This window comes from Bos indicus x Bos taurus, chromosome 16 (assembly GCF_003369695.1).
Source record: "Bos indicus x Bos taurus breed Angus x Brahman F1 hybrid chromosome 16, Bos_hybrid_MaternalHap_v2.0, whole genome shotgun sequence".
In the NCBI taxonomy this organism is placed as follows: domain Eukaryota; kingdom Metazoa; phylum Chordata; class Mammalia; order Artiodactyla; family Bovidae; genus Bos; species Bos indicus x Bos taurus.
In genome coordinates, this window is record NC_040091.1 from 49,764,862 (window position 1) to 50,044,142 (window position 279,281).

General features: G+C 56.7%; 8 protein-coding genes and 1 non-coding gene across 19 annotated transcripts; 5 read left to right on the plus strand and 4 right to left on the minus strand.

Moving 5' to 3' along the window:
* The first annotated feature begins 4,580 nt into the window (after positions 1-4,580).
* On the plus strand, positions 4,581-10,182 carry PEX10 (peroxisomal biogenesis factor 10). Of its 4 annotated transcripts, XM_027565142.1 has the most exons (7): positions 4,585-4,792; positions 5,688-5,768; positions 6,000-6,056; positions 6,127-6,527; positions 7,675-7,850; positions 7,949-8,084; positions 8,823-10,182. In XM_027565142.1, the coding sequence occupies exons 1-7, from the start codon at positions 4,681-4,683 to the stop codon at positions 8,889-8,891; spliced, it is 1,032 nt and encodes a 343-aa protein (XP_027420943.1). In that variant the 5' UTR covers positions 4,585-4,680; the 3' UTR covers positions 8,892-10,182. The 4 variants fall into 4 exon arrangements, with proteins under 4 accessions (XP_027420944.1, XP_027420942.1, XP_027420943.1 ...); XM_027565143.1 differs by lacking the exon at positions 6,000-6,056 and having other exon boundaries at positions 4,581-4,792; XM_027565140.1 differs by lacking the exon at positions 7,675-7,850 and having other exon boundaries at positions 4,588-4,792.
* Positions 10,183-10,382: 200 nt separating this feature from the next.
* RER1 (retention in endoplasmic reticulum sorting receptor 1) lies at positions 10,383-20,381 on the minus strand. Its single transcript, XM_027565144.1, has 7 exons — positions 20,200-20,381; positions 16,851-16,932; positions 15,738-15,842; positions 14,095-14,194; positions 12,843-12,921; positions 11,536-11,671; positions 10,383-10,989 (listed from the first exon to the last, which is right to left on the minus strand). The coding sequence occupies exons 2-7, from the start codon at positions 16,929-16,931 to the stop codon at positions 10,900-10,902; spliced, it is 591 nt and encodes a 196-aa protein (XP_027420945.1). The 5' UTR covers position 16,932; positions 20,200-20,381; the 3' UTR covers positions 10,383-10,899.
* A 151-nt stretch (positions 20,382-20,532) lies between these two features.
* On the plus strand, positions 20,533-69,638 carry MORN1 (MORN repeat containing 1). 5 transcript variants are annotated; one of them, XM_027565146.1, is made up of 14 exons: positions 20,534-20,757; positions 21,186-21,257; positions 22,082-22,180; positions 22,676-22,786; positions 23,790-23,880; positions 24,475-24,562; positions 33,821-33,917; positions 34,834-34,944; positions 41,896-42,019; positions 42,373-42,497; positions 56,759-56,892; positions 56,992-57,065; positions 67,443-67,489; positions 69,439-69,638. In XM_027565146.1, the coding sequence occupies exons 1-14, from the start codon at positions 20,595-20,597 to the stop codon at positions 69,585-69,587; spliced, it is 1,485 nt and encodes a 494-aa protein (XP_027420947.1). In that variant the 5' UTR covers positions 20,534-20,594; the 3' UTR covers positions 69,588-69,638. The 5 variants fall into 5 exon arrangements, with proteins under 5 accessions (XP_027420949.1, XP_027420947.1, XP_027420948.1 ...); XM_027565147.1 differs by having other exon boundaries at positions 20,541-20,703; XM_027565149.1 differs by lacking the exons at positions 56,759-56,892; positions 56,992-57,065; positions 67,443-67,489; positions 69,439-69,638 and adding an exon at positions 46,528-47,637 and having other exon boundaries at positions 20,545-20,757.
* Positions 69,639-71,170: 1,532 nt separating this feature from the next.
* On the minus strand, positions 71,171-77,348 carry LOC113906217 (translation initiation factor IF-2-like). The gene is made up of 4 exons (XM_027564110.1): positions 77,260-77,348; positions 76,188-76,727; positions 72,427-72,509; positions 71,171-71,400 (listed from the first exon to the last, which is right to left on the minus strand). The coding sequence occupies exons 1-4, from the start codon at positions 77,346-77,348 to the stop codon at positions 71,330-71,332; spliced, it is 783 nt and encodes a 260-aa protein (XP_027419911.1). The 3' UTR covers positions 71,171-71,329.
* A 5,160-nt stretch (positions 77,349-82,508) lies between these two features.
* On the minus strand, positions 82,509-137,032 carry SKI (SKI proto-oncogene). Of its 2 annotated transcripts, XM_027565151.1 has the most exons (8): positions 136,017-137,032; positions 108,665-108,823; positions 88,150-88,269; positions 87,956-88,071; positions 87,298-87,560; positions 86,886-87,187; positions 86,095-86,325; positions 82,509-85,644 (listed from the first exon to the last, which is right to left on the minus strand). In XM_027565151.1, exons 1-8 carry the CDS (start codon positions 136,983-136,985, stop codon positions 85,456-85,458), a joined length of 2,349 nt encoding a protein of 782 aa, XP_027420952.1. In that variant the 5' UTR covers positions 136,986-137,032; the 3' UTR covers positions 82,509-85,455. The 2 variants fall into 2 exon arrangements, with proteins under 2 accessions (XP_027420952.1, XP_027420953.1); XM_027565152.1 differs by lacking the exon at positions 108,665-108,823 and having other exon boundaries at positions 136,017-137,029.
* A 24,200-nt stretch (positions 137,033-161,232) lies between these two features.
* Positions 161,233-165,876, plus strand: FAAP20 (FA core complex associated protein 20). The gene is made up of 5 exons (XM_027565157.1): positions 161,233-161,343; positions 161,620-161,755; positions 161,845-162,167; positions 164,861-165,147; positions 165,276-165,876. Exons 1-4 carry the CDS (start codon positions 161,282-161,284, stop codon positions 164,931-164,933), a joined length of 594 nt encoding a protein of 197 aa, XP_027420958.1. The 5' UTR covers positions 161,233-161,281; the 3' UTR covers positions 164,934-165,147; positions 165,276-165,876.
* Positions 165,877-167,166: 1,290 nt separating this feature from the next.
* PRKCZ (protein kinase C zeta) lies at positions 167,167-267,183 on the minus strand. Of its 3 annotated transcripts, XM_027565153.1 has the most exons (18): positions 266,956-267,183; positions 262,635-262,756; positions 261,628-261,717; positions 261,163-261,213; positions 194,082-194,167; positions 188,204-188,335; positions 187,545-187,626; positions 186,054-186,106; positions 184,847-185,035; positions 181,823-181,920; positions 174,325-174,411; positions 172,820-172,955; positions 172,546-172,633; positions 171,338-171,457; positions 170,425-170,504; positions 169,991-170,080; positions 168,104-168,219; positions 167,167-167,911 (listed from the first exon to the last, which is right to left on the minus strand). In XM_027565153.1, exons 1-18 carry the CDS (start codon positions 267,030-267,032, stop codon positions 167,824-167,826), a joined length of 1,785 nt encoding a protein of 594 aa, XP_027420954.1. In that variant the 5' UTR covers positions 267,033-267,183; the 3' UTR covers positions 167,167-167,823. The 3 variants fall into 3 exon arrangements, with proteins under 3 accessions (XP_027420954.1, XP_027420957.1, XP_027420955.1); XM_027565156.1 differs by lacking the exons at positions 261,163-261,213; positions 261,628-261,717; positions 262,635-262,756; positions 266,956-267,183 and adding an exon at positions 247,550-247,864; XM_027565154.1 differs by lacking the exons at positions 261,163-261,213; positions 261,628-261,717; positions 262,635-262,756; positions 266,956-267,183 and adding an exon at positions 230,360-230,408.
* LOC113907130 lies at positions 228,953-229,058 on the plus strand. Its single transcript, XR_003515114.1, has one exon. It is a non-coding gene; the product is annotated as a U6 spliceosomal RNA (small nuclear RNA).
* A 197-nt stretch (positions 267,184-267,380) lies between the features above and the next one.
* Positions 267,381-275,349, plus strand: LOC113906218. Its single transcript, XM_027564111.1, has 5 exons — positions 267,381-267,710; positions 267,819-267,914; positions 271,971-272,058; positions 274,181-274,354; positions 274,937-275,349. Exons 1-5 carry the CDS (start codon positions 267,381-267,383, stop codon positions 275,110-275,112), a joined length of 864 nt encoding a protein of 287 aa, XP_027419912.1. The 3' UTR covers positions 275,113-275,349.
* The last annotated feature ends 3,932 nt before the right edge of the window (positions 275,350-279,281 follow it).

Below are 279,281 nucleotides of genomic sequence, written 5' to 3' on the forward strand. Positions count from 1 at the left end.
CTGCCCCGTGCTGCCCGCACTGCACACACGTGGAGCCTGGAGGCTCCCAGGGTCAGCGGGTAAGACTTCCTATCCCCCATTTGGCAGGTGAGGATCCTGTGGCCGAGGCTGGTGAGGACCTGCTGAGGTCGCATCTACAGCGCAAAGGTGGCAGCCCTCGTGCCCGCCCCATTAGGAGGACACTGTGATGGAGACAGTGACACGGGGTAGGGGGGACTTCTGCAGGGAGCCTCCAGCAGATGAGCTCCCAGGACAAGACTGACCTCCCTGAGCCTGTCCACATGTGGCACCCCTAGCGGATGCCACTCCCTGGGCTGGAGTCACAGGAGTGTGTGTGGGTGACCTGTGCCCAGCCAGGGGCCTTTCTCAGGCCACCCTCTTTAGGCCTCCCTGGCCTTGCCTGGTGCCCATGGATCCTCCGTCTTGTGGAGGGTACCCCACCTTGCAGGGTCCTGGCTTGTCTTACCTCTCTTTCCCCCTGGGAGGCTGGAAGAATGGGCTCTGGTGTGGGTGGAGCCCCTCTCTCACATGCCAGTGCAAAACCTCCTCCTCCAGGAAGTCCCCCGAGATCACCTTTTTCTTGGGCCCTTAGTGTCCAGGCCCCAGTTATCAACCAGCTCAGCCCTAGGATGACATCTGCTCTCACACCTCCACCTTCTCCCCAGCATCAGGCAAAACCATCAGGATCCAGATGTGGGACCAGGCAGACTTGGGGTTCACCTTGCACCTGCCCTGGACTAGGCATGGCCTCTCCGAGCTCAGTTGCAGCTCTGCCACAAGGATGGTACCACTTCCCACTTTGGTCCCTTAAGCCCCAGATTCCTGTCCCATTCCCCCTTGAAGCCTGATAGAGGCCCAGGGCCCCCAAGTCCAAGCACCCCATTGAGCCAGGAATCACACTGGCCCTGGCCACTGGCAGAGTCCCTGGCCAGTGCCTGTGCTCCAAAATCTCTCGACATTACTTCCCAGGCCAGCTTAAGCCCCAGGCAGCCCCTGTCCCGTCCCCTCTCCCAACAAGCCCCTGGCCAGGCGCTGCTCTGGGTCTTGTGATGGGGGGTCGGGGGAGTTGGGGAGGCTTTTGCCCCAGGGGCTGGTGGGAGTCCCAACTCAGTTCTGAGGGGCCACCCACAGAAGGCAGCTGCCTGGCGGGTAAGGTGTGCTCCCAGCCCAGCAGCACCACTGGCTAGAGGAACCTGTTCTCCGGTTTGTCCCCAGGGAGAGCTGCACCCTAACGGCCAGTCCCTCCCGCTGTAGGGAAGGGGGGAGTTGGGCCAGTCCAGCCCCACACCTGGGGCCAGAACTGCAGCAGCCCACCCCCGACTCTACCCCCACTTCCCCACCAGAGGCAGCAGTGCGCACCTCTGCTCCACGCCCCACAAAGTGCCTGCTCAGTCAAGGACCCAGCCCCAACAGCAAAGCTGACCAGGGTCCCCAGCCATCTGCGTCTCCCCACGCCACCCCCAGGTTGGTATCTCAGCCTCACTGGCTCCTCAGCCATCCTCAGACAATGAGAAGCACCTGCTCCCCGCTATAGGATGTGCCAGGGGATCCAGGGTTCCAGGAAAGGTTCTGCTGGGAGCAGACCACCCCCAGTCCCAGGGCAGCGGTCTACCCAGCCAGGTATCCTGCCATGCTTGGAGGACCCCATGCCCTGGAGCTTCGGGAGGAGGGGGTCACACAGCGAACCACCTTGGCAACAATCAAGTGCTGCAAGCTGACCCCCCATGCCTCTCCTTCCTTCTCTGGACAGGTATTCCTGAGCCAGGCTTGAGGGCACAGCAGCTGCCCAAGCAAGGTGTATCCAGTGAAGCTGGTCTCTCAGCAGAGGGACACAGATCAGCTGGCCAGCCTGACCACTGGGCTGCTGGGTGGGGCTGGAGGAGGGTGGGAGATGAGCAGGGGAAACAAGAGTGTGCATAGGGCTGCCCCCCATGCTGAGCTCAATGAGGAGCAAGTGTCCCGAAAGAGGGACCAATCTGACAGTGTGAGGAAGTGACTGAATTCAGTGGCGAGGTGAGGACCCCACTCCCATTGACCCAGCCCCAGCCCTGCCCAAGCTTACAGCTGCTGATATACACAAAATAGGCACTTTATAAGCAACAGCTCCTTATATCTGCATCCCCATTCCGCAGACCAGAAAACTGAAGCCCAGGGGTGTCAGAGGGAGCAGGTGAGTTCCTGTAGATGAGGTTACATAGCTGAGGTCACAGCAGGTTCCTGGCTCAGCTGCTTCTGCAGAAAGGGAGCCAAATGAAGTAGAGGACGTCTAGGCCCCATGTGGGGTCTACACCCGGTCAGATATCTGCCTGGTCCCAGTGGCCAAGTCCTTGCAGGTCTTCCCCTTCCTGTCGCAGGAGCCAGAGTTGGTCAGAAGTCACATGGTGAGGCCTCCAGCAAAAGACCATCGCACGCCCGGGGCTCCAATTTGCCTGACCACCAGGGGACAAGGACAGCTGACGCTTGACCAGGCTGGGACTTCCCGTCCACCTCGACTTCCTTCTGAAACTGTCTCATCCCCCTCCTTGGTCATGTGGGCATCTCTGCACCCTGCTAGCCTCACTCCTTCGGTTTTGATCCAGAGTCACTCTTTAGGGTGAGACTCACTACCCAGTCCTCTACAAGTCTACCGCTACCCTGGCGGAGCAGGTGGGCTGATGGCGCCACCTGCTGGCCATTCTGGGCTCTGACCCTCCTCCTAAAAAGCTCAAGTCACAGTTGGGGCCCTCGGATCCCAACTAACCATCTCCATGGCACGTGAAGAGACCCGGGGTGGCCTGAACCCAGCTGGATTCCAGGCCCCACTTCCCTGAGAACAGTCACATAGTAACAGTTTCTGGCCTTGCCCTGCCCAGTGTGGCAGTGCTGGTGGGAAGACCTGGACATGCAGTGCGAGGCAGGAAGGTGGAACCAGCCAGTGGGGGAGGTGACCCAGGTGAGGCCCGCCCCTCACGGTTCTGAAGGAACCAGGTGGTAACCCTGAGGAAGGGGACAAAACCTCTTCAAATCAACCTTGGTGCTGGTGGACACTGTCTGTCTGTGCAAACCCACAGGCCAGGGCATCTCTGGGGTCAGCGTGTCTCACGAGAGTTGGCCAGAAACCAGTGAGGCTTGTGTCTCCACCTGGCCTCTGCCTGAGGGTCCACCCCGGACTACAAACCAAAGCAGTGGGTGGCCTCTGTGACCAGGGTACACAGACAAGGGCACCACTCCAAGGGTCACTGGGGCTTCAGTAGTAGGAGGGACTGTGGGACCACCCAGGTCCTGTCTCCTCCCTCTAGGTGGGGCCTGCCTGCACCTGGTGGAGCCCGACAAGACCTGAGTCTGTCCCCAGGCTGGCTCCGTGCAGCTGAGCTGTGCTGTCTGGGCACATACCCATACCAACATCCATGTGGGAGCAAAAGTAAGGCAGGAGCTGCAACCCGTCTCAGCCCACACCCTCCCAGCCAAAGTCAGGGCCCTGGTGGTTCCCCTATCCCCTCGGTCACCTGCCTCCTTTCTCTCCTACCCCTTAGGTCCGAAAGGACAAGGCCCTCTGGTCCTTGTGGGGCGCCCCTACACCCCCCTCCACTGAGGCACACATACAGACACTTTGATGCTGCAGTCCATGGGGACACAAAGAGTCGGACACGACCGAGTCATTGAACTGATGGCCTGCTCACTTCTCAAGTGACTCAGTGGTAAAGAACCCGCCTGCTAATGCAGGAGACACAGGAGACTCTGGTTTGATCCCTTGGTGGAGAAGATCCCCTGGAGGAGGAAATGGTAACCTACTCCAGCATCTTGTCTGGGGTATTCCATGGACAAAGGAGCCTGGCGGGCGACAGTCCATGGGGTGGCAAAAAGAGCTGGACAGACTGAGCAAGCACACACACACACACACAACCTGCTCCAGACCCAGAGCCCTTAAGGCACCCCAACTGCCTCCTCTCACTGCCCTCTCCCCAGGCCCCTCCCTGGGCCCTGAACTGCAGCTCAAGTCCAGCTGTGGCCTGTGCCTGGGCACCGGGATCTCCTAGCTCTGTCCCCTCTGGTGCGTGGCCTCCCAGTCTCTCCACCCCCCGCCCCTCACCCCCGCGGCCCTCTTTGGTCCCTGCTCTGAGAGCAGCTGAGAGGAGTCGGGGGTCTGCACGTGTGGGGCAGCCGCTAGTATAAACACCGTGGTTCAAGAATCCGCGCTCCCTGCCCTCTCCCGGGCCCCAGAGCACCTTCCCTGGGCCCACAGGCGCGTCGCGGGTATTAGAACCCAGGGGCGCCAGCGCCCCTCAGAGAGAACTGCAGGGAGCGGGGAGACCACAGCCCACCTTACTTCCGGCCCCGGGGGCGACCAAGTGCCCCACCAAGGGGAGTCAGCACCTGCTGTGGCTCTGACGCTTCTCCCAGTTTGTGGGGGCTGTCCCCGCGGTCACTTCCCACACCGTGCCGCTCACCAGTTCCCGGCTCACCCGCCCCCTCCAGCCCTGCGTGTGCACCCTGGGCCAGGTTCGCGCCGCTCTGGCCACGCGGCTGTCAACCCCGCCCCGCCCCGCCCCGCCCCGCCCTCGGTGACGCGCAAGGTCTGCGCCGCACGCCGAGCCCAGTTCTGTCATCCGGCGCCGCCGCGTGGGCGTGGCTATCTGGGTCCCTGCGTCGCCTCCCCGTCCCCCGGTCCCCAAGATCCCCGCGGCCCTGCAACCCTTGACCATGGCTTCCGCGGTCGCCAGCCCGCCGGAGGTGGTCCGCGCGGCGCAGAAGGACGACTACTACCGCGGCGGGCTGCGGAGCGCGGCGGGCGGCGCCCTACACAACCTAGCAGGTGAGGGCCGCTGCGGGGGCCGTGGGGGCGCGAGGCGGGGAGACGAGCCCCAGGCCCGCTGGTCAGCCCTCTGCAGGCTCGGCCTGACCCTGTGCGCCCCCCAAGACCTGAGCTGAAGGAAGGAGCAGGTGCTCTGGTCTTTGACCCCTGCTGCAGAGGGCGGGGTTGGAGGCCAGCCACCAGGCGCGGAAGAGTTCACGGCTCTGCTGACACGAGGCTACCGTGGAGCAGGGGCGTTGGAGTCCAGTGTAGGGGCAAGAGCGTGGGGTAGATTCCAGCCAACAGCGGGCTCCTTCGGAGCAGCTGAAGGGAAGCTGGACTGTACACTGGGGCCGGGTGGCCATGGGCCGGCCTTGAGCAAGAGAGGAACACGACAGGATCAAAACAAATGGCCCGTGTATTAATCTTGCTAACAGGTTCACTTACTCCATGTCAGACACTGCTCTCCGTGCTTCAGAACATTAACTCGTTTTAACACATGCCTGCCTGGAGGACCTGCTGCTATTACCCTCCTCAGAGACAGAAAAACGGGGATCCCAGAGATATAACTCACCTGAGCTCACAGCCAGCAGTGTTGGAGCTCGGGTTTGATTGCTGGTCACTGTGTTACACTGCCTGTCCTTGTGGTTCCCTGGGTTCTAGAGCAGTTGCCTAAGTGGATCCTGGAGGGGGCATGGCTGCAGGTGGGTAGGTTCTCAGGACACTCAGAGCCCAGGTGAGGCAGGTGTCAATGGCAAGAGTGAACAGCGCGTGAGTCCAGGCAGCGAGCAGAGTGTAGGGGGCAAGTCAGGGGCTACAGGGCTGAGCCTGGGCAGCAGGAGCAAGGATTGTTCTGACCCTCATGCCCCACGGCCCCCAGCCCCTCAGGAATAACACGTACAGTTCTTCCTCTTAGGTGCGAAGAAGTGGCTGGAGTGGAGGAGAGAGGTAGAGCTGGTGTCGGATCTCGCCTACTTCGGCCTCACCACACTAGCAGGTAGCGGCCACAGTGCGACCTCCCGAGGGGCCCCGAGGACAGGAGAGGGCTGCCTGCAAAGGGAGCTTTCTGGAGGTGCTTCACAGTGTCCCCCAACTGGCCTGCATGCAGTCTCTGGGAAGGAAGGGGCCCAAACCCCTCCCTAGGTGGGGGCCAGGCCCTGAGTCCAGGCCAGGCCTCTGGAAGCCCTGAGGTTCCCTGTCACGTCTGTCTGGGACTGTTTCTCCGCAGCTGAACCCGTGGTCCAAGAGGGGTCCCAGCACTGCGCCCTACCACAGGGCGTGGGCTGTGAGTATCATCCTTTGGAGGGGAGGTGGGGGCCCGGTAGAGGAGATCGCTGAGGCCCCTCTCCCTGCAGGCTACCAGACCCTTGGGGAGGAATACGTCAGCGTCGTGCAGGTGGGCCCATCACAGCGCCACGTGCCCTCAAGGCTGCGACGCGGGATCCTGGTGGCGCTGCACACCGTCCTGCCCTACCTGCTGGATAAGGCCCTGCTCCACCTGGAGCATGAGCTGCAGGCCACCGGCGATGGCGCCTGGCCCTTGCGGGGCAGCCTGGCCCCCAGCAGCCAGTCAGGGATGAGGCGCTGGGTGCACCGGTGCACGGCCGGCCTGACGGAACAGCAGCAGGGGGTGCTCCTGCGCGCCGTGTCAGCGCTCAAGCAGGGCCTCGGGTGCCTCCAACGTCTCCACGTGGCCTGGTTCTACATCCATGGTGCCTTCTACCACCTGGCCAAGAGGTTCACAGGCATCACCTACGTAAGTAACAGGTCTGGCTTGTCTGCAGAGGCTGTTCTTCGGGGACTATGCCCGCAAGCAGTCACAGGGCTGGAGCTGAAATCCCCACTGGAAGCATGGGTCTTGTCGGGTCCTAAAAGACCAGAGGAAGTCTGGTTTCCAAAAACCCTGATGAGGGTGGGGTGAGTCTTTTTTCCACTGCCAGTACCTGTGGCCACCTTGCTGTATACCCGGGCTCCTGGGCCCTATGCCCACCCCATCCAGGCCGTCCTGACAGAGGGTCAGGTTTGGGGACATCCCCCTGAGGGTGACCAGATAGCAACCACATGGACCCCGTTGCCACCAGCATCCCTGCTGGCCTCCCACCTGGGGAGGTTTGGTGGTCTCCGCCCACCACAGGGACTCCAACCCTGCTGGGTCTCAGCTGATGCCCTGGCTTCAAGGTTCATCCGGAAGGCCTCCCCTTGGGCCCCACCTCCCGAGGGTCTCCAGGCTCTTCCCCACCACTCGCCTCCCCTGGCAGGGGTGTCCAGTGCCTCTGCGCCGCCTCCTCCCAGCTCCAGTGCTCACTGCCCTCACACTGCCCGCTGCGTCAGGTGTCTGTCGAGCTACTGCAGCCCACTCGGGGCCTCGGGGCAGCCACGGGGGCTCTTCCTCCACAAACACCAGGGCCCCACCTCTTGGGCTCTGGCTGGTCTGGCTAACCTGACAGTCCCTGCTCCCAGCTAGGGAAGGAGACGGCAGTGGAGGGCAAGTAGCTTTCCATTGGAGGATGTGGCTAGGAGTCCCAGCCTGCAGAATCACACGGTCAGCCCAGGGCCTTGATACAAGCAGGAGCTTCTGTTTCCAGATGGGGCTGAATAGCAGATCCGCCATGCAGGGGTCCCCTGCCGTCCGCAGGGCTCCCCAGCTCAGGCCTCTTTGCTGGTTCCTTTTCTGTGAGGCTTGGGTGCCTAGCAGTCCCCTTCCCACGATGCCTTGCTTGCAACCAGTGACCTGCAGGCTCCATCACCACCCTCCTTGCTCAGTGCTGGGCCCACCAGGCACTCCTGCCCAACCCCGCAGCCAGAGGGCAGGCTTGGCTTAATCCCACCTGAAGGCTAGGCCCTTGGGCTGCTCAGTGCCTCGCACCCTCTGAGCACGTGACTGTCCTCCGGGTCTCTGACAGCTCCGTGTCCGCCGCCCGCTTGCCGAGGACCCTCGGGTTCGCGCCAGCTACCAGCTGCTGGGGCTGGTGTCCCTGCTGCACCTGGCGCTGGCCGCAGGCCTGCAGCTCTACGGCTTCCAGCAGAGGCAGCGTGCCCGGAGGGAGTGGAGGCTGCAGCGCGGCCTGTCCCACCGCAGGTGCATGGGGCAGGGCGGCAGCGTAGGGTAGGGGCTGGCTCCCCTGGTGCCCGGCAGGACTCCGGCTCAGTTGTGTCCCATCCACCCACTCCCACCAGGAACCATGCAGAGGAAAGAGCAGTTTCCAGAAACCCACTGTGCACGCTGTGCTTGGAGGAACGCAGGCATTCGACGGCCACACCCTGCGGCCACCTGTTCTGCTGGGAGTGTATAACCCACTGGAGCGACACCAAGGTGGGCGCCTGGAGCATTCCTGTCCCCAAAACCGCCTGTCATTTGGGGTAGGGGCGTACTTCTAGAAGCCTCCAGGTAGGCTGGACCCAGGGCAATGTCTGGAGTCAGGGCACTGCACTGGTGAAAGCTGAAGCTCCAACCCAGAAAGGCAGGCCCTAGAGTCCTGGGGCCAGAGCTCAGCCTTGAGACCTTGGAGTGTACAGTCCAGCAAGCCAGGGGACCAGAGCAGGGGACTTGGCTCGTAGGCCTGTAATGGTTCCGGGCAGGGGCAGCCCCTGGGCCCCCATGTACCTCCCCATCTCTTCCGGGGGCCTGAGGCCCAGCCTGCCTGGTTCCTCAGCCCACAGGGCCCCAGGGGCGGGGGTGCTGCAGCCTCCTCCCGGGGTCCAGGCCACCCTGCAGAGGCCCCAGGAACACAGGCACTGCCTCCCACACGGCCCATGTGGGGCACGTGCCCTCACAGGAGGGACCCAGTCCCAAGGGGTGGGGACAGGACACTCAAGTTCACACCCCAAAACTCCTGGGAGGCTCTGGGTAGCCATGGTCCTTCAATGGCCAAGCACCCTCCCCATCCCGCATCACCTGTGGCCTGACCGTCCCCTCACTGGTCACTGTCCCTGCCATGCGCCCCGACCGCCCGCAATGTCTCGAAAAATGCTCTAAGAGACATGGGTACATCCCTGTTTTATTGGAGATGCTGTGCCGGGTGCGGCCTGTGACTGTCCCCCCTCTCCCCAGACGGAGTGTCCCCTCTGCAGGGAGAAGTTCCTCCCCCAGAAGCTGGTCTACCTGCGGCACTACCGCTGACCCCTTGCTGGAAGAGCAGCCTTATTCTTGTCGACTTCTCCTGCACAGACATCAAGAAAGCCTCAAGACTTTTGTCACGTGTGATACCGTGCCAGCTGCCAGGAGGATGGGCGCCGGACCTGGACTTGGACCTGGCTAATGCAGGCCTGCAGGGCAGGCTGGGTGGGGACCTGCTGGGCGGCCAGTCCACCCTCAGAACGCCCCTCCCTTCCCCAAACCAGTCACTCATAGGGCGGGGCCTGACTGACCTGGAGCCGAGCACCAGCAGTTTGCTTTCCCAGCATGATAATCCTGCAGCCCAGAAGACCCACAGACTTCACCCTCGTCCCTGAAGCTGGCTTTGGAGGGCGGGAGCACAACTGTTCCCAGAAAGCCAGAAGCTGTCATCAACCGTAACACCTCTGGCACATGCCTTCTAGTGAATGGTCAAGTCTGCTTCCCATTCTAGAACACGGCAGTGTGTGTTCCAGCCTCACCACAGGAGGGGTCTCCTCCCACGTGGAGCACCTAGCGGGCCAGCCAGCTTGCCATCACCACTCACCACTGTGGCCAGCCTGCTTCCTGCCACCTTTGTTATCTTCAGGTTTTTAGATCTGCTTAAATCCTGCAGACTGGATTTTGGCGTAGGCATCCTTACAGCACCAATTCCACAGAAGTGCTGGTGTGCTGACGCTGTGAGGGGTGCACACACCCATGTGGAAGGGCCTCTTCTCCACATGACTTGGTGGCCAAGGCCCTCCTCAAGAGGCGGAGGTCAGCCCCACAGACGGGCTGTGACCGCGGGCCCTGCTCCAGGCAGGTAGGAGCACAGGGGGAGGCACCGTGGGTCCTAAACCCCATCCTCACACTGTCAACGAGTGGCTGCAAGTTCCCGTCAAGTCTCACATCAGTGCACTTACTGGGACAACAGTATGAGCAAGTCGAGAGCACAAGCGCTGCAGCTGCCACGGCCTGGTAACAGGTACTGATCTGAACATCATTTACGTGTGAAGTTTAAAATTCGGGTCAGGTACACAAAGATCTTCATGTGGCCTCTTAAAAGCAAGAGCTGCTTAGTTCAGATTTGCAAAAACTGGCAAAAAAGAAGCCATGAGGGGAACACTTGAGGTCCAAAACTGAGACAGATGGAAACGGCGCTCGGAGCCGGGAGTCAGCAGCGTGGCAGTGTGACCACCTCCCAGGGCGGCTGGGCGCCCCGCGGGCCCTCGTGGTGCAGGAGCTGTGGTGGGTTAGATAGAGACTACACAAGAGCGGGGACATTGTCTTTAATAAAGTTGGAATTAAAAAGTCACTTAGTAAAATGTTTACGAGTATTGGTTTTTATCACATCAAAAAAGCTGACATGCAGGTTAAAGTTGTTTCCCCGTAGAAAGTGAGAAGCCGTGTGTTAAAGCCCACGGCACTGGCCCTCCTGCCAGATGCCTCTGAAAGGGGCTGCTGCCGAGAACACACTTAAAACAACTCTTGACGTATCAAAGAAAGGTGTCAAAATAATCTCAAACAATTAAAATATATATTTGTAATTCCAGGCCCTCAAAAGCAATCATGGTGGTTAAGAACAAAGTTTTGAGTCATCATGGTAGAGGCCAACTCGACACATCTCCCGTGAGATGAACTGGGAAACTGGCATTGGAACCCGCAGCTAAGGGAGCGGCTGCTCCGGTGGGTGTGCATCCTCCACGCGGGCGGCAGGCATCCTCAGAGGCAGCAGCCAGGCGTCCTAGATCCCTCTGCGGGCTTGACCCCACCGCCAGCCGGCCGGCCGGCCACCCACCCTCCCCAGACCACCCGGCTGTCCCCCAGCCTGCGTTCCACTACAAGTCCGGCGTCTGCACACCTGACCGGCTGGAAAATAAATCAATGCGATTCGGTTTAAATGCCAGTTTCTTCAAAAACCTGATACTTCAGTTACAAGTAATCGAAGCTTCTTTTTAGAAAGAAAATAACTCCCTTGTACTCAACTACTGTATGTGAGAAGAGAAGGCGCCGTGAGGTGGCAGGTGGCCGTCTAGCTGGCGAATGTCTTGCCCGCGTCCTCTTTGCCCTTGTATGTCCTCTTGCCGTGCGTGAATGGGATGTACCGGTACTTGATCATGTGCTGGGACAGACAGACAGAAACATCTCAGCATGGCCTCCCCATGGCCCAACTCCCCTCCAGCTCTGAGCCCATCTTTGCTGCATGCAGGCAGGAAGCCAGGGCTCCTCAGACACCCCGTCCCCCTACCGCCTGGCTGAGCCAGCTGAGCTGCTGGAAACCTCAGGGGTAGGAGACAGGTTTCATGACCCCCACCCTGTGTGCAGAACAAACTAGAGCTACTAAACTGGGGACCTGGGATTGGGGAAGAAAAGGACAAAGCGGAGCCACCCTGTCACCAAGTATGGCTTAGGGTGATGGTGGCATCACATGACGCATCCTGGGCCCTGACTGTCCCCTGGATGATGTGCCAGACCTGAGGGTGTGACCTGAGGCTGTGCTGAGGACCTGGCCCTGTACACGGACCAGACACAGCGGCTGTGGCTCATGCCAGTGGCAAGCGCACACACCCACCAGACTGCACAGCCCCGGTGTCTCGGACCGAAGCCTAGCTCAGAGCTCCTGAAGCCAGGCATGCTGTCTCACGGCACAGCAGCACCTGAGCTTTACCTTTATCTGCCTCTTCATGGTGATACAGAACAGCATGATGAAGTACATCACCAGGATGGGCCAGAACACTGGGACGTTGAAGGCCTCAAAGAAGGTGCACACCATGGCCACCAAGATGCCCTTGGTCGCCGCGTGCCTGTGGAAGGAGAGGTCAGTGGTCAGCACAGGAGGCGGCCCCGGGGGGCGGGGTCTCCTCCAGAAGCGGGTGGGAGCTACGTGTGGCGTGTGTCACGTACCACATGTGACACAGACGCAAAGCGTAAAATGAGCAGTGGGGGTGCTGGTGCTGCTCAGGCTGGTGGCTGGACAGGGATGCCATGTGCTGCAGGGGCACGTCTAGAAACCCAGTCCCAAGCCTCCAGCTCGAGTCCCACATGCCTGGCAGGCTGTCCCCGTGGCCAAGCAGCATCCCATCAAACAGGTGCAACTAGACCTCAGGGCCACCCGCCCTCCAGCTCAGGGTCAAGCACTCCAGGGTCGCAGCCCTACTTCAAGTGCACCTGGCTCTCCCTTTCTAGCGCGCAAAGGCTACCCCAGAGCGCAGACAGGACCCAGCCTCGCCTGCTTCCCACCCCTCCCCTAGGAGCCCTAGGCCCAGCACTTCACACCCAACTGGGGCTGCACCCGCACCAGGAGGGCAGGGTGAAGACGCCAATGACACAGAACAGGACAGACACACTCACAGACCCTCCCACTTCCCCAGCCAGCGGGGTCATCTCCACCCCCCTCACACTCATCATTACATCACACACATGGGACCACCTCCAGGAGGCCTACAGACAAGTCAACCCCTCTTCACACCAACACCTGCCCTGTGCTCAGATCATCCAAGAACCAAGTGGGGAGGGAACTAGTCCCCTCAGTGCACAGCAGCGTACCCCCAGAGGCCGAGTCAGTCACCTACCCAGGACCCTCCACCCCGAAGCAGCCCCCTTTTTGTGGCTTCAAGGCACAATGATGTTACTTTGCAACCCAGAGCAGGGTGGGCCCTGGAGGCCCCTAGGACCCTCCATGCCCAGCAGGCATATCTCACATTCTGGGTGAGACAACGTCCAAGACAGGGAAACACACTAGAGCTGGCGTTTCTCTGAGGAGTCTAGGCTGCCAGCTCACCAGAACCAAAACACCTGCCCAGCTCAGAGCCACATGTGGGAACAAGCACAGCGGGGAGGAGCATGGGGGGAGGAGCACGTGAGAAGGACCGTGTGGAAGAAAAAGGGGGAACACACGGGGAGGAGCACGGGTGGTGGTACAAGGGTGGGGCGAGATGAACACGGGGGCAGGACCACGGGGGATGAGGGACTCACCAGAACTTAAACTCTGGGAGCCTCCTGATGAAGGGTCGGAACTCCTCGTTCTGTTTGGTGGGTAATGAGGGGCCGTCGTCTGAAAGGTCAGAGTCAGCAGGGTGAGGCGGGCAGTCCCGTCCTTCCTACAGCTCTAAGCTCCCTAGGGCTTTGAACCAACAGCCCTGACACGTGAAACCCAGACTTTAACAAAAATTTCGGCTGATTTAGAAACATTCACAGCTTTAGATTTGTATGAGAATTTCTTGTTAAGACTACTTCAAGAGATCGTGTAAAAAATTCACCCCATGCCAATTTTCAGGAACCCATCAACTGGATGACATGAGACCTGAAGGGAAGGGGAGAGATGAGCACACACAGCCACGAGCAGGCAGAGGCGGGAGCCGTGTTGGCTCGAGAGGGCGCTGGACTCGGGACACCTGCCCTCCTCCACGAGCCAGGAATCCCACCCCACCCCACCCAGGAAGGTGCCCTCCCCAGTGACACATGGAGAAACTGAGGCCTACAGACAGGCCTCTTGCTTTCTAATTCCCCAAATGGCAACAGTAAATGAAAGGGTTGTTTCCTTTGATATTTCCATCAGATACTCCACAGAGAAAACACACTGTTCTAGTCACGATCTGCAGTCTGGACAGTGTCTCTGCCACAACAAGCAGGATCCCATGGGCTCCACAGGAGCTGCAGCGGGTGTTACCAACATGGCAGCGTTGGCCCAAATGAAGGCCTCAGCATCTGGTCATGCACCACCTCATCCCCAGCTGGCTGGCAGGCATGCACTGAGGCCTCCATCTGGCCCAGGTATGCCAGGAGCAGCCAGAGCCAAGAACTCTTCAACCCACTGTCCTGGGACATTGGGGCCAGTGGCCTCAGTGAGCCACGCCAACCAGTATGGATGCCTGCTTTTGCGAGAAGGGACCCTGGCTAGGCCACCTGCCCAGGAGGCAGGCCCCGGCTCACCCCCACCCTACCCCTCCATCCCACCCCTGAACAGGCTACAGAGCCCCAAGGCTCAGTTTCCTCATCTGCCAAACACAGAAAGGAAAAAGCGCCCACCTCCTGTGACTGTGACAGGGTTTATCAAGTCCTTCTACAAACAAACTTGCCAGGATCACAGAAGTTCCAAGTACATTTTAAACACCTAAAGAACAGTCTCCAAAGTTGAGATTTCAAATGTTTCTGGAGAAAAAAGTTCTGTGAAACACATAAAATCACAACTCTCCCCAAAGAGCAAAGGAGGCACACTTCACTGTACCTGAATCTTCCATTAACGAAGGGTCCACTTTTGGAGAAAGGAAAGCTATGAACAGATTCAGGTGGTAGATTCCCAAGGCATAGGTCACGATGTACCAACCCTAGAAGAGAAGGAACACGGTCAGTGAGGCCACCCTGAACCCAGTCCTCATCTGGACTGAACCCACGTGGACACAAGCTCAGAACAAGTGACAGAAGAGCAGTGAGCGACCACAGTGACAGTGAGTCTCAGGCTGCATTGTGGGTCTTGAGCATGGACAAGCCAGCGTCCAGTTAAAGGCACCCAAAACCTGAAGCCACCAGAGCCCCAGAAGATAGCAGAAACAGGGTGCTTCACAAAGCCACACACCCAAGCTGCACACCCAGGTCACAGGTCTGTCCTCGCCAGCAGCCCCCAACCTGGACACGGGCCCCGAACCAGCCCAAGACCTGAGAGTTCAGCTCCCTGCAGCAGGTGGCTGGCACCACACACACCGTGCGAGGACTGCTCACAACCTCTGCCCAGAAGAAATCCAGAACCAGAAAATCAGGAAACCAACGACTCAGAGTATTACGGAGAAAAATCTTCCTCAGGAGACACAGAGGAGGGCATACGTCTGCCACTGGACTTCTTGGTCGCATGGCACACGGCATCTTAGTTCCCCGACCAAGGATCGAACCTGGGCCCCGCACTGGAGGTCCTAACCACTGGACTGCCAGGGAAGTCCTCAGCTCATTCTTAAAGGAGTGAGTTTATCCAATGAGAACCAGAACTGCGCTGCATGACCAATTCTAAAAGCCCAAATGTTTTCACACAAACCAGTTGACATCTGTCACGCTGGCATTTGATGTCCTGATACCTTAAAAAATGTTCAAGTGAGACAACAAAATCCTAGATGTGAAAAATTAACAGCTGAGTTGAGGCTGGAGGGATGTCAAATCAGGCATGGACTTGGTGAGTCTAACCTGGGAAACACACCCCCATCCTGCCCAAATTCCCCAATTCAAGGTTTCGAGGTCACTCTTTCCATGAAGACTGGACCAAGGTCCAATTTCTTAAGAACACCTAAACCCAAGCGCAGCAAACAACATTAACTGTAGACTGCCGACACAAACCGTGCCTGCTGCAGAGCTGCTCCAGGCCTGCCACCTCTGCACTGAGCAGGGTTAGGCTTCCTCTCAGAAACAGACACAAGCACCACCGCCACGGATGAGTCCCCACACTCGGCCGAGGGGACAGTTTCCCCAGGGCTGGACGCAGGGCAGTGTCCAATGGGTGGAGTACCTGTCCTCACACCCTTCCTTCTTCACCTGGGAGACACCCAGGAAGATGGGTCTGCTCTCATGGAGGAAACAGCTGTCCTGCCCAGGGCAAAAAGCCCCGGACGAGGCCTAAGCCTCCCTGCTCTCAGGGTTCAGGGAGGACGCCCGGCCCCTGGGAGAGCCCTCAGTCATCTCACCTGGTCTTCCTCGGATGCCAGCCTGTCTCATGCACCCAGGGAATGAGGTGGCCAGTCCAGAAGGTGAGTTTGTCCCCAGCCCCCAGGAGGCCCAGCCAAGGGGTACCAGGAGGTCCCCTGAGCAGACCAGGACACTTCTACCCCAGAGACAGAAGGAGAAACCACCCTCCCACCTGCACACCAGGCCAGGTCCCGCCCCACCGACCTGCAGCAGATAAACGCGGATCATGTAGATGAAGCTCAGGCCCAGCGTCACCACCCATCTCACGGCCGTGTGTGGCGTAGACTTGTCCAGCCAGGACTGGTAGATCTAGGAGGGACACAGACTGTGTTACGGCCGCCCTGGGGTTCCCGCTGCACAGCACGCCTGCTGCTGACCTGCGCGCCGAGTGGTGACTACAATTAATCCAAAAGTTACTTGCGACAGTTCTGGAGACGCACTTGTTCTTTAACCAAAGATATTACAGATCTCTCTCACAGCCGATGGCCCCACAGCATCGGCCCGAGAGGCCATCGTGGGGAGACAGAGAGGACAGCAGAGACAGAGGAATGTTACCACTCTGCACCTGGGGCTCAGCGGCAGGTCCTGTCCCGTAGCCGCTTACCCTGGAGCCGGTCCCGCCCGCCCAGCAGTGGAGGGGCAGGGGGCGAGGAATGGACACAGCTGCAGAGCAAATGGCCAAATTCCTAGATTCACACATGTGCACACATGTCTACGTACGTGTGTACATCTGTGTAAGTATTTAACTAATATACACGTCTGCATTCTCATTTTGATTTGAAATTAATTCCGATTTTTAAGTTCTAATTATGAAAAATTTTATTCATTCATAAGAGAGAATGTGTGCCCACAGAGGCCCATAACCTGGCTTCAATAATTATCAAGTTTTCCAGATGCTATTTTTTTTTCTTTTAAAAGTCAACACAGTTTTAGTTTAGCCCCAGGGGGGCTACCAGGACACTTACACTCCATGGGGAAATGCCCCAGGGTCAAGTCTCATTTAAATGTGGCTGCTGCTGCTAAGTCGCTTCAGTCCTGTCTGACTCTGTGAGACCCCATAGACGGCAGCTCACCAGGCTCCGCCGTCCCTGGGATTCTCCAGGCAAGAACACTGGAGTGGGTTGCCATTTGCTTCTCCAGTGCATGAAAGTGAAAAGTGAAAGTGAGGTCGTTTAGTCGTGTCCGACTCCTAGCGACCCCATGGACTGCAGCCTACCAGGCTCCTCCGTCCATGGGATTTTCCAGGCAAGACTATTGGAGTGGGGTGCCACTGCCTTCTCCTTAAATGTGTATACAGCTCTGCAACCCCAAACCAACCTGTCCAAGTCGTGTGAAAAATCTGTAGACCACAGACGGCTTCCCATGGACAGAATCTCCCACACTGTCACCTTCAGACATTCTGTAAGCCAAGAAAAACACAAAACACTTTTATACTAAATAAACAGCATTCAAGCACCTAATCACTGCCCTATTTCCATCAACACCACCAAGCAGGTTTTTCTAGTATTCACTATTTCACACACATGGAGGCTTCCGGCCTGTGTCTTTACCACGAGTCATCCAGGAAAGAGAAAGAAGCCAGCGACATGCTCTGGTGGAGCCAGGAGGCCACGTGACATGCAAAGCAGCGCCGGTGGACTTTCATTTCCGCTCCTGTCACCTGCTCACACCCCTCCCACCAGTCCCAGGGCCACCCCGCTGGCTGCAAAGTCCTGTGGACACATTCCCTGGGGCCAGTCTGCAGCACAGGTGGCTACACCCACCTCCCCAAGGCTCTCCAGACTCGCCCGCTGCCAGCATCTCCTCCTGCCGCTCCACAGGCTCCCAAGTAGCCCCTCTTCTCTAGGCCCCACCTGGTCTCTGTCCAGGCTGCTCCCCACGGTGCCAGGCCCTGTCCAGACCAGGTCCCCACTCCATGGCCAGGATTCCCAGTAGCCGTCTGTCTGCGCCCCAGTTCCTTATCTGTGCGTGGAGGTAACCCTATCTGCTCCTGACTACTTCATCTGACTGCGCGACTCCGTGAGGACTCAGCACATGAGAGCCCAAATCGCCAAGAGAAGGGTGGGCACCGTCACCCCTATGCCACAGCAGCACGTCAGCCTCAGACAGTCCAGGCCACTTGCTCAAAGTCAAGAGCAGCTCTGGCCTTGGCTCCTGCAGCCCAGCACGGCCCCCACCTGAACCGCAGAACAAAAAGGAAGCAGAGGGCGGAAGGCCATGCCAGTCCAAAGCTGGTGAAAATGCTAGGGACAAGCTCTCACTGCCCCCATACCATGGGCGGCTTCCTCCCCACCTGTGGCACCATGGCAGGGCTGGGGACCAGAAGTGGACTCCAACATGGAGTCCACCGCCCCTGAGTGGTATGGTCATGCAGCCACCGTTCCTCATCTGGAAGGTGGCACAGCAGCCCTTCCCATTTGGGCAGACACCTGAGGCGTCCAACGGTCTGAGCCTTGTTCGGCCTCTTCACTGCCAGGCTAGAGCCTGGATCTGCACATCCTCCCTGAATGCACCCGCTAGTTAGCAGGCTCACAACATGATCCTAGATCCCAGATGGAACACAGTACCAATTGCAGTGGGTCCTTGAACAAACGCAGGGGCGTCAGCCCCAGCAGTCAACGATCCAAGTATAACTTTAGAGTCAGTCTCTGGACCTGCAGTTCAACCAATCGCAGATTGTGCAGTACTGCGGTACTGTTCTCATGAAAAAAATCCACACGAGAGTGGACCCGTGCAGTACAAATCCATGCTGTTCAAGGGTCAACAGTACAACTTTGATATGCAGATAATCTGAGCAATCCCACAAGCACCAGCACATCTGTGCTAGAACGTCTACTCTGATTCCGTAACACCATTTCCTGGAGCCCAGCAGTGGAGGGGCAGAGTGCCAAGGAGACCCAGAAATGCCCTTTGCTTTCCTGGGAGCCACAGTGAACTGTAGCTCCTAGCCCTGTCTTTTGGGGAAGTTTGCCTTTATATTCAACTGGGGAAAATTTCCTATTTTCAAAAGGGCTAAATTAGAGAAGGCCAGCCACGCTATTTAGACCAAAGTCAGGCCAGAAGAAAGCTGTATCAGTAACATCATTTATCCTACGATTCCATACAAATTTTTCCCTATTTTACTTTTTTACGACTAAAGTGTCTACCATTTAAATGCCTTTACTTGAATTGAGGTATTAAAATTAACATTAGACAAACACCTGCTATTCCTCTAAAGTATGCCCTACACAGAGACAACCGCTTCTAAGTCTCGTTCTCTTAACTGAATGTGTGAAAGATCTTCCCATGACATGTTGACCAACTTCAGGTCACCTGACATAAGACATTTACATTAACATAACTCCACGCCTTGGCTGAACTCCCATCAACATTAAGAAGGTGAACTTTGGATCAAATGGCCTGTCTATGGCGTGACTCGCAGGCCACTGTGGCCCTCCCCACTCCAGTCTGTGAAACAGGGCCACAGCATCTCAGCACCACCCCCCCAGGCCTTTGGTGGGGAGTCAGCAGCCAGCCTTGTTAGAACCAGTGTGGGGCCCGGTTCTAACCAGAAGCACCCCCAGGAGGAAGGCAGCAAGCTGGCCTTGTTCGGACTTGTTTCCAATCAGGGTGGCCGTCACACAGCTGGGGTGTCTGCAGTCCTCTGCAGTTCCAAGGCCACTTCTGACTGCTTTCTGCCTCATTTCTCTATTTCCTCCTACTAGAATGCAAGCTCCTGGAAGGGGAGCCTTGTCCCTCCACTGCCGGCTCCGTTATCCATGAGGCCAGACACAGAGCTAGCAGTGGGTTAAGTTCTCTGTCGGATGTCACTGCCTCAGGCTCAGCCACAAAGGAAACAAAGAAAAAAACAAGATCAAACTGTTCCAAACAGAGACCAGGAGTATCACTTATGCAGGTTTGTGGGCATAGTACCAGAGTCATCACTGCACCTGTCTGTGGAGCTGTCCCCACGCAGACGCATCCCACACCGAGGACAGTCCTGCCTGGCACCGTTTGGTTCCCTCTATGTCTCCCCTCATCCCCTGCCCCCTTTCTCCCGGGTCCCGAGCCTGGTAATTTCCCACACTTTCATCCTCCGATGTTGTTCTCTTCGCTGAAAAGCCCTTCCAGACCTCACCCACCCGAGTGCTCGGCCAGGGCTCACGGCCGGCTCCTTTACCTGGGCACGACCACCTTCCCGTCTCCACCACACCTGCACCACCAAGACCTGGGGGCCCTATATTCACCTACGAGGAGAGCTCCACCTTACACATCTCCGAGAATGAGACCAATCGGACCGAGTAGCAGGCGCCCAGGGACGCTCCCAGGCCTATGTGCCTGGGGCAGGTTTCCGGAGGCAGCTGTGGGACAGCACGCGGGGCGCCGTCGGGCGGGTTAGCCCGAGCGCTCGGGATCTTCGGTGTGCAGAAGGGCCAGGACTCGACCCCGAGCGACCCAAGTCCACCGCGGCGCTTCCTACCCAAGTCCCGCAGGCCGCCCTAGATCGGCGAGGACACCGAGGTCCCACGGCCCCGGGCAGGCAGCCGACCCCTCCCAGGACGCGCTGCCAGGGAACTGGAGCCGGTCACCGCGGCGACCCCGGGGGTCCGGCCCTGCCCCAGTCTCACGCGCGCCCCTCAGAACCACGGCACCCGCCCGACCCCAGCCCCGCCCCGCCCGCCAGCACCTCGCGGTCCACTGCGGCCGAACGCGGTCTCCCGAGGGCCGCGGGAAGGAGGACGCGGGTGGCTGCCGCGCCGGCGTTTCGCTCGGTCCGGGAAGGGGCAACCGAGCACTTCCGCTCAGTCCTGCGCGGCACCGCCTCCCGGGCTTCCAAGATGGCCGCCGGGGCGGGGCCGTGAGCCTCCAACCATTTCCGCTTCCTGTGCGAGCGCCCAGGCCGTTGGCTGGGCTGTCACGTAGGCGGAAGAGACGTAAGCGGCGGAAATTCGCCATGCTGCGCAAGCGCATTCGCGTCCTCTGGCTCCGGGCCCAGATAGTTCAGCTCCAGAACTTGGTAACGCCCAGGGACTGACTAGAGGCCACGCCCCCTCACAACCAACAAGCCAGTAGAGAAGAACTATGTGGTTGCTAAGGGAAACCTCTAGCGGCAAGATGGCGTTCGCCAGTGAGGGACGCGCGACCTCCTGCCTGCCGCACCGGGAGCTTCCAGGAAGGCCACCGCGGGACGGTAACGGCCGACTACCCTACCGGGCCTCCGTCGGGAAGGGAGGGAGGCGGACAGGTCCGGGCACTCGCTGAGCATTCCCCCACCTTCACTGCGAACCCAGCTCGCACCCCTGGGAGCTTTGTCGTCCCCAACTCAGGTGTCTGGGTGCCCACGATATGGGCGGGGTACCGGGCCCCGAGTAGCAGAACCGGCTGGGGCCTGGAGACCCAGTTGGGAGGAACTGAGTCGACCCTCGGTGACCCAGGGTGGCGGGGCGGGCGCCTCTGCACGGGTTGGGCGCTCAGCATGTCTGCTGTATAAACGGATTAACAGGGAGAGTTGTGACCCAAACAGCTTTTGGGGAGCAGTGGGGGTGAGGCTCACTAAGAGGTGAAACGACAGACACCTAGAGAAGCCCCGGGATGGCCCCCACCTTGTGCGTGCTTGTCGTCAGCCAAGTCATCTGTACCTGGTGCTCAGCTGGGTGTCCTTTCAACCTTCAGGTTATGGGGTCTACGTTTATCCGAATTCTTTCTTTCGATACGAAGGAGAATGGAGAGGAGGCAAGAAACACGGTAAGGACAGGCTATGGCCTCTTGCTGTAGCCATTCCACTGACAGCACACATCCCAGAGGAGCTGGGGCCACGTGCCTGCCTGCCATACCGGGCCCTCACTCGTGCCCATGAGGGGCCATCTCCTGCAGAATGGGGGACCCAGACAGCCGCCTTGGTGCTGATGAAAACTGTCTTTATTTTTTCCTTGAAGATGAAGAGCCTGACCATTTTTGTAAAAAAAGAATCTAAATAGCAAGGAGAGCAAGTAGCAAGTGAGAGTCCCCTGGCGTCCCCCCCAGAGGCAGACCTGGACTTTCCAAAGTTTACTGTCACAGTTGTATGCCTGTTTGGGGTTCTGTCTGCTCGAAGCCTCTGCAGATTTTTCTGCCAGAGGATTGATCTTTCAGTATTTTCTCATGAACTATTTGTGTATCAGTTGGCTGCCAGTGTATTTTGAACCTTTTGACTTTTATGGGAGTGTTTTTGCCACGTGGGTGTTTCTCCCTTTTGTGCTGAAATCTGTGAGTCTCTTCCTGACCTGGACAAAGTGGTTCCTTCTTTTCAAAATTTATTTTTCAGTGTTGCCTCATGCTTTTCTCTCTCTCGCCCTTTCTCTCTCTCTCTCTCCCCCCCCACCCCCCGCACCTCCCTCTGCACCTGCGCTGACAGAGGCAAGATGGCCGTTACGTGCCCTCTGAGGAGATCTAGGGGCAGGGTCCCTGAGGTTTTGATGGCCCAGACAGAACCAAATACAAAGACCTTGCGACCTGCTCTTCTCCCTGCCGCACACAGGCCCCAGCAGTCACTCCCAGCCACAGCCTGACATCACGATGTCTTTCACCAGGTCGGGGGAAGCTGCTGTTTAAAGATGGGAGTTACTACGAAGGTGACTTTGTGGATGGAGAGATCACGGGAGAGGGCTGTCGGCACTGGGCACTGACAGGTCAGCTTGCCAGCGTTTCTTCCTGAACCCACCCTGCTGTGAGCTGCCCCCTCCTTTCTGGATGCAGAAGGCACTTGTGTCTAAACCTGAGGACCCCTGGCTCCCCAAAGGTGTCTCGTAGCGGCCTCATGCCAGCTTGGGGCGGGATGGCCCCTGTGCTGCCTGCAGGACCTCAGACCCTCACAGGCAAGCGTGAAGTGGATTTTTGGTGGAGAGAAGTCTCACCCCACAGACTCTGGCCTGGAGGGGCCTCTGCTCCAGGCATACAGATGCCCCCGAGAGGGTCCCTAAGAGAGCGGGAGAGGATCGTAGGTGATGGGACCATACCCACTCTGTCTCATCTCCCTCGTCCACCAGCATGAGCTGTGAGATAAACATATACCCTGCTCTGTAACCACTGCTGCCTGGGAGTCAGGTGAGAACTAGGTAATCATTACCCTGAGGATGTCAGGAAGCGGTTCTAACCCTAGACACGGCTTCCTGCCTCCCATCCAGGGAACACCTACACTGGACAGTTTGTTCTGGGAGAGCCCCAGGGACACGGCATCATGAAGTACCAAGCCGGCGGACATTACGAAGGGGAGCTCTTCCGTGGCCTGAGAGAAGGTCGGGTGTCCGCAGCAAGGTGCAGGGTATGGGCTGTGGGGCAGGCACTGCAGAGACTTGTCCATAACCCTCCTGGGATTCTGACTCAGGGCCTGACGGCCCAGGCACCAGCATGCTCCTCTGTCCACTGAGGTTCAGAGTAAGGGGTTTACAGCAAGCCACCCAGACTTGGTGACTCAGGTCCCCGTTCTGTCCTTGCGCTCAATCCTGGGCTGGGCTGGCCTCGTGGGGGTCGCAGCCCTTGAGCAGGGCTGTGGGGCTCCTGGAGTGAGAGGCTGATGGCCCCCCCGATCCTCCACTCAGTTGCCATCTCCATACCCTGCCAGGCCAAGCCAGTCAAGAGGCTACGTGTTGGGGAGGCCGGACAGCCTGAGTCAGTAGGCCACATGGAGGGGAACAGCACCAGTCAGAAGGCCACCATGGGGAGGATCAGTGCTGGTCAGGAGGCCACGTTGGTGGGGGGCCAGTGCGAGTGAGGCCCCCGGGGAGTGAGGGGAGTGGCTATGCCCACAACAGCCCACCCCCTGCAAAAGTCCCCGCCCCTCCAAGGCCTCCCCGTGGAGTCTGGATGCACTCCCCTCCCTGAGTGTCCAGATCTTGGAGACACCACGTCTACACTGGCGATTTCTCTGGTCTCTGGGTCCTTTGAATAGATGGTGGAGGCCCAGGATGGCCACATGTCCTCATCCTCAGCATGAACTCACTCCTGTGAGCTGGCCTTGACTACACCGCAGCACCACCCGAGTGGGACATCAGCATTTCAGTCTCTATTCTGGGGGATCGTGGCCCTTGAATGGCACCCCCACCCTCACTTGGGACCTTGAGAACTGAACCCAAAGCTTCTCCCACTGCGTGTGGCTGCCCAGCTGTCCCAGATCAGATCTTGGGGCCGAGGGACCCCATGCAGCTCGGTCCCCAGGGGTGCCAACGCTAGCTTTCCTCCAGACAATCCCCTCCCCTAAGGGAGGCACAAGGTGACCTCTGCTCTGGGCTCCTTCTTCAGGACACGGGTGTCTGGTGGACGCAGACGGACAAGTGTACTGGGGGTCGTTTCACGACAACAAGCGGCACAGCCAAGGGCAGATGGTCTTCCGGTGAGTCCACTGGCCAGCGGGCCATCCCTCCTCGAGCGCCTAGCCCTGAAAGGAGGGTCTGTGTGCCTTGATGGGATTCTATAATTTCTCTCTTAGTTATTGAACTTGGTTCTATGTGTGTTTAATAGAAAAAATATCAATCTCCACCTCCATTCTCCATCCCATGAATAAAATATCTGGTAGGAAGGTGGAGGTTGGGGGAGCGTAGAGTGGGGCTGAGAGCACGCCCCCCCCAGGTTTCTCCTTCAGGCCTGTGGCTGGGCATCTTCCAAATTCTGGGCAGTTTTCATGCAAAATCCTGCCCTGGGGTTTGCAGGGTCCCTTCCTCCTTGCGCTTCCTTCCCCGTCATCTTCCCCAGTCTTCACACCTGGGACCCAGCAAGCAGGGCCGCCTGTCACTGCACCCTGCCAGGCACCCAGGCTGCCTGCCCCTCCACCAGGTCCTGGCAAGGCCGCGGCTCACGCCATCTGTTCTGGGCCTATTTTTGCCTCAGTCCCGGGGACATGCGCTGGGGCCCAGCCGGGGAGCCGGTATGCGTCAGTGCAGCCACCTGGCCTTCCCGGCCTGAGAGCAGCCTCTGCGCTTGCCCCCAGGAATGGCGACAAGTACAATGGCAACTGGGTCCGGGACCAGCGCCAGGGCCATGGGATGCTGCGGCTCGCGGATGGCTCCACCTATGAGGTACTGGGGGCCAACCAGCCAGTGTCCTCTGCCCTGGGCACCCCCAGGTGCAGCAGGGTGTTGTCCTTCTGACCCCGTGGGGTAGGGACGGCCCCTGTTCCCGTTTCGCTGATGAGAAGGCTGAGGTTCAGGGAACTTAAGGTCCAGCCACTCACACCTCTTCATCCATCTGGTTCCTGATCTACCCTGTGACCAACACTGTCACCTGTGGGCACGGCTGGTGACGCCTTTTTGAGGGAACATGCTTGGGGGTCCCAGTGAGCCAACGACCTGGGGAAGCAAGCAAGGCCCTCCCCCTTCTCACAAACAGGGCTCTGTGCCCCCCGCCCCCGCATCATGGCAGCTGCTGCTCTCAGCTGCCATGATGTGGGGGCGGCTCTCAATGGGGTTTAGGTGCCATGAGGCCAAGAGGGGCGGGCACATGGGAAGACCTTCTTGGTCCCCAGAATCCATCATCCTTGTGCTTCCTGGACACCAGCCCATGTGTCTGGCCGGGAGCCAGGATGTTGGTACCCAGGATGTGTGTCCTGTCTAGTGGTTGGCTGGCAGGGACAGCCCAGCAGCCCACCCGGTGGATGAGGAGCCCCACTGGCTCTGTAGAGATGCCCAGGGTCAGAGAGTGTCATGTGAGCCCAGCCTGAAGGATGGGAGAGGCTGCGTGTGCAGACAGCATGCAAGGGCACTGGGGGCAGAGCAGGGCGAGACTTGGCTACCGGGCAGGAGGAAGTCTTCATGGCCTGAGTGGGGTGGGGGCAACAAGGCAGGAGGTCGGGGCAGTCTCACATGTAGGCCCTGGAGCCACAAGGGGTTGGAGTTTTATTCTAAGCATCATGGAAAGTGCTGGAAGAAGTTGATGGCCTGATTCCTGTGTTTGAAAGGTCCCTCTGTTTCTCACTCATGAAAAGAGGTGATGGTGACCAGTGTGGCGTGTGGGACTAAACTTGGAGTGGTTTGGAGGTAAAGACATCGGCCTGTTTGACAAGAGCAGAAGTGAGGATGTCCCCACATTGATGGCCCGGACATTGGATGGATGGCAGTGATGCCTGAATCTGAACCAGGAGACAGGAGCCACACCAGCAATTGTGAAAATGTTTACGAGTGAAAGGGAAGAAGATACTGCAAGGGGTGGAAGCAAGAATATGGAAAAGGCAAATGGGAAACTGGCCCAGGAGGTGCCCCCAAAGGTGGTGTTTTGGGACTGGCTTGGCTGCGTCCTTGAGCCCAACCACCGGGCTGAGCACCTGGGAGACGTGAGTGACTCGTGGCTGCAGCTTCAGGAGTGACCAAGCTGCCATCGTGCTTGGCTGTGACAGGACGGCTGTGAATGCATGACAGTGGCCATGAGGCCCCCAGTGTCCTGGACACTCGCAGGGAAATGATGTGAGCTCAGGTCTGCATTCAGCTCCACTGCACCCTCAAGAGGCCCTCCTGTCTCATAGTCTTGGGGCTCAAATAGAATTTGATCATGTGGGTTGCAGGATTAGGCTGTCAGTTGAATTCACATCTTTGCCAATTTTCTCATGTGCAAGTTAGAGCAAAGTTTGGAAAGGAAGTCCCAGGAGACAAGGGAAAGCCCAGCCCCTCTGGAGATGCAGGCAGGCTGCAGCCACAGTCCACTGGGCTGGGGAGCTGCCCAGGGCACCAGGCGGGTGTGCAGGAAACCTGGGACGCAGAGGAGCTCACCGAGCACAAACCCCTGAGCCTGAGGGGTCAGGAGAGGGCACGCTGGAGCCCAGGGGAACCCCCTTCCCCCATCGTCCCTGCAGTGCCTGCCTAGGATGGTACCAGCCGGTGATGGGATACGTTTCAGGGTCTGGCTCCCAAAGCACAGAGCTGGGCGAGAAGGGTGGATTTGGGGCTGAGAGGTGGTAAACTGGTAACTGACTGGGGCCCTTCCTGAGATGGAGTGGCCTGGAAGGGATCATGGAGTCCTGCCCTGGCCACAAAGCTCCCCACAGCATGCTCCCTGACGTGCTGGTAAAATAACGCTGTGCTCAGGTACCACCACCTCCCAGGCCCTGGTCCAGTGGCTGGCTGCTCCCGGGATGTTGTGTCCACACAGCTGCCGGCCGGTGCCTGGGCTGCTGCGTTTGACAGTCTGCACTGGAGCCTGTTTGCAGAGGCCACTGTGACCCAGCCACAGCTTTGTCTCGTCTCCCCAGGGGGATGTCTGTCCATTCTCATGGAGCCCTTTGGGGCTCCCCCTGGGCAGCCACAGCCTGAATTCTGTAGAGCTGCTCTTGAAGAAATACAGGGGACCCAGAAGAACCCCCATGGCGTCCATACCTCTTGGGCTGGCAACCAAGGGATCACAGCGCCCTGCACTGTCCTCAGGGCCTCGCTGACTCTCACCACCCGACTCAGAGACGAGGAGGCCTCCCAACCAGGGGGTGGCAGAGACCCCACCTTCTTCCAGAGAGCCCCATAAAACTTCGCCCCCACCTCCACCCCACATGCCCTGCCCCCAGAGGCTGTGCGGGTGCCTCCAGGGCTATCCTGGGTTCCCCCTCTCTGCCTCCCTTGCAGGTCTCAGCTCAGCTGCCCACCCCACTGGCGTCCACCAGGGGGCAGCCCAGCCCTGCCGGCCGCTGTCCCATCGAGGGCTGCTCCAGTGCAGCGCTGCGCTCTGGGCTGAATGTCAGATGGAAAAGGTAGAGCACCAGGGGGTGGCAGCCCCATCCCCACCCCTCCACCCCTGGGCACTTTACAGGTGAACAAGAGTCCTTCTCCAGGATTTGAACTGTCCACCTGTGTTCCCATTGCTTAGCAGTGCCCAGCCTCAGGGCCTCGTGCTCTGATGACCTGCCTTCCACCCGGGCCCTGAGCGCCTGAATGGTCAGAAGTGCCACCTGCCCTCCCACCCCCCACCATGGTCACAGTCCCCACCAGGGGCAGACACCCAAGCCCTCAGGCCACCTTTGCCAAACGGCTTCCTGACACCGTGGACACAGGCCAGGCCTGCTCACTCAGGGTTGTGGGGTCAGGGCTGGTGGGAGGACAGGGCCGCATGGACGTGGGCTCCGGGTCTCAGTGCCCACCTCTGAACTGTAGGGCTGCCTGCTGGTCTGACCTCTGGGCATGGGGGTCACCCGGCAGAGGCAGACCCACCACAGGGAGCTGGCGCATCTCCCGTGAGGATGCAGCTGTCCCCAGGCTCTCACTAGGCAAACAGCTAGCTTTCTATTTTGTAATTTTATTGTAAATACATTTAACATAAAATTTATCATTTTAATTCAGTGCACAGCTCAGTGGCATTGGGCCCATTAACGTTGTTGGGCAGCCACCCCCACCATCATCTCTAGGACTTTCTCCTCTTCCCAAACCGAAGCTCCACCCCCACCCTCCTGCTTTGTGTCTGTGTGACTCTGACTCCTCCAAGGACCTCAGAACAGGGATCACATAGGATTTGTCCCCGGGTTTGTCTCACTCAGCATCGTGTCCTAAGGTCCATCCACGTTGGAGCAGGCGTTAGCACTTCCTCCCTGTTTGAGACTGGGTCCTGCTCCATCGCACAGATGACCCTTCCACACTGTATCTGGCCGCTCGTCCATTGATGGACACGCAGCCTGTCCCCACCTTGGCATCTTCTGTGAGTGACGCTGCTGTGAGCCTGTCCTGCTCCAGACTCCCCTGAGAACAGTGTGCCTGCGGGGTCACATGGTGATTCTGTTTGTAACTTTTTGAGACTCCACACCATTTTCCATCCCCACCAGCAGCACCAGTGTTCCCATTCCCCCACGTGCTCTCAACACCTGTGTTTTCCGTTTTCTAAACAACCTGGGTGCCGGCAGTCAGCCCTACCAATAAGGTGATCGGGAGGTGAGCCTCGTCCACTGTAGCCATGGCCTCTGCTTGGCTGTCTGGCCTCTGCCGAACCCTCCTGGGGGACTCCCTGCGCTCACCTCTCTGGGGTACATCCTGAGGCCGGCCCCAGGTACAGCCGTTCCCCACTTGAAGCACATGCTCATTATCTAGGGATGTATGAGATGCCTCGTGTGGTGGGTGGGGGTTCCTCCACCTTTTGACTTCCACCCTCAGAGTCTTTGCCCCAAATTGAGGCCCGGGCCTCCCCAGACTGCACCCTCCCCAGCACCCCGTTGCTCCAGAAAGCCATTCTGGGCTCCCCTCACCATAGACCCCGCAGTGTACTGCTCTTTATCTCTCCTGCAGTGATTTGATTTCCCAGAAGGCAAACGGTTTGTCTTCTGTGGGTGTTTTTGTGTCAGAGCCACAACCCCCCACCACCCCGAGTTCCCTGCCCCTGCCTCTCTTCCAGCAGCCCAGTCCATTCAGTGGGAAAACGTCCAGTGTGGAGAGCAGGAAGGCCCAGGAGAAGGGCAGCCAGAGCCCTGGTGTCACTGCACAAGGACCACCGCTGCCTTGTCCGCAGGGCCTCCTGAAGCCGAGCTTCTCAGGGAAGCTTTAAAAAAATTAGCTCTAGAAAAATCTTATCCCTGAAGATCGATGCAGTAAATCTGTTATAAAGTAAGAACAATGAATCCCAAACCCAAACTGACTCCACTGCCTTGTGGTGGGGCCAGGCACGCAGTCAGGCTGGGTGGCCATAGTTTGCAGAAGCCAGGTCATCTGGTCCAACCTGGGGCCTGAGGGTGTGTCTGGCATGTGCCAGACTGTCTGTGCTGCTCCCCCGCCGAGGGAGATGGGGACACGCATGCCCAGCAGCGGCAAGCTCGTCACTCCTCCTGAGGATGTGGCGTGGGCTGTTGACCCCCAGGAGCACCAGGCAGCCCCTGGGAGAGTGGCGTCCTTGGGGCTGCCTCCGTGGAGTGCAGGGAACGATCGTTGGCCACGGAGGTGAGCGCATGCCCGGCAGGGGGGATGTAGGCTTGCTGTCCGCTGAGGCTCGGCCTTGGGTGCACGTGGATCGTTCCTACCTGTGCAACAGTAGCACATGGTTCCGCCAGCCTCCGTCCATCCCCGGGGCACCTCCGTGCGCGTTGGCTGCGTTTCTCGTGTTGGCTTTCCTGGGGGAGGCCTGCTGGTCGGTGCACCTGCTCACTGCAACAGAGCAGGTGGTGGCCTTGTGCGCGTCCTCACCTGCTTCTCACCTGTGCATCCGCAGGAATGCCAGGGTCCTGAGTGCGCAGCCAGAGGTCAGTCTAGGAATGGAGGCCCTGACCCCAGGAGCACCATGAGAGGTATCGGCCAGTTGTAGCATCGCCAGCGGAGGGGCCTGGGCTGCCAGAGTGGAACCCGCACCACCCTGCATGCCGGGTGAGGAGGGTAGACACAGACGGACCCGCAGAGGCAGCTTGTTTATGCAGCAGCAGAACTTGTCATACTTTGAAACCCGAGTAAACGAGTAAACCGAGTAAACGTTTGGCCAGGATCATGGTGGCCAAAGGTGATGCCTTAGGAAAGTGAGGGGTCTTGTGTCTGCTGAGACTGACAGTGGTGGCAGGGCCACCAGCACTGGCCTGTGTGGTCACTGTGGCCCCAGCACATCACCTCAAAATCTGGAGACCCTGGCCCCTGCAGTCGCAAGCTCAGGCAGGTGACTTGGGCCATGCCCCTGCCTGATCTGGGAGCCAAGGCCTCAGGAAAGCCCCCACCTGCTCCAGGAGTGAGTTTGGTGACAGTGGGGGCCGCCCCCTCCAGACTGCAGATGCCACTGAGGCAGGTGTTGCAGAGCTGGGCCCTGGCCCTGCTGGTGTGTCATCAAGACCCCAGTGTCCTGGGGAGACCTGAAGGTGAAGAAGAGACCAAGGAGGAGCCAGGAGGGTGGCCTTCTGACCAGGGCAGAGATTCAGAGTGTGCCTGGGAGTGCCGACAACGCAAGAGGGGACAACACAGCCACAAAAGCAATTCTAGGAAAACCACCAGCACTTTCCCCGGGAAGGAAAAATAGCGTCAGTTAACGAGAAAATGGAAGGCTTTCTTATCTCTCCTTGCTTGAACTATGGTGTTGGAGAAGACTCTTGACAGTCTTGGACTGCAAGGAGATCAAACCAGTCCATCCTAAAGGAAATCAGTCCTGAATGTTCATTGTAAGGACTGATGCTTAAGCTGAAACTCCCAATACTTTGGCCACCTGATGTGAAGAACTGACTTATTTGAAAAGACCTTGATGCTGGGAAAGATTGAAGGCAGGAGGAGAAGGGAACTCAACTCCTCAAGTAAAAGGCCAGGGAAGAAGTTATGAACACGTACATCCCCATCCTGCAGCTGCGAGGCCCTGGGCCCCCCAGCAACCGTCTGCCACCGGCATGGCTCACTTACCCCTGGCGACCATCTCCTGTGTCCCCTGCCCCTCCTGTGTCCTAACGGGGGCCCCATGCCCTTCTGGCTCTGTGTGTGTTATGGAAGAACTGTGTGTGGCCGTCATCCTCACTTCCTCCCTGCCCCTCGCTAGCACGCACAGGTCCTCACCTAGACCGGGGGCAGTGGGGGCTGGCCTCCTCTGTAAGACGGGTTAACCCATGTTTGTTCCTGCTTGGGAGCATGTCGGCTGACTGAGAAAGGGCAGAATTTTCAAAGGCGTGATTTATAACTGATTAGATTCCACACTGTTGCATTAGTTACATCGCTGGGGTCTATCTGTCCCGAGTGAGTTCTTTGTCGAAGCCTAAGCTGGTGGGAAAGGAGAGGGGCCCAGATTCCAGGAGCATGATTAAATGGCTGGTCAAGGGTCGGGAAGGACCCTGGTGGCAATTAGACAGCGAGCACTGGACAGAGACCTCCCAGGGAGTTGATCCTGCTGACACCCGGTGGGGGGCTCCTGGTCTGATGGGCAGGTTCACAGCCCATCCGCTTGGCAGTCTGTGTGCCCCCGGCCGCCCTCCAAGGTGCTGCGTGCTGGATTTGATTGCATCTGCTTCTGGCTGAGCCCAAGGTTCTGCCTTCATACTTTTGAAAACCCACATCTCATCTCAGACCCCGCCCCCCTCCCCGACATAGTTGAGTGGCCCTGGGTCCATAGCACTGTCAGAGTGTCGGCATGTGCGCATTCCTGCCCTGGTTGTCTCAGGAGGCCTCTAGGGAAGTGTGATCCCTGCCACCAGGAAGCTTGTGTCCTGACCAAACAGACAGGCCATGGCCACGATGCGGAGGGAAAGGAGGGGCCAACGGGCACAGAACTTGGCCTCCCATGGAAGTAAGGTTTGGGATCACGTGATGGAGACCCTCGGAGGGGAGGCCCAGGCGGTCACGTGGGGGAAGGGCCATGCACACCGAGCTCCCTTCCTCCAGCTTTCCGTGACTGGACTCCCAGCCTCCCACCTGCCCCTGGACATCCTCTGCATGTGGCCCAGCTCCAGAGGCCTGGCGTCCAGCCCAGCGGGGCAGGGGAAGGGGAGGTGACCCCAGCACCACTGCGTGGGATGAGGATGAGGCCCACAGCCACCCGGGCAGACAGCACTCACCCCGGCGCAAAGTGAGCGCAGCCCCTGCCACGGAAACGTGGAGGCGAAGGGCAGTGCGGCCTCACAGGAGGGCTTTGTCTGTGAAGGCGGCCACCCTTCCCGGGGCCATAGGCCAGACTGCATCCCGTTAGACCATCTGCTGATGCCCAAGCCTGGGGCCTGAGCCAGGGTGGCTTCTGTTCCCCAGCGCGGAGCCGCAGAAGAAGGCGTGGACGTCAAAGCAGAAGGGCTGAGGGGGTGGGGCGAGGACAACTAGTTCACTTTGGCTCGTGAGAGGTCTGCGTCTCACCAGCCGGGGTCCTGCTTCCTAAGTGTGAGCTGGTGACTTGTCAGGTCTGGGGACGGTGTCCTGAGCAAGGGAAGCAGAGCGTCCCAGTGACTTCTTCGCCCACAAGCGTCACCGCCAACCCTAGCCAACAGACTGCTGGGGCTCGAGCAGGGGAAAGGTCTGGTGCCCACATTAACCTGCCCCACATACCTGGGGGGCCACCCTGCAATCCCAAGGCTATCCCCACCCCAACTCAGGGGACAGCAGCCCAGCTCAGGCACACACATGCCAGCACATGGCATGACGCAATGATGCACGCAGATGCACGACACAGAAGCCTGCGTGCATGCACATGTGTGCACAGGAGTCCTTCCTAGGAGCAGGCATCAAGCCCAGCAGATGCTGCTCAGAGGCCATGCCATTTCCAGGGATGGTCAGCGGGCAACTCTGGGGCTCCCCACCTCTAGCCTGGATGACAGCAGGGGCCCCCATGCTAGCTGTGGTCCCCACCTGCTATGATACCTAAGGCATCGCCCCCACTTTAGCCTGGTCAGCTGCCTGCAGATATGAGCTGCATCTTAAGGGACGCGATACAATGACTGTCAGGTCATCGAGCCGGCCCTGAGCTTTCTGGGAATGTGGCCCCCCAGTCACTATCTGGCTGGCTTTGCCATCTGGGTGTGGGGGCTGAAGGGATGAGCTGCTCCTCAGCTCCAGGAGAGCCAGGCCTCTGCCCACCTTCCACCCAGCTGGCTGCCCGGCTCCTGAAGCTGACCTGCTGGGCGCCACAGTTGCCCGACATCCCACCTGGAGGGCAAGCCATGGCCATGCCCTTCCCGTCAACTCACAATGAGATTGCAGTGGCCGCGTGCTTGGAACAGCCTTGGAACCTCCTCCCCCAAGTCAGGGGGCATCTGAGCTCTTTAGGGCTGCAGCCTTCAGGGGCCGTTCCCACCTACTGGTCCCTCCCTAGGGCCAAGAGTGCCTGCTGCAGGGCCCAGCTGCTGGGTGGCCTTGGGGCCTCAGAGGGCAGACCACGAAAGCGGGAGCCCAGTCAGCTTCTGCACCAAACATGCCTTGGGCTGATTCTTCTTCTAACAGGAGCAATTCATAGTCAGTAAAACACCATTAAGATCTCAACTTTCCATGAAAATAATCTTCCTGCTATTTTCCATCCTACTTCCACTCTGTCGTGTGTATTGGTTACAAAGCAGGCTTGTTACAGGGGCAGCAGGGCCGCGGTGTGCATGAGCCGGCATTGCCCAGGTGGGCTGTGCGGGTTCACGCTGAGCTTTTAATTGGCCCTTTCATCATCAAGGAATGAGCCAGAGCGCTCGGCTCCACCACCCCACAGGCCTCCCGTGATCCTCTGCACAATTGCAGCGTCTTTGTACTAAAAGCGTTTTGTGCTGTAAAGTATTTGGAGCCGTATTTTGTTTGCATTTTGCATTCAGGCCATTGTCCCTAAACTCCCAATTCACAGGGGAGTAGTGCACTGTGTGGAGCAAATTGGGTCCCCCTCAGCTTGTTTCCCCAGGGGCCCCTGAAACCTGGAGGGCAAAGTGTCCTCAGGGCCCAGCCCGCCTGAGCCCACGGTTCTCTCTGCAGGGACAGTGGCACAGTGGCGTGTTCAGTGGACAGGGCAGCATGGCCCACTGCTCCGGGGTCATCTACCGAGGGATATGGATCAACGGTCACCCCATGGGTAGGTACCCTGGCTTTGCTGCTGGCCTCACGGGGTCCTCCCAAGGGTCACATCTGGGTCAGGCCATGTCCTCTCCTGGTTGGCGCTGGGCAGCTTCATGGGAGGAATGGACCGGCGGGCTGGGATGAAGAGGGATCTACAATCCCCTTTTGAGAAATCCATGCTCTGTGTGGTCTTACCGGGTTTAAGACATGCAGAGGCCCCTGGACTCTGGAGCCACGTGGTCCTGCAAGCAGGCCTCCCAGTCACAGGGTCTGCCAGTCTTGGACTCTCCCAGCCTCAGGGCTCTGGGTGCCTGGCCCCCTGCCTGGTCTCCGTCCTGCCCCTACCCTGAGCTCTCTGCACTGCACGTGACCTCAGGTGGCCTGTGGCCTTCCAGGTCCTCTGCTGGGGCCTTCCCCCACCCTGAATTGCCCCTTGGGCATGTGTGGGGACCTTCTGTTAGCCTCCAGGACAAGGGCACCACAGGACCTTGGTACCAGATCCATGGGTGCAGCTGCTGACTCAGAGCTGCAAGTAGGCCCCTGGCCAGGCCAGCTTCCAGGCAGGTGGTCGCAGCCTCATCCAGCACATGTCAGATCATGGACTCAGACACAATGAAAGCAGGGCCCAGGTCAGAACGGTGGGCAGGAGGCCGTGTGCACTGGACACCGCTGAGTGGTCACTTGCACTCAGCGGTCACCTCTGCCCTGCCCTCCCCCAGCACCATCAGGTGGGTTCAGAGCTGACCCTCAGGATAGGGTTCATGGCATCCATGAAAACCCCAGCCCTGATGGCCATGCCATCCACACCCCCCTCATCCGGGTGCCCCAGGGATGGGGCTGAGCACCTGCTTAGGGCATGTGGGGTGCCGATGCAGACCCGGAGTCCCCAACCCAGCCCCCATACACACATCTGTGTGCTCTGTTCTCTGCAGCACAAGCCACGAGGATCGCAATTTTGGGTCCAGAGGTGATGGACACAGCTCAAGGGTCTTCCCTCGTGTTGACCGTTCAGCTGCAGCAGGACAACGGGGAAGTGGCCACAAGTAAGTATCTCCAGGAAGACAGCGAGCTCTTCAGAAAGACGAGCAACTGTCAGCTCGGGAGACAAGATGCCACAGTTGTCTCCTAGCATCGGGACTCTGCCCAGGTGCCCCCCGTTTTTGAGTTCTTGCTGCTGGGGCTCTGGCAAAAAGGGTGGCAGGGTGCGAGCCTCCAGCTGGTGGGAGGCAGCCAGCCATATGGGGCCTGCGTGTGCATGTGAGCACGAGGGCTCTTTGTGTGCCTCCATGTGAACACGTGGGCTCTGTGCATGCCTGTGTGTGTATGAGTGCATGTGCTCCATGCATGCCTCCGTGTGTGTGTGTGTGAGCATGTGGGCTGTGTGTGCCTCCGTGTATGTGTGTGAGCATGTGGGCTGTGTGCCTCCACGTGTGTGTATGTGAGCATGTGGACTCTGTGTGCTCTGTATGTGAGCACATGTGCATGTGTGTGTGAGCATATGCACGTGTGTATGCCTGTGTGTGTGCACGTGGGCAGCCCTCCCTGGTGCTCACTCAGAGTCAGCGGACAGGGAGGTTGCAAGAGGGCAGGGCCAGCCGTTCAGCCTGCCAAGAGGAGGGCTTCTCTTGCTCCTCCTGGGGTAACCAAGGTGGACAGACGCCCATCCATCCAGGCTGCATTTAGATGCTCGGTCTGCCCTCCAGCCAAGCAAAGGGACCACCAGGCTTCTCACCCCATGAGCAGAGCAGACCCCAGGGGGCAGAGGGACAGGGCAGGACTACCAGGGATAATCACTACTGGTTCACCTCGGGTCTGCGGCTCTGTGAGGAAGCATGGTGTGTAGCATAAATCAAGTATATTTAGTCACAATTGGTTTATTTTAACAACTTCATCACAGTGTCACATACCGTAAAACTCATCTATATTCGGTGAGCCAACGATTTGTAGTAAACTTGCAGAGTTGGGCAAGCATCACCACACCCATTCTGCTTTGGAGCATTTCCTTCTGCCCAGAGAGACCCTTGGCTCCCACCCCATGCCTACCCTCCACCCTGGGCACCACCAATGTCCGTTCCCAGAAGCTGCTCGTGGATGGGATCCAGCCTGTGGCCGTGCTCTGCCCCTCAGCCCACCCACGCAGCCCTGCTCGCCCCTCCGTGGGCCGCACACTTGTGGGCCTGCGTCCCCAGGGGCCGGTCCCGTCCTGGGTGCTTGGCTGCAGGGGACATCTGTGCGCAGGGCCTGGTGTAAACATGGCTCACTTCTCTCAGGCACACATTCATAAGTGGGCTTGCTGGGTCATGTGGCAGGTTGGCATTTGCATTTCTAAGGAAACACCCAAATGGTTTTCTGAAGTGGCAGTACCATTTTACAGTCCCGTCAGCAACATATGAGGTTCTGATTTCTCCCCATCCTCGCCAGGGAGTGGCCATCCTCAGGGTGTCCAGTGGCACCTCCTCACGGTTTTGATCTGTGTTAACCCAAAACTAATGATGTTGAACAGCTCTTCATGTGTGTATTGGCCATTTGTACATCTTCACAGAAAAGTGTTTATTCATGTATCTCACCCAGTTTTTTAAAAATTAAGTGGTTCGTCTTTTTACTTGTATACAAGTTCTGTATGTGTTCTGGATATGAGTCCTTTCTCATGCGTATCTTTGCAGATATTTTCTTTCAGTGTGACCTGTTTGTTGTTGTTGTTGTTGAGTTGCTCAGCCTTGTCCCACTCTTTGTGATCCCATGGACTGCAGCACACCGGGCTCCCCCATCCTCCACTATCTCCCAGAGTTTGCTCAAATTCATGTCCATTGAGTCGGTGATGCCATCCAACCATCTCATCCTCTGCTGCCCTCTTCTTCTTTGGTTAATGTTGTCTTTTAATGTTCAAAGTTTTAAAAGTTCTTTTTTTTTTTTTTGCCATACAGCCTGTGGGATCTTACTTAGTTCCCTGACCAGGGGTCAAATCTGTACCCCCTACAGTGGAAGCGCAGAGTCCTAACCACTGTACTGCCAGAGAAGTCCTCAAAGTTGGAAATTCTGATGAAGCCCAGTTTGTCAGTTTCTTCTTTTATCGACTACGGTCTTAGTCATGCATCTGAGGATTCTTAACCCAAGTTTACAGAGATTTTCCTCCTCTTTTCTTTTACAACTTTGGCTCAAGTTAATTTTCATGGATCAGATAAAGGTCTGAATTCATCTTTTCTCACGTGGATTCCAGCTGTCCCAGTGCCATGTATTGAAAAGACTGTTCTTTCCCCACAGAATTGCCTGGGCACCTTGGTCAGAGGTGACTTGACTGTAAGTGTAAAGGTTTACACGTGGATGGATGTCAGTTCCACTCCATCGATCAATATGTCTGTCCTTATACCATAGCCTTCCAGTAAGCTTTCAAAGCTTACTGGGCTTCCCCAGAGGCTAAGTGGTTAAAAAAAAATCTGCCTGCCAATGCAGGAGACACAAGATCGATCCCTGGGTCAGGAAGATCCCTTGGAGAAGGGAATGGCTACCCACTCCAGTATTCTTGCCTGGGAAATCCCATGGACAGAAGAGCCCGGTGAGCCACAGTCCATAAGGTCGCAGAGTCAGACACACCTGAGCATCTGAGCGAGCACACAGCACGTGCTTTGAAACTGGAGATTCCTCCAGCCTTTACTTCTGTTTCAGAATTGTTTTGGATATTCTGGGACCTTCGTATTTCTGTATGACTATTCTGGGATCAACTTGTCAATTTTTGCCCCCAAAAAGGGAAAAAAACAAGCCTGCCTTCTTTGGGATTCTGTCAGGGATGGGTTGAAAAAGCTGGGAGAAGCTGACTCTTCTGATTGGCCTTGAAATATCTCTTCATCTATTTATCTTCAGGTTCATCAATGTTAGTATTTTTCAGTGTGCAAGTCTCACTCTTTTGTTAAACTTACTAATAAATGATTAATAATTTGCATAGGAACCTGGATTGTTTGGTCCATGAATCAAGGTAAATTGGAGTGGTAAATCAAGTGGTCAACACCTTAGGAATCCATGAACTAAAATGTATGGGAATTTAATTCAGATGAGCGTTATATCTACTACTGTGAGCAAGAATCCCTTGGAAGAAATGGAGTAGCACTCACAGTCAAAAGTCTGAAATGCAGTACTTGGGTACAGCCCCCAAAACAACAGAATCATCTTGGTTCATTCCCAAGGCAAACCATTCAACATTATAGTAATCCAAGTCTATGCTCCAGCCACTAATGCTGAAGAAGCTGAAGTTGAACGGTTCTGTGATGACCTACAAGACCTTCTAGAACTAACACCAAGAAAAAGATGTCCTTTTCATCATAGGGGACTGGAATGCAAAAGTAGGAAGTCAAGAGATACCTGGAGTAACAGGCAAGTTTGGCCTTGGAGTACAAAATGAATCAGGGCAAAGGCTAACAGAGTTTTGTCAAGAAAACACACTGGTCATAGCAAACACTCTTTTCTACCAACATAAGAGACAGCTCTACACATGGATATCACCAGATGGTAAATACCAAAATCGGATTGATTATGTTCTTTGCAGCTGAAGATGGAGAAGCTCTGTAGTCAGCAAAAAACAAGTTTGAGCAAACCCAGGAGATGGTGAAGGGGAAGCCTAGCGTGCTACAGTCCATGCGGTTTCAGAGTCAGATACTACTTAGCAACTGAACAACAACAAAATTTATCATTATTCAATTATAGTTATTGATACATTTGTTATTTCCTTTTATGTTATTACAAATGGAATTTTTATCTTCGCTTCAGAAATTGCAAGACTACAGCTGATTTATGTATGTTTTATAACCTTGCTGGGCTTGTTTGTTCTAACTAACTTTCTGAGGATTTCTTAGGATTTTCTGTACAAAGGATCATGTCATCTACAAATAAATACAATTTGCTTTTCTTCCTTTTCGTTCCCACCAGCAGTGGCTGAGGGCTTCCGTCGCTCCACCTCCTCACCAGCACCAGTTACTCTGTTTTTCTGGTTGTAGTTGTCCTGGTGTCTCACTGTGGTTTTGACTTGCATTTCCCTAACAAGTAATGATGTGTGCAGCATCTTTTTATGCACTTGCTGGCCATCTGTAGATCTTCTCTGGAGAAAAATCTATACAGATCCTTTGCCCGTTAAAACTCTGGGCAACTTGTCTTTTTATTCTGAGTAATCTAGAATTCTTTATATATTCTGGATATGAGCGCCATATCAGATATCTGATTTGCAGATATTTTTTCCTGTTTTATGGGTTGTCATGCAGTTTCTTGACTGTTTCCTTTGAACACAAAAGTTTAAATTTTGATGAAGTTCAGTTTATTTTTATTTCTCTTGTTGTTTGTACTTTTGGTGTCGTATCTAAGAAGACTGCCTAACTGAGTCATGAAGTTTTATTCCTCTGTTTTCTTCTAAGGATTTTATATTTTAAGCTCTTACATTTAGCCTAATGTCTATTTGGAGTTAACCTTGGTATGTGGTGTGAGGCAGGGGTCCAGCTTCATCCTCTTTTGCAAGTGGATGTCCAGTTGTCCCAGCTTCGTTTGTTAAAAAACTATTCTTTCCTCTCTTCCCCCCTTGAATTACCTGGGCATTCAGTTTGCTACATTTTGTTTCAAATATTTGCATGTCTGTTCATAAGGAAATTGGTCTTGATTTTTTTTTTCGTTGTGTTGTCTTTGTCCGGTTTTGGTATCAGGATATTGCCAACCTCATAAAGTAAGTTGGGGAAATTCCCTCTTCTTTAATTTCCTGGAAGAGTTTGTGTCGAATTAGTATTGTTTCTTAAATGTTTGTAGAATTCAATACGAAGCCCACCTGGGCCTGGAGATTTCTCTGTGGGAAGATTTTTAACTACTAATCCCATTTCCCTTGCATATAAGCCTATTTAGGTTATCTGTTTGTTCTTGAGTGAGCTTTGGTGTTTTGTGTCTTCCAAGTTGTCCGATTTCTTGAATGTTCATGACATTCCCTTGCTCCCTGCTTAATGAACTGATATCACCTCTCTTGTTCCTAATATGGATTACGGATGTCTTCTTTTTTTTTCCTGAATAGTATAGTGAGACATTATCTGTTTCATTGATAAACAGCCTACTTTTGGTTTCATTCGTTTCTCTATTGTCTGCTTTTTATTTCATTAATTCCTCTTTCTATCTTATTACTTCCTTGCTTCTGCTTAGTTTGGGTTGAATTTTATTTTCTTTTTTCACTTGTTAAGGTGGAATTGTTTCCAAGGTTCTTTCATACTTTTCTTTTCTAATATAGAAGTTTGTTGCTATAAATTTACCCCTTAGTACTACTTTAACTGAATCCTGCAAATTTTGATGTGGTATGCTTTCATTTTCATTCAATTTGAAATACGTTCTGATTTCCCTTTTGATTCCTTTTAGACCCAAGAGTTATTTAGAAGTGTGTTGTTTCACTTCCAAATATTTGAAGATTTTCCAGAGATCTTTCTGTTACTGATTCTAACTTAATTCTATGTGGTTAGAGTCATACCTTGTATCTTAAATTCACTTAAATTTTTGAGACTTGTATTACGGCTCAAAATATGGTCTGTTTTGGGAAATGTTTGGAGTGCACTTTGAGAAGAGTGTGGATTCTCTTCTTGAGTGGAATTGGATAGGATATTCTATAAATGTCAATCAAGTAAATTGTGTTGATATTTTTGTTGAGTTTGCTATATCCTTACTGATTTTATGTTTATTTGTTCCATCAGTTATTGACAGTGGTATGTTGAAATCTCTGATTATGCTTGTGTTTCTATTTATTTCTGCTTTCGTTTCTATCAATTTTAGCTTCATGTATTTTGAAACTCTGTTATTAGGGGCATAAACATTTAGTATTTTTATGTCAATTAATTGACCATATCATTGTGAAATTATCTCCTTTATGCATGCTGATAATCTATGCTCTGACACCTACTTTTGTTGATATTAATGCAGTCACTCAGTGTTCTTTTAACTGGTATCAGCATCGTCATCCATGCTTTTACCTTGAACCTATTCACGTCCTTATAGTTTAAATATATTATTTTGTAGGCAGCATATACCTAGGTCCTGCTTTTTTATCCATCTCTCTTTTAACTAAATGGTTTACACCATTCACATTTAATATAATTTTTAATACAGTAGGTTCAAACTTACCATTTTACAATTTCTTCCTTATTTTCCCTGGCTGGTTTTTTTCCCTTATATTCTATTCCTTTCTTTTTTGGATTAATTGAGTTTTTTTTTTTAATTCTATTTTATCTCCTCTTCTGGATTATTGATTATAACTCTTTTCTGTGTCATTTTAGGGGATACTTTAAGGTTTACTTAAAGATGTAAATATACATCTTTAAATTATCAGTCTAACTCCAAGTGCTATCATACTCCATCATCGACAGTATAAGAGCTTTACAGTTTATACTTCCTGTCTACAATACAATCTTTATGCTCTTGTTTCAGTACGTTTTACATTCATGTGTCTAATCAGCTTTATAACCTGTAGGTCATTTTTGTTTCAACAGTTGTTTATCTTTGGGGAGTAGCTGACAGACAGAAAAGGAAGTGCCATCTGCCTCCAGATGCCATTTCTGGCCCCCACTGCTTCCTGTAGACACAGGTTTCCATTGCTGCCATTTCCCTTCTGCCCAAAGGACTTAACTTTTAACGTTTCTTGTCATGTACATCTGCTAGTGATAAGTTCTCCTGGCTCTCCTGCATCTTGGTTTTGTTCTCACATCAAGGATCCCGGCTCATCTTCCACTGCGCGTGGGGTTGCCTGTCTGCACTGGTTTCCCCGAGAAGCCTGCCTTCACGTCTCTAGCAAACGTCCTTTTCCTCTGGGCCGTGGGCAGCTTGGCTGAGGGTGGAGTGGAGCTGAGGGTCCAGGAATGCAAGGGTAGGGCAAGGTGAGCGTGGTTGCGGCCCCATCCGATGCCCTGCTCCTCACAAAGGCCCAGGGAGACAGGGGTCCGGGTCCTGCCGCTCCGCCCTAATGGCCCTCAGCAACTTCTCTCTCCTTCTGGAAGGTGAGGATGGCCGGGAGTTGGAGATCTCCGCGGGCGTCCGGTACGTGCAGCTCCCAGCCTACTCGGAGGTCAGCTTTTTCAGAGTAGACGACGGCTTGGGGCAGACGCCCATCCAGACCCCCTTGTGAGTAAAGGTGGCCTTGGGCAGCACCTGGGCAGGCATGGCAGGAGCGGTCCCTCCTTTACTCTGCGGGGGGTTGGCTGGGACTGTCCCTGCCCACGCCTCACACCAAGACATGTGGGGTCACCACACGCTGATCTGGCGAAGGCGAAGGCGAAGCCGAGGCCCCTTCTGACGGTGGTAGTGGAGCAAGGAAGGGGTCCTGGGCCAAGGGCAGCGAGGCAGGGAGGCCGAGTGAGACACCGCCCCTTCCCTGCTTCCTCCCTGCCCCCTGGCCTCTGAGGAGCCACGCGGCCCTTTCTTCTCCCTGGACTCCGTGTCTTTGCAGCTGCGTGACACTGTCCTTCCCTCCACAGTGGATTCCAGTGCATCTCCTACCCTCTGTCCAGCCCCGCGTCCGAGGGCCCAGAGCCCAGGGCTGCCCTGGAAAGTGCCAGCACCGACTCACTGCTCCCTGACGGGGACCCTGGTGGCCCGCCTGGTGAGTGGGGCTAACTGGGGGGTCTGCAGTGGGCAACATGAGCTCAGGGAGGCATGGCTGATAGCAGTGTCCCCCAAACCTGAGCAGAAGGAAGTGAAGTTGACCCCTGAGAACAGTGGACATGGGAGACCTGGGATGTCCCAGGAGGACACACTCAGGCCCAGGCCAGATGGTTCCAAGGACAGTCACTGTGGCCGGGGGTTTGAAGGCGGGCTGGGGGTGGCCGACCTGTGTCCAGGCTGCTGGACATGCTCACGGTGCAGATCCAGAGCCCCGGGCGGGCAGGGGTGGAGGTGAGTGGTCCGGGCTGCGGCACCACTGTCCTGCGCACTCCACAAGCGTGTCCCTTGTGGCCGTGAACGCAGAGTGAGGCCGTCTGTTTTTCATCTCTGTAGTTAGAGCTGAGGATTGAATCCTCTCACAAACCTGGGGCTCTTAGTCGGCAGGGGGTGTGTTTTAGTTAAGGGAGGGCAGTGTCCCAGCCGTGGGGGTCCCACCTGGTACCCCATGTTCTCGACCCTTCTGGGAGGACCTCTGGGTAATTGGAGCTGGGGTCCCCACCGGGCAGGTGCATACTCTTCAATTTAGGGCCTCACATTCTCCTTCGCCCTGGTGATGCCCCAGGTGGGTAGGGGCACAGACTTGCCACGTCCAGGGCCCAAGTCAGATGGAGCAGTGTCCAGACCAAGGCCTGGGTCCCTCCCTCCCAGGGTGGGCAGGGCTGGCTGGTTCAGGGGACCCTTGGTGACCTGGCCCAGGACCCTGTCTCTGCATCCCCTTCTGTTTACGGAAGCAAATTTAGCTGCGTTGTTGTTATCATTGTCGTCATCGGAGAATGTGCTGGTGTTTCTACATAAAGGCCCTCTGCCGGCCCAAGTGTGAGCCCCGCATCAGTGACCATGTGCAGGCCCCTGGACTGGACCTAGCATGTGGGTGTCAAGCCATAGAAAACAGCCTGTGGGGAAGCCGAGGGGTCCGCACCCTCTCAGCTCCAGCCCCTTCAGCGCTCGCGGCTGAGTCACAGGCCCTGGGTGCTCAGCAGGAGTGAATCCATCCCTTTCCGCCTGAACCTCCCTAGGGCTCAGCTCCTCTTCTACAAAATGAGGTGCTCTCAGCATCCGCCTGCAGGACGATGGACTGAGCCCCCTGTACCCTCTGCCCCGCCACCAGGTCTGGCTCTGGACAGTGCCCTGAGGAGGGAACAGGGCCCCCATCTAGAGGGCAAGGAGGACACACCTCCTGTTCCTGCCCTTCTTAGGACTCAGTCTGCCCTTCACAGGAGTGGGTTCACGTAGGACCCTTCCAGGTGAAAGTCCCACCCGCCAAGATGACACTCACCCCCTCCCCATACCCCAGCCCCTCGGGCCTGTTGCTAGAGAGCCTGGGTCAGCCCAGGGTGGTGAACACTCTGCATCTGTCTGTCCTGTGGTGCACACTCCAGCTCTTCGGCAAGGAGGTGAGCAGTTATCCTCCAGTGAGAGAAACCCTAAGATAATAACAGAACATCCATCCTGAATGTTCACTGGAAGGACTGATGCTGAAGCTGGAGCTCCAGCTCCAACACGTTGGCCACCTGATGCGAAGAGCTGACTCATTAGAAAAGACCCTGATGCTGGGAAAGATTGAAGACAGAAGGAGAAGGGAACGACAGAGGATGAGGAGGTTGGATGGCATCACTTACTCAATGGATATGAGTTTGAGCAAGCTCTGGGAGTTGGTGAAGGACAGGGAAGCCTGGTGTGCTGTAGTCCATGGAGTCACAAAGAGTCAGACACAACTGAGCGACTGAACAACAACAACAACAATGATGGTTAAAACTTGTGAGTCATGTACACGGTCAGCAGGAAGGAGGGCCCAGGGTTGCAGGGGGTCTGGGGGGCACACAGTCGGACCTAGGACCCTGGTGGGTGGAGCAAAGCCCTGAAATGGCCAGAGGAGTGACCAAGCCTTTCCTAGTTCTGATAAAACCTCCTTTTATGACTATACAGGGATGTGTGTATATATGCTCAGTCTTTCAGTTGTGTCCAAACACATGGACTGTATAGCCTGCCAGGCTCCTCCATCCACAGGATTTCCTAGGCAAGAATACTGGAGTGGGCAGCCATTCCCTCCTCCAGGGGATCTTCCTCACTCAGGGATCAAACCCGCATCTCCTGGGTCTCCCATATTGCAGGTGGATTCTTTACCATTGCACCACCTGGGAAGCCCAACGATATGAAGATAGATATCTTTAACTTTTAAGTTTTCTTTATCCCTCCCTCGTCCTGAAGGAAAGCCGAGAGCGCAGTGTTCTGGGGCAGCTCGGCCATAAGAGCAGCACAAACCCGGAGTCCTTTGCACGTGGGGTGAATGTCTGTATCTCAGAACCAGGATACTAAGCCCTGTCCCCCTCACACTCACCCCAGCACAGCCATGACCCTTTCTTGCTTGGTTCTTAGACCCAGACCTTCACTAGGGACCCAAGCCCTTTCTCCAGCCTGTTGAGGGCCCCAGGGGTCTTGGATGGCTGTCTCTGCCTGTGTGCTCCCCTGGGTGAGGTCTGAGATGGGCAGGACACGGCACAGAGGGTGGCCCTGCTGAGTCTGAGGCCAGGGGCATTGCCGTGGGCCCAGCCCGGAGGATGTCTCTTCAGGTTGCCGGCCGCAGCCAGGATCCCTGCACAAACAGGTCTCAATAACAGCCCAGTGGGTTTCAGATCAAAGATAACCCAGCACAAGTCCTGGAAGAAACTTGAGCCAATAGAACCTCTGAGGTGACTATTCCTACTGAAGCGACTTACAGGGACCCCCCCTCCAACCAGAAAAGTCCAGTGAAACATCCAGCTTCCCCCCGGAGTTGTGAGCACTACCGATTGCCTGTTGTGACCAGCACAGCCAGATACGGGGCGGCGCTCACCCAAGCCTAGTCACCCAGCCCCTTGTGCTCACTGGGCAGCCCCACTGTGGTCACCCGTCTCTCAGTGACCGAGGACTCCTGCCTCTGTTTCCTATTCTGCTACTCTGTGCACCACTTCATGGCCCTTGAGGGTTGCACAAGTGCCAGCCATCACTGCCATATTCCAGCTAGCAGGAAGAGGGAGGCATAAGGAGTCGGAAGCCCTTCCCTTCTAAAAAGCTTCCTGGGGTTATCATTCCCATCACCGCTTATACCTCACTGGCCAGAACTTGGTCACAGGACCCCACTAGGCCATGCAGAGACAAGAAACAGTTTGTCAGCTTGGACCAGGTTCTGCTACCAGAGAAGAAGCAGAGGCTGGATATTTCTCATCATCTGCCAAGTGTTTTGAAGCCCAAATCAGAAGCCCCATCATCTCACTGCACCGCCAGACCCTGGAGGGCACAGAGCTGGACGGGACACAGGCTGTGGGCAAGGACCTGGGCCTCCTGCCACCTCTGTGCAGGTACCCCCACCTCCCCCCACATCTCCTTGTAGAAAGCAGGCCCATTTGTGACCCCTGCCTGCCCCCAACCTCACCCTCCAGCCCCATGACAGGACTGTAGACTGTGGTTAACGGGTTTGATAAAATGGGCCGGTGGTGAAGATGCTGATTCTGTTAGACCAGCAGGTACCGAGGGAGATGGTATGGTTGTGCCATGGGGATGTCACAGCCTTGGGAGCTGATGAGGGCCCCCCAGGCCTACTCATTGGGGCAGGCCAGCCAGGGCTGAATGCTGGGGGTCAGGAGCCACCAACCCTGGGCCCTGCCCTGAGCTGAGACCCCTTGGGCGTGTCCAGCAGACCCTGGCAGGGGTACCTGTGACCCTGCTTCTAGAGGAAGCGCTGTGTTCAGCGAGCGGATGGGGAGAGCTGCTGTGTCCTCCTGCCCACCCCCTTCCCACCCTGGAGCACAAGGTCAGGTTCAAACCCTGGAGTGGTTAAGGGTCTCCCAGAGGTCGACTGCCCTGGGAAGGGAGGGAGGAAAGACAGCCCTGAGCAGAAGCCTTGAAGCTGAGGCTGACCATAAGTTAGAACAGAACCTGGATCGTCTTACATTTAAAAGCAGCTTTCCTGTTTCAACTTGTTCTGACAGCCCAGATGTGCATGAGCACAGACCCCAGCCAGCCGGAGCAGCTACAGGGGCTCAGCACCCCTGCGCCCCAACCCTGCACCCCAGACTTCTCTGGGCAGAAGAAAATATAGCCTCCTGATCAGTGGTTCAGAACTGTGGGTGCCCAGGGCCAATGCCTGTTTACAAAGGAGGGGCCACTGGGAAGCACCCCCACTCAGGATCTCACCCCCTACGCCAGCCTCCCGTGGGCCCCCTGCCCTGGGGGCTCAGCCCTCACCTGCCCCAGCCCCAGCCCCAGCGGGGCCAGGCTCTCGCAGATGGTGGGTCAGCACTCTACTCCCGCATCCCGCAGGCAATTAAGAAAACGAACCTCTGAGAACTTGGTTTCCAATTATACAAATAAGTGAAACGAGGAGAGAAAATGCTTTCCCTTTCCAAAGGCCTAATGTCAGTAGTACGTAATTCAAAACTCTGTGTTTTATTATTTTGTTGACATGAAATATTTCAGTTCTTTGATTGTTTTTAACTTTTGAATAGACAAGTTGCTTTTTGTTGAGAATAAAAAACGATGTCATAGACGTGGACTATTGCCAGATATTCTAAACCCTAATTTGGTTAAATTATAGCACCCAGATTTTTGTAACAAAGCACATTGATTTTATATTCAAAAATTTTTTTTATATTTAGTCTCTTAACCTTTTGTAATTCCCACCCACAGCTTTAAATGGTGCAGCTCTTTTGTGTTAATTGTTGTCAGTGGGGTGTCTGCCTCACCCCCCAGTAATTTAAGTCCATTGAATCCTAATGCAGGTGCTGCTAATTGCTAGAGGGACATTGTGAGGCTAGCAGAGCCCGGGTGGCTCAGACAATCCCCTGTAAATTGGATTTGGGAACCTAAAAAAACGCCAAAGCAGGGAGGGAGAACCTCAGATTGCTGTTTTGTTGTCGTTGTTGTTTTTTAATGCACAAAACCCTACCAGGAAATGTTTCCAGTTGATCTGAGTGGCCCTCATTTTCACTGTTAAACATGGTTTTGAGTGTCCATCAGAGGAGATCTGTGAGATGATTTTAAAAATCAAGGTGCCCTTTGCTGCTAATCCAGTCTTGCCAATAAAAGTGACGGAATGCATAGCAGAGATCTGGAGATTTCATTGCCTCTTGGGGTGATAACGCATTTTAATATTAATTGTCTATGGTTAATTATGGCAGAATAGCATGAAAGATCCATATTTTTAAAGGAAAATTTGTGCTATAAATTTCTTGTCTAGGAATTGTCCAGCTAGAAGGAACGTCCCAGGGAAATATAAAAAGATTCCGCGCTGCTTCCAGGACTGATGCTGTGGAGGACAAGGGAAGTGAACTCAGATGGGAGGGAGCTGCCTGCCTGGAGCTGGCATCAGAGTGGTAGGGGCTGCAGGCCCCCGAGACCACAGCTTCTGGGAGCCGGGGCCCTGGCTGGTCTGGTGGTTCTAAGTGGTCTGGGCCCCCATGACTCCCAAGGTCATGAAGAGAGCCCACTGGACGATCCCAGCAGTGGGGTCCTTGCCTCAGAGGCTGTGACCCGGGGCTGAGATGGGGGCCAGGCTGGTGCCGGGTCGCCAGGAGGCTCGTTCAGGTCACCCACGGTTCAGTCCTTTCTAAGGAGACAGGTACACAGCCCTCGGGCCCTGCAGCAATCCTGCGGTCTGGGAGCCCACGGAGGAAGAGGAGCCCGTCTGCAGGGCAGTGGGGGCCTAACCTCCAGCGTCCAACTGGAGCCCCCTCCAGCTCCTCCTTCCCACACTTGATGCCTGTCTGGGGCTGGCCAGGAGCTGCGGGGCACCAGCCCCTCCGTGTGTCTTGCAGCCCCATGGGCATGGGCAGCAGCAGGACTCTGGCTCTGCCTCGGACACCCTATGCCCTTTGACCCCTGACAGTGGGTCTCTGGCAGGTGGTGGAGAGAAAAAGGGAGGCGAGTGTGGACCCAGGCTCCCTGTGCAGCCAAGGTCTGGCAGGCCACGATCCTGCACCCATGTGGATGCTCACGCTGGGTGCATCTGTCTCCTTAGAAAGGACTGAACCGTGGGTGACCTGAACGAGCCTCCTGGTGACACGGCGCCAGCCTGGCCCCCATCTCAGCCCCGGGTCACAGCCTCTGAGGCAAGGACCCCACTGCTGGGATCGTCCAGTGGGCTCTCTTCATGACCTTGGGAGTCATGGGGGCCCAGACCACTTAGAACCACCAGACCAGTTTGCTTCCTGGTCTCCCTCACATTTAGATTCTGACCAAGAAGCCAACTAACTAGCCAGTGGCTGCTGGCAGCTTCCAGGATCAGATGGGGTGGGCCTCCCGCTCCATCACCCCTTCTGCCTCCCACCTGGGTGCCCCTCATGGGGCTGCCCGTCTTCTATGGTCAGAGCCCCCGCCTGTCTGCAGCCTCACCCCAGGGGTTCCCACAGGAACAGTTTCTGCCCCCTCCCATTACCCCACTATGTCACCGAACCCATGGCTTCCTCCATCGGCCAAAATGCTGCCTGCGGGCCCCTGTCCACAGGGGACACCCATAACGCCGTGCTGGGTCAGGCTTCTGCACTGACTGACTGAGATGCCACGGCTGGTCAATGGGTCCACGGCCTGGAGGGGAGGCACGGGGGCTCGTGGTACAGCTTGTGGTATGTGTGGCCCCTAGGGTCCAGTAGCAGCTTCAACCAGGAGACTGTGGAGGGCGGGAGGCAAGGTGGGTGCCCTAACTTGTCCAGGGCTCCCCGCAAGATGCCAGGACCCAGCCTCTGTCAGGAAGCACATGCCAAAGGCACCGGGGATGGAGGAAGAGGTCTCCTTGGGGGGTTACTGTGGTCCCAGGGGCAGCAGGGCAGGCCTGAGTTGGGCCCCAGGGATGGGGGCAGAGTCAGGACTGGGTGACTAGGAGGAGGGGCCTGGGCCAGGTGAGGGGCTGCACTTGTGGGGGTGTGTGTGCACACGTAAGTCTCTGTACACGCATATGTGTGTGTGTGCATTGGAGGCCTTGCCCTGGGGAGAGTGTTTTCCCTGTGGCTGAGTCCCGTGTGTGTGTGAGTGTGTGAGTGTGTGCTCACTCTCGTGTGTGCGTGTCACCGCGCACTCTCACCCCTCAGTCAGGGCACAGTTCCCGGAGCAGTGTGGGGAAGAGGGTGAGTCTCGTGGCCTCCTTGGGTCCCGCCCCCCAACCCCTTCGCCCCCCAAAACCCCCCACCCTCCCAACCGCCCCCCACCAGCTGCTCCCTGGCGCCTGGTGGCTGGAGCCCCTACAAGCCTTGTCGCGAAGCCTCGGAATCAGCACCTGTTTTTGGCTGTGCTGGGTCTTTCCTGTGGAGCACAGCTGTCTCTCTAGTTGTGGTGTGTAGGTTTTACAGTGTGGGCTCAGTAGTTGTGGCCCACATGCTTACTTGTCCCATGGCATGTAAATCTTAGTTCCCTGACGAAGGATCAAACCTGTGTCCCCTGCATTGGAAGGCAGATTCTTAACTGCTGGGCCACCAGGGAAGCCCCACTTTTTCTCTTTAAAGGCAGTTTGCTGACTCCATTCCTTCCTTCCTCGGAGCCTAGGGTCTTGTGCCAGCCCTGCCCTGTGCAGGAGGGGGCTGGAGGCAGAGACAGCATGACCAGGCCCCACATGCCATCCACAAGCTTTGCCCTGATGGTCTCCTAGAGAGAGCGACAAACAGCCCTCCACTCTTTTCTGGAAGAACAGAAGCATGTGAGTTCCCCACCTAGTCCGAGGCTGACTCAATCACTCAGAAAGACAAGCTTCTGCCCCTGGAGACCCCAGGCCTCCCCGGCAGCCACCCAGCCTCCCTGCCTGCTGACTGCTCCCCGCAGTGACCCTCATGGTGGAAAGCAGCTGGCAGTTGCCCTGCTTCAGGCCCCTTCATGGCCCCTGAGGCCTCTGACCAGAGCCATCTGAGACCCCCAGGACAGTTGTCATCAAAGTGTCATCAAAGCTTCAGAAATGGCAAGTTCCCAGCATGTAAAAGGACACATCTCTATAGGAGAGACCTCGGGCAAGCGTCCTTGGGCCACTCCTGGGGTCTAGGCCCCACCCCACCCCCACTCCTCCTCCACCCAGGGCGAGGCTGTTGCTTAGCGAGCCACCTGCACGAAGTGGACACACGGGGAACACCCGGGGGCCATTGGCTTCCTTTAGTCTCTGGCTGAGGACTGGGGAACGGATGGGAACCTGTGGGCTAGTGGGAACCTCCAGGAGCTGCTGCAGTGCTGCACTCGATATGCCAGCAAATTTGGAAAACTCAGAAGTGGCCACAAGACTGGAAAAGGTCGGTTTTCATTCCAGTCCCAAAGAAGGGCAATGCCAAAGAATGTTCAAACTACCATACAATTGCACTCATTTCGCATGCTAGCAAGGTTGTGCTCAAAATCCTTCAAGCTAGGCTTCAACAGTACATGAACCAAGAATTTCCAGATGTGCAAGCTAGATTAAGTAAAGGCAGAGGAACTAGAGATCAAATTGCCAACATTCACTGGATTATGGAAAAAGCAAGGGAGTTCCAGAAAAACATCTGCTTCATTGACTACATTAAAGCCTTTGATTGTGTGGATCACAGCAAACTGGAAAATTCTTAAAGAGATGAGAGTACCAGACCACCTTACCTGTTTTCTGAGAAACCCATATGTGGGTCAAGAAGCAAAGTTATAACCAGACATGGAACAGACTGGTTGAAAATTGGGAAAGGAGTATGTCAAGGCTGTATATGATCTGCAGCCACCCACCAGGGGAACTGGAGGTTCCACATGCCCACCCCTCCCAGGCCAGGCCAGGCCAGGCCAGGTTACCATCCCCTGGCTGGCCTGGAAATTCTTGAGTTTGAAAATCTCTTATTAAAAAAAATAAGCTGAGTCCCCCAGCTGGGAAGAGGGCCCAGTTACAGATAAGGCTCTGTGTTCCCCACGCGGAGAATTTATTTCTGGGGCTGAGCTTGGGCCCATGTCTCCACCCCAGGTGCAGGCAGCCGGGACAAGTACAACCAAGATGAAGGGGGCGCCCTTGCAGGGGCTCCTGAGGGAATGCAGGCCCAGCCAGGGCTCTTCAAAGACAAGCTCTGTGCACCTGCCTCCACCCTGGTGGCACCAGCAGAGCAGTAGACACCTTGACCAGGGCTGGCTGTCCTCAGTTTCCTGCTCTCTAAACAGGGAGACGATGGTGTCTCTTCTGGGCTGAGGTGAGGGTTCCATGTGTGCACACCACCTGGGAAGAGCTTAGCAAAGGACCTGGCCCCTGGAGAGTGCAGAGTGACCCTACCGTGGAGGTGAGGACAGTCATGGTGGTGGTAACGATGATGATAATGATGGTAATGGTGATGATATGATGGTGGTGATGGTGATGAAGATGGTGAAGTGGTGGTGATGAGGATGATGATGGTGTTGATGAAGACGGTGATGGGGATGATGGTGGTAGAGTGGTGAGGACAATGCAGCAGGCAGAGCTGGTCCTAAGGACGCCTGAGAACTGAGGCCGTAAGAGCCAGGAAGGACTGTCCAGGAGAAGCAGGCTTCACTCCTCAGGGTATCAGCATCCAAACAAGGTGTGGAAGGAGGTCTAGGGAGGAGCATGTTTGGGGTTGGAGGAGCCAGCAGAGGTGAGCAACAGCGAAACTGGAGAAAGGCCCAGGTAGACGGGGACCCTGGGAGATGGAGAGGAGCCAGGAGGAAATGGATGAGGCTCTGGCTTTGTTTCCCCACTTGGTGAAGGATGCTCACAGCCTAACCTTAGAGAGGATGTGTGGCCCAGGGGGTGCCAGGTGGGGTCAGAAAGCAGGACTCTGGGTGGATGTCAGCCATGATTGGGGCACAGTAGCCCATCCACTCTGGTCCCTGCCACACGGACCCACCTGCAGGGTTCTGAGGCAGTTGTGGCCTCAAACAACCAAGACCCACGGCCTTTCTTACTTCCTCCTGTCCTGAACCATCTCCTGGTACCAAGTGGTTCACGGGCACCAGAATTGACTCCTGGCTCCAAGGTCAGGAGGACAGGACTGAGAGGGGCTAGGGGTCCCTGCTCCACTTCTGATCACCTGGGGGGCTCAGGGTGCACTCGACTCTCCCAGCCACACTGCTCACCCCCTCAGCCAACAGGACAGACTGACCTGTCAGATGTCAGCGGCTCAGAGCTGCTCATCCCTGACTCCAGTGTTTCTCTCCTGTCGTCTCCCTGGACAGGAGCATGGGTCCACTGCAGGGGGTGCCCCAGCCCTCGGGCCTACTGCGTGGGAAGTGAAGTCCAGACGGCTCTGCAGGATGTGGCCGCTAGGATGGGTGTTGGGGGAGCTCACCCAGACATCCAGGTTGCTCCCTCCAGCTGGTTCACTGAATGTACATGGAGGAGCCTGGACTGTTTCCAGTGACTGTGGGGGGTGGCACTTCCTCTTTCCTCCCCCTCCCCTTTCCCCAGGAGCCACGGCAGGGCTGAGGAGGGGCCTTGTGGGGAAGGGTCGCTCAAGAGGTTTTTGACAAATGTTAGGAAACCCTCCCAGGCAAACACCACCGACAGGACCGAGGCCTGGTCTGTGGGGGCAGCTCCGTTGTTCGGGGGTGAGGTCGGCACCCTCAACCACATCCACAGGTTGGCATCAGGCAGCCCATGGAGAGGGTCACAGGGTAGTGGCCCTGGGGCTGGAGGCCTCTTGGGCAAGGGAGTGTGAGAGTCGGGACTTGTGTGTGCGCATGTACGTGTGTGTGCACACCTGTGCCAGGTGGGGAGGCAGCTGACCGGCTGAAGGCAGATCCTCCAGGCCAGATCCCAGGCCCCAGCAGAGTTGTGTGTGCCCAGGGACAAACGGGGCCCAGAGGGCTGGCACACAACTCAGAGGGAGCTGTCGCCCAGGTCCTGGGCAGCTGGAGAAGGGCAGGGAGACCCCCCAGCCCTCAGGCTGCCTCCCCTGCCCTTGGCCATCAAGACCCAGGGCCCCAGGTGTCCTTCCCGCGTGGACCTCCCTGCTTCCCCTGCTGCCGGCTGCTGGCTGCCCGCGTGTCCATCTCTGTAACCAGCCAGCCCCTTGCTGATGGAGTCTACCCTGAGACTGGCGTGGTGTGTCTGGCCACCAACAGATGGGCCAGCTCGTCCTCTTCAGGCTAATAACCTCCTAGGGGCTCAAGTCTTGCTAGAGAGGAAACGTCCTGCCTGGAGCCAGCTGCCCCAGAGACCCGGGCCCACAGCAGCGGCACTTATTCCCGAGGTCTCTGCGCCTCCTCTGTGTCCTACACAGGTGATTAGGGAGTCTAATTGAGTCGGCTGTAAAAAGATAATTAATTGGCATTTCCCTCCCGGAGAGGTCAAGCTGCCCGCTCTCCCTGGCCAGCTCGGCCTCCTGCTCCCTGGAGGCAGCACAATGACCTTTATTTTGCTGATAAAGCCGTAATTGATGTAATTAAAATCGACAGAAAGGTTCGGAAGTCACCCCAGAGAGCTGGAGTCGCGAACCTGCTCGCGGGGCCACCTGGCTGGGGAGGCTGCAGAAACGCACCAGGAGCCGCCCCAAGGGCCCCGGAGGCCCAGGCAGGACCCTCGCCCAGGAGTGATGACCCTTTCAGGACACGAGGGGTAGGGGCTCCCTCCCTCTCCTGCAGCATCCTCAGGACTTGGGTACACTTGAAGTGGCCACTTGGCCCACACACACTCAGCCAGGAGAATGGCTAGCCTGTGCCCACCAGGGAAGGCAGTGCACAGCCAGGGGCCTGGCAGGGTCTCTGAGGCTGAGTCTGTTGTCAGAAGTGGGGTCTTCCCTCCCGTGGAGCACCCACTTCTCCTATGTGTAGTTCAAACTCTCGGGACCAGGTTGGTCACAGGGCAGACAGGGTCAGGAGGGGTCATCACGCCCATAGCAGGGACCTGATTGGGAGGTATGGGCAGAGGCCAGCAGCACCAAGGACCAGAGGGCTCAGCACGGCTCAGCCATGAGCGAGGATAGGACCAGCTCGTGCTCAGGGTACAGGCAGAGATGGATCCATGCGCTGGAGCATGAGGGGTGAACTGAACATCCAGAGCCTGGAACTGAAAGGCTCGGCGGGGTGGCAATCACCAGGGAGGGCAGTGGGCAGCTGGGGGGGTCCCCCTGAGAAGTATGAGACTGGTGAGCGGAGGTGGCTAGAAGTGGCCAGGTGTCTAGCACAGGCGTGTCTGTGCGGATGGACACCCCTCCCCCGTCTCCTGTGTCCAGGATCACAGCCCCCAGCCCCAGGCTAGGGTCCACATGTCCCCAAATCTAGAAGGTTCCCTCCTAGGACTGCAGGTAGAGCTACCTATGGGGTTTCAGCTGGACAGCGCCAGGTTCTGTCACTCAACAAAGGGGTCTTGGAGCCCTTCCTCTTCTGTCCCTGGATGGTAAGCAGGCGTCCTGGGGGTCAGGGTGCCCACCCTCGTAGCTTAGGTGGAGGCGTCCTGAGCTGCTGTCAGGGTCTCGGCGTCCCCTCCTGGTCACGTCCGCCTGCGTGGTTTCAGGGTCGTGTGCGCACCCAGAGCACTGGGGTCTCACTGCACGGTCCAGCCTCGCTTCCTCAGTCCCTCTTCACTCGCGGGGAGGACACAGGAGCACCCATGCTCCGGGCGGCCTGCAGGGTCTGGAGGACTGACCGGCCTCTTCCAGCAGCCCCGTTGGTGCCCAGAGCCGGGGGGCGGCAGCTCGGGCTTAGTGTGGATGTGCATGGACTTGCACACCAGCTTGTTTCCACACAGGCCCCTAGTCCCCAGCCCCCCAGTACGGTGCTTTGTGGGCCTAGGTCTGGTTGCTGCCCAGGAGAAACCATGGCCTCAGCAAGCCCAGCTCTGTCTGGGGCCCACTAGCCGGTCACCTTGGCAGAGGACACAGAGTGGGTCTTTACTGTCCAGAGGTGGGAGACGTTAGCTCCCACGAAGCCGCACGGAAGCCGCGGTGCGTTAAGAGCTGGAAACGATTCCGTCAGCAGCGCGTTCCTTTCGCTGCCCAGGACATCCACAGTGCCCGGGCAGCTGAGCTGACAGGAGACAGCGTGCATAGAGGACGTCCTTGCGGGAGCAAAGACTCTGCTTTTATAATGCGCTGTAACAATGAGATTAAGACCCCGCCGAGAGAAATAATTCCCCACCTGTAATTTGGAAATACTTCTGGGGTCCATCTACACCTCTCCCTGCAGAAGCTAGGCTCCAGGGAAGGGGTGTTAATGCCTGCACCCCAGGGCCCCATCCAGGGTATGGAGGAGAGACCCCTTCACTTGCTCAGACCCCCCGCCCCCGCCGAGGGGGCCGATGAAGAGACACCCCTCCACTCACTCAGACCCCCACCGAGGGGGCCAATGAAGGGTTCACCCTGCAGAGTCGGCTGGCAGGAGTGTCCAACCACCTCCCCTTGGCCCTTCCCGACTTGTGTACACGTGGGCAGGGCCCTTGGGGCAGAGGGTGGTCAGAAGAGCCCTGAGTCCATCCCCATATGCGAGCAAGCCTGATTGATGTGCGTCTGTTTGGGACAGTCTTGGGGTGGCCCTGCACAGCACCACACCGCAGGGGCCCCTGCAGGCAGAAGAGACACGGGGAAGGGGAGGGGTAGAAGCACTCCCTATGGCCGTCAGACCTTAGGACTCCTGGGGGAGGGGCTGGAGGAAGCCAGGGTGGGCGGGGGCCCCAGTGGGGCAGATTAAACCCAGCCCTCTGACGTTCTCCAGCACTAAAGGGTTTCAGGTCCCCTGGGGGGGCGGCCTCCCTTGTGGAGCTGGTGGCTGTGGGCCCTTCCGTGCTCTGTGCTTGCCTGCCACAGGTGTGGTCTGACGTCACCACATGGGGTAGCCCTCATTAAGGAGGCACGTCCTCCTGTCATACTGTTCAGAAGAGGACTTCAGGCTCTGCCTGGCTGAGCACAAGGCCTCTGACCTGGGGCCTGTCCAGGGCACCCAGGGCCTCAGTGGCACAGGTGTTGTGACAGGAGACCCCCGCATCCCCAAAGCACCACCTGCCAGGCCTCATGGTGGACCGCAGACAAAGGAGCATCGAGAGGCGGGGGACCCAAAACCACACCCAGTGGGGCCCTGTGTCTACACCAGCCCAGCCACTCCCCTGGAGATGGCCGTGTGGCCGGCACTCTGGGCAGTAGCGCCAGGCCCCCCAGAGCCCGTGTGGCCATCCACGGCCCAACAACCTCAGCCACACAAGTCCACTTCAGAGAGGCCATAGGAAATGTCCTTTCTGACTTTTGTTTTGTGATACTTAAAGGGCCTTTTCCTTTGTTTTTCTGGAATCCTCTTTCCCCTCAGCCGGGAAACACGAGCCCCGCTGTCCCGGGAGCCGTCGGCGAGCAGAGCGAGGCTGCGTCCAGTTCTCCGACGTCCACCTTGGGCCCCCACCACCAGGGTACCACGCCATCCTGTTTCTGGAGGGCCTCCATGAGGTAGGGGTGGGACACCCCCGACAGGGCTCAGCCTGACGCTGAGGCAATGCATGAGGGATCTGGGAGCTGAACCCTGCCTCCACCCGCTGCTTCTAAAAGGTGGGCAGCAGGCCCAGAGGCCAGGACCACAGGGGGATGACGCCCATAGCACAAGGCCCACCAGGAGGCAGCAGGTAGGAACACTCATCGGCGCTGGGGTTGCTCTGGCCTCCCCCATCAGCTGGGCCACAGCCAAGCCTCCCAGGTGTGTGCATCCCAGGATGGGGCCCTTCTCCGCCCGCCTGCCCGGTATCCCCGGGGCCTGAGATGACTTGGACGCCATGGAGCCCGGGGCCTGGTCTAGGATGGCGAACTTCCTGCACTGAGGGCCTTGCCTGGGAGCAGGCAGCTGGGTGGAGCCCACCCACGTCCTGCGGCTGTCCACGTGGGGATTCACCCAGGCAGGCCTGAGGCCAGGGGAGCAGAGTAGTCACAGGGGTCCCCTCCCTCAAGGGGCCTGCAGACGCTCTGGCACATGGACAGAGGTCGGGGTCCCCGGGCGGGCAGCAGGCCCTCAGGTGGCAGCACCGTGGCCTGGAGCTTGGTCTGTGTGCCTCCCTTTCTGTCTGTGCAGGCCGTCACATACCTGGGGCCACAGCCGCCCGGCCTGCAGGCAAGGAGACCAGAGCTCACCCAGGCTGAGTTCAGGTTTCTGTCTGAAGAAGTAGGCAGGGCTGTGCAGGGGTATTGGGGGAGGCGAGGGGATATCCCTCAGCTGTTCCTTCTCAGGAAGAAGGCTGGATTCCAGAGAAATTCCTGGGAGCCCCCTGCCCCCCACCTCCCCGCCAAGCCCCACAGCTCCAGAGGTTCGGGTGGGACTGATCCTCACCCACCTGAAAGCCCTGAGCACTGGGCAGCCCCCAAGGAGCCACCAGTGCACCCCCATCTGAGGTCTCCTCCTGGGGTGGAACCTGTGAGGTGTGGTTAGGCAAAGCAGACCTGGGCTGGCAATTTGGCCACGGAACCCCAAAGACAGGAACCTTCCTTCTGGAGAAGAGACCCAGGCTCAGGGGAGGATGTGGCCACTCAGGCCCTCCGAGACTCCCACCTCCCACCAAGGTCTGGCCTCCAACCCCAGCATGAGCCCTCGGGAGTCATGGTCGGGGTGCCATGGACACCTCTTGCCACCAGCCTAGGGCACACGTGGAAACAGCCATACAAAAGAGCAGAGACCGGCCGGCAGAGATGCAGCCACAAAACTCTAGGAAAATGAGAAACGCAGGACAAACGGGCAGGGGGCAAGCGGCCTTGAGCCACTGCATCCGCCAACACTCTGCAATTAGCTTGCTCATTGGTGACGATGACGCCAGCAGGCGTGGGCCGGCTGGGACACTTGGAGGCTGGCACGGGGTCGCAGGCTGTGTGGGGATGCGCCATTTCCAGAGGAAGGGGCCACCCTTCTGCATCGTTCTGAGTCATGGTGTGTGAACTAAATATGAAGCTCATTTCACACAACAACCAGAGAAGCACAGCCTCCAAAAAAGAAAAGGCTCCTGCAAGACACGGAGACCCCACGTTGCCCGGTGTTTCGGTCTCAGGGACGTGCGTGCGCAGCCAAAGGCTGAAACACCCCCAGGACTAACTCACAACACAGCCCAGGCCCAGATGCTCACAGCGAAGCATGTGCTGGATTCAGTAACTGTGGCAACTCGGCAGCTGAGACTGATGTGGAAACGTCTGATTTCAGCAAAAAAGGAGGCTTTCACTGTTGTCCTCTTCCGAGAAGACAGGAGCAGCGAGCTCCTCCTCCTGCCGTCCGCTCTGCCAAGGGCTCTCCAAGCTCTTGAAATGCAGTGTCCTCACCCAGGCTGGGACCATCGCAGAGGGTCCCTGTGCTCTGCTGCATTCCCTCATCTCGGCCCAAGGGGCAGGCTGGCCCGTTCTCCCCAGGGAGCCCCTCTGAGCTTGTTCTCCAAATACAGAAACCCCAGGGAGATATTCTCCCAAAGCTCCCGGGTCACCCCCCAACCCCGGCCATGCTGGCTGTGTACAGAGCTCCCCATGGGCCTGGAGTTACCTTGGTTAAAGACACGAGCCAGCGTGGTCAGGCAACCCTGGCTTGGCCACAGCGCCCCGGCCCGAGCCTACCTACCCAGCCTGACCTGCCCCTGAGGCCCCAGGCCAGGCTTTTGCAGCCATAAGCGCCTTTCCTTCCTGCGGGCACTGGTCTCCAGACCTCCTGAATCCAGGCCCAGCTCTGTGCCCCTGAGCCCCCACCCCGATGGGTGTCTGTATGTCCGAGGCTCCCACCCAGAGAAGAGGTGGAGAGCCTGCCCAAGGCCCCCAGGGCCTCCTGATCCACCATCCCCACCACTACTTCCTCACGTGTGTTCAGGCTCCAGTGCCTCGCGCCAGCATCCAAACCTGGCTGTGGACCCTAAAAGCCCACCTTTAGGTTTTCTAAGAAATCCATCTTTTCCAGCAACTGGCTCAGGCAAATGAGAAGCACCTGGGTTGCACTGAGAATCCTTGTGAGGTTGTGGATACTTCATTTCAGCTGGGCCTCCTGGGACTTCCTCAGGGGCTCAGTGGTAAAGAATCCGTTTGCAATGCCAGATGATGCAGGAGACGTGCGTTCAATCCCTGGATCAGGAATATCCCCTGGAGAAGGAAATGGCAACCCACTCCAGTATCCTCGCCTGGAGGATCCCGTGGACAGAGGAGCCTGGTGGTTTATAGTCCATGGGTGTCGCAAAGAGCTGGACACGACTGAAGCGACTTAGCACACACCAATGCCCGCCCCCCGGGGCAGGATGTTTGCACAGATCTCCCCCATGACCTGATGGGGCAAAGGGACAGTCCTTCTGACCACCTGCAAGGAGTGAGACAGGAGCACGAAGTGCCCAGCAGGGCACAGCCCAGCCCACCCCTGATGTCTGCTCCGCGAGCATGCAGCAGCTGGCACTTAAAACCCTTCTGTTTTCCCCAAAATCCCGCCCATGGGGCCCGAGTTTGTCCACGCCCTGTCCACGGGCCCGAGTTTGGCCATGACCCTGGAGCCTCCAGGCTGGCCTGTGGTTTTGGCCTCTCAGTGTCAGATCCCAAAGTCCAGGAAGGGTGGAAGAAGCCGCTGAATTCAGGTGGTGCCCCCGAACCCCCAGGTGGCCCAGGAGGAGATCAAGGGCAAGCCAGCCATTCCTCAGCTTCTGGTGAGCGAGGAAGGGGTCCAGGCGGCCAACTGCGGGGCTGGGCCCAAGACAGGCCAACCTTGAGGCCCCAGGGCCACCTGACCCTCAGAGCAGGCTCCAGAGGCCCACAGCCTGCATGGCTCCGCATTCAGTCACCGCCTTCCCTGCCCTGCTGCCCCGGGGCCCCCGTGCGTCCTCACCTGGTGACCCCCCAGAGCCACAGGACACCTCACATGGTCACGTGTTAGCTTCACCCATGGTCGTCATCAAGGGGTTCCAAGAACAGGAAGGGTTGAAGCAGTGTCTCTTCATCCCCACAAGGTCTGGCAAGACATGGGCCCCCAACTTCAGGGCCGAGTGGGTCTTTATTTCACACGACAAGGGCGCCTTTAGGACGGACTTCTGGCCTTTTGTCACGATATTCGGATCTAATTAAACTACCTTCATGCACGACTGAAGCGACTTAGCAGCAGCAGCATGCTCCCTAAACACAGTGGAGGAAGGGGTCCACTGGGCAGACTAGCACCCTTGGCCTAGGGGTCTGGGCCTTCCCAGAGCCCAGCCGGTGGCCCACCAGACCCCTGCCCCTCCAAAGACAGAATGGTCTTGGGGTGAGTGCCCCAATTTTGGAGAAGGGGTGCCCAGGTACTGCCAAGTCCTGGGGTTCCCAGGCTGGCCCAGCCCACTGGGACCCCTCACCACACAGACCCCAACCCCAGAGAGTCAAGGCCTGCAAGGGGCCTTTTGCGTGCACGACCTGGGAGGGCCTGAGCCCGGGGTTCACAGACAGGTGTGGCTGCCCTGATCTCCTCCTCCCCTGGTAATGGCCTGTGTCCACAGGGCTCCGGCCCTTGCTGGCCATCGCATTCGCGGCTTCGTCATATCTCAAGTCTGGTTCCTGAGTGGCTGGCTCAGCACGATCAGGGGAGCCTGCCCGGGTCGCCTGGCTCTGAGCTCCGGGTTGGGAGAGACGGTGTGCACACGGGGCGGCCCCAGCACCGGGCAGGCCGGCAGGCGGCCCTGCACGGCGCTGCTCCCGAGGCGAGCCCGGGCCCCGCCGCCGGCCCCGCCGCATTCCTGTGGAGACATTCCTGGCATGTTACGGAATTTCACAGCATGACACAGAGCCCTGGCAGTTCCTGACTGACGTGAGACTGTGTCCGCTTGCTGCACAAGACCGACTCCATTTCAGAACCGTGGCCTGGAGCCTGCCCGGCCACACAGGGGACTCCCGTCAAAACGCACAGAGCGTGGCTCCAGCCGCATCCTCCCCGAAATCCTGAACACAGGCTCCACACAGGAAGACATGCCTGCAGCCCCATCAGCGCAGTGACTGCACTGACCTTGCCCGTAACTGCTCCGCGGAGAACCAGCCAGAGCCTAACACATGCCAGGAACGGGGCCCCTCCCCCACTTGCTCGAAGAAAAATGGGTTTAATTAAGACTTCCGTGATTAGTCATTTAATCAGTCATTAGCCAACACAGATGGAGACAATTTTTTACTTGAACAGATAGTTGATGCCCGAGGCCCAGGAACCCCACCTCCACGCAGGGTCGCTGTGACCGCCAAGCACCTAGGACAGGCTCTCGTCCCCCTGAAAGGCTACCCGCCCTGAGCCTGCGTCCTGCCTGCCGTCGCCCTGCCTGCCAAGTCCCAGACAGCGCTGGGGGCACTGGGGACACCAGGGTCCACGAGTCCTGTCTTGAACGTCAGCACCCCCTCCCCAGTGCACTGGGCCCAGTGGGGCAGGCCTGGTGAGGCCTGGCAGGCAGACATGAGAGAGGTGCACCCCCAGGCGTGGGGTAGGAATGGGGCCCACCTCAGCCCCCATGACTGAGTAAACAGGCAACTCCCCCCACGGCCGCAGGCAGGGGCTGCTGCCTCCCTCAGCCCCCAGGCCTCTCCCTGCACCCTCTGCTTCTGAGAGCCAATTCTGGGCACCCTGACCAGCCTAGACAGCGTATTCAAAAGCAGAGACATCACTTTGCCGACAAAAGTCCCTGTAGTCAAAACTATGGTTTTTCCAGGAGTCATGCACAGATGTGAGAGTTGGACCATAAAGAAGGTTGAGCGCCAAAGAATTGAGGCTTTTGAACTGTGGTGCTGAAAAAGACTCTTGAGAGTCCCTTGAACAGCAAGGAAATCAAACCAGTCAATTCTAAAGGAAATCAACCCTGAATATTCATTGAAAGGACTAATGATGAAGCTGAAGCTCTGATACTTTGGCCACCTGATGCAAAGAGCCAACTTATTGGAAAAGACCCTGATGCTGGGAAAGATTGAGGGCAGGAGTTGAGGGGGCAACAGAGGTTGGATGGCATCGTTGACTCAATAGACACGAGTTTGAGCAAACCCTGGGTGATAGTGAAGGACAGGGAACCTGGCGTGCTACAGTCCATAGGGTCACAAGGAGTCGGACACAACTTAACGACCGAACAACAACAAACTCCCCACTCTGTCCTACCCAGAGCTCAGCCCTGGGGTGTGCAGGCAAATGCCATAGAACTGAATCTCAAATGACCCTAAGAATCCCCACATGAGGACAAGGGCAAAGTCCACAGGCCCTCTTCCCCACCCCCGCCCTACCCCAGTTAGGAGAGCCTCCAGGTGGGTGTTCACGGAACAGGAGAGAAACAGAAAGTTCTTCTTTCTGTTGTTGTTTAGTTGCTCAGTCATCTGACTCTTTGCGAACCCATGGATTGTAGCCTGCCAGGCTCCTCTGTCCATGGGATTTCTCAAGCAGCAATACCGGAGTGGGTTGCCATTTCCTTCTTCAGGGGATCTTCCTAATCTAGGGGTCGAACCCGCGTCTCCTGCATGGGCAGGCAGGTTCTTTACCACTGCACCGCCATTAGAGACTTTCAAAGACTGAGAAGTGAGCCTTGTCTGAGCGGGAATAACAAACCAGAGCAGGTGTGGGGGCCGGGTGAGAACAGCTGGCCAGGCCGTGTTGCTCTGGCGCCCCGACCTCCCCCCGCCCAGCAGGGCAGGATGTTTCCCGCCTGACGCAGGCCTGGAAGAATCACTCCCACGGCAGATGGAGAAGCTGGAGGCCGGGCAGCGCCCTTAACCCTTCACACACCTTTTGCTAGGTACAACCCACAGTTCCCCAGGGTGAGGACCCCTGCAGCAGGCAAGCAGGCACCCCCAAACAGAAAGCACCCTGCAGACTGTCCAGGGCCCAGAGCTGAGCACCAGAAGGCACCCCGTGGGACAGAAGAGCCTCTGCAGATGAGCTCCCAGCTCCGCTCTCCCTGGGAGCGGAGCTGGGCTAGACACTGGGCCTGCGCCTCAGCCTGAGCTCAGGGCTCGTGGCCTGCGGCTCCTGTTTCTCGGGGGCCCTCGGGAGGCAGCAACAGTTTCCAGCTTGGCCCCAAATCAGGGTCAGCTGCAATGCTGCAATTAGCTGACTTCCAATTTTGGAAGTTTCTTACAGGCTCTCAGTGGGGGCCACAGCAGCCCTGGGTCCACAGCCCCCGTGAGCTGCAGACCCTCAGGGCAACCGTGTCCCTGATTCATGTCTTGACTGGGCTCCCATGAGCGCCGGTTTGATCCTCCCCCCGCCCCCCACCACCACCACTGCCAGGGTCTGGACTCAACCCAGACTTCCCAGGGCTGTCCCCTGACCAGGCTGCAGAAAAGGGCCCCTGCCCTCTCCCAGCCGGTCAGCCTCATAGACTGGTTGCCATGGCCAGATCAGGTCTGGGGATCCACACTCCATGTGCTGCCTATGTGTTCATTTCAGAGTTTGGAAAACTGACAGCCACAAGGGTCAGGGCCAGAACCCATGCCCTGAGCCCCCTGGCCTGTGGGTCTATGGCGGACAGGGCTGCTGGGAACCCCTGACCCACTAGGGAACCAGTCTCCCCAGAACGTGAACCACTTCGCCACTGCCCTCGGTGCACCTGGCCAGGGAAGTCCACTGCCTGCTCCCCCACCTCCTGCCTCCACTCAGCTGCTCCAGCCAAAGAATGGGGTGTGTGCAGGTGCCCCACTTGCCAGGGTCTGGCCAGCCAGCCTCAAGCTTCTTATCCCATCAGGGCCCTTTTCTCACCTCTACCCATTGGCTCTCCCGACCTGAGACATGAGGAAAAGCACTGAGAAGCCACAGAACACGGAGCTTGGCTGTGGCACCCACACTGTGCCCAGGATCAGTGAGCATCGCCTTGGCAACGGCTCTGCTGGGGGACAGACGTATTCGTGGTCATTTCCATGGACAAGACCCAGGGCAGACTCCTGGGGCCCCTGTGACCCCGGTGCAGTCCTGTATAGCACCAGCTCCAGAAGGATGCTCTCTGGGCCTCCAGGAGGGAAAGGCATGGCCAGGGGACAGCCGGTGGACTGGCAGAGGGCAAGGCCCCCGGGCCTCGTGGGGGACCACCAGGAGCTTCACTACAAGCATCGTCTCACAGGGACACATCCGTCAGATCGAGATGCCGCTGTGGGGCCTGGAAGGACAAGACCACACAGCAGGTACAGGGTGAGGGGGCAGCAGTTGGAGGCTGCCCTGCACCAAGGAGTCCCACCCTTCAGGGCGGGTCACTGGGAGACGAGCCTGGGCTCTCTGGGTGCCAGACCTCGGTTTGGTCTGTTCAGGCTTCTGCTTCCAGCCAAGGTGGATCACGAGGGGCCGCACTTGCTCTCCCACGAGGACACATGTAATTAACTGGACAAGATACACAACAGAGCTAGAGACATTTCACATTCGATGTTGAAGGGCGGGGATCCATCGCGGTGGGAGCCCCCAGTATGCTGCCCCTAGAGTCTCCAACTGTGGCGCAGGAAGGGGACTCAGGCCGGTTCAGGAGTGCCCCCAAGGGGAGACACGGAGTGGGAGGCCTGGAAAGCGAAGGCAGTGAGAGTTTGCTGGATGGGAGCCCTGGAGAGGAGGGAGCCCTAGAGTCTGCAGAGCACAGATCAACCCATGCATGAGAGGATCAATTGTGCCGGAGGCCAGGAAAGACCCACCAAGAGGGTCAAAGGGAGTCATGCCCAGAACTCAAACAAGATGTGAAAAGTGGGGGCTCATTCTGACAGCCAGGCTGAATTCACGGAGTGTTGGCATAATACTCACAAGGATCCTACCTTAAACCCCACAAACCTTCAAAGAAAGGCCCACAAGAATCAAACTGTTCTTAAGCAGTGTAACAGCATCGAGGATATGTACAAGAATACAAAGTATCCGGCCTGCAAGAGGGTAACTCCAGTGTCTGGCATCTTTTCAAAGATCACCAGGCATGCAGGGAATGCAGGAAGACAGGCCCCATAATAAGAGTAAAACCATCGATCAAAACTGAGCCTGAATGACAGAGCTGTAAGAATCTGTAGACAAGGACGCTGGACGGGTGATAACTGGACAGGACATGGAAGGTACGAAAAGACTGAATCAAACGTCTGGAGGTTGAAACTGCAGTGTCCGAGGGAGGGGTAACAGCTGTAAAGAGGGCAAGTGGATCCAAAGTGAAATACAGAGAGAACGACATGACCAGACCCAGTAAGCCAATCCTGCTTACTGAACCCTGAGACCTCAAGAAGCCAAATAGACATAAAAACCAGAGCTTCCAAAGTGATGCGGTGAGGAGAAGAAAGAAAAAATATTTGAAGAAATAATGGCCAGAAGTTTTTCAAATTTGATGACAACTATGAACCCACAGGTACCAGACAATGAAGAACCCCAAGCACAAGAAACAGGAGCACAAAGACCCTAATCACAGAGCAGAGGACTGTAGGACCTCGGGGTGCACCCAGCCCCTCCCGCATCCCTCCCCACCCCACCCAAACCCAAGTCACAGGTCTCCCCCGTGTGCTTTCCCCCCGACCTGGGGTCCAGGTGGAGTCTGAGAGGCAGCCCGTCAAGGGTCCCAGCTCCAAGCCCTCCTGATTCCAGTGCTGTGTACACCAGGGGGGTCCAGTTGGCATTTCTGGGCCCAGACAGAACCGCCACCTCACAGGCTGCCCAGGCTGCAGCTGCGCCTGCGGGTCCACGGGAACTGTCAGTTAACCTGCACCTCTGGCGGCTCCTTCCTGACTCTGCCTGTTTTCTTGAAACACTGGGGGTTCTGTAAAAACTCTCAGGATTCTTGTAACCCGGTTTATTTCTCTTAAAGCTGGCAGCCTGACAGGCTCTGGTTATTCTTAGAGCTGAATTATTTATCTGCCTCCCCTCCTTACCCGCACTTCAAAATCTTTAACGTGGCTCCTGGGTCCAAGCCAAGGCCCATTTTCCCCTACTCAAAATGAAATAATTTTGAAATCTTTTGTCTTTAATTTTTTATCACCCAAACCATGCATGTGGTATCGAAGCTTGGCAAGGGGTCAGAACCTGGTGGGTCACCAAGCCTGCGCAAGGAGCGCCCCCCTCCCCGGGTTCTGAGAACAGGAAACCGCTGGCCAGGAGGACAGGGGTGGGCGTTGCCTGGTTCCCCCAGGTCCCTTTGGAGGATAATTCAGGGCAAATAATTCAGGATAATTCGCACCTCGGACTCTGCCTCCCAGAGAGGATCCAGGGTGGCCATCCACGCGTTGCCGGCTCCCTTGTCCCCCGAGGAAGCATGGGGGGCCTGAGGGTCTGACCCAGAGGAGAAACGGAGGAGGCGGCCAGGAGTCAACTGGGCACAGGGCCCCATATAGGCAACCTGCATTTCCCTGGAGACGATGCCAGCTGGTCCTTGCCAGGGACACAGCCAGGTCCTCCTGGGCAGGTGACCCTCCCCTGTGGGCAGGCAGAGTGAGCCTCTCACACAGCAGAGCGGAAGCTGGAGTGGTCGAGACAGACACGCTGAGACTGGGCCTCGGGGAACAGCTGCAGCAGCTGTGGCCACAGGTGACGGGCTCCAGCCTTCAGACGTGTGGGCCTGGCCCCTCCTGTCTTCACCTGCTGCCTCTCCTCTCCCGCCTCACGTGGGGGGTGCCAGTGCCCCACGGCCCCAAAACCGCTGAGTCCTGGCTGCCGCTTGTCACTTCCTGCTGGAAAATAAGCACAGCTCTCACGTCCCCTCCACACAGACGCCGCGTGTCCTCGAGGCCCGCTGCTGCTCTGGCACCCACTTCTCAAAGCCGCGCCTGGATTCTGCATGCGCAGCACCCGTGGGGTAGACGGGACCGGGTTTGTCTGTCTCCAGCTCCATCCATCCATGGGCACGTCTGGGATTAGACAATGGGGTTCAGGGGCTGAGGCCCCAGGGGGTCCCAAGCCTCACAGGGACACCTGTCCTGCCCAGGTGCAGGCAGAGCAAAGAGAAGTTGACAGCAGTGGGCCTGGGAGGACAAGACGGTCACATAAGGGCCGGCCTGTGGCCTCTGCCATCCTCAGGCCTGGATGCCAGGGGCCCAGACTCGGGGGCCGGGCTGTGCATTCAGAGCTTCCTCCTCTCTCCCCGCAGGCTTGATGGGGTGGCCACGGTGGAGCCAGCAGCAGAGGCCTTCCCAGGTAGGCAGGCAGCTGGCAAACATGGTCAGGTAGGGCATCCCCGGCTGTCACTCCACCATCCCAGCAGAACTTTTGTGTCCACCCCTGAGCACATCGTCATAAAGGGCAGCTCTGGGGCTCCGGATGGGCCCTGAGCTGCATGAAGCTGCCTCCAACCATGCTCTCCGGGCCCTCCGAAGGAGCACCAAGAGGGCCTGGGAGGGGGGAGGAGGGTGTGCCAATGGGCCGAGGGTCTTCCCAAGCCTTGGTCCCCTCAAAGGACTGCATATGCCAGGCAAGGGTACCTCCCGTCCCCTCGGCCAAGGCAAAAAAACCCTGGCTCCTGTCTCTAGGATCCTGATCGGGAGGCCAGTAGGCCTCCAGGTGTGGGCCCCCCCAACCCCTTGTGCAGTGGTGAGTGTTGACAAGCCCTGCTAAAGCCAGAAGGGCCTTTGTGCGGGGCAGGGCTGGGGTTCCAGGCAGTGCCCCCATCTTTCCTTTGGGCTGGTACTCACTGTCCCAACAGCCACACATGCCTACCAACCAGCCAGTAGGGTCAGCATCGAGGTCACCCCCAGCAGAACCCTAGGACCCCCACATGCTGAGGAGGTGGTGGAGAGGCTGCCCCCCACCACCCTGTGCACCACCTGGGGGAGGCCGGCAGGGGATAGGCTGGACGTCCAGGCTGTGAGGGGCGAAGCCAGGTGGACGGCTCTGAAACGTGGGTCAGGCCAGGCCAGGCCAGGCTGGGCGCCGGGCCCATGGCAGGACCACGTGGCGGTTGGGGCCAGGCCTCAGATGGTTTCTGAGGCAGGCAAGGGGGCCCCTGGCCAGGCCTTTCCCATCTGCTGGGAGAAGGGCGGCCTCAGGAACAAGGTCAGCTGAGGGCTCGGGCTCGGCTCTGAGGCCGCTCCCCAACCGGTGGGCGCCCTCGGCCGCGGCTGGAGTGGCTGCGTGTTCCCGGGAACACCTAGAAACCGGCTGCTTGGAAACACTGCGTTGCCATGTGCAGTGTTCCTCCGGGCCCGCCAGGGAGGCCCGGTGCCCCGGCTGCGGAATGTGGGCCCCCTCCCGGCCCCTCGGCCCCCCAGAACCGTGGTTTCTTCTGAAGGAACTGACTCAAGGCTGAGCAAATTCCTGCCAGCCCCAGAGGCCCTTTCTCATCCGCCCCGGGAAACATGGGGCAGCCACGGGCCCCCAGGCTGGCCTGAGTTGGAGGGCAGCCGCGCAGCCAGGGAGGCAGCCTGTTTTCCAGGCCCGGGTGCTGGAATGTTCCCTGACGGTGGGAGCGGACTCCCGCGGCCCCCTCGGCTGCGGCTGCATTCCTGGTGGGAGCCCCGGCCAGCCCGGCGAGCTTTTTCCGCGCTCCGGTGCCAGCCCCCGCGGGCTCAGGCGGGAGAGGACGGTTTCCACGGCAACCTCACTTTCTGTTATTTCTTATTTTCTTTTTTATGGTTTCTCCAACTTTGAAGCTCTCCAGACAGTTTACAGACTATGGAGGAAAAGTACTTCCTTCTCTCCCCATGTCCCCCAGCGGGCGGCCCCCCACCCCACCCCCAGAGCCGCCCCTTCCCACAAAACAAGCCAGACAACCGTGTCTTCAGAGGCTAATTATTTTTAAAAACATTCTAGAGGAAGTTAATGTTCTCCTAAAAAGATAGGAAAGTATTTTCGAAAGAACCCCTGCCCTCAGCCACACGGCCCCACTGGCGGGGAGGGGGGGCCTTGAGCTGGTCTGCGTCCCTGGTGTGGCCCCCCACTCTGCCCTAGGACACGGAGTCATCACTGGCCTTTGTCCTGAGGTGGGAGGTGGCTTCACTCACCCGCAATGCACTTACTTACACTGTACCAGCACCCCAGGAAGAGAAAGCCCTGCCGCCCTAGACCAGGCACTGAGCCGGGGGCCCTGAGGGTGGGAGCAGAGGATCTGAGGGTGGCAGGAGCTGAGTCCAAGTGCCCGTCTCTTGTAGGCGAGTATGTCATCATGATTCGCGACGTGACCACCCCTCCATTCCTGGGCCACACGCTGCCCACAGCCTTCAAACACCTTCGGGTCTTGGCGAGGGGGGCAGGCCAACAGCCCCACGTCCCCAGAGAAGACCCGGAAGCCCTGAGCTAGAGGGGTGCCCAAGACTCCCGCCACTGGTTTTAATAAAATGCTCAACAACCACTTCTGAGTGCTAACCAGAGGGTGCGGTCCCTGCCTGAACACCCAGAACCAGGCTGGCTCATCTGGGCCTCCCGAGGCTGGGCGGATGATGTGACCAGTACCCTTCTCTGCTGTCTCAGCTGCACTATCCATGCTTTCCCTGGGGGGAGCCCGGGCCAGCCAGAGCCTGCTTCCCACCATTCCTGCCCTGGAGGGCGGCTCAGGGGCCTTCCCAAAGCTGGGGGCCACGACGGCTCCCAAACGGGAGGTCAAGAGGCCACAGGCCGGTGACTGAGTCACACGCTGAACTGAGAGGCCTTGTCTGCAGGGACCGCTTTTCAGATGTTACAGCAGCCTCTGAAATGCACCCCGGGGATAAGCCTGGCCTGGGGGTTGGGGATAGAGGGCCTCTGAAATGCAGCCCCAGCGGATAAGCCAGGCCTCAGGTCAGGGATAGAGGCCCAGCACACCAGGAAGCCAGGGAGCAGCCAACCCCCTACTTGGGGCTGACCACACCCCAGCCTCAGATCCAAGGCCCCCCATCTCCCTGCATCCAGAAGGGATGAGCTCACCCCCATCCTCTCACCTGACCACCTGCTTTCTTCACGGAATGGGGGAAGGGACACCCAGAGCCCTCTGGTCCTGGCTGGCAGTCACCTCCGGGCCAGGGTGGACTGGCCACTGAAGCCCCAGCTGCTGTCTCCCATCTTAAAGGCCCTCCTGGCCATCACCCTCAATCCAGCACCCACTGCCCTCCCACACCTATGGTCGACGCCCTCCTTCTCCCCCATGAGCACTCTACCCCACCTGTGGAGTACTCCCAGCAGGGCCCCTGCCTCCTCTACCCAGCACACCCCACGGGGCTCCAGACATCACTCTTGGCCCTGGTATGCCCCACCCTGCACACCCCGCCCCTGATTCAGCCTTGGGGCCCAGGGCCCGGTCCCTCCTCCAGATTTCTGATCTCTCCCAGCCACATGGCCAGTAGCAATGGTGGGGCAGCCCCCTTGGGCGGGGGTCCAGGGCCCTTCAGACCTGACGTGCTCCATACCAGCTCCTCCTGCTCCATGGAGAACACCACAACTTTCTGTCGTCAAGGCCCAAACCGTCAGCATCCGACTGTTCTCTGGCTCTGTGGGTCACATCCCTGCCCCACCCCACAATGACCCTGCGGGTGCTCAAGGTGCAGCCGCAGCACAAGCCATCTCACCCGACACCCCTCCCCAACACAAGGGGCCGCTGGGCCACATCGTGACCAGGACTGCAGGCCCAACCAGAGCTGGCACCCACAGCTCACTGCCCTGGCCCCCCATGGCCCCCACTCCCTGCAGCCCTTCAGCTGAGCCAGGTACGCTCTGCCTCACGGCCTCTGCATGTGCCCTTCACCTGCTTGGCAGGTGAACCCGCCTGCAGTGCAGGAGACCCCAGTTCCATCCCTGGGTCGGGAAGATTCCCTGGAGAAGGAAATGGCAACCCACTCCAGTATTCTTGCCTGGGGAATCCCATGGAGCCTGGCAGGCTACAATCCATGAGGTCACAAAGAGTCAGACACAACTGAGCAACTAACACTTTCTTTTCTTCACCTGCTCACAAGACCTTCCTAGGTCACCTGCTTCAAAGCCCCCCGCCCCCAACTCTCTCTTCCCCTGCACATGTTACGGGCCAGCACGCCATGCATCTCACGCAGGAATCTCCCAAAGGCCGGCACTTCTTCAGTTCTGTTCACCAGCACAGCTCGGTACATGGCGAAGTGTGTGGCCTACAGGAGGTGCCCGGAAGGTACCTGTAACCAAAGGGTGGACGTGGAGCATGCGGCTGGTGCAACAGCCACTCTGTGATGTGTCCAGAGGCACTGGAGACAAACAGGCAGAGAGGTGTGCAGGACAGGGCGGGAGGCAGAGGACAACTGGAAGAACAGGCAGAGGGCGGACGGATGGAGGGATGGTGGGTGGGGATGGGTATAATTATGGACGGATGGATGTGGGAGGCCGGTCTGGAGGAGGGTATGGCAACCCACTCCAGTATTCCTGCCTGGAGAGTCCCACAGAAGAGCCTGGAGGGCTACAGTAGTCCATGGGGTTGCAAACAACTGGACTCAACTGAAGACTAACACCACTACTATGTCACTGCTGCTGCTGCTAAGTCACTTCAGTCGTATCCGACTCTGTGCGACCCCATAGACGGCAGCCCACCAGGCTCCCCCGTCCCTGGGAGTCTCCAGGCAAGAACACTGGAGTGGGTTGCCATTTCCTCCAATGCGTGAAAGTAAAAAGTGAAAGTGAAGTCGCTCAGTCGTGTCTGACTCTTATCGACCCCATGGACTTCAGCCTACCATGCTCCTTCGTCCATGGGATTTTCCAGGCAAGAGTACTGGAGTGGGTTGCCATTGCCTTCTCCTACCGTGGGATAATTATGTTCTCACATGAAAGGCCAGACGAGTCTGATGACTGGAACCAATCCAGTCATGTCCTTGGACCCACCCATCCCTTCACCATTCCTGCTTGTCTCTTAGTAGGTTCACACACAATTTCCCTCAACACACCTGCCTCCACATAGTCACAGCTAGCAGTAGGGGCAGCTGGGGTGGAGCTGGTCCCCCTGCAGGACCAGATGACCTCCGCCTCTGCTGGACCCCAGCTCCCAGAGCAGGTGGGGCAGCTGGGCACTGAACCCCCAAAGGGCTAGCTGTGGCAACAGAACAGAGAAGAATGACAGCCAAGGAGAAGGGGGTCCAGGAAAAGGGGGGCTGGCCTAGTTCTGAGTCTGAGAAGCATGGGGGGTGCTGCCAGGCACCCGGAGCAAGCCGTACCTGCCAGCCTCTTTCTGTTCCAGGAGCTCAAGCGGCCACTGACGATGCCAGCCCTATCCAGCCGGGCCTCGGCCTCTGAACATCTGTTAGGAGAGGATAGGTCATGATGTCCCAGAGATGAGGACATCATGTCCCCTCTGGGGACAACAGGTCCCCAGAGAGACCTGTTCTCAGGCAGCTCTGACTCCTGCGTCGTGCCTGGGCCCCAGGGGTCTCTGTCCTGCCCAAAGAGCATGGAGGTAGCTGGAGGGCCTGCAGGACGGAGTCCCCTCCAGAAGGGGGTGCAGGTGAGCTGCAGGGTTGGGGGGTTGCAGTGTCCACACTTGGCTGCATGAATGTGGGGGCAGATCCCCAGCGGGACCCCCCAAGTGTGGGGCCAGGAGCCAAAGGGCCACGTGTCCCTAAAAGCCCCCTGAGACCACTTCCTCCAGCCACCGTAGTCCACCCGGCCCGCCCAAGACAGCAAATTCTCTGCAGCTCTTCCTTCCCCACAAGATGAAACCACATTTCTGTCAAAAGGAAAACAATGAAAATGATGTTTCAATTTAGAAAACAAAAACGCTGGAAACAGAAGCAGCTGCTGTCTCCCGCACGCCCGGGTCAGGAGGCATCTTCTCGGGTTGAACTCCAAACCGGCATCATGGTTTCCAGTCACCAAGCCCAGGGCCGCAAGCTCAGGGCCACTGTCTCATGAGGACACAGGCCTACTTGGACGCAGGGCGGGGGGTCCCCACGTGGGGCCCCTGCAGACTTGGAGCAAAGCTGACTTTTCAGTCGGCAGCCTCTCCAAATGCAAACCAGTGAAACCTCTATACTTTGCAAAGCCTGAGAGCAAGGGCGACTTGGAGTCTGGGAGGCGGGGGAGCCGCGGCAGTTCTGGTCCCAGGTGAAAGGCACTTCCCCTGCCCCACCCTGTGCCCACCCCCTGGCAGGAGTCCTGGGTGGGGCGTGGGCACTGCTCCTGGCCAATGCACCTGAGTTGATGACCAGCAGGTCTTTTAGGGGCCACGGCCTCAGGAACCTGCTGGACTTTGGTTGAAGGTGTTGGGGAGCTGGAGGTTCACAGAGGTACTGCCCCTCCCTGACAGGACCCCCCAATCCTAACACTGTGTCCCACAGACAAATCTATACAAAATCTGAATTCTCAAAAAACACACCAAAAAAAAGAGGGAGAGTCAGCAGCGGCCAAAGGTGCTGGCCTGGCCATCATGTCGGCTGGAGGAGGAGCTGGGTAGGGAGAGGGATGGTCCTGAGAGGGTGGTGTCCAGCCTGGACCATAAACAGCCAGAGCATCAAGATGGCTGGACTCCATCAGGCCTGCCTCTCTGGGGCGGCTCTGCATCTGCCCCTGGCCTGAAGACCCCAGGGCCACCTTCTCAGAGGAATCAGGCCTCCTGGGGTCTCCCACAGGCCAGGTGGGCCCCCAACCCACCCACCTCCATGCCGGGTGGGGTGCAGGCAGACTGAGGTGGGTGTAGAGGTGCCATGAGGCTGCCCCCACGTGCCTCACACCCCAAGGAGGGCACCTTTCCCCCTGGGGCCTCAGTGTCCCCTGTGGGCCCTCCTCCTGCCCTCTGACTTCTAAAAGGGTGGCAACATCAGCTCCGGATGGTCCACTCATGTAATGGACATTTACTGAGTGACAAGCACGAGCCTGAGCCCTGAGTCAGGAATCACCAGAAACAGAAAACATCTTCCTTCCTCGACTGGAGTCTAGAGCCACAGACAAGAGATGCAGAGACAAAGAGATGAGAAAGGTGGGGGCACCTGCCCTCTGTCCAGCCCACTTCCCTGCAGAGCCTTGGCAGGCACAGCCCCTCAGACCATCAGCGGCCGCGTAGCAGTCAGCACAGGACAGAGCCTGGCACAGGCAGCGCCTCCTGGCCTCCCCTCCCACTGGTCCTGGGTCACCCGGGATGCTGCTGGGGGAGGCCTTCCTTCTCTGCATCCTGGGCAGGCCTCCTAGTCTCGGTGCCAGGCAGGTGGCGAGGCCAGCTGTGCAGAACAACCTCCCGCCACCCCAAGCAGGGCTTCCTGGAGGGTGCAAGGGGACCAGCCTACCAGTCTGGCTCCTGTGCAGCGTGGGCAGCTCACTGTGGACTTGAGGCACCCTGGGAACCTCGGTCCTCGGGGCATCAGCAGGGGTCTCTGGGCCTGTTTCAGCCAGATCACTGGGGCACACGCCAGCTGCCCAAGGCCTCTTCCTTCCTGCCCCATCCCTGCAGGGCACAGCCAGCCACTGAGGACAGCCCGGGGCCTCTCCAATGGAAGAGCTAGGCTGGGTCAGGCATAGGGGACCTCAAGAGTTGGGTGGGTGGTGTCTCCAGTAGCCCCTCTCCTCAGGCTGGAAACTGCCTCGGCCCCTCAGTAGGCCTGCGGAGCGGCTGGGGCAGGCAGCGAGCCAGGTGGTGACCCGCACTGGCCACAGCAGCCCCCGCCCAGGCTCCTCTTGGCAGGAGGCCTGAGGTCTCAAGGCGCAGGCGGGTGCCCACTGCCACGGCCAGGGACGTTCTCTGGTGGAGGCTATAAATAGGACTGTCATCAGTCGGAGGCAGCCTGACCGTGCGCCAGATGTACGGGACTGAGCCAGCAGGCCAGTCCTCCTACCGTCCTCCTGGTCACTGCCCTCAGGGGTGTCACCCCCTTCGTCCTGCTCCCCCCCGCCCCAACACCAGGAGAGGCTCTCCCACGGATGGAGCTGCAGAGCCCAGCAGGGTGGACCGGATGGGAGTCCTGCCTCCAGGGTCAGCCTGAGGAACGCTGCCCAGCCCCCAACCCCTCAGTGCTCCCTGACCCTCCAGGAGTTTCTCATCCTGTGGGCTCATCCGTGGTGAGCTCCTCTTGAGGACCCTGCTAGAGAAGACGGAGTAGACATGAAGGGCAGCCATCAGGCAGATGCCAGGGTCAGGGCTGGGATGCACCTGGGCACCACACAGATGCTGATTAGGCAAGAACCTGCTGCCAGTGGTGCACTGGAGGGCTGGGGAAGGAGCCAGCAGGCTGCAGTGAGCTGGTGGAGAGAGGCAGGAAGCCAGTGGGGTGAGGGGTCCATGCGTTGGACAGTGCCAGAGAGAGGTAAGCCGTGTGGAGTAGGGGGTTACCATCCTGATGGACCGAGAAGCTTGGGGACAGAGACAGGCCTAGAGAAAACAGGGAGGGAGTGTAACGCAGGGGGAGCAGGTCACTGTGGCTTTCTTTGGTCACGTCCTTCAAGGCCCATTCCACCTCCCACCCACACTGGCGGCTGGGGTGCCCTGGGGTTGCCCCTCCAGAAGAAGCGCTTAGCCGCCTAGCAGTGACTAGGATAAAGTCCGGCCTGGATGAGGGACCTGGATGGGGAACACTGCAGAGAAATGGAGCCCAGGGCCTGTACTGAGTGGGGCACGGTTGTTGGCACAGGGACGCTTTTCCATACCAGTGGGATCGCGCTCCCAGAATTCAAGGGATTTAAAAGGATCGGGTTTTCCTTCGAACCTGGCATACTAGACAAGCGACCCCCCCCCCCACAGAAAAACAGCACCCAAACTGAGCTGAAACCTCGATTCGAATGCGGACCCCAAGGTGCGCCCCTCCCCGCGCTCGGTCGGAAGCTGCAGTTTCCACCTCCGCCGCCGGGGGTCGCGCTGACACTCCTTCCCCACCCCCCCTCCCCCCGCCCACCGGCTCCACCAAACCTAGTTGCACTCAGACGCGTGGACACGTCAGCGCCCGTCCGCCCCCGCAAGGAAGACGCTCAGAGAACCAGGGAGCCCCCACCCTACCCCTGAGCGAGGGCTCGCTCCAGCGCAACGTGCCCGCGAGGCGCCTCCTCCCCAGGGTACCCCTCTCTCTCCCGCCATCCCAATTCTCCCCCGCGCGTCGGACGGGAGGGGGTCACTGTGCTCAGGACGCGGTGGGAGAGCGCACTTCCTGCCGCTCGACCCCCTCCTTCCCGAGCTAGCGCCGCCTCCGGGCCCCGCGGACCGCGCGCCCAGGCTGCGGAGTGGGGGTTGTCGCGGCCCGCTCGGCCCCCACCGTGGCCTGAACCTAATCCCGCCCCTCGCGGGGGAGGGGGTCGATCTCGGGGCGGCCGGGTACCGCGCGGCCCCACCCCCGGTGCCGGCGCAGGCGTGGAGAGGAGGGGCCTGGGCGGGGGCGGGCCGCCCCGTCGTAACCCCTTCGTCGACCCAGCCCCACGGCCGGAAGCGCCCCCGTGCCCACCCCCGTTGGAATCCGAGGCAGACTGAGCCCCGCGCCTCACGCCGGGCAGGGGGAGGGGAAGTGAAACCGGGCAGCGGAGCCTGGGGGCCGCGTCGGGGTTTCTGCAGACGCGTCATCGGAAACTGAGGCCGCGGGGCGGGGGCGCGGCAGCCGCGCGGCCCTTCCGGACCCGGCCGCCAGCGTTCCCGGCGCACCCGCCCTTCCCGGGAAGCCCCTCGGCCGCGGACTGGGGCGCATCACGCGCCCCTCCCCGGCCCTCAACAGCCTCTCTGGATCGCAGAAGGAAGCTTCGCGGAAGGAAGTGGGGGGAATCTGCCTAGTCCCCAACTGGGGCGTGGCCTTCCTGGGGCGGGCGCAGCCCGCTCCCCAGGCTCCTGGCACCGCCCACGAGGGGCGCACACCCTCTTGGTGACTCACTCCGGCGGTGACACCCACTCTGCCTGACTCACTGGGCGCCGTGCCCCGTACGGACACCCCGTGCTGGGGTGCATCTCGGGTTCACGTTATGCACCCGCTTCGGTGCGTTTGCGGGGCATCTGAGACCCGCGTGACTTGGGAGGGGCCTTCTGGGGTGCCGTGCAGCCTTGGGGTGTGTCCAGCCTCTGCGCAGTAGGGCGTGGCCCCCGTACCCACCGCCCTAGACTCGGCACTGGGAACCTGGAGCCGCGCGCAAGGGAGGTGGCAAAGGGGCTCAGATTCACCCCAAAACGGCCTGCAACCATCCCCCCGCCACCCTGGGCCTGCGCACCCTCCCCAGCCCGGCTTCCGGCCAGGCCGGAAGAAGCAGGAATTTGGAATGTTTGGAACCGGAGTTATAACTCTCCCCAGGCTTCTCCCCCCCCCCCCCCCCCCCCCCCCCCCCGCCTCCCGCCTCCCGCCTCCCGCCTCCCGCCAGGGGGGGCGGGGCCTAGCCTGCCTCCGAGGAGGGGGTGGTACTCCAGGGCTGGGGGCAACCCTGGCGTCTGGCCGGGTCGCAATCTCATGGGTTCTGGGGTAAACCCAGGCCGAGGGAGACCCGGGCGCCCCACGGCGCTGCCTTCCGTCCCGGGCTCCCGGCCCACCGCCTCCCTCAGGCCCGAGGGCACAGCAGGGTGGCGGTGCGCCCCGCGTCCTGGCAGGGAGGCCGCACTGGGCGGAGGAGCCGGGACCAGCTGGGCCTCCCGGCGCTGGGCGTGTCCAAGCGGCTGCTGTTTTCCCGCCGGGGAAGCAGCCGTGGGGAAGGCAGACGCCCCCGGTGACGGGCCGGTGACACCTGCCTGGCGCGCCGGCTATTGCCCTCCTCGCGCAGCAACTCCCCTCCCCGCCGGCCCGGCCTTGGCAGGGAGCCTCCTCCACACACCACCAGAGCCTTTTCTGGGACTGTTTTTTCTTAGAAACAGGAAGTTGGGGTGTGGGCCACACGTCCCGCAGGTCAAGGCCCCGCCGTCGGCAGAGCATAGTGGGGCTTTGGACCCATGGGAATGTGCCACCCTGCCTAACTACTGCAGGTCTCGGGGCCCGATGGAAGCCCAAGGGTGGACGGTGGGAGAAGAGGGGAGGGGTACAGGAGAAGCGGGGCCTGGCCGCCTGGTTCTGCTGCCCCTCGGCCTGTAGCCCCACCTCTGGGTCACTCAGCCTGTCGGTGCCACCTCCACGAGGGCAGCCCCAGGCGTGTGGAGCAGGGGTGCTGGTGCTCTCCTTCCGGCCCCGGCCCTGCCACCAGGCCTGTCCTTAAACGTGAGCAAGTGTGCACACTCACTGGAGCAGAGCCTGCCCGCAAGGCCAGGAGACCACCAGCTCCAGACAAGGGGCCGCGCCCGTCCTGGGCCTGAGGATGGTCTCCCATCCAGCTTCTGGGGGCCCAGCCCTGCCTCTTTTCCAGGGGAGCCCCAGAGGTTTCACTGGACAGGGTAGGGGTCTCCACTTCTGCCCTTGTCTGACACCTTGTGTTCCCAGGGCACCTGTCCTGGCAGTCCCACTGCCAGCCACTGTGGTGGGTGCCCCGTGGAGGGATACTGTGGACACCACCCTGGACGCCCAACCCAGCCCTCCTAGCCACTTCTGCCCACCCGGCCTAGACATGCTCCAGGCCCAGCCAGGGTCAGCAGCTGCCTACCCCCACCCTCCTGGCCAGAACAGGGAGGTTTGGTTTTGGAGGCTTTCAGGCAGGCCCCCACCCCAGCCCTCACTGGGGACCTGGGGGCCCCAGGGTGACAGAGGGTGGAGCCTAGAAGGGCTTGTGGGGTGGGCCCTGCCCCGAGTCTGTGCACACTTGATCTCCAGCTGGCAGGGCACCTGGCACCTTCTGACTTGGTGTGAGAGAGGAAGATGGGGGGAGGGAACCTGAGGGGCAGATGTGGGTACAAGGAGGGGAAGGGCAGGCACCCCAACACTCAGCTGCCAGGGTGTGGGCCCCACAGCCACACCCACAGCCTGCCTGGGTGCCCAGTGAGGGGTGGGGGGACCTGACACCACCCACCTCCCTGGGGCTGCAGAGCCACACCGCGACGGAGGCTCAGCCGGGTACCTGCTTGCCCTCTCTGCTGGACCCAAGTGGCCCTGGACACACATGCTCGACGGGGCCTTACAGAGAGGGTGACCTCAAAGTCCTTCCAGCACAAGGTGCCTTATCCCTTGAGGGTTCCGGAACAGGCCTCCATGGCAGCAGGAGTGAGCCGCGTGAGAGCCTGGGCCAAGCTTCCTGCCAGCAGGGCGCCTGCCAGGCCGGGCGCAGAACAGGAAGGCCCGACCCCAGCCCAGCCGGACACCTGACTGGCACAGGATGCTCCAAGACAAGCCAGGTCCACCTGCCTGCCCACCCCTTGCCGTGGGGCCACCTGCTCCAGGGCTGGGAGTCCCGCCCAGCAGCCCCAGACCTGGCACAGGCCTGGGCACAGATGGCCCCATGTGGGGGGCTGCCCGCAGGGCCCACGTCTCCAACCCTTGGGTGCAGGGGCCAGCAGGCACCCAGGTCCCCAAAGTTCTGCCCCCACCCCTCCCAGGGTCGCCCGTCAGCAGGCAGGACAGACACAGGAGGGTGCAGGGCTGCTGTCCCCTGAGCACAAGGGTTTCTGTGGGGAGGACACAGGATCCCCTCCATGCCCTGGTTTCACATCCCGCTGACGGCCACACCGTTTCCTGAGGGTCCAGACTGGCCTGGGGGCCAGGCCAGAGCGCAGACCAGCCTGGCTTTTTCCCTGCGGGATTCCACTTCCCTGCAGCGGGTCACCCCCTCCCTGGCGAGCATGGTATATGGGGAGAGGCTTTGGGATGTCGTGAAGCAGCCTGATCTGACCTGGACCTGCTTGTGGCATGTTCCAGCTGTTCTCTTCCTGGCCAACAGGAGTGACCCTGGGACAAGACAACCAGAAACAAGGGAGAGGATAGTGGGGGTTAAGGGCAGGCTGGGGTCTGGGGCCAGGTGGGCCAGGGAGGGGGCTGCTGGCCAGAGTTGGGCTGTGCTGGGGGGTGGGTGGGGTGGAAGCTGGGGGCCACACTTAGGGCCAGGGGTCAGAGGAAGGAGGACAGGCCGTGCCAGCTGTTCCTGTAAAGGGCAGGCGGCTTCCTCTTTCCACATGGCGCGCCTGGCACCCGCCTTCCCAGACAAGGGCCCAGCTCTCGGCCTGCGGTCAGCCCCTTTGACCACAGGACACTGGGTGGGGGTTGGGGGGGCCAAACTGAGGCTCTGGGGCTGGCAGCCTAGGGGAGGGGTGGGGACCCCAGGACAGAGACAGGCAGGCACAGCTGACCCAGGGGGCTGGGGTGGGGCCCCGGCTGCCTGTGACTGAGGAGAAGTGAAAGCTGGGGGTGGGGGCCACAGGGCAGGGACAGAAACTGGGGAGCTGAGTAGGTTCCCAGGAGCACCCCTGCCCCAGGCTGACTTCACCCTAAGCCTCAGGGGAGGGGCCTGGGAACCAGCACCAATGTGGGCAGGGACACAGAGGCCAGTCTAGGGGACGGGACCAAGGGGTCCCTACAGAGGCCATGGCTGGTGTGACAGTCCTGAGCCTGGGGACCAGAAGTGGGGGTGGGGGGCTGCCAGGAATCCCCAAGGAGGGGCCCTTCTCTCCCTGAGGCTCTCTGACCTTCAGCGAGGGCTTGGGAAGGGGGTTCTGAGGTCAGATGGCCCCCACTCTGTCTTCTCTGGGCTGGGGTGCCCAGGGCCCTTTATGCTGGCAGGTCACATCCAGAGGTGAAAGGTCACATTCAGAGATGAAGGCCAGAGCGGTGCCAGGTGATGAGCCTGGAGCCCCAGGAGATGTGCTCAGCCCAGCTCCAAGGCCCTTCACGACAGGCTGAGCAGCGTGCTGGGTGTGAGGACCCTGACTGCACACGTGTGCCCATGCACACACGCACACACACACAGCCCTCCAGCGGGCTCCCCAGCCTCCCTCAGGGACACCTCCTCCCCACCTGCACCTCCTTGTGGTCAAGATCTCAGATGAGACATGGACGTCAGGAGGCCCCAGGTGCTGGGCACAGATGAGAAAAGGCCCTTGCACCCACCTCTGGGGACAAACTCAGGCTGCGGAGCGCATGGTGTCCGCAGTGGGGATGAGGCCCTGCAGAGATGAGGGGGTCTGGACATGGACAGTTGCCCCCCCATCACACTGCCCACCCTGCTGGGCTCTGTGCAGGTCTTGAGGAAGGCGTGTGTATCTGGCATCACAAGTGAACAAGGCTTCAGCTGCTCTTGACTCTCGTCCATACTTGCAGGGGCGCCCCTGGGACCCTCAACAGGCCACAGTGGGCGGTTGTCCACTCAGGAGACCTGAGAAAACAGTACTGGGTGGCGCCCTGGATGTCCGGGCATAAGGCAGTGGTCAGGAGGACAGAAGAGTTGCCCAGCCCAGTAACGGGGACACGCAGTGTCTGGTCACCAACCTTTCTCCCCTCCCCTCCCACCCTGGGCACACGGAACCAGGAGTGCCCAGGAGCCCTGCTCACCTCACCTCATGCAGGGCAGTGCCCAAGGGTCCAGCCCTGCTGGAGTAAGGGGGGCCTGCAGCTCAGTGGGAGTCAGACCCAGGTGACATCTGTGTCTAGGGGGCAGAGGGTGTGGGGGCCTCAGTCATGCCCCACGAGGGGGGTCTGTCACCCATACCTCGGGGCCCCTGCTTCCCTGTCCCCTGTCCGCAGCCTGACCTTTCAGACCCAAGCCGACACCCGGCGACCCTGGCCCTGCTGCACCCTCCCTGGCCTGGGTGGAGACCCGGCCCTGGATGGGGTGGAGTCTGCCTCCTTGTCCACACCACAGCCCATCCTGCTTCCCCCAGGGGCTCCAGGGGACACCACTGGGCCCAGCTCTGGGGGGCTTACTAAGGATTGGGGAGGAGGTAGAGACCCAGATCTCCTAGGCTGGGGTCCGTTCCTCCAGGTAACCTGTGAGGCCCTGGGATCTGGGCTAGGAGGCTGGGCCTGGGTGGTGAAAGGCAGCCTAGAGAGGTGAGGTCCAGCATCAAGGGGCAGGGGGGTCTGGAGAAGCCCCCAGGGAGTCACACAGGTAGGGGTGGGGGCTCTGCTTATCTTTTAGAGCAGCACGTTGGGGTCTGCAGTTCTGAGGCCGCTGGCTGCCTCCCCATTAAGACATGAGGCAGCTCTGCAGGGGACTGGCCACCTACTCCAGCAGGCAAATGAGGCGTCCTCAGTGGATGCCCACAGTACGAGGGGCCACAGTTCAGAGTGACCAAAAGGGAGGGACAGAGGGCCCCAGCCAGGACCTGCCCACTTGTCAATGGAGACCGAAGGACCCCAGGGTCTGATGGGAAAACAGGCACCCCCTTAATCTTCCTGGGCTCAGGCCTGGTGGTGGCCCAGGGAGGGGCAGGGCCAACCCTGATTGATTGAGTCATGTCATCTGTTTGGGGGAGGGGCGTCGAAGGACTGACGGGTACACAGAGAAATAGAGAAATATGCCAAGCTCTTTCTTTTTTCTTTTTAAATCAGGCATTTATAAACAAGAAAGCATACATTAATTACATAAAAATAGTTTTCGAATAGTAGAGTAAGTCGTCATATTGTCATTAGCAGCAGCAAAGGAGAGAAGGGGACGGCGATGCGGACGCTCCTGGCGGGCACCAGGGTGGAGCTGTGGTTTTTTTCCTTAATTGGAAAAAAAAAAAAGTGTCGTTTGTGACTCCTGACTTAAAGCAAGAACAAGACAGCCCCCCAAGCCCGGTGAGCAGGCATGAAGGACGGGTGGGGTTGCCCAGGAAGCCGGTGGGCATGTTCTTCCTCTGTTAGAAACAACCCAGAAAATAGGACAGCTACCAGTAAGGAGAGAGTCCCAGGGGAGGACCCACCATGTACACGTATGATACACGAGTGTAAGAGGAAAGAGTATTTACATGGTCGCTTTGTACATTGGCGAGTTCTGTACGAAAAGCAGGACACTATGTGAGTGAGTTAGCTGCTCCATAGATATGAATGTTATTGCTGTTGTTTTTTCCCTTCGTTAAAAATCTTCTTTCAGCATAGAAATAATGAGTGATTAAACTGAATACACGGTCATTCTGGTAATGGGTATTACACACGGGGAGAGTCAACAGCCTACGGAGAGATGCCTCTTCTGAAAGAAATGCAACTGCAGCTGCGAGGCAGGAGCCTGGGGACCCTGCCCCCGAGGCGGGGACGGGGACAGACAGCCCCACGCCGGCCTCGCCCGCGGCTGCCACTGGCTCTGGCAGGTCATGGGACCCTCACAGTGGGCCTGGGGTGGAGGGGACGAGGCTGCCCAACCCCACCGCCGTACCTCAGCTCTTCCCGGTATCAGGTATCAGGGACCAAGCTGGATGGTGATGGGGCAGACCGAGCTGATGGTCAGATGTGCAGGTGAGCGGAAGGGAGGTGAGGCGACACATTGCCCCCACGCGCAACTTGGAAAAATGTGTCTCCCTCTGGAGTCTAAAAACTCAGAAAGTGAACGGAGCAAACCCGGTGGCCTCGGGTGGCAGGTCCCGGGGGCCCTGCGACCTCACTGCAGGTTCAGACGGCGACAGAGCACAGCCGCACAGAAGCACACTGACACACTCAAAGCTTTGCTCCAACTAAATCATTTAGTTTCCCTTGAAGAAATGACTGGAAAACACAACTCTGGAAAAACAAGGGTAAACACAGCATTCTGAGTGTTGCGTGACACAACCGACCCTCTACACGACACGGTAATAATGCCCATCGGTGGATATACGTATGGCAGAGGTTTCAAAGTCCATGCATACAGATTTAATAACTGCAAAGAAAAACAGAAGCAAAAAAATTTAAAAAAAAGAAAAACAACCAAACGCACGCTGCATATACACGGTGTCCCTTTTGCATTGCACTTTAGAAGGGGGGCTGGCAGCACCCAGCCCCCACCCAGCAAACCAAGGGCAGAACCCCACCACCGGCGTGGTCACCCGAACTCTGCTCTACTCGGCGGCCATGGCACCACCTCCCATGGCCACAGCTGCCAGGTGCTGGGACGGACGCGGGCAGAGGGTTCTGGTCAGGTCTCTCCACGTAAATAAATACCATGATTTAGATCAGGGAGCCCCCTGGTCTACTGGGAAATCATTTTTCAAGCTTGGGCATAAGAAACCTTATACAATTCGCATACAGTTGAGAGTAAACGCGATTATTTGGAATAAATGCAGGTAACTCATTGTGATCATGGCAGATCCAACAGCTACTGGAGACGTATTCTGGGGGAAGAAGACGAGTCAGGGTTTGCTGTACAAGACGCTGGAAGGCACAGAACCACCCCCCGAAGTTCAGTTTTTGCGTTTTCGTTTTCGTGTGATTCCCTTGTTCAACCAAGCACCAGAGGGGTTTCTAGACACTCGAGCACTTAGGATGTGGATGCTCTAGAAATCGGTTTGCAGTATCTGAAAGTAAAAACCTCAGTTAACTGGGGAATAAAAAGAGAAGGGGAAGGTTTTTGACAAAGTGCAGTTCTAAGTATACGTTTAAATGAACGAACGAACAAAAGGAAAAAGAAAAACTGAAATAATGCTGTGTTTGTTGCAATGCTGCAGCCTCGGCCCAAACAGAAGGCGTGCCGCCGGCCAGATGGAGGGGCGCGAGGAGGAGGGCGCGTGCCCGGCCAGCGCGGACCCGCCTCCGCCGCCCCCCCAAGCACCCCTGCAGATGCCTCTGTGGGCCGCCAGCTGGACGGAGGGGCGCGTGGAGGAGGGCACATGCCCGGCCAGCGCGAACCCGCCCCCGCCGCCCGCCCGAGCACCCCTGCGGACGCCCCTGCGGACGCCCCTGCGGTGGCGGTAGGCGGGTAAGGCGGCAGTGTTCCAGCTCGCGTGCGCGGCACTCCCCGGGTCCTCCCCCGACAGTGCGGGAGACGGGTTCTTGTCGCTGAAAAAATAGACTCTGGAGAAAAACCCTTCGTGTGGTCACGCGGCCGCGGGTGCAGACGAGCTGCGATGGCTTCGAGAGGCAGGACGGGGCCCCAGCTCCCAAGTGGGTCCTCGGGGGGCATCACGTGTGGGTGGGGCTTTTAAAAGTTAGTCATTAAAAAACGTGTTGATTTTTCTGAATATCAAGTCTCCTTATTGGTTTTAAATAGCTTATAACAAAAGTGTAAATGTTAGAACGTTCCGGCAAGCGGAGGGCCAGCCACAACCACCGAGCTGCCCTCGTCTCTGGGGCAGTTGGGAACCGGCTTGCACGCTTGAACTTGGCCAGTAGAAAATTTTGCAGTGGATTCCAAAAGTATGTGGTTCCAAACACTTGCTTGGTTCTAGGCACAGTAAGACGTTGTGCTATAAGGACTGGAGGGGGGCGTCCCGCTGGCACGGAGCCCCAAGCCCGCCGCCCGCCCGCCCTGCGGCATCCGCCCTGCACAGCAGACAGTGGGTTCGGCTAGGGCTCCAGCTCGGCCGTGCTCTCGCCACCTGCAGCCTCGGAGTGGGGCCGCGGCCACAGCTGCTCTTGCAGCCCCTTCACCACCTTCTCCAGGTGCTCCCGGGCCTCCCGCTCTCGCAGCAGGTCAGCCCGCAGCTGCTCACGATCGGCCTCTGCGTGCTGCAGCTTCACCTGCAGGTCCTCGATCTGAAAGGGACGCCTGCATTAGCCAGCTGCTCCCCACCCACCCTGCTGCTGCCCTGGCCCCGGGCTTACCCTCCGGCCATCACACACTCGCCTCCCACGCCACCCACTGGACCTACTGGTGAGCTCGGTAGAAGGACCAGCACCGTCTCCAGAGACCCTGAGACAGGGGACGACACCCACCCCCCACCCCTGGGAGCCTGCTGCTCAGCCCCAGCCCCAGATGGCAGCATGGCCAATGGGGACCGGCTAAGACATTCACAGGCATGTGAAGATGAGCTCAGCCCTCCTCCAAGACAGGAGAGTAGAGCCTGGGGCCACACCACCACCCCATGGAGGACAGGCCCAAAGCCGAGCAGCTCCCCACACCCAGACGGCCTGGTAAGGAGGGGAGGGACCCTGAGATGTCAAGGGCGCGCCAGCCACCTCTGCCTCCCGCAGTTCCCTGCGCACCTGGGCCGAATACTTGGCCCGCAGGCGGCCAGCCTCGCAGCCCTTGTCACACACGCGGGCTTGCCGTGCCTGCTCCAGCTCCCGCTTCAGGCGCAGCCGCGCCTCGTTGGCCTCCTTCATCTTTTTCTCGTTCTCCGCACGGAGCCGCTCGATCTCCTTCCGCAGGCTGCGCTTGGCCTCCGTGGCCTCCCGCAGCTTCTCCTTCTTGGCCACGCGCAGAAACTCCAGCTCCTGGGGTGAGGGGCCAGCTCAGGGGCGCCCCCACCCCAGGCCTCCCCAGCACCCGCCCGCCCCATGGGTCCCTGTCCCCTCAGAGCACTGCCCACAGCCCCCCGGAGGTATCCTGAGCTGGGAGGGGCTCACACAGGTACCGCACCATCTGAGGGCCCCAGAGGCCCCACGGCCAGATGGAGAGGAGGTGGCCCTTCTGGGGACTCAGCCCCACCCCTGCAAACATTCTCATGAATATGCATGTGGGAAATCACACCTCCAACCAGAACCAGGGAGACGGAGGGGTGCTGAGTGAGCAAGTGGTTGCAAGCTGGCTCTGGGGCTGGCAGGGCTGTGCTGAGCAAGCCCACATGCCAGACACTGGCTGAGGTGTGAGAGCAGAGAGACCAGGGGGCCCAGGCCACAGAGCCCTGGGTGACAGCCCCGCCCTCCCGGTGCTAAGGACTCGTTAATCAAGTCAGGTGGGCAGGGGAGGCCAGGAGGAGCCTCTTGGAAAGGAAGTAAGTGGCCCGGGGGAGTGGCCTGGGGCCCAGTGTGGGGACGGGTGTGCAGCGGCTCACCTGGTGCAGACTACGCTTGGCCTGCAGGGCGGCACTCAGCTTCTCCTCCTGCTTCACACGCATCTTCACCACCTCGTGCAGGAACTTCTCTTTGGCTTCCTTGGTGTCCAGGCCACCCTCCAGGGCCTGCCGCAAGTGCTCCAGCTCTGCCTCCAGCCCGCTGCTCGGGGTGTCGGTGGGGGCCGTGGCATCGGGGGCGGCAGGGGCCGCGGGCGGGGCAAGCAGGCCTGGGGAGCTCAGGTCCTTGGCGGAGCTGGATGAGGTAAAGGATGGAGAGGACAGCGAGGACAGGGAGGAGGTGACTGCAGAGACAGACAGACGGAGACACAAGTTAGCAGAGCGTCCTCTCCCGGGACAGGACTCTCCCGGGAGGACCAACTGCCCCCAAGAGCAGAAGGGAGTGGGCACTCACACTCCTCTCGGCTCTCCACCTCCACCTCGGCCTCCGAGTCCTTGTCCTCCTCGGGGGCAGGCCCGGGTGCTGGTGTCTCCGGGGCTCCAGGGGTGTCCGCAGGCAGCTTCCGCTTCCGGGGCTGGATGCAGGCGGGGAGGGGCTCAGGGGCCCGGGAGACGACCGTGGCACAGGGTGGGCTGCTCACTGCCTTGTGCTGGGCTGGCGGGGCCAGGGCCACGTTGGGGGCCACGCCTGTCTCAAAGCTCTTGTAGGAGTAGAAGCTGTGGGGGACACAGCAGGTGCTGGGTCCTTGACAGCTTCCCCGGCCCCTGCACGCCCCCCACAGCAGGGCCTGCTCCCACAGAGAGTGTGAGGGAGTGGACACTTCAGCCTGGGGCAGCTGGAACACGGCCCCCAGCCACCGTGCGTTGGACAAGCCACACCAGCATTGTGTGCCACCAACTTTAGAGCACAGAAAATCTAGACACCCTCCCCCATACCACCAAAGGACCAGCACTTCTGCGACTGCCTTACCCGGAGAGCTGGGGCCTGACACAAGGCCTCCAGACCACCTGCCCGCCAAGCTCAGGGATGATTAAAGCGGGAACCTGCTTCTCTGGCTGGTCTGCAAGCCCCGTGGGTCACGGCTGGTGGTCACGGTGGGAGGGTCACTCACCTGTCTCGAATCAGGGCTGGGAGATGTGGGGAGAGCTCTTTGTCACTCGCGGAAACCGCAGGGGACCAGGGTCGGAAGGCGGAGAGGCGCTGGCGAGGGTGGACGCAGCCCAGGCTCTGTGGGAAGAGGGGCTGTCAGAGGGGTGCCCCAGGCCACCCCGCCCCCGCCCCGCCTGCCAGTGCCACGCGCCACACCTTGCTGGAGGAGCTGGCCAGGGTCCGCAGCCAGCCTGGCTGCTTGTCCTTCTCGGAGGACGTGGGGTGCTGGGAGGGGGCGTCATCTGCTTTTCTTACGGAGGCCGGTGGATCAGAGACCTGTGAGCGACACAGAAGTTCCCGCTGACACGCTGGGTAGGACGCAGCCACACATGAGGCATGTCCAGGGACACGCAAACCCCTCAGGCACACATTGCATGGTGCGCCTGGTCCCACACGGGCCTGATAGCTGGCAGAGGCCAAGGACCCACAGCACGTTGGCTCAGAAGGGACGCCTGCCCACCCCAACTCGGGCTGACAGGTCTGGAAGGGGCAGCGGCAGGCAGGCTCGCGGGCTGAGCACAGGGCCCTGTTGGGGTCGCCCAGAGCTTTCCAAGGCCGTCACATGTAGTGCCCCCAGAGCCCTGGGTTTCACCACATGGTACTAATTTTAGAAACTTCTTGTGGGGCTGGGCCAGCTGCATGACGGGTGAGCAGAAAGCTTGGGCCATGCCCCGTCCCTGCTGGAAGGAAACAGTCCCAACATGAACTGAGTGCACTCAGCCCGCTGAGAAAGCCCCTGGACGTCCCCAAGTCTCGTGTAGGGGAAGGAAGCTCAGGACATACGAGCCTTGTGTCTGCTGGATACTGTAGCTGGAGTGGCCTCCAGGGCTGGTGTCCAACTGCCCCCTGCCTGCTGGCCCCAGGGAGCACCTGGAGAGAATACCGAACCCCAGAACTGGCCCTGAGGGGCCTGCGCTTCCAGGGCTGTGGGGGAGGAAGTGGTCAGTCAGCTGCCGGGTCAGCAGGGTCATCACAACAAAACTCAAGGGACGGAACCAACTGGGTGCAAGGCCGCCAGGGCAACAGAGCCCACACTTCTGGGTGAATGCACGGGCCACTCCCAACCCCACAGCCAAGGCTCCCTAACTCCACTCCAGGAAACGCGGAACCCTCAGGCCCAGACCCGTGGGGCTGGACGGCATGCTCTGGCCTTGGTCCCAGCACAGGGTGGCTGCCCCCTCAGCCTGCCCACCCAGTCCCTGGGAGACTGGTTGAGGGTCCTTCAGACAGCGTGGACAGACAACTCAGATCTGAACACACCTGGTGCTCTTGCTGGGGGTGCTGAAGGGGAAAGGAGCTGGGCAATGCCTGGGGGCCTCCCGAGCTTGGTGCATAGTGCTGGACTGGGCGCCGCCCGCAAGGGTGGGGCTTCCTGTCTGAGCCGAGTTCTCACGGGAGAGAAGCCACAGCGCCCTGCCGGCTCCTCCAATTCCGAGAAACCTCAGGGAGCCCTTGTGGGAGGTGTCAGACGACCCGGGCCGCAGGCCACCCCCATGTGGCCAGCAAGCCCCACCACACAGCGGGGGCAGCTTCCTGCTCGGGAGAAAGGCTGGAGCCTCCTGCCCCCCGCAACCTGCCTGAGTCCTGGTCCACCCGGGATGCAGGAGCTGAGCAACCTTGGGGACTCTGTCCAAGGAAGCCCAGTGTGCTCTCCACAAAGTCCAGCTGGCTGGTTATGGGAATGAGGAAGCACCAGAGGAGGAGGCATGGCCACCAGGGCCCGAGGGAGTGACCCCTCTTCAAAGCCCAGGAAGGATGGGTCGTGGAGATGGCATAAGATCGGAGACACAGCCATGTGTGCAGTGATAGCTGTGTGGCCATCTCTGTGAGGGGCAGAGCCTGTGGCCTCTGGCTCCTGACCCTGCTGGGCCCTGGAATCCAGGACGCACTCAAGCAGCCTCTCCACACTCCAAGATACACGTCCTGCCTGACAGAGAAGCCTGTGGGGACAGTGCAGAAACATGGGTTCCAGGAGAACCCCCCTGGTGCCACAGGGAGCCGCCACCCGGGACTGCTCAGCGGCCACGCCTGTCTGTCACCGTGGAGCCTGTGCATCACCCAGGGACCTGCATACGTGTGCATGATCTGGGGTAAAACGGGAGGTGACGTCACCCCCATGACCTTCCTGTCCTCCCAGGTCAGAGGCCCCAAACCGTGGAGCCGCCGCATATGGGTGCAGCAGGGTGTGCACGGCTGCTGAGGCCGTGGCCACCGCGGAGGGCAGCACAGGGGGCAACAGGCAGAGCAGGGGTGGCTCCCGGCAACACCCCTCGTGCTCACAAGGGCTGTACTCAGTGTCTGAGCCCCAGAGGTCCTGCAGGCCAGCTCAGCCAGGCAAACCTGGGGTCCTCTCTGCAGGCAGGGGGCTCCTGGGGGAAAGGAGGGCTTCGGACTACCGAGGACGAAGCTGTCTCGGGTTTTCCTCCCTGGGTTCTGCACTGTGAACACCGGCTCCACACTCCATTTCCTAGGCCCCACCCTGTCCACCTTAAACAGAAAGAGAAAGCGTACATGGGGGAGGAAGGAAGAGAACATTCCCGACACCGGCCGGCAGCACCGGACTAAGGCCAGAGCACCCAGTGCGAGCTCTGCACACAGGGGCGCTGACTGGCCCATCGCCCAGGCCCCTGGCTCTGGGGTGACCGGGCAGTGCAGAGGAGAGGCTCTCTGACCAAAAGGCAGAGCCAGGGCACCAACCTGGACAGGCCGGAGTGAGAGAAGCCCAGCACAAGGCAGGACCAAGCCCGAATGGCCCCAGGCTCTGGGAGGAAGATCAGACTCTCAGCCCGCACATGGACACGAGGCAGGGTGGAGGGAGATGCTGCCGGAGTATGGCACAGTGGGGTGGCACAGGGCCGCGTGCAGCATCCAGAGACCACCCAGGTGGCTGCCTGGCGGGAGGGTGGCCACTTGGGGTCACCTCCCCGCCCAGGTCCACAATTTCATCCCCGAGCCCTTGTGGGATGTGCGGGCTTTGGGCTGAGGCCCCGGAACATGAGGTGACCGGGCTCCACCTACCCAGGCAGGCACTATGCTGCCCTGAGAAATGCCACCCGAGTACAGCTGGGCATCTGTCCAGGGTGCCTGCCCAGGACACCCTGGGTGGTCAGGATGTAGAGACTCCTTGCACCCTCCCTACGGGGGCACATGCCCCTGGTCACAGTCGTGCACACGCAGAGCTCGGCGGGGAGGCCGCATGCACAGACACCCAGAAAAGAGCAGTGCCCCCATCCCCACCCCCGAGCTGGGTGGGTCTGCTCTCTTCAGCACAAAGGTGTCCCCTCTGGCCTCAGGGCCTAAGGCCAGGATGCACGCTGCCCTGGGTGCTCTGCAGGGCTGAGGGCAGCCAGCACCCACACACCCTCTGGTCCAGCGGCACCAGGCGATGTGGCTGGGGAACCCGGCAGGAGAGTCTCCGACGAGACCTCCACTAGGGATGAGGAGCACAACCTGGACGGAAGACCCGCCCCACAGAGAAAATGACACTCGGCTCCCTGGACTCCTTGCTAGGGGCCGAGTTCTGCCATTTGGGGACCAGGCCCAGGTGAGGGTCTAGCTAGGCGCTGCACTCAATCAGGGAGTGAAACGCACCGTCCAGCCGCCAGACCCTGGTCATCAACTGATTCGAAGGACAATATCAGCCTTGCTGTCAACCACCTGACCCCCCCAGACTCAATGCCTGCGCAGCCGCCCTGGCCGAGCCCCAGTGGCACAGATGTCTCCTACCATCAGACACTGGAGGACTGTCAGCCTCTCCCCAAAGGCAGCTGCACTTCTAGACAGACACCCAGAGCAAGCGCCACAGCTCAGCTGAGGGCCGTGTCCCAATACGGCTGGTGTGTGTACACAGCCTCCAGGTGAGCAGGAAACCCCACGTGAAGCTCACATGAAGCTGGGCGTGCCTTCCAGACACACCAGCTCTGCTGTACAATACACCTGCCTGCACCGTCTCCACCACCCTGTCCATCAATCTGCTTCTGCACCCTTTCATCAGGCGGCAGCTAACATGGAGAACCTTACACCAGCTCAGAGAAAACCTGAAGGTGAACCGTCTGGAGAAACCAAGGCTCTAAAGGGGTGAGCCCCACTCCCACGAACTCCCTAATGATGCTGAAGCACAAGGAAGCAAAGGTGAAACAGCAAAGGGGGAATCCAGCAGAATCAGAACGTTTGTGCCTGAAAGGACACCAGCAAGAAAGTGAAGACAGCCCACAGAACGAGAAAGACTTTGAAAACAACCCAAGTCCGGGGAGAAGGACTCGAACAGGCGTGTCTCCACAGAGGACACAGCCATCAAGCAAGTGAAGACACTCAGCGTCTCACACTAGGGCGATGCACCTCACAGCCACCAGGATGACTGCAATCACAACCAGAAAGCATGTGTTGGGAGGCAGGAGAGAAACAGGGAACTTGTGTGTTGCTGGCGGGGACGTGACCCAGGCAGCTGCGGCACAGCTGAATGTAGAACCACCCCGTGAGCTCGGTAAACACCCAGAGGACTGGAAAGAGGGGCTCAGCCTGGGACCAGAACCTACAGGAATCCAGACAAAGTACACCCACATGTGAATTCACAATCATCTCAATAGGGAGAATTTAAGTAACCTGCCAAGTGCCCCTCACACTCACGAGGACAGCTGGAGCTGTTTCAACGATGAATGATATGCGGCATCACTGGGGAGGACGTGGAGAAACCAGAACCCCGTGCTACTGGAGGGGAACAGTCAGACTAGCAATTCCTCAAAAGCACAGAATAGCCCACGACCCAGCAATGCCACTCCTGGATGGACACACTCAAGATAAATGAAAACACATCCACAAAAAATGGGACATGTATTCATAGCAGCATTGTTCCTAACAGCCAAGGAGTGGAAAGTCCCACATGTCCATCAGTGGGCGAAGGAGTAAATGAAACGTGGTCCATCCATCTACACCAAAGAGCACCCCTTGGTCCCAGTGAAGTGCAAGGCTCTGACATGTGACACCAGGTGGCCCAGCAAGAGGAGCAGACCCAAGAGGCCACACTGTTCCGGCCCCATTCTCGTGGACAGTCCAGAACAGGCAGATCTGCAGACAGGAAGTGCACCAGTGGGCCCGGGGGCCCACGGGGCACAGTTTCCTTCCGGGTGATGCAGATGTGCTGAGACTAGACACTGGTGCCTGAGCATGGAATCGTGCTCTCAGAAAGGGTGGACTTTATGGCACGTGAATTACATCTCCATAAAGCTATTAAAACTACCTATGAGAAAAATGAAATGAACTGTTGGTTGAAAAGCCAAACCACTGAGGATCAACGGTTCCTGACTCACCGTCCTTCCAGCACAGGACGGAGCAGGACGCCTGAGGAGCCACTTGTGGCTGGCCCTGGAAGAGGTAATGGCCCCATGCCCACAGGATCACTCTGACCCACAGGGCCCAGAGGGCGTCAGAGGTCAGGGAAGGTCTTGGTGGGACTGGCATCCACTTGGCACCTGGCTGGGCAGCCAGGGCATGTCCAGGACAACAGCATGGACATGGTCAGGGTTCTGAGGTGGGGGTGGTGGGCTGCACACAAACGCAGAGGCCAGGCACAAGGGGTGGCCCCTAATTCCTGAGGACCCCCAGATCCCCACCTCCTAAACCCTGTGGTGGGCAGTGGGCACCCCAGGAGCCATGCCCACCATGCAGGGGAAAGTCTCTCAAGAACTCATAACCTCAGGCCTACACAGACCCCTGGGAGGAACGGGGTGAGAGGCAGCACCACACAGACGCCCAGACTCTGCAAGAAAACGGCAGAAACACCCAAATAAACCCAGCCTGAGAGGAGTGGACACAGGGAAACCTCGTGTGAACCGGCCCCAGCTCTGGGCAGGCACGAGGGCCTACTATGCTGGACTCTCCTGCCCAGGGCGGCCAAGGGCCCAATGGGGCAGGAGGTCAACCCTGCTCCAGCAGGTGGACGACCTCCCTCACTCAAGACCACAGCCAGCCCTGCCGTGCCCAGAATGCCCCCATCCGGGGTGGGCACAGCAGGGAACCACAGGCTCCTTCCTGCAGGGGTGCCCACCCCAAGGGAGGGCAGCTGCAGAGGACAGAGTGTGGCCCCTGGGCGGACACGGGGCTCTGAGCTACCACGTCCCACCCAGGCTTCAAGACTAAGTCCTGCCAACAGCACCCAGGTCTCCTGAGGGGAGCTCTCGGCCCGGCGCTCCGGACCACCATCTCTAAGTCCACCCCAGGGCTGCGTCGTGGACAGTCCAGGAGATTTTACAGTTCCAGAAACTGCCAAGCTATTTTTGTAAGTACCATTAATATTTTCCACGTGATCATTCATGTTTCATATTACGCTTAAATTAACCTATTTTCTGATTATTGTGGTACAGAGGAAGCAGATTAAATTTGCAAGACAACCCCAAACCCCAAAATGAAGTGAAAATAGCAATTTTACAGATTCACTTTGATTTTTTTAAATTTAAGTAGGTCATCTTTTCTGTTACTTCCACATCGTTGATGAGAATAAGTTAAGACTTTTCTAATCAAAGTCACTGCCCCTCCCCCACGAACCAAACCTCAGCAGCTCTCGGCTGGCAAGGGTGGGGGCAGGGGTGGGGCCTTCCCTCCCCAAGGAGCCCTGGACACCACTCAGAAGGAACCCTGGGCAGGTGCACGGTCTGGCAGCCCCCGAGACGGCCACCCAGCTGCGGCTGGCGCCCCTCCATGGAGACTGTAGGGGGGTGGGGGAAGGGCTCGGGGGTATGTGTCCTTGAACACCCTGGACGTCTGTCCTGACCACAAGAGGCCTCTGGTGCCCTAGTCTCCACACACCACAGCCCTGCCACCAGCCCCGTACCCGGCCGCCCACGCCCGCCGCCCCTGAGAATCAGAAAGTCAGGGAAAGTCCCGCCGGACCGGGCAGGGGGAATGGAACCTTTCTTTTCCTTCGCAGTCACTGGAAAGTAACCGTAAAAAGACTTTCAAAAAACCCCAAAGAACCAGAACCCAAGAACAATGAAGCTGTTTTGAAAATCCACGGTTCTTGTTTTGGGGCTTATTTTACTCCTACAACACTGTTCTTGGTTTTAAAGGGTGGTGAGCGCCCTGACTAGCCAGTGTGGAGTGGACGCAGGCTCTGGCCCCGGGAGAGGGAGGGGGACAAACAAGCCTGTCTACCCAGAACAAGAAAGGAAAAGCGACCGCCCTTCCTGGAGGGTGACTGAGCCCCAGCCTCACCAGAAGAGAACAGTTCACAGGGCAGGAGCGGGGCTGGACACACTGTGGTCCACGTGGGCAGCCCTGGCCCCACCAGGCCCTCAGGAGGCTCAACCACTCTCTTGACCCCCAACAGGCCTCTGACACAGGAACCAGGATGGATGCGTGGGTGCCGTCCCCTGATGAAGGCCAGGCGGCTGCTCTGCAGGGTCACTCCCCCGACACCTCCTGACCTGGGCCCGCCCCCCAGCCGCTCCTCTCACACCAGCATCTGCCACCAGGGGTGCCATGGCGCCTCACTGCACCCACGGCATCTCCCTTGAGGCCCGAGGGGGTGTGGTCCCCGCCCCGCTCTGCTTCCACTAGCTGGCCTCCTCCTCCTCAGAGCTGCAAGCTCTGCCCAGCGGTGGCGCTGGGCCACCCTCTGCTCCCTACACCTACAGAGCACCCCAACATGCTCCTGGACTCACAGGGGCACTGGCCGTCAGGACAAGGTCAGGGCACATGTGGGGGAGCATGTGTATACGTGTGTGTGGGCACCTAGGGCATACACGTAGCCTGCACATTCTCATGTGTAATCCATCAGCTGCCCCAGGTGAGAGCCTCAGAGAGAGCCCCAAGCAGGGGGCAGGTGGGAGTCAGCTGAGGGGATGGAGTCAGGAGGGGGACGGGCGAGGCCCAACAGGCCTTTCCCAGAGCAGAGCCCTAAACCCAGCAGGCTGGGGGCCGGTGTGTCTGGCTGGCCCCGAGACAGGGCCTGGGTGGAAGACAGCCCCCCGCAACTGGTCTTGTCAGTCAGACACTGACCCAGATGCTGACTGGGGGCAGGGGGGCACTGCTAAGCCACAGCGTCAATGAAAATGGGAGCCACACGCGATGAGAGGCCACTGGGACCCAGCAGCCCGCCTCCTTCCAGTAAGGGGTCTTCCTGCTCCTCCAAACGCCAGCCTCATGCCCACTGAGGCCCTCGGACTTGACCGGCTCCTGAGCCTTGGATGAGAGCAGAGCAGGAGGGGGCCTGCCGAGCACCTGGGGGCCCAGGGAGGATGAGGCTGAGGACTGCTCAGAATCCTGCCAGGGAGCACACACGATCAGAGCAAGCAACAAGGGTTGTGTCCCCAGAGGCGCCTCCACCATCTCACCCATGACCCATTCCTGCGGGAGGGGCCACCAGGGCGGCATGGGCAGGGTGGGCAGCACCAAGTCCCTCCCTGTGCGATGGCAGGAGGATTGGGAAGCTTGGCGTCGGGAGGAGGTGACATGGTGCAGGGGCCGGCTGGTTCTGTGGTGGAGGCTGGAGTAGCAAGAGCTCCATGCCCGGATCCCGGCCACCATCTGTGTCCTGAGGGCACTGACGTGACCCCCACTGGTCAAGCACGCCCTGACCTCTGAGCCGGCAGGTGTGACTCCCATGTTCAGTTTACTGTCGCACAAGCACGACTCCAAGAAGGAGACCTGGTGCTGGGAGAGGGCACTCGATGGACCCTGAGCCCCCAGCTCAGTGCATCCTGAGAGGCCAGAGGGAAACAGATCTGCTGACCAGACCTGCTGATCGTGCAGGAGCTGGCAGGGGCCTCAAAGACACAGTGGGAGTGAGAGAGGGGGAGCCTTGCTCTCCAACGACCCCCTCACTCCAGCTAGCCAGGCTCCCTGTGTCCCAGGAGGCCCCATGTGGATGAGGTCCACCACCCCACACCCCAAGCCACTGAGGGGAGCCCCTTGCTCAGGCCCCACTTTCCAGCACCTGAAGTCCATGGGGGCAGACCTGCCTACCTCACAGGGACCACAGAGCCTGCGCCATCCTCAGGCGGACAGCCCACTAACAATGTTCTCAGGGTCCGAACCGCCCATGTCAGGAGATTCCTGTTTCTCTCCACATCAGGATTTCTCCTGTCCAGGAAACACGCTCCCCGTCTTCAGAGTCTAAGCAAAAACACCCATATGTGGTGTCCACCCAAAGGCCGCACGAGGCCCATCTCCACACAGAACGGGGCTCTGCCTGGCTCTCTGGAGCCTGACGCCAGACTCCCATAGCGCCCCGGGGCAGGAGGCCGGTGGAGAAGGAAGCCCCAGGAGGCCCTCCCAAGAGCCTTTCTAACCTGAGGACGAGACACTGGGGCTGGATCCCAGGTCACACGACGGCCGACACCCGGCTGGCGTCAACTCTGAACAGATTCTCGGCAGATGAAGTCCATCGGGAAGACAGTGCGGGCAAAGAGCGAGACAGCATGAGATCCCAAGGGGCTGGGCTTTCCTTCAGACAGAGGGGGCCACTCGCCCCCTACCCCGGCCGAGCAGGGCGTCCTGGCCTCTCGCAACCACGTGGGGGGAAGGAGACCGGCCTGAAGGAAAGCCGGGCTCCCAGATTCTCATCGTCCAGCCCTCCGCTCCTCAGAGGGTGGCAGAAGGAGCTGTGGAGGCCCCCCGCCCGCAAAGCAAGGACAGAACTCGAGAGCCCGCTGCAGCTCCCCACACATCCCTCAGACGCACCCATCTGCACTGCACAGAACAAAGAGGAACAGTAGAACTTAGAGCGTTCTACTGCTCTAAGAACGGTAGAACTTAAAACATCTTATTTTTCTTTATTTGAAATGGTGTTAATTAGCAACAAAATCCCCCAAGACAAGTCTGTCAGAGATTTTAGCCCTTTTTTCTGCTTCCCGGACAAAAGCCGAGTTACACAGCAGGCCAGAATCCGCAAGACACATGGTCCCCTGGACCTGCCAAGTGCGTGACTGCAGAGGCTCAGCAACGGCTGCTCACGGTCCTCAGGGACCCGGGGTCAAGGGCTCCCCCAGCTGTGGAGCGCAGCCTTGCGAGGGAACTTGGAAACTGCTTTCTAACCAGTTAAGAAGAAAGATCCTCCAAAAGAAGAGTTTTAAAAGCCCATCTGTTAATGTACCCCAAGTGCATGCAGAGGGCTGGTGACGGTGAGGAGATGGAAATTCACAGTGGAGGTGGCTCAAGCCTGCAGAAACCCCAGGCGTCTGAACCACAGCACGACACACCATGCAGGCCGGCCACCGCGGCCCAAACACAACACAGAGCCAAAGGGCTTTCTGTACTACCAGTTCAAACAACAAAACAAGTCCCTTCTTTTTACTGTTGGGGATGCTTTTGTCCAGGAAAGTACACAAACATGGGCCCTCAAATCCCCGGTCCACGCTGACCACTGACAGAGATGGAGTCGGAGGACCCACGTGGAGTACCCACCCCACTTTCGGCCGCAGTGGCCACAGCCCCTGGGTGGGTGTGGCCTGTCAGGCAGGTGCCCCCAGAGGAGGGCGGCGGTCTGCCCCCACCTATCCTCCTCTGGGCGCAGGCCTCCTGGGGGAAGGGAGGGGAACTCGACCCAGCAAGAGACACACAGCAAGGCGGGGGAGGTGCAGCTTGGCCCCTCACCCACACCTGCAAGCAGCACAGAGAAAAAGCAGGGTGACCCGGTGCTGAGGAGGCTGCGGAAGGGCAGGTGTGGGCGGTGGGGCCAGCGGGATTGAGTGGGCAGAAGGGAAGACACGCTGGACCTGGCGGTCACCCACAACAGGGCCAGACCCTGTGTGGCCTTTCCTGCCAGCGAGAGGGGTTCCAGAGGAGCTGCCCCCAACTCCACAGCAGCCTGAAAGGCCCCCAGAGGCAGGTCCTCCTTCTCTGGGCATCGCATGTGCAGAGAAAGCTGACAAGGCCCAGCCTGGATCTTGAGAGCGTCCTGGCCTCAGCGGCCAGCTCAAGGGACAGACAACTTTCTCGCCAGCTTTCCGGCCAGGAAGTGGCCAGGAGGCCCCGCCCACCCAGCCGGGTCTGTTTTGTTTCCTCGGTCCCCACCCCTCCCTCTCGCAGCGGCGGCAGCCCTGGTTGTTTTCTCTCCATAGAAACCGACACAACACTGAGCCCAGCACCCGAGCCAGCGTGGTGGACAGTGGCGCTGCCCGGCCTGGGAGCAGCTCAGAGCTGGCGCGGTGGCTGCCTCCGCTTTCGGGCTGAGGCACTGAGGCTGGCGAGGGGCTGGGGAAGTCACCACAGGTGTGTCCCTGGCACATTCCCAGAGTCCCAGCTGAAAGACAGCTCACGTGGAGACGGAGCTGAGAATCCACGGACCTGTGGTTGGCACCGACCAGCTCCCAGGAAGGCAGGGCCACCAGAGTGAGTCCCGAGGAAAGTGCAGGACACATCGCATGAAGCACACCGCATCACTCTCACACTTCGATGAGGGTCTCCGAGGGCACCTGACCCTTCCTGTCCAAGGTTCATCGCTGCCCAGGAGATAGGCTGGGGTGGGGAAGGGGCTGCATGGGCCATGCCGGGCCCAGGAGAGCCAGGACAAGTCAACAAGGTGAGTATGGGACAAGGCTGCAGAACACACACCTATCTTTCATCTGAGAAGTGGGGGACACAGGTTCTGCTGCCTCAGAACAGAGAGCACTGGGGTCACTACCCACACACGTCCATCCACAGCAGGAACCACGCCATCCACAGCTGACCCTCAGCTGCAGGACCCCTGCCACTGGTGAGCTGGTCAAAGGCCAGAAACCCGACACTCCCCCTTCCTGTGGATCATCCCAGCAAATGGAGGGGGACAGGGCCTGGCAGGTGCAGGAGGCCGGGGCCCAGGCACAAGGTTCTCCCAGCGCTGCCAGGCCAGCGGCCAGGTGACACAGCTGCACCAGGGGACCTGACCCCCACCCCACCCAGCAATGCCTCCTCACTGCCACACACCCTGCCGAGCCCCCTCCCCTCGCTGCATGAAGCCAAAGAACCCATGGGGAAGGAGGGGTGTGCCTGAAGCCTGGGTGGGGAGCAAGGACAGGGCCTTCTGGCGCCTTCTCCTGGGTTTGTGTGTAGGGGGAGGAGGGAGGACCTGCAGTCCTTTGCAGGCCCGATCTGGCCCTTAAGGGCGGAGGGCTGGAGCCACCTTTAGAGCTGGTGAGTTGCCCCTCGCCTGGCTCCAGGCCTGGTCTGCTCACTGCGGCAGAGAGACGGGAGCCCATGGCCCACCCCCCAACCCAACCTGTCTCTGACCCTCACTGACCTGAGACCTGAGTTCACATTATCTAATTAGGAAGACTGGGGTCTCCTGAGTTTCCAACCGCCATACTGCGGCCTGTGTTCACTGCTGTCTTCAGGCGGGTTCATCTTCACCAAAGGTGCACCATGTGCTGTCAGGGAACACAGTCTCCTGTCTGCAGGCCAGGGCTGTTCTGGGGCCCAGACACACGTGGGCACAGCAGCCAGGCTCCCGCTGCCACATTGGGACACCAGCCCTGCCTCGGTGATGGTGATCTGGGGGCCTCCTGGAGAAGGGACATCCGCCCACACAGGAGCGGGCTCCACCCTGGCCGCTAATGTGTCTCTTCAACAGCAAGGCCACGGGAGCATCACCACTGAATCAACCTCCCCCGAAACAGGAAAAGGAGATACAGCTCCTAGGAGGATAGGAGGAGCCCACTATCCTCCGGCCTCAGCCCTCCTGGCAGGGCGTCCCATGTGTGCAGGGTGAGGGTGGCCTCAGCAAGGCGACAGGGAACGCAGGGAAGACAGCTCTCCGCACCTGCGCCCCTCTCCCAGCCTCTGCATTTGCAGCTGGAGCGGTCCTTGGAAGGAAGGAGGCATTTCCTGTGTCCCCCTCCAATCTCCATGCCAAGCCCCAAGGACAGGAGGCGCCAAGGATGGGAAGGGGCTTGGAAGTGGGGGATAGGAGGACTCGGCTCCAAGAAGGCTGACGAGGTGGGAGGGGCTCTGTGTTGGGGTCTTCCCACCTGGGGCATCCGCCAGGCCCACGGCACCCACTGACAGGAGGCCAGAACTAGAGGCAGGTGAATGGGGGTCCTGGTCCACAGCACCAGGGCTGTGGGAGACCCTCAGGAACACAGAGATGCCAGGGGGCCAGGAGGTGGGTGACTGTCCAGTCAGCAGGGCTCTGCCACCAGACCCAGCATCTTGGCCACCCCAGCTAGACTGGGAAGTTGCCCCGGGGCAGCTCTGTGCTGCTCATGGGGGCAGCCCAGGGCCTCTGGACACCAGGTCTGTGACAACTGCTCCAGGAACACCTGTGCTGCGTGAAGGGCCCAGAATGACTGGAGCCCTGGGGGACGGTTGGCCACTCCTCCCACGGGCTGTGATGACCAACACCCCCAACCCCTGCAGGCCAGGCAGGCTTGGATATCCAAGTCTAACTGTGTAGTCAAGGGCAGGACGAGATTCCTACCCAGCTCATGGAGAGAGGAGCCCAGCTGGGGCTGCAATGCCCCTGGGAGGTCCTAAGAACCTTGCTGGGCCACCCTGGGGTCCACACAGGACACCAGTCCCAGGGATCCATGGACACGTCCATCTGTCCCATGCAGCCAGGCTACAGCCATCTCAAGCGCCTAGGTGTCCTGGGGACACAAGACTGTCTGAGCTTCCTGGTGGTCGAGGTTGATGGCTGTGAAAAACCCCAGGCCACAGCCCCGTCTCCAGGCTGGCCCTATGGCAGGCGCTGGAGCCAGAATGAGGCCGGATGGTCTCTTCCTTTGGCAGGAAGCCCAGCTGCGATTGGCTTAGATGATCAGGGTCCCCACCCAAGGCCAGGCTGATCTCTACAGCCATCCTGGGGATCATCAGGGCTTCCACCCACCGCCCAGGGCAGCAGGCAGAGAAAAGGCCAAAGCCCCGTAGGCCAGCATGGAACCGCCACTGTTCACCTGTCAAAAACCAAAACCTCACAGTGGCCACCTAAGGCCGTGTCTCCGTTGACCGTGAATGGCTCTGACTAGCACCCTATTTTTATTCAGCCTCAGAGCACCTCCATCTCCCCCTAACCCGCCAGGATCCATGGAAAGGCCTCTGTCTTTAGAACAGGAAGGTCAGGCCCCTGCTCTGAGAAGGGCGGGGTGAAAGGAGAAGAACATGTGAGGACAGCGTGATTCTGCTTGGGAAGTGACCAGGTGGAGGTGACCACGTGGGGACCTCACTGGGAATCATCTTCAAAGCAAGTTTAGGAATCTGCAGGTTGTGAGAATGGCTCCATAAAAGCCACTAGTCTGGCCCTGGGGCCCATCTTAGCTGCCACCCTGCAAGGCCTCCCGGCAAGGACAGAGAAGGCCAGACAGGGGCTAGCATGGCTGGACTTGCAGCCAGCACACCCTGCTCAGCTGAAAGGACTCCCCGCAAGGACCCAAGGCCAGAGGACTCCATCCTGCCCTGGGTGACAGCCTCTCCTGTGCATGGGTGGGAAGGTGGCCGGAACAGCCTCTTTGGGCCAAGAGGCGGCAAGCACGCATGCCATTGGTGAGGACAGGGGTTCCTGCCTCTGGGCTGCACTCGCCAGAGGGGTATGCACACTGTGTGTGCTCTGCACGCGCTGAGGGATTTCAGTTTGAAAGGTCTCAGTTTTTTAAGTGTGGAAGGTTTTAAAAAGCTCTTCGTTTTAAACAGAATTGTTTTCTCCATGGTCAGCCAGAAACCCTTCCCCCAGCGCAGGACTTGGTGGTCGTGGGTACCCACCTCCTCACCTCTGGGGGAGCCTAGCTGCATCCATGGCCCACGCCCATCCTTGCTGGGGGAGCAGTCAGAAGCCAAGCACACAGGTGACGCCACTGCAAATGCACGTGTGGACATGATGGCCCGAGAACCTCCCAAATCTCAGAACAAGAGAGAAACACCTCAAGGCTAGGGACCCTGAGGCTCCTGGGAGGCTCTCCACCTTTTCCATGGATAATCCACAGAGCTGACAAGAGCACCAGTCCTCCAAAAGACCAGACAAGGTCGCAGCATCCAGGGCTGGGACCAGGAGGACCTCGGGAGTGCAGGCCCTGCCGGCGGGCCCTTTCTACCAGGGAGCAGCAGAGCCAGGATCCAACCTCCCCAAAGGCCCAGCCACCCACACCTCTCTTTTCACCTTGGGGCCTCGTCCTTTTGGAGTGAAATACTAGGCACCACGAATGCCATTCCTGAGAGTAGACAATGACCTGAGAGCACAGAGAAGGGGATCGGTGCCCCTGGGGTGTGCCCAGCCCACTGCCTCCTGGGGGGCAAGTGCCAGGACGGACCACTCCCTCCAGCACGCTGGCAGTGTGGGCTGAAACTCAAAACCAGGCTGTGGGCACGGCGGGCGAAAGAGGATTGAGCCACAGCTAAGCTGAAGCCAGCTCCGAGCAACCACCCCCTGGCCCAAGGGCAAAGGCCGGAGAGCAAAGGTGAGCCCATCTCCAAGGCGTGCTCAGGACTCTCCCACAGAGCCAGGGCCCCTCAAGCCCTGCCACAGCTTCCAGCAAATGTTTAAGGACAGATGCAGTAGGGTGTGCAAGAAAGAACCAAAGACCTGGCAGGTGTGGGTCCCTGGGTGAGAGGAACCCTGAAAGACCAGAAAGCAAAGGGCAGTGAAGGTCGGACAGGACCACGCGCCATGTCCCCAAAACAGCCTAGAGGCCGCAGACGCCGCCCTGCAACGGTCAGAGAGTAATGAAGGATGGATGCGGAAAGGGGACAAGACTGAAACCCCTGTCGTTACCGCATCCTCCTGGAACCAGCCCAGTGTGCTCACCTTGCCGTCCCTCACGCCCTGGGTCCCAACTGGACTCCCACCTCTAGAAACATGGAGCATGTGGCCAGGATGTGGATGCGGACCCCCGCGTGGACGTGAAAGGTGCGAGAGCAGGGAGGGTGTGCAGGTTTCACTGCACAAATGCCAGGAAAGCCACAGGAGAGACCAGAACAGATGCGAGAGGGAGGCCTCCCCAAACACATGAGCCTTTCCAGCCTGGAACCACCTCCCTGCCCCCCAGTGACAGGGAGAATGAAGGACAGAGCTGGGGACTGGGTAGGGCAGGAGGGGAGGGCCCCATCCACCCTGCCCTCCCAGGACCCTCAGCACCTCATCCCACGAAGGCCACCTACCGCGCCCATCTCCAAGGCCACTTGCCCTGATGCCCAGGCCTGGCGCACTCTCAGCCATGTAACCCAAGTCCCTCTCAGAGGAGAAGCCAGTGGGCATTCCCCAGACCTGAGACCCAGGCCCCTGCCACCTTGGCTGCGAGCAGACTGATGACTTGGTTCAGAAAGGAACCAGGGTCATCCTGGGAGCAGAACTCCTCACTGCTCCAGGGAGGTGAGGGTCCCACACTGCGAAGACACATGTGGACAGAAGCCAGAGAAGCAGGGAGTCCGGGCTTGGCACAACACGGAGCTACGTCAAGGGCGACACCAACAGGACACAGCAGCGGAGAGGCCACCACGCAGAAACACCAGGTCACCCACTCGCCCTGGTTTCGGGCACGTCCCAGAGGCCTTCCTCAAGCCAGGCCCTCACACCCTGCACGTCTGGACGAGCTCCTGGTGCGGCCTTCCCACTTGGCCTTCCCGCCTCATTCTACTTTAGCAGGTGGTGTCGTCCCGAGCCATCCTGGCTTCTCTTTGTTCTAAACGGAGACGTGTGTGTGTGTTTTCTCAGTTTTAACCCCATTTTGCAGCTACTGAAACGTTTTACTTAGGGAGCTACAATCCAGGCCTTTCAGCCCCTGAAAAGCTGTCTGTGCAGAGGGCGAGGGGTCGTGAGAACACACGACATGGCGTAAGAATCAGGGCAGTGACCTTTCGACCTGGCCTCTCCACAGGGCTGGGCTGCTAGAGAGCGCTGGGGGGTGGGGCACCTCTCCCCAGAAGGGCTGGCTAGCCCTGCACCTGCCCATGGGGGCCTGTGCCCCTGGGGAGAAGACACAAGCCCAGGGGGCTGGCACACCCACGCCACAGCACCTTGTCCCCGGGACGCTGACTGTGTGGGGGACCAGGTCCCCTTTCCCAGAAGACACTTCTGTAAGCTGGGGAGGCCTTCTCCCGAAATCGTCCTCTCAGGCCATCTGCACAAAGGTCATCAGCGCCTCCTGGCCCTTCAGCAATGGCCCGGACAGGAGGAGGGGCACCCCAGGGTCCCCCAAGACCCCATGGTCCAGGCAGCCAGCAGGAGGCTCGAGGACAAGGGCTGAATCTCAGCCCAGAGGTCGTGTGGGTACAGGGGACCAGGCGCTGGCGGGCCCAGAGGAACAAAGGTTCTCGTGGGCAGGACGCACTCGGCACAGAGGAGCATCTAGGTCGGAGCCGGCAGCCCCAGGCCCCTGTGCCGAGGGTCCCGCGGCTCCAAGTGCCCAGAGCAGCCCCTCATTCCCAGAGAACTGGGAGACAGAACACAGGATAGGGGCCTCCTAAAAGCCCCTACAGGGCATGGGTGTGTTCCACCCAGAGTCACAGGCGCAGCCAGAGGGCCCCGACCACACAGGAAGGCACGTCTCTGGTGCCCAAGCTCCTGCCACCTACTCTGGACCTGGCTGGTCCTGGGGGGCGGGGAGGGGGGGTGTGTTGTTGGACAGCAGGCGGGACACATCTGTGGATCCTGAAACTACTCCGCCCGCGAGGAGTCCAGGGCTCAGGAGAGCAGGAGTGGCGCTGCCCCACCCTCATCCCTAGAGCTGATGGCCTGAACTTTTCACCCTCAGCACAGACACCAGAGAGCAGGGCTCAGAGGTGTCTGCCCGCAGCGGGTGGGGAGAGGAGGGGCGACACCGCCATCCCCGCTCCAGAACCTCGGAGGGCCCGTTTTACAACCGCCAGATGGCGGGGCCGCAGGCCTCCTCAGTCGCTGTGACTGCCTGACCTCAGCCAGGACCTGCGGCTACACCCCCACCCGGGAGAGGCCAGCGAAGGTCACCAGGGCTCCGTCCAGCCCTGACCTCGGGGTGATGAGCCAGTGTCTCCCAGACCTGCTGTGTGAGAACCGAAAAGAAGCCAGCCCGCCAGCGGGAACGGGGCAGGAAGAGGTACAGGCCCTGCTGCTCAGAGCCTGCCCAACGGCACCTCCATGGCCAGGCCACCTCTCCTGGCACGGCCATGGGAGTGGACATGGAGGAACACCCAGGGCTCCGTGTGCAGACTGACCCCCACCCCCACCACGACACAGTGGCTCCCTCAGCCCAGTGCATATGGCATAACCACAGGCCAGGCCAGGAGAAAGCCAGGCACCATCGGCACAGTGACCCCTTCTCCTGGGGGTTGAGGACAAGCAACACATCGTCATCCCAGAGACCAGATACCCCTGGAGCCTGGTCCTCTCCCGGGGACAAGGTTGGGAGCCCGAGCACTCACTGCTGCTCCTCCTCCAGCTCATCGTCTACCCCTGTGAGATCTGGCGTCATCCTAAACAGCCCTGTGGCCTGCGGAGGACTTGCAGGCAATGGCTCTTGGGGACCTGCTGTCCAGAAGGACATGCCAGACATCACAGCAGGTCCCAAATGGACCACACTTATCCAGAATCCCCAACAGCACAGCCACACTGAGGGCCCAGCATGAAGGGACCCCTGAGCCAGAACCGAGTGAGTCCCAAGTGGGTGAGTACAGCTTCCCAGGCCTCCCCTCCAGGTGTTCACCCACCACCGCTCGACCCTTCTGCTCTGCAGCCTCCATGAGCAAATTAAATTAGGTACGATGCCCCAGGACCAGGGGCAGGATCAGGGTCTAAAACTGGGCAGGGAACCTCACTCCCACCCCTGGTTCAGTTCAGTTCAGTTCCTCAGTCATGTCCGACTCTGCAACCCCATGGACTTCAGCACACCAGGCATCCCTGTCCATCACCAACTCCCATAGAGTTTACTCAAACTCATGTCCATCGAGTCAGTGATGCCATCCAACCATCTCATCCTCTGTCGTCCCCTTCTCTTCCCGCCCTCAATCTTTCCCAGCATCAGGGTCCTTTCAAATAAGTCAGTTCTTTGCATCAGGTGGCCAAAGTATTGGAGTTTCAGCTGCAACATCAGTCCTTCCAATGAATATTCAGGACTGATTTCTTTTAGGATGGACTGGTTGGATCTCCTTGCAGTCCAAGGGACTCTTCAAGAGTCTTCTCCAACACCACAGTTCAAAAGCATCAATTCTTCAGCACTCAAATTTTCTTTTCCACCCATAGAAACCATGTTAAATACGGCTCAGGATGACCCTCCAGTCACTCGGGGGCCTGCGGCAGCTACAGGAGGTGTGTGCAGGGCTGGGGTCTCAGTTGGCCCTGCCTCCTTCCCTCCTTCCTTGTCACCACCAGCATTCACAGCCTCCCATTCCACAACTGCCCTGTGGGTCAGCTCAGCACATTGGGCCCTGTGCCCTGGATACAACTTTCCAGGCAGTCATGTGCCCTACAGGGGCCTTCCTGACTCAGGAAGCAAAACGCCCCTGGCAACCAAGCTGTGGCAGCACCTCCCCCCACCTCCACCCCTCAGAGGCCCTCCACTCATCAGGTGCCCCAGGGCCTCAGCCTACCTTGACCCCAGCAGGGCTGAGGTCCTGCTGTGCAAAACACTGAGCTGGAGCCCTTGGCCAGAGCCAGGCACCAGAGGATGGGCTCCAGGGTGAGTGACACCTGCCAGGGGCTCGCCACCTGGCGCCCAGGCCACCACAGCAGCCCGGACCCCTTGACCCCAGAGCTCAAGCTGCCTGATGAAGCCTCTTCAATGCACCTCTGGGCAGACACAGGGTAGGGGGCACTGGATGCAGGAGGCCCATGACCCTCTCCCACTGTACCTGGATGCCTGGGGCCCACCGGGGGCACAGAGGTGCTGTCCCTCTCCAGGCGAGACCACAGCACAGTGCTGACCTGCTGGCCTGAGCCCCTCCCCCACAGCGTCTCAGGAGAACACGGCTCCCCTGTGGCCTGGCTGGATCCCCAAACTACTGACCGTGCCCCTAGACCTAAAGGAAGCATTCTAGGGTGAGGACACGAGGGCACAGAGGCACTGTCCACGGCCCTGCTCCATCCAGATGATCACCAGCGCACACCTCCTCCTCTGAAAGGGACCACATCGCCTGGGAGTGTCTGAAATTCAGAACGTTCAACTCTGCCTCTGCTCAAGCTTAAGTGAGTGGCAGGTGGTAACCCCATTCCCCAACAGCCAGGGCCTCAACTATGAGTGCTGCCCCTTCTGGGGGGTGGGGTGGGGGCTGCCAGGGGGGCTTGCGGACACAAGCCCCTTCTGGCAGGAGCCATAAAAAACACACGGACACGAGCCCGTTTGCGCAGCCGCCAGGGGAGCGTGGGTCAGGAGCCCCACCCCCCCTTCTCATAGGCACTACAGGAGCACGTGGACACGAGCCCCTTCTGGTAGGCGCCATGAGAACGCGTGGACACGAGCCCATTCGCACAGCCACCAGGGGAGCGCACAGACACCACCCCCTTCTCGTAGGCGCTACGGGAGCATGTGGACATGAGCCCATTCGCGCAGCCACCAGGGGAGTGTGTGGACACAAGTCTGTCACTAGGCTGGTTAAGCGCTGGCTCCACACAGCTGCTACTCTGAATAGTCAAAATTACGGCACTTTGTTCATAATCAATTCTGACTAAAATTGAAAAGGCAGTAATGAAGATGTTAACAAAAACGAATCTAATGTAGCCAAAATTACTGCAGAAAGGAAAACATATCTGGTCACAATGGACATGCCAGTCAGCACAATTCAGAGAGCTTTCAAAACCTTCTACCTCAGAGCTGGACATGCTCCCCTCCTTCCTGCAGTCGAGACCACTCGAGGCTCTGCTACTCCAGTCTCCAGTCATTTTTGCTTCTCGTGGGTTCTGGGGGCACTGGGCTGTCCCCCACCAGGGCTCCCTGGGGCAGGCAAGCCTCCCGGGTGCAGATGCCTGCATCAGGTGAGATGATGGCAATTTTAAGCTTTTGATTGATCTCATTTTTCCAATGCTGTTTACGAAAAGAGAGCCTGATTAGACAAGCTGGAAGCCAACTTGGGAGCAGTAACCACACCACAGGGAGAGGACGTGCCTGTGGCCCAAATGGCATCAAAGGGACTAATCGCCCCCTCCAACATCCAGCTAAAACCCAGACAAGATCCAGGAGACAATCACCCTCAAGGCACTGGACATCCCACCACCGAGGACAATGACCCCAGATGCAGAGGCTCTCGTGGGGAGCTCCCGGCCACCCAGCCCACTGACCTGAGCCCCCAGGCAGCAGTGCAGGGAGGGGATCCAGGTGGGGCCCAAGGCCCTGGAATCAAAGAGACAGAGCTGATGGTCCAGGGGGACCTGAAGGAGCCCCAGAGGGCAGGCTCGGTAGCAGAGCACAGGTCGGCACAAGTGTGTGAGGACTGCCTGAGGCTGGGAAACACCCACCAGAAGTACTCGAGGGGCAGGGCGGAGCAACCCACCAAAACATAGCAGCAAAACCTGTAAGGATTAAACTGTCTCAGAGTAAGTGACCCAGGACAAAGCCCGAGGAGATTCACAGGAATTCAGGACACTTTGCATCAGCACGTCTACAGCCAAGGAAGCGGGAAAACATGAGCCACCACAAGGAGACTCATGAATCCTCCAAGGCAGACCAGAACTGACACAGATGCCAGAATCCACAGAGGAGATGAGAACCACTACTGAGGCTGAACTCCACACATTCAAGGAGTTAATCAGAGATGCAGAAGGTCTGTGAAGTCAAGCGTCCACGAGATGAAGACAACACTGGATGGTCTGGCAGAGCGGACGTGCTGAGGGGACACAGGTGAGACTGAGGGGCTGGTGAGAAACTGCTCAGAACAGGACAGACAGCAAGGACACGGGAGGGGCAGAGCACCCCTGGGCTGGGCTACTTCAAACAGTGACTCAACGGGTGCCTGGAGTTCCCAAAGGAGGCAGGGAAGCAGAAAAAGGCTCCAGAAACACTGGCCAGAAATCCTCCAAACTTCAAAACTATGAGCCCCAAAAGCTCAATAAACCCCAAACACATGCAATCTAAAGAAAACTACAGCAAAGTGCATCAAAATCAAGATGCTCAAAAGCAGTACATGTGTGCGTGCGTCCTAAGTTGCTTCTGTCAAGTTTGACTCTGCGACCCTATGGACTACAGCCTGCCAGGCTCCTCTGTCCATGGCATTCTCCAGGCAAGAATACTGGAACAGGCTGCCATGCCCTCCTCCAGGGGATCTTTCCAACCCAGGGATCGAACTCACATCTCTTACATCTACCTGCACTGGCAGGTGAGTTCTTTATCACTAGCACTACCTGGGAAGTGGCTAATAAAAATGAAAATCATAAAGATATTCCAGAAAGAGGAATGAAGAACCACAGCCGATCAGTATTTTCAAAGCTGTTTGTTCAGTCGCTCAGCCGTGTATGATTCTTTGCGACCCCATGGACTGCAGCACGCCAGGCTTCCCTGTCCTTCACCATCTCCCAGAGCTTGCTCAAACTCACATCCATTGAGTCGGTGATGCCATCCACCCATCTTGTCTTCTACTGCACCCTCAATACCTTCCTTCAATCTTTCTCAACAACAGTCTTTTCTAATGAGTCGGCTCTTCGAATCAGGTGGCCAAAGTATTGGCGCTTCAGCATCGGTCCTTTCAATGAACATTCAGGACTGATTTCCTTTAGGATTGACTGGTTTGATCTCCTCGCTGTCCAAGGGGCTCTCAAGAGTCTTCTCCAACACCACAGTTCAAAAGCATTAGTTCTTCAGTGCTCAGCCTTCTTTATAAGTCTGTCACTGTTTCTGCATCTATTTGCCATGAAGTGATGGGACCAGATGCCCCGATCTTTGTTTTTTGAATGTTGAGTTTTAAGCCAGCTTTTTCACTCTCCTCTTTCATCAAGAGGCTCTTTGGTTCCTCTTCGCTTTCTGCCATATAGATGGTATCATCTGCATATCTGAGGTTATTGATATTTCTCCCGGCAATCTTGATTCCAGCTTATGCTTCATCCAGCCTGGCATTTTGCATGATGTACTCTGCATAGAAGTTATATAAGCAAGGGTGAAAATATACAGCCTAGACATACTTCTTTCCCAATTTGGAACCAGTCTGTTGTTCCATGTCCAGTTCTAACTGTTGCTTCTTGACTTGCATACAGATTTTGCAGGAGGCAGGTCAGGTGGTCTGGTATTCCCATCTCTTGAATAAGTTTCCACAACTTGTTGTGATCCAGAGTCAAAGGCTTTAGCGTAGTCAATGAAGCAGAAGTAGATGTTTTTCTGGAACTCTCTTGCTTTCTCTATGATCCAGCAGATGTTGGCAATTTGATCTCTGGTTCCTCTGCCTTTTCTAAATCCACCTTAAAAGTCTGGAAGTTCTCAGTTCACAAACTGTTGAAGCCTCGCTTGGAGAATTTTGAGCATTACTTTGCTAGCATGTGAGATAAGTGCAAATTGTGCAGCAGTTTTAACATTCTTTAGCACTGCCTTTCTTTGGGATTGGAATGAAAACTGACCTTTTCCAGTCCTGGAGCCACTGCTGAGTTTTCCAAATTTGCTGGCATATTGAGTACAGCACTTTCACAGCATCATCTTTTAGGATTTGAAATAGCTCAGCTGGAATTCCCTCACCTCCACTAACTTTGTTTGTAGTGATGCTTCCTAAGGCCCACTTGACTTTGCACTCCAGGATGTCTGGCTCTAGGTGAGTGATCACATCATGATTATCTGGGTCATTAAGATCCTTTTTGTACAGTTCTTCTGTGTATTCTTGGTACCTCTTCTTGGAAAAAACTATCAACCTAGAATTCTACACCCACTGCAAGTATCTTTCAAAAAAGAGGCGGAAGTAAATCTGCTTTATACATACAGAAACTCATCACCAGCTGTCCTATACCAACAAAGAACGTGGAAGGACATCCTTCTAACAGAAGAAGAACACCCCCGGATGGAAACCTGCGTCTACACAAAGGAAGAGCAGAGCAAGAAACGATGACTACATACATAAATACATTGAGTCCTCTCATTATTTAGATGACTTCGGAAAGTCATGAGAAGAGCTTTAAACTCTTAAATGAAAATGAAAACAACGCATCAGAATATGTGCAATTCCCTTGAAACAGGACTCAGGAGAAAACCAAACATTTAGATCACAAGGAAAGAGAAAAGGTCACAAACAAATGGCTCCACATCCAACACATGAAACTAAAAAAGGACAAACTCAACACAAAGCAAGTCAAAGGGAGGGAAATGCAAAGACGGAAACAAACCAACACAAACAGCAGAGAAACAACAGGAGAAACGGAAACCCACACTGGTTCTTTGAGAAGACCAGGAACACTGATAAACCTCTACGCAGATTGATCAGGAAAATAAAAAAAGAAAATTGATCAGCATCAGGAATACGAGAGGTGCCATCGCCCTGAATTCTACAGCCATGAAAGGGTAACAGGAAAACACTGTCAACAGCCCATGCCAATAAATTTGACAACTCAAATGAACTGGGCAATTACTCATTAAAAAACAAACAAAAAACCTCTCAAACAAGAATAAATAATCTGAATAGTTAAAAACTTCCCACAAAAAAAACACCTCCAAATCCAAACAGGCTTCAAAAATACGTGCTACCAAGTATTTCTAAAAGAATTACTGGTTCTTTCAGCAAGTTTATGGAGGGAGTACTTTCCAAATAATCATGTGAATCCAACATTACTCTGATACAAAAACCAGACTATTACAAACAGAAAAAAAAACAAAACGACAGCCCAATGTTCATAATGAATACAATTGGAAAAACTATGAATGAAATTTTATCAAGTCAAACTCAACAACATTTTAAAAGTATGAGACACCACAACCAGGGAGATTTATCCTGGGAACAAAAGGTTCATTGGATTCAAGAATTAGCCAGTGCAACTTGCCATGTTAATAAACTAAAAAAAGATATTCACCATCTTAATAATATCAGTAAATGAAAAAAAAAAAAAAAAAATACACACACACACACACACACACACACACACACACACTGGACAAAACCCAGCACCCATTCCTGGCCAAAGTAAAGGACAGAACTGCATGAAGTTTTCCAGTCTCCTGAAGAGCGTCTACAAAACCCAGCAACCTATTAACAGCGTGTCTGACAGTGAGATGCTGCACCTCCCCCCAGGCCAGCAGCAGGGCTGTCTGCTCTCAGGACACTGGAGGCTCCAGCCAGTGCAATCAGGCAAGACAAAGAAAAGGCGTCCAAGTCAGAAAGGAAGCAACACTGTCTTTACTCACAGATGGAAACCCTGAGGGATCTATAAAAAGGCTACTAGAAGGAGTCGCAAGATGCAAAATCAATATACAAAAATCAATTGTACGAGCAACTTATAATCAGGAAATGAATTTTTTTTAAAAAAACAAGGTACATGTACACACTGCTCTATTTAAAATGGGTAACTAACAAGGACCTACTGTACAGCACTGAGAACTCTGCTCCATGTTATGTGGCAGCCTGGATGGGAGGGGAGTTTGGGGGACAATGGGTACATGCACATGTACCGCTGAGTCCCTCTGCTGAGCACCTGAAACTCACAACATTGTTAATCAGCCATACTCCAACACAAAATAAAAAGGCTTTTTAAAAAAAGGATGATTTTAACATTTCAGTATTAATTATGGCAACTGTTTGCTATAGGCATTTGGTAAACCCCCTTTATTAGGAAACAAAATTCTAGTTCTAATTTGACAAGAGTTTTCACCATTAATTTGATGGTATGTGTGTGCTAGGTCGCTTCAGTCATGTCTGACTCTTTGCGACCCTATGGACTGTAGCCCACCAGGCTCCTCTGTCCATGAGATTTTCCAACCAAGAATACTGGAGAGGGTTGCCATGCCCCACTCCAGGGGATCTTCCCAACCTAGGGATCAAATTAGTGTCTCCTATGCCTCCTGCACTGGCAGATGGGTTCTTTACCACTAGCACCACTGGGAAGCCCAATTTGATGAACAGTTTTATCACATACTCTTGGATCAACTGAGATGATCATATGATATTTCTCCTTTAATAAGGTCAAGTAGGTTGATTTCAAAACACCAATAATAATCACAGTAACACCGAAAAAGAAAAAGAAAAAGCTTAGAGATAGGTCAGGGAATCTGACCAAAGAGATCAAAGACCTATGCCCTGCAAACTACAAAATACCACTGAGAGAAACGAAGAACAACTTAAATAAATGCAGCAGTATAACCTGACCAGGAGATGGAAACGCAAGTGTTAAAATGCCAGTTCTTCCCAAGTTATCTGTAACTCAATTCAATCCCAATCAAAATTTCAGCAAGATGTTTTTCATAGAAATTGACAAACTGATTCTAAAATTCACATAGAAATTTAGAGGACCTAAAATAGCCACAACAACTCTGAAAAGGAACAGAGCTGGAGAGCTAATGTCACTTGATTTCAAGAACTATAAAGCTATAATAAGCAAAAACAGTACAGCATTGATACAGACACATCGACTACAAATGAACATAATACAGTCCAGAAATAAACTCACACAGACAACTGATTTTTGACAAAAGTGCGGAGATAACAGTAAGGAAAGTATAGTCTCCATGACAAACAGGACTGGAACAATCAGTCATCCACATGCAAAAATGTGGATGCGGACCTTGCATCAAATGCAAATCTTAAAGCCACAAAATATCTAGAAGAAAACAGAAGAGAAACACCTTTGTGACCTTGCATCAGAGAAGATTTCTCATCTAGAACATCAAAACTCCAATCTAAAAGAACCAATCGATACACTGGAGTTGATGAAAACATTAAAATTTTACTCTTCAAAAGAGAAAAAAAAGAAAGCCACAGACAGGGAGAAAGCTTTGCGAAGCATAAATGTGAAAAGGGACTTGCACTCGGAATACATATAGAATTCTCAAAATTCACCAGTAACAACTCCACTCAAATAACAGACAAAAACTTCCAAGAGACACTTCACCACAGAACATACATAGACGACGGCAAATATGCCCACGAAAAGATGTCCAAAGCCATTAGTCATTAGGGAATGCAACTTAAAACCACAAAGACAGCTATCCCTCCACACGTGTTAGAATGACTGAACCCCAAGACAGCAAGAGTGCTGGTGAGGACGCAGGAGCTGGTGGGGATGCCTGGGCCAGCTCAGCATTTCCAGAAAGGCCAACCTGCACGCACAGGACCCAGCCACTCACACCGAGGTGTCTACCAAGGGAGTGAGATGTGTGTGTCCCAAAAAAACTCACAAGGAGCGTTCACAGCAGCTTTGTGAGTAACAGCCAAGAACCGGGAAGGATCCCATCGGTCCACAGGTGAATGAAGAAAGAAACCATGGCAATTCCTACAGTGAGGCAAAAACAAGACAAACCACGCACTGACACAACCACACAGAAGAATCTCGAGATAACTGTGCTGAGTGGAAGAAATGAGACCAAAAAAAACACAGAGATTTCCTTCCCATAAAGCTCTAGATAAGGAAACCCATCTAGAGTGAAGGAAGCTGGCTTGGCAGCTGTTTGGGGTGGGGGTGGGGAGGGACCGAAGGGCACGGGACACCCTGCGGGTGAGGGACAGCTCCTCCTCCTTGACTGCAGCAATGGCTTCACGTGTGTACACATTCGTCAACGTTATCAAACTGTATGTTTTAAATGTGCACAGCTTATTATGTTAATTATACCTTTAAAAAGCTGCCTTTAAAATAACTATACAGCAATTATCCCAACCGGAGCCTTTATCTTCCAGGACTCGTTTGTTCCACAGTTTGAAACAACCCCCACAGGTCAGTGACATGTGTACACGAGCAGCACAGGCCACCATTTCTTCTGAGGTCGATCCCAAACACATCCTCTTCCGTCCCAAAAGATTCACAAAAATGCCGTCGCCATGCATTCAAGTCATTTCTTTGTCCAGATCAGAACCAGCATGTACTCCCTGCAAAGGACAAACTGTCTTTTTGGCTTTTTTTTTTTGGCTTTTCAGGGTGTGCATTCTTACTCCAGCTGCTCCAGGCTCCCACAAAAGCAGCCACAGGCCAAGTGGACACCAGGGGCGAGGCGCGAGCTGATACAGCTTTATCTACACAGACGGTGGGGGCTGGCCTCGGCCCAGGGCTGCTTCCGGCGGGGGCCCAGAGGCAGCCTCACCTGGGAACTTGTTAGAAATGCAAAATCTCAGCACCCATCCCAGACCCAGGAATCTGAAACTCCGGGGTGGAACCCACAGGCTCATCATTGAAGAATTCTGAAGCTCAAGCTTTAGAACCTCTGCCCTAGAAAACCAGCAAGACTGAGGGACTGATCCAGAGCCAAGAATGAGCACGTTACAGCTGCATACCACGGTCCACAGAGGAGAGCCGAGGTCTGGGGCAGTCTGTGATAAAACACGTGTGCTGACTTAGAATAACCATGGGAGAAAATTTCAAAAAAAAAGAAAAGAAAACGAGATTCGTCCTGACAAACCTCTATTACTAAACAGCTCCTGCTGGTTCTTTTCGCTTCTTGACAAAGAGTTTTCAACCCATTTTTTAAAAGCAGTTCTAAAATTGTCCTGGTTCACATTCTCCCTTTACTGCACTCTGCTCTGCAGGATCTGGAACTTAGTCATCCTTCAGGGATGATTAAGTCTTAGAATAAGGGGTCTGAGTCATTTGTCCAAACATCAGTCAAGACCACACTCAGCCAGAGGCGCTGAGTGTGAGACCTTCAATGGCAGTGAACCCTGTGTGGACACGCGTGCACACACGTGCACACACGTGCACACACACACTAGCAAGAAATAAAACACTTTGAGAAAATAAATCTTGGTTATTTGAAGGTTACTTCTGGTTAAGATCACAAATAACTGGCAACAACGCATCCTCCTTTTTAAAGCAGCTCTTTATGCCCTTCCTTCCTGAATGCTTAAAATGCCAAAACCTTCTACAAATTCAGAGAAACACATCAAGATAGAATAATTAAAATGCTAACGAAAGAAAATCCGTTTCAAGATGGAAGAACAAAGATACTTCAACCCTGCTTTTCTCTCAGAAACTGCCAAAGCCCCCGCTCTCCAGCAAAGGCGCACATGTGGGGGCGGGAGGGGGCTGGGCAGGCAGCAGAGAGAAGGACCAGGGACCGCGTGGACAGGCACGGGATGCAGGGGCCAGCGACCACAGGAGGACGTTTCTCAAAAACATCATCAGGGGCTCATCTGCAAGCATGCCTGAGAAACAGTTCAGTGGACTCCAAGTGCCCCACCCTGCTGCCCACTACGCTTCCCCATGATAAAACCATATGGTCAAGAACCACCATCGAGGGAAAAGCAGGCCCTGAAAGCTGACTTCAGAGGAAACCACAGCCAATACCCCTGGGTCTAGGAGACAAGCCATGGAACAGAACAGGTGAGCACTTTTACAGAAGAAACAATGACAACAAAAGAAGTATTACACATGAACACCACAGGACTTCCCTGGTAGTCCAGTGGTTAAGAATCTGCCTGCCAATGCAGGGGACACGGGTTCGATCCCTAATCAGGGGATATCCCACATGCTATGAAGCAACTAGTAAGCCCACGAGCCACAACGAACCTGGACTCTGCGATGAGAACTCTCACCATGAGAAGCCCTCGCAGAGCAACTAAAGAGTAGCCACTACTTACCGCAACTAGAAAGCCCCTGCACGGCAATGAAAACCCAGCACAGCCAAAAATAAAACATAAAACTTAAAGAAAAATGAACATGACAATAAACTGGAGGAAATTTCCAGAAAGTGACACCAAGAGACAGAGAGGCCGACGTCCAGCCAGAAGGCTCTCCAGGTCACCGGAGAGCAGTGGGCCAACAGCTGGGACATGCCACCAGGCACCCCAAAAGGGGCAGGCCTGCACAGCCACCTGTCGGGTGCTGGGCTCAGAAGGAAGAGGCAGGGCACCCGCCAGGTCCAGCACCTCGGCCTCCGAGAGGGGACAGGACCACACAGGGGAGCAGGAAACAGTGACTGACCAACCCAAGACACACGACAGACAGACAGACAGGAAGTGATGTCAGGATCTGGAAAAAAACAGAGCAGACAGGAAGTGACGTCAGAACGCAGGACCTAGAGCAGATAGGTCAGAACCAAGGGACCTACCAGGATGGAGGACGCACAGCAGACAAGAAGGGAGGTCAGAACACGGGACCTAGAGCAGACAGGAAGTGAGGTCAGAACGTGGGACCTATCAGCATGCAGGACCTAGAGCAGACAGGAAGTGAGGTCAGAACGTGGGACCTGTCAGCATGCAGGACCTAGAGCAGACAGGAAGTGAGGTCAGAACGTGGGACCTGTCAGCATGCAGGACCTAGAGCAGACAGGAAGTGAGGTCAGAACTTGTCCACCAGTTCAGGATAAACAGTCCCCCAGTCACAGTGGTCAGCATGAAGGGTCGATTTATCCAGACCTGAGACACACAGGCTTGGGCGGGCCTGGAGGTGACTGAGAAACATGGAGTCAACAGAGGATAAGCTGTGAACCACAGGAAGCCCCTGCCCAATGCCAAGTAGGGAAGACAGGACGCGGACGCTGAGTTTGGGCCTTGTGCCCTTTAGCTGTAAGAGGACACCTGTGTAATGATAAAAACAAACATCATACCCTCAAACCCCAGGCAGATGAAGAAATGATGTCTGTGTGCCTGGGGAGTGAGGGTACAAGCCTACACCTCCTACCACTTGACAAAGCAGGCCTTACCGGGCAGCATGGGGCTAAAGGTCCCACCTGTGCCCCACAGGAGGACAGGGCATCTGGAGGAAGAAGAGCCGCCATGGCTGTGCCTACCCAGGACATCACGATCCCACCTGCAAAGGCTGAGTCACAGCCAGAGTCGGCTGGCCTAGACCCTGAGGACATCAGAAGCAAACAGAAGGTCCTAACTCTGCTCCCGCCCAGAGGCCACGGTGACGAGCAGGAGCGCACACAAGGGCTATCTGACAGCCAGAGGGTGCACGTCAACATGTCCAGACTGAGCACCAAGTAAACCAAAATGGACAGCAGCCGACAAGGATCCTGACCTTGCAGTCCGGCCATTCCTGGGAGGACGCAGCTCCACTGCAGGGTGACTCAAGGGACAGAGCAACGGGACAGACAGCAGTGGTCCCTGCAAGGGGTTCTTGCACCCTGGGATTTCCCTGATGGGCAGGAGAGCCTGGGTCAGCCCTTCCATCGGTGCCAAAACTGGAAACAAGTCAATCACGGCTGGATGGTGCTTCTTCTAAGGGTAGAGGGGTCGGCAAGAGGCCGGCTAGCACTCTAAGCAGATGCACCTCGCAGAATGACAGCCCAGTCAACATGGCGGGCCTTCCCAACTCTACAGAATCAGCATCTAGAGATGGACGAGAAGCTCCCACGTGTCTCAGAAAGTCTCGGAGACACAGGGAAGTTCCCCTGGACCGACCAACGAACATGCCTGGGGCGCCTGAAACACCGCAGCACAGTTCAGGACAGCTCCTGGCCACAGACGCTCAGACCTGCAGCCCAAAGGCTGCTCACACAGCCCTCAACACCCCCTGCCACTGTCAGATTCCCCCAGGGCCCAGGGAGGTCTGGTACCTCCAGCCCTTCTCTTGACTGCAGGGGTCGGGGGGAGAGGGGATCCAGTGAGCACAGTCCACAGCCCCCTCCCGCAGCAAGGGCTAGGTGGCACCACCAAGGTGGCAGGCATGCTGGGTGTGCGTGGGGCCTGGGATGGCTCCCCATCAGAGCAGGCCTCGCAGGGGATGAGTAGGGCAGGTGTGAGGCATCCAGAAGGCAATGCCGCCCTGCAGCAGCCCCCGGGGTCCACATCAGCCCGCGACAGACAGGGGCCATCAGTGCCAGGCCTGGCCAAGGCCTTGGCTGACATCACCCCCTCCTCTCTGTACCCCTCACGCCACCGGGCAGCTGTGAGGCTTCTTCCCACTCATGCTGGGCTTCCCAGGGCTACATATCCTCCAGCTTCTGAATGAAGGCCCCTCAGTTCCACATGAGCCACACAAAACCTGTCGCCCAGGCAAGGTGGGGGCAAGGCCCTCAACTAATGGCTCTAGGGCCTCAGGCGACAGAAAGCGCCACAGGGAGGCCCTGCTCTGCCCGCTGCTCACACACGCCGCCCCCCAACCCCCTTGGGCCCTGCAAGCTGCAGGGAGGCCAGGCCTGCACATGGCACCCAGCTGGAAGCACAGCCAGGGCCAGCTCCTCCTCATCCCCAAGGGGCCTGTCTCAGCCTCCGCCTCACTCCCAGGCACTGAATAACAAATGCACGATCCCATGGACAGAGGAGCCTGGTGGGCTACAGCCCATGGGGTCACAGAGAGTAACATAGGGTCACAACTGAGCGACTAAGCACACACACACGCACACTGGGAACAAATCCTCGGGAATAAGAGCAAAGCCCCTGGTGGTGGCGGCAGCCTTGGTTACCAGGCATGCGTGCAGGAAGGTTTGAGAGAATTCAGCTTCACGTGCTGTCTCCTCGAAGGGCCCGTCTAAAGACAGACCCACACACACAATGTCCCTTTCCCCTCCCTAGAGACCTGGACACAGGGATACACACACGGTACATCGAAAACAAGCACACGTGCTGCTTTGGGAGCCTCGTCGGGGAGGACCTGAGGCCCCCAGCCCCACGATGCCCATGCTCACTGATCGTGGCGGGGGCGGTGCTGGCGGGGTGCTTGGCTGCAGATCGGGATGGATGAGGCTGTGACCCATGGTGCATAGTACCCCACAGATTAGCCAAAGCAACTTTAATCAAATCAGATCCTAAATATTCATTCCAATCAGGCCATCCTTATGTTCCTGTGAGGCTCAGTATTTAGAACCTTCTGCCAATAGCTAGACCCACAGGTACTCCTGGCAGAGCCTGCACTGGCCCAACACTGGCCTCACCAAGGAACTAGCCTCAAGCTGGGAGGGGCTCTGGGGACACAGGCTTGATCCTCTCCAGAGGGCCATGGACTATGTGGGAAGACTGGAGGGCAAGGTGGCTGTGGCGCAGCGTGTCTTTAAGGTCTGTCTTCTCCTAGGTGCCCGTCCTTGCATTCAGGCTCTCACATCACTCTGTGGTCAGCAGCTGACAGAGGCAAAAGCTCTCAGCAGGTACAGTGCACTGGAGCCGTCAAGGACTCCGCCCACGCTCCCTGGGAGGCTGTGTCCCCAGCACAGGGCACAGAACTTGGGGTCACCTTCCCAGCCACAGAGGCCTTGGGCCACCTGTTGGGATCGTGACCCCCAACACCCCCCCCCCACCATGACCCAGAGGACCTTCAGACCATCAGGTCACACCAAGGGCAGGACCCCAGCCTGGAACAGCGACTACTGCTCTCAAAACACTCACATTCAAAGCTCTGGTTTTCCCAGTAGTCATGTATGGATGTGAGAGCTGGACCATAAAGAAGGCTAAGCGCCATGAATTGATGCTTTCAAATTGTGGTGCTGGGGAAGACTGAGCACCAAGCACGGGCAGCAAGGAGATCAAACCAGTCAATCCTAAAGGAAATCAGTCCTGAGTATTCATTGGAAAGACTCATGTTGAAGCTCCAATACTTTGGTCACTTGATGTGAAGAGCTGACTCACTGAAAAAGAGCCTGATGTTGGGAAAGACTGAAGGCAGAAGGAGAAGGGGTGACAGAGGATGAGATGGTTGGATGGCATCACTTACTCAATGGACACAAGTCTGAGCAAACTCCGGGAGATGGTGAAAGGCAAGGAAGCCTGGCGCGCTGCAGTCCTTGGAGTCACAGAGTCGGACACAGCTTAGTGACTGAACCACATCTTTCTTATTAGGGCAGCTAAAATGAATCAACACTTGTTATTTTTTTTTTTAACTTTACAGAGCTTTCAGAGATTTGAAGTAGAATAAAGATTCGTTTTTAAAATGGGGAAAAAAGGATGGCTTTCAATCTTCTCCATTCCACCTCAAACTGAAGTAACAGGCACCTGGAGGGCGTGCAGCCCACCAGGCGCCCTCCCCTCCTGACCCCACGTGTCACATGGGAACCTGGGAGCATCCCAGGCGGAAAAGCGTGAGTGACCCCAGGGCAGGGCACATCCAGGGCGGAGTGAACAGAGGCACAGACATAGCCTCTGGGCTCAGAGTGAAATGGCAACAGATGCAGCCCTGTGGGAGGCCCAGGACAGAAATCAGGGGGAAGTGGCTCGGGTCTCATCCATGACCCACAAGACGAGGAAAATGGCCCAACTTTCACAGGCGGCGAGACCCTCTACTGTCAGCAGCCACCGACTGCTGCCCCACCGTGACACAACCCTGAGACTGGAACCCACCCACCCCTGGGGGCTCCTGCTGGGGGGCAGGTGTGACCACTCAAGGGGCTGCATCTGTGTCTAAACCCCCAGTGACCAGCTGCCTTACAGTCAGGAGGGGATGGGCCACAAGCTGCAGGGACGTGTCGGGGCGTCGGGCAGGGGTCGGGGGTCGGAGAAAAGCCATAGGGAGAGACTGAGTCCTTAGCAGGTGGCCCAAAGAGGATGACTGAGGCATCAAATAATGGCAGGAATGACCACAACACTGTCTGGGGCTAATCTGGTGACACCAATCAGCCGGAGGAGGAGGGAGGGGAAGAGGAAGGAGGGTGGAGGGGAGGGGAGGAGGAAGGAGGGTGGGGGGGAGGGGAGGAGAGAGAGGAGCAGCAGGTCAGGCAGCATCGTGGAGGGACAGCCAACCCACCAGGAGCAAGTTCACGGGAAGCGTACACTGCCAGGGTCTAAAGTCTGCCCACAGATTATTTATTAACCACAGAGGGAAGAAGCAGACTCACCACGAGTGTGAGCGAAGCTGCCATCCCCGAGGGGAGGGGGGCTCCAAGCCTGCCACTGACACCAGCCAGGAGACACACCCAGCACGTGCCCACAGGACAGCTCCTCACCCTTCAGATGCTGCATCAGGCAGGACCGCAGGTGGGGAGATCTCAGCGGACAGGCTCAGGCAGAGATGCCAGATCGCAGGGCCCATCCTAGTGGGTCCTGGGCAGAAGCAAACTGCTGCGGGAGGGCTGAGTGGACGAGGAGCATGACGGCACTGCAGCCGGGGCCCCACGGTCACACACCAAGGACCACAGCGTTAGACACTCTCCCTCCAATGCAGCAGGACAATGGCAGTGAACCCTGGGGAACCTGCCTCAAAGCTTCACTGCAGAAAAGCTTCACTTGAAAACTTCTTATAATAAAAAAGCCCCAGGGACTTCCCTGGTGATCCAGTGGGTAACACTCTGTGCTCCCAGTGCAGGAGACCCAGGTTCAATCCCTCATCAAGGATAGATCCCACACACCACAGCTAAAAGATCTTGCGTGCCACAACAAAGAACCGGTGCAGCCAAGTACACAACAAATAAAAAATAAAAAGCCCTGAACCAAGGAGAGGCAGCAGATTCACCAACAGGTGGCTGGCTGCTCCTCTGTCCACAGGGGGGTGGAAGCCATCCGCAGGGGCGTGGAAGCCACCCCCTGGTCTAAGGACACAAGAACATGTGCCAAGAAGGGACAGCAGTGCTCTGGGGACACCCAGCTTGGGCAGGGCAATGACATCTTGCAACATGTAAGCCACACTGAGTGGTTTTTCTAAATCAGACCCAAAAGCATCAGAAATGGAACAAGAGCAGCATGAAAAACCTCTCAAAATCCCAAATTTCCTGAACAGTAACAAACCCTAGTTTGAAAAACAGATCTCTGATTCTGTTCGACTCTCTGCAAGGGTGATGCATAATCCAGCATGTGAGGACCTGTAGCGAGAAGGAGCAGGTGGATGGGATCCCCACCCCTTGCCAACCCCTGGACCCTGGCTGCTGCCCCTGGGCTCCTCCCTCCTGAGGCTCTGCCCCAAGAGCAGGACGGGAACGAGCGAGCCTCCCTAAGAGGGTTCTTGACACACTGCCTTGTTTCTGCTTTCCGGAAATCCTCATCTTTCTGGGTAAGAACGGCTCTGGGATCAGTGCTGCTCCACTGAGACTGAGGCTGCCGATGAGGCGCTGACCACTGCTAGCTGTTTACCCAAGTCCCCATGTGAAGAGTTACCCCCAGTCTTCCCATCTTCCCATCTGAAAACCCGAACCACCTGCCCTGCTCAAACAGGATGCGGGTCCTCCGTCTGTCCAGGGGTCCACCTGGGGGCTGCACCTGACAGAGAAGGGACTCCCTCAGCCTGTCACCAAGCACCACACCGCAGTGGACACCTGGGTCCGCACACACACGCCTGGCTGCATACAGAGCCCAGGGGACCCAGGACAGGCGGCTCCCAGCATTCTAGCAGGACCCCACACCGGTTAAACGCACCAGCACCCGCCTCACCTGGGACCCAGCGTGGAAGTCAGCTGAGACTCTGCAAGCCCATCAGGGCAGCCAACATGGGCACACTGACCACACACTGCACAGGCCCCAGGCTGCCCAGAGCTGCTGTTGGCACAGGGAGCCTGGCCGCCCGGTACACTGTGTGCTCCGCTCAGAGCACCTGCTGGCGCCCGTCCGCTGGCCCGCTTGGCTGCAAGGAGGCCACTGTGCCAGCCTGCGTATGCCCACACATGGGCCCGGCCGGGCTCCTGGGATGCTCCTGTCAAATGCCCCGGCTTAGGAAGACAGAGAGAGGGCCGGGCGCAGTGCTGGGCCTTTGTAATGACCAATGAGAGGAGGCACCCCACTCCCCCACCCACTTTACAGACGGGGACACCAGGGCCCAGGGAACTGACAAAGCCTCTAATACAAGTGACAAGTTGCCCGAGCCAGGATCTGGCCCCAGGAATCAAGTGGGTTATATCTGGTTTCTTTAGGGAAAAAAAAAAAAGCCAACGTTTTTGTTTTTGCCACACTACGTGTCTTGAAGCATCTTAGTTCACCTGACCAGGGATCAAACCCATGCCCTCGGCAGTGAAAAGGCTACATCCTATCCACTGGACCGCCAGGGAATTCCCAGCAATCAAGTTTAAGGATCCCTGCCCCTAACCATTAAGCAATGCTGCCTCTCTAGACTTCTAGGAACTTGGACTTCACCAGAAATACAAAAAATTATACTTGCTAACATCTGCACAGAGAAAATGGGGTAAGAAAGAGGTTAAAATTAGATCCAAAGACAGTGCTTTCTGCTCACTGTGGGCAGCAGGTGGGGCAGAGGGGGGCCCTCCCACCCCAAGCGGTTTCCAACTTCTCTTTCTTTCTTCAACCAGAGCACAAAGAGCCACCCTCACGAGGTCCCTGCAGGCCCTGCCCCGGTTCCCACCACCGGGCCTTCCTTTTGAATCCAACCAGTGGTGTCACCCCCACCCAGCAGGCAGACCTGGCAGTATTTGCAAAACAAAAATCGAGGACCCTCCTTTCAAGAGCTACGCGGCAGGGCGCCCTCACACCCCAGACTCTCATCAATATTCAACAGCTAAGACAAAGTGGACAAAGAAGCAGAGGGCCACTTCTCCGATCCCTAGCCTTCGGGTCCACTCCCACTCCCGCTCCCGCAAGAGGCCAAGATGGGGGCGTCTGCAAACCAAACATCTGGGTTGGTTCAGAGGCCACTCAACTGCTCAGGCAATGCAGCCCCGGGGCTGGGATATGGGCAGTGCGGGCACAGCCCACTCTGGCCAGGGCCACCAGTCAGGGCCCGGAGCAGCCTGGTCTGCCTGGTCAACCAGTGTCTCCCGGACCACCTGTCACTGTGGCCTCCTGAAACCAACGGAGACAAACGAGTGGAAATCATGGTTGGAAGCTGGGCTGGACCCAAAGCCTAGGAGAGGGGCACATGCACCAGTCATTCAGGAAACTGTGTCCAAGGCAGAGGGAGAACGCCAAGTGGCCGGTGGTCCTGGGCGTGGGCTCCTGGCTGTCCCGGAGCCAGAGGGAAAGTCCACATCCAGCCGGCAGGCTCTCCTGCCCAGAGCTGCCCTCAAGCTAACCAGAACACAGGTGGGTGTCCCCCTGCTCTGGGCCCAACACGCAACCCCCGTGTGGTGACAAGATTAAAAGGCAGAGACTCCGGCCTCTGTGTGGGGAAAAGCATGAGACCCCCGCTTCCTCTCTTAAGAACTTTCTCAAGAAACTGGGGCAGGACATAGACTCCAGAGAGGACAGTCTCATGTCAAGCTCACCAGCTAAACCTCAGAGGCCAATGTACTCACACAACCAACAAGCCCATGACAAGATGCTCAACACACAAATCAACAGCACAGCGAGACAGCCTCACGCCCCTCAGGACCAATACTGTCAAAACCCAGAAACCAGTGCTGGCGAGGACACAGGGAACCCGGGACACGGGGCACCACTGCTGAGGAAGCCAGTACAGGGTCTGCTCAAGGAGCAGACGCAGAGCCACCGTGTGACCCAGCAATTCCACCTGTGAGGACGTGCCCAGCAGAACTGAGAGCGGGGACCTGCCCCACGCACAGCAACCGAAACACAGAAGCAACCCAGGTGCCCGTCGTCAGATGACGGACAGACAGAATGTGGTCCATCCATACGAGAGAACAGGATCCAGCCCTGAACAGGGAGAAGGTCCCGACACTGGCACCTGCTCCAACGTGGACAGACCTCAGGACACGATGCGGAGAGAAACAAACCGGACGTAAGAGGAGACACCCTACATGATTCCACGTCTCTGAGGTCCCTGGAGGAATCAGAGTCACAGAGACACAAAGCAGGAGGGTGGGGGCCAGGGGAGGGCGTGGCGGGGAAGAGGATGAAGTCCTGGAGATGATGGTGGGCACGGCTGCCCGACAGCGATAATGTGCCCGATGCCACTGAGCTGTGCACTTAGAAAAAGGAGGAGGATGGTTTTTATTGTAAGTGTCATTTTACCACAATAAACAACACACACACAAGGAAAATTATAGGAAAAAGAATACTAAAAATAATAAAATAGCCAACTCCTTTAGGAAAAAATGAACCAATGAGATACTCCCTTCAACAAGACTATTCTGAACGACAGTGACTAAGGCTGTGAGGATGGAGGAAGGTAGGCAGGTACCTGATGCTGTTAAAAGGGAGAATCTTGGCAACAAAATCAAGAATCCATGAAGACGACCTGCCTCTCTGGGTCAGAGTCTCCCAAGGGAATACCCAGAGAAGTACAGGCACCCTGTGTGTGAGCAACCAAATGGGACAAACGGAAGCGCAACCAACAAGGCTGGGAGCTCGCTCTGAGCCGCCAAGTCTTCTATGAGAGCCTCAGCTCAAGTCCCGGGCATCAGAGGAGATGTGCCTGCAGCGACCACTGACCTGAGGCCCCTCAGGACACAGGCCCCACCCTCCCTGCAGAAAACAATTGAGCGTGACCTCTGACCCAGACACACATGCACACGCCGGCAGCAAGGACGCACCACAGTCCCATCCATGGGTGCCCGCACTGGAGGCCCGACGCCCATCACACAAGAGCAGGGACCAGCCCCAGCTACGAGGTGGGGGTGAGGGCCACAGCCGCGCTGGACGCAGGTCAACACAGGGCGCTCAGGATGCTGGAGTAGGGGGGCTGGAAGCTGGCAGCAGGTGTACACGGCCTTCCACATGGCTGCACTGAGGCTCCTGGGAGGAGTCCACATTAAGACACTCTCTGAAGCCTCTTGCATAATAACAAAAACACAGCCTGGCCCTGGATGTGAAAGACATTCCAGGACCCTCAACACCACAGACTGCTCACCAAAGTGCTCCATGGCTGCCCACAGGCACAGCCGTGCACAAGACACACGTGTGCACAGGGGCATGGATGAGGGAGGCCGGCAGAGCCACGTCTGAGATGCGGGATCTGAACACAGGCTGGGGACCCGCAGGCATTCCGACACTGTTGTCAACTTTGCCAGGCACGCTAACAGCCCCAAGGTAATGATTTTCCACGATTCCGTATCTGTGAGACGGATACTGAAACACTCACGTGTGAAATGATGCCTGGGGTCTGCTTTAGCGAGAAGATTGGGGGAGATGAGTGAGATGAAAGCAGTGTAGCACCAAGAATGTGTGGGTGAGCCCCTTCCCCACTCGCGGGCGCCTGAATCTGCCCTCACACCACCACCCGCTGTAAGTCCACACACATGCTGGCCCAGTGGGTGGTGGGTGCTCACCACTGGGCAGGAACCTGCCCTGGGATCACTGTTTGGGCTCACTCTGCTCACCCCTCAAAACTTAACCAAGCAAAGGCAGAGGCCCAGGTGGCTCTCCCTCGAGCCCCTCAAAAGGCTTGCACCCCATCCCTCCCCCACTCACAGCCGCCTGCTCTGCAGGGTCCCGGCCAGAGCCTCTGTCACATGGACTCCTGAGAGAAATCGCAAGGCGGTTCAAGAGAACATTTAAATCCTAACTGCGTATGTGAAACACCCGGAGCTCAGATAATAAAACCTGGAAGGGACACTAAAAACCACAGAAGACCTGGATGACTTGAGACCACCTCAACGACAGCAACAGGAAAATTAAAGCAGATCCTCCCCAGAGGGGAGAAGAGTCCAACACGAATCCGAATCCAACAAACAGAGCGCATGTCTCCTCTCCCGCAGTAGAAACTGGACACCAGGCTGGGTGGGCCGCATCGTCAGAACTGGGTTGGGGGGCGGGGGGATGTGCACGGCAGCAGGAGGGGGGCCTCCTTCCTGGAAGTGGGGAAGGAGCAAGATTGGGAATTTAGGAATTCCGGGTCTGCTGGGCAAGGGCTGTAGCCTTGGTCCTCTGCGCTCCTGCCTGTCGGTACACTGCCGGGCGCCAGCTCCACTGCAGGCAGCCAGACCCCAGCTGGGAGGAGGGTCCCCGGGTCCACCACCCAGAGCCCAGGACCCTTCGGCCACCCACACCCGGGCCACTCAGAACCCAGTTTAACTATTGGAGCCGCACGGAGCCAGCCCAGGGCCTACCCTGTTTTCACAGTTTAAGGAGCTTTGTAAATGCAGACAAGACCCACTAGGGTCAGGCAAGCTGGGCGACACTTATTACATACAAGGATGTTAAAAAAAATCACAGTTTTGATAGTTCTGCAAAAAAAAACTTAGCAAATTTACAACAAAACTGTCAAGTAATTAAGGCTAGGCACTTCACACATGAACTTAAACTGCTAATTAAAATCCCCTCGCTTAATTGACTACATTTGCATATCATTCAACATGGGAGTATAATTTTTTTAATGGTTTGGGCAACGTGGTTCTAACACCAGGAAGTGGGAGGCGGCAGGTGGGGGGAGCCAGCAGCCTCTGCACGGCCAGCCTGCCCTCCCTGGACGTGCAGAGGCTGCACCCCAGGGACTACGCCAGGCCTGGGGTCCCCACCCCATGTGGAGGTAGAGGCAAGGCCAGCAGAGACTCCCCGCTGCCTTGACCTGGAGGTGGGGCTGGGCGGGAGCTTCCAGAACCACCTGTGGACACATGCACCTGCCCTCCTCCCAGGGCGGCACCGCGGCCCCCGCCCCACGCCCCACCTCCTCCAGGGACTCAGAGAACACCTGAGACACACTGGCCCCACTGGGGGCGACAGTCAGACCCAGACAACCACGGCAGCTGGGCTGGGAGGCACAGGAGAGGCCAGCCAGGCCCCACGGCTCTCTGTGAAGACTCTGCAGCTCTCTGTCCATGGCCGGACCCGTGGGTCCCTGCAAGAGAAGCCCCAGCCCCACGCAAGGCAAGGGGGTCCCCAGGACCAAGGGCCCCTCTTGTTCCAGCAGTTGAAAGGCAGCAAGAGGAGACCATCAGGCCAACAGGACGCATCCACGGGGGCAGGTGGGCGGAACCATGACAGCCATGAGAGAACCACCAGCACCACTGGAGACCACAGTGACCCCAGCCAGCGAGCAGGTCAGGCTCTGAAGGCAGCTCACGCAGACCGGAGGACTGCAGCATAGCGTGTGGATGCCGCACCCACCCACCAGGCCTGAACCACAAACCAGAACCATGGGGTCACGAGAGAGCCAAGGTGACAGATGTGCACAGAGAAAGCTGGCCACACACAGGCCCAGTCACAGCCCCCACCCCCCTCCAGCCCAGCAGGGCCGCCAGGCTCCCCAGGGCTCAGGGCCCTCTTGGCTGTCACTGGCAAGCGCCACGGATAGAGGGGCTCTGGTACTGGGGGTTGCGTACTGCACACAAACCTGGACCCTCAGCCCTCCTGGAACGCTATGTGGCCCAGGAGATACATGAGGTGAGAGTGGGGTGCAGAGAAGGCCCAGGTTCCAGCCAGGTCCTCAGACACCAATCACACCGCTGGGCTCCTGTGAGGACGTGGCCAACAGCTCCTGGGGCAGAGGGAGGTGGGTGCAGGTACATGGGGCCACCAGTGGGTGACCCCCAACATGCAGGTGACCCCCACCTGCAGTCCCGAAGCCCAGCCCTGTTCCTCACTGCCGGCCCTGTCCCAGGGGTTCAGACCCTCCCCATCACATGATGGTCACCTCCACTCAGCAACACCCCTCACAGGCGCTCAGGGGTTGAGTGAGGTCTCACGGGTGCCTGGGGCCCTCAGACCCCCTCCGCTCCAACCACCCGCAGTCCTGCCAGCCCTCAGGCCCAGTGGCTCCAGCTTCCTTCCCCCACAGCCAAAGCCCCCTCACCACCCGTCACCACATCTTCTGTGACAGGCAGCATGGTAGCCCCTGAGAAGCCTGTTTTCAACAAGAGACATTCCTTTCAGAGTAACCAACCAACATCCAAGCGGAAGCCACGTCAGGGCCTGTCCAGGTGGAGCCGTCTCTGAACCCCAAGCAGCCCTGAGCCGGGGCCCCACAGGACGGCTCCATGCACTCCAGGGAAAGCGCCAGCTCCTTCCTTTTCTAGCCAGCAAGCGCCAAGCTGCCAATAAACCTTGACATTAGTGATTTCATGTCTCCATGAGTCATTCGACAAGTATTTATTCCGGGCCCGGAACTGGGGGCCCACACGAAGCCAACAACACAACCACAAACACACAAGCCCCAGGTCGGCCGCAAAAAGGTCTCCCCGGAGAGCCCAGACCGCGGGGCAGGCCCGACCGCTGCGGGCTGCGCGGCCACAGAGCCACGCCGAGACTTCCTGAATTATTATCTGTAGCTGCAAAATCAAGAAGTCGCAGCGTTCTTCGAGTCTTTCTAAGTGAAAAACGTAAAATCAGAGGAGACTCAAACGCTGTAAACCCTATAGCACCCCGGCTGCTCCCGGGCCACCAGAGAAGCTGGCCCTGCATGCACAGAGCTGGGTCACAGCACGGGCTCCTCCGGCCGTCCTGGGACCCTGCAGGGCCCAAGCCACACCAGTCAACTGTGGACACACAGCCTGAGTCCCCACCCGCCCCACTCCACTCACATGAACACAGAGACCAGTCACAGCTCTAATCCGACACCAACAGGAACCCGCCTCAAACCCCACGGTGACAGCTTCACACTCCCAGAAGTGACTTCTCATCCCTTCTTGGGGCTCTGACAGGCCCCTGTTAATCCACGGACACGTGTGGCCAGGAGCTCCCACCCGTGACCTCGGGGCCCAACCTCCCCCAAACACGCCCCATCCCCATGTGATGGGCATCCGGAGGGAAGCAAAGAAGGAAGCAAGCAGGGCCCTGGGAAGAGTGGAGGCTTCTCCCTCTCCTGCAGCTCTCACAGATCTTAAGGAAATAATTCAGCCTCTGTATTTTGACTCAAAACAAAGAAACTTTTTAAAAACATTTCAGTTGAAACTTGCATAATTCTTCCAGTGGAGAAATCCTCCCCAACTTTCGCAATCCTTAGAAAGAGACACATTATTGCTGCTTGTGTAACAGTCTCTGGGCCACAGAGAGTCCGGCCGGCGGCCACCGACACCTCCCGCCAGACGGCCAGGGTGCAGGGCCCGGAAGCACCGCCTCCCCCAGGCCCTCCCGGCGCCCAGCGGTCACCTCCCCAGACTTCCTCGTGGGCCTCGCTTGGCATCTCAGACAGACAGTACTCAGACGGGCTGTGAGCAAGGTTGGGAGCCAACGGCTCTACTCTCAAAGCCCTGCATTGGTCGAGGATCCCCAGACGGGCAGCAGGGACAGAAGCAAGGGCCACTCAGGGACCTTGCTGCCCCCGGCAAGCCGACAGCCCCGCCCAGTTCCAAAGAGAAGTGCTGGAAACCAGCAGGATGGCTGAAGACGGGCTGATGGGCAGACGGCCCCGACCTGGAGGACCACTTCAACACAGCCCTGCTCACCACACGCAGACAAGGGCACTCGGCCGGCCCCCCACACCCTCCCTCACTCACACTCGGCTGACCAGAGGCTGCTGTTTCCCGTTTGATGAGTCCTGGGCCTTCGCTTTGGGGCCTTCACCAAGGACCAGCCCAACTTGCTGATTCCATCCTCCTGCATGCGGGGCTGGGCCCATCCAGGAGCCTGGCTGCAGAGCATCACCCAACAGCACCCCACCTTCTCAGCAAAGCGTCAGGAGCCAGGAAATCACAATGGTGCCCACAAAAACCTCGAGCAAAGCCAGTGGACGAAGGGACACCCAAGCCTCTACACCTGTGCCCAGACTAAGGGCATCTGTAAGCCTAGCCCCACGATAAAGAGGAGGTGCTAAGAGAGGCAGGCTGGCCAGAGTCCCTTCCAGCCCGATGGACGTTCTTGACACCATCTCTCCCACGGCCACTTGAGCTTGACCATACAACACGTGCCCACTTAGCGGAATCCCTATGGCCTATCTCCCTCACCAAAGCCTCAGCTGCTGCCCAGCAGGGACTGTCAGAGTCCACGCTCCTCCACACTGATGGCCTGGCCATCCCCAGGTGATGGGGGAAACTGCTCCACTGCTGGGAGTTCACACAGACTCCACTCTGGACACTCACACAGCACGGGGACCCTCAGTCCATGAGCCCCTGCCAGGCAGGCAATTCTGTGGAAACACTCCTACAGGGACTCAGCACTGAAGGAAGAAGCCCCATGAGCAAACAGCATCCCTGGTCTCCAGCCTGGGAAGCAGGACCTTCGGAAGGCGAGCAGTTCCCAACGGCCTGTTTCTCGATCATGCAGGGGCCCGCCCAGTTCCAGCCCCAGGGGGGGCAGTGCAACCCCGCCACCCACCTGGCCCACAAGCAGCCATCCCTCAAAACGAGGGACACATACCAACGCCCCCTCCATGACTGACAGATCTAGCTTAGTCCAAGGGCCATCAGATGAGGGATGGAGTCGATCAGACAGAAGACAAGGGAGGGGGCATGGGGAGGCTGAGACTCCCACCTCACTGCTACACAGTCCGGCAGCGAAAAGACATATCCTTGCCCACCTACAACATTCGTCACCCAAACACACCTCCAAGACACCGCCAACAACTGCTATGCATACTGTCCCCGTCTCAACACGCAGAAACTGAGGTGCATGCTTGCTCAGTCAGGCAGCCAGGGAGGGACAGAGCCAGGACACAGGAGCAGCCCCGAGGAGCTCACAGTCAGACCCGCCCAGCGCAGGGCACCAGGGTCCGGCAGCCCTGACAGTGGCTAGATGGCCGGAGGCACGTCCTGAGGGCCCCCATGGTGTGAGGGGCATCACTGAGGAGCACCCCCCGGGCCAGCATGCGCAGACACACCACCTTCAAGGGTTTCCAGGCTCAGGCTGGAGCCCATCCCCATGCTGGAGTGACCACAGGAACCGCCACCCTGCTGTGCTCAGGCTGTAGGCACAGCAGGGCAGGTGAAGGCAACTGGGCCCCAGGACCCCAGGAGGCCCCCGTGCGGCCCCCTCAGTGCTGGCGGCAAGAGAGCCAGGTGACCCCCGCAGCCCTCAGTGCCTAGGACAAACATCAGCTCACTTCATCTCACAGGAACCTGAGGCCCCCACAAAGAGCAGTTCCAGCCCGTTCTCTGTTGCTTTTTGTCCTAAGCCTCAGGAGATCAAAAATATTAAAATGAACTACAGAAAGAAGTGGAGAAATCAAAATGTATCCCATGAATAATCTGTCAGGAGTGGGTGGAGCAAATAGAGGCCCACAGCCTGGGGAGGGGGTCTTCCCTGCAGCTTTTTCCCCTGAACTCCCCATGAGCTCCCCACCCTGAGGCCGAAATCCCCTTCCCACTCTTGGGGTTGGGTGTCCCTGGCGCACAGACAGGCTGTGCTGGGGAGACCTGTAAAGGACCACACAGCTCAGGACTCCCGAGTGCACGGTCACAGAGCCAAAGCCATGGGCAGAGGCCAGAGAACAGGACAACTGAGCTGGGGGTGACAGGAGAGCACAGGAGCCAGCACGGACAGTGGCACAGCCGAGGCCTGGACGGGGGCACATGGGATCACCGGCCCAGACTCCACTGTGACAACACGTGGTACTGACACACAGCCTGGAGACCCCAACCTCTCAGGATGATCACATCACCATCAGCATCCCTGAACCAACGAGAGCTCTAAGCACCACTGGCAGGGCACAAGAGGAAAGGGTGGCGCCGACCGTCTGGGGAATCACCAAACACCAAAGCTCGCTCTGGCCCCTTTTCTGAGGCCGCGGTTCAGGGGGCCGTCTTGCCCACTTGCCTGGCAGTGCCTGGGCCCATAAGCTGAGGCCAGGCCTTCCCTGAGCCTACGGACACTCATGTTCAGAACAGCAGGGCCTTCTGCAAGGGAGCCAAGGCCCCGGCCTGCAGCTGCCACAGCCGACCCCAGGAAGACAACCACAAACACACATGACCCAGATTCGGACACAAACACAGACACACCCTGCAGACAAGACCGTCTCCTCTCCACCCTGCATTAAGTGACCTGCCACAGCCTTTCAACCACAGGCTTATCCAGGCAGCCAGAACCCACCACAATCCTGCACACAGGGTGCCCTTGGGCCACGATGGCTGTCGAGGGGGCAGGCACCCCAAACAGAGAAGCCCCCAGTTCACTGAGAACACCCCTCATGCCACACACGGCCAGCTCCCAGTCTGAAACGAGAGGCCCGATCAGCCTGCTGGAACCTGCCACCAGCACCCTCCCCCACCCACAATGCCCACTCAGACCGTCCCTCCTGCCCAATCCCAGCCCTGGTCTGCAGACAGCTGCCACCTGGGCGCCAGAGGAGCCGAAGGCAGGAACACCAGCACATCCACAAGCACACACAGGCCTCCCGAGCGCAGGCGACAGGCCTGGCTTCCCCTCCCCTCCTCCGCTCCCGGAGACTCTGACACTCCGCTGGAGGGGCGCCCAGAGAAAACCGGGCGGGAACATCTATTCACAGATTCGGAAAAAAAAGTTTGATGCAATAGCTGAATTAATTAGGCCTCCCAAGAATAGCAGAGCCAATGCAGCATTCTGTGTGTGCAATTTAATAAGCCTGGATACTCAAAAGAAAAGTTACAAATACTTGGGGAGGGGGGAGGTGCCATGCAAAGCTGGTGTGGACCCCAGTGAGAGGCCAGGAGCTGCCAGGCTGGATCACACGGATCCACCGTCTGGCGAACAAACAGACCCCAGGCCAACCGCCCTCCCCACCGCCCTTTGCCTCTCAGAGGAAAGGACAGAAGAAAACGTGCACGTCCAAAACAAACCGCAGGCCAGTGGCTCCCCTGACACTCAGAGCCTCAGGCGCCCGCTGACCAGTTCCCGATCCCGGTGCCAAGCGGCCCTCGCCCCCACACAGGGGACTCTGAGACTAACTCTCTGACAGGCCAGGCACACACACAAAGCTGGAGTCGCCGAGTCTCGGCCCCCGGCCACCACGGCCCAGACACCTGGCTTCGCTTTGGAGTCTGTCTCCCAAGACTTCAAGGCACAAACAGGCCCTGCCCAGCCAAGTTCCGCCTGCTGGGGACACGGGCAGGCTCCCCTCTGTGTGCCAGCCCGGGAGTGGGAAGGCCAGGGCGGTTCCCTGCCCCCCACTCAGCCTGGACACCCCCCCGGTCCCCAGGAAGGCCTGGGCTGAAGGCTCCAGAGTGGATCCGGCCAGGATCAAACTTCCTGGGACTAAGGGCAAAAGAGGCCTGCCCCTCCCGACCCAGCTGGGCAACAGCTTGGGCCTCAGGAGGGCTTCACCCCCCAAGCTTGCCCCCCAGGCTCCCAACCAGGCAAGGAGCTAGTCCTAGAAGTCAGACCAAAGGACCTTCCTCCTGATACGGAGCAGTCTATGGGGACGCCAACACCACCCCCAAGTTTCCACAAAACAAAACCTAGCCCTGAAACGTGTGGGGGAGGCTGAGCCCCCCACCCAGGAGGGCACCCCGCCCTCTCCAGGCCCCGCTCCCATTCCCCAGGCACGGCTGCCACGGGACACTCACCCGGGGCACCCGCCGCTTGTACTTGTTGCCATAGTCAAACTTCTCCTTGACGTCGTCCAGACAGCGGCCGAGACGCGCCTGCTCCTCCTTGCCCGTGTAGTCCTGACTGAGCAGGATGTAGGCCCGCCAGTTGGCCGAGTCGAAGCCCCAGTGGCAGGTCCGGTTTTCCAGGGCCTTGTGCGAGTGCACCACGAACTTGTGCGGCGGGTACATGAGGCGGCAGTCGAGGCACTGGATGCAGGCGGCGCTCGGGCTGCTGTAGAGCTCGGGCACCAGCAGCCCCTTGCACTTGCCGAAGCACTCGTGGTACACACGCACACTGCGCTCGCTGAGCTCCAGGCCCAGCGCCAGGCTGGCCGCCAGCTCCTTCTTGCAGGGCGGCGGGTAGGCGCCGCCGTACAGCAGCGCGTTGCACAGGCGCTCGGCGTCCGTCTTGGTGATGAGCCCGCACGAGGGCGCCGAGAAGGGCAGGATGCCCATGACTTTGAGGATCTCCAGCTGGTCGGCCGTGCAGCGCGAGCAGTAGATGTGAAGCTCGTCGCACACCGAGTTGATCTGTTGCAGCGAGAAGTCGCGCAGCACGGAGTTGAGGATCTGCGGCAGACACAGCCGCTTCTCGCCGCCCACCACGAAGCACGAAATGGTCTCGCCCTCCAGCACGGTCTCGCAGCGCTCCGTGGAGCGGTCGGACGGCATGAAGAAGGGCCCGGGTAGCACGGGCGGCGGCGGCTGGATGGCGGGCAGGTGCAGCACCGGCGGGGGTTCGGCGGCCGCGGGCACCGGCGCCGGCACCGCGGCCGCGCCTGCCTCCTTGGTGCTCTCCTTCTTGTAGGCCTCCTGCGCCCAGCGCGCCGAGAAGGCGGCCGGGCCGCCCAGCGAGCTCATGGAGCTGAGGTGGAACTGCTCCAGCGTCTTCTGCAGCCCCGGGTGCGGTTGGAAGCCGCCGCGGCCGCCCGCCGCCGCCTCCATGGTGCGCTCCGGCTCCCCAGGCCGCTCCCGCTCCCGCGTGCCCGGGCCCCCGCGGCCCCCGCCGCCGCCCCGCGCGCCCCGGCGGCGCCCCCGGCCCCGGCCCCGACCGCCCCCCGCCGCCGGCTCCCGGCCGATCACGGCCGCGGCCTCGGCCTCGCCCGGGGGCCCGAAGGGGAAGGCGGGCGGGGCGAAGGGGTCCCGCCGCTGGAGCCCGCCGCCGCCGCCCGGGCCCGGCGCCACATCCACGCGCCCCGCGCCGCGCCCGCCGCCGCCCGGGCCCCCCGCGCGCCCCCCGCGCGCCCCCCGGGCCCTAGGCGCGGGGCATGCCCCAGCGCGCGCCGCCAACGCCAACGCCAACGCTCGCGGGCCCGGGGCTCGCGGGGGGCGCGCGGGCAGGTGCCGGCGCCGCGAGGCGCGAATCGCCGCGGCGGCCGAGGCCGAGGGGCCCGGGAGGAGCGGGGGCGCGGGCGCGGGGCCCGCCGGGCCGTCCTCGCGCGGCGCGCCGCCGCCGCCCCGCTCCTCCCACCGCGCGGCGCCCGCCCGGCTCGTCCCGGCGGCGCTGGCCGGCCGCGTTGCGCCCGCCGCCGGCCTCCCGGCCCGGCCCGCACCCACCCCGCCGCCCGCGCCCGGCTCCGCGGCCTGCCCACCCGCCCGCCCGCCCGCGCGCGCGGCTTCCGGGGCGGCGGAGCGCCTGTGGGGCGGCCTCAGACCGCGGCGGCGGCGGCGGCGCGGGGCTCGGCGCACATCCTCCCGGCGGCTCGCTCCAGCTCGGACTGAGCGCCGGGCGCTGAGCTCACGCCGCCGCCCCGCCCCGCGTCCCGCCCCGCCCCGCGCCGCCGCCCCGCCCCGAGCGTCGTCTGGGGCCGCGCGTCGGCCTCAGCCGAGCGCCAGCCAGGAATGCGCCCGCCCCCCCCACCGGCCAGGCTCTTCCAGGAACGCGCGCTCCCCCCGCCCGCGCTTGGCGCTCCGCCTCACTCGGCCGCATTCGGGCCCGCCCTCCGGCCCGGGACTCGGATCCGCTCGGCTGATCTCGGGCCTGCCCGCCTGCGACTCGGCTTCGCTCGGCTACGCTCGGCCCCGCCCGTCCAGGACTCAGCCCCGTTCGGCTCCGTTCGGGCCCGCCCGCCGGAAGGCCGCTCGGCGGGGGCGGTGGCTGCGCCCCGGGCCCCCCATCCGGTGGAGGCTACTTCCTGCGCGGCAGCGAAGGCGCCCGTCCAGCCGCCGTGTCGCCGCCAGAGCCCAGAAACCCACACAGGGCCCCCCACCACAACCGCAAACCAGCTGAGGGGCGGGCGGATGGGGCCGGCGCACCCTCTACCGCACGCCTCCCAGCCCAGCCCCCGGGGTCCCCACGCACGTGACGGGGCAATATGACCCAAGTCCCACGCAGGACTGGGACACCGAGCCAGACGACGTGGGTTACTACAGGATGGCAACACCCCAGAGACCCCACACGGGAGACAGACACCGTGCAGACTGTTCAGGGAGTCCCCCCGAGCAATGCAGGCGCGACACAGCAACCCCCAAAGGATGACTGGCCGCAGGGCCGACCACCCCACGACCCCTCACGATGGTCCCCCACACAGCCAGTTTGTGCGCCCACCACCAGTTCCAGGGCAGGGCTTGCATCCAGCTTACCGTGAGGCCCAGGCTCCTCAGGAACCTGGCTCCTGCCTGCGTGCCCCGAGCACGCTGGCCCGACCCTTACCCGACAGTCCCCAGGCTCAAAGAGCCATTTTACATCTGCAGGGCACCCAGGGCAGGGCCAATGTGAGACCACACTGTCCATCCTTCTGCACCCTGGCTCTATCACAAGGGACAGACAGAAAAGCGTTGGGTGGGACAAGACAAGGGCCTGAGGTTGGACAGGCTGACTGGGTGGCCCCCAGAGGAAACAGTATCTAGCAGAGTCCTGGGGGCTGGAGACTTGAGATCTAGAAGACAATTCTGGTTGTGCTTAACTCAAGGGCAGAGAGACAGTCCTGCCCAGCTAGGCAGTGGCATCTTTTCTTCCACAGGACCAGGGCACCCAAGCTGGCCCAGACACTGGAGGACACGTGGGGGGCCCACAGTGTTGGGCAGAGGTGAGAGGGCCCACCCACTTCAGCCTGTGTGACCTTCAGCTTGGACCTTATTGCTCCTGACTCCCCATTGGAGGCTGAAACTGGCCCCAAACCAGCATTCCTGCCCCGGGGAGCTGACTGGGTGTCTCTGCAGGCATGGACAGGTGTCCAGAGAGGCAGCGAGAATGGGCAGAGACCCCACACCTGTATGGTTGCAAAATCTCATGGGGGAGACCTTGTGGTTCAGGGTGCTTTGCTCCACATCTGAAGAACTGACAGCTCCCTCCCATGGGCGTAAACCTTCTCCTACCCACATGTCCACTCAACACCAGGTTTTCCTATGGCTGCCAACACAGGAAAACTAGGAAAGGGGTCCATACAAAACAAGAAAAGAGATGTCTTTGCTTTCGCAGACTCCATGGTGCTGGAGAAGATTCTTGAGTGTCCCTTGGACTGCAAGGAAATCAAACCAGTCAATCCTAAAGGAAATCAACCCTGAATATTCATCGGAAGGGCTGAAGTTGAAGCTGAAGATCCAATACTTTGGCCACCTGATGCGAAGAACTGACTCATTGGAAAAGACCCTGATGCTGGGAAAGATTGACAGCAGGAGGAGAAGGGAGCAACAGAGGATGAGACAGTTGGATGTCAGCACCGACTCAATGGACATGAGTTTGAGCAAACTCTGGGAGATGGTGAAGGAGGACAGGGAAGCCTGGCGTGCTGCTGTCCATGGGGTCGCAAAGAGTCAGACATGACTTCGCAAGTAAACAATATCTGGACCAAAAATTTTCTATTGTACCTGAGTCTGTTCCTTCTACATGGCTTTGACTCCCATACAGGTAATTGAAAGAAGGTGGTTGGAGGGCTGGACAGGAAGGGTTTTCAGCCAAACGCTCGATTCCTCCTGCTCCTTCAGCCAAGCCAGCATTCTCAGGAGGGCCCAAAGCCTGAGGGCTCCTGGATGGGCAGTGCCTGACTCCAGGGGGCCCCCTCCCCTCTGCCCTCTGGCTTTGCAGGGCTCCAGGAAGGGGTCTTAAGAGGGGACCAGGTGGAGGAGACAATACTCCCAGAGCTTGAGAACCCAGGTTGAAGCCAAAGTGACTGTGCATAGGTGAGGGGGGCAGGTGAGGAGTGAAGGGCCCTGAGATTCAGGGAAGGGCCTGGACTGGTTTGTAAAACTTCAGTGCTTCAGTGAACTTTGAGGTTTCTTTCCCCGAAAGATGTTGGAGTTTCTGGAGCAGCCGACCCCACCCCAACCACCATGGGCCAGGGCTGCTGTGCCTAGAGAGTCAGCCTGGTCCTGTCTTCTCCACGAGCCCAGCTGGGGCCCCACCTGCTGACCTTCCTCCCATCAACTCATCACCACAGCTGTCCTGGCCAGTGGCCTACTCCTCCCACTGACCACTGCCACAGGCCACTCACCCCGCTGGCAGGTGGAGGGGCCAGGCCACAGGCACAGCCATGTCAGGGGGCAGAGGAAGAACCCAGTGCACCAGGCCACCTAGCTCACTCCCCAGCCTTTGCTGCACTGATAGGTATGGGTCATGCACATGTTCGCTTAAGATATAAGCATGCACTTAGGGAATGCGTACCCTGATGGGCACGAGCCAAGTTCTGGGACCAGTGGGGAAGGAGACCAAATCCTGCCCTCTGTGGCATCCGTCTCCTGCAGCCAAGGAGGCCAAGGATAGACATCCCTGCTTGTAAGGAAGCAAGGTCATTCAGGCCCCTCAGAGGCCTCCAGCAGTTGGGTGCTGGCTTTGGAACCGGCAGCGCCCCAGGACCCAGGAGATGCGCATGTTGGCAGTGATGTGGTATCCATTGCCATGGGGAACAGCTCAGAGGCCCAGCTAGGGAAATGGACCAGGAAACTCAGGTCAGCAAGTCCTTACATAGACGCCCACAGACAGCTTCCCTGGAGGACCAGCCTCACCCTCCTTGGTCCCACCTGCTCCCGACTCCCTGCTCCCTGGGAAGAAAACACCTGGCCTCAAACAAGCACAGACTGCCATTATCAGGAAAGGGCTAAGATCCTGTTTATTTTTATTTTGTTCAGCGGTTTGTTTGATTTTTGGCTGTGCTGGGTCTTTGTTGCTTAGCCGCAAGCAGGGGCTACCTTTGATTGCAGTGCTTGGCTTCTCCTTGCAGTGGCTTCTTTTGCTGAAAGCTCTAGGGCGTGGCCCAGTGGTTTGTGGCACACAGGCTTTGTTGCTCTGTGGCATGTGGAATCTTCCCGGGCCAGGGACTGAACCTATGTCCCCTGCTTTGGCAGGCAGATTCTTATCCACTACTCCACTGGGGAAGTCCCTAAGATACTGTTTTAAAACTTTAAATTTGAAAAAAAAAATCATTTAAGTAACACAAGTTTGATAAAAACTTAAACCTTTTACCTTAGTTTGAGTTCCACTGAAGCAGATCCTGAGACAAAGATTTGGGTCCACACAGTGTGTCTGGGAGATGTTTCCAGGTGGGAGGAAGGTGGGCGGAGGGAAGGCATGTGTGTCACCAGCCTGCCACTTCAAGCTCCTGGAACTGGACTGTGGGGCCCAGAGCAATGCCATGGGGCTGTCCTGATTGAGGTCAGAGCCCGAGGAGGAAAAAGACATCTGCTGGCCAGGCAGCTTGATTACTTATGGGATTGAGCCAATAAGGAAATAAATTATTGGTGACAAGTCAGATGGGAATTTAAGAATGGAAAGGAATAAAGTGCATGGCATTGGATTGAACTTATCCATGTGGACCCATGAAACTGTAAAAGTGGATGCATATTTGTACAGGCATCCATATAACCCCGAGCTCTCCCCAGGGAGAGGCCCTGAGAAGAGAGACACCCCCAACAGCAGCAAGCACCCTGAGAAGCTGTGTCTTGGCTTCTAAGTGCCATCCTCCACTAAAAGGAAGCAGGGTCCTTTGGAGAAACATTTGGTCATAGGGCTTGGGCAGAGAGAGGGTAGAAAGAGTCTGAAACATCTTACCATGTCTGGAAGTAGGGAGGTCCAAAGGATAACAGGGACTGGTCAAGAGAGACGGTGTAGCCGCTTCAAGAGGACGGGCACCCACTGGCAAGTCAGAGGTGCTCACAATGGTAGGGAATCATAACCACAAAACAAAATAGAAAACCAGAGGGCTGTGCATAGCCAGCGTATTTAAATATGTATTAAAATAATAATATTTGTAACTTGAAAGTTTGGTGAGAAATGGTCTATTTGCCTTGTTTTACAGTTCTTCCCCACAAGGCTCCCATCAACTGCAAAGGGAAGATGAGTGAGTTCCTGGCGGGGGACACTAGCAGGCACCACCCAAACCCAGTCATCCCAGTGGACGCCAGCAATCATCATATTAATTGTGACCCTGCACCACCTGAGTGCAGGGGCAGTGGGGGGCAGAGAGTCACTTCCCTCTATCCTGCCAAAGAGGCATAGCCTGCATCTGACCATGCCGAACCTCTAGCACCCACACAGAAGGACTTTGTACAGAAAGGCGGGCCTGGAACCTTCAAAGGCATCAGGGTCCTGACAGAGAAAGTCTGAAGAATATTCCGGACCGATGCAGATGAAAGTTATAAAGGCTCAGAGCAATGTGTGGTCCCTGGCTGGACATGGTTACTGCCAACGATGTTATCAGAGCAGCTTGGAATGAGTCTGGGGAGCAGAGGGCAGCAGCCCTGCCCAGGACGTGGCACTGCAGGGTGTGATGGAGTCCCATGCCAGCAGTTCACTCTCACAAGGCACATGGGGTGTGGGGAGGGTGGGTTCCTGTACTATTCTTGCAACTGCTAACTTCTCTGTTAACCTGAGATTGTTAGAAAACACCCAGTTTATTTCTAAGAATGTCACAGGGAGGAGGCATGGGTTCTCTGTTGGGTCCTATGAGCCTGAGCTGCCCAGTGGAGTGGGCACCAACCTAGGGCCACTGAAAGCCCTCCAGTCAAGCAAGGCAGGTGAGACTCCACGAGTGTCTGCTGCAACTCCAGCTGAGATGGCAGACGAGCTGGACGGCTTCCTGGCCCAGCATGAACGCGTGCCGGGGAACACAGGTCTGCTCTTTAAATGTTCTGTGAAAAGGCAGAAAGAAAGCGCTCTGCAGGCCTGGAGGCAAGGACAGAAGGCAAGCCCCACGGTGGAGCAGGGTGGAGACTGAGCAGCCTACCTGGGGCTTGGAGCTGGCGTCACGCCCCCAAGGACAGGGGCTTAAGCACACCATCAGATGCAGTTGAGGCCACAGGCCACTTCTCAAATAGGAGCTGGAACCAAGCTTCCAGCATGACCACACAGGCTCAGAAGAGGCTGTCTGGTCCCTGAATGGGATGTAGAGATTCTTCCCAGCAGCCCAGAGAAGGAGCCCAGAGAGCAACCAGCCCAGAGCAGGACAAGAGAGCAGAGGGTGCCAGGATGTGATGGACTACAGAACGCATTTGACAAGCTCCAAACTGTATGGAGGGCTTTCCAGGTGGCACCAGTGGTAAAGAACCTGCCTGCCAATGCAGGAGGTGTAAGAGACACAGGTCGGGAAGATGCCCTAGAGAAGGGCATGGCAACCCACTTCAGTACTCTTACCTGGAGAATCCCATGGACAGAGGAGCCTGGTGGGCTACCGTCCGTGGGGTTGCACAAAGAGTTGGACATGACTAAAGTGACTCAGCAAGCAAGCAAGCAACTGTATGGAGGGCCTCCTGGGTGAGGTGGAAGATATTAGCTCTAGGCACTAGCTCAGCAGTTGAAAAAGAAAGCAAGGCAAATATTAACTCCAGGAAAAACAAAGGGAAAATCTAAGTAGAGTTCACCAGTTGGCTTAAGCAGTGAATGTATTGACATAGTTATAATAGTGTAAACAACAACTTAGCACATTTGAGGGGAGAAAGGAAGAGAAAGTCAGGCAGGGGCAGGGGGTGTTGGATCAGAGCTGCTCCAGTGACCTGTCACAGAGTCCAAAACTTGAAGAAAGGAACAGCAGGAGCACATAATTCATAAAAATGGAGAAAAATCAGAGAAGGAACAGCTGAAAGGATTGAGAGAGGCTGAGCCCAGGTCACTGGACCCAGGGTCAGGGGGAGGTGGCTCAGTGACTACTACAGACTTGTCCACAGTGTCCTAACCTCTTGGGTTCTTTTTGTTCCTTTCATCTATGCGTCTTTCTTTGGTAAGAATCAAGCAAACAGAGCGGAACTCTAAACTAAAAATAAGTAACAACGAAAAGACGCAGTCACGTGTTGTTGCTGTTCAGATGCTCAGTCGTGTTCGACTCTTTGCAACCCCATGGACTGCAGCACAACAGGCTTCCCTGTCCTTCACCATCTCTTGGAGTTTGCTCAAATTCATGTCCATTGAGTCAGTCATGCCATCCAACCATCTCATCCTCACATTCCCTCCCTCAAAATGACACAGTTTGGGACATTAAAGAATACACTTTGAATAAGTCATCAATTTAAGAAGGAATCAAAATGGAAATCACAAGTTTTCAGCTGAAAGTCAATAGAACACTTTCAATCATGGGCTCAGACGCTTATGGTCCTCAGTTTCTGTGTCAGAAACAAGAAAGTAGGTTTTCCCAAGTGAGAGAACCTCAGATATTTTAAATTCTTGTTCGTGATGACCTGCATTTTCTGGTCTTCCAAAGAAGCTGCTTCAGTCTTACTGACCTTCCCTCTCGTTTCTTTTGAATCATTCTGTCTGGGAAGGAGTCTCCCCTCCCCCCATGAAAACTTCTGTAGGGTCGGCCTCCTGGCCTGTGTAAGAACTACTACTTACCCAGGGGCTGAAGGTGTGTGTGCCTCCCCTGGGTACTCAGGGGCCAAGGCCTGGGCTGGGTCCCACATGGGTCTGGCACCCAGTACTCAGGCCAGACCTGCTTCATGGTGGTCAGCTGGAGTGGTGCTTGGAAAGCTGAGCTGAGCACCTGGCTACGGGGCATGGGAAACGCCAATGGCCATGAGGGTGAGCCCGGCACACCACCGCAGAGGCTGGCAGAGGGTGGGGGCTGCCTCCCCTGGAGCCCCAGGTCCTGCCCACCCCCACTGCAGGCAGCAGCCCCAAACCCTGACCCCACCCAGGAGCTGTCACCATCTTCCTGGAATGGGGAGGGACGAGTGGGCCCCTTTCCCATACCAGACACAGCCATCCAAATGCCCACCCCATGGCCCTGAGGCCCTATCCAACCCCCTCACTGTAGCAGGTCTGGCCCCAGCCTCTGGGCACTTGGCCTCAGCCTGCAGGGAGCTCTGTGGGCACCTGCCCTGCGGCCTCACCCCCGCCCAACAAGACCCTGTCCCCTGAAGCGTCCTACTGCTCCAAGCGGAACGTGCCCCTTGCTGGCCACGCCCCACCGATCACAGGGTGGCCGCCTATGGCTTGTAGCCCTGGGCCCCAGGATGAGGGGCCAGGGTGCTGAACTGCAAGGAGCAGGGAGCCAAGCCCTTCAAGGACCCCCTAATGTCCCCTTAAGCAGCAGAACTGCTGAGCAGTGCCAGGTGGGCACCAGGGACATGATAGGTGGAAAGGCAGCTCCTTGCCTGCAGGAAGTTTCCCACCAGACAGCTGCTGGTATCAACAGAAGAGTCCGGTGGTCAGGATGGCCTCTCCAGACCGGTCGCCAGGGCCGCTGTGATACATGCACCTACACACGCAGCTCTGAGGACATGATGTCACTTCCTGCATCACGGCAGGGCGCACATAGGCTCTGGAGGCCTGGGACCTGCCCAGGGCACTGTGTAGTGAGGACATGGGCACCCAGGTGAGGCCCAGCCACCCGCAGCAGGTGTTGGATGGGAGCTCTGATGAACAGTCCGGGCAGGGGGCTGCTCTGAGGGCCACTCGGAGACCCCACTGACCCTAGTGAAGCATGGAGCAACAAGGACCCCCTACCTTTAGGACACACCCAGTTGACCTCCCAGCAGCCAGGTAAAGCCTGAGATCCAGAGGGACCCCCGGCCTCTCCCATCTTCACCCCCACACCCCCAGCACTAGAATAGGCCCTACCTCCTGTCTCCTGGGCCCATGGCCCCTCCAGCTGCCTCCTTCTCATCATCCTTCCTAGCCACACTTCCTGGGAGCAGGGTCTGCCCACCCTGAGCTCCCAGCCCTCTCCTGTGTCCTCTGTGTACATCCCCCCCACCCCCCCACCAGGCCCTGGGGTTGTCTCTTCTAGTTTGTGACCTAGCCCTTTCCAGTGAGGAGCAAGCACTCTGGATACCTGTTAGTGGACATCTGATGGTGGTCTCATGGGTCAAGGGACCTTCCTCCAGTCCAAGCAACCAGGGAGTCAGAGGTCCACAGGCTGGGTGCTTTGGGAGCTGGTTCCTACTGGGGGTGGTGGTGGATTGCTCCGGGGCCCTGAGCATGCCCACTGCGGCTGTTCTGAGCCCCTCCCCTCTGGGCCTGAGGTTGCCTCTCCAGGAGAGAGGGCTGCTGGGCTGGCTCTGAGGTTTGGGCCTATCCCACATTGGGTGAGGGATGCTGCACACCCCAGAGGGGAGGGGACACGAAGGGGTGTCAGACCAGCCTCCAACAGGGAAGAAAGAAGAGGGAGGCCACGTCCCCCTGGCTAAGCATCCTGGGAAGGGGCTGAAAGACAGAGGGCAGCTAGTGCCCACCCCCATCCAAGGCCCCCCACGCTGCTCCCAGAGAATCTTGGGCACTTAGAGGCCCCTGCTCTGACCACACTCCTAATGGTGCCCAGGTCGGAGGGTAGAGCAGGGTGGATCTTGGTCTAAGAACCCCAGGCCCATCCACAGCACCCGGGCCTGGTCCCTCCCTGGCCCCTCCAGCCCCAGGAGGACCTGTGCCCCGGCTCTGCACCCCAGGACAGCCAGCAGCCCCTGCCTGCCGCCAGGCCCTGGGCCCCTCTCTCCTCGTAAATCGGAGCCACACTCCGGCCTAAGCAGCCCCCCCGCCCTCCTGCCGTCATTCCTGGCAGACTCTGCAGTGAGCTCACCCTTACATAAGGCATCTGAGCTATTTCTTGGGGGAACGAGCTCCCCCTGCACGGGGCTCCATTCCCCCCTCGCTTCTGCAGCCATCGACCGCCACCGGCCAAGGGCATCTGGGCACCAGAGGCAAGACCCCTGCACTCCCAGGGTCCCATCCCATGTGGGGAGAGGGCTCCCCTAACCTTGCAGAACAAGGGTGGAAGAGAAGAGACTATAGGTTCTTCCAGATTTGTTGAGGGACTGTGGGCAGAGATGCAGCCCCACTGCCAGCCTAGGCAGGAAGGGGAGAAGAAAAGGATTTCCCCAGGGCACTGCGAATGGGATGGACTGCCTTCCCTCTGGGCCTGGGAGTGGCCCACTGCTGTGCTTTCAGCACCTTGCCTGGTGCTCTTGGCCCCTCTGAGAGCACTTGGTTCATCCATGGGCCCTGAGCCCAACATTTCAGCCAGGACTGTGTTCTTAGAAGGAGCAGCAATCAGAGTCCCCTTTGGTCAGGACAGACGACCCCTCCCCGCGAAGTGCCACCAGAGCCTCCAGCAGGGCAGCTCTGTTTCCTGGAGGTGGGCACCAATCCAGGAGCCCCTCGAGGCTGCACAGTCCTCTCAGGACTCTGGGGAGAAGAACCCAGGGACCTCAGACCTCCTGCCTCATTTCTGTGTCCTGGGACCATGAGGACACAGCAGGCCCCAGAGGCTGCAGCTGAAGGGGCGTCCCGACAGCGTGTGCTGAGTGTTCTGGGAGTCATGCTGGCTCCTGGCCTGGAGAGGAGCAAGTCAAGTCCCCTCAGGGAAACTCAGAGAGGGGTGGCCATGGGACCGGAGGGACCAGGCCCACTGCTGCTTCTCCCCTGGGATGCCCTTCCCCCACTCCCCCGGGCCTGGGCAACTGAGCCTTGGGACTCCATGCAGACCGCCCATCCAGGCTGCTGGGCGTCCAGAGCTCCTGCCTCTCTGCCACAGGAGGAAGAGGGGAGGAAAGTGGCCCCAGCGCTGCCTCCAACGCCTGGAGAAAGCGGACTCCAGACACTCCCGCTGGAGCCTGGCTGCGCCACGCCCTGCTTGGGGACAAAGCTCTGGGAGGGCAGGCGGCAGGGACCCCAGGACTGCGGGCTGCGGTGGGGCTGAGCTGGAAGCCCCAAGGCCCCTCCTGCAGCTTGCAGCCCTGGGTCTCTGTCCTCCTCAAGAAACAGGGAAGGAGACCGTGTTTTCCTTTCTTTTCAGACTCTAGTTCTTGGAACTTACACCCTCTTGGGTTTGCTATTTTTACCCACCCTGAGCCTTCCGGTCTCCATGGCGACGCCTCCAAACAGCAGATTCCAGGCGGCAATGACGTCACCTGTCCCTTTCCTGCCGCCCAGGCCTCCAGCCGCTGCCACGGGGCCGCCCCAGCCACTCCCCGCCTCCCGCCCGGCTAAGCCCCGGAGGTGTGGGCCTTGCCGCCTCCCCATGCCTGCTGCCCACCAGCCAGGCCCTTCCTCGGGGCCCTAGGCCTGGGCTCCCTGCCACGCCAGTGCCTGTGGGAGCTGCTGCAACCCTGGCAGCCCAGGAGGCAGGCCTCACTGGCTTTGCCCCTGCAGCCCTTCTGGTGACCATGCTGGGCCATCAGAATGGCAGGAGCATGGAGAGGCCCTGTGGCCTGGTCTGATACACACCAGCTGTCACATTGCCCCCCTGCTCCAGGGCTGCTGCCTCCCCCATCCCCAGTGCATGGTCTGCGGGTCTCAGGCTCCACATCTTGGGCCTAGTCTGACTGCAGGATTGGGGGGCCATGGTCCCTCCTCCTGGCCGAGGTGTCCTGTAGTTGGTCACGAGGCTGCGTCTCTATCTGGGCCACACTTGACCCAACTGTTCCTTCAACACTCAGCCTGAGGGCTGCCCTCAGCCCAGACCGATGGTGGGGGCACTCAGGACTGGAGGCCTACCCTACTCCTGGGGACTCAGACATTTGCCAAAAGGCCCGAGACATCTCAGCAGGGCCTTGCAGAACAGACAGGCAAGGCTTGGAGAGCCCGCATTCCCTATGTCCTTGCCACAGTCAGAAGGAGTTTCTCCTTCCACGGAGGAGCCTGAAGGGCCAGCCCTGGACCTGCAGAGGGTCTGCTCCTCCCCATCACCCCACAAGGCCCGGGGCCAAAGTAACCCAAACCCACCCCCACCAGCCTCACCCAGAAAGCAGATGCTGGGTCTGGGGCCGAAGGGAGGGCAGGCAGGCAGGGCTGCTCTGCAAGGGTCAGAGGCGCTGGCATGGGCCAGGCCGAGGGTCGCGGCCACATGCTGTCCTGCCAGCATCTGGAAGGGCAGAGAAGACACTGGGCTAGCCGTGAGCTGCCGTGTCTGCTCCCAGAAATGACAGACATGGCAGGAAGGTAGTTTGAATACTCACATTCCTGACCTCCCGCTGGATTTCAGGTGCGAAGTCCCAACTCGCCCCCGTCCACACCGGCAGGCACAGTACTCACAGGTCTGGGCAGGAGGCAGGCAGGTGGGCGGCCCTGTCTCCAGAGCCCCACACAGACTCGTGCACAAAGGTGTGCAGAGAACTTTCAGGAGGGCACAGGTGGGCCTTCCACAGCTCCCCCAGGGGCCTTCCTATCCTGAGGCTGTGTCCCTGGAAGGGCTCAGGCCTGGAGGAGGCCCCTCGAGAGTGGGCCTAGGCTGGTGCAGACCTAGGCACTGGGTTCTGGGTGCCTGGGTCCACTCTGCTCCCTGAGTGGAGGTGGCTCCAGCAAGAGGGACGTGTGGCCTTGTCCAGTTAAGCACCCACCCCTGCAAGCTCCACAGGAGACACAGGTCTGAGGGGCTTTGGACAGTGAGGGGTAGGGGGCAGGCTTCATGCTACAGGTGTGAAGATTAAGGATGAAAGGCCTGTGGCCCTGGAACGTATCAGGGGCAGCCCCATCACTACCATAGGTGACTGCGTGGACTCTGTTCTTCTACTCTCTTCCTTGGTTTTGTTTTTGTTTTAATATTTTATTTTATTTTATTTTATTGGCTACTCTGCATGGCTTTAGGGATCTCAGTTCCTTGGTCAGGGTTTCCAGGTAGTGAAGCCAGGAATCCTAACCATTAGGCCACCAGACAGCTCCCTCCTGTAGGGTTTTATGTGGTGGCTCAGACTTCTGGGACAGCCACAGCCCCGCGTCTCCTTTACACCCTGCGGGCCTCTCACAGGGGACCCTGTTCGGAATTCTTGGACCCTAGGCTGAGATTCAAGTGTGGGCCGGGGGCTCTGGCCCTGAGAGGCGATGTGTGACTGTGGGTGAGACCCCCATACTAGGCATGACTATGGAATCAGTCTCCCCCACCAGGTTTATCAAGGGCCAAACTGTGATACGCATGTAGACAGGCAGGAAAGAATTCCTGTTCTCCAGTGCTTCTGTTTTCATGGGAGACAATGAAAAATGAAACTTCCAGATGTTCTGTATTAGTCGGGGGTATATGCTTTTAAGAACAGACTGGGGCCGGGGAAGGTGGGTGGGGTACCAAGCGAGGGAGATAGTGCTCCTCAGGAGGTCCATTCCAGCAGTGCCCTGTGATGGGTAAGAGGTGAGTGCAGGGCACAGTAGGTGCAAAGGCCCTGAGGCTGGGTGCGGTCAGGTCCCGTTGGGGTCCACGTGGAGAGTGGGGCAGGTGCTGGCGGGAGGTTGGCCCTGGTGAGTCCCCCAGCTCTGCTGCCCCAGAGGATGGCCGTCTGGGGGACCCTGCTCCAAGCCAGCCGGGAAGGACCTCAGAGCCACAGCCCGTCACTGACTGGTAGGTGGATGGAGAAGCTGCCAGGGGAAGCAGGTGGTTCTTCCCCAGAGGAGGAGGGGTCCAGCCACCAGACCCCAGTTCCTCTACTTTGCTGCTGGGAAAAACTGAGGGCCAGGAAAGAAGTTGATTTGAAAGAGACAGGCTATTCTTCCTAGCACTTTGTCCCCAGTCCCGCCCCCAGCCTGGCACAGGGCAGGAGCCACCGACCGGGAGGAAAGCCATTGCCAAGCCCAGTCCAAGCCCCTCTTGGTCCCTGGGTGGCCCCGCCATGCCCCACCCTGCCCAGGGACCCACTACCCGCTCTCCTGCCTGCTCTGGGCACAGTGCAGGGGTTAAGGAAACAGCCCCTTCAAAGGGCGAGCCCAAGGCTGGCAGGCTCCTGGCTGCCACCCCAGCCCCACCCCCAGCACCCACAGATGCCACAGGCCTGGCACTGGCCTCTGCCCAGCACCTTCCCCAGACCAGTCCACCTCCAGGCCAGCACTGCCCAGTGGGCTCGCATCTCGGTGAGTAATATTTAACTTGGACGAGCCGGTGGACAACTGCAGGGGAGACATTCACAACAAGTTTGGATTGCATCTGCTTGCCAGGAAGGAGTGGGGGAAGGGGAGTGAGGGCAAAGTTGAGAGGAAGAAAGGACTGCAGGAGTCGGCCTGAGACCAGCACTCTAGGGGGGCTCCCCAGAGGGGCCCAGCGCTGCCCAGCACACCGGGCAGCCCCTCAGCCTCGGCCTCCCCCCCAGCAGGAAGCACCTCGTTCTGGGTGAGCCCTGGACTCAGCTCTGGGGCAGAGAACACAAGACGTGCGCATGCAGTCACCCACATATACCCCCACACACAGAGACCCATACACACAGACCCACACACACACAGATACAGACACACACACACACATACAGATCCACACACACATACACACACAGACACACAGATAAAACACACACACATAGACACAGAGAGCCATACACACATACAAACACACAGATCCACACACAGAACTTGTGGTTTTGAGCGGAATGGCCTGCCTGCAGCGCTGAGGCTTCAGCACAGGATGGAAAAACCCTCAGGCAGGAGCACAATCGAGGTCCAGCTGGCTGGGAGGGCAGGCAGGCCAGGGCCCTCCTGAGGTCTACGCACGCAGAATTGACCACCCAGTGCCCAGCTGGGCAGGGCTCCACTAGTGTGCCCTCCTTCCCCCTGGGAAACGCAGCCACTTCCTGGCAGCGGCTGCCCCAGAGAGTTTGGGAACACAGAAACTCTCCTGGCTCCAGGTGTCCACCCGTCCACACCTAAGAAGGCAGGGCCTGCTCCAGAGGACCAAGGGGAGAGGCCCTGGCTCCCTCGTCTAGGGGACAGGTCACCCTGGGTCTCCAAGCCACATGGGGCCCACTTGCCTCGACCAGGACCCAGCTCTGCCAGCAGTCCCCGAGTCTGGGGCCGCTCCATCGTGCCAGGTAAAAAGCTGCCTCCATTCTGGAATGTAGCAAATCGAAGTTCTCAGCTTCTTTTCCATAAGCATGTATTTCCTGGGGAGAAACACACTCCTCTCCACCCATGTAGTTTGTCCTGTCTACCCCTGGGGCACTGGGGGCCTATATCATAAAACCCTGTACCCCACCTTGAGGACGGGCCACCAGCGCTGGCTGGGAGGGCATCTGGCAGCTGGTGGAGGGGGGCGCCTTGCCAGGGGAGGGACCCTCACCAAGTCGCACCATCTGGTGGAAGCACTCAGAGCGCTGCTTTCCCACTTCTGGTATCTGCGCTTGGCTCTGCAACTTTTCTTTCACTAGTGAAACTGTTTCATTTTGAACTTCCTCTTGGGAGTCAGAGTCCAGCCCTGACAGCAGCGTCTCTGTCTGAGCATTTGGACTCATGGCCTGGCTGGCGGGCTTGGCAAGGAGCCTGGACAGCATGAGGATCTTCCCTGCAGAGCATGTGTTTGACGGTGCTGTGCGGGCCTGCAGGGGGACCCAGGTCTCCAGGATAGGAGACCTTGCTTCCCAGGAGGAAGCTGGGCCATCACCATCTGCAGCCAGGCCTGCAAGGGGATCCACAGGGGCGTCTGTTCCTCCCCTACCCCAGAGGGTGCCTGTGATGAAAGCACCTGGAACGTGGCTGCAGGGTGCCTGAGAGCCACGCAGATGCTGTGGCCTGAACGCTTGAGGCCCCCAAATTCCTGTGTTGAAACTTAACCCCAGTCAGGGAGGTAGGGCCCTGGGAAGTGTCTGGGTCTCGAGGGTGAGGCCCGCATTAGCAGAATTAGCGCCCTCACAGCTGTGCCCTACCCATGAGGAACAGGACCTGGATGTGGGCCCCACCAGAACCCAACCATGCTGGCACCCAACCTCAGACTGCCAGCCTCCAGGACCAAGAGAGAAATCTATGCTCTCTACAGCCACCGTCTGTGGTATCTTGTTACAATAGCCTGAACAGAGTAAGACACTGGGCATCTCTGTCCCTGCCAGTGGGCATCAGATCTCAGGCCAGGCTGAAAGGAAACAGGGAAACTGAGGCCTGTGGTCACTCATCTTCCCTGCCTGGAGCATGTTTCCAAGGCTCGGGGCCCAGGCCAGCCCACAGGTGAGGTACAGAGGCCGGGCCCAAGGTGGAGGATGGCAGGCCTTGAGGGGGCTCCTGATGCCCATCTCAGCGTTCTCCGGCACCCTGATGTGGTATTTGGGGGGCAGTCAGGAGAGTCTCAGACTTCCCAGGTGGCACTAGTGGTAAGGAACTTGCCTGCCAATGCAGGAGATGTAAGAGATGCAGGTTCCATCCCTGGGTCAGGAAGATACCCTAGAAGTGAGCATGGCAATCTACTCTAGTATGTTTGCCTGGGGAATCCTATGGACAGAGGATCCTGGCAGGCTACAGTCCACAGGGTTGCAGAGAGTCAGACACAACTGAAGAGACAGTGCATCTGCACACATGAGAGCCTCCTTGGAGCCTGCCGCCCTGACACGGCAGAAGGAGCCCGATCTCCACCACGGGCTCCAGTGGGCACGGGGCTCTTGTGTGCCCAGGCTCCTTCCCAGGAGGCAGCCATATATCAGCTGGGCTCCTGGAGTGGTACTCTGAATGCAAAGGCCCAGTGTAAAGAGAAGAATGTGTGAAAACATACTAATAATTTACATACGATTCCATGTTGAAAAGCAGTATTTTAGATACGTTGGGTTAAAATGAAATATATTTTTACGATTAATTTCACTCTTCTTTTCCCTTTTCAGGGATGGCTGCTCTAATTTTGAGTGACCCAAGAGGAGGAGCAGGCAGATGGACGAAGGCTGGGAGGGAGAGGGCAGGTCGGAGAAGGGCACAGGGGGGCAAGCTGGGGACAACTGACTGCAGCCCCGTGAAGCACTGGGGGCAGGAGCTGGGGACCTGGCGAGGGCCATGCCGTTTGGGTTGGTCCGTAGGGTCCTATGGTGCAGGGTGCCCTGGGAAGCTTGGTGCAGGCCCATGGCCCACCACTGCCTGAAGTCCTGTGGGTGGCCCCAGGTCTCAACCGCATCCTCCCTGCCCATGTGGCCAGCAACTCTTATCACGTGGGGAGGAAAATTTGCTATTCCAGGGGGCCGACCTCCCCAGGGCACCTAGCGGGGAACGGCTCCCTCAAAGGAGGTGGTGGTCCAGGAGATTTGGGGCAGTCTTTATTAACCGAGGGGCAGGCCAGGTGTCCAGGCCTGGGGACACCAGAAGGACACTGGCCACACACACCAGCTGCAGGTCAGCAGACCCTGGCAGTTGGGGTGGCTGCATGTGGGCAGAGTCGGGTGGGTAATCCTCTCCCCAAGGGCCTCAGGGGGCCTCTCCCAGCTCAGGAACAGCCTGTGAGACAAACAGGCACCCAGGATGGAAGGAGTTGGCTTCACTGTCTGCCTGGTCCTGGCCTGGGTCTCCCAGAGAAGCTGCCCCTTGTCCCCCTGCAGTGCTTGGAGCACCTGTACCACCTTCACCCTCAAGGTGGCCACTCAGGGGCAACAAGTCAGCAAGGCCACCAGCCAGGCAGCAGCACAGGAGACATGGGCTCAAGTCCCTGCCCAGAGCTCAGGGCTCATCAGCACAGCTGATGATGGGGGCTGGCAGCCCCCCTGTCGGTGGGGCAGGCAGGGCACCTCCGACACAGGGTGGGTATGCCCAGAAGTGAGCCCTGAACTGGGCTGCCTGTGGGCCAGGTATTGGGGAAGCAGTTCGGGGAGGCCGCCCAGCTGCCAGTCCTGTCCAGTAGCTTCCACAGCTGTGGCCCTGATGCGGCCCCCAAGCCCTGCATCCCGGTGGTCCTGAGTCATCAGAGACCTGCCTCACTTCCCCTCCTGAGTGGGTGGACAGTCAAGGCCAGGCTGAGCCCAGAGGAGGACTGTGTGGGCTCAGCTGGCCCCAGAGAGGGGGACCCATGTGCACTGGGTCTACCAGGAAGGCTGGCCCAGCTGGGCCAAGCCCAAGTGGGGTGACCAGTGATGTGGTCGGGAGGGCTTGGCCACAGAGGGCCCCTGGTTGCTCCCGAGGGAGAGGAAGGATGTGGTCGGGGAGGAGGGGGCTGCACCCCTTCTCCAGAGCCTACTGAACCCCTGGTAGGCCCTCACCACCCCGACTGGGGGCCCAGTCATGTTTTACGGGGATACTGCTCTCTAGGCAGGTGGGCGCAGCAGCTCAGGGAGGTGGACAATGGCCCAACACAAGTGCCCTGCCCCTGCCTCCTGGCCCCCTCCCCCACCCTTCTTCTCAGCAGCCAGATGGGCCTGAAGGTGCCTTGGGGCTGAGCAGGGCCTGCTCTCCCCCTGGGCTTCTGCCCCAGCTGGGAACCCTCCCTCCCTCCTGCCAACATCCTACTCAGGCCCTGTGGAATGGCCGAGGGGGTGGAAGCCCCAGGAGGAGGAGGAGGAGGGGAGATGGAGGCCCTAGGAGCAGAGGACAGGGTGGTCTCAGTGGCCAAGGAGGCTTAGGCAGGAGGGCGGCTGCCTGGGTGGTACCTACTGGCCACCTGGCTTGACTCCAGCCACGTCCTGCTTGGCCCCACCTTGGGCTTCAGGCCGGAGTGAAGCAGGTTCAGAGAAGTGACTCACAGGGCCGCAGCCACGGCTCTCACTGGCTGAACAGTCCCCTGCAGACTGCAAAGGGGACACTCAGGACCCGGGCTTCCCTCTGGCCTGGGGGGTTGCCAGGACCCTAGGGGCCATGTGGCAGCTGAGGCTGGAGCAGCCCAGTACCCAGGGCAATGGAAGGTGGGACCTGGGGTCCTGCTTCCTGCCTCCTGGATGGTGAGGCCAAGGAGTCTCAGGTCAGAAAGCTGGCTTCGCCCCCCTCCTGCCCCCCACCTCCAGAACAGACACAGGCAGCCATGCCCTGACCAGCTGCTGCCCCAAACCTGGCAGTGGAAAGAGGAGACACAGGTCCTCTGCCAGGGCCTAGCATCTCTTGCAGAGTCTCAGGCTGTGACTCATGACCTGTGGTTGCTGCTGGGATCTCTGGTGGCTGAAGGCTGGGATCCCTGTGAGACTCAGAAGCAGGTAAAATAACTCCAGGTGCACAGCTGCAGCCCCCAACACACCCCTACCCGTTGGCCTGCCAGGGAGGCCAAACAACCGTCTGCTGACCCCTGACCTAGCCTCTGAGTCAATACGGGGAGGGGCTAAAGCCTTTGTGCCCTTGTGAAAAGAGGAGGGGGGTTGCTGGGGGAGGGGAAGGGAGGAGGACGAGTAGCGGGAGGAGGAGGAGCAGGGAGAGGACGCAGCTGAGCCCAGCAGCACCTCTGGGGGGGACGCCCAGCCCTGGCCAAGGACCGCCCTGCCCCTAGAGGCCCCCAGGGAGGGGCTCAAAGCTTTCGGTGTCAGGCCCCCTGCAGCGGGAGATCAGAGATGGCTCCACAGAAACGGGGGATGGGGGTGATGCAGTGGGGGCCTAGAAGGCCAGGCTGCGGCCAGCAGATCAGCTGTAAGCAGGTGAGAGGCCACTGCAGTGAGGAGCCGGTCCACCCCGGGGTCTCCATCTGGAGAGGCTGCCATCTCTGGGAGGCAGAGGGGGAGGGGAGAGGCAGGGGGAAGGAGAAGGAGGGGGAGAGGCGGGGCGGCGGCAGAGAGGAGGGGAGGGTCCTGCCCCACCCTGGATCCGCTGGACCCGGCCTTCTCCCCAGGACACTTGCAGAGCTGGCTCTCCTCAGGCCACATTCTCAGCCACAGGACAGCAGCTTCCCCGTCCTGGGGATGCTGACGGGACCCTGGGTGAGAGAGGACACCCTGCTGCCCCCTCCTCCTCCGCACTCAGGGTCTTCAAGCCGCATGTGGTGCTGACAACTTGGAGAGTCCCTGTGTCCAAGTCCAGTGGCTGCTGCACAAATGACCAACTGGGGGCCTCAGCAACGGTGTCCACCCTCACACTCTGGAGGCCAGAACTCCACACTCAGGGCATTGCTGGGGCCCCAACCCCCTAGAGGCACTGGAGAGGACCCTTCCTACCACCTCTGGCCTTCTGCAGCTCCGTGTTCCTGGATTTGTGGCTGCACGCCTCCGCCCGCTGCCTCCACTGCTGCCTGGCTGGCCTCTGTGTGGCTGTGTCCAGCCACGCATCTTCATGCAAGGACACCAGTAGTGCTGGACTCAGGGCCCACCCTGACCCAGCACGGCGCCGTCTTAACCCTATTCCAGCTGCAAAGACCCCATTTCCAGCAAAGTCACACTTTCACGTTCCCAGGGACACTGCTCGGCTGCCCAGTAGCCTCAAAGCTTGGTCTCTGCTGGACCGACATTCTCCACAGGAGCCAAGGTGGTGCCCCCGCCAGCTCCCACGCCCCCTCCTCTGGGCCCAGCACTCCTGAAGCTCGGGGACACTGTGGGAAGGACATGGCACCCTCGCCCCATGAGTCCCACTGTGGGGCAGGAAAACCCAGCCAGGCGATGGGTTTCGGGAGGGTCAGGAGGGCTTCTCTGCAGGCAGGCCCCAGAAAAGAGCCTGGGGGTCAGTAGGGGTGGAGATGTGGGGACAGAGATGGGGCCGGGGAGCACAGGGCAGCAGCAGAGGAGGGTGTTGGGGTGGGAGGGAGGGGACCTCAGGGAGGACGAGGTTCGCTATGCATGCTGGGAGAGGGTGGCTGTCCAGGCGAGAGGTGGTAGCCAGGGTGGACTCCTGGTCACAGGCCACCATCTCTCCCCCCGCCACCTACGACTTTCAGGCTTTTGAAGTGGGGGCTGGAGGTCCAGCTGGTCCTTGGCTTTAGCCTGCTGTCAGTGGTGGCTCCTGGCTACGGACACCCACTCCTCTGCAGCCGTGACGAGGGGTCCTGAGGAAGCCGTGGTGCCCTCGCTTCCACAAGGGTGAGTGGGCCCTGAGCACCCGCTCTGCTGCCCAGTGGATCCTGCGATGTTTCCCTGGCAACTGTTTCAACCCAGCCTGTTTGCCTGGAGCTCCGCATGCCCATGAACGCCACCACATGGCTCCAGGCCTGCTTGCCCCCTTGGCACCCACAGGCCAGCAGGTGTGGCTGCCTGGGAAAGCTGGGCTCCAGCTCTCAAGGCCAAGCTGGGCAGCACACGCACCAACAGGGCACCCACATGGAGTACAGGAGCCCAGTCCCCAGTTCCACTTGGCAATCAGAGGCTGCGCTGCTCCACGGGGCTGGTTATGCCCACCAGCCTCAGGCCCTATTCTGCCTGCCTGCGCCGTCTTGACCCCACTTGCCGGGTGCCCTGATGGCAGAACTGGCCCTCAAGCAATCAAAGGAGGGTATGGGGAAGCCAAGTGGGGCTCGGACCTCACCAGCCAGCTGGGGTCCAGCCGACAGATCTTACCCTGCCGGCTTGCCTCAGAGTTGGAGGGCTCGGCGTGGGTCAGTCAGTGGCAAGACCCACTCCATGGAGAGGAGGGCAGAGCACAGTCACCAGGCTCCGAGGATACCAGGAGCCTGGACACCTGTGGCTCCTGGTTGTCGGAAGGTGCTGGAGAGGTCTGGGCCCTGACCAGCTGGCAGCAGACGGCACCCTGATTCTGGGAGGGAAGGAAAGGGGAGAGGGGACTTGGTTCGCCATCACAGACGAAGCCAGAGCACCAGAGGGTGGCAGTCTCTCAGCTGGGCCTTGCCTGCGGCTGCAGGGTGGGGTTGTCACCCCCTCACCCCCACCCACTGGAGCCCTTTCTGCTTCATTGGAGGGGTGCCTCCTTCAGAACGCTGAAACATTCTCTGTAAACATGAATTTGGCTTGTAAAAATCTCATTTCCGTAGTGCAGCGTCAGTCCCAATCAGAAATTATTTCCCAGTAAAGCCCATGGCCCCTCACTGCAGCAGATGGCTCAGAAAACGGGAGCCTTTTAATCAAGTTCAACTTTTAAACTTCCTCCAGCACCCCCTCCTGGCACTCCATCTTGCTTATAGCGCCAGGACAGCTGGGACAAGGTAGTCTCCTTCCACCTCCAGAAGGTCCCCGCGCGGGCTGGGCAGGCGGCGGGCAGCTGTTGGGAGAGTGCCGGCCGAGGGGCTAGGACTCCTGCTGGGGCCAGCACCTGCTGTGTGCTTGGCACAGGGGTCACCCCGGCTCCATTCTTGGTGGAAGTGTCCCAGGCTGGAGGTCCTGGTGATGATGGGGGAGTTAATCCCCAGCAGCCGGATGAAATCAGAGAGGAGAAGACCCCGGAGACAGCCTCGACTTGTCACTCTGGCTCTGCCATCCCCACATGCAGGCCCTGAGGGCCTCCGTTCTGCCCCCACCAGCAGCCCAGGGTAGAGGAGACCCCTGGGGTGGTTAAGGCCATAGGAGAGTAGGTGCCCGCTCACCTCATGCTGAAGGCTGGACCCGGGCTCAGCCAGCCCCTGGCAGCCCCCGGGACCTGCACCTCCTTGGGGCACCTGCCCTCAGGCCTCCCTATTGTCCTGGGTCCACCTGAGACCTTCCTGGCTCCTGCCTCAAGCTACCCTTCCTGGGTCTGGGAGCTGGCGGTGTGAGGTCCTTAGAGGAAGTGGCCGGGATGCTGAAGACCCCAGGGCTCCTGTTGCGGGGATCAGTAACTCACAAAATGTCCCCACACAGCTTCTCAGCATGCCCTGAGATCTGGGCACAGGCTGGCTGTTTGGAGGCCTGGTAGGTCCTGCTTGCCTTGAGGAGGACTGGTGTTCCTCCTGAGAGTCTCCAGGCAGGCATGCAGATATGCAGTGACACTTCCAGGAACAGCTCTGAAGCAGTGGAGACTGAAGCCAGGGTGAGGGTAGGGGGACTGTGGCTGGGGACCACAGATGCGAGCCATTCGGGGGTCCTCAGTCAACCAGCCCCTGCAACATTCCAGGCCCGCCTGTGAGTCCTCTCACGTGGGCTTCTCTCACCTGGGAAAGTGGTAGGTCACCTCCTCTGGGGCCCTGAGACCACCCACTGTAGCAGCTCCCTTGTTTAGACATGCACAGGCTGTCTCCCAGGAACTGGCAGGCTCCAGGTGAGAGCTCTGTCTCATTCGCTCCCCCAAGCGTCTTCAGCCTCTAGACCAGTCCCTGGCCCAGGAGAGTCCACTCTGCCCTGGAGGTCTGTGTAGCAGCTGGATGGAGGTCACTTGGGTGGCCTCAACTTGGGGATTGGGGCGCCTGGGGGCTGGAGTGTGCCACATGGTGGGTGCCACAGACCCGAGTTGGAAGAGGCAGTCTGTGATGTGAAGAGGGGCAGAGGTGAGGAGGCTATGGGAGCTCCTGCAGAAGGGTGTGCAGAACAGAGTCCCCGAAGCTGTGGGGCTGGGGAGGAGCCAGGGAGAGCCCATGACCCCGGTGGCATCTGCCTGTGGCCTGGAGAGGAGCTGGCCGCCACCCAGTACCCCCGGCACCCCTCAGCCCTGGTGGGACCCCAGGGCACCGACTGCACCAGCAGAACGGACAAGGGTGGCTGGGCATCTGCTGCCACCAAGTGGCGGATTGCAAGGTCGCTGGCTCAGCGAGAGCGCCTGGGGCCCAGTGTGTCCAGGAAACTCCTCGCAGGACCTCCGAGCACCCGGGCCCTGGTCTTCTCACTTCGTCTCTTAATTAAGAAAACTAGGCTCCTCCCTCCTGTAAGGAAACGCGGACATCCTGAGAAGGATCTCCCAGGCTCAGTATTGTCCAGGCAGAGGAAGGGGGCAGAACCAGGACCAGCGGCGGGTGGGGACGTCAGGGCCCCCGGCCGCCTTCTCGCCCAGTTCCACCTCCTCGGAGGTCCCTGCAGACCCCAGGTCTGAGGGTTGAGGGCGGCACCTCCCAGCTCAGCTGGAAAATGGCTCCCTCAGGGCAAGGCAGCCTCGCGACCTCAGTCCTGCCTCCACGGGGGAGGGAGCAACTCTGGCCTCCGTCTCCCTCCCTCCGATACTGCCACAAGAGGGAGGTCATCCCACGGTCTGGGGGTCGAGTCCAGCGCCCAGATGGGAGTGCGATTTCGGGTCCACAGAGCTCTCCGCGCGGTGCTGGGGCATTGAGGAGGGGACCCTGGGCCCGCTCTTGTCTGGGCCGGGCTACCCAGGGCGGGCTCCTGGGGGTGTGTCTTGTTGTGGGCGGGGTCTGTGCCAGGGGCGGGGCCTGGCGCGCCGGCCGCTCATTTCCGCCGGACGTGGGGCGTCTGGGTGGATGGAGGCTATGCGGAGGTCGCGGCTGAGTCTGAGCCGCCGGAGGCCGCCCTTGGGGGTCCGGTGAGGTTGGGGCTGGGGGTAGCGGGAGGCGGGGGGCGGGAAGCGTCCTGGGTGGGGCCTAGTGTCCCCGGCCCAGCGGTAGCCGGGTGTCACGCCCCCACGTGCTCCCTGGAACCCGCCTCGATCCCGCCCCGCCAGCCCTCCTTCCGCCCCACTCCCTCCCCACTGCAGAGCTACACCCCCAGTCTCTCCCCGTTGAGTCCTCCTTCCTGTTCCCCGAGGGCCCCGCTCCCCGCTTCCCCTGTGCTGTGATTATGCCCACCCTCGCCGCCCCAGGCCTCGGAGCAATACCGCCGGGCCCCTCCCGGACGGCGGCGAGTGCGCGAAGCTGTGGACTGAGTTGCTGCGCACCGCGAGCGCAGACCTGAACGTGGACGGCGAGCTGCCGCCGCTACCCGCGTTCCCCGGCCAGGTGCGTGTGAAGTGGTCCCCGCGTGGCCCCGGGTCTCCAGCTGTGCCGGGGCGGGCAGGCGGGCGCGGTCCGACGACTCCTTTTTGCAGGAGCCCAGGCGCAGTCCTGAGCGTCCGCCCCCGGAAACATTCACCGTGGGAACCGAGACCTTCTTCTGGACGCCCTTCCCGGCGCCCCCGCCGGGGCGAGGCGGGAACTCGGGCGGCTCCGACCTTGTGCTCAGCGCGGTCCGGGGGCGCACGGGGTCCCCCCAGCAATATGCACCGCCCGAGCTCCGCGGAACCCCCAGCGCCGAGGAGCAGCCCTCGGAGGAGCAGCCCTCGGAGGAGCAGCCCTCCCAGCGACAGTCGTCAGTGGACGGTGCAATGACCTTGCAGAGCTGTCCCATGTGCCAAGTCGACTTCGCCCCCGGGTGAGTGGCCCCCTAGGCCTCCCTCTCCTCCACTGCCACCCCCGTGGCCCCTGCCCTGTTTGGAAACCACAGGCAGTTTCTGAAGGCTAGGGTACCTTAGCTCAACTCTGGCTTTTTAAAGTGAAATTTCATGCATAGAAAGTTGGCAAAGTGCAGAGGCGGTGCTGATCAGCCGGAGGGCACAGGGCTGGGGGTCTGAAAGTCCCCCTGCAGGTACACTGGCCTGAGACCCTGCTGACAGGCTGCAGCCTCCCAGACACACCCCCTGCAGTGTGAAGGCAGGGAGGCTCTGGCTTTATTGGGGTCCACACTGACACCCGCCGGTGAGACTGCCTCCAGGGCCAGTCTGGGCTGTGGGTCACAGAGCAGTTTTTTGTTATGGTCCCTCGGACAACCTTCCCCATGGGTGGACTGCCGGTTTTAAAAATGAAGACTCTGTTTCAGTGTCTAGAGATGCCTTTTTTTGTTTTAGAAATCTGACATATATGCATTTTTTAAAGTAAGGTAATGGAATTTGACTTTGCTAAGTCCCACCTGTCCAGCTTTTGAGCCATGTATCACATAGCTAAGGACACAGGCGTGGGGGTCAGGACAGCAGGAAGGAGCTTGGTCGGATGTAGGGGATAGATGGCAGGTTTTGGTAGCTGGTCTTACTCTGTGTGGCCTGTGGCCTGGAGACTGTGTTGAATTACATGCCTCGTCCCTGGTTTTTTGGAAACAAAACCAGCCCTAGGGGTGAAGGAAATGGCAGCTGATGACAAAAAGTTATCACAACAGTTACCAAAATGTGCAGCACAGACTGCAGAAAGGAGAAGAAACATGATCTGCATTCAGATATCCAGGCTCCTCCAATGGTGATGTTTCACAGGAACCAAGCCTTTGAGAGCTTGGACAGTTCACTGTGCAGGGAGTGAGGGCGAGGGGGTGGCTGTTCCCAGGAGGACCTGTGGTGAAGCCCCCCAGTAGGCACAGGTCTGCCGTGGCAGCAGGGCAGGTGTGGCGGCTTCGCTGAGATGCCTGTGCTCTGGAGAATTTGTAAAATGTCCTCAGACCCAGCATTTCACTGAACACACCTCTTACCCCATATTGAGGCTCTTGGATGGTTGCGGGCTGAAGACACCAGCTCCCTTGCCAGTCCTGAGGAAGCCGTGAACACTTTTGGAAATACTAAGTCCTCTTGATTCGTACCAGTTTAGAGAAACCCAGGGACAGAAATATCATCGGAAGCCCTGGAGGGAAATTCATTTTCTTGGCAGAAGATGCCTTTGAAGCTTTCTGACACTGTCAGGGCACCCCAACCCTGCCTCTCTGTTGTAGGAGCAGCTTTTGTTTTTGGATCGCTTGCTTTTCTAAACAGTCTAAGAAGGGAGTTCCTAAGACTTTGGAAGGATGTTGGAAAGAAAGTTCCAGTCTGAGCTCTTTGAGCAGTCAGCTAAGGCTTGGCAGAGTGCCTCAGCGTAGGTGTTGGTGTGGACGGTCCAGGTCTCCATGCGCCTGGAGTGCTTCTTATACGTTCTTCCCTTTGATTAAGGAGAGTGTACCCTGGCCAGGCCCCACCCCAAGGCTGCAGTGACTTGGGGACCCCCCTCCCTGGGGACAGGCCAGGGCACGAGGGAGCAGAAATGAGTCTTGTGTCTAGAAACACGTTTGCTTTCAGGATTCTGGGTAATGTTTATGACCAGAGGGGGAAGCCCTGCCACCCTCTGAGCAGCGGAGGGATGGGGGCTGGGGGATGGGAGGTGGCTGCTGGTCTGCAGGAGGCACGGACAGCCTGGGTGCTTTGGGCAACCTAGTGCTTACAGGTCACTCAGAACCGGTGGTTCTCCGAGCTTCCTGACACCAAGGGCTGTCACAATGGTGGATTCCACAGACTGCATGCGAACACCCCTCCAGGTCCCTGTACCACAAGCTCTGGGGTAGTCAGGAAGACTGGCTCCACCTGCCACTTGACAGGAAGATGAGTCCCTGCATTTGCACGAGACCCAGGTTGGCCCGTGGGGTCTCACTGGCCCCTAGGCCCCTTGTACTGCTGGGTGTCCTGGAAGGTCTGGGCCATCAGTCCACACAGCAGGCTTTGGGCTCGAGTGGGATCTGCCTCAGAGCTCTCGTTGAGGGGGTTCTGAGGAAACCCCAGACAATGCTCCCCACTGAGGGACAGCACAGGCAGCGCCCAGACCCTCATGGGCCATCCCCTCCCCAGCAGGGCCAAGTCTGGCCCGAGGTGCATGCCCACCCTCATAGTGACTGCTCTCTATGGTGAGGTGCCACCCTTTACTCCCTGTCTTTTCCCAGTGGTTGTCAGAGGAGGGAAGGGTCGCCCGGGGCACATGTGATAAGAGCTTCTGCCTGAGAAGGGGTGGGGAAGACCCCGCCCTCCATCTCAGGGCCCGATTCTGCTGAGCCCACCTACACCCTTCACCCGCAGGTGGGTTCTCGGGGTTTTTCAGACACAGGGTCCCGGCCCTCAGATGCAGGCGCTTGAGGAGTCTGGTGCCCTGGGGACCTTGGACCCAGGAACAGGGTCTGGAAAGGCCCTTTCTCATTGGGGGACCCCTGCCCCCTGTTCTGCCAGCTGAGGGGACCATCCTGGGTTTTTCTATTATCAGCTCCCAGGAGGGGTGTGAAAGTGAGAGACACATACTCTGGCTGGGCACCCTCCCCGCCCATGACCCTCCCCTCTCCTCTGCTCACAGGCTGGCGCAGCTGGACATCGACGGCCACCTGGCCCAGTGCCTGGCAGACAGCACGGATGACATAGAGTGGTGAGCAGCCTGGCCAGTGCCTCCCCCGCCCTGGCTGGGCCACCTCCTCTCTGCTTTGTCCCCAAAAGCTGCATATTAAAGCACGTCGGCGTGAAGCGCTCGTGTCCTATCACTTTGTGTTGATACCGAAACACTGAGTCCTTTTTCCTTTTCTGCTGATGCTGAGCGATGTGATGACTGAGGTGGACAGGGCCACCCAGCAGACGGACCAACCCCAGGTGGGTGACAGGGACAGTGTCACCAGCAGTGAGAGTATTTGAACTCAGGGTGGCTTGGGAATGGATGCTTTGCTGACTCCATGAACTTGACTCGGGCTTCATGACCATGTTTGAATTTGAATCCCCAGGTGAACCTGCTCCTGCAGCTGCAGGGAGGCAGAGCAGCCCCTGGAATTTGCAGAGAGGGATCAGGTCCGCCTGCTGACGTCCTGTGTGAGCTTTGTCTTGGAGGCCCTGTGCAGGGGGTCTTCTCTCCTGTGCCGTCAGTCCACAGGTTCTGGAAAAGCCTCATCTTCAGCTCAGCCATGGCTGCAAAAGTCTAAGGTTACCGTCCAGAAGTCAGTATTTTCAAGAAAGGCTTCAGGCAAGCCATGAAAAGACACGGAGGAAAACTCCGTGCACACGGTACAGTGAAAGGCTACAAGCTGAGCAATTCCAACTCTAGGCTGTTCTGGAAAAGGGAGAACGCATGGAGACAGCGAAAAGATCAGCGGTTATCAGGGATTAGTGGGGAGAGGGTATAAACAGGCAGAGCACAGAGGATTTTTAGGGCAGAAAAACACTTTATGACTTGACGTGTCAGTGCAGCCTCTCATTTGCAACAAGTGCACCCCCTGGGGATGTGAAGGCGAGGGCTGGGGAGAAGGGGTCTCTGTCTTCCTCCTCACCAGAAATGGAAGTGAGGGACCTAAAACTGCTCTGAAAAATAAAACTTGTTTTTAAAAAGCATCTTCAGAAGCCTTTGTTCCTGGAGACACCTACTTTTAATGAAAATGACGACAGCACGCGTTGTCATTAAAGTCTTTAATAACGTGCAAGACTTGAGCAGCTGTGGCCCTGGTGGGCATGCCCTCTGCAAAAGTAAGGCCAAGGCCACGGCCCACCACTCACTGTACAAAACCACAGAACGTGTCTCCTGCTTCACAGTCCTGAAGGCGCCCGTTTCCAAGAACCATATCAGAGGACATGCCATGTTGTGACTGGAACCGCTGGACCCACCTGGGCACATCCTTTGCCTTCTAAATTTATAAAAGCATGGGACCATGCACAAAATCACCCTGGCCAGGAGCCCAGGTTACACATAGGTCTGTACACCAGCAACCACACTGGCGACTAGGAGGCTGTATCTGGCACCACCGCAGCGTTGACATCAATGCCGTAAGTGTGAACAAATCTGCGGCCCCTGTACTGTCTGAGCAGAGGTGTCACTGTCCCTGAGGTGGCACGTGACCCCGTTTGTGGGCACACTGGGGTCTCCCCAGGTGACTGCATAGCCCTCCTATGATGTCACCACAGGGTCACCACACCCACCAGGCCCGGGCAGCCCTGACTCTGGCCCAGGGCCCTCACTTCCATTTTGGGGGGTGGGGGTGGGGAGGTGCAAGTCTCCACGTTCTAGAGGTGCTGGCCTGCCACTGGGGCCTGGCTGGGATGCCCAGGGAGTCTGGGGGCACCAGGGGAGGCTGGTGTGTCTGCGCAGGGTCAGGCCAAGCCAGCAGCTTCTTTATTTTCAACTGCTGTTATCTGCTCCAGGCCGCTGCCACACTGAGAGAAGCGAGGCCCAAGGGTGCATGGCGATGTGGGACCCACACCCACAAGGGACATCCAGGGACCAGTGTCCTGAGGGTGCACAAGGCCCTCCTCCCCACTCTGCCTGGCCTGAGCCACACTTGACAATATCAGGGACTTAAAAAACCCACATGATTTACCTCTTTCTAGAAAACCTTGGGTTCAGCCTTTTACCTAAGAAGGAGGGTGGCCTGGTGGCCCCACCGTGCCCCCTGCAGGTCATGGGAAGGAGGAGGTGAGCCCTGCCGGGAGGTGCATCCTTCTAAATATTTTAAATCTTATTCCTTTAAGGCTAGGGCCCATCATACACATACCCTTTTAATATGTCTAATTCTGAGCATTATTACTCCTGATAAAAATACTCTCCAAAAATCTGATACATAACACAAGACATAATGTAGGCACTGCTTAGTGTTTCCAGAAATATATTTTGTGCAGATTTCTTTTTCAACTTTGTGGGTTTTTTTTTTTTTTTTTGGTTTGCGGGTGCTTTGGTGAGCCTTGTTTTAGAACCTCTATGACCCAATTTTCCTGGTCAGTCTAAGGCCCGGGTTGGGACCGATGGAGCCCACCTGGTGAAGGTGTAACCTGGGCGTCAGACCACAGGAACTGCTGACATGCTCGGTATGAAAATACTTGTTAAATATTAACAACAGGAACTTACCAGGATTTAGAAAATGTTCCGAATTTGTATAAACTCCACTGCGCAGGCACTTACACTCCGGCCATGCCTCCTCCGCGTGGGCCGCGCCTGCGACTCTGGGCGGGTGCCCCCCGCGGAAAAAAGGCATCAGAGGGAAGCGCCAGCATCAGAGGGACACTTTATTCCTCGGGACATTACAGGCCAACTCCAGGTGGAGCAGGTCAGTTCTGCTTCTGTGGAAAGTGTGCACCTTCGAAGTTGGGGGCAGTTTCTCCCTCGGACACGGTCACGTGGCCCCTGCGGCGCAGGCGCGAGAAGCAAGTTCCTCTGGGCCTGAGGCCCATGGGCCGCACGGGGAGGCTGTTCTGCCCTGGGCACCGGCCCACGCCCGGCCCCGCATGCATGCGCAGGGGTCAGGGCCAGGGCCAGGGCCGTCCACGCGTCCACAACGAGAGCGCGGCGCCTCATACGGACTCCTCAGTGGACAGCAGCAGTGGGTTGATGTACTCGAACCCTTCAAACTCCGACTGGTCGATCCTCTTGATTACGTCCCTGTGGCGCAGGACAGAGGAGGCTTGGTGGGCGTGTTCGAGACCTGGCCCTGTCTCGCCCCGCAGCTAAGGACGCCCCACCCCTGCATGGGACTCCTCCCCAACAAAGTTCAGGACGCCCTGCCTCCACCTGGGATACTTCCTCCCCGCCCCTGCAGCTCGACACCCTGCCCCACCGTGGTGCAGGCCTTACTCGTCGTCAGGGGTCAGCTGCACCGGCTCGCTGGTGAACTGCGTATCGAAGTTGTCCAGGCCATAGTCGTCTGTGATCTGCGGCTGGAAGGGCGGGAGGGCCTGCTTCTTCCCCAGCTGCAGGAAGATATACGGTCAGAGCCACTTGCGCCGTCTTGGCGCTTTGCAAACTCAAACCACAGAATCAAACAGAAGAAAGGGTGCTTAAGTATATACGGCTCGTTTGATGGCCATTTGTTTTTCTCTAAAGTGTAGCAGAAATTTCTGCCAAAGTCAGAAAAACTCTACTTGAGCTGAAAAGTGCTGGCAGCACAGACCATGAGAGACATACCCCATGCCATCGAGGGCCTGCAACCCCACTCCTTAAACCAAAGGAGGCTGGTTTAGGGAGTTTTAATCTTGGAACCCCGGTGGTAAGAGAGCTGGGGCTTGGTAGGGATACCTATGTTCCACTGGGACCCCTCCTCCCGAGAAGCCTTAAACGGCCATTTCTAGTATTCTAGACTAGTATTCCTAATCCCAAAGGGATGCACGTCTCATCTTGGGGGTTGAGACATAGTGGTGTCTGGAGAGGGTAGAGTCACGTGGAGGAGGTAGAGCAACTCAAGAGTGGTTCCAATCACCGAGGGGGGCGGGCATGGGCCCCCAGGTTCATATACTCTTTACCTCTTCTCCCCTCCCTCCACCAAGTGTGTGCTGCACACAGGTGCTGGGCCAGGCCTGCTCCTCAGACCTCAGATAGAGCCACACTGAGGCATGGAGATCCCTGCCCGGAGGGACCGTCCCAGTCAGAAGGGAAGCTGGAGCCAGAGGACAGGCAGGAGCCAGTCCTCCAGTTGGACCACTGTACTCTCACAGCCGGGACAGCTTGATTCAGGGGGTGGATGACCCCGGCCTTTCAGGACTGGCTGCTGCCTTCCCTTGGAGGGTCCTGAGTGAGCCAGCCTGGAAACCCCTGCCTGGGTGGGGCCTCCACGTGACCAGGTTGGAGACATGGAACTGTCCCAAGGTCCCTGTAGGGAGAGAGCTCCAGCCAAGTCAGAAATAAGCCTCCAGTCCACTTCAGCTCACCCTGTCTTTGCATTGTGGGGCCAGGGCCCTTAGGAACACCACTTATGGCAACAAAAGCAAACTGGGCCTGGAAGGTTGAAACAGGTCCTATAAGTTTGGGGGATTTGGGAAGCTGAACACACAAGTTCTGCTAATGAAGTTGGTGCAGGAAATGAGAATGTCACAGAGATGAATCCCCCAGTCCCGCCCGGTAGTGTCAGGGCTGAGGCCAGCACACCCAGGCCACCTGGAGAGGCACACCTATCTCTCTCACCCAGGGGATGCAGGAGGGGGGTGCGGAACAGAGGGGATGGGTGGACCCCACTGGCAGAAGGGGGCTACCAGTGTGTGTATGTGCATGCATGCAGGTGCCCACACACCCATGTGCACACTGCGATCCCAGGGCCCCGGGTGGCAGCACTGGGGGTGGGAGAAGGCCCAGACCCAGAAGGTTGAGTCCCCAGGACTGGGTGGGTCAAGGGCCACTGTAGGGGGAGGGGCCACAGCGCACCTAGGTGTCTAGTTGGGACTAGCTAGATGGTTAAGTGGAAGTATCTGTGAGCTGACTCAGGGCGTGGACATGGAGCTCAATCAATGGGTGTATGGCTGTGCTCATCCACCCAAACACACCCCCACAGGACACCCAGCACAGCATGAATTGGACACCCCAGCAAGGCTGCTCTCAGGACCTTCAGGAAGCACTGCCACCAGGGCCTTGTCACAGCCCGCCTCCTTGTTCTCAATCAGTGTTTCCCAATGCACCCCCATTTCCACCCATCCTGCCCCCTGGAGGCCCCTGCCCCCCAGGGAGGTGGGTATCAGGTTCCAACCACTTTACCAGGTCCCAGTCTATACTGCGGAAGAAGGCGTGAGACTTGATATCAGAAAATCCAGTCTGCGGCCGGCAGCCAAGCCTCTCCTTGGGGTCCTGGGGGGTCAGAGTTCAAATGAGGACAAGTCAGCACAGAGTAGGGCAGCCCTACTCAGTAGCGGGTGTTAAACAGCATCAGCAAACCATCCATGGCCGGCCCCCGACCCAGGTGAAACTGCTTCCTCCCAACAGGTTAAGCTCCTTCAGGAAATGCCTCCTTGGCATAGTATCTCCTCATTATCTTTTGTCAAGTGTGAATAAGCAGCCATAGGACCACCAAGGAAGGAAGCAGAGTCACACCCACGTCCAGCACTGAACTAGCAGACCAGGTGGTAAAGCCTCAACCCCAGTAGCTGAGGAAGGGCTGCAGCCATGGCCGCTGGGGTGCCACAGGGGCGTACCTTGTTTAAAAATCCTTTCAACACGTGGGAGGCCTTGACGGACAGGAACCGGGGGATCCGGATGGGCTTCTCCAGGATGACTGCAGGACCGGAGGAGAGAGTTGTTCCTTCTGCTGCCCCTCCTCCAGCTCCCCCTCCCCACCCCCAGCCTGTCAGCTCTTCCCAGCAGCCTGCAAGGTACTGGGAACCTTTTCCGGGAGAGAGGGTCGCAGCAGTCACGGTGGCCTGGGCCTCTTCCTGCACCCCAGCAGGGTCTCCAAGCCTCAGAGGCCCTGGTGCCCATAATCAGGCATGCTCATGATCAGGGATGAACCAACGGCAGCTCAGCTGGTCCTGTCTTCCCACGTCCACAGGCGCAAGACAACACTGGGACACCTTCCCCATCCACAGGCACAAGAGGGCACTGTGGGACAGCCTCCCCAGGTCCACAGGCACAAGAGGGCACTATGGGACAGCCTCCCCATGTCCACAGGCACAAGAGGGCACTATGGGACAGCCTCCCCACGTCCACAGGCGCAGGAGGGCACTGTGGGGACAGCCTCCCCACGTCCACAGGCGCAGGAGGGCACTGTGGGGACAGCCTGGGTCAACATCCTGGGGGCAGTCAGTTCTGCTCCAGGGGCCCAGATGGCAAGGAGCTGAGGCTGAGCACAGCCCCCGCTGGGACTCAGGTGCACACCGGAGGTGGGGAGAAGGGGGCCTGGACTAAATCAGGACAGATTCTTTCTCATGGATGTGAAAAAGCAGTATCCTCCTGCCCACCATGCTTTGCTCCCTGAGAGCCAGTAGTGGACAGGTGGCCCCACCTAGTCTATGGCAGCCACAGCAACCAGTCAGGAGACTCTTTCACCCCCACTTCTAAAAGGGGAAAACACACAGGGCATGGAGGGAATAGGACATATGGCCCACGCACCTTGGAAAAGGTAGTCTTCAGTGTTCATGTCGGGGTTGTCAGTGATGATGTCGAAGGGGGAGCGGCCTGCCATCATCTCGAACATCAGCACGCCCAGCGCCCACCAGTCCACGCTGAACCCTGAGGGAGAGCCAGGCTGGTCAGGCCAGGATTCTCCATTTGTGCTATCCAGTCACAGGCAACAGCTGTGACCTGGGCCTGGACCACAGCTGAGGCTGGGTGTCCCCAGCATCTCCAGGTGGCCTGGCCTCCACTCTGTCCACCGTCTTGGCGGTTGTAAAGCTGTCTTCATGTGAAGGAAGCCCAGGGACAGCCAGCCGCCCCCGATGTCCAAAGGTGTGAAGCTCTGTCACACAGAGGACCCCCATCCTGGGAGGGCTATAGACTCTGCTCTGGACCATGGCTGCTGTCCATCCTCCTTGTTTGGTTATTAAGTGACTTCAATTGTACTGGCCTCCCGGGTGCCCAGGGATCTGAGGGGGAAGAGAACCTGCCCACCCTGCTACCCCCCAATTTCAATGGCAAAGAAAATATGTGGAACTATTTGAAAGAGTACTTGTGATGGGAAAACAGCAGAACCCAAAAATACAAGGGGTGTGCACACACAGACACGTATGTACATATGTTCTGATCTCATTTTCATTTCACACCCAGAGGAGGGTGTGGATGTACTCCAGTGTCACAGGGGCTGTGGGTGGTTCTGGTGGGTTTGGGGAACCCACACTCGTGGGCGGCACCAGTGGCTTGGGACCCCTGCTTGGGGCCTGTCTTTGCATTGTCTTCTTCCCAAGCCTTTTGGGCTCCATGACCAGAGGGATCCTGTCCAGTGACCTCCCCAGGGGACACTCAGGTGGACACATGGGACAACAGCTGGGACTGAGGCCAGGTGATGACCTGGGGCTGGACAAAGTAAGGGTGTGTGTTTTAGTGGAATTTGGTCAGGAAACCCTCTTCCTGGCAGCTGGGCCCGCTCCCCAGAGACCCTGGTTAGGACCCCGGCAGGGTTAGCCCCACTAGGATTGCCTCCTTCCCTCTGTGCTCCATCACAGAGTCTCCGGCAGAGGCAGCTCCCAGGGCTCAGGGTGTCCTGGTCCACTTCCGACTCAGATCCAAGTCCCTGGGCAAAGGAGGGTCTCAGGGCGTGGGGTGTCTGGGTGTCCTGGTCCACTCCAGCCTCAGAGCTGAGTGCCTGTCCCACCCGTGCTCACCATACTCTTCTCCGCGCAGGATTTCAGGGGCGATGTAGTTCGGGGTTCCGCAGAAAGTGCTTGTTGTATCACCAGGGCCCAGGCCTTCCTGTGGGGACAAAGCCAATTACCAGGAGGGAGGGCACCCCCAGACACGCCCCCACTAGTGGGAGAATGCAGAGGACTGTGGTCATGTGGAGGTGCCGGAGACCAGGCATGGGTGAGATGGTGCGGACGCCAGGCTGGCCATGACTCTGGGAGGCGGGCGGGTAGGAGCAGTGGGCGGGATGCTCACCTTGCACATGCCATAGTCCGTCAGCTTGATGTGGCCATCGGCGTCAAGGAGGACATTGTCCAGCTTCAGGTCCCGGTAGATAATCCCTCTCTCGTGCAGGAAGTTGAGTGCGATACAAATTTCAGCAGCATAGAACCTGGGGAAGGGGCAACACCTGTCATCAGCAGAGATAACCCAACCAGTAACCTGGACAGGAGGACACAAGACCTTGGAATTCTCTACTGATGAGCTCATGGGCCAATAGGACTGGGCAAGACACACGTGGGCCCACAGGACCGGGAAAGACAGGCAGCATCCCTATGGTCAGGGAGACACAACCCAAACCTACCATGAGACACCACCTCACACCTACCAAGACAGCCACTATACAACAGGCCCCCCATCCCTTCGAACAGAAAATGACAAGGGCTGGCAAGGATGTGGAGAAACTGCAACCCTCATGCACTGCTGGTTGGGATGTAAAATGGTGCAGCTGCTGTGGAAAATAGCTTGGAAGGTCCTCAGAACATTAAAAATAGAATTATCATGTGACCCAGCAATTCCACTTCTGTGAATAACTCGAAAGAATTGAAAACAGGGGCTCAAATGGGTATTTGTACCCCCTTGTTCACAGCAGTACTATTCACAGTAGCTAAATCATGGAAGCAACCCAAGTGTTCGTCAAAAGATGAGGATAAAATGTGGCCCATTCCTGTGATAGAATAGGATCCAGCCTTGGAAAGGGAGGAGGTGCCGACACTGACACCTGCTCCAATGTAGATGGACCTTAGGACATGACACGGAGTGAAACAAACCAGATGCAGGAGGATGCATCCTATGTGATTCCACTTCTCTGAGGTCCCTGGAGGAGTCAGAGTCACAGAGACAAAGTAGGAGTGTGTGGGTTGAGGGAGGGGATGTGGAATGAGTGTTTTATGGGGACAGAGCTTCGGTCCAGGAAGAGGAGAAAGTCCTGGCAATGAAAGTCCTGGAGACGAAAGTCCTGGAGATGGTGTTGGGCATGGCTGCACAGCAATGTGAATGTGCCTGATGCCACTGGCTGTGCACTTAAAAATGGTTGAGGTGGGAATTTTATGTTATGCATATTTTTCCACAATTAAAAAAGGAGAACATGAGCATGTGGGGTTCTTGATTTATTACTTGCCTCTCCCCAAAAAGGACCTATGGTGACTCACAGTGCCACGTGGAATTATTTTTAAGTGAGGAAATGAGGAAAAGGGAAAAAAGTATGGGAAAACAGGAAAGAGATGTGTATGGGGTGGAAATAAATGCCCCACCCACCTGTGAGGTCGAGGCTGCAGGGGGGAGGGGGTGGCCAATGTGGTCAGTGTCCCTGAGAATCATTTAATAACAAAGATCATCCTGCTGAGGCCGGATGGCATCACTGCGTACACTGAGCGCCGAGGGTCAGGACCAAGGCCGGGTCACTCCCAGGACCCTCCAGGCTGTGGCCTGGCCTCCCCTGCCCCTCCCCCCACCCCCGTGCCTGCCCCAGCTGCACCCACCTGGCGTGCTCCTCGGGCAGCTTCCTCTGCCTCTGCATGTGGAACATGAGGTCGCCCCCGTTGACGTACTCGATGACCAGGAACAACCTGCAGGATACACAGGCTAGGGTTACCCTTGTCCTGAGAGGCCCAGGCAGGCGGCGACCAGACCATCCAACTCTGGGGTCAGTGGCAGGAGCCCCTCAGCTCTGATCCTGATGAAATAAAACTTGGGAGAGAAACTCTTGTCGACCACTCATGTCATTCAACACAGTTATTTACTCTCCCAATGATGCCTTTAGAGGGCTTCCCTGGTGGCTTAGATGGTAAAGAATCCACCTGCAATGTGGGTGACCTGGGTTCGATCCCTGGGTTGGGAAGATCTCCTGGAGAAAAGAACTGCTTCCCACTCTAGTATTCTGACCCGGAGAATTCCATGGACAGAAGAGCCTGGCAAGCTACAGTCCACGGGGCTGCAAAGAGTCAGACACGACTGAGTGACTTTCACTTTTCACTTTCAATGATGCCTGGCCTGCCTTTGGAGTAAAAATGTAAAAATAAAGCAGGGCTGGTGGCCGGGGGCTCACTGGGGCTGGGAGGGCACTATGTGGCTGGTTGCTATGGAAGGCCTCCCCAGGGAGCAGAGGCCTGGATGGTGCGTAGGAAGAGGTGGAGGAGGGCAAAGCTGAGGGACCACCCTGCAAGGAGAGGGGCCCAGCTCAGCTGGAGAAGCCAGAAGGGCGGGTGCACCAGCTGGGGGACATCAGTGACCCTCTGGCCACTGTCTGGGTGGACCTGGGGCAGGGAGATGGGTAGGCTGAAGGAGACGAGGTGCTCAGCCTCCTGGTGTAGCTGGCCTGGAGGGCCTGAGGCAGAGCCCACAAAATGGCCAGTGGGGTAAGCAGTCAGGAGGGGAAGGGCTGGGTGGAACCATGGGAGGGTCCCATGCACCCCTCCTGTGGGACCCACCCCAAGATGCGGGTCCAGAGTAAGAGGGTCCAACACGCTGACTTGGCCACTGGGAATCTGCAATGCTAAGGGCCTCCCAGAGGAGGGTGGGGCTGCTGGCTGGAGGGGCCTGTGATTGACAGGCCTCTAGGAGGGTGGGGCAGCAGGGTGGGTGGGGGTGCTGGTGGGAGGGCCCTGTGATTGACAGGCCTCTAGGAGGGTGGGGGTGCTGGTGGGAGAGGCCTGTGATTGACAGGCCCATTCTCTGGAGGCAGGCAGGGCTCTTCAGGTCCCTAAACAATTTACCTTGTGGTTTCTTTCCTTGATAGGATCCTCCTCACATTTAATAAGGTTCTATTTTCAAAATTAAATTCACACACGAATTCCCTGAAATGCCCTGCTGAGGCCAGCTTGTGGATTTTTAGGTAACAGTTCCTCTGGGTATGGAGAGGGGCGGCTTTCAGAGAGTCGAGAGCACAGAGGGAGCCCTTCTGAGCACTGGCAGCCCGTCTGCATCACCGGTGCGATGATGGCGATGCCCAACACGTGGAGCATGTGAACAAGCTACAGACCGCCTACCAAGCCTGTGATCACATATTTACACAAGAAACAATTCCTAAACGCACACAGCAGACATGGAGACTGAGGACTGAGTACTGGGGGAGCAGCCAGAGCTTTCCATGTGGTCCTGCAGGGCGGGACGGCTCTCATGCTTGGAGAGGGCCCAGTGACCCTGACCCTGACACTGGGCGGTCTGCACTGTAGCTAAGTTTTACTCACACGTTTGCCTGTGGCTGCTTTCACGCTACAACAGAGGTGAGAGACGGAAAAGGCTTGCCGATGTGGCACAAACAGGACAAGGATGGCTGCACAGCCCCCACAGACCTTTGCGCGCTGTTCCAACATGTGTGCACGTTGAACCCTGGCAGCCACCCTGGGCGAAACGTGCAGGTGCTCAAGCCCTGGGGAGAGGCCCAAGGCCTCGCCACTAAAAAACAAGAGCGTTTATTCAGAACACTGTGACTTCAAAGAACAGGACGAGATTTGCCACGGTGATCAGGGATGGCGCTGCCCCAGGAGACGTGTCCACCCTACGTGGATATTCCCCAGGGAATGGACGGTGGCCGCCCACATGGACAGAAAGAAGTGCCATCTTGGAGCTGGTGACAGACACCAACATGAGGCCTCGGGGAGCAGAAGAGATGTTTAAAACCCGAGAAAAGTAGCAGCAATGGTGGCTTCCTCTCTGGATCTGGAGGAAAGCCTATAACAGGGGTTTCACAGAAGCCATGTGACTGCAGTGGACACGGAGGCACACTTGGCTGGTCTGTGACTGCCACCTGGGGCCCCGGGGCTCAGGTAAGTCGCTGATCAAGGAATTCATTTAATCCGCAACACTGATCAGCTGTAACAACAGGGCAGAGTGGGTTTTTTGTTTTTCTTATTTTTTTGGCCATGCCATGTGGCACATGGGTCCCCAGTTCCCTAATATTTTTTTCCTTTTACAGATAAACATTAACACTACTTTTGACATTAAAAAAAAAATGTATCCTGGAGTCTAGTTGACTTACGATGTCGTCTTAGTTTAGGTGTACTACCTTCAACATTTCTGTGGAGCAAACCCCTCAGGAGCCACCAGGGGCTGATTCACTCCGATGATGACGCTTCAAGTGACTCCGATAAGCTGGCTGCTGTGACAAACACCCCAATGTCCATGGCCGAGCACAGCCAAGGGCCCGTCTCCGGGCTCAACTGGCTCTGCCCGTGAGCCCCAGATTGCATGGCTTGGTTGGCACGTGTGTGATGCCAGGACAGGAAAGAAGCCTCCCCCAGGGCCGAGACAGCAGGTCACGTTTCCTTAGTACTTAACTAAATGTACAGAATATAGTAAAAACTCACAGAACAGGATTAATCAAGAGCTGGAGACAGAAAGGGGCGTAAACACCACAGTCCACTCCTGGGCCAGAGACCAGGGCAGGAGCCAGGCTGCAGAGTGGGGGCCAGAGATGCTACCCACCTGACCCCTCACCCAGGATAAACCTGGAATGCCGGCCCCTCTGAGGGCTGAGGTGCCAGGGGGCAGGAGGGGACCACCTGAGCGCTTTCCTCATCTCAGGGCCAAGTCAGCCCAGCCTCCCTCCCCTATAGGGTAGATTACCAGCCTCACTCAGAGGGGACCCAGATGACACGGGACAGTGCTGAGATCAAGAGTAATGCCACCAGCATCTGACCACACCCACTCCCCAACCCGTGTCTGTCGATAAGGCTTTACTGGAACACTGCCTGCGTCCGTCTGCACCCCAGTGAGTAGCTGTCATAGAGACCATGTGGCCCTCAAAGGTGATGCTACTATCTGGTCTTCTGAGAAAAAGTGCTGATCCCCGGTATAAAAAAATAGTAAGAACACAGTTCTCACAACTCTCACAAAATGTCAGGTGCTGTTCTAAGCACACCTGTGTATGAAACTTAACCCAAGAACTTCATGGTAGGTTCTAGGGGTTTTCTTATTTTAGACAGGTACATTGAGATGCTGGGAGGTCAAGTAATTTTCCCAGGACTACAGGTACTGTCTATGAGATCCGATACTGGGTGGCTTGGAGGAATCCAGAACCCACACCTGGAGCCCCACTTCCAGGTATAAACCCCCCAACCACAGGGTGGCCACCCCCGTCCCCCTGAAGCTAGGGGACAGAAGAAAGGAACAGAGGAAGCAGACAAGGGCCTGGGCTTCTGATAATGAAGGACAGACAAAAAAGGAGGTCAAAAGCCAAAGGGGCATCTCAGGATGGACCAGGCTTGTTCCCAAAGAAAACACAGATCAGAAACGCTTGGCAACCCCTGGACCCACATGGTCAGAACCTGGTCCCTGACTCAGAAGGATGCTCACATGATCCTGCTTGCTCACTGTGAGCAAGCAGACCAGACAGAGACCACAGCTCAGGGACAGATACTGACAGGAAATTGATGACACCGGCCCAGAGAAACCTCCTTCTGGATGAGAGGACAAACAAGCCTCCAGCTCCCCGTAAAGGACGTGTGCCCACCACACCACCCAACACATGTCCGAGTTCCAGGGCGAGTGCGACTGGGCTGAGTCCAGCTCAAATGCAGGTGCCCTCACATGTGAAGGATGCCTGGAACATGAAACGCACGTTCACAGGAGACATGCCTGATGATGAAATCAGGCAAAGTAGGAGAGACCAAAACAGCGGAGCAGCTGCAGAAGGACACTGAGGATATCACTACCTAGAAAATGTGAAAAGTACAGCGAGCAAAACTGGGCAGCAGGGAAGCCACCTTCTGAAATGCCCTTCTCCCCACGTGCGCCCTCATGCTGAGACCCTAGCCCATGGGGTCGGGGCTGCACGTGGACCATTTCAGGGGATCTGCATGGAGAACAGAGGCTGACGTGGCTCCGCCCACACCCGCTGTCACTCAGCACCCCGCTTTCTATTCTGAGTTTAAATTATGACAGGAACAAATGCTCTACCTTTTGAAAGTACTATGACTCATGCTCCTAGGGAGGGGGCACCTGGCCTCTCAAGGTCAAAGCTGATTCCTCTCGGGGTCACAGCCTCTTGTGCAGGTTCTTGCATCGCAGCCGCTGGTGTGTCCTGTGAGTGCTTCCGCCATCTCCAGGGCCCCCAGGAACCAGTTCTCCCCAACCCCCATCAGGAGTAGGTGATCAGGCTGGACCCTGTGTCTGCTCACTGCAGACCCACCTGCTCCTCTTCTGATAACTGCTCATAAGAAGCTGGGTCTTATTCGCCAGGTTTTTGCTGCTGGGAGCCCACGGGCACAGCTCTGCTTGAGCAGGTGTCCACCGTTTGGCAGCACTGCAAGGACTCAGTGGGCCCCTGGCTCCACAGCAGGCGCTCGGGGGCAGACAACTCATGAGGAGCCTGGAGGAGGTGGTGCAGCAGCCAGCAGGTGCCCCGGCCACATCCCCACAGCCGTGCTGAATGCCGTAGGCCTTGCTGCCCCCTGCAGTGTCCACTCTGGTCTGTGTGGGGGTCCTGGTGGCTGCACTTGTCAGATGCTTTCTCTGGGGGGGTTCTATGTCAACAATGCCATCCACAGACTTGCAAAGGAGGTCTGCCCCGTGCAGACCCCTCCCGGCCCCCCAGCCAGCTCTGCACTGGGCATCTGTCCATCCCAAGGTCCCCATCAGCCAACATGTGCAGGACCTGGAACTCCTGTGGGCACGTCATGACCTCTTACTATTTTCTCATTAATCAGACAGTCAAGCAAACTCTGACATACGCTCACTGTGCCTCTTTACCGAGAATATGGCTGCACTTAGAGAATCATCCTTTAACACTATGACTGCCCATGAGGTGCCAGGATCAACCAACTGCTCAAAGCATGCCTGGCCCAGTTCTTAGGGAGTTCATACTGAGGGGCTGGGTCCAAGAAGGCACCGAGAAACAGCCTGGGAAAGACACCTGCCCCAACCATCCAGGTTTCAGGTGCTTCTAGAGGTTACTGCCGGGCTCTGTACCGTTGGGCTTCCCTGGTGGCTCAGAGGTCAAAGCGTCTGTCTGCAATGCGGGAGATCTGGGTTCGATCCCTGGGTCGGGAAAATCCCCTAGAGAAGGAAATGGCAACCCACTCCAGTATTCTTGCCTGGAGAATCCCATGGACAGAAGAGCCTGGTAGGCTACAGTCCACGGGGTCGTAAAGAGTCGGGCACAACTGAGCAACTTCACTTTCACTTTCTGTAATGTTAGAGGCAAGGAAACTAGATACAGACGATAACTGCTCCAGGGTGCCTCCCAGCTATGGTGCTGAAGGCTCTATATGAGTCTTCTCACGGCGGTCTGGAAAGGCAGTATCATGCGTGCCTGTATCGTGGGGATCACACAGGAGTGATCCTAACTTTAATGCACCTGGGAGCATGTGAACTGGAGGGTTGCCAGGGCGTGAGCTCAGAGGGTGCCATGCTCCCAGCAACAAAGCTGTAAGTGAGGCTGAAATATCTGACCCCTGTCTGTCCACACTCTTCATGTTCCATGTAGTAAAGTTAACAGAACATCACAGTGAAACCCGTTTTAGAATCCATTTAGAAAGAGTGAAGTCAGGAGCACTCCCTCTCTAGGGTCTGTCCCATATCCCAGAGACCGGTCAGGGCCAAACAGAGGCGTGGAGAGTACACCAGACACAAGTCCCAGGCTCTCCATGCACCCTGGGCCGGGGAAGAAGAGGTGAGGAAAGGGCTGCGCGGCAAAGATGGACAGACTGGGATGGAGCCTGGTCGCAGGGCCTCATCCACACGCCTAGGAGCCTGGATGTTTCCCAGAAACAACTGGGAAAGTGGTCAGAAGTCTCAGATCCGTGTTTTCAAACACGGCTCGGTTTCTGCATGGGGGAAGTGACAACCTGGTGCCCCAGGGACCGGATGCCCCGAGAGGCTGTGGCCAGGATTCAAGGGGAGGAAACAGAGGTGGCTGAGACCCTCTCAGGAGGCAGAATCACTGAGCTTGGGGACAGGGCTGGGGGACATCTGCAGACCCGGGGAAAGGCCAGTTCTGTGGGAACAGGGGGTTGGAGATGGGGGAGGTGAGGGGGCACACGGGGGCGGGGGTGACTCACTGCTCGTTACAGGGGACCCTGAGCAGAGACAGTGAGCACAGTGGGGCTGAGACCGCCCTGCTACACGCCGACTCCAGTGGAGTCACTGGCTCCCTGCGCTGATGCGAACCCTCCCCAAATGGTGAGCTTGCCTCACGCGATCACGCTGCAGAAACACTGCATCTGCCCTGGACACCTGCTGCTTACTGGGAGCCTGGGATTTGGCATGTGTTAGGTAGAGGTGCCTACATGACTCACCCCAGGTTTCACGATTCCTTTCAGAGGAATTCAAGGAGTCCCGTGGGACCCCATGCGGAGGGACTCCGGCCAGTGCACGCTTGGGTTCCTCCCAACTTTACCTCGAGCATCTTTGCCTTTTGCCAATTTTGCTTTATACCCTTTCCCGGAAGTAAGTCTCAGTCTTGAATTCAACATTGTGTTAAGTCCTGTGAGTTCTCCTAAGTCACTGAACCTGTGGGTGGGCCCTGAGGACTCTGACCCAGAACACAGTACTTTTTCAAATAAAACAAATTGTGTAAGTTCAAGTCATCTGGCCAAGAAAATTCCAAATTGAGTATATGCTGAATGTCATAGACCAGTAGTTCCAACCATTTTAAAGCAGAAATCTAACACATACAAAGCTTTTAAGTGAAGGTCCTGGTGTTTATTACTTTACTGCACTATCAGTGAGACCCACAAGTACAGAGACAGACCTCCCACTCACAGGGCCATACCAGCATCCAATCCCACACTTGTATCCCATACAGTGGGATGTGCTCAATAAATATTTTGCAAATAGAATCAAAGAATTTAGCTTCATTTGTATGAAATTCAAGTCATATGACACCAGCTGAGAACAAAGTTAAGTGATGAACCAAAAAGCTTCGACACTTGCAAACGGGAGGGCCCCACAGATAAGAGCGGAAACCTCACGCCAACTCAGCCTCTCCGCAGTTCAGACTAGAGAGCAGCAGAATCCCAGAAACACCCCTTATCTTACCGACTTGTTGTCTGGAAGCAGGAGTGTAAGCCGACCAAGAAAGGGTTGCTGGATGCCTGCTCAAACACGTGCTTCTCTGTCTGTACCCAGTCAATATCCTGAAATAGAAGCCAGGGAGTGTGAGTACTTCACAGACATCCTGGGGAAGGGGAGGCAAGAGAGGAACTCTGCCAACTCTGCTTGAGGGGAGACAACGCAGAGAGGAAAGAAAACTCCCACTGAGACATTCTCCATCCCCACCACTGTCCCCGTTACCATCTGCCACCTTCACTGTCATCACCATCATCCTCACCACCACCACCACCACCACCATCACCCTCACCACCACCGCCCTGACCACCATCTCCATCCCCACCAGCATCACCACCACAATCACCAACTCTATTACCATCAGGATCATGACTCATCAGTTATCACCATTTCTACCAAAGCACCACTAAAGCCACCATCACCAGCTGTGAGCTGGCCTCATGTGTTGCCCATGGTGCCGTGGAAGGTTCATATTATCATCTCCACTGAAGACGGGAGGAACAGAGAGTGGAGGATTCCCCACACCCCACACTCATCTCCCAAGCACCAGCTCCCACAATCGGACTGTCTCCCTCACAGTCCACGCTGAAACCTGGAGAAAAGTCAGCTTGACAGTCCCAGCTTTGGTTCCATTCCAACCGGAGAAAGAGCTGCATGAGGCCCAGGCCCCCATATTCCCTAAGTTAAACCCCTTCTTTCAGGGAAAGTGAGAGGGAATGAGATGTGTTCAGAGTAGCCTGCCTTCCCCCAAGGAATTTGGGAAAAATTAGCAAACTCTCAGTGAGCACACATTTGGAGGGCCAAAGATCATCTGGGTTCCTCATCCTAGGCTGGGTCTTGATCCCTCTGACCTCTATACCCCACGAAGAGATGCTCTGGGAGGAATGGCTTCATCTAACCAGCCCTACCCAGCCCAGCTCTGCTTGCTCATGTGATGGCCACCTGGCATCTCCACTCAGAGTCTCAAATGCAGAGCCAGCCTTAAACACAGCCCTCAACCGTCCCTGTCTGTTCTCTAAGGCACCTGGCCACCCAGGTGCTCAGGAAGGAAACCTCAGTGGGTGCACGATACCCCCTCCCCCACATGGAGGCCAAACCGCCCCCACCCCTGGTCTGCCTTCCTCCCGCCTGCTGGACTCCCCAGGCTGTTGTAACAAAATGCCACAGAGTGCTGGGCTTTAACACTCCAGATTGCATCCTCTCGTTGCTTTGAGGCAGAAGCCTGAGCTCAGGTGTGGGCAGGGCCACGCTCTCTCCCAGGTGCCCACGGAGGGTCGTTCCTGCACCTCCAGGGGTCTCTGGCTCCTCTCTACCTCCCTCTTAACAGCTTCACTGTGTCTTTCCTTCTTTCTGTCTCAAATTTTCCCCTGCTTTTCTCTAAAAGGACATTTGTCCCTGGATTTAGGGCCCCTCCAGATAATCTAGAATGACCATCCCAGGATCCGTAATCACTTCTTGCCAAATAAGGTCCTGCTCACAGGTTCCAGGGATCAGATGCGGGCCACTCCTCAGTCCATCGACCAGGACCCAGGCCCGGGGCCACAGGATGGCAGAGTCTCACAAATGCACACAGCTGGCCCCTCTGCCAACTCCTAGTGTCTCATTCTCCTGAGACCACCTCAAAGTCCAGGCTCCAGCCCTGGCCCTGGCTATGTGATGATGCCAGGATCAACCACAGCAGTAACCCTCCCTGGAGACCTCTCCTCTCAGCATTCTAGAAAGTGCCCCACCCCCAAAGACACCATCAATCCTCCAGCCAGCTGTGCACTGGGCGGGGACTTGGAATCACCTTGCAGGGCTGTGACCAGCAGTGAAGACGCTGGGCCCCACACCTCCCCGAGGCTCCGCTTCCTCAGCTGAGAGGTAGGTTGCACCAGCTCAGTTGTGAGCTTAGCACCAGGGGCTGGCGGCCAGCTGGGCGGTGTGTGCACTGCCAAATGCACTTGCTGGGAGGGCAGGTGGGGACATGGTGAAGCCCTGGCTCTGCCCTCTGAGCTGCAAGCCTGGGCAGCCCTGCCGTGGCCCCCACTCCACGTGTATCAAGTCGTCTCACAGTGACATCATCATTGCTCCCTCTGAAGTCACTCTGCTTCTAAGGGACGTAACCCCCATTCAGGGGTCAAAGAATAGATCAAAAGTACACAGAGCCAAGAAGCCCATGAAAAGGTGCTGAATGCCTGTCAAAGCCACTAAACACCCGCTAGGACAGCAATAATCAAAAAAGAGAACACAGCCAGTATCGGCAAGAATGGGCAGAAGTGGGCCCTCGTGGCAGAACACAGCCAGTATCGACAAGAACGGGCAGAAGCGGGCCCTCGTGCATTGCTGGTGGGAATGTAAAATGACACAGGGGAAGACGGTTCAGTTGTTCCTCAGAGCGAAACACAAGATGACCCTACGACCTGGCAGTCCCCTCCCAGGTGAACACCCAGAGGAGTAAAAACAGGGACTCAGCTGCACAGACGTTTACGGCAGCCGGAAATGGAGACAAGCCATGTGCTCATCAGGGACGGACACACACGCCAAACGGGGCCTGTCCGTAATACAGAACACAGCTGAGGCCTAGAAGAGACGGAGGTGTGCCGCGCCTCGATACACTTGGGTGGACCATGAGAACGAGATGCTCCGTCAGAGAAGCCAGACACAGAAGGTCCCACAGCGCATGGTTTACATCCATTTACATGTAGCGTCCAGAACAGGCAAATGCACAGAGACAGAAGTGGCCGGGCGGCTGTGGGGCTGGAAGAGACCGGGGAAAGACTGCTCATGGGAGGAAACGTCGCGGGCTGGGCGGTAGCCATGGTTACCCAATACCGTGAATGTGCTAAAAGTCACTAAACTGTACACTGGAAAGCGGTAAAAGCGCACATTCTGTTCTGTGCGCGTACTTGCACGCAGAGGAGCAGACAGGGAGGCCTGGTGTGCTGCAGGCCGTGTGTCGCAGAGCTGGACACAACTTGGCAACTGAACAAGTGGGAACAGATGCAGTCTCACCTCATCGTCATGGACCAGCTCCTTCTTTACCACCTTCATGGCGTAGACCTGGTCGTTCTTCTTCAGCCGCACCAGCAGGACCTTGGCGTAGCTCCCGCGCCCGATGACCCTGATCAGGTCGAAGTCCTGCAGCCCGAGCCCCTGAGATATCTTGATCCCGTCCATCCCGTCGATGACTGGCTTGAGGTCCTGATGGGGGTGGACAAGATACGAGGAAGCGGGAAGGGACTCATCATCCCCCATGCCCTCCCCACCCAGGAGCAGGCCCCTAGAGCTTCTGATGGAAGGAGCAGAGATCCAGGAGCCATCACCAGTCACAGGTGGCCCCTCTGTGAGCCAGGAGGGATGCTCAGGGCCAGCCTGCCCTGACTGCTGAGGAAGTGACCATGGGCTCACACACCCCAGGGCCATTGGTGCTGGGATCAGCTCACCTGGCCCTCCCCAGGGGGCACAAAGCATAACCTGCTAATGCCTCGGGAGACCCGCCACAGCAAGCGTCACTAGAAGCGACCGTCGATGGCAGGGAAAGGCCACGTGCGCCCCTCCTGAGGACTCTCTGAAGAGGGTTCTGTACTGGAGGAAAGGTAACTGAGTGCTCCTGACTCATTCCAGACACAGACGACCAGGAGAAAGAGCTCAAGTCCAGAGGGGACAAGGACCTTGGGAAAGGTGTGGCCTCCCCAGGTGCTGCGAGGAGGTTCAGTGGATGGAAGCTCCTGCTGGAACCGCCCTCGCACGGGACCAAACTTCTCAGAGCCTCATTTATCACCCAGAGTCAAACTGTGCTGTTGTGGTTGGTAATATAAAGTCCCTACTTGTTCAAGGGCCCCATTCCTGGCGCGGAGCTCCTAACCCCAGGGGGTTCCGGGTGCAGAGAGCCAGCAAAATGTCCCTTTGTCATGTTAACGAACCGCCTCGAGGGAAGCCTCTAGGTCACCTGAGGGTATGGCTGGTTGCCAGGGGAACCAGTCCTGGGATTAGAGGGTCAGTCCCACCTCCTGTCCGGCAATTGCCTCTGTGCTAAATGTCTCTTAAGACTTTGCAGACCTGTGACCCTGACGCCTTGGTGTATGCAATCCCTGATGCCCACCAGGCCGCGTCTCCCCGGAGACTCGTAGTTCACCTTTAAGTTCCCACAGTGGCCCCAGAAATGAGCTGACGGACCTCTATAACAGAGACAGACACCGACGAGCCACTTTCTACTCACCTCAGCATCATCTTTAATGTTGTCATGTTTCCGGGTTGAAGAAATATAAGCAACTGGTGAAGAGGAAGGAAAAAGGTGGGGGGGGGTCACAGGCATCATCAGGGATGTGGCCCAGGACCCAGGGACCCCATGGCCTCTGGCCCTCTGTGGACACGCAGTGCCGGGCCAGGCCAGGCCCCCTGCTGCTCAGGGGGCAGGCCTGGAGCAGCTGCTTCTGCCCCAACTAGAGACTCGGGAGAACAGTTTCTAGAGCCCACCCCCACCTGCCGACTCTCAGCTTCTGGGGCTGAGGCCTGGGAATCTGCATTTGTGACAACTTTCCCTCATGGTTCTTCTAGAAGTTAGCGGGCAGAAGGGTTTGATGTCGAGCCTTCCAGTCTCTGTTCTCAGCGTGTGCAGATGGGTGGGTAGACAGGTGGGCAGGTGGATGGATCGTGGGTGGATGGTGTGTGGATGGTGGGGGTGGATGGTGGGTGGGTGGATGTGTGTGGATGGTGGGTGGGTGGATGTGTGTGGATGGTGGGGGTGGGTGGAGAGTGAGTGGAAGTGTGTGTGGGGATGGTGGGGGTGGGTGGTGGGTGGATGTGTGTGGATGGTGGATGTGTGTGGATGGTGGGTAGGTGGACGTGTGGGGGTAGATTGTAGGTGGACGTGTGCGGATGGTGGGTGGGTGGACGTGTGTGGGTGGTGGGGGTGGGTGGTGGTTGGACGTGTGGGGGTGGATGGCAGGTGGAGTATGTGGATGGTGGGTGGGTGGACAGTGAGTAGACGTGTGCGGATGGTGGGGGCGGATGGTGGGTGGATGTGTGTGGATGGTGGGGGTGGGTGGAGAGTGAGTGGACATGTGTGGATGGTGGGGGTGGATGGTGGGTGGATGTGTGTGGATGGTGGGGGTGGGTGGAGAGTGAGTGGACGTGTGTGGATGTGGGTGGACAGGTGGGTGGTGCGTGGGAGTCTCCTTTACATAAGGTGCTGTACTGCTTTGTGCTCTGTGGCCTCACATCACCCCTCGGGAAGGAACAAGTGTTTATCGAGTGAGGCCTAGGCTCTCGTACACCCTTGTGACTATGCACAGAACTGCAGAAGCTCAGAGCAGGGCCAAGGGTCAAAATGGAATCAAAATTGCTCTCTGAATGCTTCTTAGCATAAAAAAAAAAAAAAAAATTCTGTACAACCAAAAAAAACAAACCTACTGAAACCCAAGAACTATGCAATACTGAGCATGGCAGACCTTTCCAGAGACGAGTATCTGTGGTGGCCACTGCATTAGAGCCTCATAGAACTCCCGAGGTTGGAACAGAGGGAACCCCAGCCCCAACCCCGACTCCCATGGGCAGCAGCACAGAGATGTGGGCGCCCAGGGCAGGCCAGCCTGCCCACTCCTGCTCTGGAGAGGCCGCCCCAGCCCTGCAGCGAGCGGCCATGCTCACAGGCTCTGTGGGAGAGAGGAGGATCTAGAAAGGGTTCTGGGGGTGGGAGCAGCAGCCCTACTTCCATCGCTCTCCTCGGAGGGAAGGTCCACGTCGTCGCTCTTGTCGTCCACTGCAGGCTCCTGGGAAGGCATGACGGAATCCTGCAAAGACACAGGCCGAGTGACCAGGCAGCACCACACGGGGCTTCTGGAGACACTGCATGACCGGGACTCACCTGTCACATACACTGTGACGTCACAACACACGTCATTCACCTGTTACAGCATCGCCCTGAACATGGCAAGATGAGTACTGAAATTACCTGCGTTTCCACAGGCGGAGGTGGCCGCTTAGCCTTCAGGCTCCACTCTTCTAGCAGGCGCTTATAAAATGTGTCTTTTCACATAGTAACACTTAGTCCTGTCAGCCCTGCCCTCATCACACAGCGGCCGCAGTCAGGCCCTGGCTCCAGCTTCCACGGCTGACATCACAATTGAGGCAGCTCCCTATTGGTGGACCCTGGGGCCCCAGTAATGCTGGGGGACTCCTGGGGCTTGAGAACAGGCCCCGACCCAACTGCTGACCCGAGCCGTCACTCTGCAGCCCCTATGTCACCCCCTCTTCTCGTCTTGTGGGTAGCAGGGATGGGGTTAGCATCCCAGCTGGGCAGGGGGAGGCCGAGGGTCCCCAGGGACAGCAGTGTGGACTGCACCCCAGCCGGCCGAGGTGTCCACTCACCATATGCCTGCTGCAGGTCAGTGGGACGAGCACGTAGCAGCGCTTATGAACCAGCAGTTTGCAGTGGATGCACCTGTAGCCCTGCCTCGCGAGGCCCCATATCCTCTCGCTGCACTGGCCGCAGTACGCTCTCTGTGTGGACAAGAACAGGCACCGTCAGCCAGGCCCAGTGGCCCCGTGGTTCCCCCACACCAAGGGGACATGCTGCCCTGTAACAACACGCAGCCGGGCCTGTGCCCCCATTGTCCCTCCACACTGAGGGGACATGCAGCCAGGCCAGAAAGAGGCCTCTTCATACCTGGTACCAGGCCCCACCCAGGCCTAGTAGCCCTGACTCAGGTCTGTCCCAAGGTTGGGGGAACCAAGGCCCCGAGGGGCTGGGGCTATGCTCCCATAGGACCTTGTGGGCAGATAACGAGACCTCTCCGTGGGCAGGGCCTCCTTGCCTGCAAGACCTGCAGCGGGGTTGCAAATCCAGCCTGGCTGTGCTCAGAACAGCCGAGGGGCCCCGCCTGAGTGAAGTGACCCAGGTGAGAAGGTCATGGGGGAGCCTGACCACTGCATGACCCTCGTCCAAACCCACATGACCCCTGCATGACGAACACAGAGGCGACCATGCCTAGCAACTGAATGCATCTGGATTCTGAACCACTCTAGGGCTCCATGCGATTCAGTTCAGTTCAGTTGTTCAGTTGTGTCCAATTCTTTGTGACCCCATGGGCTGTAGCATCCCAGGCTTCCCTGTCCATCACCAACTCCTGGAGCTTGCTCAAATTCATGTCCATTGAATCAGTGATGCCATCCAACTATCTTATCCTCTGTCATCCCCTTCTTCTCCTGCCTTCAGTCTTGCCCAGCATCAGGATCTTTTCCAATGAGTCAGTTCTTTGCATCAGGTGGCCAAGGTATTGGAGTATCAGCATCAGTCCTTCCAATGAATATTCAGGAAATCCTAAAGGATTTCCTTTAGGATTGACTGGTTGGATCTCCTTGCTGTCCAAGGGACTCTCAAGAGTCTTTACCACCACAGTGCCTTTGAGTGTCTGAGTGTCTCCTGCAGAGTACAGGTCAGCAGTGGCCTGCGGCAGGGGCAGGGACTCTGGGTGCAGCAGACCTGGGTGTGGTATAAGCCCTCTTGGAGGAGGTCGCCATTAACCCCGCCACAGAGCCGTCAGAACTTACATAGGACTGGGGAAACAGACTCTTGGAGGGCACAAACAAAACCTTGTGCACTCCAGGACCCAGGAGAAAGGAGCAGTGACCCCACAAGAGACTGACCCAGACTTGCCTCCGAGTGTCCCTTCTAGTACTGCTCCACCCTTGTATTTTTCTCAGCATTTCAAAAAGACTTTAAATGGTCAATCTTTGTTCCTCTTGGTTATAAAGGCTTGAGATTCATGATCATGATTGGCTCGTTTGGTGAGAATTTTGTAACTTTTGGAAGTCATAAAACGCAAAGATGAGTGTGTCCAGTAGTGGGGTCACCCGCCTACCACTTGGAGCCCAAGTCGTCTCCTTGGTTACACGGTGTCCGTACGTTGGCAGGCTCCCACTTACTTCTGTTGCAGCCATATCCCATTTACATGTTTTAGCCTCTTTTGTTACATTTAACAAATTTCTTTACTTCAAGAAAGTTTCAAATTACTCCTGGAGAACAGAAAGGATGCACTGTACCGGTACTGACCAGAGCAAATCTTCCCCAAGAGTGGGCCAAGGGTGCAGGACCAGCTACTGGCAGCCAGTGGGCACAAGGAGCTCATTTCCCCCCAGGAAGGAGCCTCTCCCCCACACAGAGCACACACATCTCAGTCACAGCCACATGGCCAGCACCTGGGATGGTGCCCAGCACACAGTGGGAGCCCAGTAAAGCTCTGCTGAAGACAAGTCCATGCATGCACACACACACATGCACACACACCACTGCTCACAATTTCAGGAAAAGAAGCATGTACCCAAGTCCCCCACGCTGCTGGAGTTGTCCCGACCCAAGGAGGCAACCACAGGTGATGGGGCTCCCTCTGGGCATGGCCCAAGAGACAGTGATGGCTGCGAAGGCCAGATGGGAGGCCAGCCACAGGGTCACTCCTCCTGAGAGCTCTGACTCTGGCCAGTCCAGTTTAATACTGGCACTGGCGCCTCCACCCAGAAGGGTGACTGCTCATGAGCAAATCCAGGATTCAAGGAGGGAGTGTCAAGCCCGAGACTGCTCTCACCCCTGTTTCCAGCCCGTCAGCATTCATGGAACCATTAAAAAAAGTCACGTCTTTGGGACTTCCCTGGCAGTCTAAGAATCTATCTTGCAATGCAGCGGACACAGGTTCAATCCCTGGTCAGGGAACCAAGATCCCGTAAGCTGTGTGGAATAGCCAAAAAGGAGTAGTAATAATAAATAAAAATAAGTATAAAACATAAAAAAATAATTGATTAATTAAATCATAAAAATAATAACAAAAATGAAGCTTCATCTCTCAGAAAATCATGTGAATTAACAGACTAATGGGTGAAAGTATTTTTCAGTCTGTCTCACGTGCTGCTCGGCTGGCCCCCTGCTCATGTTTTCAGTCATCAACCTCTGGGGCTGCTCTTACGTGGTCACATTGACTGCAGAGTTGTGCAGTTGTGACAGAGACTGCATGGCCCACAAAGCCTGAAACATTTACTCTCTGGCCCTTTGCAGGGGAGGTTTCCTCAGTTCGAAAAGCCCAGGAGAAATCCTCGACCAGCACAGCCAGCCCTGCTGGTGTCTTTACCCGGGTCTCCCCGCCCGCCTCTCACTCCATACTGTCCCTCCCCGCAGGACTCTCTCCTCATAATAAAAGCTGCAGTTCCTGAACCGTCTACCCAGCCAGTCCTGCTGCACAGGCGGCCCATGTGCCATTAGCAGACACCCCTCCAGTTGTCCCAGGATGGGAAGAAGGCATCTACAGTGCCGAGGCTCAAACCCCTGCACTGGGGGGTTAAGGGCAGGGTTTCTCAGCACAGGGAGGGTGACAGTGATGTGGCCACTCCTCTAGGATGGACTCACTGCAGGGACAGCAGGACAGGGCACCTTAGAGCCACTGAGCTTTTCCCCAACTGCTTTCCAGAAAGCAGGGGTCTGGGTCTGCACCCCCAGAAGTACGAGGACTGTCACTGTGTAAACAGCAGCCCGGGGCACTGGCAGGTCTGAACGTCCTGCGTTTCTCTGGTCACCAACAAGGTCAGGGTGCCTGCATTCATGTGCAGTGACCACTCTTGTTCTAACTGACCACTCACACCCTTGCCCAACTTCTGACTTGGGCATTTAGCAAAAGGCCAGAACTCTTTGGTACTAAACACATTTACTGTCTTGATCTCTTATTCCAGGTTCCGCTACAAACATCTTCCCTGTGTGTGTTTCGTGTTCAACGTTTGTAGGCTGCAGATGCCTGGCAAGCGATTATGGCTGAGTCTGAAGACCACTCCCCCCGTTCCCCCCTGCCAGGCTTCTCTTGAGACCTGCAGCACTTCTAGGTTTTGATTCTATTTTTCTGTGTGTGTGTGTGGCACTGCCAGGCTTGTGGGATCTCAGTTCTGAACCAGGCCACGCCAGTGAACACCTTCCCTGATGATCTGCCCCGACTCACTCTGCCATGAACCCAGCCCTGGACAGCCCCTCCCTGCTGACTCACACTCAACCAGTATCTCCCTTGGATGGACTGGATGACCCTCCACCCTTACAGGAGACACTCACGCCCTGGGTCCCAGGCCAGGTTCTGATCGCCAGTCCTGTCCCAGAGATTGGGGGTCCCCGTTGGCCCCTCGTGCTCCCTGTTCTGGGGTGGATGCTGCACCCCCCTCTTCTCTCTGCAAGTCCCTGGCTGAGCCTCTCTCTCTGCTCGAGATCAGTTGTGTCCAGTGAAGGGAGCTCCGCCCTGGGAAGCTGACAGCCCTTGCTTTCGTCCTTAGGTCACCAGCAAAGATGGAGAGACGTGACCTCCTTCGCTGGCTCGTCCTTGTGAGCCCTGTTGACCCCGCAGAGCCAGGTGTGCAGCTCCTGAGACATGTGGAATGACTGCCCAGCGAACACAGGTGGATGGTATGGCCTCCAGAGGTGGAGTCTGGGGACCCCAGGTGGGAAACCAGCCTGGGGATGAACAGCGACACGCCCACTTCCCCACCTGTGAAGAGCCAGCTCCCGAAAGGCTGGGGGTATCAGGGTTGGCTCCCCCCTTGGCCTCCTGGTGTTTGTTAGAAGCTTGTCGGTGCTTGGGGGACAGCAGATGGGAGAGGACTAGAGTGGCCACCCTCACCCCAAATTCCTGCTCTTCCTTAGAGAGGAAAAGCTTTGCCCACAATTTTGGGGAGGGGGTGTGGCAGGAGGAGTGCCAGGCTCTGCACCTGACGAATAGAGAAATGAGTTTTCCTCCTAGAACCTGTAGGCAGGAGAGGCCAGGCCCCTCTGAGCAGTCTTGCCAAGTGGGTGGGCTTCATCGTGGGCCAGTGAGTCACTTTGTCAAGCAGGGCGTGAGTGGTTCCCTGAGGTCCTTCAGGGCGGCCTGGCCCATCTGCCTGAGACCATCTATGGCCAGAACCTAGCTGGTGCCCAAAGGCACAGGAGAGAAGCTGTCTGACCACAGGCTGGTCAGTCATCTGTTTCTTAACATGGGAGGGCAGGCAGTGGTACCTCGTGTCATCGGGGCTGGAAGTTTCGATTTCTCCAGGTTTCATCTTGTCTGTCTGGGTGCTTCACCGCAGTCTCACGTCCACACCCATCGGGTGGCCCGTCATCCCTGCAGCCCCCGCCCTCTGTCCACGCTCAGTGATGCCCAGCCTTCCCACGTTATCCGACGCCCCAAGGACCTCGTGTCCTCTTGTCATTGTTGGAGGAACCAGGGCCCCCTCCTTCCCGACAGACACGCTTCATTCCTCGCTCACTCCTGACACAGCCCCGGGGCCCCTTGGCTGACTTCCCTCCAGTCGTTCATCACAGTGAACGGCACCCGCCACGCTGTGTGTGCCTACTCGTGCCAGGTGCAGGGGCCAGCCTCCAGGGCAGGGTGCCAGCACACGTGGGGCCCCAGGTCAGCAGGTGCTCGGCTGCTGTATGGGACTCAGTGGTGTCCCTCAAATTCATGTCCACCCATAAATGAGGTCAGATTGGGTCCTTGTCATGATGGGCATCCCGGAGGTGAGGAGTCGGGGGTGGGGGTGGGGTGCAGAGACAGGAGGTGGCAGAGGCAGGAGGGCTGTGCTCCCAGCCCAGGGCCTCCGAGGATGCCAGTGACCCTAGAAGCTACACAGAGGCAGGAGGGACTCTCCCTGAGAGCAGCTGGGCCCTGAGAGCAGTCCTCGTTTTGGACTTCAAACACCAGACCGACCTGCTAAGCACCTAGCCTGGGGCGCTCTGTGTGGGGAGCCCTGAGGCAGGCGGTCTTCAGCCACAGGGCCTCTGCAGGCACCTCCCTTTCCACGTGGCAACAGGACAATGACCACGTGAGCCCCGTGGTCTCTACAGGACACAGGGCAGCGTGAGGAGAAATACCATACGTGTAGCTATAAAGCCTTTGGAGTGAGCCGGGCAGTGGGGCCAGGGGCTGGAGGGCCGTTATCGGGCCTTGGGCTTCACAGGACACCCTTGAGACCAGCAGGGGACACTGTGTGGTAACACATGCATCCTGGTTACGGGACAAATCCAGGGTCCCTTCTGAATGTCCATGGAGTCCCAGTGCCAGGACTGGGGTCATGTGATGGGACACGGTACCTGGAAGGGGGTCATGTGACAGGGACACACAGGTCACATTTGTCAGAAAAGACCTGAGCTGGCGCCTTGCCGGCTCAGGGAGCTCATGAAGGGCTTGTGGCCATCCAGGGCTGAGTGTGGAGCAGAGCCCAGCATCTCCCCCTGGGGGGGACTCACCCTGTTAAAGCGCTTGGCCTGGAAGAGGTGGCCGTTGGCGCGGTACAGCTTCCGCCATCTTCTGGCTCCACGGCGGTAGATGGATTCTGGAGAGAACATGAGAAGAGCGTAAAGAAATGGCCTTGGTGCTGCGAGCCCAGCTCTACCACACGGTGGGTGGTGGGGACAGGCCGCCAGTCCAGGCGGCCCGGGGCGGTGGCCGAGGAGCTGAGACGCCAGCACCCTCGCAGCTATTCCACACCACCAGGTGGGGAGATGGTGCCCCGGACGACCCACAAGGACGGCCGTCTGCAGGGGCTCAGGCTGTGAGGCCACTGGGGCCTGTGTGCCCCCATGGGCTTCCTGTCCACTCCCTTCCCTCCGGGCGTGAAAACCAGGTCCCGTTCCAAATGGGAACTGGCTCCATGGGAGCCAAGGGTTCTCCAGACCTTTACATTCAATTGTCCAGGGAGGGACCCTGGCCGCTGGGAAGTCCACGGTCAGCCCAAGGCAGGCGTCCAGCCAGCACCGCCCCCCTCCCCCAGCTCCCCTTTAAGAACAAACCTAGGGGCAGAAACAAAGCAAAACCAACCGCACACTTATGCTGAGTTGAAAGTCACCAAAAACATCACATTCCCAACCTGCACCAGACTTGTGTGGAAGCAGCGGCTCATGAAACACGCTGAGGTACACGTATGACCAGGACGGGCGGTTTCATTCCTCCTCAAAAACATTTCCAACTTTGCTCCTTCCCAACGCTTTGAAAGTATGTGAAAACAAAATACTTGGGCTACAACGGGAAGCTTTGTGCTTTTACAGAGGTCTGTAGTGAAGGCGACTTTCATGAGAGTCAGGGAGCTGCCAGGAACATACAGAAGTGGAAACTGTAACAGAGTGTTTTTAAAACAAGCAAATGACCAGCTCTGGCTGGAACCTGTAAAACCTGGTCACAGTGACTGCAAAACCGGCTCCCCTCCCATCAACTGAGAGGTGAAGGGGGAAGCCAAGACGCCAACGCGCAAACAGAACAGGGCTCCCCCGCCTATCTTGCCCTGGGCTCCAGGGGTTCCCGCTGACGCCCCAGGGTCCCTGCCTGATCACAGGGCATAGCCCTCCCAGCCAGATCCGGGGGAAGTCTGGCCCCCAGCAGGTCCCTGCCGACATCCACAGGGCTGACTGCCCTGTGTGTGGCGTTCACAACCCCCAGCCGTGCCTGCACGCGGCGGGGTGAGGCACCGAGTGACAGACCCCGAGACACAGAGGGAGCCGGGTTGTCAGGCAGGGACGCGGTGGCACAAGGCTCTGGCCCTTCCAGTGTTCAACACACACACAGCACGAAAGCCTGAAAATGCACCCACAGGACGCCCTTCACATTTCAGTAAAGCCATCCGAAATAAGGAACTCAAAGATGTCTAGCAGCCCCCAGCAGACCAGAAAGCTAGGCTAGGGGACAGAACAGAGCCCTTCGGGACTCCTATGTGTTGAGCAGGGCCGAGGGAACATGGGCGATGTCTTGTTGTCCACAGTGAGAGAAGCCGGGATCCCCGCTGTTGTGGAAGCTCTGACCACCCCCCTCAGCCCCTCTCCACTGCCCCATGCACGGCTGTATTCGGAGGCGGGGCCCCTGGGGAGGTCACTGAGTTCAGCGGTCATGCGTGGGGCCCCCTGATGGGGTCAGTACACTCATAAGAAGAGGAGGAGACACCTGACCTCTGTCTCCACTGCATGGGGACCCAGCCGGGGCAGTGTCTGTATGCCACGAAGAGGGTGCTCATCAGACCCCGACCCTGCCGGCACCCGGAGCTCAGCCGTCCACCCCCAGACCCTGAGAAGTGAGGTCCTGTAGTCTCTGCTGCATACGGTGTATTGTGACAGTGACTCGAGCAGACCAGATGCCTGCCTCACTCCACACACAAATCATCCCCTCAGTACGTAGGGACTGAGGGACTTCCCTGGTGGTCCAGTGGCTAAGACTCTGTGCTCCCAATGCAAGGGCTCAAGTTCGATTCCTGGTCAGGGGACTAGATCCCACATGCCACAACCAAGACCTGGTGCCACCACACAAATACACTCATCTAAAAAGACAAGGACTGAAACTAAGGGGCAAAATGACAGGTCTTAGAAGGAAACCTGACGATCTTAATCGGAGGTGGAGGAAAACCCTGAAAACAAAAGGAGGAAAGGACGCACGTTCACCCTAAGGCAACACGAGGCCAGACAAACCCCCGTCTCTTTATCAGCCGTGCCACATGGGCTAATGATTCAGGATACAGGAGGCATGCCCACAAGTCAATGAGGGAAAACAGAAACGGAAACAAGATGAGTCTCCTGCAACGCCAAAAACTGTCAAGGATCAGAGTAACCTGAAGTCACCTGTCCTTCTGGGGGAGCTCAACCACGGCCAGAATCAATGGTCGAGGGCATGTGTGCTTCCCCGGGACGCAGCAGTCACACTGCTCCTAGGTCAGCGCCTGACAGGCCTCACATGTGGGCTCACGGCCACCAGAGGATGTCTGCAGCCACCCAGGTCCAAGAGGACAGGTGACCTGGGGCATGGCTGTCTGGGAGGACCCTCAGTCATAACCCAGCTTGAGCCACCCTCGGCCACACAAATGCATCTTCCAAAATCAAATCAAATCAAAAAATCAGTACAAAATCTCAGGGGCTTCCCTAGCGGCTTAATGGTAAAGAATCTGCCTGCCAATGCAGGAGACATGGGTTTGATACCTGATCCAAGAAGATCCCATGTGCCGTGGAGCAGCTAAGCCTGTACACTACAACTACTGAGCCTTGCTCTAGAGCCCAGGAGCCACAGGTGAAGCCCGAGTGTCCCAGAGCCTGTGTGCCACAAGAGAAGCCACTGCAATGAGAAGCCTGTGCACCATGACTAGAGAGGAGACCCCGCTCACCACCATCAGAGAAAAGCCTGTGCAGCAACAAAGACCCAGCACAGCCAAAGATAAACAAACAAATAAAAAAATTTTAAGTTATAAAATGGCAGACTGACGTATATGAAATGGGCTCTGTAAAATGACGCCTGTTATCAAACTAAAATGGCTTGCCCAGTGGCTCAGAGAGTAAAGAATCTGCACACAATGCAGGAGACCTGGTTTCAACCCCTGGATTGGGAAGATCCTATGGAGAAGGGAATGGCAACCCACTCCAGTATTCTTGCCTGGAGAATTCCATGGACAGAGGAGCCTGGAGGTCTACAGTCCACAGAGTCAAATTAAAAACCAAGAAAATGGACAGTGTGATGTTTCAGGATGCATGTTCATAAAGGGAAATCATCCTAGTAAGTAGACTGGGACAGTGCGTCAGTGCTGGGCAGGCTGGCTGCTGAGGGCGTGCATATCCACTCCACTGTATGTTTCATAACATGCGTGATTCCCATGTTCTTGGGGTGCCTCAAAGGCTGCAGTAAACAATATACAATAGGAACTGTAAAAACACAGCGAGGGGCCAGAGGTGGCAACAACAACATGGTCATAAATGAATCTCAGATCTTAGTAGAAACACTGAGCTCTGTCTCTGCACAGAGGCTCCAGCTGCTGCTGTGAGCCCACTGCAGGAACCATGTCCATGCCGCTGCTGCTTGTGCCCTGACCAGTGGGGAGCAGTGCCTGCAGACACACGCTCCATACCATGGGAGGACACTGGCTAGAGGGGTGGGCTCAGAGAGCCACAGGACAGATGCAACACGGCTCCCAGATGGCAGAGGTTATAGGTGTGTAAGTTCAGGGAGAAGCAGAGAGGAAGTGCTGAGCAGACAGGAGGGAAGTGGCGTCCTCCAAGCTCCAGAAGACAACCAGCCCTCCTGGGGGAGGGGTCAGTGTATGTCCAGCACGTTGCAGGACAGACACATCGGACAGAGGTGTGACCATGCTGTTGTCTTTAGCGGGAGACTGAGTGTGGATTCAGGAGGCACCTCTTGGCAGTGGGGGGTGGGGATGTGGTGGTTCATTTCATGTGTCAGCTAGGTGGACCACAGTGCCCAGATCTGTGGTCAAAATATCTTGGATGTTTCTATGAGGGCGCTTCCAGATGAGATGAACATTTAAGTCAATGGCCTCAGAGTGGAGCAGATTGCCCCCCACGGGTGGGCTTCATCTGATCAGGTGACGGCTTTGTTCAGTCGCTCAGCCATGTCTGACTCTTTGTGATCCCATGAACTGCAGCATGCCAGGCTTTCCTGTCCCTCACTATCTCTTGGCGTTTGCTCAGATTCATGTCTATTGAGTTGGTGATGCCATCCAACCGTCTCATCCTCTGTCGTGGTGACACCCTGAACAGACCCAAAGGCCACCTTCCCCCAGCAAGAGGGATACTGTGGCAGACAGCTTTGGACCTGGACCATGGCAGCAGCTCCTCCCACATCTCCAACCTGCAGGCCTGACTTGCGGCCTCCATGACCCTGTGAGCAGGATCCTTACAATAACGACTCTCCACATGTTCTGTCAGTTCTGCTTCTCTGGAGAACCTGACTCACATGGGCTCTCAGGTGTACCATCCATCACCCCCGTCCCTGGCAGGGATGGGGAGATGTCAGAGCCCCAGCAGTGCAGACCCCGGCCCCAATCCCAGCAGAGGCACAGGAGCCCCTGGTTGTCCAACCCACACCCACGTTGCCACCTGGAAAGCAGTGCCCTGTGGACTTATAAGGAACCATGAAGGACTGCAGGGAATCCCATACCTTTTTTTTGGGGGGGTGGGGGTGGGGGGCACACTGCATGGCATGTGGGATCAAACCTGTGCCCCCTGCACTGGAAAGCAGTCTTAACCAATGGACTGCTAGGAAAGTCCCCATTTCACACTTACATTCTGGAGTGCGAAGTCAAGTGGGCCTTAAGAAGCAATGCTGTTAATAAAGCTAGTGGATGCGATGAAATTCCAGCAGAACTATTCAGATCCCTAAAGGATGATGCCATCAAGGTTTTGCATTCATTATGTCAGCAAATCTGGAAGACCCAGCAGTGGCCACAGGACTGGAAAAGGTCAATCCTCATCCCAATTCCCAAGAAGGGTAGTACTAAAGAATGTGTTAATCATCAGACAATTGCACTCATCTCCTGTGCTAGGAAGGTCATGCTTAAAATCTTGCATGCTAGGCTTCAGCATTATGCGAACCAAGAACTTCCAGATGTCCAGGCAGGGTTTCAAAAAGGAAGAGGACATAGAGATCAAATTGCCAACATTTGCTGGATTATAGAGAAAGCTAGGGAATTTGAGAAAAACATCTATCTGTTTCATCAACTATGCTAAAGCCTTTGACTGTGTGGATCACGACAAACTGTGGAAAGCTCTTAGAGAGACGGGAATACCAGACCACCTTACCTGTTTTCTGAGAAACCTGGATGTGGGTCAAGAAGCAACAGTTAGAACCCTGTATGGAACAACTGATTGGTTCAAGGTCAAGAAAGGAGTGTGACAGGGCTGTCTGCTGTCACCCTGTTTGTTTAACCTATACGCTGAGCACATGGGAGAAATGCCAGGCTGGGAGAAATATCAACAACCTCAGATATGCGGATGATACCACTCTAAGCTGAAGCTCCAATACTTTGGCCACTTGATGCAAAAAACTGACTCATCTGAAAAGGCCCTGATGCTGGGAAAGATTGAAGGAAGGAGGAGAAGGGGACAACAGAAGATGAGATGGTTGGATGGCATTACCGACTCGATGGACATGAGTTTGAGCAAGCTCTGAGAGTTGGTGATGGACAGGGAAGCCTGGCGTGCTGCAGTCCATGGGGTCGCAAAGAGTCGGACACGACTGAGTGATTGAACTGAACCAGTCTAATGGCAGAAAGCAAAGAACGGAAGCACATTCGGATCCCAACTCATTTCACACAACAGGCAACGGAGGCAGGCACACGCATGTGCAGAACACATGTCTGTGCAGATCCTGACTCACCCGACACAACAAGAAATGGAAAAGGGCACGTGTGCAGAGTGCTTCAAAGGGCCGGGCACACTGGGGATGACCTGCCCCTTCCCACCGCTCTGGCCGTGGGCCCTGCCTGTCCACCTTCCTGTGCAGCTGGTCTCAGTGGTAAGCAGTCCTGAAAACCAGCCAGGGGTGGGTGGGGGTAGCTGGCAAGACTTCCACAAGAAGAGGCACTGGTGGGTGACCCCAGCTGACCTCGCGGCTGCTCCACCCAGAGTCCTTGGGGATCAGGAGGCTCCACCTTAGTCACTGTGTCACGGCTGAGTTCAGAGTTGGAGCTGCTCAAAGCCACAGTCCACTTGGGAGCATCCAGTGGTCTCCGGGGTGCCTGCAATCTGAGTGCAGGGTGGGAACAACTGCAGTCCTCATGGTCCCTGGGCTCGGCCACTCTGGTATCTTCGCTCAGCCTCAGCGACACCCCCAGAGAAGCTCGCTGCTTGTCTTTGGAATTCTATAATTAGGGTGGCTGCAGGGAACTTTAATGAGCTCCGTTTCTATGGCAATCTAGCATCATGAGGGCTCTGACAAGGTGAAGAAACTACACTTTAAAAAGGGAGCTTAGAGCAACAGACCTCGAAACAAACCAGGCAGCCCCCAGATTGGGCGGGGCGGGGGGAGTGGTGCGTGAGGAGGTGCTGAATTTGCAGGGCAGGTCATGATGCTCTCGGAGGCTTCTCTGGCTTTTTGCTAGACATGGACCCACCGCCCAGGTGACTGGCCCAACCAGCACAGCCCCCAGTCCTGTAGCCTCAGAACTACAGCAGGAACGCACCTGCAGCAGGGCACCTGGGTCAGCAGAATGCGTCCCTGGCAGTTCTAGGTTGGTGACCAGCCCAAGGCAAGGCCAGGGAGCTGGGAGGTCCTCGCAGCCCTGGGGCTGGGCTGGGGGTGGGGTCCTTGGCAGAGCAGTGCTGTTTCCTCCAGGCCTGGCTTCCTGCAGGGGAGTCGTGTCCCCTGGGATCCAGGCCCCAGGAGGCAGGGCATTTACTCAGGTTGCCCTGTCCTCACCAACCACACGTTCCACCAAAACCCTCCTACTGCAGGCTGCACGTGACCATCTGAAAAAGAAGTCTGGGATTTAGGTGGGATGCTGGCCTGAACTGGGGGACATGTCTGGAGCTGCTGTGGAACCTGGTGGCCGCATAGGCTGGGCATCCCTGAGGGACACAGTGAGACTGGACACAAGCCCCAGGAAGCCCATGGAGCCATACAGCTTGTGGGCCTTTCCCTAAGGGCTGGAATCACTTGACCGTGGCCACCCACTGCTAGGCACACCAAGTGACCTGTCTCAAGAGGGACCTGGCACTGCCCCTAGAGCCATACGACCCAGACCCATGTCCACCTGCAGCCCTGAAGGTCATGATGGGGGCAGGGCAGCAGTGAGCAGGACATGGCTGGGCTGACTAGGGGGGGCACCCCTCCAGGGTCCTCTCTCACATGGCTTCCTGCTTCTCACTCTGAACTGTGTTCTGCTGTCCTGAGAGGTGAGTGAAGGGGCCCAAGGCCAAAAACGCAGACTGGGAAGGGTTTCGGAGCTGCTATGGCAGGTAGCCAGCCACATAGGGATGGTGGCAGTTTGGTCCCCTCAGCAGGCTGGCTCCCACGAAGCCTGTCCCTCCTCACGCGGTCCTGACGCGGTTCCTAAGCCTTGACATTGCTGGTGGGGAGGTGATCTCATCTGGGTCTACCACAACCCAAGAAGGACAACCCTGGGATGTGACTGGCCCAGGGCCATCACGTAACCAAAACCACCCAATCAGGCTGCAGGCTCCGCCCCCCTCCCTGAGGCTGGCCACCCGGGCTGGCCAGAGGAGCAGGGACACGGGGCCTGGCATGGCTGGCTGCATGGATAAGGCAGGTCAGTCCCACAACAGCCATGGGAAGATAGAGTGACTGGGGCTGGGCTCAGCTGGACCCACCTCATGCCACCACCTCTGGACACATGCTGTGGGGACAACCTCCATCAGCTGTGGGCCCAGAGGTCTGTGGAGCACCTGCCAGCAGCGGGGCCAGCAGCACTGGGGGGGTGCACAACGGAAATTCCCCCAGGGAGCCTGGGACCAGACTGTGTCCTGTCTCCTGGGGCCTCACGTGCAATAGAGAGAAGAGGTACGGGGGCCCCACCCAATGCCACACCCTGTGTGCAGAGCAATGGGGCAGAGACATGTCCCCAGAGTTCACCTGCCTGACACTCTTCCCACCCGGTGGCCAAGATGGACATCTGAGTCGTGCCTGTGAGGACACAACAGCTGAAGGTCTGGACAGCAGAGTGGCTGTGTGGACAGCAGAGTGGCTGTGGGAGCCACGGAGCAGCCAAGTGTGGGGAGGGGAGGAGGGCAAGTTGGCCCTCGAGGCAGGAAGCCTTCACGTCTCCGTTGAGGGAAGACAACAGCAGAGGCCCTGAAGAGTGGGTTCGCTCTTGCAAAAGTGTTGAGGGACCAGCATAGGACAAGGGTTCTGATGTTTGTAAAGAGAAATGCTTCAGTGAAACAAAGCCTTCTGCTTCCTGAGGCCGGGACCTCCATGTGGAGCCAGGGCCCAGCCAGCACCGTACACCAGGGTTTGGGGAGCCCAGCTACCAAGACCTCAAGGCCTGTCCCCATCGGCTCAGTTGCTGTCACAGGACCAGATGCTCCATCAAAGAACAAGACCTTGATGAGGCTCAGGCGGTGGAGACCAGGGTCACAGCCTCGGGGTCCCAGGAGGTGCAGGCCACCTACCTGGGCTCCTCAATCTGTCCCTCTGCCCCATTAGTGACCGTTATGAAGCCCAACCCTGGACTTGCCTGGTGGCTCAGTGGTAAAGAATCTGTCTGCCAGTGCAGGGGACAGGGGTTTGAGCCCTGGTCCCGGAAGATCCCACATGCCATGGAGCAACCGAGCCCACGCTCCACAATGAGAGAAGCCACTGCAATGAGAAGCCCATGCGACGCAACTAGAGAGTAGCTCCCGCTCACCGCAACTGGAGAAAAGCCCGCACAGCAATGAAGACCCAGCACAAGCAAAAACAAGGAAGCCCAACCTAAAAGGCATTCTGGGGGGTGGGGGTGGGGTGGGGTATTGTAACAGTTCCACTTTCTAACAAGTTTCGTCACAAAGAGACAAATTGTCACGAAGTGAGTTCAGTTTTGATGAAATAGCGGACCAAGACCAGGGTTTTCTCAAAGAGTTTCTGGAAAAACACAGAGACTTGCAAGTTATCTACTGCCACTGAGCTCACGCTGAACCAACCCATCTCTATTTGGAGGCTTTCCTTTGCGGATTCACTTTTAAAAACAGCACAAGTCCTGGAGCTGCTCACAGCCCACCTGTGCTGTCAGGGCCGGTGTTACCTGCTGCGTCCGCGGCTGGGAGCACAGGGCCAGGCTGACTGAGACACAGCTCTGGCCCGAGAACATGTGCCCCACGTGTCCCCGGGGAAATGACGGGCAGAGACTGGGGATGCCGGCCTCCGAAGGTCAGCCAGCAATGGCTGGGCCACAGTCAAACGGCGCCTGCATCACAGCCAGATGTGCGGGTCAAAGCAGGAGACGAGGCTGGTTCCTGGGAGGCCAAGCAGAGAGGGAGGCCCGGAGCTCGTGGGAACCAACTGTAGGTAAAGGCTGGGGTTTATGAGGAACTACATTCAATATACTATAATAAACCAAATAGAAAAAGAAAAATATATATATGTGTATAACCAAATCACTTTGCTGTACATGAGAAACTAACATAAAATTGTAAATTGACTATAGTAAAAATTAAAAAAAAAATAAAAAACTGGGGTTCAGAGCAGCAAAGACAAGCCTCCTGAGGGGTCCCCTCAGCCCTCCTAGACATGTGACAGACCCACAGGCTGTCTCCAGCAGGGTCTGGGGACTGAAGGTCTGGGTTCTGACAATGGCCTCTCCCCAGGGTCTCCTCTCACAGGGTATAAGCCCCCCAACCCCAACTATTTCCTCCCAAAGTCCTCGTGGCCTCACACACATTTGGGGGTGGGGCTTCTGCACAGGACTTAGGGGTCACATTTGGTCCCAAACAATCTGCTCCTGGTTCCCCCAGATTCATGCTTCTCTTGCACACAAAACACTCCATCCAGCAGCTCCAAGGCTCCTCTCCAGCAGCAACTCTGACATCCACAGTCTTATAAAAAATCATCTAAACTGCAGGAGTGACACTCAGCTGCAATTTGTCCTGAGGAAATCTACCCCACCCCTGCCCTCACCCAGCCCCAGCTCAGACCTGTTAGACCAGACAAGCTGTGTTTCAAAAATGCAATGCTGGGGGAACTTCCTTGTGGTCTAGTGGGTAGGACTCAGTGCTCCTCCTGCTGGGGCCCAGGTTCAATCCCTGGTCGGGAAACTAGGATTCCCACAAGCCATGCAGCGTGGCAAGAAAAAAAAAAAATCAACATTGGACAGGAAGTGGATAGCCAGTCCCGCTCCAAACGGAGGAACGGAAAAGCAGGGAAAGCGACAGGTCCCCAGGGAGCCCACACTTGCCAAGGCAAGTCCACTGGCTCTATGAGGCTCAAGAATGACCCACCTGGTTTGATGCTGTCCCCTAGCCTCACCGGAGGATTGGGGTGACCCCCACTATGGGGCTCTCTCAAGGTCCCCGAGGAAACGGGGATGTGAAGAAATGAACCTCAAATCCAAGCTTCCCTTCGAGGGAAGGGAACTACAAGTCCTACGCTGTGAAGTTCAGGGCAGAAGGCCAAGAAACGAAGCTACACAGCTGTTAAATGGAAAACAAAAAAGCCCAATACGAGATTTTTGGCTGACTAATGGTGTCGGGGAGACAAAAGATGGAGACTGGGGTCCTAGTCACCCCCCAGACTTTTCCAGCTGCAATTACTACAAGACATTAAAGGAAAATGAGGAACAGACCAGCATCAGCGGAGTCCAGGTGACCCATCCACAGTCCATCTGCCGGGATGAGATCAAGTCCCTTCATGAGGAAATAACATCACTCAGAGCTCCTGCCGCTTTGCAAACACAGGATCTGATATTCAGAAATCACCAGGCCGGCCATAAAGCAGGAGCATTTGGGCCAACAGTCAATAGAAACGGACTCAGAGGAGATCCAGATATTCAACGTACATTGAAAAAGATGGCAAAAGGACAGAATTTTACCCAAGAACTGGATCTATTGAAAAAGGAGTCAAATTTTAAAGACCCTAGGATTTTAGAAATTCTCAAAGTGAAAATACAGCGTCTGAAATTAATAATTCAGGAGCCAGATTTAAGAATAGGCTAGGGCTTCCCTGGAGGCTCAGTGGTAAAGGATCTGCCTGACATTGCACGAGACACGGGTTCGATCCTTAGTCCAGGAAGATCCCACATGCTGAGGAGCAACTAAGCCTGGGAGCCAAAACTACTTGAGTCCATGTGCCACAACTACGGAAGCCTGCTCACCCTTAAGCCTGTGCTCCGCAACAAGAGAAGCCATCGCAGTGAGGAGCCAGGACCCTGCAACTAGATAGCAGCCCCTGCCCATCGCAAGTAGAGAAAAGCCCACGAGGCAAGGAAGACCAAGCACGGAAAAATAAAAATTAAAAAGAACAGGTTAGATAAAATAAGAGACAGCAGAAGATCCAAAGCGTCCCTGGTAGCTCAGCTGGTAAAGAATCCGCCTGCAATGCAGGAGACTCCAGTTCGATTCCTGGTTTGGGATGATCCCCTGGGGAAGGGAAAGGCTACCCACTCCAGTATTCTGGCCTGGAGAATTCCACGGACTGTATAGTCCATGGGGTCACAAAGAGTTGGACGTGAATGAGCGACTTTCACTTTCAGATGAGAAGATTCAGACTGCAGCACAGAGAGGGGAAAGCAGGATAGAAGGAAGTGCAGAAGAGAGCAAAAGGGCCCGTGGGACCCGGTGAGAAGACAGGGATGCGGACGTGGAGTCTGAGGGGTAGCGGCAAGCGGGGAGGGGCCGGGCAGCACCTGAAAGGACTGGGCTGACACCTTACAGCGGAGATAAGAGACTCTGCCCAAGACGAGGCGCTCACAGTCTCAAAGTAAAGTCAATACTCCCCCTTTCTCAAGTCTGTTGAAACAGAAGAATGAAGGCTGTTCTTTTCATTGAAATCATTGATAATATTTATTAAGCATTTATGTAAAAGTATCCATCTAAGCTTTTTACTAGACTTCCCTGATGGTTCAGTCAGTCAAGAATCTGCCTGCAGCATAGGAAAGTCAGGTTCGATCCCTAGGTTGGGAAGATCCCCTGGAGAAGGGGATGGCTACCCACTCCAATATTCTTGCCTGGAGAATTCCATGGACAGAAGAGCCTGGAGGGCTACAGTCCATGGGATCACAGAGAGTCAGACAAGACTGAGTGATGTTCACTTTCAAGCTTTTTACAGAAATATCGCATTAAACATAACCCACACTTACAATGAAATTTCAAATATCCTATAATCTTTCTAAAATGCACAGAAACTAAAGGATAAAGAGACTAAGTTGCCTGACCAAGGCACTCAAGCTATAAAAATACAGTCTGGCTTCCAAGATTTTGAAGCTCATGTGTGTAAGAAGGACAATTATGTAAAATAAATATCATGTCTGACAGATGAAACATGAGTTCACATACTCTGAAGATTAAGTTAAGAACAGGTCATGGGATATGATTTTCTTGCATTTATAAATACAAGAAATTTAAATGCAATTTAGTAATTTTAATATAATTTGACAAATTTGCCCAAAGACCATTTTTCAGGCAGCCAGAGAAGAAAGAGAAGCACCCACTCCCAGAGAGTAACAGGGTGGTCAGGCGAGTCTCTAAGAGACACAGCAACACAGCCGCGGCCAAGAGACCAAGCCCCAGGCATGCAGAGAGAGCATCCCTGCCCTCTGGGCAACACACCCAGAGAAAACAGCCTCAAAAATGAAGGCAGGCAAAAGACATCTGCACAGAACCAAAACCCAGCAAACTTCTGTTAGGAGAAATACTAAAAGGAGTACTTCAGGAAGGAAAATGGTCTTGGACGTAAGCACGGTCCTTCAAGAGGAAGTGGGTGCATGAGGAGGGGAATCTGAATGAATGCCATTTAAAATAACATTAATAGTTGTTGTGGGGCTTAAAATATAAGTAGAGTTTACACATAAGACGACAACAGCATAAAAATTGATAAGAGGATAAATAAGACTAAAGCATTATAAGGTTCTTGCATTACCTGGAACAGTAAAAGGAATAACTTAAGGTACATTTCAAGAATGTTTTGTATAATTCCTAAGGTACCTGGAATATTTTTTAAAAAGTATTACTTAGCAAATATAATAAAAGGTGGGGGTGGGGGTGGAAAAATAACACTTGATTAAACCAAAAGGAGGCAAGAAAGGAAGGCCAAAAGAAAGAACATATAGGCCAGTTACAAAATAAACAGTAAGATGATAGATTTAAATTGGAATTTACCAGAATAACATTAATTGTAAATAAACTAATGCTTCAGTTAAAAGATACAGATTTCATGCTAGGTCAAAAACAACAATTAACTTCTGTTTATAAGAGCCATTTCCAAAACATGATACAGAGAAGTTGAGAGTATAGGATGGAAAAAATATATCACATGAACACTATGTCTCCCCCACCCTGCCACACATACACACACACAGAGGCATAGTTGTACTGATGTCAGACAAAGGGGACTCAAATGCCAATAATAGTTCTTCATCTAAAAGAGCAAAATTTCGTGATGATAAAATGTCACTTTTAAAGGAAGATATAATGATCCTAGATTTGTATGCACCGAATAAAGCACAAAATACATCAAGGAAAACGAAAGGAAAAAGACACATCTGCAAATGGGTAAAGGGGATCAACTGTATGATAACAAATGAAAACTAAATTTTTGGTGGTGACCATGCTGTTGTCAGAGAAGGCAATGGCACCCCACTCCAGTACTCTTGCCTGGAAAATCCCATGGACGGAGGAGCCTGGTAGGCTGCAGTCCATGGGGTCGCTAGGAGTCGGACATGACTCAGCAACTTCACTTTCACTTTTCACTTTTACGAACTGGAGAAGGAAATGGCAACCCACTGCAGTGTTCTTGCCTGGAGAATCCCAGGGATGGGGGAGCCTGGTGGGCTGCCATCTCTGGGGTCGCAGAGTCGGACACAACTGAAGCAACTTAACAGCAGCAGCATGCTGTTGTAGAAATATAACAAAGTAGAAACATAATGTTATACACATGAAACTTGTAATAATGTTATAAACCAAAGTTACCTCAGTAAGAAATACACTGCTGCTGCTGCTAAGTCGCATCAGTCGTGTCTGACTCTGTGCGACGCCATAGACGGCAACCCGCCAGGCTCAATACATACACTAGTGAACCAAAAAATAAGTGAAACACAATTAAATTTAAAATGTTACCACAGAAAACTAAAACACCTGGTGGCTTGTACATGGTGGGAGTGGGAAAATAAAATGGAGAAGCTGCACGGTAAAAAAAAAAAGAGAAGACAAATCTGTAATAATTTAATGTCTACAGATATTAAAGATATTCTAAAGGGTAATAAAGATACAGACTATGTAAATAAGTATGGTTTAGACTTGAAAATCTATGGGGTTGGAAAGAGCTGGACACGACTGAGTGACTTTCACTTTTTCTTTTCACTTTCAGACTTGAAAATATCCTTAAAAACACAACTTACTAAAGGTAATAAAAGAAGAAATAAAAAATTTGAATAATTTGTATTTTAAAAATTAAATCTAGAATTTAAAACATTCCCACAAAGGAAACTCCAGGCTCACAGACCTTTGCTGTGAATTCTTTCAAGTAATTAATTTAGAAATAATATTAATCTTAACATAAATCTTCCCAAGAATAAAAAAGCTCAATTAATTTTTTAAGGCCAATATACTTCAACATTAAAAAAGACTAAGAAAGGCATCTAGTCTTATCATTTCATGACAAAAAGAAAGGGAAAAAGTGAAAGCAATGACAGACTTTATTTTCTTGGGCTGCAAAATAACTGCAGACAGTAACTGCAGCCATGAAATTAAAATGCTTGCTCCTTGGAAGGGAAACCGTGAAAAATTTAGACAGTGTATTAAAAAGCAGAGACAGCACTTTTGCTAACCAAGGTCCAAGCTATAGTTTTTCCAGCAGTGATGTATGGATGTGAGAACTGGACCATAAAGAAGGCCGGGCACTGAAGAATTGATGCTTTCTAATTGTGATGCTGGAGATGACTCTTGAGAATCCCTTGGGCAGCAAGGAGATCAAAGCAGTCAATCCTAAAGGAAGTCAGTCCTGAATATTCACTGGAAGGACTGATGCTGAAGCTGAAGCTCCAATACTTCGGCTACCTGATGTGAAAAGCTGACTCATTGGAAAAGACCCTGATGTTGCGAAAGATTGAAGGCAGGAGGAGAAGGGGACGACAGAGGATGAGATGGTTGGATGGCATCACCAACTCGATAGACATGAGTTTGAGCAGGCTCCGGGAGATGGTGAAGGACAGGGAAGCCTGGAGTGCTGTAGTCCAAGGGGTTGCAAAGAACAACAAAAATAACCTCCATGTTTAACTGTGAAAACAAAGTTACCAAAAAAGAAAGAAAGAAAGTGGCAGGTCAACTTCTCTCATAAATAGTTGCAAAAATACCAACAAATGTTTGCAAACTGAATCCAGCAAAACATAGAAAAAACAACACATTATAGCCAAACAGGATGAACTAAGGGAATGCAAGTTTGGTTTAACAAAGTCAAATAGTATAATTCACCTTATTAATAGAATAAAAGAGAAAAGCATGTCAACAGATGAAGGGGGAAAAACGCTTTGATAAAATTCTACGTCATTCAGGATAAAAATCCTCAACAAGAAACAGAATAGAACCTCCTAAATTTGACGATGGGAATTTACAAGAGAAAGAAGAGTCATTCAGCAAACAACATCCTTAATGGCAGAATTCTGAAAACCTTCCACTGAAATCTAGAACAAGAGGATGCCTGTGGTCAGAACTTCTGTTCCATGGTGTTTTGGAAAGATAAACAGTGCCAGTGATGCAAGGTAACAGATGAAGGTTTGGAAAGAGAAATAAAATGCACTGGTGAACTGGGAGTGTACACAGGAAACCCAAAAGAACCCACAGATAAAGTCCTAGGATGAATACATGAATTTAACATGGTGGCTGGACAAGGGTTCAATATCAACAGTCAACTGTATTTCTCCATATATTTCTATAAGCAAACAAATAGGAAACAAAATTATAAAAGGAACACGATTTAAAGCAGCGTAAAAAGCCAAATGACAGTGGAGTGCTCCAGCAAAAAATGTGCAGGACTGCTCCACAGAAGACACAGATGTCACTGAAAAAATCTGAAGAAGAATTGAGTGCATGTTCAAAGCTCAGAAACCTCAAGGCTGCGAAGATGTCGATTCTCCCATGCTGATCTATGAACTCAAATGTAATCCAAATAAAAAAATCTCACTGGGTTTTGGAAAACTTAAAACCAATTGTGAAATTTGTATAGAAATGGAAAAGCAAAAAACAACCAAGACAGACTTCCCTGGTGGTCCAGGGGTTAAGACTTTGCCATCCAATGCAGAGGGTGTGGGTTTGATCCCTGGTCAAGGAACTAAGATTCCACACGCCAAAAAAAAAAAAAGCCACAAAAAACCCAGAAGCAGTGTTGTCACAAATCCAATAAAGACTTTAAAAATGGTCCACATCAAAAACTGTGGTGTTGGAAAAGACTCTTGAGAGTCCCTTGGACTGCAAGGAGATCCAACCAGAACATCCTAAAGGAAATCAGTCTTGAATATTCGTTGGAAGGACTGATGCTGAAGCCGAAACTCCAATACTCTGGCCACCTGATGCGAAGAACTGACTCATTGGAAAAGACCCTGATGCTGGGAAAGACTGAAGGCAGGAGGAGAAGGGGACGACAGAGGATGAGATGGTTGGATGGCATCACCGACTCAATGGACATGAGTCTGAGTAAACTCTGGGAGTTGGCGATGGACAGGGAGGCCTGGAGTGCTGCAGTCCATGGGGTTACCAAGAGTCGGACACAACTGAGCAACTGAACTGAACATCCAAAAAAAAAAATCTTAACAACCACCACAAGAAAGATACCCTTGAAGAAAAACAAAAAATACATGATATTAAGAGTTATTATAAAGCCAAGTTAAAACCATGTGATATTGTGCAAAAGGCCAAAGGGACAGAAGTCCAGAAATGCCCCCTCCCCCACCCCGCAACAGTCGATGATAAAGACATCACTGAATTGTGGTGAGAGGAGGATGCTTTTCCTATAAGTGGTCCTGGCTCAACCGGCTATCACCACAGGGAGCAGGGGTGGGAAACCTCCCCCCATACACAGCTTACTCCCAGGTGTGGCAGGACTAACGAGGGTTATGACTCTGTCAGGAGGGAAACATTCAGGGCCTGGGGTTCAGGGGCAGCTTCTCTAACAAAAGGCACACACTGTAAAGGCACTGTCCATTTTTGTTCACCAAGAGTGGAAAGGCAAGCCGCCGAGTGAGATGCTAGCAGTGTCACAAACACACACAACACACAGAGCTCCTACAAATCAGTAACGTAGGCGCATGGCCCATTAAGTTGCTTTTCAACACCCTGAGTCTGAAACTGAGGAAAAGACTTGGAGGAGCAGCTGACAGCTGCTGCTGCTGCTAAGTCGCTTCAGGCGTGTCCAACTCTGTGCGACCCCATGGACTGCAGCCTACCAGGCTTCTCCGTCCATGGGATTCTCCAGGCAAGAACACTGGAGTGGGTTGCCATTTCCTTCTGCAGCTGACAGCAGTGGGTCCTAAACAGCTTATAAGCGAGAAGACACTTAGCTTTGGGGGCAAAGAGGAAACGCAGACCATGGCCACGATGTGACACTCACGCAGACCACTCTCAGGTCTACTCTGATGGCAGAGAGCTCTAACAAGCCCAGGGCTGGGGAGGCCAGGGAGCGGGACCGCAGAGCCCAGGGATGAGGGTGGATGGTCATCAAGGTTGGGCTCCTGACACATGCCTCCTGAGAGCCCAGAAGTCTCTGAGCATCCTTTGTAAGCTGATGAGACTGGCATCAGGTTGGGGGCTGGTCGTCAAAGTCCAAGGCATGATTAGAGGGTCAGAACTTTCAGCCCCACACCTGACCTCTGGGGAGATGAAAGGGACAGAAGGTCATGCCTGACTCTGGGTCACAGACGGTCAGTGAGCTGCCCATACAGCCATGTCCCTCCCCTCTCTCCACACTTTCAACACTGTCTGTCCTTAAAGATTTGGGCACAGGTCCCCATCTGTCAACATCAATGGCCTTGACCTTCCCTGTCTTCGTCTACACCTCAGACCTACATCCCTCAGAGCCACCCACTTTCCAGGCCTCCATTTGTGCTGCTCCCAACCTTCGCTCTGCCTGGATGCCAGCCCTCATCCAACCTCAGAGACCATGACTCACCAAAACACCATGATCTTATGGACCAGAAAGACAGAAAATGACACTGCCAACTGAACGGCAACCCCAGGCTGCAGGATGCCTCAGTTTCAGCCACGTTAGACCTGATGGAATGAACCGGGTGTGGGGTACTCCCAGCCCCCCTGGAAGGAAGCCAGCCTGCCCTTCACCCTGTGCTGATCTCTTCCACTTGGGTGGACATTTAGGAACCTCGATGGACAGATGGCTGGGCAGCAGGTTGGACACACGCACATGCCAAGTTTTGTAAATCCTGAGTCTGAGGATGAATCATAAGGAATGAGGTCTGGGGAGAGGATCTGTACCTCGTGACGCAGGAGCTCAGAAAGGGTCTGGCAAGGGTGGGCTTCATCCCAGGCAGGGCTGCGGTCCAAGCTGGGTCCAGGCTGAGCCGGGGAGGTTGGGGGGAGAGGGGAAGCAGTGCTCAAGAGCATGTGTCCCTAGAATGCAGGCTGGGGCCACCCACAGGGCCAGCAGCGAGCGAGCAGCGAGGAGGACGGTTCTGCGGCATGAACCAGCCCGTAGAAGCAGATCCAAAACCAGATGAAGGGGCGGGGGTGTGGTTGTGGGTGGGGCTCCTAACTGGAACTGACCCAGCAGGCTGGGCTGCCTCCCCTAATCCAAGTCCTTCGCCATCACTCATTCCCACCCTGGACTCCTCACTGGTCACATCTCATCTCTAAACCTCCACCCTTCCGCATCGCTCCCAGGCCCCCAGACCCTAGCTTATCCACAGACTCCTAGTGTATCTGCAGCCTTCAGGGTGCATCCCCCTGCTCTCCCTTCCCTCACCCAAGACCCTCACATCAGCTCCCATCTCCCCTGTCTGGCTCCCTGGCTCTCCTCTCCACTGCCACTTTTTGGCTGATGTGTGGTCCTCTCTTGACCCGTTAGGTGGTCCCAAAATACCTTCCGAATCTTTTTCCACCCTACCCGCTGTTATGGATTGAATGTCTGCGTCCCCCTAAATTCCTGTATTGAAGCCCCACCCCCACTCCAGTGATAATATTAGGAGGTGACTGGGTTTAGATGAGGTCAGGCAAGTGGGGCTCTCACAAAAGGATTAGCGTCCTTCCTGGAAGAGAAAAAGGCCAGAGCACAGCACGCAGAAGGAGGGAGTCCCTCTCCTGACACCCTGGCCCTGCAGGCTTCATTCCCACCAGCTCAGTCCAGGCCACCTGTGGGGTTTTCCACCAGTGGTTTGAGGGTGGACAAGTGACCAAGGGCACGAGGCATCAGTGTGACCCAGTAGCGAGGGGACCCTGAGGAGGCACCTGATGGAGGGTGACTGCTCCGAGGAAGTCAGCATGCAGAGAGAGAAGCAGGTCTGGCCACCCCAGGATGAGCCAGCTCACTCCTGGCCATTGGGTTTCCAGTCTTTCCAGACTAGAGATCTGTCTTCAGTTTCCAGTCACTCACAGGAGCCCTAATGAAAGCACTCTCCTGTCCAGCTCTTCCCCCGCCACAGCTCGCCTGGCAGAAACCTGCCCTCCCTGAGTGCCCAGCCTGCAACCACATCCACTGATTCTGCCTCCAGATGACCCTAGACTCACCCCCGCATCCGGGGCCCCAGGTCCCGGCCTGACCATTGCTGTCCCGTGTGGTTCTTAGTACTGACACAATCAAATCTCAGGGACCCACACGCCCCCCAGACCATGCTGGGGGCTCCCCCTGCCCCGAGGTGGGCCTGTAAGATGGTCTGCAGACAGGGCTGCAGGGTGGTAGAGCCCAGACCTGGCACCCCCTATGTCAGCCACCGAGTCACAGCTGCTGTCACATTATCCCCTCCCTCAGGCCTTCCATGGGTGTCCTGAGGCAGCTCAGCCCAGCATGTTTGAATGCCTGTGATGACATCTGTTCATTATCAGAGGAAAAGGGGTGGCTACTATGACTTCACTTTACATATGAGCAAACTGAGGCCACCCAAGGCCAGGGGTCCCGGCTGCCCCCACCACCCCTGGGACTCCTGTCGGTGCCCTCTGTCTGGGTCTCACCCCAGGAATCCCTCCTCGGAAGCCAGAAACCGAAAGCATCTGTGGTTGGCTAAGTATCTGCCCCCAGGGACGTCCCATCCTAATCCCCAGCCTGAGCCTCCTCACATGGGGCAGGGACTCTGCTCAGTTAAGGTAAGGACCCTGGGAGGGGGTGATCCTGGATTATCTGGGGGTTAGTGTCGTCACAAGGTCCCCATAAGGCGGAAGCAAGAGGGTCAAGTCAGAGGGAAGGCATGAGGACAGAGCCTCAGGGTGTGCCCCTCACTCACCTGGCTCCCAGGGGCTCGTCTGGTCCAACAAGGAACAAGAAGGAGGCCTCCGAGAGAGAGATATGACTGGCCTCCACTCCCTTCCTTCTGCTGCAGTCCTGGAACCATGCCGGGGGCCAAGCAGGGCCCTAGTGGACAGCCCTATTCACCCCAAAGGAAAGCTCTCCATCCCCACTCAACATCTCAAAGCAGCCAGCCAGCTCCTCCTTGCAGCTCTTAGGCTCATATGACCACCTCATCCCAAATCCATTTGCTCAGATGACCATTAGGGAGAACTGCACACACCATTCATGCTGCACTTGGTCACTCCCAGGCCACAGGGGAAAAGCCCTGTTTCATCAACTGTGAGCCCCAAGTGCAGCCATGGCTGCCGTTCCCCCCACAACCCCAGCTCCTTTTAGGCTGTTCGTGCAGGTGGCCTGTGGGCCCCATCTCCCCTGCCAGGAACAAGTCGGCTCCTGGTCATCTGCAGGCCCGGTTACAAGACCACCTTCCCACCAATGCCGAGTCCTCAGCATCCTCGCCAAAACAGTGCCATAATGCACATGGCGGCTATGCAGGAGACAGGAGTGACCCGGGGTCAGCCCCAGGGTCAGCCCAGCAGCTCCTGCCGAGGCCGGTGTCCCTGGCTGAATAAGTGCCTTGGACACATCTGTCCTCAAACAGGGACTATGCGTGCAGAGTCAACACCTCCAATCCCAGTGGCTTCTCCCCTCACTGGAGAGATGGGACTTGCACACCTGTCTATGCCCATGTTAACTTGCCTGCACCCACCTGAACACACTCAGCTGTCCACATTCACCTGCTCACACACACCTACTCACACTCACCTGTCCATGCTCACCAGCCCACACTTACCCACATGGTTCACATGGGACCCACCCTCCAGTTCTCCCTTTCCTGGTCCTCCCGGGTCCTGCCAATCTCCTCTCAGCACTGGACTCCTGCCCCTTTTCCCCTTCCCTGACCCTCTGCCCCACTATCTTTGGCCTTGTGGGCAGCAGGGGGCCCCACAGGCCTGCTGGCCCCAACCCACTCCAGCGCAGAGTGCCCACCTGGTCCACACCCCAACCACACAGTTGCATCTCACAGCCACACCAGGCTTCCTTCTCCTCCTCCTCCAGCTACACCAGGTCCCTCAGTATCCTAACTCTGTCCACACCAGGGCCCAGGCCTGCCCCACCCCACCTCTTGTCTCAGCTAAAACAGCATCTCCTTGGGGGTGGCAGTAGCCCTGTGACCTTCTGGCACCTGCGTGTCCTCCCCTCTCCAGAGCACAGGCTCCACATGGACAGGTGGCATACCTGGGTCCCTGAACCAGACACGGGTTACAGGGGCCTTGCACACAGGAGCCGAGAGGTACGGGCAGCCTGTGATCAGCGAGGCCCACCCTCTCCTCGCTGCCCTGGGGGAGTGCCCAGCATCCATGGCCACTGCACCAGCCCCTGCAGCTCTGAGGCCCCGAGTCTGGTTTGAGCCACAGAGAAGGTAACCTGTGACGCTCAGCAGTTGACAGCCTCCACCCCCTGCCTTTCCCGCCACATTTGGGGTTGGGGCGGGGAGGATAGAAAGCCTAGAGGAGCGGGTGGGAGCGGGGAGGTTCACACCCTGAATGCCCCAGCCTGGCTCACCCCCTCCCCAAAACTTAAACCCAAGCTGCCCCCCAAGTCGTCTGGAACCAGCTCGGGAGCCCATGGCTCTCCCATGTCTCATGACGTGAGAAGGAAAGGCACCCTGTAGAGCCTGGGGCCCAGCGGGTGACAGTGCCCCCACCACCGCCCCTCGCTGCTGCCCGAACAGGAACCTGGGAGACACTGGCCCCTCAAGTCCCACGTCCAAGCACCCCCAGGAATTACTCTCCTCCTGGCCCGTGGGTTTCCCACGGGCAGGAGCCGAGTTCATGTATCTTCCAGGTGAGCAGCAGGAGCAAGGGCTAAACAGACAAGCAGCAGCTGCCAGTCAAATCCCCCTCCCCACCCCAAGAGGGACTAAGGAGCAAACTGCAGCCCCACCCACTGGGACGGCTTCCCACAGAAAACAGCTTATTCAGCTGTCATGTTAAAGATTTGTCATGTCGATGTGACGTGAATTGATTTGAGAGACAGAAAGAGCACTAGGGCCACGTGTCCACGACCACCTCACATGTGTTCGGGAGGGGTGGTGCACTCCCCCACCGGGCGTGAGAGCATCTCCTAGGCCCCGCAGGCACACCTGCTTTTTCTCCACACCTTCCCAGCAGTGTATGCATATGCATCCCCGTCAAGAAAAGCTCTCCCCCTCCCCAGGAGGAGAGGCCTCTTTATGAGAAAAACAGTAACAGAAAAAGTGATGGTGGGGCCATTCACCCCACAGTTGGCTGCACACCTTTGTTTTGCAGCCCTTTAGTAAGGCAAGGCGGGGCTGTGTTTTAGATTCTTTTCTGCAAAACTGTAGTAAAGAAGAGAGCAAAATACAAACAGTTCCTATGAATCTGGAAACAAACCAACAAAAACTTGTAAGCAGACCTCGAAAAGCCCACAGCAGACTCTGAAAGAAAAAAATGTAAATTCAAAAGACTCCTGTGGGGTGTCTTTTGACAAGGGGTGGGGTGGGGAGAGGACTGGCTCTGGGACCACCCCCAAGCCCCCCAGCCTGGCCCACCACACTTCTGACCTTAGGACCCAACCCAGAAGGATGAGCCTCCACCCACCAGACAGGAAGCACAGCCCTGCTGTGTCTGATAAAAAACAAAAGGGGGAGAGGGAGAGAAAACTGGATGTTTTCCCAAACTCCCATCACAGTCCTCCCCAGGGAAAAGGATCCCACAGTGATGAGAACCCCACGCAGGGCATTCGTGATCCACTGTTGGCACACGCTAATCCTACAGTGTGCGCACCAATGATGTGTCTGCTATAGGTGCGTTTCTGCTGTATGTGCCTATGATGTATCTGCTCTGTGTCTGCTGCTATTGCTGCTAAGTCACTTCAGTCTCGTCTGACTCTGTGCGACCCCATAGACGGCAGCCCACCAGGCTCCACCGTCCCTGGGATTCTCCAGGCAGGAACACTGGAGTGGGCTGCCATTTCCTTCTCCAATGCATGAAAGTGAAAAGTGAAAGTGAAGTCCCTCAGTCGTGTCCGACTCTTTGCGACCCCATGGACTGCAGCCTACCAGGCTCCTCTGTATCTATTATATATCTACACTGCATCTGCTATGTGCCTATGATGTATCTGTTCTGGGTCCACTATATATCTTATATCTACACTGCATCTATGTGCCAATGATGTATCTGTTGTGTCTACCATGTATCCATTATATATCTATTCTGCATCTACTATGTATCTATGATGTATCTGCTCTATATCTATGATGGAGTTAATCTGTATCTATTTATATCTATCTTCTCTGTATGTACTGCATGTCTGTGATATATCTGTTCTGTATCTACTATATATTACATATCTAACATGTATCTACCATGTGTCTAAGATGTATATACTCTACTATGTACTACATGTCTACACTGTATCTACTATATATCTATGATGTATCCATTTTGTATCTCAGTTCAGTTCAGTTGCTCAGTCCTGTCTGACTCTTTGTGACCCCATGAATCACAGCACACCAGGCCTCCCTGTCCATCACCAACTCCCAGAGTTCACTCAGACTCACGTCCGTCCAGTCGCTGATGCCATCCAGCCATCTCATCCTGTCGTCCCCTTCTCCTCCTGCCCCCAATCCCTCCCAGCATCAGGGTCTTTTCCAATGAGTCAACTCTTCACATGAGGTGGCCAAAGTACTGGAGTTTCAGCTTTAGCATCATTCCTTCCAAAGAAATCCCAGGACTGATCTCCTTCAGAATGGACTGGTTGGATCTCCTTGCAGTCCAAGGGACTCTCAAGAGTCTTCTCCAACACCACAGTCCAAAAGCATCAATTCTTTGGCACTCAGCTTTCTTCACAGTCCAACTCTCACATCCATACATGACCACTGGAAAAACCATAGCCTTGACGAGATGGACCTTTGTTGGCAAAGTAATGTCTCTGCTTTTGAATATGCTATCGAGGTTGGTCATAACTTTCCTTCCAAGGAGTAAGCGTCTTTTAATTTCATGGCTGCAGTCAACATCTGCAGTGATTTTGGAGCTCAAAAAAAATAAAGTCTGACATTGTTTCCACTGTTTCCCCATCTATTTCCCATGAAGTGATGGGACCAGATGCCATGATCTTCGTTTTCTGAATGTTGAGCTTTAAGCCAACTTTTTCACTCTGCTCTTTCACTTTCATCAAGAAGCTTTTTAGTTCCTCTTCACTTTCTGCCATAAGGGTGGTGTCATCTGCATGTCTGAGGTTATTGATATTTCTCCCGGCAATCTTGACTCCAGCTTGTGTTTCTTCCAGTACAGCGTTTCTCATGATGTACTCTGCATATAAATTAAATAAGCAGGGTGACAATATACAGCCTTGACGTACTCCTTTTTCTATTTGGAACCAGTCTGTTGTTCCATGTCCAGTTCTAACTGTTACCTCCTGACCTGCATATAGGTTTCTCAAGAGGCAGGTCAGGTGGTCTGGTATTCCTATCTCTTGAAGAATTTTCCACAGTTTACTATGAAGTATCTGTTCTGTATCTACGACAGTTGCTCTGTATCTATTATGTATCTACTCTGCATGTACTATATGCCTGTGACATACCCTGTGACTATATGCCTGAGACTCGGTGTCTCTGCTACATATAACCTGGGATGTGTCCACTCTACTGTATCAGATGCTGATTTAGACCAAGGACACACTGAACCTAGATCCCCTCACAGGCCTCTGAGGGGGGCAAGCGTTGACATCTGTTTCACAGGCAGGCCTGCAGGACAGCATCTGGACTCCAGGTCAGCCCAGTATTTCCAAACTCGGTTTCATCCTTAACCTTCAAGTAACAGAGCAACAGACGTGAGGGACACACAGTGGACAGGAAAACATACACTAACGGCAGAAGTCCACTGGCCTGGCCGAGGCCTGTGTCCCCGTGCTTGGCTCTCATCCTAGCGCCTCATTCTAGGGGATGAGGGACAAACCGTCAGGAAGCTGTGACTACAGCTGGGGAGAAATGGCATAGAGCGGGGCAGGGGCTCGTGAGAGCGGGGGCAAGTGCTGGGCCCGCCCACCTGCCCTTCGAGGCAGCCCCTCCTAAGGGAAACTGAGGCCCAGGGAGCCTTGTCCTGCTTCCTGCAGCCAGAGCTGACTCAGGCCAGCTCAGCCCAAGGTGCCTGGCCGTGGTCTTGACAGCTGAGCTGGAATGAATGAATGAGTAAATGACACACACAAGCTGAAGAAAGAACAAGGCAATCAGCCTCAGACCCCCACGGAGGCTGTCCCTGGGCTCTCATGACCAGGTCAGAGGAGAAAGAGGCAGAGGGGGAGACAAGTGCCCGGGAAATCCTGGGCCACCTGGGAAGGGGCAGGGAGGATGCCCACCAGCCTCCCTCTGGTTGGAGGACTCAGCTGCTGCAAGTTTCCAGGTTTCTTAAATCACATCTGAGATTGAAAACTGCTTTGGTGATTAAACACATACAAGAGGCCGGCTTCTCCTTGAGATTAAGCCTTCTAAAAGGCTTTAAGAATTTATCAGGGGCAGGCGGTGGGGGGAAGCCCCAAGCTGTCACAACTAAATTTTGATGTGTGATTTGCATATATATTCGTGACTGAGCAACTTCACTTTCACTTTTCACTTTCATGCATTGGAGAAGGAAATGGCAACCCACTCCAGTGTTCTTGCCTGGAGAATCCCAGGGACGGCAGAGCCTGGTGGGCTGCTGTCTATGGGGTCGCACAGAGTCGGACATGACTGAAGCGACTTAGCAGCAGCAGCAGAGAAAGAGAGGACTCAAGGGTCAAGGGTCAGGGAAAGAGGAGGGGTGGGGCTGGCACCAGAGGAGCCCCCTTGGAATTCCCCCCACACAACAGAGAACCTTTTAATGTCTTTTTACAAAATAAAGTATTTCCTCCCTGTCCTACTCATTTTAGAAAGTCAGACCTAAGGAAGCCAGGACCCCAGGGCTTCCAGGAGGCGGGATGTCACACGGGGACAGCACGCCAGGAAAACGTGTTGTAAAGATCATGTATCAGCACAGGCACACCTCAGGGATGCTATGGGTTTGGCTCAAGCAAACATAAAGCAAGTATCATGATAAAGTGATACACACAAATGTTTTGGTTTCTCAGTGCAAAGTTACGTTTATACTATAACTATAGCCTATTAAGTCTAAAAAGAATGCCTAAAAAGAATGTACATGAAAGTGAAGTCGCTCAGTTGTGTCTGACTCCTTGCGATCCCATGGACTGTAGCTTACCAGGCTTCTCAGTCCATTGGATTTTCCAGGCAAGAGTACTGGGGTGGGTTGCCATTTCCTTCTCCAGGGGATCTTCCCGAGCCAGGGATCGAATCCAGGTCTCCCACATTGTAGGCAGACGCTTTACCCTCTGAGCCACCAGGGAAGCCCAAAAAGAATGTACATACCTCAGATAAAAAATATTTTATTGCTAAAAAATGGTAAGCGTCATCTTAGCCTTCAGCAAATCTCTTTTTATTTTCCCCACTGGAGAAGGGTCTAGTCTCCATGCTGATGGCTGCTGATTGATCAGGGTGCTGGTTGCTGAAGGCTGGGCTGGTTGTGGCAATTTCTTAAAATATAAGAACAATGACGTTTGCCAAATCAATGGATTCTTCATTCACAAACAACTGCTCTACAGCGGTAATGCTGGCTGACAGTATCTTACACGTGGGAGAACTTCCTTCAAAATTGGAGTTAAGCAACTCAAATCTTGATGCTGCTTTTTCAGCTCTGCTGTCATGTCAACAATCTTCACAGCATCTTCACCAGGAGCAAATTCTATCTCAAGAAACCACCTTCCTTGTCGTCCACAAGAAACAACTCCTCATCTGTTAGAGTTTTATCCTGAGATGCAGCAATTCAGCCACATCTTCAGCCCAACTTCTTTTTTTTTCAATCAATTTGTTGTTGTCTAGTCACTAAGTCACTAGAGATTTCTTCAAGAAAATCAGAAATACCAAGGGAACATTTCATGCAAAGATGGGCACAATAAAGGACAGAAACAGTATGGACCTAACAGAAACAGAAGATATTAAGAAAAGGTGGCAAGAATACACAGAAGAACTATACAAAAAAGATCTTAATGACCTGGATAACCAAAATGGTACAATCACTCACCTAGAGCCAGACATCCTGGAGTGCAAAGTCAAGTGGGCCTTAGGAAGCATCACTATGAACAAAGCTAATGGAGGTGATAGAATTCCAGCTGAGCTATTTCAAACCCTAAACCATGATGCTGTGGAAGTTCTGCACTCAATATGCCAGAAAACTTGGAAAATTCAGCAGTGGCCATAGGACTGGAAAAGGTCAGTATTCATTTCAATCCCAAAGAAGGGCCGTGTGTAAGAATGTTTAAACTACCACACAATTGCACTCATTTCACATTCTAGCAAGGTAATGCTCAAAATTCTCTAAGCTAGGCTTCAACAGTACGTGAACCAAGAATTTCCAGATGTATAAGCTGGATTTAGAAAAGGCATAGGAACCAGAGATCACATTGCCAACATCTGCTGGATCACAGAAAGAAAAAGAGAATTCCAGAAAAACATCTACTTCTGCTTCACTGACTACGCTAAAACCTTTGACTGTCATGACTGAGGAACTGAACAAGTCACCAAGTCACGTCTGACTCCTTGCAACCTCAGGGACTGCAGCACGGCAGGCTCCCCTATCCTTTGCTATCTCTTGGAGTTTGTTCAAACTCATGTCCATTGATTCAGTGACACCATCTAGCCATCTTATCTTCTGTCACCCCTTTCTCCTCCTGCCCTCAGTCTTTTCCAGCCTCAGGGTCTTTTCCAATGAGTTAGCTCTTTGAATCAATGGCCAAAGTACTGAAGCTGAAGCTGAAGCTTCAGTGAATATTCAGGATTGATTTCCTTTAGGATTGACTGGTTTGATCTCCCTGCAGCCCAAGAGACCCTCAAGAGTCTTCTTCAAAAAAGTTGGAAAGTATCAGTTCTTTGCGTTCAGCATTCTTTATGGTCCAACTCTCACATCTGTGCATGACTACTGGAAACACCATAGCTTTAATCATATGGACCTTTATTGGCAAAGTGATGTCTCTGCTTTTTAATATGCTGTCTAGGTTTGTCATAGCTTTTCTTCCAAGGAGCAAGTGTATTTTAATTTTGTAGTTGCATTAATTAATTACTATTTTTGGCTGTGCTGGGTCTTTATTGCTGCACTCAGGCTCTCTCTAGCTGTGGCGAGCAGCAGCTGCTCTGGTGTGGTGTGGAGGCTTCCCACTGAAGTGCAGGCCCCACTTCTAATTCCAGCTCTCTCGCTGTTTCCACCACATCTGTAGTTGCTTCCTCCACTGAAGTTTGGAACTCCTCAAAGTCATCCATGAGCATTGGAATCCACTTCCTCCAAATTCCTGTTGTTTAGTCACTAAGTTGTATCCAACTCTCTTGTGACCCCATGGAATGTGGCCCCCAGGCTCCTCTGTCCATGGGATTTCCCAGGCAAATATACCGGAATAGGTTGCCACTTCCTCCTCTAGGGGATCTTCCTGACCCAGGGATCGAACCAGAGTCTCCTGCGTCTCCTGTATTGGCAGGCAGATTCTTTACCACTGCCACTTGGGAAGCCCTTCCAAACTCCTGCGAATGTTGGTATTTTGTTGATATTCCCATGAATCATGAATGTTCTTAATGGCATCTAGAATGGTGAATCCTTTCCAGGTACTTTTCAATTGACTTTGCCTAGAAACAACAGAGGAATCACCACCTATGGGAGCTATAGCTTTATACAATGGGTTTCTTAAATAATATGACTTGAATGTTGAAATTCCTTCCTGGTCCACGGATGCGGAGTGGATGCTGTGTTTGCAGCATGAAAACAACACGAATCTCGTTGTCCTTCTGCATCAGAGCATGACCAGGTGTGTGGTCAATGAGCACTGACATTTTGAAAGGAGTATTTTTCTGAGCAGAAGGTCTCAACAATGGGCCTAAAATCTTGCAGGAAACCATGTGGTAAACAGATGTGCTGTCATTCAGGCTTTGTTATTCCATTTCCAAAGCACATGCACAGTGCATTCAGCTTAATTCTTCAGGGCCCCTTCGCTTGTGTCAAGGACTCCCAGGTGGCTCAGTGGTAAAGAATCCACCTGCCAATTCAAGAGACACGAGTTTGATCCCTGGGTCAGGAAGATCCCCTGGAGGAAGAAATGGCAACCCACTCCAGTATTCTTGCCTGGGAAATTCCATGGACAGAGGAGCCTGGTGGGCTACAGTCCATGGGATCGCAAAGAATCGGACACGACTGAGTAACTGAGCATACACGCACTTGTGTGGCCCCTTCATGCTCTGAGCTGGATCTTCTGGAAAACTTGCTACAGCTTCTTCATCAGCCCTTGCTGCTTCACTTTGCACTTAATGCTGTAAAAATGGCTTCTTTCCTTAAACTTCATGAACCAACCCCTGTGGCTTCAGACTTTTCTTCTGCAGCTTCCTCTCCTCCCTCAGCCTTCACAGAACTGAAGAGTCAGGGCCTTGCTCTGCATGAGGCTTTGCCTTAAGGGAATACTGTAGCTGGTTTGATCTTCTATCGAGGCCATTAAAACCTTCTCCGTATCAGCGGTAAGGCTGTTTCGCTCTCTTACCATTTCTGCATTCACAGCAGCAGCATTTTTAACTTCCTTCAGGGCTTTTCTTGGTATTCATGACTCGGCTAATTGTTTGGTGCAAGGGACCCTTTCAGTCTGTCTTGGTTTTTGACCTGTCTTCTTCCCTAAGCTTAACCATTTCTAGCTTTTGATTAAAACTGAGAGACGTGCGACTCTTCCTTTTACTTGAACACTTAAGAGGCCACTGCAGGAATTGTTTTGTCCTGGTTTGGGTGTTTTGGGGCCATGCCACACAGCTTGCAGGATCTTAAATCCCTGACCAGGGATGGAGCTGGGGCCCGAAACAGTGCAAGTGTGGCATCTTAACCACTGGACCACGAAGGAAGTCCCCCCATTGCAGGGTTATTAATCGGCCTGATTTCAATATTGTTGTGTCAGGGAACAGGAAGGCCCAAGGAGAGGGAGGAAGATGGGGGGACGGCCAATCAGTGGGGCAGGCAGAACACAGCACGTTGACAGGTGAAGTTCAGCGGGTGTGGTTCGTGGCCCGGAAACAATGACACAGATCGCAGATCACCACAACTAACGCAGTGATAATGAACTTGAAATACTGCGAGAACTACCAGAACATGACACACAGACATCCTTGACCACAGGCGCTAACCCTCATGATGGCGACCCTGGGGGGTTGTCCACGGTCAGTGTGCAGCCTGCAGATCTACAGAGCCTTGGGAGCAAACCACATCCCTCGGGGGACCAGGTAGGGGCTGGGAGGAAAGGGTGGCTCAGGGCCTTGGGGGTGGGGACAGGAGCAAGCAGGGTGAAAAAGCGAGATGCCAGCACAAAAGCTGCAGCCTCGGTGCCACAGGTGGATGGTCCCACAATGGGTCTGTTTTTCCAGGTGGCAGATTTTGAAATAATTTTAGCAAGAGAGCCTCTATCACTGCAAAATAAAACCGAGGAAAAGCCTGGAGTGAAGGGTTAGGTCAAGGGGCTGAGACCAGCTCCTCCTCTGCCCCAGGGCCATGATCACGGGAAGGAGGGGTTGGGGGGGAAGACCCTAAAGGGGAAGACCCTGGAGGGGAAGACTCTGGAGTACCTGCATGCTTTGCAGGGACAAGAAGTAACACAGGCTTTTAACCAGCTGGTTCAGAGCAGGTGCACACAGCTCGCTGCCACCAGGGTGCGGAATCCGAGTGTTCTCTTTTCCTTTTTCCAGACTTACTTATTTTTGGCTGTGCTGGGTCTTGGTTGCTGCACCCAGGCTTTCTCTAGCTGTGGGAGCGGGAGCTGCTCTCTAGCTGTGGGCTTCTCATTGCAGTGGCTTCTCTTGTTCCGGAGCACAGCCTCTAAAGCGTGTGGGCCTCAGCAGCTGTGGGGCATGGGCTTAGCTGCTCTGCGGCGTGTGGGGTCTTCCTGGACCGGGATCGACCCCATGTCCCCTGCATTGGCAGGTGGACTCTTACCCACTGGGCCACCAGGGGAGCCCTCGAGTGTTGCATTTTCCCTCAGAAAAAATCCTCGTCTCACTTTCACTGCTTTAAAAATGCATTTCAAGGCTTCTCTGCTCCTTGCAAGTCATTTGATTTAGCTGGATGTGGACAAATGATTTTCAGCTTAACTGGAACAGCAAGTAGGTCATAACCGGGATTCAGGGCTGTTGAACCAACACCTTACAGGCTCACAAAACACAGGACTAAGGGGTGACCAGAGACTCCTGTGTGGCCCCCTCCCTGGCCTCCCCAGGGGTTCTGCCAGCAGGTTCTCCCAGTTCCTCTGAGGGGCCACGCTCCCCACCCCTCAAGAACCTTGCCGGTCCCCTTCCATGGCCAGGTCAGCGAGTTCTCACCTCAGGTGTTACCCCTCCTTCCTGGGCCCCCAGCACCAGCCCTTTCCATCTTGGTGCCACTTACATTCACTACAAGCTGCAACTTTATCTGTTTCTGCACATGTGCTCACTAACCAGCTGAGACTAGGAGCACGTCCTCTATATCATGGTTCTCTCAGTATCTGCCTGGCCTGGAATCTGGGGCCATACCGCTCAGATGTGGGAAAGGAGAAGGGAAAGGAAGGAAGAAGGAGGGAGGAGGGACAGGAGGGAGGGAGGAGAGGAGGGAGGAGGGAAAGGAGGGAGGGAGGAAGGAGAGGAGGGTGGAGGGAAAAGAGGGAGGGAGGAAGGAGAGGAGGGAGGAGGGAAAGGTGGGAGGAGGGAAAGGAGGGAGGGAGGGTGGAGGGAGGAGAGAGAGGAGGGAAAGGAGGGAGGGAGGAGGGAGAAGAGGGTGGAGGGACAGGAGGGAGGAGGGAAAGGAGGGTGGAGGGAAAAGAGGGAGGAGGGAAAGGAGGGAGGGAGGAGGGAAGGAAGGGATGGAGGGAGGGCGGGAGGGAGAGAGGAAAACCCAGGCTCATATCAGCAAAACACCTGCTCGGGCTCCATGCACTGTAATTCCACATAGATCTCCTAATTCATTCTTGCAACTCCTGGGGACGGCGTGTCCCTGCTGTTCTGTGTGGGAAGGAGGGTGTGGCGGGGCGTGCAGAGGGAGAGGAGTCTTTGGTCCCAGAACAGATCCCCCCAACCCCCAGAGGCGGCGCCGAGCTGGTCCAAGGCAGCAGGAGCCTTATTAGATGTATCTGTGAGTCCAGGCACTGGGAAATCCAAAGTTTAAACCTGACCCTGCAGCTTCGAGGACAGGCATGAGGGGTTGTTTGGAAGTAGAATCACAAGCCACCCACCCAGCCCATCCTCTGAGAGAACCCCAGATGGCAATCAGCTCCTTAGACCACTGCTGTCCTCATGATGGGGGCTTCAGGCAGGGGCGCAGCACCCATGGGAACCTAGTGCACCCCACATTCATGTTTCTCGGGTTTAAGTAAAGAATCTCCTGAGTTTAGAGAAATGGCCTGAAAACCTGGGTCTTGCAGGCTGCATTCCAGGGAGAAGCTGCCAGGGCTCCTGGGCTCAACCTGGCGGCGGCAGCACTGCCTTCTCATCAGGGCCCCCAGGCATGGGGGCAGAGAGCAGGGACTCACCACCCTCCCTCATGCTCATCAGCTGAGTTGTTTCTGATCCCTCCCTGGTCCCCAAGAGAGGCCCCCAGGACCCAGAACAACCGCTCCTCCTGGAAGGCCACACGGTGTTTCACACACAGGCTGCGGGTGTGTCCCCACCATCCTGAGAAGTGAAATCGCATTCCTCCCAGCTCCTGGGGCTGGGGCTGGGGGTGGGGGTGGGGGTGGGTGCCAAGTCCACCAGCTCCTGCGGGGGTGTGTGTGTCCAAGTCCACCAACACCTGGGAGGGGGATCCAAGTCTACCAGCTCCTGGGGGGGTGCAGCCTGTCAGCCCTGCACCCCGACAGTGTCCACCTGACAGCTCCCCCACCACACACCAGGCAGCAGGAATAGATGGGTCCATCCAGGGCCAGGGGCCAAGGCTGGTCAGAGTGCCACGCTCCTGCCACACCAAAGGGTCAAGGCTGGGCCCAGGACCAGGCAGGGCTCTGGACCTCTGTCAAAATGCTAGAGAGACCTACCCTCCTCCATGAACAATGGAGGGCCAGAGGGCAAAGCCTAGACGGAGTCAGCCTGCCCTGCTCGCCGCCTCAACCCCTGGTGGATCCACAGCATCTTGCTGATCCTCCACTGCTCCCCAGCTAGGCCCTGAAGCCTCCCTTTCCCCACGTGCATACAGCAGGCAAAGCTCAGAGCCAGGTTGCTGCCCAAGCCTCCTCAGGGACACGGGGACCTGATCAGTGGTGACATCAAAGGATGCCCTCAGTGACAAGCTAGCAGGACCTGCCTCTGTGGTGACAGCTGACACAAACCAAGTACTCGTGGACATCAGCTGATCAGTCTTCCTGACAGTCCTCTTCCCTAAACACTGCAAAACACAACACAAGGGAGAGTCACAGCTTCCCTGCACCACCAGCAGCAGAGCCCTCTGTGCAGGGATTCCCGTTCCTGGGTGTATGGGTATGTGTGTGTGTGGTGTGTATATGCATGTGGTGGGTCTATGTGTGGTGTGCGTGTGTGTCTATGTGGTGTCTGTGATTCTATCTGTGTGCATCTGTCTCTGTGTAATGTGTATGTATGTGTGTGTGTCCGTGTCTGAATGTGTATGTATTCTGTATGTGTGTTGTGTCTCTGTGTGTATGTATGTGTATGTGGTATGTGGGGTGTGTGTATGTCTGTGTGCATGTGTCTCTGTGTGTGCATGTGGCGTGTGTGTATGTATGTATGTGTCTGTGTGTGGTGTCATTTGTGTCTTGTGTGGTGTGTACGTGTGTGTGTGTGTGTGCCTGTGTGTGGTATGTGTGTATGTATATATGTGTGAGTGTGTGTGATGTGTGTCTGTGTGTGTGCATGCATGTGCTGCTAACACTCGGGCTGAGGACACAGCAGAGACTGAGGCCAGAGTGGACCCCTGGCTCTGCAAGAGGAGAAGCCAGGAGTCAGAAGTAGACCTGGGGTCTTGCTGCCTCCACGTTTTCTGACTCCCAACTTGCAGCCCAGGACCATTTCTAATTCCCATGGAAACACCGAGGGAGCAGCACGGAAGCCACTTCCCCCAGAATTGTCACCCACAGCTCAGAAATACGTCACCAGCTCTAACACACTAGTGCTGCTTTTGAGCGCCCACTGGAGACAAGCCTCACCGGTACAGAGAAGGTTAGCATGGCCCCTGCGCGAGAATGACACACAAATTCGTGAAGCATTCCATATTTTTTACCACTGTCACCATGACTGTCAAGACACTAGTACTGCTGATGGGCAAAGAAGGTGTCCACAGCGGTATGATCAATAAGAAATGTTATGAAATGGCCTCTCACCTGCGGCGTTCCCAGTACTGACCTCGTCTAGCCCTCCCCTCACCACTCCCCAGTGCTTCTGCACCCCTCTGCTCCCCACCACACTCCCCGCCACACACACCATTTTTATTTTGGGGCCATTACCCCACACCTTATTGCTGCCAAAACCACATGGGTGGGGGGCCCACACTGGATGGACAGACACCTCTGCCCCCAACCCACACCCTCTTGTGTGTGGTTGGAAAACATTTTTGCTTTTCTGAATAAAAAAGGTTCTACTGCAAAAAAAAAAAAAAAGACAAGCTTCACAAAATCCACGTGATTCCATTCCCTGTGCCCACACCTGCCTTCTGAGGAGGCCCAGAGGAGACTCAAGACCAGAGGGGGAAGCAGGAGCTGCCAGACACTGAGACCCGAGCTCTGACCCCTTGGCGGTCAGCCTGTGTCCCAGACACATGGAAACCCCTGCCCCATCAGAGGGACGAAGCCCCAGGGTCACAGAAAGGAAGGAGCAGCTCCTTCCTGGTCACCATCAACAGTACCAAGGGGCTTGTGGGAGACCACAAGAATAGCAGCGAGCCTGGGAAACTGGGCAGAGCTTGTTACAGACAAGAGACTGAAAGAGACCGAAACTGAGCTTTAAGAAAAATGACTGGGGAACAAGAAATTAATTCAAGGCCAAAAACAGCCAATATGGGAGGTGGGAGATGGGCTGCGGTGGGGTGGCTGGGGGAGGGCCGCAGCAGGAGCCTCAGAAAAGACCTGATCACCCCTTGGTGACCACTGTCCATGCTGTGGGCCAGCACAGCACACGTAAGAACACGGCCACATGCAGAGACCACAGGGAGGCCACAGGCCCTGGGACATGCAGTTCAGGCTGGAACCAGGTTTCTTTCATTTCACGCCAAAGATGGGATCTAGGGACAGAAGGGGGCTGCCCCCCAGAGGTGGAGAGGTGATGGCAAAGGAGAACCCCGAAACTGTGCATCAAAATGGAAGGACATGTGGGCTCTCTTGGAAGGTGGCTGCTCCGACATGACAAACCAGGAAGTCACTGGGAAGTCTCTGATGTGACAAACTGGGAAATCACCCACAGCAGGTGCGACAAGGGGGTGTCTGGCAGGAGATGTGGCCCCCAGGTCAGACTGATGAGGGGTGTGGACTGGACCTAGCACTGAGGCCCCTACCTGTGCCCGCATGCAAGCATCTGTGTCCATACCTGTGGTTACCTGGTGCACCCCCTCCAAGGCCATCCAAGTGTGAGCAGGCGCCGGAATAGAGGGGACCAAGTGCTGCAGGCCCTCTGTCCACACCGTCCACGTCCAGCGTGTCCACACCTGTCTGCACAGCACCCACGCCCGCCCACATCACGTCCACACGGTGTCTGCACCCGCCCACCCCTGTCTAAACCCAGGAGGAAGCACTTTTCAAAGGAACAGCAGCTGCCAGCTCAGCCCATGGGCTGCCCGCCTCCTCCCTTTTTTGGGCAGGGATTGCAGAGACTCTGGCTTCAGCCTCCCTCCTGGCGGGAGACCCTCGCAGGTGTTGCAACATGTCTGTGGATCTGCTTCCCGAGACCCGCTACAGGGCGTCCCGGTGCACTGGGGCTGCGCCTACACCTGGACCACAGGGCAGTGCCTGGAGAGCGGCAGGGCCTTCCCTGACCCTGGGGGCCGGCGCGTCAGAGGCCTGCAAGGTTTAAGATGGTGGAGCTGAGTTTAAAGTCTTGGCCGGGACTGAAGTCAGAGCCACCCCCAAACCCTTCCCGACATCTGGGCCTCTCTCCTTTCTGAGCACAGGGCCCAGACTCCCACCCCATGCCCCACCCCACTGCCATCTGCTCACCTTGAAAACCGAGCCTCCAGCTTTCTCAGATAAACCATCCTCTACTGCTTAAAAATAATTAACTTTAAAAGCTCCCTTTGTACAAAAACAGATCAGCTAAAATCCATGAATAATTTATGCTTGTTCTGTTCACTCCCAAGAATGTCGCCGTGGAGCTCAGCGAAGTCTCTGTTCTAAATGGACCCAAGGCCTTCAGATCCACAGGACCCTGGTGAGTCTCCACGGCCCCAAAGCCGAGAAGGCGAAGGTGGTCTGCATTCACCAGCAGGTGCTCCCAGGGGGGCCAGAGCGGAGGGAGGCGCCTGCTCTGGGCTCTGTTCCCCCGGGCTGTCCCGAGGTGGGACCCCGCCGCCTGCCCTCCTCCCAGCGGAGCGGCCCACCGGGTGCAGGGCTTTCTTCCTCAACACCAGGTGTGCCCATCACCCCACAGATGGCCCAGAGCCCTGGACTCATTCCATCTCATTCTGTTATCCCACGGGGTCGCTTCATGTAGCAAAACATGCTGGGGGTTGGGGGGGGTGTTGCTGATGTGACCAAGCATCTAGGGGTTCTGGACAGACAGGGTAGCCGCCACTGGGCAGACCCCACAGGAGCACGGGGAAGGATGTTCTCATGGGGACAGACTGACTGACTCACGGGCCCCCAAGTACCTTCTGATTCAAGAGTCCCTCCTCCACATGAGCCTTTCTCCTTCGTAATGAATTTTTATGCTATAAAAATAGGTGGTAAGAGACATGGAAAATATCAGAAGAACGAAAAGAGAAGGAAAACTGGTCCATCTTCACACTGACATCACAGATGCCCGTCTGTTCTCCACCTGAAGTCAGCTCCTTGGACAACCTTGCTCTGACGTGCCAACCAGTGGGTTCAAGTAGAGAAAGCTGAGCCCAACGTGCACAGCAGTGGGTCAGTCATTATACACCGACCAGGACAATCGACAAATACACAGGCACACAATCCCATTCTAAACTGGGCAAAGGACCTGAACAGATGTTTCTCAAAGACAACATACTGGCAGCCGATGAACGAGAAAAGATGCTCAACATTACTGACCACTAGGGAAACGCCAATCAAAACCACCATGAGACACCACCTCACACCCAATAGGGTGGCTCCCAGAAAACAAGACCAGAAACCAACTGTTGATGAGAAAGTGAAGAAACTGGAAGCCTGTGCACTGTTGGTAGGAATGTAAATTAGCGTGGCTCCTTCGGAAAACAGTCTGGTGGTTCCTCAAAGAATTAAAAATGGACTTATCCTACGATCCAGCAATTCCAATTGTGTGTATATTCCCAAAAGAACTGAAAGCAGGGCCCTGAAAATGTATTTGTACACCCATGTTCAGAGCAGAGTTATTCACAACAGCCAAAAGACAGAAGCAAACCAGTGTCCATCGGTGGGTGATGGATAAGTGAAGTGTGGTCCATCCACACGATGGACGATGATTCAGCCATAAAAAGGAGAGTCTGACACCCACTGCAACATGGGTGAACCTCGAGGACACGGTGCCAAGTGACACAAGCAGACGTGAAAGAACAATGTAAGATGGCACTTCCGGAAGGACCTGGAAGGTGGGTGTCAGAGGGGAGGGGTGCGGAGTGTTTAACGGGATGGAGTTTCAATTTGGGAAGAGGAGAAAGTTCTGGAGACGATCACAGTGATGGCTCCACAACTATGTGAGTACACGTTAACTGCTGACCTGTGCACTTAAAAACGGCTAAAGTGGCAAGTTTTATATGAAGCCTATTTTTTTTCTTGTTGTTCAGTCACTTAGTCATGTCTGACTCTTTGCAACCCCATGGACCACGGCATACCAGGCTCCCCTGTCCTTGACTATCTCCTGGAGTTTGCTCAAACTCATGTCCATTCAGTCACTAATGCCATCCAACCATCTCATCCTCTGTCGTCCCCTTCTCCTTCTGCCCTCAATCTTTCCCAGCATCAGGGTCTTTCCCACTGAGTCAGCTCTTCACATCAGGTGGTCAAAGTATTGGAGCTTCAGCTTCAGCATCAGTCCTTCCAATGTACAGTCAGGGTTGATTTCCTTTAGGATTGACTGCTTTGATCTCCGTGCAGTCCAAGGGACCCTCCAGAGTCTTCTCCAGCACATTTCGAAAGCATCAATTCTTCAGCACTCAGCCTTCAATGTGGTTCAACTCTCACATCTCTGCATGACTACTGGAAAAATCATAGCTTTGGCCATATGGACCTTTGTCGGCAAAGTGAGGTCTGTCTCTGATTTTTAATATGCTGTCTAGGTTTGTCATAGCTTTTCTTCCAAGGAGCAAGTGTTTTTTAATTTCATGGCTGCAGTCACCATCCACAGTGATTTTGAAGCCCAAGAAAATAAAGTCTGTCACTGTTTCCACTTTTTCCCCTTCTATTTGCCATGAAATGATGGGATGCCATGGATCATGGGATCAAGTATATTTTCATCACCATTTTTTAAAACAACAAAAAACAAAGGTGGGCTGGATTTGGTGCGTTGGCCATAGTTTTCTAACCCTTTTTTTAAAGTGTGTCCATGTACATTGGCTGGTCTTCATAAGTGGTCTTTACAAAGTGTATTCAATGATCTGCTTAGATCACAATGTCAAGAAAAACGAAGTTCTGCATATTATACAGAAAACTAAACTAACATGGTGGAAATATCTGGACAGGCTCTCTCTGACACTTCAGCCACGTGAGATCTGAAGAGCAAACCGCATGCTGGACACAGGAAACGAGGCGCAACCCTTCATTCCTACGTGTGTGATGGCCTCTCTGGAGAAGTGTCAGAGGTTTCTTCACGACCACATGAGCTCAGGACTCCCCAGTGACCGGACCCTCCTGTCCAGGAAGGGGCAGCTGCAGAGTAGGACGTCAGAGCCTCACCACGTCCTCCAGGTGGTGTGATGGACCCTGTGGGGACACTGGGCTTGGGGTCCTGGTTAGCAGGGTCCTCTGTGGTCAGTCACACACCATTCACTATAAATCCTCAGGCATTTTTCTTGTTCCCAATTGGGAGAGGACGCCAAGGACAGCTGACCACAAGGATTGCAGACCTGCCAGGCTGTGAACTTGTGCGGACCCCAGGATTCAATTTCTGCAGGTCCCATTCTGGCCAAATTGCATTCCCCCAAACCCAAATGCTAAGTCCTGACCCCCGGTACCTCAGACCGTGCCCTCATTTGGAAATAGGGTCGCTGCAGATGTCTGAAGTTAGAATGAGGTCACAGGGTGGCCCCTGATCCGAATGACTGGTGGCTTTATAAAATGATTCTAAATGATTAAAATACATTGATGTTCCTGGCCAGAGTGATTGCTGGTCTGGGATTCTGCGCCAAGGCAATGACGAGTCGACCAGAGGGGCTGACACAGCGCAGCCCTGGGAACCCTGCCGCCCCCGGGGCCACTAGCAGCTGCTACCCGCCTGCAGCCAAGCTGAAGATGGGGAGGAATTTTAACTAACGTGATGCCTCCACAGCACCATAACATTAGTAAGCACGTGAGACTAGATTAGAATTTAAAAGGATCCACTCACTGGGTAGCTCCGGAAAGGGCAATTAAAATTTTTCCTTTCTGTTTTATTGCCTGTTTCAGATTTTCTGCAGTCAACATGTGCTTGTGGTTTCAACCAGAAATGCTGTCTAAATACAAACTGGAAAGTCCTGTCTGTCTGATTTGGCCTTTTTGTCCACTCCTGGTCACCATTGTTCCCCCCAAGATGGCGAGTGAAGATGCTGCGGTGGCGGAAGCTTCAGGGAGCGGCACACATGATCCAGCCCTGGCTGGCTTGAGGCCCTGGCAGGCTGACCCACATAGCAGGGCTGCCAGTCCTCCCGGGCAGCGGGCAGCATGTGCAGCCCATTGCTGACCAGTCCTGGGGTTGGGGGACCTTTGGTGTTAAGGAGGGGACATCTTCACAGAAGCCCATCTGATAAATGCCCATGGAGACTGCACCTGAGATCAAAGCAGGCCAACTCCAACCTCCAGCACAAGAGTCCTGTGTACTGGGGGGAGAGGAAAGGCTGTGGGGGGGTGGTCTTCATGGAGAGAAGGACAGTATGGAAGAGGTAGGGAGGGATACAGGGCTGGGAGCAGATGGGGAGATGGGGGAGGTGGGGGTGGGGATGAAGAGGGGCGGGAAGGAGACAGGGATGGGAAGTGGTGGGGAGGGAGATGGGGTGGAAGGTGATGGGGAGAGAGACAAGGGTGGAGGGCCTGCCCCCCACCCCAACACAGCTGCCTTTGCAGAGGGAGGTGGGGGCTGGGGCAGAGAGGGCCCCCGACTCTGGCGAGATGGAGATTGGGGGTCATGGGGAGTCAGCCCAGGGAGAGCCCATTTACAGGCTCTGTCAGGCTGCAGGGGCAGGGTCATCAGGTAAGGGGGCGGAGCCTGGGCCAGGTAGACCTGGAGAGGCTGTGACTGTCCTCAGGTCACATGAGAGGGAAAGAGCAGGATGGAGGTAGTAAAGGCCACAGAGAAATGGAGGGCGCAGAGAAAGCCGCTATTCAGCCATGGCTCTGCCTCAGCAGAACAAAGGATGCCTTCAGGCCACGTGTCCAGGCTGCCAACACGTGCCAGTCACCAGGCAGCCAGCCCCTTGTGCCGTCCCCACAGCCCACCTGCAGCCCCACCTCGAAGCCAGGGCTCCCCCCATGGCTGCCTGGACACTGCCTCCACTGCTGCCCCCAGGGCCTCCACACCAGGCACGAGCTCCCTGGGGGCACGAGCTCCCTGGAGGCCAGCCGGATGGGACGTGCCTGCCCCATTAGGACACACATCCTTCCTTGGGGGGTCACTTCTCCACACACAGGGGCAGAAAGATGGTACCCTAACCCCCTAAATGCCGGCTTCAGAAGAAAAACCACCTCGGCTTATTAATTTATTCTTCCCACAAGTCTTCTTGATGACAACACACACATTGCTCAGATACCTTATCACAGCCCTGTGCTAACAACAATAAGAATTTCTGGATGATGAGATAAGACCAAAAAAATGTCCCCTCCCCTCCAAAAACCCCATATTATGCGAGAATAAGGGAATCATTAAAATGCTTTTGAGCAAGGTCTTACCAGTGGCTCGTAAGTGCAAGGACCACCTGGCATCTCAGTTCCCTGTCAACGGTACTACCACCACTGCTCTCTGGGAGGCAGGGCTCTGCCCAGCTGTGGGCACGGTCAGCAGGGCTCTGCCCCGCTGTGGGCACGGTCAGCCTGTGACAACACCATGACTCTAAGCTATGAGGCAGCAAACCTGTCTTTTATTCTGTTTCTCACAGAACTCTGTTTAAAAGCAGATGAGAAGATGAAAGAATTCTCAGGCTCTGCTGTACAACATGGGAATATGGTTAACACCCCTGAACCACACATTAAAAGTGGTTAGGATGCCCTGTTAGAACGACCAAAACCCAGAACACAACGGCACCAAATGCTGGTGAGGACTGGAGCAACAGAAACTCTTCGGTGGCCACTGATGGGGATGCAGATGGTGCAGCCACTTGGGGACACAGTTCAGAGTTTTCTTATGAAACTACACACAGTCTTACCAGACAAGCCAGCAGCCACACTCCTTGGTGTTTACCCAAAGGAGCTGAAGACCATGTCTGTACAAAAACGTGCCCATAGATGTTTACAACAGCTTTATTCATATCCGTCAAAACTCGGAAGCAATGAAGGTACCTTTCAGTGGGTGATGGACAAATAAACTGTTCTAGCCAGACAATGGAAATATTACCCAGCTAAAAAGAAATGAGCCAGGTTTCCCTGGTGGTGTAGTAGTAAAGAATCCACCTGCCAATGCAGGAGATGTTGGTTCAAGCCCTGGTCCGGGAAGATCCCACATGCCACAGAGCACCTAAGCCGGTGCACCACAGCTGCTGAGTCTGTGCTCTCGAGTCTGACAGTGGCAACTACTAAGCCCATGCTCCACAACACAGAGAAGCCAGTGCACCACGATTAGAGAGCAGCCCCCGCTTGCCGCGACGAGAGAAGGCCCACGTGCAGCAGCGAAGACCCAGGGCAGCCAAAAATAAAAATAAATTTTTTTTAAAAAGGAAATGAGCCATCAAGTCATGAAAAGACATGGAGGAAACTTAAATGCATATGACTTAAGTGAAAGATGCCAATCTGAAAAGGCTACATACTGTATAATTCCAACATAAAACAATCTGGAAAAGGCAAAATGCTGGAGACGGTAAAAGATGAGTAGCTGCCGTGGGCGGGGTGACCAGGGGGAGCACAGAAGGCTTTCAGGGCAGTGAAATGCTGTGTGTGATGCAACAGTGGTGGGTGCACATCACTGTACATTTGTCCAAACACACGGAACGCATAACACCGAGAGGGACCCCCAGCGTAAACTGTGGGATCTGGGAGACGTAACAAGGTACCCTCTGGCGGGGGTGTCGATAATGGGCAGGTTGTGTGTGTGGTGGGACATGTGTGGGAACTCTCTGTATCTTTCTTTCAATTTTGCTGCGAATCTAAACTTGTCCTAGAAAATAAAACCTTAATTTTAAAAGAGAATCCTAAGCAGGGTTGAGACAGTGATTTTTATGTCCTGTGTTAAGCGGCGATGGCTGACTGAAGAAGATGTATGAGGGACGAGGGGGCCGTGGAGGGTCATGGATGCTCCGGAGTTGGCTGGTCCCAGCTGCTCTGCAGGACAGAGACCGGCACCTCCATCCCAGCTCTGACGCAGCATCACTTTGTTTGAGGGCACCAGCCTCCAGCAGGGCCAGGGGCTGCTGGTGCTTCTGTGTGACTCACTGTGCTTCACACACTTACAGAAATACTGAGTCAAGTCACACACTGCAAGCATCTCTAAAAACTGCAATGTGAATGAAGGTAACACAAAATTCATGCAGTGTGCATCTATGAGGACCTGGACAGCAAAATGGTAAATGCATGATTATCATCTCAAAGAATATTTAAGATGAGTCACTGCATGAGAAAATTTGAAATATTATGAAGTCTTACAAGTCAAAAATGAAAGAAACTGAGGTTTTTCCAAAATTAGAAAATAATCCTAAAAATAGATGTGACATTTCCAATAATAACTTTTTGTTTATGGGTTCTTTTTGGTCTTTTAGCTCCAGCATGCAAACTCTTCCTTATGTGGGATCTAGTTCCCTGACCAGGGATTGAACCCAGGCCCCCTGAATTGGGAGTGTGGAGTCTTAGCCACTGGACACCAGGGAAGGCCCTCCAATAGTAGTTTGTGGGGGTGAAAAAAAATTTTTTTCTAAATGGCCCCAAAGTAAACTTTTGTCAACTATACAACAGGAAAGTGAAAGTCGTGTCTCTTTGTGACCCCACGGACTGTAGCTTGCCAGGCCCTCCTCCAGGTCTCCCCAACCCAGGGATGGAACCCAGGTTTCCCACACTGCAGGCAGATTCTTCCACCGTCTGAGCCACCAGGGAAGCCCAAGAATACTGGAGTGGGTCAATCCCTTCTCCAGTGGATCTTCTGACCCAGTAATCGGAGCAGGGTCTCCCGCATTGTAGGCGGATTCTTTACTGTCTGAGCCACAAGGGAAACCATATACAATGGGAAAGACTGAGGTAATTATCTTTGAGGTTTCTCTACAGGAAACATTGCAAAACTGTCATTTGAGAAGAAAATTAAAGAAATGTATTATAGGATCATGCCAAGCAGATATTTAATGATGAGTGTAATTAAGGTGATTTTTCAAGATTTTGGAATGCTGTTTGTATTTTAAAAGTTATCATTTAGCTTTACTTCTCATACTAAATACAAATGCACATACATGTGTAAAAGCAGACAAGTGCAGAAAGTACAAGCAAACACATGCACATGTACCAGGCTACTCTTCATGCAGCAGAAAAGGGTGAACAAAACACACATTTCCTCCTGGAGAAGGAAAAGGCAACCCACCCCAGGATTCCTGCCTGGAGAATCCCATGGACAGAGGAGCCTGGAGGGCTACAGTCCATGGGGTCTAAAGAGTCAGACACGACTTAGTGACTAAACCACCACCATCACAAGACACACACACACACACACCCCTATTTTTCCAAAAAGAAACACAGGAAGAATAAGCACAAAAGATGAATGAAATTGGCTGCACATGGGCTGAAGGTACATGATTAGGAATCTTTGTGCAGAGTTTTTATTTTTGATTCAATTCATGTAATATCACAGAATTCCTCAATAAACAAACAAAGATGGGGACATACCCTAAAAGTGAGTGCAGACAGAAAGAAATAAACCCAGCTGACCATTGCATTGACAACACCCAGGGGGCCATGGGGCCCAGGTGACCCCCCAGGAGCCACACTTGAACTGAACCCATGTCAGGGTAGCAGAGTCCAAGGACCAAGGCTGCAAGGGAGGCATGTTGGCACGTAGGCAGGGCACACGTGTCCTGATGCAGTGGACTGGGGCTGAGGAGCCCAGGAGGCCTGAGGCAGGTGTCTGGAGCCAGGGCAGCTCCAGTCCAGGTGGGAGCTCGAGGGTCAGAGCATAAGCCTAGGCCCCACTCCTGGGTGTGAGGGGCACACAGAGCCCAGACCTGCCTCCAAAAGTCCCCTCCACCCCAAGGAGGCCAGGTCCCCGGAGCAGCTCCAGGCTGGACAAGGACCGTGCCTGCTAGTCCCAGAAGCAACTGTGCCAGAAAGTGGGGACCCCCTTAAATGCTGGGGGAACGTGCCCCACATTGGCAGAAACCGCTTCTGCAGGCCCTGCCAGCCAAATGCAGCAAATTGGAGCCTCAAAAGGAATGATAAAAATGAATTTTAATAAACTCACGATTCAGAAAAATCCCAGTCCACATGGATACAATGCAATAAAAAATCTGCCTGTCAATGCAGGAGACACGGGTTCGATCCCTGGGTCAGGAAAGATCCCTGGAGGAGGAAATGGCAACCCACTCCAGTATTCTTGCCCGGGAAATCCCATGAACAGAGGAGCCTGGGAGCTATACAGTCCATGGGCTTGCGAAAGAGTAGAACACACTGAGCCACTAAACAACACCACCACCAGGAAAGGGAGTGACGGCAAGAGAAACTGGCTACATGAGTGCCCCAACAACAACAACCCTCCCACAGAGGCCCACACCACGTGCAGCAGACACACACCCTCAGCCTCCATCCCAGACCTCCCCTCATTCCATGGACCTGGGACACCAGTGCTAGAAGCAGGACCACGGAGTGGGTGGCACCGGCTTGGAAAGGCTGCTCCAGACAACAAAGGATTTGGAAAAAGTGTGATAAACAGCACAGTGTGGCAAGAGGAGGAGGAGTACGTGGTCCACACGGTCTGTTCTGAGACTCAGTGCTTTCAGGAGAGCAACACGTGGAACGCAAACCTGGGAACGGGGTGTTTAAAGCTGGTCTCTGCAGTGTGACAACCCTCACCACGGCTTCAATCAGTCCTGTCACCGTGCAGCCGCTCTGCCCCTGCCCACGTCCTCAGGGCTGCTCCAGGGAGCCACCCACCACTAGGCTCGCCCATCGACTTTGAATAGCAATGGGTACGGCTCTGAAGGGGGCAGCCTGGGGAAGTGGCATTTCTGAGCTGTGGGGATCAACCAGCTGAGACCCGGTGTCCGAGTCGCCCTCTGACCTTCTCTGATGACTGTGCATCTCTTGCCTGCAGTCAGGTCACCGGGCAGCTCCAGGTCGGCTGCAGCAGCAGCATTTGCACCAGGGAAATGGGCAGGAGCGACATGGGAGAGCAAGCTTACACGTTCCAAGTGCTCAGCCGCCTCCAGGGCAAAACAGTCACTGATGCTTAGTCAGCTACCCCGAGTCTCCTGCAAACTCACCTCACACCAGCCAAGGGACACACGGCACCAGTGGAAAGGTGCCCCTGCCTGGTTGATCCTGGATGACTGCTCGGCAGCCCCAGCTCCCCACCCACTCAGGGTTCCCTCCCCAGACAACACCAGAGATGGAGGTGGGGGAGGCAGCCAGGGTTGAAGGGAGCCACATGCAGCCACTCCGGCTCAGGTCGGTCAGGAGAGCAGCCAGAATATGCCTGGGCTCTCCTGGGGCAGCACTGCAGCGTCTGACCTGGGGACTCGCCTGGAGTTGTGACGGCCAGATCAGCCTGTCACCACCACCACTTAACAGGAGGACGGGTGGCAGAGAACTGACCGTGCTCCCTGGGAAAATCCCGTGTCCACAGCCGTAGCTGTGCTGCCCTCCACACCCTCTAGCCCTGGCCACCTCTCCCGGATGATGGGACTGAAGGGAAGTCTGTGTCCCTGTCTGTGGGGGTCGGAGAGCCCTCTGCCTTGCCCCACCATGGGGGCTCCAGGCCTACCACCCACCACTGAGCACCCAGCATCACCCTACTGGCCAGGGTCTGGCCCTTTTGCTCCCCAGGCCCATCACAAGCTCCCAGTGGCCAAAGTTGGAATAATGTGGACAAGAAACAAAATAGGAGCATGAAATTACCATCTGAGAGTCCAGACCAACATAAAGAAGGAAATGGCGTGACATCAAACACCTTGAGTAGAAAAGTCCAGATAATCCACGTGGATACCCCCTCCCCTCAAGGTGGGCTGGGCTGGCTACCTTCCTCAGAAAACAGGGTGAGAAGGGGAAAGAGGGGCTCTACAAGGGGACCCCTGGCAGAGACACCTCAGCCAGGGGTGCAAGGCCACGTCACCTGGTGCCGTGAGCACAGGCGAGACAGCAGGGCCTGGTGCAATGTGCTGAGCAGGGTGGTGGTCCTGCGGTTCCTCTGGAGGCCCTGCCCCAGTCTAAGCATGAGAAAAACATCAGACAAAGCCCAGCAGCAGGGCACCTGACAGACATCTGGCCAGACCTCCTTCACAGGCCAAGGTCACAGAAACAAGGGGGTCTGGGGCCTGTCGCAGCCAGAGGAGCCCAAGCACACATGACGACTGACGTCACATGGGGGCCTGGGTGGGAAATGAGGACACCGGGTGAGGTGGGACAGGAGCCCATGGAAACGGGCCAACACGGGATCAGCGGCCATGACTGGCACACACACTGGTGGTGCTGCGGGACCACCCCGACCTGCCCTAAACCCAAGCCTGCTCTGAAACATGGTGTCTATCAACCCACACACAGAGCTGGGCTGGGAAGAGCCACAGTGCGCCAGCTCTGCTGTCCCCAGCCGCTGGGGCTCCCCTGCTCACCCTCACCCCTCTGGCAGCACCAGTCCTTGTCCCACGGGCACTTGGGCCCTAGGACGCACTGATTCCCAACATCCACACCCACCCACGTTCACCCATGATGGCCTGACCAGCCAAGGTTCTTCTGCACAGTTTTAATCATCTATTAATAGAAGGTGTCCAGGCAAACAGCAGCAGGAACACAGTCACTTACTATGTTCCCTCCAAGACCACAGTCAAAGGAAAAGAAACACCGATAAACCCATCACAGCAAAGAGGAGGTGGGTGATGACACCATGTGGAACCCCGGAAGGCAGCCCCCCAACTGTGGTCACAGGAGACGAGACAGGGAGGAGCCCCTGAGGCCTGACTCGGAGACTCCTAGACTCTAAGGAGAAGACCCCCATCCTCACCTGGGCAGCAGATGGAATGAGGGCCTGACCCAGGGGGATGGTGGCAGCCTGGTCACACAGTATGAGACCCCAGCCTCCTGGGAGTAGCCCAGTGGGGATACCAAACTGGCCATCCTTATGGGCTGGTGATCGTGGGTCACAGGGGCCGATGGAAACCTCCCGGCAAAATAAGCTGCGAAAAAGAACCTAGGTGGACATGGAACCATGGGAAGGGATGAAGAACATGTTTAGAATGAAGACACCAGCTCCTCTTTCACCCACCCCCCTCTGCTCCCACTGGCTATGGGTGCCAGTGTCTCATTCACGAACTAGGTCCTCGAAGTAGTGGGGACTTGAGCTCACAATCACACTCCATTTAAGAGGGTCTGAGTGGGAGCCAAACTCTCAGCAGAGAGCCTAGACTTGGACCCAGCCTGCGGAAGATGAATCCCAGCTCTGCCAGGCACAGCTGTGTGATTTGGGAAAATGATCTGACCTCTCTGTGCTGTGGGTGGCATTCTCTCCACAGAACACAGACAACAGCAGCAGGTGCCCAGAGAGGATCGTGAGGACTAAAGCGTTCATGTGTGTGAAGCCTTAAAGCCATCAAAGTGCTCAGTGACTCACTGTGTATTACGGCGCCTCTCGCCACAATTAATAACCTCAAAGCAACACTACGATCATCCAGCTCTGAAACAAGGGCAGAACAGTCTATTCCAGGAATGAACCTTCAGAGAACAAAACAGAACTCTTAAAAAATAAGGATAAGACAACACACTTAATAGATGGTTTGGATGAGAAAAATTAAAGGTATCACCTAGAAAATAAAACAGAAGTGGAAAACAGAAAATCATAGAACCAGTCCAAGAGTTCCAACAAACCACTGGTGGGCATTCTAGAAAAGGGTACCAGAGGGGAGTGAACCGTCAAAGGAATAACTGAACAGAAGGGTCCCACCAGGAATGCCTGGCGCGTCCATGCTGAAAGTTCCAGCACAGGAAACAAAGCACCTCTCATCGAGTCACGTTGTCATGAAACTTGAGGATATAGGAAACGAAAGATCCTAGAAACCTTCAGCAGAAAAAAGATCCCACAACAATCAAACTGGCCTCTGACTTCATGATCAGACCAGAAACCAGTGGGCCATGGTCAGTCCCTTCAATGTGCCAATGGGGGTGATTCTAACATAGGCTTCTATACCCAGCTAAACTATCACCAAGTGTTCTACTCAGGTAAACGCACATCCACTCCAGGTATCAAAAGACTTACTCTCCTTTCCCTCCAGACCCCTTTCTCAGAACGTATCTGGAGAACATCTTAACCGGAGACCAGGCCAAGAAAGAGGACAGGGGGCAAGGCCCAGAAAGGTCAGGTCATTTTCCCAAATCACAGGATGGAGGATGGACCAGGGATGAAAGAGGCAGATAAAGCAGAGCAGTGGGAGATCCAGGGATGAAAGCAAAGAGAGGTCCTGGGTATGCTGTGTGGGGCCTGGGGGTGCCCAGGAGTGTTGCCCATGTACTGAGAAGATTGTGGGAATATTTCAGGCAGGACTTCTAGAAAATTCTAAGGAAGAAAATCAAGACAAGTATCAACAGCAAGAGAAACTACAAGCTGTGCAAGACAGGAAATATGACGCTGGTGGCTCTTAAACATTTACTTGTGCATTAAGTTGTTGTTTAGTCACTGAATTATGTTTAGTCACTAAATTATGTCTATCTCTTTTGCAATGCCACGGACTGTAGCCTGCCAGGCTCCTCTGTCACTGGGATTTCCCAGGCAAGAATTCCGGAGTGGGTTTCCAAATCCGTCTGCAGGGGATCTTCCTGACCCAGGGACTGAACCTGTATCTCCTGCATTGGCAGGCAAATTCTTTACCACTGAGCCACCAGGGAAGCCCCATGAACGATCTACGTGAATGTTTATGTCACGTAGACATAAACAGTCAGTGACTAAACAATCCCACTGGGGGCAGAGGGAAGGAGTGCTGCACTGCCGCGTCCAGAGACATGACAGAACAAGAAACACCTCTGACGGAAATGCAAGATTCAGAAATGCAGAAACATGTGCCAAGGGTGGGGGAGAGGCAGTGATACCAGTTTTCTCTCTTTAAGCCACATGGACTATTCAGCACCTTAAAACAGAAATACATAAAACTCAAATTTAAATTCAAGATGTGAAAACAATACATCACACAAACCGTACACACGAGCACATCCCGACCAGGACGAGATGTCCACCCTGTTTGACATGACCTCGTTCCAGCCTCCTGACAATCCCATGTCAAAGAAAAAGAAACCAAGGCACAGGGCAGGAGGGCCATGGGGCAGGTGACCAGGGCAGCCCTGGGGTGCTGACTGCAGTTCCCCTCAGGGTGCCCACACACAGAGACACTCCTTGCTGCTGCAAATCAACTCTTCAACTTCCCGGAGAAAGCACATGAAAAAGAGCAACCTTTAAAAAGACCACACACATAACTACCAAATTAAACAGTAAAACACAAATTCAGGGTCCCCCCAGCCCCAGCATCCCGTGCACAATCTCTTGTTCACCCCATAAACCATCATGGAGTAAAATGAAAATGAAGCAGCCTCCATGGCCATCAGATCACAGCCTCTGAGATAATCTCCAAGAAGGCTGGTTAGTCGTCAACCTGGATCCTCACCCCTCCTGATCGGGGGCCTCTTGGAGGAAACGGAGACTTGCAGGCTCGTGGTTCAGCAACTGGGGCTAGGGATGAGGGGGTGTGGAACCCGACTGGGCCCAGGCAGAATGAACAAGGTGGCCTACTCCACATTTTAGGATGATCCTAAAAATAAACCGCCACGTCCACATGCATGGCGGGGATTCTGCAGTGCCACCTCCTGAGTGAAAGATAACAGCCATGATTTGGGGACCAAAACAACTCGAAAGCTGGATGAGTTGCCGGTTCAGGTGGCTGATCTTAGACAAAGCTGTTCCTGCCCTTTGCACAGAACAGCCAGCTTTTATGGTCAGAAAGCCTGCCTGGGGCCCCACCCCCACCCCAGCATGAAACACACATCTGACCCTTCTGGAGCTGTGGCCCCAAGTGCTACTTGCCCCCCAGAAGCAGAGGCCCAGCAGCACGAGGCGTCTACTAAGGGGGGGGGGGGCCAGACCTACTGGTCCCTCACCCCAAACGTGCCATTCCCAAGATCTAGGCAAGGAAATACAGAAAGGAACTGATCTCTGTTCTTGGCTGTAGACACAGTGACATGACACCTGGAAGGAGGGTCTGTCCTCCAAGGACTGGCGTCACCAGGCCTTGGCTCCAAGGGCAGCACTTAGGACAGTCCCCTCACCCTGGGCCGCCCCACAGCAGCAGGAGACAGGTGCCCCCGGGCCTTAGGATGCTCAGTGGGGCTTGGGGCCTGAGCCAGGCACCTGCCAGCTGGAGCACTGAGAAGGACAGACCTCACAACGGACGGACTGCCGTGGGCCCCGCTTCATTCTAGGGCATAGACACATCCCCCAAACTCACTGCACAAATGTGAAAAGGGACAAGACAGGAAGATGGGGATCTTCTGAAGCAGGCTGTCTCTGTGGGGCCCCAGGCCAGCGCCCAGGGAGGGGGCCTGAGGGTGGCATCTGCCCAGGAGGGCTCCTCGCTGCTCCGTGTGACCGACTGAACAGCAGGCAGCCTGGAGGTAAAGTCAGGTAGGTTACACAGCTCACGCTCCTTACGTAAGTGTCAGCGGCTCTCAACTCTGTGAAGGCGGTCTATCGGTGGCTGACGCAGTGGAGACAGGAGTGAGAAAGCCACACAGATGGGACCAGGACACGGATACAGGTGGGCCCCACTACAACCCCACCTGGCAGTGCCAACGCAGACAGGATGGCTGCGGTTCTGGCGGGCTCACTCTTCCAACCGGTCCCCCATTCATGGCTTTGACTAGACCCAGCCGAGGCATTGGGCCCCAAGGCCACGTCCTGAGCCCCCGGGCAGCCTGCCTGTACCAAGGGTCCCACCAGCCCTGCACAGGCGGCGCGTGATCATGAATGGGAACAGGCCGAGACGGCCCAGAGAAACTATGACACAGCTAATTTCTGCTCCGTGGCCACACACATGCGAGCAACTCCCGCTCCATCTCCCCTGCCATGCACCCCTCCAGTGCATCCCAAATTCTATGATTTATCCGAGTCACCCCCACACCCTGGACTGGCTGCAGAGCGGCCAGATTTCAAGGGTCCTGCTTCTGGGGGAGGGGCGGCCCTGCCTGAACAGCCTCCTGTCACCCCAGCACTGTCCACATGGGGGGACCTGCTCCCCGCCGGCCTAGTGGGGGGCTGCCTCCTGCTTCTTTTGTTTTTTGCAAAAACATCTTGCAAAATGGACGTCAGAGGAGCACCCACATCCCCCTGTCCCCACCAGCGACTCGCAGACCCAGCATCCGCGTGTACCTCCCACCATGTCAGGACGAAGAAGCCGAGACCCAGCCGCACTCGCTGCCAACAGCCCAGGGCCGGGTGGAAGAGCCACACTGACACGACCCGCTGTCCACGGGACTGCCAGGGCCGCGGGAGCGCAGCTACTCTGTGGACAGGGCTCAGGGCGGGGAAACAGGTGCCGGCCACGGCCAGCCTGGGCGGCCCCATCTCGGTAGCTGCCCACACTCGGGCGGCAGCGACGCGGAGCGCAGAGCAGGCAACGCACATGCACACTTGCGCCCAGGCCCTCCATGGAGGAGCCCAGCAGCAGGACTCCCAGAAGCGAGTGAGCAGGGCCCCCGGGCGAGGGTGTTGGATGAAAACGAGGCTGCTCCGGAGCCAACCAGCCGCCAGGCCTCGGGCACACACCGTCCATCTCAGGGGCACCTTTCCTCCCCCGCCCCCGCATCAGCCGCATCCCTCGCTGGGCAGGCTCTCCTGGGGCTTGTTTTTCTAAAACCTGTCACCCCACAGTGCTGCTCCCCCCGCGGCTCAGCTTGGAGCTGCAGCAGCCACATCCCTGCCCGGGCCAGCAGCACCAGCGCGCCCATGTCTGGAGCATCCATGCAGCGGGGAGGCTGCGTCCGGACACAACCGCTGCCTGCACGCCGCCGGGCGATGCACGTTACTCACCGGGCTTTCTTCTCCTGCCTCCTCGGCAGATTCTTTATGCTCTACGGAGCGGTGGGCGTGAAAGAAGGCATCCTCCTTCCGTGAACGCGCGGACGCTGCCCTCTGCTCCCCGTGGGCCCTGACAATAGGCGGAGGGGTTCACACACCAGGGCAGATGGATATTTAAAGGAAGGCTGGCCGGCCCGACCCCCGCCTCTCACATCCCTGCCTCCTCATGTCTCCAGGCCCGGGTGGTACCCGGCTCCCCGGGGAAGCTGGAGCCGGCAGCTGAGGCACCGACTAAAACATGGCCTGGATGCCGAGGAGCTGACGTCACGGGAGCACAGCGTCTCTGCGTGGAGACGGACCTCAGGAGCCGGGGCAGCAGCTCGGCCTCTGAGCCTCCCAGAAGCGGCGTCTGTGGGGAACAGACCCAGTGGGGCCCCAGCCTGTCACACGCCAGGCTCGCTGGCCGAGTGACAGTAGCCCCGGATTGTGGGTGACCTCTGACCTGGCTCTGCAGAGGCCAAGAATGGGTCCAACACAAATGCTCACAGGTCCCGGGCTCCCGGGTGCCAGAGCTGGGGGGAGGGCAAGAGGGAGGCCTGGTTCTGGCCAGTGAGGTGAACGGGACCAGGGTCGGGAGGTGTCTGGGTGCTGCTGCTGCTCCGAGGGGTGGGGGTGGGGGGAGCAGGAAGGGCAGAGATGAGGGAACCAAGGTCCCAGAGAGACGAGCACTGGGGTGACCAGCCTGGAGTCACACCCACTCCAGCCTCAGGCAAGAGGTGGGCCCCAGCAGGTGGCCTTTGTTGTGCCGGCTACGGCCAGAGCAGACCTCTGGGCCCCGACAGTCACTCGGCTCCCCCACGTGACATCTGGTCCTTGCCAGCTTCTCCTTCCAATTCCAAAATCACGAGGGGACTCAGCCGACCTCCCTGGACCCCCAGAAGCCTATGCCGACCCTGCCTAGACCCCCAACTGCCTGAGCTGACCTGTGCATCCAGGCTCCACGCTGGGAGCCCAAGAGGTCTGTGAAGCTTCTCCCCCTAACCTCCAGGCAACACCAGGGCTGGGAAGGGGAGCAACCCTTCTGCAATGGGTTCTAGGCAAGTGGCCAGCTCAGGAGTCTACACTTCTCTGTGTTCCCAACACAGAATCTGACCAAAGCTCTGGGTTCGAAACCCAGCTCCTTCCCTCACTCTGGCCTAAAGTCACCTGGGAGAGTTGAGTCGTCAAGTGATGGCGTCTGAAACTCATGTGACTTTGGAAGAACCAGTGGAACAGAAGGTTCCCAGAAGACACAAGAAACTGTCCATTGATGACACCTCGTGAGGGCACAGCCCTGTTCCCCATTCACCCCCCGTTTCTGCATGGTGGCCAATTTCACACGACATGACACGTGAGGGCCCAACATATTCATTACTGGACCTCTACTGGAAAGGTCTGCATCACCCTCAGGCTATCAAACCACAAAATCACAGACCCACCACCTCTACTGGGGGCTTCAGTGGGAAACGCATCTACCCTGAGTCCAACAGGTAAACCCAAGTAAGTTGAGCTGGACATCAGTTACCACCTTTCAGCCCACTCTCCTCCAGTCATTCCAAATGTGCAGCTTTGCAGAGCTCTAGAAAACCCAGGCTAAACTGGGGGACTGTTCATTTTAATGGCAGTCCATTTTAGATAGAAAAGTAGCTTTTCTAGGTTACAGATAACCTGAGACAAAGCTGAATGAAACTGGACTTTTAATAAAGCAATACACACACATATAAATACCAGGGAATAACAAGCGTCTGTTACCTTGGAAGGATTCAGTGGTAACTAGTCCAGCCCTGCCAGCTTGACCCCCCACCCTGAGTGCCCCCCGAGCCCCTCACTCAGGCTGGGTCTGGCTCTTGTCCTCTCATCTGAGGATGCTGGGTGGCCTTGAGCACACGATGGCAGGGCAACTTGCTCCCCCTAACCCACCAGCGGGGGCAGGGGAGGCAGAGAGCTGATCTCACCAGGCACCAGCCCGTTCTCGGAGCCCTTCTAGCTCTCTTATTGCTCACATGGCGTCCGAGGGGGTGGTCACTCCAGATCCTTTCCACAGCAGGGGGAGCTGAGGCACAGAAAGCCACCCCCGCCTGCCCAGAGCCGGGGTCTGGCCCTAACAGCACAGAAGCAACCCCTTTTGTGGTCTTACAAACACGCCTGAGTCCACAGAACTGCCCCTGCTTGCCTGGGTGGGTTGTGGCCATGGGAGATGCGCCTCAGCACGGCCTCTCCTGCACAGCTCTGCTCCTGGGTGGGTATCCAGCATGACTGGGAAGCACACAAAGCTTCAGAGCCAATAAAGAGACAGACAGCAGTTCTGGGCCCACCGGGCGGGGATGTGAGGGAGAAGGGTGGGCCCTAGCACGAGCTCCATCCTCCTCCACAGCCCCTGGCAAGGCCACCCCTTCCTCTGCACCCCACTATGGCTCCTGCAGCCTGTGGCTGACCCCACTAGCCCCAACCTGGCGCCACTCCATGGTCACCACTCCTCCGGGCTTCTGGAGGAACCTGTCCAGGTGAGCCGAACTGAATGTCCCTTCAGCTTCCCCTCCAGAGGCTGACTGGCATGTACCTTCTTTAACACCTTGGGTTGTGAAAGCTTCCTTGTGGCTGGAGTAGAAAAAGGAATGGCTTGGGGCCCAGATGCAGGGACAGCAGGGGCAAGCCTGTCACCTCCCCAACCTCACTGATGAGGGGCTAGAGGGCTTCAAAAGCTCCAAAGGCCAGGACCCCTGACAGGCCAGAAAGCCCAGCTCAGTCCTGGGCCACGGGGGCTGGCAGGGGCACAGCTGCGGGCAAAGCCATGTATCAAACAGCCCCTGACCCCCTCAGACTGCACCTCCGGACCAGAGGGGTAGGGCTGGACAGGGTCCTGGCTCCTCAGGGTCTGACCAGGTACAGTCTCCTTGCCCTGGGCACCAGTCCCACAGGCCAGCCACCCGGGTGACAAGCAGGGTCCTCTGCAGGGCTGCCTGCCTCCAGGGAGCAGGCTGGAGAAGGGCCGTCCTACACCAGCCAGTCCACCCGCCATCCAGGGACACCTCCTCACTTGAGTGCATGGACAGGGTGGGGCCAAGGACATGAAGCAGTCAGGGTGCCAGTGCCTGGTTCCCATGGCCTCGAGGGACACCCCCGGCTTTAAGACAGGCTGCCGCGCCACACACCCCCAGGTTCAGCTTTTCTCTGAGACCATTAAGGACTGAGAAGCTTTCCTTTCTGTACCCCTTCCCAGGGGGTCACCTGAGTGCTAGCAGTGTCCATGGCTAGCTCCATGTGACAGGGCCTCTGGCACGACTCCTCCTCCAGGAAGCCTTCCTGGGGCCAACGCTCACTACCCCCAGGGAAATCCTCAAGTTGACAGAAAGGGCTTCTTTACTATATCTATTCTGCTCTGTAAGTGCCCCCAGCTGTCTTTCAAGACACACTGAATGACCGCTCCCTCCACAGAGGTGTTAGCGCTCTCACAACCGTGTCTGATTCACAGCCCCATGACCCCATTTTATGGATAACAGTGGGTCCATCATCTGCTCACTGGTGGAGCCCTGGCTGCCACCTGGGCACTTGCCTGATTCCCAGCCGCACACATGCAGCCCATACCTACCAAGGGAGGCCACTCCACTCCACCCCTAGGCTGGAGTCAGGTCCCTAGAAAGAGGCCCCAGGGCTGGCAGAAGTGGCCGATGGGGCTCCAGTCACATTGTGGGGAGTGTGGCCGGATGATAAGGACAGCAGCCATCAGAGGGGCCAAGGGGGCAGTGGGCAGCAGGACCCCAGTGTCCTTGGAAGCAGGGCTGAAGGCCTCAGCCATGCTTATCCCCTGCTGGGCCTGCTCCCTGCTGGAGGACCCACAGTCTGTGCACAAGTGACCAGCACAGGCAATGTGAAAATGTTAAACAGATCTGACCATACTTAACACAAAAATCAAACATGAACGTCTCCATGTGAACAGAGGCAGGATGACCCACACAACAGAGGAGCCCCCCCACCCACCAGCGCAGGACGGACAATGCACAGAGGGGCTGACATAAGCCTGCTGGGGACCATGAGGTCACAAAGCCCCTCTGTGCTGCAGCCACCCCTGCCCAGAGCCAGCAGGTGGCCCCCTCAGGCCCCTGCACTGCCACGTCATTCCTGGGCTCCAACAAGCCACCCAGAGCCACTACTGGCCAGGGGTTCTGCCTGGCCCAGGGATGTCACCAGCAAGCTCACCTCTCCCCACAAAGACCCAGCCCACCAACCACTAAGACCCCCTTATCCTGTCAGGCGCCCAACCCAAAAGCCCTAGAAACGTGCTTCCACTTGGTGGCAGGGAGCCACCAAGCCCCTAGCTGCCACACCAGGGAGCACGGCTCTCTGGCTGAGCCACTGGCCTGTTCACCTCCATTGCCTGTAGCCCCCAGGCAATACAGGGCTCTATTCACCCAGGAACTGGGCGGGAGCCAGACCCCTTTAAAGTGGGCACCTCATGGGCTCTGCTGACAGTTTATTCTTATGATGCTTCTACACACACAGACTCGAAAAATTCTTTGTGCTGTGGCCAGAACAAAATTACCAATCCACTGTTTCAAAAACCTATAATCTCTGCATGAATGTCCACAATACCCGAGATGCAGAAACAACCCAAATGTCCATCAGTGAGTGAATGGATACGTAAGATATAACAAAACACCCAGCGGAATACTACTCAGCCATAAGAAGCAATGACGGTGCAGTCAGACTGGAAACAAACAATGAGACCAAGGGCTTGAACAACACAAGAAGCCAAGGAGACGTGATGGACACACACACAGAACCACCCCCAAGAGCAGCACACGTCCTCGGGTACAAAGGGACATCTCCAGAACAGACCATGTCAGGCCACACAGTAAGTCTCAATCAAGTTTTAAAGGACAGATATCATACAAACTATAATCTCTGACCACAGCAGAATCAAGTTAGAAATTAACAACAGGAAAGAAACCTGGAAAAATCACAAATGCGTGGAAACTGAACAACACATTCAAACAACCAGTGGATCAAAGAAGAAATTACAAGGGAAATAAGAAAATACTCAGAGACAAACAAAAACACAGCATACCAAAACCCAAAGGATACAGAGAAAGCAAAGCTAAGTGGGAAACTGACAGCTATAAACCCTTTCTTGTAAAAGCAAGAAAGATCTTAAATCAACAGTCTAACTATACACCTTAAGATCCGAAACTTTGTTGTTGTTCAGTGGCTAAGTTGTGTCTGACTCTTTGCAACCCCATAGACTGCAGCGCGCCAGGCTTCTCTGTCCTTCACCATCTCCCAGTTAGCAGAAGGAAATAATAAAGACCAGAGCAGAGATAAACAAAACAGAATAGAAAAACAAAGGAAAATCAGTGAAACCATTTTTGCTGAAAAGATCAACAAAACTGATCACCTTTCAGCTAGATGGAAAAAAAGTGAAAGTGAAGTCGTGTCTGACTCTTTGCGACCCGGTGGACTGTAGCCCACCAGGCTCCTCCGTCCATGGGATTCTCCAGGCAAGAATACTGGAGTGGATTGCCATTTCCTTCTCCAGGGGATCTTCCTGACCAAGGGATCAAACCCAGGCCTCCTGCACTGCAGGCAGATGCTTTAGCCTCTGAGCCACCTGGGAAGCCCACACAGTGGAAGTGCAGGCTTAACCAGTGATGCCCCAGAAAAAAGAAAGGCTCAAATTACTAAAATCAGAAATGAAAACGGGAACATTACTCGTGATTTCACAGAAATAAAAAGGACTGTAAGGGAGCGCTGTAAACAATTGTATACCAACAAACTGGATAACTGAGATGAAATGCACAAATTCTGTGTTTCCTAGAAACATAGGACCTACCAAGATTAAGTCATTAAGAAACAGACAATCTGAATAGACCTGTAACCAGTTAGGTTAGTTGCCGGGCCGACTCATTGGAAAAGACCCTGATGCTGAGAAAGATTGAGGGTAGGAAGAGAAGGGGGTGACAGAGGATGAGATGGTTAGATGCCATCATTGACTCAATGGACAGGAGGAGTTTGAGCAAACTGCAGGAGACTGAAGGAAAAGGAAGCCTGGTGTGCTGCAGTCCATGGGGTTGCAAAGAGCTGGACACAACTGAGCAACTGAATAAGAACAAATAACTAGTAAAGTGAATCAGTAATTTAAAAATAATAATAATCTCCTGACAAAGGACAGTCCTGGACCTGAGAGCTATGCTGGTGAATTCTACCAAACATTTAAAGAAGAACTAACACCAATCTTCCTCTTCCAAAAAACTTAAGAGCAAGGAACACTTCCTAACTTATTCCAGAAGGTGGATTTACCCTAATGCTAGAGTCGGACAAAGACACTACAAGAAAAAGAAGACCAAGGACCAACATGCCTTATGAAAAATCCTCAACAAAATACTAGCAAACCAAACCCAGCAGCATATTAAAAGAACTATACACCATGACCAAGTCAGATTTATTCCTGGAATAAAAAGATGAACAATCAATGCGACAAACCACATTAATAGAACAAAGGGAAAAAAATGATAATTTCAATTGATGCAGAAAAGGCACTTGACAAGCTGAAAATCCTTTCATGATAAAAATATTCAACAAACTAGGCACAGCAGGTACCTGATCTGGTTTTTACTCATACTACCAATTCTGACACCATCTACCTGCAGGCAGTGGCCGACCCCATACGTTAAGGGCTCAGTTCTACAAGACTGCCCTCCAACCCAACTGCAGACACCAACCGCCAGTCCAGGCTAATGCCTGGGCTTCTGACCCACAGATCAGTTCAATTCAGTCACTCAGTTGTGTCCAACTCTTTGCGACCCTATGGACCGCAGCACACCAGGTTTCCCTGTCCATCACCAACTCCCAGAGCTTGCTCAAACTCAAGTCCATCGAGTTGGTGATGCCATCCAACCATCTCATCCTCTGTCGTCCCCTTCTCCTCCTGCCTTCAATCTTTCCCAGCATTGGGGTCTTTTCCAATGAGTCAGTTCTTCGCATCCGGTGGCCAAAGTATTGGAGCTTCAGCATCGGTCCTTCCAATGAATACTCAGGACTTATTTCCTGTAGGACTGACTGGTTTGATCTCCTTGCAGTCCAAGGGCCTCTCAAGAGTCTTCACTACAGTTGACAAGCATCAATTCTTTGGTGCTCAGCTTTCTTTATGGTTTTACTCTCACATACATACATAACAACTGGAAAAACCATACCTTTGACGAGATGAACCTTTGTCAGCAAAGCAACATCTCTGCTTTTTAATATGCTGTCTAGGTTTGACCCACAGGCTACAGGCTCACAACCCCCTCCTCAGATTAATTTGCTAAGGCACAGCACAGAACTCAGATTAATTCAGGAACAGGCAGAAGCAAGATGCACCAGGGAAGTGTGAGGCTCTCCAGGAGTCACTCCCCGCAAATCTCCATGTGTTCACCAACTAGAGAGCCTCGGCACCCCATCCTTTTGGGGTTTTATGGAGGCTTCATTACAGAGGCATGATAGATTAAATCACTGGCCATTGGAGATTAGTTCATCCTGCCCCCTGCCTCTCCCTGGAGGTCAGGTTCCAACCCTCTAATCTCTGGGTGTTTCCAGTGACCAGCCCCATCCTGAGGCTATCAGGGGCCCTACCCAGAATCCACTGCTAATGAATGACAAGACACACCTATCACTCAGGAGATTCCAAGGGTTTCAGGACCTCCCTGCCATAAACCAGGGAGGAAGACCATAAACACTTCTTATACACAGGAGGAAACCACCTCAACACAAGAAAAACTATACGCAAAAAACCCACAGGAAACACCACACTCAATGGAGAAAGGCTGAAAGCTCTTCCTCCAAGAACAAGACAGGGATGCCCAGTATCACCATTCTATTCAACAAAGTACTAGAGGTTCTAACCAGAGCAATTAGGCAAGTAAAAGAGATAAAAAGCATTATCAACTGAAAAGTAAAATTACCTCTCTTCACAGGTAATATAGAAAACCCTAAAATTCCAAACAATGTTAGAACTAATAAACAAATTCACCAAAACAGCTTAACAGCTTGTCACAACTAGAGAAAAGCCCATGCAGCAATGAAGACCCAGCACAGCCAAAAATAATTTTTAAAAAAGAATAAAATACTTCACAATATTATCTAACAAGGAGGTGATAGACTTGTACACTGAAAACTATAAGACAGTGCTGAAAGACATTAAATGACAAAAATAAGCAAAAAGAGATCTCATGTCTATGGACCAGAAGATTTAATATTGTTGAGACATCAAAAAAGTGTTAGTCGCTCAGTCATGTCCCACTCTTTGTGACCTCATGGACTATAACCTGCCAGGCTCCTTTGTCCTGGGGTTCTTTGGGATTCTTTGTCTTTGGGGTTCTCTAGGCAAGAATACTGGAGTGGGTTGCCATTTCCTCCTCCAGAGGATCTTCCCTACTCAGGTGGGGTGGTGCATTGCAGGCGGATTCTTTACAGTCTGAGCCACCAAGGAAGTCCCAATACTACTCACAGTAATCTAAAGAGTCAGTGTATTCCCTACCAAAATTCCAATTTTTTTGCAGAAAAACGTCCTAAAATTAATATGGTATCACAAGGGATCGAGAATAGCCAAAACACTCTTGAAAAAGAACAAAGCTGGAAGATGCACACTCTCTGGTTTCAAACATTACTGCAAAGCTACAGTGATCTAAACTGCGGTGCTGCATACAGACAAGACATATGGGCCAGAACAGGAAGCCCAGAAATGAACCTCACAAGTTTGGTCAAATGATTTCCAACAAGGGTGCCAGGACCATTCAATGGGGAAAGGACAGTCTTCAACAAATGGTGCTGAGAAAACTGGACGTACACATGTAACAGAACAAAGCCAGAGCTTTATCTAACATCATGTGCAAAAGTCAACTCAAAATGTACCAAAGACCCTAAGAAGAAAACAAAGGACCAAAGCCTCCCCACAGGGGATTTGGCAATGATTTCTTGGAAGGAAAGCTGTGAAAAACCTAGACAGCATATTAAAAAACAGAGACATCTCTTTACTGACCAAGGTCCATAGAGTCAAAGCTCTGGTTTTCCAGTAGTCATGCACGGATGTGAGAGTTGGACCATAAAGAAAGCTGAGCACCAAAAAATTGACACTTTTGAACTGTGGTGTTGGGGAAGACTCTTGAGAGTCCCTTGGACAGCAAGGAGATCAAATCAGTCAAAACTCAAGGAAATCAACACTAAATGTTCATTGGAAGGACTGAAGCTAAATCTCCAGTACTTTGGCCATCTGATGCAAAGAACTGACTCATTAGCAAAGACCCTGATGCTGGGAAAGATTGAGGGCCGGAGGAGAAGGGGGGTGAAAGAAAATGAGATGGTTGGATAGCATCACCGATTCAACGGACATGAGTTTGAGCAAACTCTGGGAGATAGTGAAGGACAGGGAAGCCTGGTGTGCCTCAGTCCACAGGGTTGCAAAGAGTCCAGCACAACTTATCGACTGAACAACAGCAAAACATGCAACAAAAGAAGAAACAAATTGGAGTTCATGAAAATTTTATAATTTTGTCACCACAAACGAAGTAGGAAAAAAACCTCAGAATATGAGAAAATACTTGCAAATTGGTGTATCTGATATGCTGAGTAGGTAGAGAACTTCTAAAACTCAACAACAAAACAACCCAATTCAAAGTGGGTGAAAAACTTGAGTAGACATTTCTCCAAAGAAATGGCCAACAAGAACTAAAAAGATGCTGAACATCACTGACCATCACGGGAACACAAATCAAAACCACAATGAGACACCACCTAACATCCGTCAGGAAGGGTACCATCAACAGAACAGAAAACAAGCAGCACCAGGGAGGAACTACGCTGGTGGTCCAGTGGCTTAGACTTCACGATCCCAACGCGGGAGGCCCAGATTCCATCTCCCGTCAGGGAACTGGATCCCACAGGCCGCAGCAAAGGGTTTGCACACCCCAATTATAACGAGAGATCCCATGTTGCACAAGGAAGGTTGCAAGGGCAGCAACGAAGATCCCGCACAGCCCAGAGAGACCAGTGTCAGAAACAGGAGATGAGCACTGGTGAACGCAGGGGGCGAGGAGAGCCACTGCGCACACTACCGGTGGGACGGAAGACGGTGCTGCCACCGGAGACAACAGCACAGCAGTTGCTCGAGAAATTACAAACAGAGCCAGCATTGCTGTTGTTCAGTCGCTAAGTCATGTCCGATTCTTTGCGACCCTGTGGAGTAGAGCATGCCAGGCTTCTCTGTCCTTCACCATCTCCCAGAGTTTGTTCCAACTCATGTCCATTGCATCAGTGATGCCATCCAACCATTTCATCCTCCAACCTAGGAATTCCATTTGCGCATATATACCCAAAAGAACTGAGAGCAGAGTTTCAAGGAGATATTTGCACACCTGTGTTCATAGCAGCATTATTCAGAGTAGCTAAAACACAAAGTAACCCAGCTGTCCATGATCAGATGACAGATAAACAGACTGTAGTCTGTCCATACAACGGAATATGTCTCAGCATTAAAAAGTGAGGAGAATCTAACACCTGCTCCAGCACAAATAAACCCTGAGGACATGATGCTGAATGAAACAAGCCAGACACCAAAGAAAAAAATCCTGTGTGATCCCACTTCTAGGAGGTCCCTGGCATCAAAATCATAGAAACAGAGAGTGGGAGGGTGGGGGCCAGGGGTTGGGGGCCGGGTGGGGAGAGTTTCATGGGGACAGAGCTTCGGTTTGGGAAAATGAGAAAGTTCTGGAGATGATGGTGGGGATGGTTGCACAACAATGTGAATTTAGTTAATATCAACAAACTGTATACTTAAAAATAGTTAAGATAGTGAATTTACATGTACTTCACCATGGTAATAAAAACTGGAGGAAAAAAAAGGAATGAAGTTCTGATACATGTTACAACATGGATGAACTTCAGAAACATCACGCTAAGTGAAAGAAGCTACCACAAAAGACCACATATTGTACATTCCGTTCCAGGCAATGTCTACACAGGGTGACTCCGTAGAGATGGCACAGTCTGCTGCCGTCAGGGGCTGCATGGAGGAGCCACAACTGCTCGGGGGCTCAGGTTTTTCTTCCCAAATTGTTTCAGAAGCAGGCAGAGGTGATGGACTTACTAAAAGCCACTGAATTTGTTCAAAGTGGTTAAAATGGTTTTATGTTAGGTGTCTTTACACAACTTTTTAAAAACCCGAGAGAACCGATTAAATTCAGGCTGTGGACTTGCACAGAAGGGGCTCTGCTGCCAGGAACGCAGGCTTGGCAGGTGTGGCACGGCCCTTCCGGCCAGACGCACCCAGGCACCCCTGCATCGGCATCTCTACAGCACGTCCTTCTCCAGCCACGGCTTGTCACACCGTCAGCCCTCCGCGTGGGGTCCTGACCCGGATCATGGCTGCCACTGATCCCTTCTCACTGACCACGGCCTTGGCAGGGAACACAGATGCAGGTGCTAGAATCACACCTGTAGCTGGGCCATGGTGGGACCAGTGGGAGTTGTCCTGACTGCCGGAAGGGAACAGTGCGGGCCGTCCTGACTGCCCAAGGGCACCGTCACAAAGAAGCCAGACAAGCAGAACTCGGAGGAGATGCCACCTCTCACACTCTGTCCGCTCTCCTCTCTGCCCACCCCCACCCCACCCCCCACAGCACTGCTGGAATGTTCCAACAACACCAAGGGGCCTGGAGCCTCGGAGCCGCCCCGGGTGAGCATCTCAAGGGCCTGCTGGCGAGCAGAGACGGCACCACATTCCCCGAATTCCCACACAGGGACACGGCCCTTCCCACACGTTATCCCATGTCAACCTCCAGTAGAGACCCCGTGACACCAGGAGGTCACCGGGGTGCTTGAGTGCAGCCCCCACTGCCATCCCCTATGTGAGACCCCGGATGGGGCAACATCCACATGAGGATCAAGCCAGGAGGGCACCAAGGCAGGGACAGAAAGGGCAGACTTGAGCCCTCAGGCAGCACAGCCAGGGCCCTGGGCTAAGCCAATGGCTGGCTCCTGCCCCGGGGATGCTGAGACGCGGAGGTGCTGGATGTCCCTTGTGCCCCAGGTCAGCTCTGGCTGCTAGAGACGGCTCTGGGCAGACAGTGAGCCAGCCTGTCACTCTGGCTGAGAGTTGCCCACAGAGCACAGTAGAAAGGGCCTCGTCTCCAACAGGAACACCTCTCTCATTTTACCTTTCCGTGTGTCTGAAAACACAGGTGAGATGTACCAAGTGTGATGCTGCCCCTTCCAGGAGACGTGGGCACCCAGGCACGAGGTCAGGTGGGGGCAGCCACATGGGGATGAGGACCCCGAAGCCCCTGTGCAGCCCACCCATCTCTGAGCCCCCCACTGACAGGCTCCTCTCTGTCTACCCACCCCACCCCCCAAGGTCCTGCTTTGACCACATCCTTGCAGGTTCAAGTACATGCACAGCAAAACTGCACATGCGCACAGGCGCCTCCCATCAGCTCCTCCCACTCTGGCCAGAAAGTCTCACCTGCAGGACTGGCTACTGCCGCCCACCCCCACTTCTCTAGGCGACTTCCAGGCCTCAGAATCTCCAGGCCCCTCCCCTTGCCGCCTTTAACTTTATTTACCATAGTCTGACACCAGCTGGGACCTCCTGGGCTCCTCACATTGCTCCCCCAAAACTGCCCTTCACGTCTACCCCCACGACCACCACTGGGGCAGCACCTTCTGCCACCCCTGGGCTGCTCCAACCTCTTCAGGCTGCCTGCTCCCCTCCTGCCAGGATTCCACAATCAAGATGTTTCCCCGCCTTGCTGGTGCTCCTTCAGGGTCCCCTGTTCTCCTCGTGGGACCCCAGGCCAGCCCTGCTCACTGGCCACTCCGACCCTCGGTCTCAAAGACCCCCAAACCTCTCTTCAGCCCTGATTTCTCCCCTAAATCCAGGACTCACAAACACAAGGGCCCACTGAACACCCCTGGGGGGTGCACACAAACTCAGCCCGGCCTCTGCTGGAATCTGCTCCCACCCTTGAGGACCCCTGCCAGGAAAGGGGCTGAGCTAGGTCCTCCAGCACCATGGCATGCCCTCAGCCCCATGCCAGGGGCCAAGCACAGTCCTATAAGCTTCTCTGTGCTCCAGTCAGTAGAGGCTGCCCTGAAGGACAAGGTGGACCAAACTGCCCAGGGTCAGGGGCCTTTGGGGTGTGGTCAGAAGCTCTTCTCCGACCCACTGCCCCTGGGACCTCACCTTCAACCCACAGACCCTCCGCGAAGGAGAATGGGGCCAGTAGGAGTTGGGACAGACACACGGGAGCCGCATCCAGCCATCCCAGCCAGGGTCCTGCCTGCCTGGGGAGGTCAGGGTGTTTCCGGGATGTTTCCTCATGGCACCGCTGGCCAAGCCGATGCCCTGTCCAGTGGTGGCACTGGTGCCTGAACACACACAGCCAAGGGCAGGGGCACCAGTAAGAACCCCTTGTGAGGCCACACCAGCTGCCCACTCTGTCCTCACACACTTCACGAGGAGCACTGAGCCCCAGGCCATCCGGCTCCCATTCTCCCCTCCCTGGTGTAACAGACACGTCAACCCACAACCAGGACACGCGTGGCAGGAGGACGGTACTCACTGTCTTCTCCCGGACAGGGCATGCCTGGTTCCTTGGGGATGCTGGGGAAAACTGCATGCAGAGAGAGCCAGAAAAAGAGTGAAGGTCAGTGACCACTGTGGCCTCGCAAGGAGCCCTGCACTGAGTTTGACTGCCCATGGAGCCCCATGGCCTGCTCTTGCCAGATAATTATTAAGGCAAAACCTTGGAAACCCTGCACATGGACAGGGAGTGAGGGCCGATCACCAGAACCCAGGCTTCCGTGTCCAGTGAGATGACACCTGACTGACTCCTGACAAGTAAGAGCGGTTTTTATCTGGGATAATAAGACCTAAGAGCAAAAAATGAAACCAGATTGCTTCCTGTTCCACATTCTTAAATCCTCTGCATCCTAAGATCTTAAACCGTGATCTGTGTGGCTTCCGGTCTAACAAAGCACCCAAGTGCCCACCCCCACCCCCAGAGCGTCCACTGGCCGGCACTGACCGTGAAGGGTGAGCCCTTCATCCTTGTGCTGACAGGACAGGCGGAAGGCCTCCTCCAGCTCCATCTGGGAGGACACAGTGCAGGGGTCACCTAGGCAGACGAGAGACACAGCTGAGGCCACTGCAGGCCCGAGGCAAAGGGCTTCACGGTGGTGAGCACCCAACCTTGGGAGGGCAAAGTGCAGCTGCTAGTGACCAGCCGCCCAGGGCAGAGTTGGCCGGTCCCAGAGTGAGTCACCCCCTCAACCCAAAGGCCCAGGTCAGAACCAACGAGCCCCAGAATGGCAATGAATTCACCCACAGCTCCACATGGGGTGCCAAGCTGGGCAGGTTTCCTGGCCTGAGAGAGAATGAGCACCCTTCCTATCCAGTCCTAGACCGGAAGGAAGGACTCCTTGTCTACTGAGGCTGGACAGGAGCACAGATGCTTGGACAGCCAGAGCCAGGACAACGTGGCCTGGCTTCAGTGGAAAGGCATGTGCCAAGAGGTCTGCCTGCCCCTACCCTGCCCCACTCCCATATCCAGGCTGAGAGCTGCTGGGCAGGCCCTTCTGAACTGTTTTCCAAACCCTCCACTATCTCAGACGTGTGTCTGGCTACAGGAAAGGAGGGAGGGAAAGGAAAAGAGAGGTGGACCCTAGGGAGCTGGCCACCCTCCCCTCCCCATTTCCCTGAGAAACCACAATTCAGCTAGCAAATCACCCGCCAGAAAAATCCAGAACATGAGGAACGGGGTCAGGAAGGTTAGGACCCACACAAGGTGGGGGGGACTCCTGCAGCCTCTCCCCGGGGCCCAGCACCAGAGCTGGCCTTGACGGGGATGACCACCCCCGAGGGACCCTCACCCTCGCCCCCTAGTCCCTCCATGACCTGCCACAGCCTCTTCCCTGGAAACAAGAAGCTAGTTAATTTGAATCGCTTAATCCCAGGGCTGTCTACCTCCACAGGGAAGGGGCCGCGCCCAGGTTTAGAAAGCCACTGCCCGACCACCACACCCCCCAGGCCCACCTTCATTGTCCACCCACTTAAGGGTGAGCGGGTGGCCCGGGTGCAGCCAGCACATCTCCCGCACCTCTGCGCAGAGCTCGTCGAAGGTGGTGGCGGAGTCCAGGCTGGTGATGAGGAGGTCCCTGGGCGCAGAGGACACACAGGTCTCACCAGGGAGCACATTTAAGTCACATAAGATACTGATGATCAACTAACCAAGTTGTTGATCAAATACAGGAAGCTGTGTTGTCCCCAAGGGTATGATAGCTCCCCCCGCACCCCGGAACCACTGCCCACAGGCCATGTGAATTACACCATGAGTACCCTGGTGCAGAAACACGCATCCTGGCACCTGAACGTGCCTCCGAGGGGCAGAAGGACAGGGTAAGGGGGAGTCACCCAGGAGGGGTGGGCGCAGCTGGACAGACTGTTCAGTTCAAGCCCGCAGGCCTCATTACATCGTCCCACTACCTCGATGGTGCCAACAGGGCCACATGGTATCCAGGGTGTGAGACCTTTGAGAGGTGGGAAGTGGTGGGGGGTATGGGGAGGGGGACTAACTTATCACCCCAATGTCACAGCCTCTTGAAACCCTGGAGGCACCATTCGACAACTGCCTTTGGTAGGGCCACAACATAATTCCAGACCCAGTCTGTTGGGAAAACCAAGTCCCAGAATGCCACTGCCTTTTATCTTTTCATCCACACTTGGGATATAAAAGCTGGATGGTTGAAGACAGCCCAGGGATTCATGGTCAGTCTTTGAGAATGGCCCTTAGAGGTAAGGCAAGCCAGCACCAGGGAACACTCGACTCCCTAGGACAGGGAGGGAGGGGTGTTCACCACCCCCATGCACTGTCCCCACATCACCTACCACCCAAAGCAGGGCTGGTGTTGACATGGGTAAACGTACGTCTGCTGAGACTCTGAGCAGGAATCACACAGGATACACTGAAGTTGGGGGAAGTTTATCCACATCTGACACCACAAGGGTGGGAGCCTCTGAAAAAAGTTTTGAAACACCCCCAACAAGAGAAACACAGGGTCCACTGAGCATTAACACCAATGGCTTCTGAATTCTATCAAATGCGTGTTGACAGAGCGTCTCGGTCCACCAGGTAACAGACCCAGGGCCACCAGGATCCAGGATCCATCTGCTGGATGCCCGTGGCAGCCCGTGTCCAGCCCATGGCTCGCTCCCTAGGGGGTGGGGGGACACAGTTGGAACCCACCCCATCTGCTCAGACCCTCAGCGCCCACCCCAGGGCCCCAAGCTCACCAAAGCCTGTGGCATCTTGGCAAATGGGGAGACTGAGGCATAGAGGGGTCTCACGGCTTATCAGTGGGGGCCCCAGAGACCAAGCCCCCCCACTCCCACATCTCCCAGACCTTGTACCTGTGCCACCCGGCACACCCATCAGTCCCCCTGTCACAGGGAGCTCTGGAACTGAGTTTGCCACCCATCTATCCCTGGGTGGCAAACTATCTATCCCTGCCCCACGATCCTCCCCCACAGTTCCACCCCCAGGTGGTAGCTAGTCCCCCTGCCCGGTGCTTCAGGGCCTAGAGGTCAGGTGGATGGCTCCCCAGTGGTCTGGAGGCAACCGACACCAGGCTGAGGTCATCACCCAGTGACAGCACTTTAGCTCTTCCCTCCACCCCACAACCTGAGCACAGCGGGGAAAGGTCGTCCCACTCCCTGACCAGGTCTCTGACCACCACCCCGAGCATCACCCCAAACCGGAATCAGGCAGCCTCTCTGAGCAAACAGCTCAGACAGAGCCCTGGGCAGGGGCAGCACCCACGAGGCCACCCAAGCCTCATATGCAGCCCAGGCTTTGAGTTCTGGAAACCAGGCTTGAGCTGGAGAGAAGAAGATCCAGCCAGGTCTTTCTGTCATCTCAGAAAACCAGGCAGAGCAGGGTCTCCAAACCCAGCACACTTCACCCGGAAACCCCCCAAAACACAGGACACCCCTGAGACTCCAGTGACCACACCCTCAAAAAGCCCCACTGGCGAGGGGGTGACCCTAATCTCAAGCCTCCGGAGGGCCTGGGGAGGAGAGGGGATGGGAAAGGGTGATTGCAGAAGCCATTCCGGGGCGGGGGGGGGGGGCCCTGAAGACCCCTATTTTTAACAATAGTGTCTCCAGTGTATCTGACCCTCAGCTCCTCGCCCAGGTGCTTAAACAGAACCTCCCTCCACGGGCCACAGGGCAGGGACAAAATTTCACTTGGACCTTGGGGTTTGGATAAGTGAGCGAGGATTCTGGCGGACACTTTCTGGAGCCTGCGTCAGGTCTACCATCCCTGAGGACTAAGTTTCCCAACCCAGGCCCCTCCCCAGGCAACAGTGCAAAGCCTTTAGGAAAAGCACTGGGAAGAGAAGAGGAGCTCAGACAGGGAAGGGACAGTTAGCCTGGGGCAGAAACAAGACGGGTGGATGCAGAAGGAGGGAGGAGGCATAAAGAGGTGGGAGCCTCAGTGGGGAGGAAAGAAGAGGAACCAAGAGGGGGAGGGGAGGAAAGGAGGGGGCTGGGGAGGAGAGAGGAAGGGGCACAGGTTGGAAGGGGAAGAAGAGGGAAGAGTGTAGGGTGTGGCCTCATCTCCAGGAAACCGGACTCAACAGGTCACATTTCCCAAGGTAACCAAAGCGCTCTCCAGGGGCCCAAGCTTAGGGGGTGGGGATGGCGAGGGGCGGCTAAACAGGCTGCTCGGCCAGCACTCCCAGGGACTCCCAGAGCACTGCCCGGACACCGGCCGAGTCCACCTCCCCCTCCCCTCCCTGGGCGCAGTGCCGACTGGAACTCGTCCCTGGGTGGAGGGCTGGGGGTCTGGTTCCCACCTGCCCTCTGCCTCTCCGGGTGTGGACTTCCTCTGGCTAAGGATCAGCTCTGATTTCCACAGTCAGTCACTAGTTGCTCAATCCCACGGTTCCAGACAGAAAAGAGGACTGTCTGATGTATGACTGCCACTCGTCCCTCTCGGACAAGCCGGGACCCAGCTGACACCTCACCAGCTTCAGTCTGCAGTCCACCTTGACAGGCCAGAAGATACGATCCCTCATCCTCTTCAGGTGGGATGGCCAGTCATCCCCCCCACAAATCCTTATTCTCTAGGGCACCACCACCAATTCCCTTCCCACCACCTCACCCCACACCCACACTCCCAAGGCAGTCAGGCTGCGGACAGCAGAGAGGGCAGGTGCGTCCTGACTGACACCCCAAACAAGGTGTGCTCTCCAGGTCAAGAGCTGGGGTTTCCAGGCCCTATACCCAACCACCAAGTTCAACTGCAGGTGGCATTCAGCTTCCCCACCCCCCAACCCCTCAGAGGCGACCCTGGGGGCAGCCGCCCGATTTGGGGGCTCTTGGAGACCAACAGGAGCAGAAGGCTGCAAAAGCCAAATACCCTCATTCTCCCCCAGTATCTGCGTGCACAGTGCTGGGGGCCGCAGCCTTCTCCACCCCCACCAGGACTGTCCAGCGGCCAAGAATCCAGCGAGCGCCGGGGCCAGTCCAGGGGTCTGGCCACTGACCCCTGTGGACGCCGGTTCGCCCATTTCACAGAGAGGCAGGTCAAATCCAGAGCACCGAGTGTGGACAGTCGCAGGGCCCCAGGCCCTCCAGGTGCCCTCCATTCGCGCGACCCCCACGGCTCACCGCACCTGCCCTTCTCCCGCACATAAACTGGTCTTAAACTGAGATATCCGGTCGGGTAAATTGGGAAAAGTTTAGAAAACCTCTGCTTTTAAAACCTGCCAGCAGTCTTCACAATTTGACGAAAACTTTCTTCCTTACAGATTGCGGCCTTAACATACCGGCCAACTTCCCAGGGAGAATGTCAACACGGGGCTCGGAGACGCGGAGAGCCTCAAGGTGCCCGTCTTCCGCGCCACGGGCCCCCTCCGGGCAACTTCCAGCCCAGGACAACCCCGTCGGAGCGGGGAGAGACCCGCTGACCCGAGAGGCAGCGGCGCTCGGAGCTGGGCCGGCGACTCCGAGCCGGGGTCGGGACGGGAGGGCGGGTGCACGCAGATCCAGCCCTGCCCGCAAGCTTTCCCGTCTGTGAAGTCCTAGTGAGGCCGGTGCGCCCGCATCGCCTGGGGCAGTCTCTAAGCGCGGGCGCGTCCAAAGCTCCTGGGACCCCCTGGGCCCGGAGGGGCCTCGTTGTCCCCGCCCTCCCGCGCCACCGCCCGCTGCCCCCAAACCTCGGCCTCCCGAGCGGAGGCAGTACGGTCCCCGACGGCCAGCGCGGTCGGGGGCAGCTTCCTGCGTCCGGCGCTGCCTCGACTCGCACAGCCCCCGCCCCGGCCGAGCCCCGCCGTCGGGCGCTCGCGCTCACCCGCTATAGTGCGCCTTTAGGCGGACGCGGCCGCGGCCGCCGCTCCCGTCCATCTTGGGGCCCGTCCTGCTGGGCATTGCGCGCTCCGCCGGTCGCCGTCAGCGCCGCGCCCCGGACACTCGGGCCATGGCGCGGGGCCCCAGCGGCCGAGCCGGGCCGCAGGTGGGGCCGACGGCGGAACGCGGAAGGGAGCGCGCGGCGCACGGACCGAGGGACACGGGTCCAACTCTAGAAACTTGGCGGCGGGCGGGGCGGGGAGGGGCGGGGGCGCGGCCGGCGGGCGCGCGCGGGGGGCGCGCGCACGGAGTCCAGCGTCAGGCCTCGCGGGGGCGGGGGGTGTCCGAACATGGCCGACCCGAGGCCCCGCCGGCGGCCAATCGGCGGGGCGGGCGGTCCCGGGGCGGGGGCGGTGGCACCTGCGGCCAATGAGGGCGAGGCGGGGCCGCCACCTGGGCCAATCCCCGGGGGACCCCGCAGCTGCAGCCCAATGGCGGGGCGCGGGGCGGACTACCTGTCGGGCGGGGTGCGGCCCCACCTGCGGCCAATGGGAGCGCGCGTGGCCCGGCTCTGCCCGGCAACGCGCGCCCCCTGCCCGCCCGGCACGTCTGTCCCCGGGTGCAGTGGGCTCCCGGGGCCGCTGTTCCCAGGTGGGCTCCCGCACTGAGCGTCTCGAGAACTTTTGGAAATACAGGTTCCAGCCCAGACTCGCTGAATTGAAACTCCAGCAGTCTGAGCTCACAGTCCGGGTAATTCAGGTGAGCGCGAGTCTGCGAGCTCCCGGGCTAGGGGACAGCGGCAACGGGTCGCCCCTTCGACCCTGGATTCCGAACGGCGCTCGGAATGAGTGACACGCGTTCTACCAGCTTAGAGATGCGGAGACAGACTGCAAAGAGCCTAGAACCCGGCGAAGGTCACAGCCGTCAGGTCCGGACTCAGCGGCCCTCCTCTCCGTGCAGAAGGTTTGTCTACACTCGCTGGCTTGCTCCCTCTGCTCCAGTTCACTCCTCGGTCCGGGACAAAAGGACTGCGTTTGTCCAGGCCGCCTGAGACCTTCACTTCTGAATCCACATCCTCTCTGGGTCTTACTAACACCGGGCGTTTGTCCGGGACTGTCTCTTTGGAACACTCTCCACGCCGCCACCCCCCAGGTGCCTCTATCCTGGGCCCATTCCCCTTAACCTTGGGATGGGGTTTTTCCAAGGAGCACGTCCTTAACTGGTTGCATCCACAGGGACCCAAATCTGCAATTTGTAGCACCTCAGCCGGGCACCGGGTGCCCACCGGGGCTCGGGGATCTGCAGACCCAGCATTCCTGCCTTCCCGACCAAGCCCGGTCCTCCGCTGGGCCACACCCCTGTTGCCTGCCTCCCTCCCCTCCCCCACCGCTACCCCGTTGGCAACCTCTGACCCTCGCCTCCAGTCCTGGCTAAGCCCTCACAACTCCTCACCTGCATAGTGTGAGGCTTTCTCATTCACCTTTCATTCCACAGACATTTCCTGGCGCCTCCCAGCACAGGGTGCTGGGTGTTCCTGAAGAACCATGTCCCTATGGTCATAGAACCTTTGTCCTCCCTAGAGATGGACACACAAATCTGTTGACAGCCCACCTCTCTCCTACTTAGGGTGGTTTGAACTCCCCATCCTAAAAAAACAAAGCCCTCTCTATACCACACCCGCCTGCCCACTTCTCTGCTCTTCTTTACAACATAATACCCACCTGCCCCCCCTCCCAACTATCTGCAGCCTCATCTCCACTTTCTCAGCCCTCCTCGTCCCCCATTGTCACCACCAACTCCTGTGTTTTACATACACTGGCCAATTCTCTGCTTTTTTCTGAACTGACCCCTGGCAGCATACTCACCCCTGAACGCTGCCGTCTCCCACCTCTCCTGCACCTCCCTCTGCTGCTTCCTCCGGCAGCCTGGAAATGCACCCCCACCCTCTCCGCCTCAGTCTTCGGTGCTTCTCAGACCCTTGAGCTGCTCAGCCTGGAAATGTGCCCCCACCACATCCGCCTCAGTCTTTGATGCTTCTCAGACCCTTGAGCTGCTCATGTCCACTTAGGGCTCAAGATTCGTTCCCAAGCTCGATGGCCCCACTGGGCTGACCATCCCCCTCACCCTCCACCATCTCTCATCCCACCAGGCCTCCCTCAGACAGGCCCTTCTCCATCTCAGGGTGCCCACCCCTCCTTTTTCCACTCTCAGCTCAGAGTTCTCTGGTGTGGGGTGGTCACCTCCATTTGGTGATTACATCCACTGCTGCCACCTGGTCCAGCTGGGATTTTTGCATCAGCCTTCTGTTTCCCTAAAACCTCAGTCCATCCATGTCCATCTCTCTGGACGTAAGAGTTGCAGTGGTTCCCATCATCTTAAGGGACCCCAGGCCTTCCTGCCCTGCCTCCCGCCGGCCTCATTCTGGTTCATCCCCACCAGCCCCCGGCTGCCTTCTGCCTCCGGGCCTTTGTGTGTGTGGTGGCACTTTTGCCCAGACCCACACTTACTTACAGCGCCCACTCAACATTTCTGACGCCCGTGTGAGTCTGCTCTCAGCCCCACCCCGTGGACATCCCTCCACGCCCACCACAGGAGGGCGCAGGAACTTGCAGTCCAGGGGCGAGAGTGTGGGATACAGTCCCCAGTCCCCCTCTCTTGGCCCCATGGCCAGCACTGGGGCTGTGTCCCCTGGGCTATCGGCAGCTCAGCCTGGCATGTGGCCTTAGGCAAGATGCCCCACTGCGCCCTCTCCCCATGTTCCTGCCCCAGAGTGGGGTGGAGACAGAGGAGGAAGGGTCAGTGGGTCCAGTCCTTGATGCCCACTGAAGGCAGCACTGGCCAACCAGAGCCTTTCCCTGGGCACCATCTCCTGGACCTGCTCCATCCAAGGCCCTACCAAACACAAGAGCCCTTTCTAAGGAAGGAAGCCCTGGCCGCAATGGGAGCCTCCACATCCAAGTGGCCCCATGGATACTGGCCTTTGCCTGAAAACCTGAGGGCCACGTGGGACCCTCCATCCAGGAGGCTGGAAGCTGGGGCCACCAGTCTTAGTGAGGAAGTCCAAAGGGGGCTGTTGCTGCCCACTCGGGGTCAGGTGGGTTTGGAGGGTGGAGCCTCTGTTCTCCAAGAGGGCTGGGGGAGGGGAAAGGCCTATTCTGGGACTGGGGTCTCCGACCATAACCAGCCCCAGGCCCTGGTGAGGGTACATGGTTGTCCAGAATGCCCAGAACACTTCCCTGAGCCCCTCCCCCACTCCCCAACAAGCTTTGCAAAACAACCCCAGGCAGCTCAGGCCAATGGACCCAGCTCCAGAGGGTGAGGCCGCTGAGTCTCCCACACCCCGGGGCCTCGAGGGCATAGGGCTGGTCCCCAGTGAGTGACAGGCAGGTGTGCCTGCCTGGTGTCCACCGTTCACCCTGCATCCCGGCCACAGGCACAGGGTGTTCCAGTGGTTGGCAGGCTGGGACTCTATCAGCCTGAGTCACCGCTGTGTCCAGCGTCTGGCACGGCTGGCGTGAACGATGAGTGAGAGGGTGGAGACCCCTTGGAAACGCTGGGGCCAGTTGTCCCCCTGGACCCTGGGCCTGTTCTGGGGTTCACCTGCCAGCAGGCTGCAGTGTGATGAGGTCATGAGAGGACTCGCCCGGCGCCTGGGTGTGGAACAGCAGAGACAGACCTGAGGACAGCCTGGCCGCTGAGGGCCAGTCCTTTCCACCTCTGGGCAGTTTCTCTATTTCCCAGTTTTCCACAAAGATCTCATAAACTTTCATGATCACAAACACCTATTATCTCCAAAGTAGAAAGTACAAAGGTGTGTTGTTTTTAGCTGCTTATAAAAGTGACAGAGGCTCATTGTAGAGCTCTGACAGCAGTGGGTGCAGGCAGAGAAGACCTCCTCCTGCGCTGACGCCCCTCCCAAACCCAACTGGGCCTTCTGCCCTTCCAGTCACCTGGGACCCAGGGCGGGGCTGCTGCATGTGCGTCCCACCCACTGTGGGCCCTTTGGGAGGAGGTGGGCAAGACAGAGTGCCCCCACCCCTGGTGCATGGCTGGCCCCCTTACTTTCTTTGATAAATGTTCTTTATGAAATAATATCAACAACTGAGCCCTTATAGGTGAAAGGTAAAAGTCAGGTGGAATTTATGCTCAGTGAGCCCCATCAGAGAGAAGCAAAGGCCTCCGCTGGGGGTCAGTGGTCCTGCCTGAGGGGCTGGTCTCAGCACCCACCTCCTCACATCCTCAGGTCCCCTGGGCAGGGTCCCTTCCAAGGCCGTGGGCAGACCCCACTGTCTCTCTGCCAGGTCTGACCTGCCCCGTGCCACCTGGGTGCAGGCTCTCATCTGCACGGTCAACAGAATGAAGGAGCAGGTGAAACAAATGTTGTCACTGAGCCAGTCTCTCCAGACTGCGAGGCCCCGGCCAGGAAGGTTCACAGGCTACATTTGTGCCAGGCCAGCCCTGGGGCAGCCCAGGAAGAGATGACTGGCGGAGCTGGCATCTCCCTGAGCCTGGAAGGTAGGGGGTGGGGACTGGTCATCCTTTCAGGTGTGACACTGACCCACGCAGGGCCAGGTGAGGACCACACAGGTCACTAGAAAGCCCAGGCACCCGCTGACAGGCGTTGGGCACACAGCTGTCGGGGGACGACTGAAGGTGCTTCCTTTCCTCGTCTGGGACCTCGCGGTCTGGAGAGACTGGCTCAGTGACAACATTCGCTTTACCTGCTCCTTCATTCCGTTGACTGTGCAGATGAGAGCCTACACCCAGGTGGCACGGGGCAGGTCAGACCTGGCAGAGAGACAGGAGACAGTGGGGTGTGCCCACGGCCTTGGAAGGGACCCTGCCCAGGGGACCTGAGGATGTGAGGAGTGGTGGGTGGAGGAGCCTGTGGAAGGCCCTGGGTCCTGGGGAGCAGGGAGGTTTGGAGGGTGCCTGTGTCCACGCAGGCACGTCGGTGTGTGTATGTCTGGGCAGCCGTGTGTCTATCAGACTCAGGCACAGTTTTTTTTTTTTTTTCAGGCACCGTTTTCTACCTGTAACCCTAGACGGGCTTCCTTCCAGGTGATCCTGAGGGTCTCTCCCCCAGCACCGCTGGCACTTGGATCAGGTGGGTCACCGCAGTGACCCAGTGTCTTGCGGGTGTGGAGGAGCATCTGGGCCTGCCTCACCCCCAGCGCATTCCCTCAGGCGCAGTGCTGCAAGTTCCCAGCAGAGGGCGCAGCTGGACACGGTGGGAGTCTTGGGCACGGGGCTAAGGATGTTCACCATATGCTCAGACCACGAGTCCACCTGGGAGGGGCCCCTCCAAGTTCATCTCTCCGATGGCATAAGCCCTGTCTTCCCCCGACAGCAACGCGTTCATCTCAGCCATCAGTTACACTGATGCTCCCTGTCTGAAGGCACCACAAAGCTTGTCTGTGGACCCAGACAGTCTGTGTGTGTGTGTGTGTGTGTGCTACGGCACGTGATTGTGGGCCTGCATGTGTTTCCACATGCATGTGCTGCTGGAGGTTCTAGGAGAGGCCGTGTCCACAGATGCAGGACAGCGGAGCCGGCGGGGGGGTGAGTGTCCAGGCTGGAGGGGGACTGGCAGGACACCGACTGCTTTGCTGGCAAGGGCTGGTCGCTGCAGAGCAGGCACATCCCACACGCTCATGGCTGACCTCACGTCCATTACCCAGCTGAAGATCACCGGGCAAGGCACCCCAGGGCAGGCCCTGTGCCAGCCTCAGCCCCGGGCACCTACCTAGGACATGACCTCTCTCCGGAGGGGGACACCGAGGTCAGGTTGGCCAGTGCTTTGTCCAGGTTCTAGGGCTGAGACCAGCCCTACCCAGGACAGTGGGGACACACACACACATCTCTCCCTTCAGGCTGGACGTGCCCACTGGACGGGGCCTAAGATGAGCCGTCAGAGCACCGTGGGGGAGGGGTGCTCCCCCTCCTGCGGGAAACAGCCGCTCACCCATCCCCTCAGCTGCCTGGGATTATATTTAAAACCCAAAGCAAGCTGGGGAGGCAGCACCCAGCACGGTCGCCATGGCAATACTGAGCCAGGGCTATTTTAGCCACAAGGCATCACAGGGAAACATGGTGGTGGAGCTGGGACAGGTCCCCAGCTCTCCGCCTGAGCCCCTTGCCTGTCCTCAGTGGGCCACCTGCATCAGGACCCACCTGGCTGCACTGCCCCCACATCACTGAGCCCTGCCCATGGGAGCCCGAGGCTGTGGCCCAAGGTGGGTGAGCAAGGCTAGAAGCCCATCATTGCTTCTGAACTGCTGTCCTTAACCCTGGGGGTGGGAGTGGGGGTGGGGGCAGGCAGAAGGCCCCTGTCCAGCAGGGAAGGCGCAGCAGGGCCTGCCTTCCGGGGAGACCGGTGCACAGAGCATGCCTGCATCGGCAGGTCCCGTCATTCTGCTCCTGGGGATCTGCTTTACGGAAAGAACCAGAAGTGCCAACAGTTCCAAACCAGACATCCCCATGTCAGCTGCAGGGTCCAAGGTGGATGGTGACCCGCCTGGCCACAGGCTCCACGTGACCCTGTGATAGACAGGTGCACACTCAGGCACGCACACACACATGCAATGCAGCACACGCGGCCAGGCAGGAGCAGCACTGCCAGCACCCCTGCCAAGTAGCCCAGGCAGACCAGCAGATGGATAAGCAGGACACTGTCCAGCAGGGAGCTCCAGCCCGGCTGTGTGCAGGCATCAGTCTGAAGAAAGTTTTCCCACACAGGGAGAAGACCCTCTGGAGTCTCATCGTCACCCAGGGTCAGCAGCCTCCTCTGGGCGTGGACCTGGCTTACAGGGAATGATGTTGGATTCATGATCTCCAAAGAAAATTTAGCTTCAGGACCAGGGACCAGGCTTGATCACTCAAGAGCTTTTGTGTAGCAGAGTTTTATTAAAGTGAAAAAGGGACAGAGAAAGCTTCTGACATAGACATCAGAAGGGGGACAGAGAGTGCCCCCACTTACTACCCTTATCAAGGCCTTATATACTTTTACCAGACCCACTCTCACAACATCTTAAATTAACAAGACTAGAACTAACAATAGACAGGTTTTACCAGACCCACTCCCACAACATACATTTTAAGACGATAGGATTAGTCAGAAGGTTCTTGTTAAGGAGAAATACACTGTTATATTGACTAAGACAAAGCAATGCACAAAAAAATGTTCTTTCCTCTTCCTTGAGAACTCCAGACCCCTCTCTCCTCCTCAGGAACCCCGAACTTCTTATCAACCTACCTAGGAATTGATTCACTACTGTCCCCTTGGGACAGCCAGCTGCACCCTCAGCCCTCACGGACCCCTGACGGCGCTCACCAGGCAGAGCAGCTGGAGTTGACAGATGCCCTCAGGATGCATGGCACTTCACCTCTGCAGCTCCCACCAGGTGGGCGAGTGGGGCTCTTCGGCCCTGAGAGGGTCTAGCACAGATTGAAGGCAGGCCCCTCCATGCCCCCCCTTACCCCCCAGCACAGTACCTCAGGGTAACTCCGAGAGGAAGCCACCAGCCTGGCCGGAGAGTTCCCAGGACCCATGAAGGCCAGGCCTGGGGCCCTTGTACCCAGGAGAGTGGGGCTGCTGGTGCCCCAGGCTGAGGACACGAAACCCATGGCCACCCCAACCAGGAACTCGGGCACCTCGGCCCCCTGGTGGGCACCTGAGGAAGGCAGCCCTGGTGGGCACTGCATGCACAGTTGGTCCCTTACAGGAGATGAACCTGAGCTCCAGGAACCCAGGTATTTATACTAGGCAGACAACCTGCTCCTTCTCCCAAGGGGTTGGTCCATGCTGAGTGGGCACAGGCCTCCTTGGAGAGACAGTGCAGGGTGACAGGCAGGTGGCACCTTGCTCCTAAGAGGTGCAGAGACCTGAGGCCCAAGGGGAGCAGCATCCCAGCGGGAAATGGGAGCAGAGCTTCCCAGGCTGGGAAAGGGGGCTCCTCCATTTCTCAGGACCGATCCTTCTTTAGAGGGCAGTGCAGCCCCCTCTGAGGAAGAAGCCAACGTCTCCTGGAGGTGCCCTTGCTCTGCTAGACAGGAGCTAAAAGTCTTCAGGGAATTTTCAAGACATCCCAGATTGCAAGTCCACTGTCATCACTGCAAACCCTATTTCGAGTGTCTAAACCCAAATCACTGTGGATGGTGACTGCAGCCATGAAATTAAAAGACACTTGCTTCTTGGAAGAAAAGCTATGACAAACTTAGAGTATTAAAAAACAGAAACATCCCTTTGCTGACAAAGTGATGAATAGTCACTTTGTGAAATGAAGTAGTAGTCACAAAGTGACTAGTCACAAAGTGAAGAACAGTCAAGGCTATAGTTTTTCCAGTAGCCATGTACGGATGTAAAAGTTGGACCATAAAGAAGGCTGAACGCCCAAGAATTGATACTTTTGAACTGTGGTGTTGGAGAAGACTCTTGAGAGTCCCTTGGACAGCAAGGAGATCAAACCAATCAGTCCTAAAGAAAATCTACCCTGAATATTCATTGGAAGGACAGGCTGTAGCTGAAGCTCCAGCACTTTGACCACCTGATGCAAAGAGCCAACTTGTTAGAAAAGACACTGATGCTGGGAAAGATTGAAGGCAGGAGGAGAAGGGGGTGACAGAGGATGAGATGGTTGGATGGCATCACCGACTGAATGGACATGAGTTTGAGCCAACTCCAGGAGATAGTGAAGCATTCCAGGGAAGCCTGGCATGCTGCAGTCTATGGGGCCGCAAAGAGTTGGGCATAACTGAACAACAACAACAAACCCAAACACTAACCAGGCTCTCCTGCAGGTCTCCGCCACCTGGCTAATCGCCTCCCAGCTGGGCAGATGGGTACCTTGGGCAACAACAGCTGTTAAGTAGCACCTCCTGAGTGGAGCCTGGTGGGCTGCCGTCCACAGGGTTGCATAAGAGTCGGGCACGACTCAGCGACTCAACAACTGAGTGAAGCAGACTGCAAGCCCTGTTGCAGGTTCTTTTTATTATTCACAGCAGTTCACGTTCACAACGACCACACACCATCACCTCCTACTTAGCAGCTGAGGGTCCCCTGGTGGGTGAGTCACCTCCCAAGTTTACATGAGAGGCACTGGGTCAGGAGCCCACACCATAGCCACCATGTTCTAGGACTTCTCAACCCAGGAGCCACACTGGGCAGGGAGTAGAGGGTGGGCACAGGAGACAACGCGTTCATTTTCCCTGCAAGCCTTACCTGTGACACAGGAAATCCAGAACCTCCTAGTTGTGGGGGCTCTCGGCTCTCAGCCAGGGCCCCTCAGCTCACCTCCATCCTCAGCAGCAGGTGGACAGTCCCTGAGCACACGGCCAGTGCCCTGTCTCCACAACTGTCCCACCTGGGACTTCCTCTGACCTGCTCGACCCAGGATGGGGCAGCCTGAAAGAGTGGGGGTTAACATCCCTAGGGGCTGCCCTTGGCCAGGAGTAAGAGACCCAGCTGATCACCCTCAGAGGGCAGTGGCAAGGGGCCTTTCAGGGGCTCCGGGGATGGAGACCACACTCCCCCAGCTTTCCCTCCATCTCCCCTACCCAGCCCCAGCTTGCTCCTGCCTCCTGGGGTCACTTCCCAAGGTCACTGCACACGCTGAGGTCCTTGAGGCCGATGCACTGCTGGGTCCTGGAAGAGACCTGGGGTTGCTGCTCGAGAGTGACACCAAGGGCCCAGCTCTGCTGTTGGATGTGAGAGGTGAGAAGAGGCCTGCACACCTCCTGCCGCTGTGTCCAGAGCCAGCTGCGGCCTTGGGGGCAGGGAGAGCCGGCAAGTTCTCCAGGTCACCCCATCTCCTGCAGTTGGAGGGCAGGGGGTACTGATGTCACATCAGGCCCCGGGTCCAATCCTAGACCCTCGAGAGGGCTGACCTGAGCCCTTGCCAGACCTTGTGCTAAGATCCGGACCTGGACTGGGAGGCATAGGCCTGAGGTTCACGGTCCATGTAAGCGAGTCCACCTGAGGGTCTTGTAATCTTAGTCGTATTGCACTTGTTTGGGAGTCCCTAAAAATACATGTGGGCTTCCCAGGTGGCTCAGCAGTAAAGAACCCACCTGCCAGTGCAGGAAATGCGGGTTTCATCCCTGGGTCGGGAAGATCACCTGGAGAAGGGACTGAAAACCCACTCCAATATTCTTGCCTGGGAAATCCCATGGAGAGAGGAGCTAGGGGGGCTACAGTCCATGGGGTCCCAAAGAGTCAGACACAAATGAGTGACTCAGCAACAATACCTTTGTCGAAGGGCACTTGCCATATGAGATTCCTATGGATGCTGTAATCCGGGGTTCCCAATCCCTAGACCCCTAGACTGGTACTGGTCCTGTCAGGAGCCAGGTTGCGCAGAGGGAGGTGAGTAGCAGGCAGGGGAGGGAGTGAAGCTTTGTGTTCACAGCCGCTCCCCATCGCTCTCTCATGGGGAGCGCTGCCTCCCGTCAGATCCGTGGCAGCATCAGACCCTCGAAGAGCAGAACGCTACTGTGAACTGAGACTCGTTCACGTGAGGGATCTAGTTTGCCTGCTCCTCATGAGAATCCGCCTGAGACCAGCTCCTTCCCTATGGAAGAAATCGTCTTCCACAAAACCAGTCCCTGGTGCCAGAAAGGTTGGGGACTGCTGCTGTAACAAAGGGCCACAGACTAGGGAGTCTTGAAAACAGCAGAAATCCGTTCCCACGGTCGAGGGCAGAAGCCTGCGGCGAGAGTGGGGCAGGCTGGAGGCTTCTCCAGGGAGGACCCCTGCCAGCCCCTGCCTCAGGCTCCGTGGCCTGTGGATGCCTCCCTGCCTCTGTCCCGTCTCACTGTGTCCGCTCCTTAACTGAGGATGCGGGGGGTGGGCCCGAGACCCATTTCATCTAAACCTGCATCTTAACCGCATCTTCCGAGACCCTTTTCCCAATGTCACTCTCACAGGCGCCATGAAGAGGTCCTAAGGCATCTTCTGGGGGACACGATTCACCCCACTATCTCATGCTGTTCAGAATCTGCCCGCCTCCCCCCGCCTTCCCTCTCAGTGTCCAGACTGACAGCGAGGACTGAGTCTCAGTGGCCTGAGCACGGACGTGGGGAACCTACAACCCCTGGCTTGCCCATGCTTGGCCGCGTGGGGGTGGCTCTCCAGGATGTTGGAATGGGGGCAGGGTGGACATAAGGCTGGAAAGGGGACAGTTTATTGATGTGAGTGCTCACCTTTGAGTGGGGTGGACCATCCGAAGGAGGTGGCACCTCGTACAGTTGGGGCAGCTCCCTGAAGCTGGGGTGTGATGGTGGAGACCCTGGGCTGTGTGTGAGGAGCTTGAAGACTCGGGAGTGGGGACAGGGGGCACTGTGAGGATGAATCCACTGGAACCACCACCTGCTGGGTCCCCAGGAGGGTTTAGGAGACAGGCCTTCGCTGAAACAACAAGAAAGTATAGGCAAGAGGGTGCAGGGCTGCCAAGGAGCACAAGGTGCGCTGGCCCGAGTGGCCATGTGGATGGGAGGACACGCTCCCGGGTCCTAAGAGAGCAGAGACCTGCAGCCTGTAGCCATCCAGGCAACGAGAGCCTAGTTATGGCAATGGGAGGAGGGGCCTCAAGGAAACCACAGCCCTGGCTCTTAGACCTTGTGGTCTGGGCTGAGGTGAGGGCATCCTGCCCCTGGACCCTCTGACCTGGGGCTAAAGCCCAGCTGGGGAATGTCTGGGGGTTCCCTAGGGCTCTGGGGTGAGCAGAACCTCTGGCATGAAGACTGGTTCACATATGAAAGTGGCTCCCAGAGTGCGACCAGGCCCTCATGGTGGGGGGCTGGGTGCCTAACCTCGGAATGTGGGTGCCATCACACCAGGAGCTGCCCTCTGCCAGATGGGGTTGCCACATGGGCATGGCCCTGTCCAGCAACAGGGGGAACCACCGGTACTGCAGCTTAGCACCAAGTGAGTCTCAAGGGTGAAGAAGTTATGTTAAGAGGTACTTGGACGCCATGGCACAGACACCTTGGCTCAGCTTGATTTGGTGGCCTCATGGGGGGCTGAGCCCCTAAACCAAGTGACAGAGAAGGCAACCTGGTTCACAGAGGTGCCAGCTCCACATCCATCAAAGGTGCCAGTGGCCTGTGGTGGCTGCTAGCCCTGCCCAAGGGTGCCATCACAGAACAGTGGTGACAGCGGCAGGTGGAGAGTCCCTCTCCCCCGCCCCAGGCGGAAATCTGAGTGGCACCCTTTCAGTTTTACAGGAGTCACCTCTCGGGCTCCCGTGGCCTGTGGGCGCAGAGTGGGCCACGGAGACAGGCGCCTGGTGAGGGCAAAAGGACCGAGGCTTCCCGGGATCAGGGTGGCCCCTG

Bases quoted from the DNA above. Each gene is read 5' to 3' on its own strand.
- PEX10 (XM_027565140.1), top strand. From the start codon at position 4,681: ATGGCTTCCGCGGTCGCCAGCCCGCCGGAGGTGGTCCGCGCGGCGCAG. The intron at 5,769-5,999 runs GTAGCGGCCACA...GTTTCTCCGCAG, and splicing joins CGGCCTCACCACACTAGCAG to CTGAACCCGTGGTCCAAGAG. The intron at 8,085-8,822 runs GTGGGCGCCTGG...CCCTCTCCCCAG, and splicing joins CCCACTGGAGCGACACCAAG to ACGGAGTGTCCCCTCTGCAG.
- RER1 (XM_027565144.1), bottom strand. From the start codon at position 16,931: ATGTCTGAAGGTGACAGTGTGGGAGATTCTGTCCATGGGAAGCCGTCT. The intron at 12,922-14,094 runs GTACAGTGAAGT...CTGACCTTTCAG, and splicing joins TTCGTTAATGGAAGATTCAG to ACGACGGCCCCTCATTACCC. The intron at 11,672-12,842 runs GTGAGTCCCTCA...CTCCTTCCACAG, and splicing joins CTCCCAGAGTTTAAGTTCTG to GCACGCGGCGACCAAGGGCA.
- MORN1 (XM_027565146.1), top strand. From the start codon at position 20,595: ATGTGGTTGCTAAGGGAAACCTCTAGCGGCAAGATGGCGTTCGCCAGT. The intron at 34,945-41,895 runs GTAAGTATCTCC...TCCTTCTGGAAG, and splicing joins CAACGGGGAAGTGGCCACAA to GTGAGGATGGCCGGGAGTTG. The intron at 67,490-69,438 runs GTAGGCAGGCAG...CGTCTCTTGTAG, and splicing joins AGCAGCAGAGGCCTTCCCAG to GCGAGTATGTCATCATGATT.
- LOC113906217 (XM_027564110.1), bottom strand. From the start codon at position 77,348: ATGGTTGCAGGCCGTTTTGGGGTGAATCTGAGCCCCTTTGCCACCTCC. The intron at 76,728-77,259 runs GTGGGTACGGGG...ACGCGTCTGCAG, and splicing joins CCAGTGCCGAGTCTAGGGCG to AAACCCCGACGCGGCCCCCA. The intron at 72,510-76,187 runs GTAGGGTGGGGG...CTCTCCTAACAG, and splicing joins GAGCGAGCCCTCGCTCAGGG to ATGTTCAGAGGCCGAGGCCC.
- SKI (XM_027565151.1), bottom strand. From the start codon at position 136,985: ATGGAGGCGGCGGCGGGCGGCCGCGGCGGCTTCCAACCGCACCCGGGG. The intron at 86,326-86,885 runs GTGAGCCGCTGC...CCCTCACCCCAG, and splicing joins CCAAGCGTAGTCTGCACCAG to GAGCTGGAGTTTCTGCGCGT. The intron at 85,645-86,094 runs GTGCGCAGGGAA...CGTCCCTTTCAG, and splicing joins GGGCCAAGTATTCGGCCCAG to ATCGAGGACCTGCAGGTGAA.
- FAAP20 (XM_027565157.1), top strand. From the start codon at position 161,282: ATGGAGGCTATGCGGAGGTCGCGGCTGAGTCTGAGCCGCCGGAGGCCG. The intron at 161,344-161,619 runs GTGAGGTTGGGG...TCGCCGCCCCAG, and splicing joins AGGCCGCCCTTGGGGGTCCG to GCCTCGGAGCAATACCGCCG. The intron at 162,168-164,860 runs GTGAGTGGCCCC...CTCTGCTCACAG, and splicing joins CAAGTCGACTTCGCCCCCGG to GCTGGCGCAGCTGGACATCG.
- PRKCZ (XM_027565153.1), bottom strand. From the start codon at position 267,032: ATGCCCAGCAGGACGGGCCCCAAGATGGACGGGAGCGGCGGCCGCGGC. The intron at 181,921-184,846 runs GTGAGACTGCAT...CTTCTATTTCAG, and splicing joins AGCTGGTCCATGACGATGAG to GATATTGACTGGGTACAGAC. The intron at 172,634-172,819 runs GTGAGCATCCCG...TTGTCCCCACAG, and splicing joins CGGACTATGGCATGTGCAAG to GAAGGCCTGGGCCCTGGTGA.
- LOC113906218 (XM_027564111.1), top strand. From the start codon at position 267,381: ATGAGGGCGAGGCGGGGCCGCCACCTGGGCCAATCCCCGGGGGACCCC. The intron at 267,711-267,818 runs GTGAGCGCGAGT...GCGTTCTACCAG, and splicing joins TCACAGTCCGGGTAATTCAG to CTTAGAGATGCGGAGACAGA. The intron at 267,915-271,970 runs GTTTGTCTACAC...TTTTTTTTTCAG, and splicing joins CCCTCCTCTCCGTGCAGAAG to GCACCGTTTTCTACCTGTAA.